At 36.5% G+C, this 288,358-nt stretch overlaps 15 protein-coding genes, 1 long non-coding RNA gene and 1 pseudogene across 17 annotated transcripts in view; 7 read left to right on the top strand and 10 right to left on the bottom strand.

Annotated features, from left to right (window-relative positions):
- The window catches only part of LOC106716963 (insulin-degrading enzyme), a 16,829-nt gene extending 13,234 nt beyond the window's left edge, over positions 1-3,595 (bottom strand). The window contains exons 1-5 of one of the 2 annotated variants that reach the window (XM_045685159.1): positions 3,400-3,595; positions 2,522-2,698; positions 1,371-1,459; positions 1,016-1,101; positions 1-121 (exon numbers count right to left, since the gene is read on the bottom strand). The exon at positions 1-121 is cut by the window's left edge and continues 1 nt beyond it. In XM_045685159.1, the coding sequence (XP_045541115.1) occupies positions 1-121; positions 1,016-1,101; positions 1,371-1,459; positions 2,522-2,667 (442 nt within the window). In that variant the 5' untranslated portion in view covers positions 2,668-2,698; positions 3,400-3,595. The remainder of the gene's footprint in view (positions 122-1,015; positions 1,102-1,370; positions 1,460-2,521; positions 2,699-3,399) is intronic. The other variant, XM_045685160.1, reaches the window with a different exon arrangement.
- Positions 3,596-4,028: 433 nt separating this feature from the next.
- LOC106716965 (probable proline--tRNA ligase, mitochondrial) lies at positions 4,029-7,580 on the bottom strand. The gene is made up of 9 exons (XM_014510650.2): positions 7,443-7,580; positions 7,125-7,376; positions 6,753-6,833; positions 6,457-6,637; positions 5,844-6,022; positions 5,087-5,205; positions 4,702-4,798; positions 4,319-4,464; positions 4,029-4,239 (listed from the first exon to the last, which is right to left on the bottom strand). Exons 1-9 carry the CDS (start codon positions 7,533-7,535, stop codon positions 4,029-4,031), a joined length of 1,359 nt encoding a protein of 452 aa, XP_014366136.2. The 5' UTR covers positions 7,536-7,580.
- Positions 7,581-22,531: 14,951 nt separating this feature from the next.
- On the bottom strand, positions 22,532-96,183 carry LOC106717240 (RNA-binding protein Musashi homolog Rbp6). The gene is made up of 4 exons (XM_045685080.1): positions 95,932-96,183; positions 28,778-28,929; positions 27,390-27,595; positions 22,532-24,921 (listed from the first exon to the last, which is right to left on the bottom strand). The coding sequence occupies exons 1-4, from the start codon at positions 95,997-95,999 to the stop codon at positions 24,229-24,231; spliced, it is 1,119 nt and encodes a 372-aa protein (XP_045541036.1). The 5' UTR covers positions 96,000-96,183; the 3' UTR covers positions 22,532-24,228.
- Positions 96,184-99,919: 3,736 nt separating this feature from the next.
- LOC106717192 lies at positions 99,920-102,505 on the bottom strand. The gene is made up of 6 exons (XM_014510927.2): positions 102,427-102,505; positions 102,217-102,316; positions 101,555-101,686; positions 100,943-101,049; positions 100,736-100,826; positions 99,920-100,253 (listed from the first exon to the last, which is right to left on the bottom strand). The coding sequence occupies exons 2-6, from the start codon at positions 102,269-102,271 to the stop codon at positions 100,165-100,167; spliced, it is 474 nt and encodes a 157-aa protein (XP_014366413.2). The 5' UTR covers positions 102,272-102,316; positions 102,427-102,505; the 3' UTR covers positions 99,920-100,164.
- A 10,296-nt stretch (positions 102,506-112,801) lies between these two features.
- On the bottom strand, positions 112,802-127,145 carry LOC106716966 (bromodomain and WD repeat-containing protein 3). Its single transcript, XM_045684899.1, has 32 exons — positions 126,978-127,145; positions 126,834-126,892; positions 126,728-126,757; positions 126,540-126,599; positions 125,612-125,888; positions 125,190-125,341; positions 124,891-125,106; positions 124,320-124,808; positions 124,080-124,232; positions 123,799-123,994; positions 123,387-123,726; positions 123,140-123,305; positions 122,880-123,061; positions 122,485-122,574; positions 122,173-122,410; positions 121,832-121,921; positions 120,984-121,474; positions 120,154-120,406; positions 119,843-119,976; positions 119,017-119,113; positions 118,136-118,256; positions 117,464-117,615; positions 116,668-116,851; positions 116,055-116,207; positions 115,901-115,984; positions 115,587-115,813; positions 115,464-115,540; positions 115,167-115,355; positions 114,775-114,829; positions 114,197-114,352; positions 114,035-114,125; positions 112,802-113,384 (listed from the first exon to the last, which is right to left on the bottom strand). Exons 1-32 carry the CDS (start codon positions 127,012-127,014, stop codon positions 113,257-113,259), a joined length of 5,367 nt encoding a protein of 1,788 aa, XP_045540855.1. The 5' UTR covers positions 127,015-127,145; the 3' UTR covers positions 112,802-113,256.
- A 353-nt stretch (positions 127,146-127,498) lies between these two features.
- Positions 127,499-132,233, top strand: LOC106716967 (E3 ubiquitin-protein ligase COP1-like). Its single transcript, XM_045684887.1, has 6 exons — positions 127,499-127,793; positions 129,153-129,720; positions 129,801-129,909; positions 129,984-130,108; positions 130,197-130,778; positions 130,858-132,233. Exons 2-6 carry the CDS (start codon positions 129,163-129,165, stop codon positions 131,707-131,709), a joined length of 2,226 nt encoding a protein of 741 aa, XP_045540843.1. The 5' UTR covers positions 127,499-127,793; positions 129,153-129,162; the 3' UTR covers positions 131,710-132,233.
- An 888-nt stretch (positions 132,234-133,121) lies between these two features.
- LOC106716968 lies at positions 133,122-140,076 on the bottom strand. Its single transcript, XM_045684888.1, has 3 exons — positions 139,927-140,076; positions 134,054-136,974; positions 133,122-133,859 (listed from the first exon to the last, which is right to left on the bottom strand). Exons 2-3 carry the CDS (start codon positions 136,359-136,361, stop codon positions 133,453-133,455), a joined length of 2,715 nt encoding a protein of 904 aa, XP_045540844.1. The 5' UTR covers positions 136,362-136,974; positions 139,927-140,076; the 3' UTR covers positions 133,122-133,452.
- Positions 140,077-140,420: 344 nt separating this feature from the next.
- Positions 140,421-143,934, top strand: LOC106707497 (serine/arginine repetitive matrix protein 1). The gene is made up of 7 exons (XM_045685013.1): positions 140,421-140,802; positions 141,021-141,122; positions 141,290-142,150; positions 142,268-142,560; positions 142,800-142,910; positions 143,035-143,316; positions 143,570-143,934. The coding sequence occupies exons 1-7, from the start codon at positions 140,597-140,599 to the stop codon at positions 143,761-143,763; spliced, it is 2,049 nt and encodes a 682-aa protein (XP_045540969.1). The 5' UTR covers positions 140,421-140,596; the 3' UTR covers positions 143,764-143,934.
- A 9,175-nt stretch (positions 143,935-153,109) lies between these two features.
- LOC123722600 lies at positions 153,110-155,845 on the top strand. The gene is made up of 3 exons (XM_045684889.1): positions 153,110-153,882; positions 155,215-155,557; positions 155,819-155,845. The coding sequence occupies exons 1-3, from the start codon at positions 153,587-153,589 to the stop codon at positions 155,843-155,845; spliced, it is 666 nt and encodes a 221-aa protein (XP_045540845.1). The 5' UTR covers positions 153,110-153,586.
- Positions 155,846-159,270: 3,425 nt separating this feature from the next.
- On the bottom strand, positions 159,271-162,507 carry LOC106711874. The gene is made up of 3 exons (XM_045684890.1): positions 162,488-162,507; positions 160,099-162,136; positions 159,271-159,387 (listed from the first exon to the last, which is right to left on the bottom strand). The coding sequence occupies exons 2-3, from the start codon at positions 162,127-162,129 to the stop codon at positions 159,271-159,273; spliced, it is 2,148 nt and encodes a 715-aa protein (XP_045540846.1). The 5' UTR covers positions 162,130-162,136; positions 162,488-162,507.
- Positions 162,508-186,756: 24,249 nt separating this feature from the next.
- Positions 186,757-189,250, top strand: LOC106707872 (putative nuclease HARBI1). The gene is made up of 2 exons (XM_014499318.2): positions 186,757-187,377; positions 188,368-189,250. Exons 1-2 carry the CDS (start codon positions 186,970-186,972, stop codon positions 189,175-189,177), a joined length of 1,218 nt encoding a protein of 405 aa, XP_014354804.1. The 5' UTR covers positions 186,757-186,969; the 3' UTR covers positions 189,178-189,250.
- On the bottom strand, positions 187,295-189,854 carry LOC123722633 (annotated as a pseudogene).
- Positions 189,855-190,231: 377 nt separating this feature from the next.
- LOC123722601 lies at positions 190,232-193,356 on the bottom strand. Its single transcript, XM_045684891.1, has 2 exons — positions 193,058-193,356; positions 190,232-192,811 (listed from the first exon to the last, which is right to left on the bottom strand). The coding sequence occupies exon 2, from the start codon at positions 192,803-192,805 to the stop codon at positions 190,232-190,234; it is 2,574 nt and encodes an 857-aa protein (XP_045540847.1). The 5' UTR covers positions 192,806-192,811; positions 193,058-193,356.
- A 33,291-nt stretch (positions 193,357-226,647) lies between these two features.
- LOC106717079 lies at positions 226,648-228,571 on the top strand. Its single transcript, XR_006756532.1, has 2 exons — positions 226,648-226,984; positions 227,866-228,571. It is a non-coding gene; the product is annotated as an uncharacterized LOC106717079 (long non-coding RNA).
- Positions 228,572-248,616: 20,045 nt separating this feature from the next.
- LOC123722602 lies at positions 248,617-249,918 on the bottom strand. The gene is made up of 2 exons (XM_045684892.1): positions 249,804-249,918; positions 248,617-249,440 (listed from the first exon to the last, which is right to left on the bottom strand). Exons 1-2 carry the CDS (start codon positions 249,916-249,918, stop codon positions 248,617-248,619), a joined length of 939 nt encoding a protein of 312 aa, XP_045540848.1.
- A 3,587-nt stretch (positions 249,919-253,505) lies between these two features.
- Positions 253,506-254,264, top strand: LOC123722603 (ribonuclease H-like). Its single transcript, XM_045684893.1, has one exon. It carries the CDS (start codon positions 253,506-253,508, stop codon positions 254,262-254,264), a length of 759 nt encoding a protein of 252 aa, XP_045540849.1.
- A 28,728-nt stretch (positions 254,265-282,992) lies between these two features.
- On the top strand, positions 282,993-284,592 carry LOC106717337. The gene is made up of 3 exons (XM_045684901.1): positions 282,993-283,469; positions 283,631-283,792; positions 283,863-284,592. The coding sequence occupies exons 1-3, from the start codon at positions 283,378-283,380 to the stop codon at positions 284,281-284,283; spliced, it is 675 nt and encodes a 224-aa protein (XP_045540857.1). The 5' UTR covers positions 282,993-283,377; the 3' UTR covers positions 284,284-284,592.
- The last annotated feature ends 3,766 nt before the right edge of the window (positions 284,593-288,358 follow it).

Here is a 288,358-nt window from a genome sequence, read left to right on the forward strand (position 1 = left end):
TATCCAAAACTTCAGCTAAATGTTGTGGCAACACATCAAAGTAAAAAGTAGTGTAATCTGTTGATGTATACGCATTCGCTGAACCACCATGCTCTGATAAAAACTTGTTATATTCATTCTCCTGAAATATTTCACAATAAAAACATAGACAAGACTTCACAGTGGCTACATTTTGAGAAAATTTCATTACACATTTTTTTTTTATATCATAAGATGGCAAACGAGCAAACGGCCACCTGGATTCGCCAAAATAGCGAGGTGACCGTTGCCCATAGACATCCGCAAATACAGATGCGTTGCCTACCTTTAATCAACGGAGGACGCACAGAAAGAGGACATTTCTCCTTCCTTTGCGCCTCCCCTCTTCCACCAAATCCACTTCCCATTCCCATCCTTTCCTATTAAGAAAAGGATAGGAAAGGAAAAAGGACTAAAAATTAGACCTCCGGCACCACACGTCATCAGACTGTACTTGTAATTACTTCCACTTGACGCCTGTCTTCTGTGTGGTCGTGGTATTTCACTGAGCGAGGACAATTCATGCACCCAACAAATATTGTTGTTGCTGGATCTAACACTGTTCCCTATCTCGATGGTTCCTATGTATATTGACCAAAGTAACAAATTGATGATTTTTACTTTTTTATGTTAAAAACTACCTTTTAGTTTATTTAACATGCACTAAACAAAAATACACATTAACAGATGTAAATGTGTATTTTTTGCTGAAATAAAAAGGCGTACGTGGCATCTTTTCCTGTACGATTGAAATTTTGAGAGTCTCTCCTGTAAAGTTATCAATTTGCACATTGAATCTTATTTATAGAAGCCATCGATGTTTCCTATCACCATTGGCAACTCATAGCTCATTCCGATATACTAAATGAGCTGAGCTGTAAACTGGTCTAATTTCTTTCACTAAACTGCTTTTCTAAACCTGATCCGCAGATCAGATCAGATCAGTATTAATTAAGTTACTTATGACTACAAAACTGATGGATAACATAAGTTTTACCTGTGGATACTTTTTAGTGCCGAGGAAGAGCATATGTTCACAGAAATGTGCCAATCCTGGCAGTTCATCCGGATCACTGAGGTAACCTGAAATTATTTATAACTATTAGATTAACTTTATCTTAATTAAAAAATAAATTACAATTTCGAAAATTCTGGGTTACAATACTTTACATAGGAGCCATACTTTTGCTTATCTTCAGTATGTAATTTTTTTTTTTTGTAACTTGCTATGAATGCCTAATCTTTTTACCTAAGTCAAAAATATGTTTCTATGTAATCGGGTTTGTTTGTCAGTTGTAAGCTTATTGGAGTCAGTCAGGTTATTTCAACTATGCATCTGAGTGTACACTCACCGACATTAACAGCCATTGCCGCTGCAGACTTGTCAGTACTTGGATCACTGACTAACAACACTTTTAATCTATTTGTCAACTCTAGACCTCTGGAAAGCAATAAACACTCATAAAAATGTTTTTTTTTTATATCATAAGGTGGCAAACGAGCAAACGGCTACCTGGATACGTCCGCATCCGTACGTATACGTACACATCCGCAAATGCAGATGCGTTGCCTACCTTTAATTAACGGAGAAGGGGATGCACAGAAAGAGGATATTTCTCCTTCCTATGCGTCCCCTCTTCCGCCAAATCCACTTCATCTTCCCATCCTTTCCTATTAAGAAAAGGATGGTAAGGGAAAGAGGACTAAAATTAGGCCTCCGCTACCACAGTCATCAGACGAAACGCGGAATTGCTTCCACTTCACGCCTGTCTTCTGTGTGGTTGTGGTATTTCACCGGTCGACCCGACGTTGCGGGATCTACCACTGTTTCTATATCCTTGAAATTTCTCAAAACATCTGTACTAAAATGTGTCATATTTTCTATTTATTTCGATAATTCATTTAATACAATGCATTTAGGAGAAAAACTGAAAGCTTTTAGTTGGTGTCGCTAGGGTCAAAAGTGGCCTATCACCATTCATCTCTCCAATTTATACATCATTCGAGCAATTTAAAAAAAAGTATTGCTTTTTTCATTTTCTGTGATAAATAATTATATATTATTATTTTTTGACTGTACATATTGTCACACAGAACATCTCTATAAAAACTATTTAAAAAAAAACTAAAATATTAACAAAGAACCATATATTTTTATATACGTTTCTTTGTTCCGGAAACAGTGTTTGTGTCGGTAATGTTTTGCAAAATGGAGTCTTATCATTTTATTTAACATTTCACAGTTATATTAACATAATCAATTTCAAACCATTTTATATGCAAATGCAAAAAAAAATTAATTCGATTGCATTTCAAGAACCTACTCTATACTTTGTACAGAATAACCATTTTTTTAAACTCTGTCCCATACAAATAATAATCAGAACAATCTTTACGATTGCATATTAAGTTTGGAAATCAATCTTAATAAATTCATAATCATCAGCTCACTATACATCCATCATTGAGGGGCTCGGAGCCTCTAAGTAACTTAATAAATTACCTGTATTCCCGTTTATCTTCTTTAGATTTAACTATATCATTATAACGCTTGAGTACAGAATATGAAGCATTCTCAATGTTCACAGGGGAGATGCGTGCTCCGCCCGGGCCAGGGCCTGCAGGCGCCTCCACCACGTAATTAGACATACCCGATTTGTTACGACACTGGTAGTAAAAGCTGGAAGAAAACAATACAAGCTATAAAAAAGATAGTTGTCAAACTGACAGACACTCCAAGGAAACATATGATTCAAATGGCACCTCGATCGGCACAATTTGTTTGGTTGTTTATTCTACATGGGATTGCAATGGAATTTGCAAACATTAAGACATTACCCTTTTGTCAATTGAGTAAAAAGAAATAACAACTGCCATCGGTGATATAGGTTATTACAGCACAGAAAAAACTTGCAAATCTATGTCTCCCTATACTTAACCTATTTGGGCTTGTAGTTTTCATCCTCCAGATTATTCTATCATTGTCCTTTCATCACTCAGTTCTCAATGATGTCATCTTTCATGCAATCCATCCATCAATAGACTAGATCTAAACTTTATTCTAATAATCATTTTAGTTACATTCAAATAACACATCTTTTTCCGGCAATTATAAAAAAAAGAAGAAATTATCACTACTTGCAATCAAAATTATCATGAAATATAAAGTTATTTTCAAATTTCTAAGCTCTCATATGTTTTCTGTATATCTACACAAAATAAATAGAGCCATTTTGATATAAAATTCCCTTAAAATATAACTATTTTTTTCCATGCTGTTTCTAAGCTTGTGATTTTTTGCGTACTTGCAAATATCACATTTTGTATAGTTATTTTAAGTTATTATGTAAATTGTTTTTATCATTTGATATAAATACTCACCCACGAAAACCAGTACGATAGGAAATAGTTGGTGAGAAGCCGTGGAAGCCCAATACGTACAGTCGTTTTGATGCCAGCTTGAATGAATCAAGACTAGTTTATTTAATTTACCTTTTAAATTGTGATGACGATATTTATATTTTAATTAATCGCTTATCATTGTCCTTGCTTTAGGCTAATGTTTGATTTGTCAAAATATCGATTTTTATGACACTGCGACTAGCTGCACAGAGTATAAGGACTTTTTAGATTTATTTTTCGAGTATGAAATATATATATAAGTGACATATTGTAGACGTTTTCAACGACTTAATTATAAACCCATTTATCAGTGTGTGGAACTATACGTAGTGCTAAATTAACTTTCAAGAATAAAAATCAATTTTTCTCACTCTTTGATCAAATATCGATTCTTTTGTAAGAAAATCGATTAATTTTACTTGTAATTTTATCATTGACTTGACGTTTATTATTAATTTTTTGTCTAAGTCATAGGTTCTATGGCCGTACAGCCATGTTATTTATTTAATTTCATAAGTCCGAAAATTCTTTTTGACAACATTTACTAAAACCATTATATTATGCATAAAATGAATAAAAAAAAACACAAATTACAATTTAATAGCATTTTAATTGCCGACCACTTGTTTTACATCAATATCTTTTACTTGTATATCAATGTTGCCATTTCTCGCAATCCTGGCCACTTCAGCTATAAGTTCGGTACGAGTCAGTAAAACTGGTGCTGTATAGCCAACAGCTTTACTCGTGTACAGTTCGTATTTAGGTGGGTTTTCTGTTGTTGAACGTCCGCAGACAACAATTATAGGATAACCCATTCTGAAAAAGAAATCATATTGAAACTCATTAAAGATTTATTTCCATTATTTTTAAAGGATTTTACTTTTAAATGCCTCACCTGTCAGCAGCCTTCATCCGCCTGCCAATGGTATGTGTGTGCTTGTCATCCAGCAGCACGTCGCCCGCCAGCCCTACCTGCTCCAACTCCTGACCCAGGCGCTCCACCTCCTCCCACCCACCCACTGACCATTCCTTCGAACCCTCCTGGTATACAGGGACATTTTTATAAGTGGGGAAACGAACAATTGGACATAAAATAAAAAGAATTTAGTATCTGAAATCTATTTAGCTCACTTAGTAATGAACTGTTTAAATAAATAAATGAAACCTACTTTTACCGTAATGTCAATAATCGAAAGTGGAGCCACATACTGCATACTTAATACACTTGGTGGGTAAAAAAGAAACTAAACAGGCAGCTGTTTTTTAAATATATCATACCTTAGGTCCGATTATGAGAAGTCTGTACGGAGCAATGGCGTCCGGCCAACGTAACGCTTTATCATTACCTAACGCCTCCACACTGGCCGCTAGCAATCTGTAACAGAAATAAGCTCTCAATTACTGAGACGATATTCTGTATTGTTGATTATAAATAAATCATTGATACATTAATTTAATCTTGGCCTTAAGTGTACATTATCACCTTTAGTACGTCGCCATGTTTTGATTGTCCATCTCTCTTACTCTCTATTATATAACATTTCTTTCGTCTCACTCATGTAACGATTTACGCATAAATTTGACACATTCAAATATTAAATTAACTCTCGACTATTGTTTTTTTTTTTAACTTTAATATTACTTTATAATTTTGTGTATTAACCTGGTGATACCAATGCCATAGCAGGACATGTAGATAGGAGTGGGCGTGGTCTCGCGAGCGGTGTAGTGGGCGCCCAGCGCTGCACTGTACCGCTCGCCCAGCACAAATGTATGCCCTACCTGTGGGCAATGGGCAAAATGTGTCACACTGCAGCTACAAAGAGTGCAATACTAGCTGTTGCCCACAATTTCCTTCGCATAAAATTATAATAAATCTAAATATTTCGTTGCCAATTTATTATATGACAAGTAAAAACAAATATATCCCACTGGAATGGTATATTTTTCGGTATTCCAGTAATATATTTCTGTTCCGATTTGTATCAAGATCTGTTCAACAGTTCTGGAATTAAATGCTAACAAACATATGTCTTGTACGTGCCGGAGGTCTAATATTAGTCCTCTTACCCTTCCCGCCCTCTTCTCATAAGAAGGTAGATTAATCAGAGGAGGGGATACAAAGCAAGGAGGAATATCCTCTATGTATGTCCCCTCTTCTATCAATTTAAGTTACTTTGCTTGTCCGGACAACATATTTAAACTTTCCCATCTATATATATAAAAGAAAGTCGTGTTAGTTACATTATTTATAACTCAAGATCAGTCGAACTGATTTAGCTGAAAATTGATGGGGAGGTAGCTTAGAACTAGGAGATGGACATAGGAACTTTTTTATCTTGTGTGCATTTTTTTATACCGCGCTTACGGAGTCGGAAAAGCTATTTTATAATATTAGTGAAAATTTATCACTTTCTCACCTCAATACTATTAACACGTTTCATCTCACTCGCACATTTATCACAGACACCATTCACAGTCTCAGCTCGGACCACTCTGTCACACTTGAGGCACATATCCAGGATATCCTCTCCGGTGTCAGCGGTCAATTGCCACTCATGAGAGAGAGTACCACCCATGGCACCACTCGGAGCTGCCACTGGGAATATCAAGTATAATATGTTTCAAATCAACATCAAAACTGTCTGAATGAAACTGTCAATGTACAGTAATATTTGAGAGCGTCGGTGGCTCAGGGGTTATGCACTTGACTTGCAATCTGCAGCTCCTGGGTTCAAATCCCAACATGTAACAATGTGTTTTTCGATTTAAATGATGAAGGAAAACATTGTGATGCTGCACATATCTGAGAAGATATTCAATGATATGTGTGAAGTCAACTCGCACTTGGCTATAGTTGACTATGACCTAGTTATACCTAACTTGGGTAGGCTCCGAGCCCCTCAGTGGGGACGTATAGTGAGATGAGGATGATGACAGTGTATTCCGTCATAACATTCTTATCCTGCTTATTTTCTTAGAAAACAACAGAGACAACACTGTACATAAATACATTATTTTACAGTTACTTACCTCTGTGTATTGGCAGTTGTAATGTATCAAACAGTTTTCTATACGCATTCGTCACTCTATCGTACGTTTCGCTCGCACACGTATGTGTTGTATGTGCACCGTACGCGTCTAACATTGAGAACTCTCTAGAACGCAGCAGACCATGCTTCGGACGAGGTTCATCTCGAAATTTGTTGCTAATCTAACAATGTTCATTTTTATATTAGTTAAAGGAAGAAAGAAGAAAACAGTGAATGCATATGTTAGATTATAATGACTTAAGCATTGCAATGTTGCCAGTATTATATAATACTTACTTGATACAAAAGTAATGGTAGTTGCTTGTAAGATAAAGGTCCGATATCAGCTAAAAGATCTGCCATAGCTTCTTCATGTGTCTGAAACGAAAACGCCTTTGAGTTGCAGTGGCAAGTAAGCAGTGGTCCGAAAATATAATATACTCTTTAGACTACTTTTTAATACAGAAAAAGGGTTGTAAGAGGTTGAAAGGGGGGATGAAAAGCTTGTATTTGGTACAGTAAAGTATATATGAATTTTATAAGAGTTTGCAACCAGAGACAAAACATTGCAGCTACTTTTTGCAGTCTTAACAAAATGCTATCCAAAGATACTATTCCATGAGGACGAAGTTGCAGGTACTGCTAGTTAAAAAAAAAAACAATACTCACTGGTGACAATACATATTTTTTTCCATGTCTATCTTCAACCTTTAATAATTCAACACCAATATCTTGTAATCTGCCAGTTTTTTCCCAAAGTTTTGCAGCAGTTAGTGATGGTAATGACATCCTTTGAGCTCCAATCTCCTCCATACAATGATGTACCAAAGTTTCCAATTTATTTAGTACTCTCCGAGCTAAGGGTAGTATTGTAAAAAACCCAGCACTGGTCGGTCGGACTAGGCCACATTCTAAAAGAAGCTAAGGGACCAACGAGGTTTTATTAAAGAAAAATTTAAAAATAAATCTGTTTTGTTCGAGACTTACTTTTTGACTTTTGCATGTTATTTCAGTATTTTTAATAATCACATCCCTTGGTATTGTGATTACAGGTTGGAATATTTGTGATAAATATCGCATTTTGTATATAAGTATGTTATAATATGTATTGTTTATTTATTTCGATTTCTCCACTTTGATATTTTTTAGGTTATGTTACGATCATCTGATTGTCAATGTCAGTGTCAGTTTCCTATTTCACAAAACTTTTTCTAATGTTTTTTTATAAATATATTTCGAAATTAATTTTCCAAAACTTTAATTTACTTTATTCAAATGTTACCTCAAATGTTAAATAATTCATTTTAGATTAGTTTAATTTAGTTTCACAAAGTTTATTTCTGTGTTTGAACGTCTACTGCCATCTAGTTTTTTCTTTTATGTAAACGTCTGGGGTGTAAGCTTAAATTGATAATGCTCTTAGAAGTTTCTAAGTCAAATTCATAAAAATAAGTTTATTTACTAAATTTAGTTCATTAAGTATCAGGATATGACGTCAAGAGTGGCATTGTAAACCTTTTCTTATATCGAATAAGCTTGCGTTTGACCACGACCCTATCATTTAAAGATAATCCAATCTTCTTTTGGAGATATAATGAAGACACCACATCAAAATAGAGGTAGCTACGAGTATTGGTCAAGTCATTTAATAATGGCATGTAAAAATCTGTACAATCGGCGCTGGTCACTCTGTTGCACCCGCTGATAGATTACCCTCTTTATTTTAAACCAAATTAGGCCCTGTTTTAGCATATTCGACGCTATGGGCGAGATTTTTGCAACACACTCCCCTTTTTGTTCGTGTCGGGGGAAATCTTCCAAAGATACTTAGGGGTACCGCAGGCGCCCATTTATATCCGACTTTCGCGCTTGCAGCGCCCCCTTTTGTTCAGCGCCCTGGGCGGTCGTTACTGCTACTATACGAATCGTGTTTCGGCAACTTAATATGGCCAAGATTGTCAAATCTTTTAATTTTATAAATTCCATCCTAAAGCAAAAGGTTGATTATTGTGAAATCGATCAAAATTGATTCGTCATAATTCATAAAAGTTTATTAAAGCGCAGTAACGTCACAAATCATCCGCCGCGGCGATAAATAGCGATAGAAAACCAATGAGTTGTACAACAGTGTACGGGATGTGAGCTAAATGCACGAGAGAAGCGATTTCTATGATATTAATCTTATCTTACTAATATTATAAATTTGAATGTTTATATGGACGGATGGATGGATGGATATTTGTTTGGAGATAACTCCAAAACTCAATGAAATTTGGCACAGATGTAAAGCATAATCTGGAAGAAGACTTAGGCTACTAATTAAGCTTTATTTTAAATCCGCGCTGACGGAGTCGCGAGTGACAACTAGTTGGAAAATAAAAGTACAAATTCTTAAATAAAATATTCAATATAAATTTCTTAAAAATTTTGACACATTTTATCGATTCTACTAAAGATAGCAATAATCGAATGTTTTTGTCTCCACCCGCTGTTACAAACTCAACTTTTAATTCATGTGGACGAAGTCGAGCGGGCGACCAATACATGAATGTTTTGAAAATTAAAATTAGGGGAAACGAAAATGTGTAGTTTAGAACCTTATGATAAATCGCTATCGCCTGTGCAATGTGCCCCATCACCGTGTTATCAGGTTCACAGGTCATTTAACGCGCCATTTAGAGTTGGCGCCAAAATAGCTAAAAGTGAATACAGCGGTTATTAGCTTACGCTTATATGGCGGATAAATAATTAACTTTTTATTTGAGACGAGATTATAAACAAAAAGAACGATTTCACATTTTCATATTGTATTTTTGTAATAGTATACTAGTTTTTAAATTAATTTAAGTAACTGTAACCGAATTTATTATATTATTGTAACCATTGTTATTACAACGGTAAACGGTTGTAGTTGATATAATTAATAACTCTGGACTGACGCAGATTAGCCGCCAGAGGGCGCTCTCAGGTGCTGTGTCCGTCTGAGCCTGGCCGCCATGATGAATTGTTTCGTGTTGACTAATGTTGTAATTAACTACAATGTATTTATTAACGTCTTGCGTAACTTATATAAAATACGTTTAACAGAATACGCGTAATTCTCCCGCCTTTTCTACTCTTGCAACCACACTAAAAGTAAAAAGACGGTCGTTAGTCGGTTATACTTAATTTTTTAATTTGACGAAGAAAATGTTGTTTATGGCAGTTTATTACCTTTATTAATATATTAAGGCGTAACGCACTTCTTTATCACGCACAATCGTAGCAATCACGGCATCTTTTTGAATAATTATTTTTTTAATAGAGTTGCTCAAAAAGTTGCGTATTGCAGGGACGTATAGCGTTCGGGAAGTGGGCTATTTATTACATACTTTAATCGTGCTTTGTCTTTACCTTTTCCGAACTCTTTCGTTCTCTTTCCCAACTGTCAAAATGAGTTCTATTAAAAAGAAAAAAACAACCATGAAGTTTTTACGAAAAAAAAATCATATAATTTTTTATGATTCATGCAAATAAAAAAGAAGTTACTTATTTGTTTCAATATCAGATTTAATGATTTGATTCAATGAGTTAGGTTAGGTTTAATTAAATTTCATCTCATTAAATTTCTTTTTTTTTTCATATCAATAAATAAAATCTACTGAAGTCTTGGCTGTATGGGCATAGTTCTCTTTTACGGTTGGCGCCATTTTCCAAAAACTTTCTTTGCGAGTTTGCACGAAGAAAATTAAACAACCAAGTTTGTTTGTGATCTGCTTCATTTTTTCACAACTGTATTAAATATAGTCGTTCAGTGCACGTGCGGAACCGTCATTGCAACTTGTTCCTACTGTCAACAGTACAACAGTAGACATTTTTCGGAACTCGTTGCAATGACAGACTTTCCGCACTTTTAATTTGTAATGAAATATACTATTGTAATGTTATAAAAGCCCTATACTTACCATATGCTTTAGGCTATATATTTTCACGCAATTGAACTTAGGGGGTAAGTAAATTAAAAAAAATCGTTATGCGACAAAGGGACGAAACTTACTAACCAATGAAAGCCTAATATATAATTCGCAGCCAATAAGGAAGGGCTTTGTTTTCATTTAAAATTTGACATTTGCAATTGAAATTTTTACGCAATGTAAACAATAAAAGGAAGTTTTTATGTGTAACAAAAATCAATAGAATTTCATGCGGGTGAAGTCGCATGGGAATAGCTAGTTTCATATAATGTGTAATGGTTAATCTGTATTAGGTTTAGAGGCTCGTGTCAGACCGGCGGCTGGGTCATAAATTTTGCGTAGATGTGAGGCGCGGCTTATCACTTCACAGGCCATTACGTCCGCCGCGCGCTCGTTCGGCGGGAAAAATGATTACAATGACGTCGCGTCGTACTGACATTTGTTTTTTTTATTATTCTTATAATATAGTAAGTGGTTTTTGTTGAGAATATTCCACATACTTTAGCATTTTTTAAAACAATATTCGAAGGAATTTAAAACGACTGCTAGTTTTGTCGTTGTACTGTACTGTATTGTAGAATTATGAATTACGTCTACGTAAAATAAATTGCTCTAGTTTTCTTTATTTTGTTAAAATATTTTTATTTTCTATCGTTCTGTACAATTTTCTAAGCCGCTGGATATACGCTCTCCGTTACCACTGCCTGACATTGACAGTTGCACAATTTTTCCCGCCCTGTGTTTTCGCGCGTAAAATTTGTGATTTCGTGTGTGTCACAAACAAACCCTACACTCAGACATGGTTTGAAACCTTAATTTAGTATGTTTCTGATGATATATTAAGGAATCTCTATATTTTTATAAGGTTTAATGATGCTCAAAAATAAAATCAATTCATTTCTTGCAGATTTACACTTGTCCCTGGGTTTGGTTTTTTGAAAATTAGGGGACAAAATATAAAAAATAAAAATGCTTTACATATTTCGCGCAAACTGCGAATAAAAGCACATTGTCATTATTTTCCGTGGAACGATTTAATTTTTTTTTTGTCAAAACGTCATAAATTTTACTAGAGTATTTGGCGCGCCAAAATGAACGTCTAATATTTTTAATCTATGCCTTTGATTAAAAAATCAAAGCACATTCCTCGAGCGCGCGTGCGAATAATTTAAACTCGGCCATTGTCATTATTTGAGCGTTGTGGTCGGAAATAAGAAACGTTTTAGCGACCTGTGGCCCACGCACTCAAGTTCCATTGCACTCAACGTTGTTAAGCAATTATAGTAGCTATTTTTCAAAGTAATACCGATTTAAGTATTTAAAATACATATACAGTCGAACCGAGATAAGCGAGAGACGCGACCGATCCCTTGAACACTCACTTATCCAGGTTCGAATAAATTGTGATTTACGTCTAAAAGAGCACGGGCACATTTTGTTACTAATCGAAAAAATAAATATTATTAATATTATTTCATTGTACTTTTTAACTTTAGTTAGATTTTTTTTAAGTAAATACATTTAATTTTCATAACCTTTTCAATAATTTTCAATTCTATAAAGAATTTAGTAAGACGTATGGTGAAAGTATCGTGGCATAATGCGAACATACCGCCCGCATGCTCGGACATTAAAAAATATGAAAAGCGCGCGAGCCTCGGGAACACTTTCCAGCAATTACGGCGCTCGAAAGCTCGCGTCGTTTATTCAAGGAACAAATAAAGCGCTTCGTACGCGTACGTGAGATGTTTGCGAAATGCGTTTATAATTGTTTTTTTTTTTGCTTTTCATTAGACAGATGTGATGTAAAATTCAGGTAAAATGTACTCGTGTAAACGACATTTTGTATTTTAATAGTCAGTGAGTGTAGCGCATAGAGAAAAGATGTTCTAAAAAATACAGAATTTAATTATTTTTATAAAAACCGGTGATTATCTCATAACTGATAGAACAAACCTGGTATCAATTCGTACATTGGAATGTCATTATTGTTTTTTCTTATATCATACAGAAATCTTATGTCAATAAATCTATATATATAAAAGAAAGTCGTGTTAGTTACACTATTTATAACTCAAGATCGGTCGAACTGAATTAGCTGAAAATTGATGGGGAGGTAGCCGGTAGCTTAGAACCAGGAAACGGACATAGGATAATTTTTACCCCGTTTTCTATTTTTTATTCCGCGCGGACGGAGTCGCGGGTAAAAGCTAGTTGTATATAGATTTGTCTATAACAGGGGTCGTTCGACTAAGATACATTTAGACAAGAGCCCGAATCGTAGGAACGCTCAGCAGTAGCGTCAGAGCAAGACAAATGTATGGGAATACATAAGAGCGCTTAACACTACTAACGTCATCGCCGGAAAGTTTCAACTGTTTGTACGATTCCGGATAAGTCTAAATGAACCTTTAGTTGATCATAGAAAGAATAATTAATCTTCCTAATATTATAAATGCGAATATATCTATATACAGTGAAACTTGGTTAAGTGGGACCTGGATAAGTGAGAAACCTCCATAACTGGAACTCATGCTGAGGTCCCAACACTTTGGCACTGAATTACCTCTGTTAGTGGGACGAGGTAAACCTCTATATCTGGGATTTGTTCTTTCGATTTATCATCATAGATACCTCTATAACTGAGACAGCGAGTAAATTTTATATGCATAAACCTCTGTAACTGAGATAACATTGTTTTTTTTTTGAGCTTCGAATTTTGAGCTTCAATTACCTTCAGTTTTAGTTTCGCTTTACTATCATACAGATGTTTATTTGAAAAATGTCAAACTGAAATAACCTGTATTCTCACCTCTATTAATGGAACCCTCTGTAAATGAGACAGATATTTATTTATACCTGTATATCTGAGACACTGGGTAAGTGGAATACCTCTATAAGTGAAACGACATTGCAAGTCCCTTGATGTCTCACTTAACCAGGTTTCACTGTATATAAAAGAAAGTCGTGTTAGTTACACTATTTATAACTCAAGAACGGCTGAATCGATTTGACTGAAAATTGGTGGGCAGGTAGCTTAGAACCAGGAAACGGACATATGATAGTTTTTACCCCGTTTTCTATTTTTTATTCCGCGCGGACGGAGTCGCGGGTAAAAGCTAGTTTAAATATATTTAGAATATTTAGATGGATGGATGTTTTTTCGAAGTTATCTCCGGAACAGCTCAACAGATCTTGATGAAATTTGGCACGGTTGTAGAACATAGTCTGGAAGAACACATAGGCTACTTATAAAGATTTTTTTATGCCACGCGGACAAAATCGCCGGCGACAGCTAACGTAAAACATAAAGAAATAATTTATTAAGAATAACTGTAGGGTTTATTTTCTTTTACTAAAATAAAAATACCATATAATTGTGCATTATGGCTGTTTCATTTGAGATTACAACTTTGTAATTGATGACACTGGGTTTCGTTAGTAAACAGTAGATTTCTGGTCTAATCATGTTAGCAACCCCTAGTCTAGAATCTCGACCGTTCGTGGAATACTTATACACTGTGAATCAAGTAGCTCACTTATATTTATAAATACACAAGCTGTCGCCCGCGACTCCGTCCGCGCACAGTTAAAAAAAACTAAATGCCCCCCCCCCCATATTGTTTTGAAATTGGTTATGAAAAATAGATGTTGTCCGATTCTCAGACCCACTGAATATGCTCACAAAATTTCATGAGAATCGGTCAAGCCGTTTCGGAGGAGTTCAAGTTCGAAACCCGAGAGAGACACGAGAATTTTATATAGTAGATAGTAATCTCATTTAATTTGCACAACGGACAAAGCAATACTCTGCTGTCCGACGTTAATTGTGTTCTCTAGAGCTTTACTCAATTAATACCCTTTGCTTCGTATAACTTAGTTAATTCATTACTTGAGAATACGTCTTTCACCATCGCCTTCCACAATATTACTTCGTCCGCAAGCTTCCTGCCGCCATAAAGCTAAAAAATTATATCCGAACTAGCTGTCGCCCGCGATTCCGTCCGCGCGCAGTTAAAATTTTTTTTATAGCGGTATGAATTTTTTCTCGCCTTTTAAACCTTCCCTAGACCTCCACGAACATTTCAAGACTAAGGTAAGATAAATCCGTTCAGCCGTTCTCGAGTTTTAGTGAGACTAACGAACAGCAATTCATTTTTATATATATAGATAGAAGATAGATAGATGAAGTTACGGTACATTACAATTTATCATAACAGATGTCGCTATAATGTATTTTATTTTAATCTGTATTTTGATTACCTATTCAATAGATAATAGAGTGAATATTGGAATTTACGCCCAAAATTCCATATTAACTCTGTATTGTGCGATGAACCTTGACAGTCCTCAGCACATTCTTTTGTTGAAGGCCTACGCTCGCCATATTGCCAGGCAGTTGTATTTGTGCTGTATTCTTTCGTACTTACCATTTCTCAGCGCACACCATAACTGTCATCCTTATTTACTTTCTTTGTCTAACTAGTCTTTTACTTTCTATTATTCTCTCATTTTGTATGATTAGTGATAATTTAGTCATGTGAAGCTTACGCTCATCATATTTTTATATTTATAAAGATACACGCAAAATTACGTGTATATATTTGTGTATGTCTCTTTACCAATGTTCAATAGTTTTTCCTGTATTCTATAAGTTTGATATTTATGCGTAGCTAGGAATTAGGAAACAAGACTATAAAACAAATACGTTTAATAAAACTGCAAGTCGAATTGTTAAATAACCGTTTATTTTCAAACTGTTCGAATTTTAAATCGCAGCGATGTCACCGCGCGGCTCTTTCCCGCGCCAGCCAGTGTTACCATGTAGATTATATCCAAAGCTAATTTAAAACTCTCAATACATATATCTTCATATTTAAAAACTACGCTCGACTAGATAAATAGAACCTTGTTTGAATACTCTAAGGATATGTGATCATTATCAAACAATTTATATTTCAAATCGCCTTTAGGATAATGTTGGTTGGTATAAACTATGACATATGGTGATAAAAAAAGTTTATGGTTGGTTGGAACAGTATTTTTTAAATTGAAATTGCATCAATTCTTTTGTTATAACAAGTTTAATGATACTCGATGTTTTAGTTGCATTTTTACCATTACCAAGGCAAGATGTCCAATAATATTTTGTATTACCTGAATATCGATTTTATTCAATCGTAAATGAAAATAATCACATTACCCTCTTGAAATATGACAACACAGTTTGACAGAACAAATGTGTTGCCATACATTATAATGATATATAGTTCAATTACAGTAAAAAATCTATACATTCCCGATAAAAGAATGAATTACAAACCACGTTCTACTAGATCTAAATGTAAATATGAATTTTAGGTTATTAGGTTTTAAAATATTACAAATTCGTGGGGGCACTTTATTATAATAATTTGTAATCTAAAAACACTTGGGATATGAGTGAAGCATTGTTCAAATTTTACAATTAGTACAAACGAACCACATCAAAATAAAACAAGTAGTTAATTTTACCATTGATCAGTTCATAGTAAAGAAAAAAAAACACTTCACCCAAACCCTATACTTTATAAACGACCAAAACTACTCGGAATTCATAGAAAAGAACTATTATTCAAATTTCAAATATTCCAAACAAGAAAGAGTTAGAGAAAATACCTAATCTAAAGACACCCCTAATACGAAAGGGAAATGTTTTAAATAACACACACAATATTTTGAGTATGACATCTTCTTACACTAGATATATACAGGTGTTAACTAAATGTTGGTTGACGACTTGTGGCTCGCACGAGACTGCTCAGATATGCCTTGTCGCACGAGACCCAGGCCGTCATGCCAAATAAAACTGGCAAAAACAATTCTAAACTATAACAAATTCAAACTGAAACAAAATCAACATCTTCTCGACTTTACTAAACGGTAAACTAAAGTGACTAGAAATATCGTCGAGGTATCCAATGAATAAATAATTACAAGTCCATACAATCACAGATTAACGTATTAATTTTTACCACTCGTTGTGATTTTATTAAATTTTAAATTTACTAAATAAAACGGTAAGTCGGCAACAAGCAAAAAAAGTGGTAAAAATAAATTTGCAGACAATATTAACTGAAATACGTGATCTAAGGATATTGTCACATTATGAGGCACTCTGCTTTAGTCTCGTACAGGGGTATTTCTACTGAACACTTTTATTTATCTACTATCAATTTAAAACCATTCTTTTACTTAATGATTTGAAAAAGCACTTTTTCAGACCATGTCTTTGACTTTAATGATATGATTTAAAAAGTTTAAACGTCAAACTTTACAGATCGAGGTCCGAACAAGCGCCCTCACATTGTCTATGGCATACCTACGTAAAACCAAATCTAGTGCATCCCAGCGAGACGGGATATCAAAGAATACATAACGGGTGTCTAACATCAGTCTATCGTTTTTAAGGAAGACATGTCAAAAATGACATTACAATTTCCATTACAAAATACTTAATTTACTTTGTACTACGACTGATGGGGTCGCTATTATTTTACTGTTCCTCGTTCACAAATAGTCTTCTATAAAATACACTACTATCATGTAAAAAAACAACAGAAAAAAAACCTCTAATTCGTAATGTATTTAACGACGTTTCAACGCCAAAGTTTAAAAACAACGATAAATTTTTACAAAAAATATTGTCTCCATTTCCCAAGCTATTTGTCTTTGGTCCGAGTTCTACGTCTAGAGTTGCCAGCATTTCCATCGACAAAGCATTATTTATACCGAAGAAAAACTAAATTAAGGCACAACATGTTTGTGTCTAATCATGGGGTTTATTGATATGCTTTTAAAATTCTCATCTAATATATTAAACTACTAGAAACTACGTACACTACTCGATAATTTTAAAAAATAAACTCCTTTAAAGCATTTCAAGTGTCTTTTCACTATTGTAAGGAAAAAAAAACTGATTCATTCAACTACAATTATATAACAACATGTAAAACCCAGCACCCAAATATGTCTATTCGTCTACGGATCTAGTTTACTGGGATGCACTTCTATAAGGGCTGAAAGGACACCAAGGATGAACTCAGCCTGGTTCAGCGGTCGCCTGCAAACCAAGACAATACTGACCAATTGATAAAAAAAACAAACTTAAAATCTGATTCAAGCAATAAATATAAGTTTAACTCAAAGTTAATCCTCTTTTCAGTATTACAAAGCGTCTACCGAAAAGACACAGATGTTTCACAAAAGGATGTTTCGTTCTAGCGTTCAGTATTGTCTCGTATAAAGAAAATTCCAATCGTCGATCTTCCGTCTTCTTGTCCGTTTGATATCGTCAGCAGTCTGCACCCAGTCATGCTCGCTACAACTCCACCGCTAAAACTCGCTGCGTACTGTACTGACGTCACCATGCATCTATGTCCAACTTCCAACTCCTCCAGACAGTCTATACTGATATAGCTAGTCAATAAAAGAACTCACTTGACTGACAAGTGTATATAGAGTTGCTAACTTGATTTTATAAAACAGATGTCACACTTGTCTCAGTTCAAGATCGTACTTCATTTCGTAGAGGCTATATCAAATATACACTGAAAGAATATTTCTCGTACTATCCACATCACTAGACACTACTCAAAATTGGGGGTAAATTCAAAACTAATAAAATGATCTTTACTGGCGCCCAAAATGGGGCTCGAAGCTGACTACGGTACTTTACTTTTGGTATTAAAAAAATAATAATATAGTAAAACTAATTGAAGGTACGAAAAAGCGATAAATGAAAGATCGGCTGTGTTTATTACCATTTATTTCTAATACTTGACTAAGTGAAGATGAACCATAGAAAATGTTTTGTTACTTCAAAGGCTTCGAAAGGAGGCGCGCGGCCTGCGCACTACAGCGTTGCTAAGGGCTCTAGGAGTCCCCGCCTATGTTGTATGGCGCCGTCCGAATACGAAGCATAGTGTAACTATGATTCAATTCTCGCTCAAAACAGGCGCAGTAGATACATAACTACATTATTACCACCCTATGTTGGGTACTATTACAAAAAAACATTCAGTGTATCTTAACAACGGAAGCGTCACTCTCACTAAAATCCCTTCGCATAGACCATGTGATTGATCAACAAAAACATCTCTTGGCCATTAGTACCGTTTATTTTGAAGATGTATAACAGATTATGCAATCGAAAAAACTATAGAATTTTTTTCTAATAGTTACATTTATTGTCGTTATTATAGGCCAGTATATGAGTTGTCTAAATAGTTTAAATCATATAATCTATGGTCCGGGACAAATTTCAATTAAATCATTTAATGAAATCTACACACCTGCAACCGATCCCGCCCAAATTATAGCTACGGGTTAAAACTGACAACTTTATTATACAATAGAGAAAAATTCATTACATATTGCACAATATAATCTGTAGCAATCAGTGTAGGTAAAATAAAAACAGCCCATATCTACTATAACTATTATAAAAACTACCTTATCCAAACAGGTACTCTACCATAAATAAAAAATGCGATTACACAAAATATACACAAAGGAATGTTAATAATACAGCCTCTATTGCGACTTTGCAATTTCAAAACGGTAGTGTCACTTTGACATCTGAAAATGGCGCCAAAATAGATCAGTGGTGCTGCCAAGTTAAAAATATCTTACAAAATAGGTAGGGAACGGAAATAATATTTATAACAGACAGAAAAAGAATTTTTAAATGACTAACATCTTACGATATATGTATTATTAATTTAAATTACTTTATGAAGAGAAAAACACAGAGAACAAGAATGACAAATATATTACAACTGTAAGATCTGTGGCTGCTAATTATTGTTTAAAATCAGAAATAAACTTTTAAGGATAGCGATGACTTTGCTTTTATAAGTAGCCATTTATAAATTTAACGCTATGATTATGTATAATGTAAAATTTTAAAGTTTGAAGCTTTATTGCACACACATGGAAACACTGATATATGTCAAACGAGCAAACATGGCCGCACGCCCCAAGCAGCGAGTCCGCCCTACATTAAACAAGTAAATCACATATTTCCACTTATGAACAAGTGTTTGTAATTTTATCACGAGTATCAACGTTTAAAATACAAATACCAACTCACTACTGAATACACCGAATTCTAATATACAAAAATATCTTGTATGCTGAGTGTATAACATGTTCAAGATGGCGCCACCGCCTCGCTCCCCGCGCCTCTAGCGGACAAACCGTGCAAATGCATATATCACGTGCCGCGACACATCAGGCGGCGGCGCGCGATGCCTACTAGTTTTATAAGAATAACGTTATTGCTTTCGATTAGTTATACTTAACATATCTATAGTATATTGTATGTAAAATTTCAAAATCACTACGTCTACTACGTCACTACTCTAGCGTCTGCCGCACGTTTCAAACACACAACATAGTATTTTTTTTTATTTAGTTTTTTAACATTACCTTTATATTATACAAATCCAAAAGTTGTATAATAATCCATGTATATTATAACCTTATTAATAGTCGAGAATATATAATTAAACTTTTGTCGTACATTGGTCCAGAGAGCCTGGAATTGCGAAGCTATGGAGTGACTACTGATGTCGCAGTGCTGTGGCGTCGTGTATGGCACAAACTACAAGCCGTCATACGATATAAAGTAACAACTACGAGGCAAGAACGAGTATTGAGCAAGATAAGGGTTCGCAGTTTCTAATTGTCATCGTAAAACACTCAACAAATACCTTAAGTAAAAAATGACTAGAGAGGAATGTATGTGTAAAATGGCATCACGTCGTAACAATATTTTTTTTCGACTTCCGTGTTGGCAACGTCCCCTTTTTTAAATTATTGTCTTATCCTTAAACTACACCAGCGAGAAAGCGGTCGTTTTTGGCATTCATAGATATAAAATTTCACGACACAGATATCAACACGAAACAGTAACTTTTAGATGCGTATTAACTTGGGCTGCAAAACGACACGCGGAATCATTCCAAATAATCTAGAATCGATTGAGCAAACGAATTAGTTTTGGCTTGATATTTTTGGCAAATTAATTTCGTAAGACTTTAAACGTTAAACGAGGAAGACTGGAGGCCTTAAGCCAAGCGTTACTACAAGGCCTAACTCTACGTGTCTACGTCATTAATATTACTTTGAAAGATATACTGCACGTTTACGAGATTTGAGAAACCACCGTTGCGAACGAACCGTTATTGAAGTCACTCAATCACTTTATTCTAAAGTATCACGTATGAGGGTAGTCTCAGAAACGGTGCATTGCAACGTTCAGTTTTCCAATTTCAAGTAAAGTACAATCTTGGAAAGCAATACTGTAATAGCACGTTTCACAACCAATGTGTGGCGAACGCCCGTTGAAAAATTGACAGTGAATCTGGAAGAAACTCGTTCGGTATCGTGTATAAATCCATGCCAACCATGCCCTATCCTCACTCTGTGAGACGAGTCAAGTGAGAGTCGAGTGTTAGTCACGAATATACAAGACGCGTTAATCTACGCTATATAGTAGTATAACATAATTATAAATATATATATATGCATGCCTCAATGTTCTCTACTCTGCCGACTTACCTAGTGGCCGCCATCTCATCCCCCACCCGCCCCATACTTACCCAGCTGGCAATAATTACGCAACACAATCTACGCGGCAAAGGATAACTGACTCGACGTGCAAACTAACTATATATGAGCATGTCGTGAAGGAAACAACCACACCCCGTCACAAAAGGATTCTAACCCCGCTGTCGGAGCAAAGCGAAATAAAACACACAATATATTGTTCTAATATTAATAATGTAATGACACATCGGGTATCGCTAGGTGCTCCATTACATACAATATGTACGGGCAATCACTAAGTCATCTAAATACAAAATAACTACGGCTAGCCTACAGTCGGCGCCCGTCTCCCCCTAAACATAAAATAAAAAAAACAATCTCTTTCAATCACAAGGGCGACGAACGCCGGCGAAAATCAACGTTACCAATGTAACTAATACAAGTGTTTTAGAGAGAAAAAAATAAAAATATGTTCTCATAACATATGCGCAAAATCGCTCCGGACAGGAGTGACTTCACGCAACGGAATACATATAATATAAAAAATTAAGTACACATTTTAAATATGAGTTTCCATTGCGGCCACCAGACATAGTGCCCGATGGCCACCAGCGAATATATTACCAAATAAGAGACATCACAATAATATTATCAACCATCTAATACTGAGAATTTCAGGAAAATGCTAATATACAAAAGATGTTATAATTGGGCGTCGCGATTGCCGAGTTTTTATGTATCAAATTGAACATTCATTTTGGCAAGAGATCAAAGGATAATTCCTTAGAAAGGAATATCGAGGACGAGAAATTTGCAATCAATACAGTTACACATCCTCCATGTTTGTACGAGTCGTGGCATTTAGATGAGTTCGATAGGAAAAAAACACGGCAATCGCAAATAATCTCAGGAGGTTCTAACCTACTTATATTAAGAATACTGCTATAATAAGGATAGGTAAGTGTACACATGTGGTATAGCATTCGGTAGCCTTGTAATGTGGAAACAGGAATTCCATAAACTGTACGAACACTGGGTCAATTGAAACTTCACTAATACTAATACACTTTAAGTACCTCATTTAATATATGTATTTAGAATGAATTTGTAGTAAAAGATAAATAGTTAGTTGTGTTTCCACACAGCAAGGTTACAAGGTGTGTGCCGGCCGGCGTCGGAATGAGGCCGGCGAAGCTACCGCATGCATTTGGCTCTACTGTCTCCGCGTCACTTTGCCTGGTTTTTTGCCGCATTTAAATAAAAATAGATGCCGTAATTCAATATGAGCCACGTAAGAATCAACAGTTTTCTAGGAGGGATAAAAAAGTCTTATTATAATCAACTTTAAAAAAATTCAGGATTTGGAGTTTGCCATTCGGCTTAAGGAACGCCCCTTATAAATTTCAAAGACAACCCTGCTTATTTTTTATTTAAGAAATATTGTTACTATTCCAAACATTATTATCGAAACATGAGCAAATTCAGCAAGTTTAAAATGTAAGATATGCATCGTAATAACATACTGTCCAATACAAGTTAAGTACAATAAAATTAACTGAAAGTATCGGAAGATTTTTTTTTAAGTACGATACTAAATTAAGTACTTCAGAGACCCGAAAATTTACCACGAAATATTCAAAAATACTGTAGGACCTTGTCCGAGAAAATTTCGACTTAAATCTACAAATTGCACGAACACAACCATAAAACGTCTTTTATTTATAATTATAGTATAATACTTGTCTAATCACAGTGTGTAAGTATTAAGTATTGCTTTTAAGAGTATATCATATAATTATATCTAACACTACGTTGATTATAAATAAATATGAGTAAAGAGAGCTTAGGCGTTGCGATCCAAAATATCTTTACCAATCAAACTTGTGTAAAGTTAATTAGCAATCTAATACGACTACAGTTGGCACTTTCATTATACACAAATAACATGCACTGAACCCAAGGAGAGGCGGAGAATCGAAAACCCAACATACCAATTGTACCAAACTAAACTACATCAAAATATCGTATAAGAAAACAACTATAATACAAAATGGTGAGCGAGATTTGGGCCCAGGCAAAGTGACGCGACAATCTACAGCGGCTTAAACTTAGCTTATTGTCACGAGACATTCTGGTGTTAGTTTGCATTCCCTCAACAGCTATACTAATCAATTATAAGTAAATACTAAGGTCCCGTCCATTTCCGACTCGTTCACTCTCGTTATTTAGCCTCTGATTATAGTTTATATGTAATTATAAAAGTACCCACATTTCGAAACTTGTAAAATTTTTTCACGATTCGTTTAATACGAGAGTCACCGAGTCGATATTTTAGGACAGCGCTATAATAAAACTACCAAGTCATAAATAATGCTATATGAGATTGCTTTCCACTCGAGTTAGATATGTATGGAGAGTATCGTAAAATGACTGACCCTCTTCTGCCTTGTGACGCGTCGCCAAGTAATTGATAATTTTAGCAATAAATTCGAGCCTATCATGTTTATTTAGTCCAAATTGTGAAAAGGTATTCAAAACTGGGGATAATTTAAGTTAGTAATCGAACTTGGACTTGTCTCGTATCATGTTTTAAAAGTTGAGAATAACATTTTAACTGGAAATTTTGTATTTAACGTCGTTGTCTTCGATTCAATTACAATGCAATGCAATAAATGTGATTTGGCACAATTAACTCGTCTCAATAATATGGCATCAAACATGTATACTGACGTTGTTGACGTCAAGAGCGTCAGATGGCGTCCGAGGGCAGTGCACACATTATATTACGAAAAAAAAATACAGAGCTGCATGAGATTCATCGAGTATACAATTTATAAATAATAATAATTAATGACCAACGATCGTGCACTACAAACTACCGTTAAATCCAAGACAGATACACGAAAAAATTACTTTCCTTCAGCTCAAACTATAATATTATCTGAGATCTTCGCCTTATATTAATTTTTAATAAAAAAAGAAATGCGTATCTTTGCCTGCGGTCCCGAGACGGGGGCCATATATTGCTTGTCGAGTTCAAAAAATTGACTTAAACCTACGCCGATGAACGCCGAATACTGATAATTGTCGTGCGGCTCTCGGTCCGGCAAGACGCGACCCTCACTCCGACAGTACGTAGGAACTATTAAGAGAAAACAAATTAAAAAGCTGCTTCAACCTAACCTCTTTAGGCGGGTGTGGGGCTTCCGGAGATGTACAGAGGCCGCTTAGATGTACATAGGCAGGCCGTACATGGCGCTCCAGTCCACGCCCTGGAACGACGACATGTCCACGCCCGCCAGCGAGTACGCCGCGCCGAACTGCGGCAGCGTGGGCGTGGGCGCGGGCGTCGGCGGCGCCACGATCGCGCCCGGCGTGGGCAGCGCGTACGGCGCGTAGCGGTACGCGTGCGCGCCTACGCCCACGGCGCCCACCGCGCCCACGGTGGGCACGGCACCGACACCGCCGTACACCAGGCCGCGGCCGGGGCGCAGCACGAGCCGCTTGCCGATGGCGAGAGGTGCGGCGGCGACCGCCTCCTTGGGCTGGGCGCGCTTGCACTCCACCTTCTTGTTCTTGATGGTATGAAAGTGTATGTCGCACACGCGCTCCACCGCCTCCTCCGAGTGGAAGGTGACGAAGCCGAAGCCGCGGTGCCGCTTCGTCTGTTGGTCCATCAGCATCACAGCGTCCTCTACAAGACCGAACTGAGAGAAGTAGGCGCGGACCTCATCGGCGGACGTGTCCTGTCCGACGCCGCCGACGAATATCTTCTTGGTCTTGGCGGGGCGCGGCGCGGACTTGGGCGTGGCGTGCTTGGGGTCTATGCGCTTGCCGTCGAGCGTGTGCACGGGCACGGCCAGCACCTTGTCCACGGAGGCCGCCTCCTGGAACGTAATAAAGCCGAAGCCGCGCGACCGCTGCGCGCGGCGCACGTTAGTACGCAACTCTAACGCCGAAGTCATTCGCTAGGGGATCTAAGTAATGGCACTCGTATACGATGAACAATCTGTTAAGTGATCGAGAGAGCTGTATTTACACAAACTAAGACTTCGGGTTGTAACTAGAGCTAAGGTTTTACAAAATTAAGTTGTATCAGGCAAGAGGACACTCAGCTAACAGTTGTGTGGCGTACTGCGTGCTCGCCGCTCTAACAACAACAAATTACAGCAACTAGTGGTATTTTAATTGATGAGTATCGCCAAGTTTCCTAATCAAACGTTAAATATTCGTACAGTATTATAATAACTAATACGTGTGTAACACTTGTGTGTTGCCATGTCGAATGATGTAAAGAATATCAACTTGAAAAATATGTACCAACTGAATTTGTGTAACATAGGTATTTCAAAATACTTCAATTGAATTGGAATTTAACTATTTGATGAATAGCAGTAGAAAGGAAGTACTTAATATAGAAGTCTATAATAGCAATAAATCGGTACAAAAATACTACGAATTGAGACAGAAATTACTACCAAATCGGGTATAATACAGATATTAAAAATATTTTCAATTGTAATAAAATACAATTCTACCTGTGTGATTGCAAAAAAAATTAAGAATTTGTCTTTTGACTTACAACTTATAAAGTTACTAAAGTTACCAAAATATTGAGCCATTACATGGCAACATTATAGAGCTAAGAACTACCCGAGTTACTGTTAGTAGATCTATAGAGAGCATTTAAGTGCCTACGCATATAGACTTTTGTTAGTTTAACTAGCATGCCAGTCTGATCTAGGTAAATGGTTTGTTAGTGTTCCTATATACAAAATATCAACCATAGCCCAAATGTAAACTTTGTGTCATAAACCAATGAAAAAAAAAACTTCAACACTCACTCCTATTACTCAATGCTGCAATATAGACGACATATTTGGTAGATTTCGTATTGAGAACATTTATGAAGCTTTCATTGTACATTTTAATAAACTAATCAACGTCTAAAACTAATGTTTAATCTGTTGTAAGTACAGACTAGTTCTTCGAGGATCCTTAACCAATACTAGTGTGACTTAGTTCGCAGTCGCGTACATGTACCAATCCACGAGATCCAGTCATCGGTACATACACCGAACTTAGGCGAATTTAGTTTAGTTTTCTAGAAACCAGTAAGAAAGATTACATTTAAATACTTAGCTAAACTCGCAAAAATAATGCTTCAGATATGATTGACCAAATTAAAAAACTGTTGAAATTATCAAAGTTTGGTAACGAAATAAATGGGCATAATCGAGAGAATCAGACAGTCGGACAGACAGAGAGAAAGCGAGCGAGAAATCAGATTTCAGGCTGATTAACAATATAAAGTACATATATAAGAAAAAATATTATACGAATACAAAAGCACGAGCAAAGAGAGTGAGTTTTTAAAAAACAATTTAATATATTTGCTACAAATTTGAACATAAATTCCAGTTTATGACACAACAATCTCCCCAAAAAATGACACTGATTACATTACCCTACGCACTACCTATTCCAGACAACCTATTGCCGCAAGGCACAAGCTGACACTGACCGCTTTGAGCACACGACGGCAAATCTTCAACTACCCTCCCTATTCCGCCTTCTTTGGACGAACAAAATATTTCTCATATACAGCAATCTTCTCGACTACAAATAGAACACCTAACTGGAATTTGTTGTTTCAAATTTTAATATACGCCGATACAAAGATGACGGTTGTCAAAAAAAAAATTATACCATCCCTTTTGAGTTTCAGAGACCTCAAGTGACAGAGGAATCCAACAGTTTGATTGTAACCAAAAAAAAAAAATTATAAGCAATATTTTCGACGAGACGATCAGGAATAAAAGCTCAATTAAATTTATACTTGCCTCCAGTCTGTATTAAATAAAATATTTTTTCGAAAAGAAATTTAGACATTGGCATTTGAAAGGGGCGTAGCGAGACATTTACGTCACAAGCCTGTACGGATGCACTGACAAAATTACCATTTGATTGGTACAGTGAGGTTAGCTGGTGGTGTTCCACTTTTGACAAGATGACAGTTAGATCAGCTGTTACGCTTTAAAACAGTACTGGAAATGTTGTAAAAATAGCGTATTCAACACTATAAAGTAATCAGAGGTATTGTAAGTTGTAAGGCAATTTTCTTGTAACTGTTACACCGCTATGGAAGATGACTGTACATTCAACGACGTTTATTTTACATCAATTTCGACCAAAGGCCATTAAATATAAAAACATATTAAACTAAAGCCCATTATGACAGTTTGCTGTACGATGTACAGTATTATGTGGGAAGCAATTTTCAATTCTGAAAACTATGCACCACAAAAATAGGCGACTGTACCTATCACTTTTCCTGACCGTCTCGTCATATTATTTTCTACAGCACGTGTCACATGTCTCCCCTCACCTGTGTGACAGGATCCTTCATGATGAGCACATCAGAGACGGGTCCAAACATAGCGAAATACTCCCGCAGCTTCTCCGAGCTCGTCTGCCAGCTAAGACCCCCAACAAACAGCTTGCTGGGGGACGGTGATGTGGTGCCTGTTGAGGCAGCCCCGCTGTTGCCCGCCGTGTTCACTGGGGTTGACCGTCCGGAAGACGGTGATGTTTCTGTGGAGAGGGAATCTAGTAAAAATGGCTAGCTTGTCACTGAACAATTGTCAACTTTGTTTGACAAAAACTGACCAAACCAACAAATTTTTATTGTGGTTTTTAATGAATCTATGACCGTTTAAAGTGAAGATTTTTTTTTCTTTTTTCTTGTAAGCAACTATAGCAGAAGTAAAATAATTGTGAATTTATACAACTATTGTTTAACAATTTTACTAGCAGTTTATGTTTTATTAGCCTTAATTGACTCAATAAAGTTATACCTACCAGTGTTAATCAACCACACTATATGAATTTAAAAAAAATCTAAGATCATAGTTATGTTTGAAAACTTGTTTAAAATATTATGTACTAGCTGTTAGAGGTTCAGCAAAGCCTTAAAAACCTCTTTTGTTTATAACAAATTATTAGAACAATAATTTCAGTTTAGGATACTTTGTATTATCTTACTAATATTATAAATGCGATTGTTTAGATGGATGGATGTTTGTTTGAAGTTATGTCCAGAACGGCTCAATAGACCTTGATGAAATTTGTCTCAGATGTAGAACATAGTCTGGAAGAACATAGGCTACTTATTAAGTTTTTTTGAATTCCGTACAGACTCAGTTGCGGTCTACAGCTAGATAATTAATAAACTTTAATACTGAATGTATCAATGGTAAACTATGAATAGTTGATTAGTGGTTGAGTACTAAACAATTTTTGTTTAAAATACTGTCAACAAATAATTGGCTTAAAAATTAAAATAAAAAAAATAAACAACAATTTCTTATTAAAACATATTTTATATGTTATCTATTCATTTCAAAAGTAGTTTAAACTATTGCGGGTCAACAATTGTTGCCACATTTAAAAAAATTTGTCATATTTATTCTTTGTAAGCAATTGATAGCAATATACAGGTACAACAAATTGAGTAAACTAACAAATTACATTATCAATTGATACATATGTTGTAAAAAGTAAACAAAACAAGTATTAAATTCAATCTTCTTCTTCTTTTCCATACTTCACATTTGGTATGGAGGAACATTTTTAAGGCAATCTTTAAAATTTGTTGTCAGTGTCTAGTTGGTTTGACAATATTCTTATTAGTTTTTAAAATAAAATGTCCTTTTATTCACTACATGTTTTGTAGGCTATTTTGTGTTGCTAAGATGAATATAATGTTGAACTTACTGATTTGTTGTACAGCAATTTGTTGTTGTTGATGCGCCGCCGCGGCCGCAGTCGCTGCGGCGTGTGCGGCGGCCTGCGCGCTCAGCACGTGAGCAGTCAGCTCTCCTCCCACCAATCCGCCTTCCAGCACTTCCACGCCGCCCAGCGCACCGCTGGAATACAGGCCCATCATGTTACACCGATCACAAATAACTACGCGCCTAAATCAACAACTGAGACTATCGCTGTCGACCGTAACCGAAATCGATCTACAATTTCGGACAGAGAATAACAAATTAGATACACTTTCACGAAGTGACGCTTTGAGATTGAAAAAAAGTATAAACCACGAAGGAAAAACAAGTGACAGACGCACTTCTGCCAGTAACATTTTGTGCACAAAAATTGTTTTTAATTTTTCTTAAATTTCAACACATAACATAAATGTTTCAATTACATAGGCACGAGCATATCAGTTTGCACGTAATAAACTTCACGGAATTCCATTACTCCATTGTAATACGAGCTGCTATTATAAATTAAAATATTTTTTGTAGTCATCAATTATTTGTCTAATAAACAATACTCAATACTGTCAAACAATAACATCAATAAGTCATAGTTTATCTGTGTTGCGATCTATTGACAATTTTGACGATGGTGAAGTTAGCTTCTAAGAACTTTAGCACATATTTTAAAATAAATAATAAAAATGTTTAAAAAATTACAACTTTTATATCTAAATTCTCTTCTTTCTCTTATATGCCTTAACAAAGATTACATAGGTTACTTACATATTTGGCAATAAATATTTGTTTTGTTTAAGAACTGTTTACGAAAAACTGTCAAGAAAAGCTAACTTAACCCCGGTCAAAGATATTGATTTTGAACTAACGTTGTTTGAAATTTGAATGAATGAAATAAACCATTACATTATGCAATTTAACGTTTAGAGATAATGCCGTTATGGTTGAACGGCATCGTAGTTGCTGCATTGTACTTTTTAAATTATATTGTGTAATTTTTACGCCGATCTCTAGTATTTCATAACAAATGTTGTATGAAACGAAACGACTAAACTTTAATATATTTGTTAAAATAAACCAATAAAATTTATAAATTGTTAAAACGTATGTTTAAAAAAACATTTCATTTTTTTTCATTTACAGAACACAATTTCGGTTATATTTATAATTTTTTAAATGGCAACAACACCTGCGTCTTCAAAACTTTGCGAAAAGGATTTGCATAATAAATGATTGTTAAATAGAATCAGTATTTCTACTAATCTCCCTTCACAAACTTACGGCACGGACGTAATATATTTTTTCCACACAAATTTCTTTTCAGCAATAAATCAGTGTGGTGGGCAATTTATCTTTTCGCAGAACATAATGTCGGAGAGAGCTTAGACCCGGTCCGCTCCTTTATCACTATTCTTTTCATAGTGGTTTTCGTTTCATATTAAACTGAACAATATCATTCAAATAGATCTGCGGTCTTTTGGAAATCACTGTAACTATTAGAATTACAGTCGTATGAAAAGTGCAGTAAGTATTGGACATAGAATAAATTCACATAGCGTTTTCTTATAATCACAGAAAAAAATGATGTAAAAATGCTAGTATAGTAAGTCTAAGGGTCTTCCAAATATCGTATCTCTTTATAAAAGTTCGGCAATGCATCCGCAGTTCCTTTCGAGTTGTGGAATTCCATGGGTGTCGATGATCTCAGCGGTAATCTCGCAGCTCGTTTGCCTTCTCTTATAAAAAAAATAACCTAACCATAGATAAATAACTATACTAGGACCTAAGCTTATAAATTTACCGAAATATGACAGTTATTAGTGATGGAATATAGTCTGTATTATATCAATAATTCAGTATCTGTAGAATTTTCGATACAAATATTCAGTTGAATTTCGGGAGTTCTAAACAAAATTCCATTGATTTCTGAGCATTCATAGCAAAATAGCAAAACGTTCAGAAATTTAATTGTCAAACACAAAACTAAACTACAAACAAACGTTTAACCTTACTCTGAGGAATGTATACCTTAGATTATTTCTAAATTCTTTTTGTAGTTGGCAAAGTTTTTCAGGTTTATATTTATGTATACTTCCTACGAAATAAAACGTAATTCTATGAAAATATTGAAAAATATTGATAAAACTTTAAATGTTCTTGATAAGAAAAAGTACAATAGAAAGAGTAGTTGACAAAATACGTGGTTAAATCTTCCAATTAACACATTGTGTCGAGTGGGCGACCGGATCGGGCATTTTGCAGGCCGCCGGCCGGGCCGCGCTGAACCCTCTCCGCGTGGAGCCGAGTGCTCAAAGACCACAGGGCTGCCATTAAAAAATACCTTTGGTTTTGGTAGATTTTTTTGCAAGTTCAATATCTAAAAAAGTTCAGTATTTGACAACAATAAAAATCATTTAAAATACGTATTTTATTAGCTGAAGTCACGGGTTTTTTATCGAGCCTTTTTCGAATATGTTCTAATTTTCTAGTCGGATACTTTTTAATTTTTCTAATAAGGTGATTTTTTTATTGGAATTTGTGGAAAGGTGTTTGAAACTACGTATTTTAATTTATCTGTTAGTACTAGTTTATAATGCTATTCAAGCCGTTAGCTAAAGCGTATTTGTTGAATAAGAAAAACAAATCAAATGAAACTTTTCGTATTATTTTTCTGGCAAAAAGGAATAATAATTTTAGCGAAAGATTTCATGCAAGCCCTGCCCGCGGCCCGCGCAGCGCCGCACGAAGAGGGAAGCAGCCTCCCGGGTCGATGACCTCTAACCTAATTTCTCCATAGACAATCCCGCCCTTTTTTCATTTTTGAATTTTTGGATTTAGGCAAAGGTAAATGACATTATTCGGCCAGTGTTGAATGCATACAGATAATGAATTAAATGTTTTATTTTTTTGTATAAGAAAATCGATAGTTGATTGAGGGTGGTGTTCATTGAGGGGTGTGGAGGGAGTGGCTTGGGGTGTGCGGGGGTGTAGGGCGTGAGGGCGCGTGCGCGGGGCGCGGCGGGGCTCGGGCAGGGGCAGGCGGGCACGCTGCCACGCGCGCTCCTCACACGCCGCCCGACGCCCGCCGCCGCCGCTGCGCCGCTCGTCCCCGCCATATTGTCCTGTCACAGCAGTACGTCCAGGCTACTGCTGCGCCGGGACAAACCGGCGGGGACGTAGCCCAAACTACGATCCAGACCACCGAGAGCACTCCAGCTGTACTGTATTGTCCAAAATTGTTGTGTTGTTTTGTTTGTCTTGTGTGTTCTGTTCTCAGGTCCAGCGAGCTGCCGGTTGTTGAACTTTATACGATAGCGAGGTTAAAGCTGAAGTCACATAGTGTTGTGTGTGCCAGTGACCGATGTTGTGGTAGTGACTATCGTATTTAAATTCTATTGTTTTTATATGTTATAGTTTGACGTGGGATTAATGTTTAACCCGCCGGAGGGTGCACGTATCGAGCGAGGCTCGGCGCATGCGCCCGCCATCTTTCACTGCATCCAGCGGTGGCCATTTTCTTATAGGGGTGGATAATATGAATAAAATCATCCGCATCTCTCACCCTCTTCACTGTTAAGAACAATGGCACAATCTTAATGATGTACTAACATTATTTCTTTAATTTCAGCTTCCTTATATTTAATCTATACAAAACCATAGAGTTGCAGATTGATTCAGTCAATTAGATTCAATCTTAGTTTTCATTCACATTAGAGATTCTAATGACAGATCTAAGTGGTGCGATTGCAAATTTACCAATTTAAAACTTTATTCAACAGTTTATCCAAACATATAATAAATAATATCGGCTTTTCTTTAGCTAAAAACATAAAGAAAACCGATAAATACAAGAAACAATTTATCTGTTTTTTATAAGAGAATGAGGTAAGCGAGCGGCGGGAACACCGAGGTGATCATCGACTACCATTTTTCATCACTTTACGTTATCTAATAATGAAATAACTGTTACAGTCTTTATTATTTTTAGATTTAATAAATAACAATATAAAACATTTTTAGATTTCTTAATTTCAAATCTATACTAGTAACTTAATTTCCAAACAATTCCCATTTAAAGTTCATTCCCAAACAGCATATCCGTCAAACAAGTTAAAGAAAAAAAAATACTTAGAAAACACTTTTACGAAATACACAGAAGTGCAGGTATTTCATCTCAAACTAACAAATATGTTACACTATCCGAGGGAACCACTGATCAACCTAGTCTTGTTCCTTTGAACTCTTTAATAATGAAATTATGGACTTATTTTGTGTGTCATGATTTTATGACACCTAGAATAAAATTAAACGAACTCATTGAAATGGGCAAAACTGTTTAGACTACTCTAACAAATAAACGAACATATACAGCTTTAAACCGAACTCACATATAATATAGGTACGCCTCAAAAACCGAGCTGTTGTACAAAGAGCTTAAAAACGTATAGCAGTTCCAAGGCGCCATGTAGGGCGGGGCGCGATGACTCATTCTCTCTATATATCAATTTTATATACGTACAATAACCTAAATTGAACAACTTATAGCTTATTGAACTACATCTACGTACAAAAATACTGAAATACATCTAATATATAAAATTCTCGTGTCACAGTTTTCGTCACCATACTCCTCCGAAACGGCTTGACCGATTCTTATGAAATTTTGTGAGCATATTCAGTAGGTCTGAGAATCGGCCAACATCTATTATTCATTTTTTTTTAACTGCGCGCGGACGGAGTCGCGGGCGACAGCTAGTTTTTATATAATAAAAAAAATTCAATGCAAGGCACCTATTCTATACTGTATATTCGTGTGATGTCTCTCAAACAAAATACTTCAGATGAAACTCAGAAGTCAAAATTTTTGATCTCCAATTTGTGACAAAAAAAAATAATAATCTGTCTTCTTGTTAACTAAAAGCGATCGAACTTTATGTAATTTATATTTACAATAAATTATTTTTTAATCTATGCCATTAATTGACGAATATGGCAACATTATGCATAACGCTAATGACGTTCTTACTTTACAGAATGACGTCGTAAAATATTATTTATGGTCGGGGAGGTCGTTAAAATTATAATTATGTCACAGTCGAGTGAATTGTACTCTTCATTAGATTTATCAATCGATACGTGGATACTTTAGGTTATGAATAAGAAATGTCAATAATAATACTGAAGAAATTAAATACATTTGAAAGTGATTCACTATTTTAGTGTAATGACGTCATGACCAAATTAGTTCTGAAGAAATTTGGAGAACAAATGATCTTCAAGACAACATATAAAAAAAAACAAATTTTATATTATAATTTTATATTTTATATTTTTATAAAAAAATTTTATTCACAGTCTTATCACTATGATTCAATTTATATAATACTAGTTGTGGCCCCGACTCCGTCCGCGCCGAATTAAAAACGTAGTAAGTAACCTATGTGTTCTTCCAGATTATGTTCTACATCTGTGACAAATTTTATCAAAACCCGTTCAGACGTTCCGAAGATAACTTCAAATAAACATCCATCCACCTACACATTCGCATTTATAATATTAGTAAGATCAATTGGTTCAAAGTGTCAAATGTTTTCGGTATGTTTTTCTTATAATAAAAGTCGAAAATCTTTATTTAAATACTCTTAATTTTCATAACAGAAAAAACTCTTGGCATAATTCTGGTCGGAAACTGCTTGAGAAAAAAGTAAAAAGTCATCTCTGGTTTGCAAAAAACGCGGTAAAGTCGTTCACGAACTATATTCATTCCAAACTATTTATAGTTAGGTATAATTTAGGCTTCGGTGGAAATAGGCGTGGTGGATAATGAAGCCTCTTGTGTTGGAAGTACATTAAAAGGCAACAGCGGACGCTTAAGCGGATTTTCTTGCGTATTAAGATTTTCAAAAATATCTAAAACGATCCCAATGTATTTTACATATATTGCGTTATTTGTAATACAACACGCGTTGACTGCATTACTTTAATTAAAAAAAATTACAAACTTGTTACATATTTAGATTTGTTTAACAACTGAAAAATCTATTTATAACTTTAACTAAAGGCCAAAATAATTTCAATTACTTTATTTCGGTAGTTTATTTATGTGAAGCGCTCATAGTCTAGTTGTTACGTGTACGAACTTAGATCGAAGGCGGCTGAGAGTTATCAATATCAATCCCGCCATTCGACTGTCAAAACCATACCAACTTAGTTGAATGGTTACAAGAAATTTAGTAATGTAATGTAAGTAAAAAAATACGAGTATACAATTTACCTTATATTGTAATTATTATTTCTTCCACTATAACCACACCTCTACAACGATGTCACTGTCACCAATTCCCGCCCGCGCCGAGCGCGCCGCCCTAATTTTCCCTCCAACAAAAAGTGTACATCTCTGCCGAGACAAAAAAACAATACTAGTGACGTAATGGAGCGCGAGGGAAACGCCGCGTCATCTCAATCGGTAACTATTACCGGTTTTTCGCAGTCGATAAATCACCGATGTCCTCATGAAAAATACCGATTTATCTCTTTACCTTTTCTGTCCGGATTGATTCTTCAGGGAAGACATTAATTGAATGTGACTCGGCCGATTTTACCGGTAGTCGTTTTATTTTATTGCCTTTTTTATACCGCTTGATAGTAAACTAAATGAACGTTACGTTTCTGAAATTCTTACGGCCATAGTTAGAATTAATCGAAGTTAATGAAGATTAAAAAATAACAAAGCAAAACTCTAGAGGAGTTTAAAAGAAAGAAGTACTAACAAAAATTTCTCGGACAAAAAATTCTCAAAAGTTCTATTGTTAAAGTTATCCTTTAGAGTCCACAGAAATAAATCAAAAGACCGCCTGCGAAAAACTGAGATAAAGGATGTTCATTTAACTTTATAATATCAGCGCTGCGCTCTATGGCTGAATAATTTTATAATCTGCGGATAAACATGGCGAGAGATGGCGCGCGATCCGCTTCCGCGCCATTACTCCTGTCATCAAATGCAGACCGGGGATAGTAAATAGGTGCACCATAATTTTAATAATTTTTAAAAAACTCAAAAGAAAATAACAAAGATTAACGCAATTTTTAAATGTCTATTATTAATAAAAATAAAATATTTTATTATTTAACAAAACATATCCTATAACAATGAAGTTTATTAGTACCTTATTATTATTTTATATAATTCTCGTTAAAAAATAGGGATAACAATTTAGTTGTTATATAGATGACACGAGATTTGTTATTCACGATTTTTTTATATTATACTTTAATTATATTATTTGAGACTGTCCTAGAAAAGTAATGATTGTCACCCTAGCATTGTATATGATTTATGACAGCATAAACTGACACCGCCAGGGCGCAGGGCATCGTAAAACGCACTCCGTGTGAATGGCGCTTCAGAGGAGAGCGCTTTGTTCCTGAGGACATTAGTTAAGTCGAGAGCACACGCCCACGCCACGGTTTTTGTCAACTCAACAGAATTTATACACGGCCGATTTAATTAGCAGATTTTATATCGCAAACCTTTCTGATTACAACTTTGTTCTACGTTGTACGACGGTAAGACGATTTAAGATGTTTAAGTTGTAATTCCGGGATAAAAACTTTTTTTTTGTAATAAAAAAATCCATTACGTACATAGAGTGAATTCAATAACTGATTAAATATTTCTACTTCCTACCTTATAGCCATTTGGAAAATGATGTTTTAGTGCACTTAATAGTTTTGTTTATCCGGAGCTTACCTGAAACAATGAATGCAAAACTTTAATACAGCGCCATCTATCGGTGAATTTATAGGAACGAAAAAATAAACCACTTGTTAAGTTACGAAAACCGCCGCTAGATTGCGCTTATTCCAAATTCAGCGTTCATCGAATATTGATTTGTCAAGTTGGAGGATGAGAAAAAAACGTGGGAGTAAGTGAGGTCTTTGTTACCAGACGAATGGAACATTTATATGTTTTTAGATATATCTGTTTGGAGGCCATATTTATTCGTTAGAGCTTTTTATCGTGTCCCAGATAAAGATCACATTTCAATATATAATTTCGCGAGGCTTCGCGGTTTTCTAACTGAAGGCTGAAGATAAAATAAAAAAAAATCCTAGAATTGTCTATGGTACTTGCATATAGGAAATGGATTCGTGTAAAACCTGTGCAAAGTTACGGGATCATTTAAAATATGGAGTACATTTCAGTTTGTACTGAATAAATATGTAAATACCAGCATTTCTGTCTGTCTGTTAACATTTTTATGGAATCTCTTTGAAACGAAGCAACGTCGCAGCTTTTATTTATGCAACCGCACATTTACACATTCATTAACAACAAAACAAATAAACAAATTGCTAATTACAAATGAACTTAGGTACTTTAAACAAGTAGATAAATATTATTTACTAATTATATTGTACAAAATATGTACCAAGAACAAAACAACACAATCACAGTCGTAACCCGGAGGGGTACATAGAGACCAAAGGCCGCCATTTTGTACAGAAAACATCTCTCGCTTCTTCTAAAGTTTTACATCTAATCATACATATATGTCGGTTTCGGGGGCTCTTAATACAAATAAACAAACAATTATATTTTAGTATAGCGGTCGCCCGCGACTTCGTTAGTGCATAACCTAAAGGTAAAACATGCCCACGTGCATCAGCTATCATCCCGTTAAAATGCCGTCAAAATCAATCCAGCTGTTCCGGAGATTACCCGAAACATACACATTCTGGCGAACAGTGAGACATAAAAAAAAATTAAAATTGATTTTTCTATAAGCAATCGTATATACGAAACATGACGTTTTTCCTTTATATTACATACAGAAACTTCAATTTTAGTTATGTATACCTACTGATTAAAAAAAACATTGTTTAAGAATATATTTTTGTTTAATTAAAGAATTACAAACATATTTTGTTATTGACAATAGAAGTTACTTTGTACATTTTATATGTAACTAGCTTTTACCCGCGACTGCGTCCGCGCGGAATAAAAAATAGAAAACGGGGTAAAAATTATCCTATGTCCGTTTCCTGGTTCTAAGCTACCTGCCTACCAATTTTCAGTCAAATCGATTCAGCCGTTCTTGAGTTAAAAATAGTGTAACTAACACGACTTTCTTTTATATATATAGATTATGTGTTTATCTGTAATTTATACCTACAGATTTCAGTTATCTGTTAATATGTATGGTCCCTAACAACAATATTTAACGTATATGATATTTAAAATAATACAATTTTATGGTCACAACCTTCAAAAACGATAAGCCAACTGCCGTCCGGTTTTAAAGAGGGGTTTTCCGGAGCTTTATTGAGTTTTGCAGAGTTTATTGTGCTTCAAACAGTTATTAAACTTACCACAATGTTTTTGAACAATTCTCATGTGAAAATGGCTTCATAAACTAGGTAAAAATCATTATCAACTAAAATCTATTTATATATATAAAAGAAAGTCGTGTTAGTTACACTATTTATAACTCAAGAAAGGCTGAATCGATTTGACTGAAAATTGGTGGGCAGGTAACTTAGAACCGGGAAACGGACATAGGATAATTTTTACCCCGTTTTCTATTTTTTATTCCGCGCGGACGGAGTCGCGGGTAAAAGCTAGTATTAAAATAAAAAAGAAATATTTAATATGAATACAGTAAATGCGAATGTTTGGATGAATGGACGTTTATAACAAGGTATCTACAGAACGGCTACAAGAATCTCAATGAAATTTTGGTATTGATGTAGAATAAAGTCTGGAAGACTCCATAGACTACCAATTAAGTTTTTTTTTAATACTACGAGGACAGAATCGCGGGCGAAAGTTAGTATTCTTATAAAACGATGAAGTTTCTCTCTGTATTTAAAGTAAAATGTTTCTAGATTGTAATTATTAACTAAAATATTCAATTTCAACACAAATATTTAATAAATTGTTAGAATTTTGATCCTAGTAAAGCTAATATTAAACTGGTAAGTAAACTCCATTGATAGTTATATCTTATTCCGAAAGAATTAAGGTCTAAAATTGCTTATCCCAAAATAAAATCAGATAGGTCGATAAGAATGTCAGCTATGCTTTGAAAATAAAACCTAATTACTTGTGAAATAAAGTTCTTTATTGTTTGTCTGAAATCCCTACTTTCATTTTAGACGTCTAAAAGGGTGAGAGGGTTAATCAAATCATTTCTACTCAGATAGTTGGTCTACGACATAAAGGACGGCTATTTTTAACATACTATTTCTATACCTCTCTAGCTAAAGGTCGTCAAAATGTTCATTTAAATTTTATATGGGATAAAAAGGTTTTACTTAGTCACTAACATATTCCAAGAAAAAAATTACCTACGATCACTTTTCGACATAATGTTGCAAACACTTTAGTTATCTATCTATCTATATATATAAAAGAAAGTTGTGTTAGTTACACCATTTATAACTCAAGAACGGCTGAATCGATTTGACTGAAAATTGGTGGGCAGGTAGCTTAGAACCAGGAAAAGGACATAGGATAATTTTTACTCCGTTTTCTTTTTTTTTTTCATTCCGCGCGGACGGAGTCGCGGGTAAAAGCTAGTTTTATATAAATAAATAAAAATTATTTTTGTTTGTAAACTTCTAAATGTCAATATCTGTACTTTTAGTAAAAACGTGTATTTTTTCATGAAGAATGTTCAAATCGAATAAGTGTAAAGTTTTCAGTTCAGTTGATTTCTATCAGAACACAGTTAGCATTAAATTCTACGTCTATTTACCACAAACGCACAACACAGCGTGAAGATATAAATCCACGTATTGACAAAGTATTCATTACAAAGCAAATAAACTGTCAAAACTTGATAAACAGAACATAAATGTGTTCTGTGCTGCGTTTGAAATTCAAATGACTATTTGGCAAGTAACTAAACAAGCTTAGATATTTATTCGAGTCATTAAATGGCCAATAGAATTGACAGTTAGTGTAGATTAAATCTTCAACAAATAATGTATTAGAATACAACAACAAAAGACGTCTTTAAATTACTATAGTTAGTGGTAACAACTTTCTCATTGGAACGCTACAAAAACCTCTGCAATATTCGTCGTGTTAAATTATCACTGTCATTATCAATAAATACAAGGACCTAATAAAATGTTCTTTTATCGTTAGGTTTAGAATTAAACTGTAATATTTATTAAATGACTATTTCTACTCGGTTAGTAAATAATATCCAGGCGAGTATGTAGCGAGTGTAAACACGGCTACAGCGGGCGCAACACGCGCGCTCGTATACCGTCTCTATTGATTGTCTATGCCGTTGTCTATGACACGCTCTGTACTCTATGGCCTATCGGTAATGGAATCTGTGGTTGTTTTATGACAGCTGCAACGGAATATTAATGAAACAAAATGCTGTGTAAACGAGTCTATTTTGTTTACAGTAACATATATTAATAAACTAGCTGTCGCCCTTCGACTCCGTCCCCGCGACATTAACAAAAAAACATAATAAGTATCCTACGTGTTCTCCCAGACTATGTTCTATATCTGTGACAAATTTCATCAAAATCTGTTGAGCTGTTCCGTAGATAACTTTAAACAAACATCCATCTAAACATTCGCATTTATAATATTAGTAAAATTATAGGACTTGAAGAAGGACTTGCTTCTGCCCCAAGAGAAATTCACTAAATAATCAAAGTTTAAATAATTTAGGTATTTTTTAATTAGTAATTAAAATGTATTGAAGATTTTTAGCTTGCGATTCTATTTACTATCAAATTATTTCATTGTTTTATCATTAAACATATTAAAAACTTTCACAATTTTTTATTATCTTTTATTTTTAACGCTGGCAACACATTTGCTTTTATTTGCTGATGTTTTTATGTAAAGGTGATAGCGCAGTAACATCTGGCTACCATTTGGATATACGTCGATGTGATCAATTTAATATTAGGCGGTACCCATTTGATGCGACACGTGTGAAAAATTAATGATTCGAACCCATTCTGGTGTTTGATTAATGATATCTATCCTTTCCCCCTTTTTGACCTATCCTTTGGGATGGTCGTCTCATTACAATATTTAACCTCTAAATAACACCTGTGCGATACCGAGATAGAAAAAAACTGACTACTATTTTCTGTTAAATGTCAACAGAATATCAACTTATAAGGATCATTTTTAATTTTCCCTTACCAGTATACATCTTTTATACTGTATTTTAAAGTAGAAATATATAAACGATTTTGTACAAAATAATTAAAAATTTCCACATTTAAATAAATTTTAAGGCTACGTATTAAAAAATAAATCTCATTTAATAATATAAATGCGAAAGTTTAGATGTATGTTTGTTTGAGGATATCTTCGGAACGTCTCAACAGATGTTGATGAAAGGCATAAATGTAGAACACAGTCTGGAAGAAGACATAGGCAACTTATCATGTTTTTTTTAATTCCGCACCGATGGAATCGCGGGCAAAATCCTTACTAATATTATAAATGCGAAAGTAACTCTGTCTGTCTGTCTCGCTTTCACGCCAAAACTACTGAACCGATTTAAATGAAATTTGGTATACAGATAGTCTAGAGCCTGAGGATGGACATAGGCTATATTTTAACGCGAAAAAGGGGATGTAAGGGGTTGAAAATGGGGGTGAAAATTTGTATGGAAGTGTCGCCTACTATTGTTTACTGAACCGATTTAAATGAAATTTGGTACACAGATATTCTAGAGCCTCAGAAAGAACATAGGCTACATTTTAACGCGAAAACAGGGTTGTAAGGGGTTGAAAGTGGGGGTGGTAATTTGTATGGAAGTATTGTCATTTTAACAGTTAGAAGCTTGAAATTTCTTTCTAAGGCTGCTAATTTGATAGAAATAAATATGAAATTAAATTTTTGTATCAATGTTACCCTCAAGGGTGCTAAATAACTATAGGGGATGAAATTTTGTTTGGGAATATTTTAGACTTCGGTGAATGTTTTGTTTAGTATGTTTTGCTGTTACACTTACCAATATTTAGTCTAGGGCCTCAGAAAGAACATAGTCTGTTTTTAAACGCGAAAAAAGGGTTGTAAGGGGTTGAAAGTAGGGGTGGTGATTTGTATGGAAGTTTCGTCATTTTTACAGTTAGAAGCATGAAACTTCTGTCTAAGGCTGCTAATTTGATATAAATAAATATGAAATTCAATTTCTGTAAAAATTTTACTCTGAAGGGTGCTAAATAACAATAGGGGATGAAAATTTGTTTGGGAATATGTGAGGTTTAGGTGAATGTTTTATTTAATATGTTTTGCTGTTACCCTTACTGATATTTAGTCTAGAGCTCGAGAAAGAACAAAAACTACTTTTTAACGCGAAAAAAGGGTTGTAAGGGGTTGAATGTGGGGGTGGTAATTTGTATGGAAGTATCGTCATTTTTACAGTAAGAAGCTTGAAACTTCTTTCTAATGCTGCTAATTTGATATAAATAAGTAAGAATTTCGATTTTTGTAAAAATTTTACCCGTAAGGGTGCTAAATAACAATAGGGGATGAAAATTTGTTTCGCAATATGTGAGGTTTTAATGAATGTTTTGTTTAATATGTTTTACTATTATACTTACTGATATTTAGCTTAGAGCCTGAGAAAGGACAAAGATTAATTTTTATCGTGAAAGAGGGTGGTGAAAAGCTTATAAGGGGGTAAAAGTAGGGGTGGAAATTTGTATGGACGTATCGTCATTTTTACAGTTAGAAGCTTATAACTTTTTTTAGGCTACTAATTTGATATTAATAAATAGGTCATTTAAAGTTTGTAAAAGTTTTACCCTTAATGTTGCAATATAATAAGGGAATAGGGGATGAAAATTTGCATAAGAGTAAATGAATATTTTGTAAGTTCCATTTGTTTTGTTGTAATTTTTTATAAGTTTAAATAAAATACCTCAACAACAACAACTAAATTCACGCCCATAACCCAGAGGGATAGGTAGAGACCAAACACCTACATTTGGTGTGGTCGTGGCACACCTATCTCTATGTCTACATCCATACATCAACGCATAGCACGTCGGTCAAGTAAAATAATAATCCTTAAAAAAAATGCTTAACGAAAACAGTATTTCACGCGGACGAAGTCGCGGGCACAGCTAGTTCAGTATAAAATAATTATTGGTTGATGAACTATAAATTGATTTTATTTTATTACTTTGAATACGACATAAATTAGTAGTTTTTAGTCTTTATTTTTATAATTGAGTATTTTATTGTTAGTAGAAAAAGATATAATCTTATTTGTATGGTAATTAATATTATCTATATATATAAAAGAAAGTCGTGTTAGTTACACTATTTATAACTCAAGATCGGTCGAACTGATTTAGCTGAAAATTGATGGGGAGGTAGCTTAGAACTAGGAGACGGACATAGGAACTTTTTTATCTTGTGTACATTTTTTTTAAATATAATATATATAACATTTTTATGATAATATTTATCCCCCATGATGTCGTAAACAGGGCCGGCGCCACGCGGGCTGCTATCGATTTCATCTCATCGGCGCCCAGCTGACTGGCTACGGCGCGCCTATACTTTATAGACATTTATCTTTTACTATCTGTTATTTACAAATTATACTGTAAGAATAAGTTAACTTTGGTATATATACATACAAAGAGATTGTAAATGTTTCAAATTAAATTGTATTATATAGAGACAAGAGCATCGGTGGCTCAGGGGTTAAGCACAGGGGTTTGAATCCCGCCATGTACCAATATGTTTTTCGATTTTTCCGACATATATACATTTATCCAACGTTCTTACGATGAATGAAAGCATCGTGATGCTGCACATATCTGAGAAGAAATTCAATGGTACTCGTATTTGTGAAGTCAACCAACTCGCTCTGGGCCAGCGTGGTTGACTATGTCCTTATCACTCCTAACTTCGGGTAGGCTCCGAACCCCTCGGTGGGGTCGTATAGTGAGCTGATGATGATATAGAGACATACATATCCACACACGCGAAACAAAATGCCCTCTATTAATTAATTAAGAAACGGCTTAACTCACGTTTGATCGTCCGGTGACGGCACCGACTAGTGCAGTGCGTCGTCAGTGCGAGACGCGACGCGACCGCGAAGTCTTCGGATTAAACACTCGCCCTGAAGATGGACCCCCGATGGGTTCGAAACTAGTCGGTGCCGTCACCGGACGATCAAACGTGAGTTAAGCCGTTTCTTAATTAATTAATTATGATGTCTCACGAAAGTTTAAACAATTTAAAATGCCCTCTAATTAAAGTGTCAAAAATACAAACTCTATCTGTAAATTCTTTCCTCAGAATTTAAGCAGTTCACTAGATATCTATATTTTAACGTCAATATTATTTATGTTGTTATGTTGAGGCAATCTGCATAGTAAAACTTGAACAATAACGGAAAGCCATGACATCGCGTGAGACGCGCCGCTCCCCGCGCGATATCGCCGCCTTACGCCCGCCTATAGCGCTAGAGACACCATGACTGATACAGGAAAGTCCTAATAACGTTCGGAAATAAAGATTCAATCATATTATTAATTAAACTCTAAAACATTTATTTGCAACATAAGTGAATACGAGGTTGTACAATTTTCAATACGTACAAAGCTCAGGGCTTCTCCCACGCGTTGCATTTCTTTTCATTTCCACTTGGATCAAATTACAACTACTTTTTAATAGGATAAGCATTTATATGTGAAATCTTAAGTTCAAATTTTATGTACTAATTACTGGGAAATCCAAAGTATTTGCAAGAGTGTTGTCATGACCTGGGGCGAGGTGGCACTGGACCGTGGGAGGAACGACTCTTATTGTGAATGAACAAGGTAAATTTTGATTGATGCTTCACAATAATTAGGTACAACATACGGGAAAATGTCGTTAAACGGAGAAACGAAAAATTTTATAGAATGGAAATATCATATCATTTTTTGGTGTTTTACTTTTAATACAAACTATTGTATTTACTAACACTGCTACTGCTATAATTATAATTTTGTCCGGTAATTTTCTCTTGTAATATGGTGTTCCTACTATTAGGCTGTCTCCGCAAGGAGGGACTTGTTTCGGGAGTTAATTCTTTGGGTTTATTAGGAAATGGAAGGTTGTTTGTTAAAAGAAAAAGTTTGATCGCGAGGCCGACCAATTGCTCATGTCAAAAGTTGATGTTTATGGATAAATCTTGGTTCTTTTTTATCAAAAATTCCATTCGCGTAATGTTCTATGTAAATTCGTTCCGTATTTTAAAGATAAATAAAACTTTTTTTGTACTAAACAAAAGGGTTCTCTTTAATACGAGCTTGAACTGGTCTTATTATTCTGCAATTTAACACCTCAGTTAGGTCACAATTACGTCTCTTTAAATTTAACCTTGAATATGTATTTTACAAAGTTCCGTAACAAAATATAACCTCAAAATTAATGCAGCCTAAAAAAACAGTACTGCGCAAAATGCAAAGTTGGGCTGAACGACCCACATACCTTTGTCTACCTCACAGAACTTAGATATTAAAAAAGCAGGTCGCAGATGCAGAAAAGCGACTGTCATTTTGAAATTAACAAGGTCATGAAAAAATACAGTTTAATTTATTATTGTTTAGTACATTTTTTTAAATATTAAAGATAAATATAAACTTATGATGTTATGACATGATTTTTAAATCGCAGACACAAATTTTATGAGTAAAAAATTTAACAAATTAAAACTTTATTTCCTTTCCATTTACCTTCGAACGTTTATCAGTGCTTTTTGTAATTCAATCTCGTCTAATACAAACTTGAATATATGCCACAAACTTAAACAGTAGAAAAAAAATAAAGGCAAGGGAATATCAAGTAGGATTATTCATTAATTAACAACTTGAAACAACAGATGGCGTTACGTTAAATTCGCATTTAAGGCACCGCGCAGCCTTGCTAAGTTTTTTATAATTAAAATTTGAATTTCACAAGAGACTTTAAAAGCAAAACTTTCTTGTGCAAAACCAGATGTCTAAAACCATGTTAATGTTAAAAAAAAAAAAAATGTTTTTTTATATCAAAAGGTGGCAAACGATCAAACGGACACCTGAATTCGCCGAAATAGCGAGTGACCATATAATTAATGTCCAATAAATATAATTTAATGGAGAAGGGGACGCACAGAAAGAGGATATTTGCCATTCATATGCGTCCCATCTTCTGCCAAATCCACTTCCCCTTCCCATTCTTTCGTAATAAGAAAAGAAAGAGGTCTAAAATTAGGCCTCCAGCACATGTTTCAATTGATTGCAGCCAAATAAAGCAGATTTTAGAATTGGACTTAATTTTTTTTTCTAGTTTATTTCTTTTTTTAAGTAAAAAAAAAAATGTTAAGTCTTATTCAAAATTTTATTTACAAAGTAATGTGTAGTTTATTTTCGTCGGCTGAATGTTCAAACCTTTGCCTCTTTGGAGAATGAAATGCAAAACGATGACAGATAAAACACGCGCCCAGAGATTTGCAATAAGGCGGGAAAGACGTTTTGCCGCCTCGCCTTCGCTACCTAGATCCTTCTTTATGTTGATAGAATTTTTCGACACATCGTTTTTGTAATAACATGAAATAAGCAGACTTACATGTTACGTTTTATTTTGGATCAAACATAGATTTGTTCAGGATTTTCTGTGAGGTTATGTCATTTAGCTTCAAGACAATATAGTGTCAAAAGGCTTTTTTGTGGTAATTTTTTTTAATTAATATTATCTGGCATGGATACTAGTCCTTTTGGCCGTTTTATGGTAAATTTCCCAAGTGTTGTCATTTAAATTACAATATTTACATTAAAAACAAATCGAATATAACCTCTTTTCCTAAGTTTATATTTTATTTCTTAGTTTTTAATCGAGACATTTTTAAAAGACTAATTAATAATTTTATAACAAAAATAGAACAATATATCATTGTTAGAAACGTGTCTGATTTTAAAATTTGAACACGTTTTTAGTTTATTTAACTTTTAATTTGTGTACACTAAATTTTCCCGAACTTGGGAATTTTTTTTCACGATACTGGTAATCTTTTGCGTCACGTACACTTTTGATATTTTGAGAATGGTCTTACATTCAAATGTCAAACAATTATGAAACTCTATCTAATATATAAAATTCTCGTGTCACAGTTTTGTCACCGTACTCCTCCGAAACGACTTGACCGATTCTCATGAAATTTTATGAGCATATTCAGTAGGTCTGAGAATCGGCTAACATATATTTTTCATATTTTTTTTTAAATGCACGCGGACGGAGTCGCGGGCGACAGCTAGTATTATATAGGTATAACATATATCTTTAGCTTTTAGATTTTCGTTCATACGAGGACAAAAAAGTATTCGAATATTTTGTGTTAAAGAAAGTATTATTTTTCACTTCAATTATTTTACACAATAAATACACAAAGTATTTTGTATTTTTTATTATAATAATTAAAGAAAGTAATAAAATATATCTCATACTTTGTTACAATCGTGTGTATACATTTGATGTTAAAAATAAATAAAAGTCAAATGTTAAAAGATCTCTCTCAACATTATTGTATAGAGTAAATCTAGGCCATGTCAGTTTGGTTACAATATACTCTTGCGTAGGCGCTATGAACTCGTGACAATGCCTCGGGGTTTCAATTTAAAATGAAACTATAATAAAACGAGCTGGGGATGGTGGGGGTGGATTCTAATGCTGTAGTGAGGGTGACATCTTGTTGATTTACTACGTATTTAGTATTTTTGTCGTATTCTTGAGTTTTACTGATTGTATGTTACATTACTAAGAATATAGGTCGTGTGCAGGGGCGGACTTAGAGACGCCCTAGGACCTAACTTTGGGCCTTCGGACAAATCCACCACAAAATACAATTGTTATATACTGGACATATGAAATAAACAAATGAATGAAAAGAAAATTAAGCTAAACGGCTTTTATCTTGACCTTATTTTTATATCATATGGTGGCAATTAGCAAGCGGTAATCTGAGTTCTCCTAAATAGCGAAGCGATCTGTGAATAGCAGATGCGTTGCCTACCTTTAATCGACACACAGAAAGAGGCTATATTCTCTTCCTATGCGTCCTCTCCTCCGCCAAATCCACTTGGTGAAGGAACCATTACCTTATAAGAAAAGGGTGGAAAGGTAACGTTGACTAAAATTAGGCTTTATAAACCTTAATAACAAATGAGGCATAAACATACATAAATTATGACAAGGCCTATAATTAAGTTAACTGTACGCAGTAAGTTATAGCACATCCCGGTGGAAACTGTGTCGTGAAGTTTGGAAGATTAAAACTGACATTACAATACTTTCTTTATGATTAAACGCCTTTTGTGTATTTTAAATGCACATGTCAACGTTGGACAATGTCATATTACAGTCAGAATAAATTTAAAATAAATTAGAAACATTTTAATGTATTGTAATGCTTTCTTTAACTGTTTTTGATTAACTGTTTTCTAATTCTATTTAAAAAGCGCCATCTATTGTAACTATAATGAAAACATGAAATGATGGAAGTAAAATCATACAATCTTAAAATCATATTATAAAAAGTATGGATGGATGTATTTTTATTATTTCTAAGATTGCTAAACGAATCTCATTGAAATTGAGTATAGATGAACATAGCCTGGAAGAACACGTACTCTACTATTTTTTTTTAATTCTGAGCGGACATAATCGCGGGCAACAACTAGCCTTTAAATAAATGTGACAAAGTTCATAACAAGTTTTATTTCATTAAAGTAAAAGCAAAATAAGTAAATGAATGTATTATTATATTTCTTTAATGCCATAGCCAATTTTTTAAGACATAAGACATGTTTTTGGTATATCAAATAATTCGATCTTCATTGCTTACACGAGTATATATTTTGTTTGTTTCAATATCCTTAATCATAATCTCTCTGTCCTTATCCCACTCACGTAAGCTTTAATATTCCTATGTCCAAATATACTCTAGTTATTCAGGTTATCGACGAATGCAAGATTTATAAGACCCGGCCCGAGGGGAAATCATGTTTCTTAAATTATAGTACGAAAGAAAATGGCGCATTTGTTGCCTTCTGAATATTGAAGAAGAACGCATTTGTTTCATAAAAGTGTAATGATTAAAGTTTGTTCTTTTGATAGACATTTCGTTTCCACTGGAGCAATACTGGTATAACAACAATAGTGCCTTCCCTTTCATTTCATTGGAATAAAACGGAGATAGTAATATACGTATTCCTTCCTTACAGTTAAATTCCTATTAAATACTGTTATATTTGAGTTCATCAGTCGTATAAATTATAATTTTGTTCACTTACTATTTACTTCAAAGGAAACGAAGTTACAGTATAAGGAACTGCCTTATTTATAATGAAAAGACTCAAAAACTACCGGACTCATTTCAATAATTCTTTTGTTTTTCAAGTTACATTATCTCTGTGTAACATAGACTAAGTATTTATATTTAAAATAATTTTAATTCTTTTTTTTTTATAATTGTATTCGTGCAAGTCCGTACCTGGCTATGTATATGTTAGACATGTTGGCCGCAATCTGTCCCTGACACTGATTAATGCCGACCCTATATGTTCAGTGATTCGGAAGTCTGCTACCGAAAGGTTGCGAATTCGAACCCGTAATGGACAATGGAGTGTGTGATGTCGGGTTATAGCGGGTTATTGCTTTTTGTCCGCTAACATTGTTTTGTTTGGTTTTCGTACGTCAATTGTTCTGGGCAAATGATCCGTATTGTTTTTAAGGTTTTCACTGTAGAAATAGTGCTATGAAATATTTCGATCTTCATCCTTTTAGCGCTACCAACCGTAGCTGTTTTATATAAAGAAATAAACTTTTATAAACCTTAACATATGCGTTTTTTTACTTTATGGATTAAAAACTTCTAAAACTAAACTTTAACTGAGTCTTTCACATTAATATAATAAATCTAAGCAGAAATCCACTAAGGTTTATATTTTGAGGTCATACTTCTGACCATGTGTCTGACATCCAATATGTTAGGTCAGTGTAACACTAAACCACACACAAGGCTTTTGTGGTCATATAAAGAGTCTATAACAAAGGACAGATTTATTTAACCATATTTTAATAACTTCTTTATCATTCCGTTATATTCCGTTGTCGTTGTTTTCGAAAACATTTATTTTAGTTTTTTTTACGATTAACGCAACTTTTTACCTTCTTGTTATTATATTACAGTGAAAGAATACATCGTAAAGAATGCACTTTAACTGTAAATGAGTTTGTGTGCACTTAGTTCAATGAGAAGGTGTTGATTGAGACCTATTCACTGACTTAGGACAGACTTTAGCCTCGACAGGAGCTGAACCTAACCATAGTGGTTATAATATCAACGTATTAATGTTTGGCTAACGTCTAGCGCCACGTGTTGTCGACACAACAGGACATATGTCCGTCATTAGACGTGCTGTCTGATTCGCGGGACAATTAGGCGTTGTTTGACCGTAACCAGTCTGCGGTTAACGGTGATATATCGTACAAATGTGTCATCGCTGCGGTTAAATGTAACCGTTTAACTACGTAACAGTAAATAATTTTGAATATAGGAGAAAATTCTGAACAGATCGCTTAAAACTTATCAATTATGGCAATCAAATTGTAGGTCCCAGTAGAATGTCATGTCTTAGCCATAAAAAAGAGATAATTGCTTATAAATGATATCGGTTATTACTATTGAATATTGCCCAATGGTGGGCATAGACCTCCCTCAGAGATTACCATTGTGATCGGTACTGTGCCACCCGCATCTAGGATATTAGCAAAAATTGTTTGTTTTCGAATAACTACTAAAGGCGGTTTAAAAATGTACTCTAGTAAAAAAATCTTCTTTTGATCGAGTTATCTTTCTAATAAAACAATTGAAGTTGTGGTGGATTGGTAGCCAGTTTAAAAATGTATGCCATCATTTTATCAATTGAATAAAAAAATTAGTAAGCACTCTAAAAATTCACTAAAAATATCGAAAAATATAAAAGTTAACTCAGAGCAGCGAATTTAAAAATTTGCGAAATTGAAAATTTTTGTAGTTTTTTTTTCTGTGGAAATAAAAAAAGAATTGTAAGCGAACAGATCTCCTAGTTGATTTTAATGAGCGCCTTGCGAAGTGTATTTTAAAAATTTTCAGTAGTTTTTTTTCTCATTTTAACTTTCATTTTAATTTTAACTTACGATTGTCGAGTTTTGTTTCAAAATCAATTGAAAGGTGACATAGATTTGATGATTCTTTACGCTTCGAAAACAGGAAAATTAATAAAAAAATTATACAGATTTATTTGGAATTAAACTAATTACACAATAAATATTAATGTTGGTACGAATGTAAATAAAAAAAGAACCATAGACATTAATTTAACTAATAATATTTTATTTTAGAAATGTGTAATTTGTAACATTTCTAAATAAAAAAAAAAGTAAAAATAAATAATTAATTGCTAACAGTATATGTTTATGAAAGTATATAAAGATTATAAATTGACGTAGTTCACAATCTATCGACGACATTAATAATAAATAAAGCAACAGCACTGACCATGTCATAAATATTCCAAGAACACGAACTGGCCTCGTAGATGTAAGCTACGGTCGTAGCACGTGGCGTAGCGTTATAACGTAGCAGCTGCGTAGACACGACGTAGACTGTCTACGACGGCACACAAGTTGAACGTAACTAAACTTACTACGATTTACTATTTTATTACTAAACAAGTATTTTTCATTCGCTGTATTGCTTGCCTTGATATTCTTAAGATTTGTACAGTCGAGGACGTTTATTTACTACCCATTACTCATATGAGATGAATTGTTGTATAGCTTTACGTGATATGTACATGCTAACTGGAATGTGAATTCTTCAATAGCAAGCTACAATAGTTATGCAAGTCTACTTACTCTTTTAGTTACTTTATAAGGCTTCTAGGGATTATCTTTGAAAGGTTGCTAAGACCTATTGATCGTTCCGATTGGGTCAGTAACGAAGTCGTATCATGAATTTATATATTATAACATATAACTATCAATTATTAATGTATACTAAAGTTGAAATAGGTTTCTAAATAGACGCAGAATACTGAAATATTAATGTAATCTTAGTAGAAAGTTTCAGGTTATATTTCAAGGCGAATCTCCTTTATTACTTACAAATAAATAAAATACCACTTCTACTGTAGTTTCATATACTTGTTATATTTTTATTTACTGACTACAAAGTACTGTTAAACGTCTACTATAAACAACCGTATTATAAAACATCGCATTTACTTATTGCTAAGACTAGCTCACGTTCGCGGCTCCGTCCGGGAGGAATAAAATTAAACATAATTAATAGTCTATGTGTTCTTCCAGCCTATGTTCTGTGACAAATTTCAGCGAGATCTAGGCAGCCGTTATGGAGATAACTTCTAACAAACATCCATCCATCTAAACATTCGCATTTATAATATTAGTAATATTTAATAAAAACCTGCTTCCTCGTCCTCTTTTAGACGCAATTGGGTTTATTCCAGTAGAAATACGAGTTTAGCTCGCTGAAAGACTATATAATTTGAACAATACAAAACCATTGATCTGAAGTTAAAGAGGATCTGACTGAACTCAGATATAATGATAGAGATCTATATAAAAAAACATACTGTGCCAACACTGTGTAGGCAAAAGGGTAGATGATCTCACGAAATATAAGTCTCAAGGCTTTAGAATCAAGAAAGATAAAGCACGTGTTTAAAATTATAAATTCAGAAACAAGTGATGTTCGAGTGTCCTTCAGGTTTGCAAGAGGGATGTGGACACCTCAGCGGGTCTGGAGAGGGATAGGTGGTTAAAGGGGACGATGTACAATCGACACTTCGAATATTGATTAAACTTCATAAAACTTTACTTTCATTTCGTGACAATGACTTGCAGTTATATCAATCTATATATTTTGGAAAAAAAATGCTAACTGCATGTTTTTTCGATTGGTTTTTCAACATTTGAATAATTTATTGATTCAGGAAAACTTTCTCGAGTCCTTTATAACGAAAACCTTGATCGTAAACTCACATTCATAACTTTTATTAACATTTATCCCAATTCAATAAATCCACATACAGCCTACAACCCTTTGTAATTATCACCTACCAAAAATACAATTCTCATTCGTAGCATAAATTTTCAGTTCGTCTCCCTTAAGTTTATAGATTCGTCCTGAAACGCCATGAAAAGGTTATAAATAAGGCTTAAGCGCTCAGCAAATTGGTGAGACGCAGCGGAGGTTTAATAATGTAGAGCCTTTCATTACGCGACTTCTTTACGTTACTTACCCCTACCATTTGAGACATTCGAGTTTAAGGTCAGCGATAATTTTCACTTTGTCAATAATTACCTGAGAGTTAAGGAATCTAGTTTCTAGATATCTACTATATTAAATTGACTTGAGATTTATCCTTCATTTTTAAAATATTAACTATACGTCTGAAATAAATGTAATCACGAAAAAGCTCTGTTTACAAATAAAAAGAAAATAATAACATCTTGAATTATTTATTTTATAGCAGTTGAAAATGGCAGTGCCAATCATTGATTTCGTTTAGATAGTATTTCTACAGTTAAAATATCTAAATAAAAATCGTTACGACTTTCAATCGAGTTTGATTCGAGAAACTGTGGTAACAACTTCTAGGACATAAACTTTAAAGTGCAGGTGTCTTTTGAACGTATGTTTTAACGCTAGGGTTGGCACGTTTTACAAAAAATAATTATTAACAAAAACGACAAGACCCTCTTGTCTAAATATAGTTATACTTTAATACTACAGAAATGAAAACAACAAATCAGATGAAAACATAAAAATAACAAAAGAAAATCTGCATAAATTCTAATTTCAAATATTATTTTTTTCATACAATAAAGTGATATTAAAACAGTAAAGTTTTCTGTACAAATAATGAACATTATACAGATATATGTTTAAACTATATTTGGATACCTAATCGAGTGCACAAAAAAAATCCAGAGAGCCAGAAACAATTTCATCAGCAGTGTCATTTATATTACAAAATGACATTTGGAAAATGGACTTACGATGAAACGTCAAAATTGTACACTCCATCTATTGGTCAAAAAAATACAGGTTGTCTTACTGATGTCAATACAGTTTACACTTACTTATGAATTTAACTAGCTGTCGCCCGCGACTCCATCTGCGCGGAATTAAAAATAAATCAATTAGTAGCCGTAGTATCATCCAGACTATTTTCTAAATATATGCCAAATTTCATCAAGACATTTTGATCTGTTCTTGATATACATTGAGATACAAACATACATCCAAGCATTCCCATTTATAATATTAGTAAGATTGACAGCCCTAATGTAAGATACCTACGAGCCAAACATGTTCTCAAATTACTGGCTCCACGGAGTGAGTTGTGTATTCAAACGTATTACAGGTCTCGCCGGAGTCTTTTATAATTTTATATCAATAATAAAGTTAATTGTTTAAAATAATACTTCTAGCAGCATTAAAAATATTGAAACAAAGATACTTATTTCGATACGAAGGCGATTACCACAAGTATTCGTACTCGGTCAATAGAAGACTTCATAACTCATGTTATTCTTAAGGTAAGTTGTCACGAGCTAACAAACGCACAATTTTTTTAAGCTCTTTTTTTATTGAGTGATGAATATAAGTTTTTGACAAGTATTTTAAAAGTTAACTCTCAACTAAAAGTGTTCGTTATTCAAACAATATTCAACACTTAAAAGTAATCAGTTTATGTCATTCAATTGTCTAAAGATGACACAACAGTGTTGTCCGTCATAATAGAGACAAGTCGAGTGTAACACGAAATGATTGATGTAAGACACTTGTAAAATGATTCGGACATTCACAATTCTTGGCAGATGATTAAAGTTACAATTCAGATCTGATACAAACAGCCATTTTTAACTATGACAATATATTTTGAACTAGAAAAAAACATAGATTATTTTTTAAACATTTCCATTTAGCTTGACCTATTATTTTTTTTGGTAAAATTTAAAAAATTCTTTACAAACATCCTATTGACGTATTAATATTATATACATGTTACATTCGGTTACAATTGTCGGCCATTTTGAATTTCATAAGTACAGTGTAAACTCTTTATAACGCTATGCTTTATTACAATAAACTCCCTGTAACGTTGAAGTGAGCCCAACTCGGTTGGTTTGCGTTAAAACCCACATATTGAAACACTCTTTATAGCGATACGCCATTCTCTATTACGAAGAAATGTGTTCATATTTGTATACAGTAAATATTTATCGGTATTATTGTTTATATTATGTTATCTTGTTAATTTGGTTGTTTTTTTTTTGTTCACTCCATATAACGATAAATCTCTATAACGACACAAAATGCTCAGTCCCTTGAGTTTCGTTATAAATAGTTTACACTGTATTTGTAAAAATTCAAGATGGCCGTCACGAAATAACCTCACAAATTGTAAAACCAAACAGCTGTAGAAATACATCTGATGTTTTAAATAATTAATAAGATGATGAACTATTTTTAATTTATATAACTTTGTTCATATTTCAGGATAAACATAAGATTATAAATACATATTTGAATGTAGATAGCATTGTCAAGATGTGATTTATTATTACTATCTAAATACGATCACGTCTGTCTGTCTGGCAAACGTCACGGCGACCAAATCCGGGACACACTAATTATAGAAATAAAGGCCACATGTTTCCATATTCTTTTAACTATTATAAATCGTAAAATATTACAAACGATAGAAAATATTATATTTAAATTTTAGAGTTTTTTTTATTAAATGAAGCATTTATTTTTAAAATAAGACCGAAATCAATATACGATCTGTAGATCAATTCGAAAATTATTTTAATTAACTGCCTTTAATGAACCAAACTGAAACTGAACCAAATGTTTTTTATAATTTTAATTAAAAATACTACGGATCAGTAAAAATGATTTGCGAAATAAATGTCAAACATAAAATCACTCTAAATATTAAGGACTAGTTTTCACCCGCGACTTCGTGAGCACAGAATTAAAAACGTAATAACTAACCTATGTTTTCTTCCAGAGTATGTTCTATATATGTGACAAATTCCATCAAGATTCGATGAGCCGTTCTGGAAATACCTTCAAACAATCATCCATCTAAACTTTTGCATTTATAATATACTAGCATTTATCCGCGTTTCCGTCCGAACGGAATTAAAAAAATTCACACTAGAAAAAAAAGTTGCTATGTCCGTCTCCTAGTTCTAAGCTACCTCCCCATCAATTTTCAGCTAAATCAGTTCGACCGATCTTGAGTTATAAAAAGTGTAACTAACGCGACTTTCTTTTATATATATAGACTAGCTTTTACCCGCGACTCCGTCCGTGTGGAATAAAAAATAGAAAACGGGGTAAAAATTATCCTATGTCCGTTTCCTGGTTCTAAGCTAACTGCCCACCAATTTTCAGTCAAATCGATTCAGCCGTTCTTGAGTTATAAATAGTATAACTAACATGATTTTCTTTTATATATATATAGATATATATATATAGATTTGTAACAATCACCATCGTATCTTCATCGTCAAGTACCTATGTCAAAATTAGTATAAATCTTATCGACGACGATATGATGGCTATTGTCACAAATATTTGTGTTGTGCTAGATACATTGTTCTTTTAAGAAGTCATTTATGTCCAACTAAACAGCGGTTGTGTGGATCTTAGATAATTATGTTTCATTGAAGTCGTAAATAGCACTCGATGTCGAGTAGCGACATGTGTTTGTGACATCTCGTACGTCACAAACATATAATATATTTCTCAGATTAATATTATTAATGAAATATATAAATATTTTTAAAAAGCTTTATGAACCAGATTTAACGGATACTGTATTTTATTTTATCAGCAAAGCCAAAGTCTTCACTTCACGTTATTATTATATAACCAACTTTTACACGTGATTGTGTCTGCGCAGAATTAAAACAAATTGATTTGTAGCTTATTATCTCAGCCATATTATATTCTACATGTATTGTATATATAGAAATTTCAGTGATATCCGTTTAGCCGTTCTGGATATACCATCTTACAAACATCTAAACTTTCACATCTATATATATAAAAAAAGTCGTGTTAGTTACACTGTTTATAACTCAAGATCGGTCGAACTGATTTATGTGAAAATTGATGGGGAGGTAGCTTAGAACTAGGAGACGGACATAGGAACTTTTTTATCTTGTGTGCATTTTTTTTATTCCGCGCGGACGGAGTCGCGGGTAAAAGCTAGTTTATAATATTAGTTAGACATCTATTGCAAATTTCAATAATGTATGTAAATATGTGAAAATTGTCCCACGGGAATCGTACACAATTCCAGGATCATATACATATCTAGACTATGTTCTATATCTATGCCAAATATCATCAAGATCCGTTGAATCATACCGGAGATACCTTCTAACAAATATCCATCCAAACATTCGCATTTATAATAATAGTAAGATATGTATGTATGTTGTTGAAATTTTAATAAATTCTTTTATAACATTTTCCACACTCAACTGTACTAAACCTTTTGTGTGCCAGGAATTAATTCGTTGAGTCGCGAATATCTCGCACATAGATTTAAATATTCAATGGTTCCTCTCGATAGATTTATTGACCTCTAACAATGGAGGATTTACAACCCATCTCCCTCCTCTACAGTCCTCCGCGAGGCTGTAATGAGTTCAGAGGTCTATGAGGACAATGAAGCTGCGAGCTTCAGGATTTATGTCATAATAGCTGTCGCACGCGACTCCGTTCGCGCGGAATTAAAAAACTAAAAACGTAATAAGTAGCTTATGACTTCTTCCAGACTATGTTATACATCAAGATTCGTTATGCCGTTCCGGAGATACCTTGAAACAAACAAACATCCATCCACTCATCCATCTAATCTAAACTGTCGCATTTATAATATTAGTAAGAAGTAAGATAAGATAAAAAAATCTCTAACTATAATTTAAAATTATTTAATTTTAAAATAGATGGCGTTATTCTCGATAGTCACTTTACAACTAGAAAATAGTATATTAAAGTAAAATAAAAAGTAAAATGTACTTAAAGTAACAATTAGTAACGTAACAAAAGTAAATTATATTTAATTAAAATAAAGAATCTTCTTCACATGTCTAGTTTTTTAAAGCAGAGCACTAAAATAATCATTATACTGTAATTAAATTTTTCTCAGTCTGAACACTCGCTAACCTTTATCTTTATTATACTGTTATTAGATAGTTAACTTTAGTACTTCTAAAGAAAATTCTAATAAAACTGAACAGCAAATATAATTACATCGAAAGAAATAATTTCTGCGTTTTACTGTATTTATTTGATGATGATTAGTTTGACAGTTCATTTGTCAATTTATTACAGACTAGCTTTACCCGCGACTCCGTCCGCGCGGAATAAAAAATAGAAAACGGGGTAAAAATTATCCTATGTCCGTTTCCTGGTTCTAAGCTACCTCCCCATCAATTTTCAGTCAAATCGATTCAGCCGTTCTTGAGTTATAAATAGTGTAACTAACACGACTTTCTTTTATATATGTAGATGTGTTGAGTAAAATCTGATTTTTTATGTTTGTTCTTATAGAAGTTGTAAGCGATAATAAGCTCGAAGATAAGCCGTTCTTAATTAATTTATTATGATGTAAACAATTGAATCACTGTCATTTAGCAGAAGGAATATCTGCTAAAAAGATTACGGACCAAGAGTCTGTAGATGTCGTTTAAAATAAAGAAAACATTTAACTTATTCAAAGTATTTTATAATTGTTTTAGAAAACAATATAAATAACGATTTATAATACAGAATAAAGGTGTTAAATAAATTCCTATTACCGCACTACCGTAAGCAGAATTGTTCCATAGATTTATGCGGACATTCATCATCAGACAGGACAATAGCGTACAACCCATTGTACAATTGAAGCCTAAAATTCGCTTCCCACTTACGATCGAATAACGTAACGCGAGTTACCAGAAAGGCTATAATTTGCCACGTATGTATGTTCCTATAACCAGTTTTCGACCTAAATGCATTTCTAGCGTCAAAACAACGCAATGGTTAGGGAATAAACGTCCTCCACTGTACCCGGACAGTCAAGTTTAATGACTTCGGGAAACAATTGGCCGTTGATATAATGCTTGTAATGACATTGCTGGGTCTCTGCCGACCCTCTGCGGGGCCAGTTTTGTTATTAATAGGTCTTGTATTTGACACATCTTTACATACCTTTATGAATATTGTTACGTGGGTAAGGAATTTACAATTTGATTGTTTCGTGAGTAAAGACATTGTGTTATTAGATTTTATTTATTTATTACTAGCTCTCGCCCGCGACTCAGTCCGTAAGGAATTAAAAGAAAAACTTAATATGTAGTCTATGTGTTCTTCCAGACTATGTTCTAAATCTGTGATAAATTTCATCAAGATCCATTGAGCCGTTCCGGAGATACCTTCTAACAAACATCCAAACTTTCGCATTTATAATATTAGTAAGATAGAAGAATTATAGTGTGTATTTTTTTAATTAAAACTCTCCAATTGTTTCGTAATAAAAACTGTATATAAAATGGGGTCAGCAAGTAACAATAAAAGAAAAAATAATCTCGCGTACATTGAATCGTATAGGCGGTTGTTTGAAGTCTTTTCTGAATGCTGTTAAAAAAACCACGATGAATCGACGTCGAGTTTTCAACTAGTTTGTATGGAGAGAATGTAGGATGTATGTATTCGAATCGAATGCGGATACCTTCAATACGACTGCGTCTAAACAATGTTTCTAGTTCACTGAGTTTTTTTTTAGTTTTTTTTCCTCCAAAAATAACTTTAGATTGGAAATTAAATTTTAGGGTGTTCGTACCTTCATGTTTTTTATTTTATCTATTAAAGTTTAATTACTGACCTCTATTTTCCACTAAACTAAAAAGCAACCCGTGATATTTTGTGCTGAAATCGAAATAATGACCGCAAATAGGTATAACTCTTTTCTGGATGATCTCATAGCGTCCATAGCAGACCTAGCGTGGACATAATGGCGGGGGACAAGTGCAAATAAAGCATTGGATTTGAGAATCTCTGAGACTCTGATAAAGTTTATTGGTTTAGGTTTATATGAACGTTATCGTAGGCTAGCGACTGGAAAATTAAAATGTAACAAAAAGCAATTGTATTACGAAAATAATTTATAACTTTCTTGATAACTCTTCGAATTTTATGATGCCCTGGTACTTTTGCGATAATAATGTCGTATAAACAATCGCACTCAGAATTTTTACTAAGGGGAGTTCTTAAGTTTTAATTTAGTATAACAAACTACAACAAGCCACTGTTAAAGTATCATTAAACGACCCTCAGTGTGGCGCTTAGCTACGTTAAGATACATTGCTTGTTTATGTCTCTGAATTCTTTGGCGGGAAAAGTTTGACATAACCTATATTTTTGACAACATAAAAAAATTATAAATAAATATTTTCAAACAGTATTTTACGCTAAATTGAATAATTTTAAACAATATAAAGTAATTAATAAAAAAAATTGTCTAACGTTAAACGTAAAGGCAACATTTTATAAGTTTTAGGTTATTTTTAACTTTTAAGTCTAAGAAATTACTCAATACTTAAATCAGACTCAGTCAAGACAGGCCATAAACTCATATTCGGTAATTAGTTGTTGTGCTGAGAACTCATAAAGTTAGTATTATAGCAGGCCTGGCAGCTTGGCTGAGTTTGGCGAAGGTTGGCAGGGATTGGCCATGCTTGGCAAATTGCCAGCTCAGTGACTTACAGCTGCTAAAAGCTTCGCCCCACGGCGAGGAATTCCCGTTTAATTTCAACAATCTCGTTATTGGTTATGGATGTAGGGTGACCATAATTTGTATAGGATATTTTCCTAATATCTTATTAAGTATTTATATAATAATAAAAAAATATGACATTCACTAAACACTGTTTTTCCTTTTTTTAATTAAAAATGCGCCTGCGGTGAACTGAATTCGCCGATATAGCGAAGCAACTGCTATCCATGGATATATGCAATTGCAGAAGCGTTGCCTACCTTAAATCAAAGGCGAAGGGGACGCACAGAAAAGGGAATTCCTCTTCCTAAGCATTTTCATCGTCGTGCCATCATCCTTATAAGGGTGGGAAGGGAACGTGGTCTAAAATAAGACCTCCGGCACGTAATCAGACGAAATTGCTTCCACTTCACGCTTGTCTTCTATATGGTTGTAGTATTTCACCGGTCGACCCGGTCTGTTCATGCACCCAACAAATATTGTTGTTGCGTGATGTACCACTTTACCTTTTCGTATGAACTTAGGATTTTGTAATTATTTTTAATTTCATGGCTTACTTAAATATTTATTTTGCAGGAAAATTAAACATTTCATAAGACTGTTGAGTTCCAGTATAGAGTGGCAGTGCATAATAACTTAGCTGCAACCAAGTTACTTCCGTGCAATGCCTGCGCTGTAATGCTTGTGTTCCAAACTGCAGTGTGTCGTTAGGTTGCCATATTTACGACTGAAACGTGGACTATTTACTTAACTTCAAGTTGATACTTATTATACGGTTAGTGTACTAAAGTGTTTTTATAACCCTTTATAAAATGTCAGGCTAATAGAATTCGCATTATCTGCATAATTTTTATATTAGAAAAAGGCAAAGAACCCCGTTAACGATGGCCAGTTTAGATTCAAAATTAAACTTATAGATGGCGCTGTTAACAAATAACAATATTCGCTAAACCAACGTGCATTTTAGTCTACTAGATTTGCAAGTTGATAAAAAGCTTTAAATAGTACAACTATTTGCACGATATAGATCCGCTATAGATAGAAGTCAGTCGGTCCGTCGATAGCTAATTAGTCAAGTGGGGACAGCACAGCTGTCGCCTGTCACCTGTCACCTATCGTCCTCGATGGATGGGACCGGCTGTCATCTGAATGCAATCACTCAAATCAATTGGACCGCACACGCTGGCACATACCACTGCCAGTCAATATACAACAGTTTACTCTTACTAATACAGTCAAAATCTGTTATAACGACATCGAAGGGACTACTCATATTGAGTCGTAAAAACCGATAGTTGTAACAACCGGTGACAGGTATTAATAGGAAAGATATGTAATACGTACGACGTACAGGCTTTTACAGAATATCAGCGCTTATTTCTGAAAAGTAATAAGCACAATGCTGAGTAAAGGCCTTGTCCATTCAGCATTGCAAACCTAGTAGGAACTTTAATTTTTTATACTTGTTAATATGTACATGCCTGTTGCTTTTTTATATATATAGTTTTGTGTTTTTCCCTCCCTTCTGCATGTTTGTTATTTTTTTTTATATTACATTATTATCGTTTTCTTTCCAATTATTGTTTGCATTCTGAATGGATTAAATGAGTTTATTATTATTATTATTATTATAATAACATTCAGCCAGGACCTTTGATTTTGGTCAATTTAACCGGTATGTTGTTCTAAACGATGTCGTTATAAACGGTTTGACTGTATTATTAAAAAAAAAAGTTTTCATTGCTTATTTTTACCTCATAAGGTTGTTAATAGAGTGACAACTGAAATGACAAAACATAAATCAATCTGAAGAACAAAAACCTAATGTCTCCATACTAAGAGTGGGATTAGAAGAGGACAGACATGATAGTCATTTTTTGGGCTGTAAAATTTTTTTCTTCCTTAAGTATTTATTAACCCGAGCTAAGCAACTTACTAGTTAGTAATAAAGTGCTATGATTTATTATTTATTAATCCAGATTTCTATAATTATAACTGATCAACTCCGCAAAACCGCGGTACCAAAATAGTTCCTTGCGGCAAACTGACTGTTTACACTAACGTATTGAGGTCGGTATCATTTGTATCAAATATATCTTTATCACTAACATCATTAATATAGAAAGATAGTTTATCTGATGATGATTTTTAGAGAAAATACGAGTAACAGTTATTGTACATACAATTTAACAGTGGTAAACCCTAGCAACAACATTTGTTGCACGAATTGGTCGGATCGATGGGAAGGGAAGGTGGATGGAGGAGGGGAAGCATTGGAAGGGGAAATATTCTCTTTCTTTGCATCTCCTATTCGATCGTTTGAAGGTAGGCAACGCATCTGTACCTTCAGATGTCTATGGGCAACGTTCCCCAATGCGGTGAATTCAAGTGACCGATTGCTCGTGCGCCACCTTATAATATAAAATAAAAAATACTTAAATGATTTTTAGACAAATTGACAATAATACAAATATTTTAATACTATTATGTTAAATTTTTTGAATTAAATCTTACTAATTTTAAAAATGCGAAATTTTAGATAAATGTTTGTTAGAAGGAATCTGTAGAACGGATCAACAAATCTTGATGTTTGTCACAGATGTGAAACATAGTCTGGAAGAACATGTAAGCAGTATATTAAGTTTTTTTTTAAAATTCTGCGCGGACGGAGTCGCTAATCAAATACAGTTCTCTATTTTAAATCCTAAAATCCGCGTATGCATGCTACTGGTCAAAAAGAAACTGAAGTATACCCTTGCACCAATATTCTTTTTTTGTAAAAACATAGAAATACGTTAAAAGACTAAAGGCCCATTACGTAAAAATATCTAACTAAACAAGTAACTATATCAAAGTGTTACGGAATTTCGGTCAGTTATGTCCAGGTCATAGAAAATTTCCACGAACACATGTACATCCAGCCGTCACCGTAAATAACTCGCGTCGAACCCCGGCTCCGTCCGCGATTGCGCGTAATTAATTCGAGCTATATTATTTTATTCGTTCTTACAGGGTTGTCGTTGCAATATTCTTTATTTCAAGTATACAAAAATGTTAAAGAAGTCTTCTTTTACATTTCTAATTCTTAATTTCACCTAATTAAGAGTAATCGATAAGCGTCTTTATTTCTATTCCATCTATGGAGCTTTTCTCAATTTTCATTTTTTTATACATCCGAATCAAATTTAAGTAAATCTCATATCCGTAAGTTGGTGAAAAATTACTTCGGAAGACACCTACCTAAGTTTACCATACCTAGATAAGTTATTCGTTCAAAAATTCCTACATAACATGATTTTCTATATAATATAAATATATGCCCAAGATAAATGCCACAGCCCTAAGTGAGTTTTGATAGGCGGCATAAATCAGCCGCTATGACGGACCGGACAGACGGACGGACGGAATTAGACTGCGGGGAATGCGGAGTGGAGGGAGGGATGTTTGGGAAGAGAAGCTCGCCGCAATGTCCTAGCTGTTGATACTTTTATATCTAACTTCATATTAAATAAATGCGAATATTTGGTTGGATATTTGTTACTAAGTATCTCGTAAACTGTTTCATAAATCTCTATGAAATTTGGTATAGATGTAAAACACAGTCTGGATGAAACCATCAGCTAATATTCCGGAATTGTGTACGATTCCCGTAGGTAACGTTTGATATAATTTTTATTAAAATTTGACAAAGTTAACATAGTCTATAGTAACACATGAGTTGTATTTCACCCTTTCTCTAATTTTACGTAGACGAAGTCGCCGACAAAAGCTAGTTAATTATATCTGAGTTAATGTATCGAACTAAGAAACTGTATGTTATAACTTGAGTTTTTAATAAATAATTCTTAATATTATACAATGAATTGATTGTGTGACGAGTTGGTTAATTTAGGACGATTATTTCCGATCGATTTCGGAAAAAAATTGACCTTCATCATTCAATTAGACCTATCAATGAACGGTATTCGATCCCAAATGGGAAGCAAAATTAATTCTTTTACTGTTTAAGTCTACACAAGCTACATGTTAGGTATAGTCACTACTATCTTCACCAATGTCTCTTTCACTCTCTCAGGAAACAACGGAGACAATAAAAGAGTGTGTGGACTGCGACAGCTGTAATTCACTGCTAGTACAGGCTACAATGCAGCTCTCAAGTTAAGTAGTCACAACAACAGCCGCACAACAGATCTGTAAGTGATATCGTCGTCAGGTGCGCGACCTATGTCTCTCACCACTCACCAAAGTGCAAAACATTGAAAAAGTGGACATTGTTAGGGCTGTCACTAAACTTTTGCAGAAACATTTCGACCGGTATTTCTAAGTATTAACCGCTAAGTAATAGTAATTTAAATTGATAGTTATGTTTTTTACATCATAAAGTACGAAACGAGCAAGCGGCTATCTGAATTTACTGAAATAGTAAACTGGCCGCTGCTCACAGAATTCCTCAATTTGAGATGCGTTGTCTACCTCTAATCGACAGAGGAGGAGAAAGAGAATATTTTTCTTTCCTATGCATTTCCTCCAAGCAACTTTTCCTTCCCATCCTTTTCTTATAATAAAGGTTGGCAAGGGAAAGAGAACTAAAACAAAGCCTCCAACACAAATTATACTACACTATAAGGATAGTAAATATTTATCAATTAATTTACTAATATTTTGTCTACTTCAAAATTATGTAAACTTCTTTCAATACACTTTACACAAAGTGGAGTTAAAGGTTTGCTAAATTATAGTATTGGTTCCTTTAAAAAGTTTCTTTACAAACATTTTTTATTGGTAGCAATGATTGAGATAGCTATTGGTAATTAGTTTAATTATGAATAGTGACGGTTTTTATGTCGTTTGGGCAATCGATCGAGGTCATCTATTTGTGTTTGTTACTGTACACTTTCCAAAGAGTTATTTAGAGACAAACGAATTACAATGAAGCCATCAAATTACATACTATAGATAAAACGTAGAGTTTAATAACAACACTTCATATAATATGCTTTTAAATTGAGTTATAATTACATAGCAGTTGTAAGAGGCAACCCTATCTTTATAGCAAAGAAGTGTCGTATTTGGAAATACAAAACAGGTGGAGCTTTTATGCTTTCAAAGACACTTCCGGTGCACCTGAGTATAGGTACAGGATTGAAACATAAGTGCATACAAGTTATATAGTGACAAGGTATACACGAGTAATACTATGGTTCTAAAGATAATAGTTTTTTACACAAAATGTTTATAAAACTACTTACAATATTACAAAGAGCTTATTGGATAAAGCTTGCGATGTTAATATTTCCTAGTACTCCATTATTTACCTGAAACAAAATAAAAAATTGATTAAATAAATAATAAAGCAAGGTATGAATAAAGAAAAACATTTCCTTTTAAAATTAAGAACAACGCCATCTAGTCCAAAAATTATAAATCTTTAAATTACGTGAAATCATAACAAAGAAAATTAAAAAAAATAAAAGACAACAAAACACATTAACACGAGACTATCCATATTTTCTACAGTATGGTCTCCCTGCTCGCTTAAAAATTTAATTACCAGAACATTATAAATTTACAGAAGATTGTTCATCACTGCCGACACAGTATGGTCACCCTACAGTAACATAGAATTTTAAATCTACTGACATTAATTTACTCGTTTATCCTACATTATAATATTAGCCACAGTATGGTCACCCTACAATTACGTAGTATGACACGTGACACCGCGGCCGTCAGGTATCGTGTGGCTTCCACTTCCGACTGTACCTTCATACCACGGACTATATGTTGTTATAGGTCTTCATTACATTAACAGCAAAATTATTATGTGGGTTGAAACATGGCTCGATTGATGACTCTTGTTACGTAGGTTTCTACGTGGAATTTTACGATTTTTACCAAGAAGACGGTTTGTTAAAGTTAAAGCTTTATATAGATGTCTCAATATGAACAGCGAGATGTTAAATATGTTATTGAGATTGGTATTTCTTCCCGGAATATTATTTACCTTTTTTTAAGAAGCAGTTGCCCACGACTTCGTCAGTACAGAATTAATAAAAGTATCCTATAATAAGCCCGAGTGTATGTGCAGTGTGTAGTGTAGTGACAGCTACCTTTCTGTGAAAATCTCGTCAAAATCGATCCAGCCGTTCCGCAGATTACCCGGAACAAACCCTATCTTCCGGACAGTCGTACAGACAGACAACAAAATTTTTATTAATATATTTTTGTGTATAGATGTAGATTAAATAAATAAACCACTGCTTTAAGTTGATCTGTAAACAATTACAGTGAAATATAAAGTAATAATGAAATTATTTTGTAATTTCAATACCGTACCTGAGGTCCACTTTAAGTTCAAAGCGAGAGAACGCTTGACCTCAAAACATAATTCAATTATTCGTTTTTTCTTCATTCAACTCTACTAGTGGTGACCAATATTACTTCGAATGGTGCTCCATAAATAATTTGGTTTCAATAATAATTTTTCATTTTATTCCTTTGATTGAAGAATCATTCCAATATTATAAATGCGAATTTTTAGATGGATGTTTGTTTGAAGATATCTCCAGAATGGCTCCACGGATCTTGATGAAATTTGGCACAGATGTAGAACATAATGTAAAAGAATTCATAGCCGGACGGAGTCGAGAGCGACAGCTAGTTCTAAAATAAATCTATATTTATATAACGTTTATTTCCAAGTATCAACAAAATTTACTCCCACCCGTTAGATGGTTCCTGAAGTGGTGCCCTTAGTGTAGTTTTCACCTACTTAAACTACACTTAAAGATTATTACCCATATATGGACTAATGTACTATTAATAAATACCAGGGCATCATAACATTTAAAGAGTAATCAAAAATCAAACCGTTATTAACAAACGAAATCTAACCAAATGACTAACTATTTTAAACAATCGTGGATTTTATTTTACAAAATAAAAATGTACATTTTCTATTGTACATTGAACTAAAAATAGTAGAGAGAAAAAACCCACCTATAGTATTTCGTTCATGTTGAAAACTTGTGATATTAAAAACGTTGTACAACCAGGATGTTACTGCCGGGTCATGGCGTCTCATCCTGCAGCGAGGTGAGCTCGCAGAATATTTTCCTACACACATATATATGTTTTAATTTGCATACTCCGCGCAGCTCTGACGCTGTAACGATGAGTAGATATTTAAGCTGTATTCCTTTGTTGAAATCTGTACTTTTCTAGCGATTTTTGACAGACTATATGAAGTAATCCATCAATATATTGTATCAGAAATACACTACCAACATCTATCCAAACGTCCGGTGACCTCGCCTTTATGAGTAGTGACTCGCCCCGCGGCGATGCTTGTTTTATAAATGAAATATTAATTATCAACTTATATCAGACATAGTACAGAAAACTATGATACGTGACACTACAAAAAGTATTTAAATAGTAAAAATAAATTAGATAACTTGGTTGTATAGTTTTTAAATTTTTTAAACTATGTTATAAATACTTGAAGAATTTTACAGCATATGCAAGAGGATATAAGAAAAAGAAATAAAAAACAAATGCATAATATGTCAAACATGACATTTCTAATGTTAAGGAATTTGAACTAGGTCTGAACAATTATTTGATGAAATGTGTATAATATTTGTCCAGAAATCATTGTGTATTTTACGCAACGTAACAAGAAAATACATATAAATAAGAATTTGTTTAATCTAGACCCGAAAACAATCAAACCATTCTAAGGTCCAAAAGGGTTCCGTAACCAAGCTCAGGTTTGAGAACCGCTGTCCTAAAATATATCCACTAAAAGCTTTTGCGTCAAAATATTCGTTAAAATTATGTCTGACCAAATGTATAATAAAAATAAATATTTCTTAAATAACAAACTAACGAACGAGACAAACATTTTTACATATATATAACTCGCGTAGATCATTGATCTATAAAACCCCCTTCCATGAATAACTTCGCGGGCACGTGTCCTCTATCCCTCTCGCACTTAGGACATACGGATAAGTAAGACGGAGACAACCGTTTTAGCGTGACGATGTTTACATCTTACGTTTCCGTCACTCTTGTGGGTCACCACATTTGCCAGTCAAGGACGGACGATTGACGTAACACGACCGATTCGTTACAAGACGAATTGCATCTGACAAGTCACTCGACAGATTTACTTTGATCTTATTCATTTTTAAACTGAAAATGCCAAATAATATGTTAGTCTCGCTCGTAACAGATATGTACAAATGCGACATTCGATAATTATTACAGACCATCTAATAACAATATACAAAACTAAAACATATTTATAACAGCTCCCGTTGTCACTATAAAACATAATTTGAAAGTAATGCCAGATTTTTATAAATATACATATATTACTAGCTGTCGGATAAAAAAAAATGATTAGTAGCCTATGTGTTCTTCCAGACTATGTTCTACATGTGACAAATTTCATCAAGATCCCTTGAGTTGTTCTAGAGATAACTTCAAACAAACATACATCTAAACATTCGCATTTATAATATTAGTAAGAGTAAGATTCTAATCTAAGTGAAGAAATGTTTATATCTTTGCAGATATTTAACTTATATACTAACACTATTTTTAAAAAAACAAATCAGTTCCTAAAATATTCACAGACATTATAAATCCATTAGCTCTATCGACAGACGGATAGACAGCTCTTTTATATTATTAATATAAACAGAACATCTGCGTGGCCTGCATATTAAAAGATCAAATCTAGGCACATCACGCGTGTTCCTAGGAAATGTCGGAATTTACTTAATATTTAGCATTTAAATTAAACTATTGCTTGTATTTTAATTATTTTAGACGTTTCCTTGTTTAAGACAAATAAAAAAGATTTTTTTTTCATAAAAAATAAGTACATAAAATTATCGTATCGTATATATTAAAATGAACTTAAATGACTTAACAAAATCTATGAAAAAAGAAAACATGTCTCGTATTATAAATACTTCAAATGCTCGTATCAAATTCTTAGACGACGAAGAAGTTTCCAAAATATTTAGACGATAATAAATATTAGAGATTATTATTTGACTGGGGAATAGTTTGCGAAGTTTTACAGGAAGAGGAAGCTTCCACAGTGGCTGTAGTGTCATCATTTACACCCTCTTACACCCTCACATCCCTTAAAACCTTCAAAGAAGCAGGGCTTACTTTCAGGTCAAGATTACGCTAAAGATTTTTTTTAATTTTCTTAAATTTTTAAATGTTATTTTCTTACAGATAATTTTAAATTATTTTTAATTTAGATAATTTAAAAAATGGACTAACTATCAAGACTTTACTTTTGGTAAACAAATAAAAGTTTAAAATTAATCTAATTGAACGCATTTTATGTATAAAAACTAAATAGTTCGTAATTAAATAATTTTCCGTAGTATTTGCAAGAGTAAGAGAAATCAGTATTTTACCTTTTTTAAATTTATATAACATATCTGTCTTTTAAATTATAAATAGCTAAATTACTAAAAAAAAAAACTCCACGATATCACCACATATGAATTCAAAGATGTAAACTTCAATATATTATACATACTGCGACCTCTATCGGACAACACCGGAATTAACCTACTTACATACTCAGACTTGTGAAGGCGCTAACTAGTTAAAACTAGGTCTGAAGTTAGACCTAAAATGATATAACTTCTTTGGAATATCTATCTATATATATAAGAGAAAGTTGTGTTAGTTACACTATTTATAACTCAAGATAGGTCGAACTGATTTAGCTGAAAATTGATCGGGAGGTAGTTTAGAACTAGGAGACGGACATAGGAACTTTTTTATCTTGTGTGCATTTTTTTTTCCGCGCGGACGGAGTCGTGGGTAAAAGCTAGTTAGTAATAAATTCATGCAATATACATATTCTCTCTGTTGTAGATAAACAAACTAACTTCAATACTTCGTGGATTGATGTTTTATTGGTTCAAATAAATTGGATATTTAATACAAACATAAAATTTGATCCAACAAGTGAAGCGTTACTTTGATCATTTGCCTTTCATAACGTGGTTACAACTAATATGTAGAGCAAAGGATTGGTTAAGACAGAGTTCATATGATTGTTATTTTGAGTGAATTAAAATAAGAAAATGAATAGAAAGTTATATAGTTTGAGACTAATAAATATTAAACTTCCAGTATTTATTAAACCTCGGTCCGCAGGACGTCGTATTTTATACGAAAGGCGCGCGGGTCATGACGTAAGCGCCCCTGGCGGTGTGCCAGAGCATTTTTTTTTATAAATCACTAATTGCACAGCGCCTCCTGTCATAAATATATCTCAGTAAATGTCTTATCAAACATCTAATTGTAAAGTCAGCTACACACCCTTGGAAAACAACGGCGAACAGCAAACACCAAACAACAAACAAGAACGTGTGGATTGGCCTGTGATCTCTGCGGTTTTCCATACAAATCAAAGAATGTCCGATAAACGCAGGAATGTCTGTTTTTGTTGGGTGTATGTGTTTAGTGTTTGGCAAGTGTTTGATGACTGTGGCTGTTTGTTGAAAACATCAAGCTTCTGGACCGACCATAACAGACCAGACATCATCACCAGTATGAACTGTTAGGGCTGGCAATCCAAACTCACATATAATCACTTTTCTTCCCATATATCTGCAGCACCACCATGTTTTCCTTCACCATTATTACGTTGAATAAATAAACATATGTAATTCGATCTAAAAACACAATGGTACATGGTAGAATCGAAAGCGGAGCTTAATGTTACAAGTCTGGTTCACCACTGCGCCACCGACGCTGTCTAGACATCTCCCAGTCTAAATCTGAATTGTTATGCAATAGTTTTGCTACGTCACTAATGAATGGAATCAAATCGATTAAATGTCTGTCTTGAAAAACATTTTTAAATGGACACTTTTATTTATAACTAGCTGTCGCCCGTGACTCCGTCCTCGCGAAATTAAAAAAAAACTTTTTTAGTAGCCTATGTGTTCTTCCTGATTATGTTTTACATCTGTGCCAAATTTCATCAAGATCCGTTGAGCCGTTCCAGAGATACCTTCTAACAAACATCCATCCATCCATACATCTAAATATTCACATTTATAATATTAGTAAATTTAAAACGATTGACTTCAAAGTAATTGTTTTATCTCGTAATAGTTAGCGTGTATTTAGTAACAGAAATCAACTACTGCCTATGTAACCATGAAATGATTCTGAGTAAGAAATTCCATTCTTTATATTTACGAAGTCGTTGTAAATATCAAAACGTAGTACTAGCTATTAAACACGTCCTCGAGGAATTTAAAAAATGTCTCGTATTAATCATAGCATATATTACTCAGTTCTCAGTTTTCAATATAACAATAATGGCAAAAGATTTTTTGAAAATAATCCACTAGGTCTTTATTTTATTTGTTACATAAAAATCTTTTACCTTTATAACATTAGTGTAGAAAAAAAATACATTTCCTAGAAAAGTCTTAATTAACACCACGTCCTGTCTTTGTCCCCAGACTTCGTATATCAAGTCGGGACAAGGCGACCTGATTGCTGCTGACCTTTCACGTCTTCAATCTTTTCCACAAGGGTGTGGATAGTCGTAGAAAATTACTACGGATACCTAACTGTTACTATAATTTGCTGCAGTTTGACACTGTCAAAGGTTAATTGTTACACTGTCTAATGAAATTGTCCTACGTACAGTTCTTTAATAATTAAAATACTGTGTTTTACAATTTTCTATATTACCCTAGTAAGTTGTTACGCATTTTTATTTATTTATTTACTAGCTGTCGCCCGCGACTCCGACCGCGCGCAGTTTAAAAAAAAATGGGGTGGAGGGGGGGGGGGTTATGGAAAATAGATGTTGGCCGATTCTCGGACCTACTGAATATGCTCACAAAATTTCATGAGAATCGGTCAAGCCGTTTCGGAGGAGTACGGGAACGAAAACTGTGACACGAGAATTTTATATATTAGATATTTATTTTACAATGAACATTTGCACAAAAATACACGTTGTCGTTGTGAAGTACGTAACAGCGTTATAAAAATAATTGATTTATTAACATTTCCTAGAAGATCACACACTAATTATATCACTAGATTATAAACGAGCTGCATGTCTCAGTTTAAAACTAATTTTTACGACTGAATAGTACTTTGATCTTAATATATATATTACTTAATATTATTAACTAGCTTTTACCCGCGACTCCGTCCGCGCGGAATAAAAAATAGAAAACGGGGTAAAAATTATCCTATGTCCGTTTCCTAGTTCTAAGCTACCTGCCCACCAATTTTCAGTCAAATCGATTCAGCCGTTCTTGAGTTATAAATAGTGTAACTAACACAACTTTCTTTTATATATATAGATGCGTAAGTTTAGATGGAGGACGCTAGTGAACCATCATAATTTATATTGACTTATGCTCACCGTGTCAGATATACTTGTCTTTCTATTAACCAGAATTATTTGCGTAAATATGTTTTTATTTTTAAAGTATCTTAATTAATAATACTAAAAGAAGTGCACAAAACTATTTTAGTAAAAAGATAATAATATGAAAATCTTTGATTGTGAATTATTGTCCAATTTCAGCCAAAGAAGTCCACAATTCTTATTTAAAACGCTTTATAACATATACAGTCGGGTTATTTCAAATAATGCATCAATTAAGATAAAAAATCAAAGGTTAATTCATTCACAATATACCTACTCGTTTTTTACTATATTTTTTAATCTAAATTTGTGCAAAAACTGTGCACGCAGTACTGGCTCGCCACAAAGGACTGCGATGCACAGAGTAACGTAACCACAGAGTAGAGAAAATAAATATTTTTAATCATAACTTTGTCATGATTCTATTTTTGTGTTATCAATGTATTATGTGAGAGAATTTAGTACATTACTTGATTTTTTACCAAAGTTTGTTGTAACTTACAATATTTTAAAACTCAAATGTCATTCTAGTTTCACATTTGCCCATCGGAAAAGATGATGGGAAAAATTGCGTATCTCCTATAATCTAGCATTTAAATGTACGATTCAAGTGTTCGAGCCTACCGTATTAAATTTAAATTAGTTTATCATACGATTTTTTAAAACCTAAAGCAGTTAAAATTTAAAAAAAAATATGTTGTCTCTGTGGGTAGAGTATTGCACAGCAATGAACCGTAGGGGCCGTTGACCTCACTCACGGCCGTCGCTCACCGCGCCTTCTTACTGAGCTCGGGATAGACAGACTGAGACAATAACGAATTTGTTCTAATAATAAACGAATTTCATGGTTCATTAACTTTAAATACGTTTGTTCGGAAGAAAGATATAATAATTATTCAATTTTAATTTCAAATACCAAAGATTTTAAAATAAAACTATAATTTCGTCAGACGGTAAGCAGATGTAAATTGACATATGTACACTTATGCCTTTGTCTTTTTTAAAAATAAAAAATCATCTAAACAAACCCGTTTAAAAAAATAAACTCAAGGTACGTTTTCCTCTCATTACAACAAACAAATGAAGCGAAGAGGTTTTGTTTAAACCGACAGAGTGTATTCAACCTCTTTATTCAAATGAGGGTCATTGCCTAACGATTAATATTTTTAGTATGTTTCATACTGAATACAAAAAGGATTAAAAAACCTTAAAATATTATGAAAAATATTGCTTTATATCGTAATTTCGAAACCAATTTCTGTTGTTTAAAAGCTTGAATGAATACTTTATCATTTAATGTTCATATCATAATATTTTTTAATGTAACTGTGGACGCTAAAAACATAAAATCGTAGTTCGACTCGGGGGCAGAAATGCGTGCGTTCACCGCGCGCTGTCAGACTGTTGTTTTTTTTTCCGTGGCATTGTACGAAGCGTGTTGCCATACCTACTCTAGTGTCAGCTCGCGAGTTTTTTCTCGTTTGTTTTTCTACAATGTGACGTAGGAATGCGTCACATTCGGCATGCATCTTGCGGTCAGTACGTTTAACGATGGATTGTTTTTTTTTTTAACTGTAAGATGCACTGGAATAGAAAACGTTCAACATTCTATAACAACTAACTATATACATTTCAAATTTTTATCCACAAAATGTTATCGGAGTTTATTTTGTATAAAACAAAACTTACAATAAAGGAACATTTTTTATTATTATCGTGCAATATTACATTTATTCGTAACTTTGTTTGATGCATTGTATGCATAGTTTTCAATTTAAAACTTAATACTTTCTTTAGCTTAAATCATAAGTGTAATAATTCTAATCGGAGAACAATATCTTAAAGTTGCCATTCACAAGTAAATACATACGAGTATTTCGTTATAACCTAACTTTTCGTCATTAGTTCGTTATTTAAAATTAATTCTATTGTTATCAATGAAGTACCGGAGAATCCGTGACTTGATCAAATAATTGCGACAGACTGAGCGACGTATAATTTATTTTTTGCTATAATTTAAATGGTTAATCCTTGTTCCATTATCACCCAGAAGACGTGCGTGTCGCTTGTCAATGACATTTTAACTATAACAATGGAAACAGATCAATTAGACAAAAATTATAAATATGTTAATTAATCTATTGCGATAACACTAATAAGCAAATGACCAGGATGTATATAATTATTATTGTTTCAATCAAATTAATCTAACCTTACGTGAGACTCTGTCTACTTTGTGTTTTTGTCAGAAACTCGTTAAAAAATCGTCAAACTAAAGACAGGCTAAAGACGTCGTTGCTATCGCGGTCAAGTTATACAAAATTACAACAAGACAATAAAGCTACAGCCCGACAAGGTTCTTGTGATTCTTTTTTGACATTGGCAGATGGCGATTATGAGATATCAAACAAGGATATCTGGCCCTGGCCGCAGTGAGAGAGGCGCTACTGTCGCCGTTACTTCTGTTAGAAAATCTGTAAAACCTAAATGGGCCTAGAACACGGTATAAAACAAAGTGACATGACAGCAAAAGTAGGAAAAGGATCTTGTGACAATTTTTTGCTATTGAGGGTGCTAGTGAACTATATTAATTTAGTTATAATTATGACCACCGGGTCAGATAACTTTGTCAAGCTAACCACGATGTATCCGTAGTTGACGGGTCAGTTAGAACAAAGAATATGTTCCAGCGAGTAGTCAGCAAACACTAGAGTTTGCTGACCACTTCCGCGTCATTGTGCGTACGCTACGTGCGTGAGTATCGGTTCCCACTTTCACACTGCGTTCCCCTCGATATTATCTATTTTATAATAAAAAAAAAACTATAATCTGTTTGTAAAAAAAAAGATTTCAAACGTTAACTTGTAAATAATTTTAATATAAGCCAACGGAAATCCGAAATTAAATTATCAAAAGCTTTTAAATCTCCATAAACAATAACTGTATCCGCCATTTTGTTGTATTTGGCGGGTGTTCAGTTGCAGCTGAGGAAGTTTTCCCGCCATTTAATACAAGGCCCTTGTGCTGCGTTCCCATTACAGATACATTAAACACAAATATATTTTTCATGATGAAAAGATATTTTTCTTTACCAAAGTTTATTTTTATAAAAATCAAAACTAAATATTTAGAGCAGATGGAAGAATATTTAAATATATGAACAAATTTTTATTAATACGACTAAAACAATTTAAGTGACAAAAATATATTTCGAGGTAAACTTTTTTTATTAGAGCAGGGGTAAACAAGTCGCAGATCGCCTTAAATGTTTGATCCGACGCCCATAAACTTCCGCAATGCCAGAGGAACCGCAGATGCGTTGCCGGCCTTCGAGGATACACTCTTTACTTGATTAAGTCGGCGCCATACAAAAACAGCCAGGAATCATCTCGTTAAATTTAACGCCTTAAAGATACGAAGGTAATTTCATAAAATAAAAAAAGATTGGTCAAGCAAGTACATGGTAGCACAGCACTTTAAGATATCATATCCAAATCTTTTTTTCAACACGAAGCCAATTTATCCAATTCTTCGTATTAATACTAAAGCAAACACGATCCAATATTTCGACCTAAAAATATCCAAGTGTGTCAATCGTGACTTACGAGTGTAGCAACACTAGAAGCCGTAGTAACGTCGTCCTTGTCGCACTTGTGGGGTCTCCACGTGCGGTATGCGACAGAAAGAGACGGAAACCGGTCACAGATTATATCCTAGTAAACTTAATAGTATGATTTATATAACTAGCAGTCATATATAAACTTCAATATTTTAATTCTATTGTGGCATTAATGTAAAAATTATAAAGCCCTTAATGTTCAGTTGTAAGTACCTAGTTATCTATAGGTACATATCCTTATACAACCTGCATAGTGAACAAATGTTAAGAAATACAACCATCACTAACTAGAGTGACGCATCAGTCATGTGGTCCTTGGCCTCCGGGAGTAAAAGTGTACATCGTTCTCGATCCCGTACCATCTCTACTCAGACCTGGACTTGGAGCCTCCTAAGGTATTGGATGCTAACAGGGCGTCGTACACTCGGCGACCAAATTACAATTAACATTCCGGACATCATCTATTTCTCTAAGTGGCAGAATCAGAAGTGTGTGTGTAATTTCATGTCTCCTACTTCACTCGGCCACCGGAACCTGTACATTATTTAGGATATACAAAGTTCCAATAAATAGTAACCAATCACTAATTAACTACCAAGTTAACTTCCCTTAAGTAAATAACATACATTTATAAAAACTTCATTTCTAAACGAAAATAATTTTTCTCGTAAAATCCACCGCAAGATGGCGTCCTCGGTCCCAATTTAAATGGCTGCGTTTCCCGCGCTGAATGTTTAATCTGCGACCGTGACCCGACAGGCCGGTAACTCAGCGGCCCGGGGGCGTCAAAATCCGGGACTTTTTCGTAACAAACCCCTATTTGCTCTTAAATGCGTACCATTCAATTTTTACTCGAAACGAATTATGAAATAAAATACTGGTATTCCGATATAACAAATGTGATCGGAATTAAATATATTTAGGTTCAGAAAAGTTCGTAGGATAAATGAAGAAAAATAACAGTTGCAAGACTCCGCCGATCTTCTTGATTACTAGTACATATAGTGAGATGGGATACATCAGTAGGTACTTTATTTCATTTTTTATTAAGATTTAACGACCTTATTATTTTTACACAGGTTCGATTGTCAAGCTCGAAAAGAAAACTTTCCGTAATTGAAAACGTCAATCTCCAAAAGTTAATCTGAGGCTGGTCAAGATTTAATGTTGAAATAAGTGTGCATTGGCCCATTATTTATATCACTCAAAACCAAATTCAACTATCGAATATTCTATCAAAAAACATTTCAACTCTATTACGTTTACACGATTTAACTAAACAAATAAGGAGAGTATATATTTTTTTATTTACTTCAATTTTCGTTCGCGCGCAAACAAAAAGATGTTAAATAATAAACAAAGCGTCGAACGGAACGCTGTCACTAGGGTGACCATCAGAGTATTGTTTACTTTTCTATTTTAATACTTTGATTTAGGTGAAATGTAGATTTGCAGTTGATATTATCACCATACGTTATACAATCAAAGTTATAAAGCCTGTTACATTTTTTGGTAAATGGATAAATATAGTATGATTTTATCTTTCATTATTTAAACCGTTTAAAATCCGTTCAGTAATTTATAATTTCACATTTATTTAATGTTTTCAAATTTTAATTACTAACTTCGTGTCGTCGCGACGCTATATATAAGAAATCAATATATTGGCATAACGTACTCCAAAATAACGCTATTATTTAGGACTTTCCGAAATCTACACAAAATGATGGTCACCATGCATGTTTAATAAACAAGCCATCTGACTTGTACATCCATCGCAGGCCTCTCTAATACTGTGCGCGGCCGATGTTCCTCGGAAAATTTATTAAAAAAACAACATAACTTACATTTAATACTGTAATATTAGCTGTCTAATACAAAACACTTAATACCGAAATTGTAGGATTACAATTTAGAACTCTGAAATTTGAAAAATGCGGTTAAAAGTGAAAAATTAAATTAAAAATCAGGCAATCGACTAGAACTAGTAGCTGTTTGGAAACGTATCCTTTGACAAGACGATCGAGATTAAAGTATTGGTGAAAAATTAAATTGATCTAAACGTGAGTGGTTTAGACATTTATATAGAAATATTAACATGGTATTTTTATTGTTAATAATCTTACTAAGCATTAAAAAACTTTACATAAAAATTACTCCATTTTGGAATGTATTTCAAAACGATGTGATTGTTAATTAAAAGGACTGTATTGCCATCTATCGACGAGAAGAAAAATTACATCTAGAAAAATCGTAAAAAAAAAATCGGTGATATTATTTTTATTTGTAACAATCTTCTATTTTACACTAATAAAATCGAACTGAGTTTTAGAATAATAAACATAATAAGAAATGAAACTCCTTTCTATCTCCAAGTTACCGAACAAGTTGGCGCCAAAAAGGAAAAAATCAATTGTAAATAGTTGACAGCGCCGGTTGATTGAACTGATAGGCGAATAGTGATGTGCCTGAGATATGTTACGTTTATCGATTTTATATCTATCTATTTATATATTATTTAATAAATTACACAATTGAGAACTACGAGTACGTTAATTTAAGTAAATTATAACGAAAAATTGCCAAATGCTATACTTCGCCGTAATTATAATTTTACGAAAAAAGATAAAAATCGTAGTGTTACAGTTCTATTGCACCCCAATGATAAATAATATTTCAAAACTTATTCAAACCGCAATTTTGCGGTCAAAGAAAAAATAGATTTTACTTTTTTTGCTTTTCTCTAAGTTTAAATTCTAATTAAGTATAAGTTCTAAAGCGTAATAGTCATTTCAAGAATCCATTCATAGACAAAAATACTTTAAGTTCTTATATAGTACGATCGCAAGTACAATAAGACCGCAAGACCGTAAGCCCAAGAGACCTCGCGAACATCCCTATAGCGTGGAAAGTGCGGCGAGTATTGCTGCCGTCGCCTCACTTTCTACTGCCCACTGACAACTGGCAACACTGACTAACCGCCACTTCATAACACAATACAATACTAGTTCGTTACAACGAATAATTTGAATGGTTATAATTTATTACTATGGCACTTTGAAAGCTCACACTAAGGTAAATCCTAAGGTTTACCGGTAAATATAGAAATCTAGGTTAGGTTAATTTTACCGTTTTAATTTAACTATTATCGATTTACGGGTAATACTTAGGAATTTGTAATGTTCCCAATCTTTCACTAACTATAATTTTAAGTTATTTTACCGTAAAGTACTAATGCAATTTCAGTGCTTTAATAAAGATATCTATTATTGGTAGTTGATATTAGCAAGTTCCTGTTAAAATATAGACTTTGGCTGTCACTAAATTGTTATAAATTCGTGGCCAAAGTAAATAAAAGCTCGCGCCATCTGTCCAACTGATATTGTGCACATTTTACTCTAGATTTGAGAAACGAGCGAAGGTTTGGCAAATATCTGGGTCATGAACAAAGCTGCTAAAATATATATCAATAAACACCATTTAATACTGGAAAGTAGAAAATAGCAGTAAACTCGATTCAGTATTTTATATTTACATTTTTTATTTAATTCAAATGCAAAATTAATTGATCGAAATATCGCAAAAAATAGCAATAAAACAAATGAATAATTCTGTTACTCTTTTTCATACAAAGCAATTATTTCAGCCTTAGATTTAGAAACAAAGGAAATCACAATGCTATGGGACCCGCTGACAATATACTCTTTGCTAGTCAAAAAAAATTATATAACCTATCATATATATAGTTACATTACAAATAATTAATATTCATAACATATTATAATATTTATAACAACAAGCTTTCGTGATCCGATTTCATAATCCGCAATAAAAAAAGCAACCAGATCTCGCGAGGCGAAGTTCAAGGTTGCAACCGGCGGGGACCGGTCGTAGCGAGATAGTTACCCCACCGCACTACACCGCACCGCCGTCCCGCCAACATCGACAGCTGATGCTAGTGGTCTTCAATTGTTATAGTGTACCCATTATTTGAGTGTACCCAATTCTACTGCAAGACTGACATCTGTATGAAAGTTGCTACCTCTGCACTATTGCTCAAAGAAATATAGTAGTACTTCTAAATTATATCTAATTCATTTATTAAGACAAAGGAATATTTTGATGAATGGCAGGAAATTACATTTTTCCGCATTTCAATTGTATGTAGATAGATAGATAGATAGATAAGCCTTTATTCACTGACCAGTTTTTTTTTTTTTGAACTTAAATTATTATCTTATATAAAACTAAAACAAAACAATTATAAGTACATAACAAAATTTTCAGCATCCAGTTTCCTTGTCAGGTTGTCCTTCGACATAGGCCTCCCCTAGATTCTTCCAAACTTCCTTGTCCCGGGCTAATCTTCTCCACCCCTTCGGTAGATCATCTTCCCATCTCTTTACTTGACGTCCTCTTTGTCTTTTCCCATTTCTGGGGTACCATTCCATTACTTCTCTGGTCCATTTATCTTTATTTGTCCTCATTATGTGTCCTGTCCAATTCCATTTCAGTTTTTTGATTTTTTTAGAGACGTCGCTTACTTTTGTTTTCTTCCTGATTTTTGAAATAGTCCATCGATCTCGTAGTTTTATGTTTAGCATGCTTCTCTCCATGTGACGTTGGCAATGTATCAGTTTTTGATTGTTTTTGTACGTAGCAGGCCAAGTTTGGCACCCGTAAGTAAGGCAAGGTAGAATACATGTATTGTATAGTTTTGTTTTGATCGACATAGGGATAATTTCGTTTTTTACTATCTCTTTTAAGGACCAGTAGCGTTTCCAAGCATTGCTTATTCTTCTGTCAACCTCTTTTGAATACTGATCTTTTGTAGATATTATTTGACCCAGATATACATATTCGTCGACGTATTCTATGACTTCCTGATTTAGTTCTATGTTTTCCTTTGTTCCATTTGTCATTAGTTTGGTTTTTGTTGGGTTCATCGCTAAGCCTGCTTTCTTACTTTCTTGGTCTAGTTGCTGTAACATAGTTTTGAGCGTTTCCGGTGTCTTAGCAAATAACACGATATCATCCGCAAATCTGAGGTGGTTTAGGTTCGTTCCATTTATATTTATTCCGAATTTCTCCCAATCCATATTTCGGAATATATTTTCGAGCACTGCTGTAAAGATTTTAGGAGACAGTGGATCTCCTTGTTTGACTCCTTTTTCGATGTTAAACTCATCTCCCGCTTTTTCGAGCTGAATTTTTGCTGAAGAGCTTTTGTATATTTTCTTTATAAGTTTTATATATTTAGCCTCTATACCTTGAATTTTTAACGTTTCCCAGATATAATTATGACGCAGGGAGTCAAAGGCCTTGCTATAATCTACAAACGCCAAGTAGTAATTCTGAGAATACTCATTGCACTTTTCTATAATTTGTTTCACTACTTGAATGTGATCGATGGTCGAATAATCCGAGCGAAAACCTGCCTGTTCCCTTGGTTGGTTAGCTTCTAATTTTTTACTTATTCTTCCTAATAAGACTTTTGAGAAGACTTTATATATGTTTGACATAAGCGATATAGGTCTGTAGTTGTTAATATCTCTTTTGTCACCTTTTTTATACAGGAGGGTTATGGTAGACTTTGTCCACTGAGTTGGGATTTGTTCACTAGAGAGTATTTCGTTGAATAAGTTGGTTAAGGGTTTGGTAATTGAAGTTATTGTTTCTTTCAGTAATTCATTCGAAATTTTGTCGTCTCCTGGTGCTTTGCCACTTTTTTGAGTTTGAATTGCTCTGATAACTTCTGCTTCTAGTATTCGTGGTATTTCTTCTTCACTAACATCCTCCTTTTCTTCCGTAATAGGCGTTTTATTCGTTTCTGTGTATAATTGTTTATAGAACTCTGTCGCTGTTTTTGCTATTGATGTCCTTCTTACGGTTAGCCTACTTTTTCCCTTCTTAGTTTGAGTTTGTATGTTAGGTATCCATAGTGTATACTCCTTTAGTTGCTTAAGACCTTTTTTAGTGCCTCCCGTTTTTTCAATTTGTTCTTTTAGTATGTTTAGTCTGTCTTCTTTTCTATGCCTTCTTATTGATGTTTGGATTTTTTTACTAATACTTGCTATGTCATTACGGTTTCCTTTTCGATTGTCCAACATTTTGTTTCTCTCTTCCATTAATTTTATTGCTTCGTTGCCTAATTTGTCTTTTTTATCCTTTTTCGTCCGTAGTTTATTTACAGCTTTCAGAGAGTTTTCAAGGAAGTCATATTTACTTTGTAACGTTTGGTGTACTTGTAAGTTCTTTAAGGAGTTTTCTAATTCGTTCAGAATATTTTGTGGTATAGGCTGTGATTTGACAGTTTTGTTAGGTATAATATGTTTTCTTGAACTCTTCGTGTCGATGATCATAGCACCTCTTACCATCCTGTGATCCGTATTGAAATTTAGTTTATTTATAACGTTAACATCGCAAAACATTCCTTTCTCTATTGCCAAGATGAAGTCAATTTCGTTTTTGTCTCTGCCATTTGGGGATATCCATGTCCACTTCCTTGACTTTCCTTTTTTGAAAAAGCTATTCATAATTTTTAAGTTGTGTGCAAAGGAAAAGTCTACTAACCGTTGTCCATTGTCGTTTCGTTGACCACTACTGTGTACACCCAATATGAACTCGTCTTCATTTGATTTGCCGCCTATCTTTGCATTGAAGTCACCAACGACAACTATATTTTTGCTCTTTCTTTGCACTATTTCAATCAACTTGTTGTAGAATTTGTCCTTTTCTATTTTCGTGTCTAGTTCGCTTGGTGCGTAGGCTTGAATAATTGTTAAAGGTGTTTTTGAATCACTTAGTCTTATATTGAGAACTGCAATTCTGTCGGATATACCTTCGAAACTAACTATTTTGTCTTTTAGGTATTTTTTTACAAGGAAACCTACTCCGTACATTCCTTGCTTTTCGCCTTTATGATAGAATATAAAGTCGTCGTATTCTCTTATTTCTTCTCCGGATCTTCTAACCTCGGAAAGTCCAATTATGTCCCATTTTATGTCTTTTATAGCGTGTTCTAACTCTACTAATCTATATTCTTCCATTAGTGTTCGTACATTTAAAGTTGCAAGGTATACAATTTTTTTTCGTTTTATGCGTCTTTTTAGGGAAGTATTTGAGTATACATTTTTAGGGGGTAGTGGTCTGTCAACCCCACGGTGACCAGCCGGGTTGGGGTTGTTCCGCTTCTGGTTGCTGATTTGTAGTTGCTATTTACTTTGGTTAGATCTTGTTAATGATAATGAGCTAGATCTTGGTCTCATCATGTCAAACGCATTCTTTCTATTTTCTTTTATAGACGAGTTATTGCTTACTAGTTTCTTCGCGTAATTTTGATTTTCGGGTGATGACGACTGATCTCTCTTCCTTTTCTCATTGTTTACATTACCTTCCTTAACTATAATCTTATCGTATTTTATATAAGCAAAATTTCCTTTTGCACGCTCCTCTTTAACCTTTATTTGTAATTCTCTTCGCTTTTCTAATATTTCTTACGGAAAATCTTCGGTGATGTATATCTGTTTTGAGTTTCTTTTTTTCTTTAATATTTCACTTCTTTTCCAGATGTTCGTAAAAGTCATAAGAACTGGTCGTATTTTATTTTCCTTGACGGCACCAATGCGATGAACCTTTGATATATCATTTGATTCCAAATTAATATCTAAATCTGATTTAATCGTATTTTGCACTACTTCCAATAATTCCAAAGTAGATTTCTCTTCCTCTTGTATCCCGAAAATAAGAATATTTTTTTTTTCTTCTCCTTCTCTAATTGCTCAATTTTTCTTTCTAATATTTCGATTTTTTCCTTCATCACTTTGTTTTCTTCAATCAAAGGTTCTAGTCGTTTATCCATTTTTTCAAATATTATATTTGTTTGTTTCTCCATTTCAATTTTCATTTGGTCGAAAAGTAATTTAAATTGTCCCTCCATTTTGGTAATTTTATACTGACTGGCAACCCTGCGTCGATCGACGGCTACTATGAATTTGACGTTGGCGTATAACTTTGACGTAAGGCTATGATGTTTTGACGTTGACGTGGTGACAGTTACGTATCGACATTGACGTTTTGTTGTTGACGTTGTCGTATTGAAGCTGAGGGCCAACGTCACCGTCTAATGTAACTCGTGTGACCTTTGATGACCAATTGTATGTAGAGAAATATAAATTATTTTAAGGTGACATAAAAGTTAATAAAGATGTCCATCTTGATCAGTCCAGATGAAAAACTTTATCTAAACTTAACGAAAAAGACAAGATAGTACGAAATTGTGGTACAAATAAATGAGAAAAACGAATAACATAACAAAAATTGTTTTTTGAGGAGACAGATTATAAATCACTTTTAAAATAAAATATATATATCGTCTTCGTATTCATTTCTCTCACTTGACTTCAATTCGAAAATAAAGCCGTACAAAGTATCAATTCCTTCATAATATTAATATAGAAATAGATTGCTATTTCTAGGGACGTATTGATGAAATAAACGTCTTATTGATTCGTCTGAGACAGGCTCGACGAGATATCTTCCAAAGTCACCTTGTTGACATACAAGGGTCACATTAATGGTTATAATATTCACAAAAGTTGCGAATATTTGATATAATAATTACACTTATTTAATATTTATATTGTAATAGGTTGATAGTGATAGAAATATCATCAATTATGGATATTTTAGTTTTGTATAGACTAAATTATAACCAAAATTACTTTAGTAATTAGAGAAAAAATAGAAAATTGATACGTACTTTATCTCTTTGAACAAATAATTTTGGAGTGCCTGTATGCAATATAAAAACTAACATATTTCAGGAATACCAATAGTTGCTTATAACGAAAATACTTTATTTTTTTATTTTTGTATGTCTGTCCCCAAGTCTTCGTTTGTTTCGGGTAATCTCCGAAACGGCTGGACCGATTTTGACGGGACTTTTACTGTAAGGTATGTGTGCGGGAGTAACTTAGACTGTTTTTTTTAAATCCCGGACTGACGAAAATAAGCAAAAGATATAAAAAATAAACAAACATAATATTTAGTACTTTCTAGTCTATTTGAATGGTCTCTAGCAATTTTATTACCACTGGACGCAAGCGATCTGTCTTCCTACATCTTCTATTACACGATTGGTTATTAAGATATTAACAATATCTTAATAATCATAGATTTCCATGTCAGAAGTACTCATATTGTCCTCTCTTACATTATCTTTGAATTAACAAAATGTTTTATACAGGTGCCTACGCTGTAGTAGGTTATAGTTTACATTTAGCTGCCACAAAGCTTGTTAAGTACTTCTTATCTAAGACGGATGTTGTTATCTGGTTACGTGCCTTGACAGCAACTAATCGAAACAACATTGCACCCAACCATACAAGACTAATCTTTTAGTCAAAAGTTGTACTTCTTAAGACTGATCTAAATCTCTTCCTCTAAAAATCTTAGAAAACAATGTCTCTCCTCGTCATCTCTAGTTGTCGTCTATGTTTTCCAAATCCTAAAACTGATTAAATCACTGTTTAGACAATCATGTAGATAATGTTTACTATGTTGACGGAACATCACCGGCAAGAATACTACTGATATGAAAAAAAAATCAAACTGATATACTCAAGCGGTGGCTAGTCTCCACTAATATTATAAAGAGGCTAATTTCTATTGTTTGTTTTTGTTTGTTTGCATTGAATAAGTTCCGAAACTACAGAACCAATTAAAAAAATTCTATCACCGTTACGAAGCTACACAATCTTCAGGTGACATAAGCTATATTTATTAGTTTTTTTTTTTAATTTCAAGTGGACTTAGTCTCCGGCGATCGAAAAACATTAATCGTATATCTATATATATAAAAGAAAGTTGTGTTAGTTACACTATTTATAACTCAAGAACGGCTGAATCGATTTGACTGAAAATTGGTGGGCAGGTAGCTTAGAACCAGGAAACGGACATAGGATAATTTTTATCCCGTTTTCTATTTTTTATTCCGCGCAGACGGAGTCGCGGGTAAAAGCTAGTTAGTAATATTTACTTTCATCTCTTCATACACTTCAGAGCAGCTTCACAATGACTTGGCAAAGAATATAATTATAATTATATTATTATTACGTAATGTTTTAAAAACAATACAGAGCGTTATTCAAAACATGTGATTGTTGTAATTCATTGTGTGGCGGTGATATATCGATGTCTTATGACAGATATGCACCTTGTATCGTCTTACTACGCCCGCCGTGACAGTTTGCGTGACAAATGTGACAAGTAACCATAACACAAATTTGAGAGGTTCGATAATAACAAATGGTCAAAGTGATCGAAGGGAACATCACTATTCCAGTGAACGAACGATCAAGATGACAGGAAAATAAATAGGTATTCCAGATTTATTTCACATACCATAATAAATACACAAAATTGTTTATGACTCTTTTAATCTGTTTTAAAAATTATATTTAGGAAACGGAACTATTATTAATTTAAGAGTATTTTACCATTACAAATTTCATAACCTACGAACTAAATACTTTATGAAAATGACGTTTACAGTAAAATAACAAGATGGCTCTTCCTTTGGTGATTTGGCTTTATTTTTTGTGCCTATCCTTCACTGTTCTAGGCCTGTAATCACAGATTTAGGACTGCTCCCATGAACCCTACTGTCTTAAAAAAATTTTCAAATATTTACAATCCCAGTCCTCAGAGAAGTCAAGTCAAAGCACAATGATAATGGGTGTGAAGACAAAGACATTCGACCTCGAAACCCGAGTAAGCAAAGCGCGGGTGGGTGAGGGACGGGTGGGTAACCGGAGCCGCGCGGGCGTGTTGCCGCTCCTCACCGACAGATGTCCTGCGCACGAGCAACACCCCTACTATTAAAACCACACGTCCCTTAACCACTTTCAACTGTTTTACTTACTGTATAGACGAATTCAATTCAAATGAAAAATTATAATTATATTAAACATACTAAAATACTTTTATAATGCTGCAATCATAGACTTATAAGTAATAGACGTGTTTATATTATCCATCTATGTCCATATACAACAAATTACTTTTTCATTCAGTGAAAAGTGTATACATAATATCTCATTTGTAGTGAATTCGAGTCAAGGTTTCGATTGTCAAAAGAGTGTCGTGAGTGAGTGAGTGTCAAGTCAGTGTAATTTCATGTTACCACTGTGTAATTGTTTTCTATGTTGCTCTCAAACATTATAAAAAACATGGCGATATTGTTTTACAAGTATTTTATAAATTAGACAAGACACGTGGAGATGTTAATGTTTTTCTTTTTTAATATAAGGTAAACAAGTAAAGTGACAGCACATAACTTCAAATTAATTGTGCATCAGTCATTATTTAACGAACAGATGAATGTTACAAGCAAAACATCAATTAAAATTCTCATAATTTAAAATTACAAGTTTGTTATTTATATTTATGGTGAAGAACAATTAAGTCGTATTTACATTTAATATAGCAAACAGTGGAGTTAAGAAACTCATTAATAAACAATAAAATTAGCATTTTGTCATTTAAAATTAAATTTGGAATTCAATACCGGAGTTTTTATTTGTCTACACACGTGCTTTTTAATTATATACAGCCAGAGACAATAACAACGTTTTATAAAACTGTATAATTCGACTAAATATTTATAATTGCGTTGCAATTACTCGAGCAAGCTAACCACGCGAGCAATTTTTACACTACGTAATACTTGGTTAACGTATACATCTTTTTATAATCTATGTCATTATAGTAAAGTGAAACTTTAAAGTACAGCGATTAGACAATTGAAAAGGAATCGAAAGTTAATTAAAGGATGCGTTTGCACATTTTGTTACAAGAGGGAGATGAAAGATATCCGAATATGCTGGGAAAGAAAGCGACAGTGAACTACGTTACTACAGCCGCGAGTGTGAATCCACCGCCACTGTATTAATACACAATCTGCTAGCACAAGCTTTTAAATTGTGCGATTAAGTATCGTATAAAAGCCAGTTAATGTAAAATGAATTTTAGATAATTATTTCGTGCTCCATTCGAGTTGCAGTGGTAAGGCACTCCCTACACAACCATAGACAATGGCCTCTTTGTTCCAGGACGACAGTTACAAACAATGCAAAGACATTTTCTTCTTACAGTTTTGTTCAAATTAAGGCTAAAAGTAGCCAACTAATAGCTTTTTAGGTATAAAGTTTACTTGTTGATATTATATTGTTATTGAATAGCCTAAAATTCGTTTATTCCTAATTTAATGAACATTTCTTTTTACCTTTATGCCTAAAGGCCGGAAGTTTTTAGCCGACTTCAAAAAGAAGGAGGTTTTATTCGTATAATGTTAAAAGATTAAAAGCAAAAAGGACATTATTTTCGGATCCATATATTATAGATATATATCATATCAGACATAATTATTGAAAAAAAAAGTAATATTGTAAAGTTTTATTGTAAATTTGAAATGCAAATATGAAATTTTAAATAAAATAGACTGTTTATTGATTTATATGGGTAAATTTAAAAATGGCTGATAACCTCAAAATTAATGATAATTTTGTCCAATTCTCATTGTCATCCTCATTGAAACTCTTTAACTATATTATCGCTGTAATCTAGAGATTTTAAGGAACACATCGATATATAATACTTTACTGTTCATCACTGTACAAAAAAAAAAGATCAAATGTTTTGTCCAGGGAAACCTCATTCAAGGATGTTACAGAAATTATGAGACGGATCGCATACTGAGTGCTGGGTTTGCGGCTCGAAGTCTACTAAGAAATCTTTAATATTCTAAACTTATCGTTGTGTTTTGTCTAAAAACAATTGTAAATTACTTAAATTTTTTCCTTAATATGTTATTAACTACATAATTTTTTCGTAATGGTTATTTTAGGAATAACAGATTGAATACTAATTTATTATTTTTTTATATTAACTTTTAAATAAAGGATAAAGTGTAAAGCTATGACTTTAATCGTTGTCAGCTCATCCATTTTCATTTAACTATTAATACCTTAGTTATTAAAAACAGCAACTTTAGTAGAAAGGAGGCTAATCTGGTTGTACAGGTATCAAACACGGGAGTTGAGAGCTTATGTGATTAATAGCTTTATATAAATATCGGTAAACAATGATAAAGCGGTACAAAGAGATGCGGTATTATATGCGTAAATAGAACAAAAGTATATACCTATATACATAATACATTCAAGAATTATGTATTAGGTCCTTACATATGAAATTGGCGTTTTTCGTACTGGCCACTTTAATCACGAATTTCTCCTCTTTGGTAAGGAATTCCAAATTCAAATTTGTACAGCTATAGACTCATGTATTTGTGGTTCGATGACCGTCATTCATTTGTTTTTTTTCTTCTGTTTTTTTCTGTTTGCGTCACTCATTTTACAAAATGGAAAACTTAAAATATCGCATTATTTACGAGTACGAGTTCCGCCGTGGCACTAGTGCTGCGGAAACGACTCGAAGGGTGAATGCTGTGTATGGCGGTCGTGTTGCAAAAGAAAACACAGTTCGTTTTTGGATCCAACGTTTTCGTTCTGGAAATTTCGATCTGCAGAACAAGCCCCGTGGACGGCCTGAGACTCAAGTTGATAATGAAGAGTTGAAGGCTATTGTGGAAGCGGATCCATCGCAAACCACGTCCGAGTTAGCTGCAGGCTGCGATGTTAGTGATAAAACTGTTTTAATTCACTTGAAGCAAATTGGGAAGATTAAAAAGCTTGAAAGGTGGGTACCTCACGAATTGACTGAAGCAAACCGGCAAACGCGCGTCGACTGTTGCGTTACATTACTAAACCGGCACAATAATGAAGGTATTTTAAACCGAATCATTACCTGTGATGAAAAATGGGTTCTTTACGATAATCGGAAGCGCTCAGCGCAATGGTTGGATCCTGGCCAGCCAGCCAAATCCTGCCCCAAGCGAAAATTAACCCCAAAAAAGTTACTTGTAAGCTTTTGGTGGACTAGTGCCGGTATTGTTCATTACAGTTTTCTCAAATCTGGCCAGACTATTACGGCTGATGTCTATTGTCAGCAATTGCAAACCATGATGGAAAAGCTAGCGGCTAAACAACCTAGGCTGGTCAATCGCTCCACGCCACTGCTGCTTCACGACAACGCTAGACCACACACTGCGCAACAGACGGCTACTAAATTAGAAGAGCTTCAATTGGAAAGTCTAAGACATCCTCCGTACTCCCCGGACCTTGCTCCAACAGATTACCATTTTTTTCGAAATTTGGATAACTTCTTGCAAGGGAAAAATTCAACTCCGATGGGGCAGTCCAAATCGCCTTCAAAGATTTTATTGATTCCCGTCCGACTGGTTTTTTTAGTAAAGGGATCAATGAACTAACTATGAGATGGCAAAAGTGCATAGAAAATAATGGTTCATACTTTGATTAATTAAATATATTATATTAAAAAATATTCGACTTTTTGTTCCTCCCATACAAAACGCCAATTTCATATGTAAAGACCTAATATATAAGAACTATGTTGAATGTCATGTCACTTTAAAACTTGTCACGGATGAATTCTGATGATTATATTTATTTACCACGGATTACGGCCAACATAAGATCTTCAGATGTTGAATTGCTTTTACTTATCCTTAGTATTAATATTTTTAATCAATATACTTCATTAACCGATCTAAACATTACAAATAATCGAGAATCATGATCTGTTATTTAGAAGATAATCGAATAATTAATTTTCCGATCAATCTCATTTTGATTAGGATTATTTTTTTATAAGAGAAGAGGGCAAACGTGCAACACCGAGGTGTTCATCGACGCCCATGGACATCTGCAATACCAGAGGAACCGCAGATACGTTGCCGGTCTTTGTTTATCCATTTCGGCCGTAAATGTACATCTATTGACGTGCCAGAGTAATACAGTGTTAATATAATTATTGTAGTGATGGTGGGAGTTGTTTAGCGTGGGATTTCACTAATGAATATCTGTACGACTCGCGCCAGCCAGCAGTCTCGGTTCGCGTGACCACCGCTTCTCGAGAACACACACGTGATGTACAAGTCACTCACATAGTCTCAATGCAAAGTCGAAATTAACTAAACAGAGGAACGTCAAATATCCAACATGGCGGCCATTACGATGTTTGACCTTTTTAGTTTTTTGTGACAATACAATTAAGTGGAAAGTGGAATTGTTAAACAAAGGTAACCAATGTTGCGCGGTTACGTGAAAAGTGTTTTACCAGAAATAGAAGAGAAAAGAATAAACGTTTATTTACACGCAAAAATATACAAAACATAAATAACCTCACAAACTCTCACACTACCTAAATAAGAATGTGGCAAAAAGTGGCCAGCTCAGTTGATACCGGGACGGCCTTGGCCATCCCTGTGCTGGTTTTCAGTAGTTTATTATTATTATTATTATTATTTTTAATTTGAGACAGACTCAAAGCCTTAGAGTATAGATTGGAAAAAAGGTATTTACTACTGTTTTTACCACAATTTTTAAGATTCATTCGACTTAAATTGCTCAGAAAAACCAATACAGTATGAATTATTGAAATGAAAACAACAGAGACGAAGTGTTTGACAAGTTGTGGGGTGACAGGTATAGTTACCGGCGGCCAGGTAACCGCTTCGCTCCCACAGGAATACAACCCTTAAATCCCCGGGTAGCATCCCTTACACAACAAATTAGTTTACCTGCTTCTTATCTATTGCGTGACAATTCCATTGATACTTCACTGAAGTTTTAATTGCATTTTTTGATTAATAACTTTTATTTAATGCTTACTTTTTGTCAATTAACAAATAAGCTGAAATTTAAAACGTTACATTAATCTGTAATTAATAGAATTTGATTCAGAAAACAATGAAATAAAATACCTTTTACTAAACAAAGTTGAAACTTATAATAATCTGGTCAAGAAGTCGTAAGCCATCTTTGTACTTTACAATTCTACCATATCGTAGGTGGTACAAGTTTTGTATTGTCCTGTTGGAATGAGAGGGTAACATCTCGTGAGACGCGACCGCGACCAAACCTGTAGGATAATAATAACACCGGTTAGAACCGGTCTTTCGCCAACGCCGGCGAGCGAGACGTACGGCCAACTCACAATATCGTTTACTTTGCTATTTTAATCTATGGTTAATGTTTGATAGTCTGCACTCTGTGGCCTTGATATTGATGTCAAAATTGACACTAATTGAAAATGCGTTCGAGTAATTTTTTAAACGACTTCCAACAGTAATAGAATAAATTTACATGGTGATGGCTTACCATTGTGGTTGTGGGGATAAAGATGTAATTCAGTTTTAGTTTTTAACGATTTTAATATAACAATTATTATTTGTTGATTCAAAAACGATTAATTCATAGAAAGCTTAATCGTCTATACTTAACATATGCGACCTACATTAGGACGCAATGAATACCTTTAACCAACGAGCATTTGTGTATAAAAATTACAAATTATTGTGAAATCTTTCCATCGTTTATCGCGTGTATTAGAATTTCTCGTATCACAGATTCTTAGTAACTTAACTTCGTATGTAATAATTATAAATATTGTAGAGGCTAGAGGCAGAAGAAGACAGAGAGAATTCCATCTTTGCGCTATTAGTTACATCTTTATAACTCTGACATATACGAGACCACTGTTCCAACTTCACTCGGATATTTAGATGGATAAATATGAACCATGGTTCACCCTGAAGGTTTCAATTTGAAATAAACAATTGAATGTTTAATTTTTTATTTTTAATATTATACATGCAGTCGTATATAGTAGATGAGCTAATATTGTAATTATTTTCAATGCCAATAATAAAACGTAACAATAATAACATTTAGTTCGCATTTCGCAGCTGTAGACATCAATCAGAGCGCGCACGCGACGTCGGACAAAACGCGAGCTGTTGGACCGACGACTCTAATCTACTCAACTATATGTATTGACCGTACAACGTATATGTCCCGGGTTGTATAAATGAAACTAAATTACACCCCTTTTCAATGTTCAAAAGTGTCACAAGATTGTTGTAGAACTGTAACTATGTTGTCATGATAAGTCTTGTGCATCATTTACGGACCAAATAAGTTAGTCTTCCAATATGAAAGTAGACGTCAAACAAGTCTAGCTATCAGACAATGCTTCACTTCCATATGTTACTCCGTATTTTACAAATCTTAGTTTTGTCAAATTAACATAGTAAGTAGGAAGTTGATACAACAAGCAAAATGTAACGTAAAATATAAACTATTCCTATTCAAGTAATTTTACCAAATAAAATCACCATCTGTATGTTAATATCCAATCATTACAATGCTGATAATTGTGCCATTCCAAAGATTCCAGCTATTGTTTTATATAGAAAAATGTGGGTAATTACATATTTATCACCTTTGTTTTTTCGTTAATTGCTAATCTACGTTATTCTCTCGAGCCAATGTCAAGCAAAGACCCGATGCATTAACAATATGATTAGGTTATAACTACCTGATAGGTCATTGCATTTTCGGTTTGTCATAAAGATTGAGTTTCGAATGACATTTACTTTTGTATTTAGTGCCAAGGACTTTCTTTTGAACAGATAATCTAGTGTTAACTGTTTGGTTGTTACTTGTACAATGTTTTAAAAAATTAGATAAATTTAAGGTGATACGAAAAATGTTTACAGAATTTTAAACATGTAATTGAAGAAGGCTTTGAGTAACTCCTTTTGTTCAAACGTACATAAACTATTGTTTAAATGCCAACAAAATTAACATATATCAAGAACAAAGGTTTTTTTTCAATTTTTGTATTTATATTGGCAACATTGAGCGTCCGCTTCCCATTTCCTCGACATCAATAATATGCTCGACTATCGGAATGTTTATTGCAAAATTTATTGCAACCAATTCTGTTATGAAGCGATTTAATTTTTCATCATATTTTTGTTTTCTTGTAAATGACCTCATGGCCGTAAAGTAAACTGTATTTTTAGGTTACATTTTGCCATTCTTAATATTACCTCTGAATTTGATGTTTTACGAACTAGTCGATCTACTCCGTCGCTTTGTAACGTATTTGCGATACATACATTTTCCTGGTTGTAATGCAGTTGTGTAAGCCAGGCGCGGAGATGCATGCAGTAAATAACATCGAGAAAGTAATTTATACGTCATGTAAAACACAACCAATTAAGATGATAATGAAAACGAAATGCCTTTTGCTTCGACAATAATCAGATTTGTAGATTTAGATTTCGATGTAACATCTTCTCCTCAGAGATGTTTCTTTCTAAAATAACTGCTAATTTCAAGTGGTTCGCTCGCATTTTGTAACAATTGATGTCAAATTAATAGGGAGCTAAACAAAGTTTCATTGATGTTTATAAAGTGCGTTGTTCAAATAGATATTTGGAGCAATGCGTGTTCGCGGCAGTTAAAAACTACTGACGAGTCTGTGCTCGCCGCGATCTCAGTGGGTTTGATGTTGTTTGGGTCGTTAATGTAACCAACAAATGGACGTAGTAAAAACCGTTCCGACACAATTGTAGCGCGGAAGTACGAAACAGCTTCCTACTGCGCACGGCTGCGTGCGGCGGCGGGTGCAGAGTGCTGTGCCGCCGCCCGCTGCACTCCATATGCACCCACAGTACCAGTTGAGTTCCACGCAGTACAAGCTTTGTTTACAGGCCGGCGTGGCCGAGCGGGCGACGCGGCTCGCTCACCGGCATCTACATTGATTGCTGGCGCTGTCGGGTTTACTTCCAGCAAAGGATACGTCTCTAAGCCGATTATAAAACCGGTACCGGCACGACAGGAACGACCGTCCGTTTTCTCGACTCGCAATCGATACTAGACACTGATTCGAAACATTTCAATCGTTGTGGTCGTTTTTGTTGAAACGAACGTTGCGTTCTAACCACGCTCGCCGCTGTCGCGAAGGTTTCCTGTGATCGGCCTAATAAAGACAAAAAAAATCAGAGCAGTCATCTCGTATTGACGTTTCGTGCGGCCGCTCGGGCGTCACTGACAGACGCGCAATGTCGCGCCCCGAGCGCTGAACCGATGTAAAATCACTTTATTGGCGTTTTTTGCGCCTTCGCATAGCACACGGTCACTGGACGCGGCAAAGAGCACGCCACAGGGGCGGTAGAGCTCACCTGAGCCTCACGGGCGGCGGGATGTTGAACGCCGGAAACAGTTTCGCGTTGGGACTCTCGAACAGCATCGCGATTGTTTTTTCACCGTGCACGCATTGTGTGCCCGTCCACTCGGTGTGGCGGTTAGCCGAACACTGCCGGCGAGCCGCGGGGCACCACGATGCCCCCCTCGCGCCTGACGTCACCACCTGACAGCGCGACAACCGTCTCCCTCGAGTACGGCGCTTCGGAAAGGGACACAATATGTCAAGACTGCAGTAGTGGCGTCGCGTATTGTATAGTTTAGCCCCTCTTATGTCGTAGCTTGTAGGGCTTCGCCTGTCGGTCGCAGCCGCTGCTCGTGCGTCCTGCGTGGCTCAAGCCTCACTCCCCTCTGCATTTTCGTCCAACATTACAAACGGTCATATAGCGATAAACGATCGACAATAATGTCTCAAAATCTCTGCACTTATTTGCTTACATTTGCAAGGCATACAAATCAATTCACTTTGAATGACGGCTCCTCGAGTTCATTGGAGGCAATCAAGCGGTCAAAGTTATTGCCCGCAGCGTCGCGCCGCGCCTGAATGTCAGACCCGTTCCGACTTGCACTTGCCTGCAACATACACTTCACTGTTATTGGTTAAGATTTACATGTTCACACATAAATCACCAAATTAATTATGGTCTATATTACGTTAATTAGTAGACCTTTCAATCAAATCGCTTATCTTTTAAACTGACTGTCTTCATTCTAATAACACTTGAAATGAGCATTTGAAAAAACAATGACTGATAACAATACCTCAAAATCACAATATTACTCACTTTTCTGAAACTTTTATGACAAAAACATTTAATAACAAAATAATTACGATTAAAAAACAATAAATCAACTATTTCGTTTTGAATCACTCCACTAATTCACTTTCACAACAAATACAAACACTAGTAAAACATCCATAAAACTATTCACACAAAATCACTAGAAGTTCACAAGCATATTAACATATAATTTAAATGCATTTACCCTTAATAAAACACAAAAGCGATTTTAAATTACTTTTATTTATGATTTTTAAAACACAATGGCCGCCATGATTTAATTGTCAAAAATAAACAATCACTTCTCCGCGATCCGCGAGTCGTTTTCGGTCATTCGACTATCACTTTTATTTTTAAACGAAAATCAATTGTATGTTTTTTTTTTTTGTAAATTCTTAATTAATTTAGTTAATTTCTTTTATTTATATTGCATAAATTGCTAATTTCAAAATAAGTTTTCGTTAATATATTTAAAAATAATAAGGGAATCTACAGACAGATTCTTGTAATCAGATTTAATCTGACTAATTAGTGTGCGTATTTATTTCATGTGTATCATATTTCAAAATAGATTTATTTAAATAACTGTACTACCTCAATTCTATATTTCCCTATTTCATACCCATTGTGTTTTATAAATATTAAGTTTGAAAAAAAAATGAATTTTAATTAATTGTGCATTAGAAATTGAAACAAGCTGAGTTAGACTTGACTTTGAGTTACGTTTAATAAACACGGACAATAAATCGACATGAATCTAAACTAAACGAAGAAAATTTTCGAACGGCTTCGGTTAGTAACATCTTAATACAGTCACACTTTAATAATTCACATCGAGTTTTGCAATATTATAATGGACGTAACAAAGAGATGAGTCGTCATTTTATAGAATAACAAATGAAATATATTCAGATTTTATTTGGCACTGATGAAATACTAAACTGATGCCATTTTTTTTCTTAATTCATCACCTGTATGAAGGTTTTAAAACCAAAATGTCACTCGCATTTTGAGAGTTTTAAGAAAAGATAAGAATTTTGTTACTGTTTTAGCATTTTAAATTCAGAGTAGCAAAAGTTAAGTATTTTTGTAGTTTGTTTAATAAAAAAACGCTGTATATTATAAATTCTCGTATTACATACAAAAAGCTATTTCCGTGCGTAACATTTCAGTTACAATTTGCTGTCAGTAAATCAATTATCAGTCCGCTTCGCTAATTGCCTTCGATAATAAGTTTTAACGTCGACTGAACAGAATTTACATATTCTGAATAGAAATCGATGATTGTGGAATATCTACTCTATAATGCTGATGACCCCTTTTTTAATTGTTGATATTATCGACACCATAAGTTCATCCAACAGCCCTAATAATCTCATACTGTCATTCTCTGTTGAAACATAAATTTGCCTCGTCTCCCATGTTATATGTCGGACTTATCGACTTGTTTCGCGAGTATTTGTTTATGTCCACTGCATTGTTACCTCTAGTAGAAACACTTCGTGATTATTGTAAGAGTAAATCTGACGATTTTTTTAAAGCGAAATATGTATATTATTTCAATTTTAACATATACCTCTTTAAAACCACTGTTATTATTTTTTTAATCTTGTAGAGGAACATAACATTCACAGACGATATGATTTTTAATATTATCTTAAGTATAGTTAAGTGTGTCACCACCTTTATGCAGTAGAGCGTTAACAAAAGACGAAATATTATGAAATTCAAATCGATTTCAAATAAAGTTGATAATAACGCAGACATTGTTGTCAGATAATTAACAAAAACATAAAAAAAAGAATATTAGAAAGTGTGAAATCGATTTTTTTATTGCTTTTGTTGCAAAACAACTACGGATTTCACGTTAACTCGCCCTTCACTGAGCCTTTTTTAACCTATATTAAGTTTTCAATTTACATAAATATTGTACGCGATTTGTTTTCCTTCTTTCAGTCAGATATTTATCTTGTCAAAAAGAACAAAAGTCTGTTTAGACCAAGTTAATTAATGATCTACGCACATCCCTAATATTGGTTTTTGAATTAATTCTGTCGTACGTTGACATTGCCGAATAGTTTACGTAAAAACAAGTTTTATTATTAACTAGCTTTTACCCGCGACTCCGTTCGCGCGGAATAAAAAAATGCACACAAGATAAAAAAGTTCCTATGTCCGGCTCCTAGTTCTAAGCTACCTCCCCATCAATTTTCAGCTAAATCACTTCGACCGATCTTGAGATATAGTGTAACTAACACGATTTTCTTTTATATATATATATATATATAGATTTTATACCAAACTACGCTCATAAATTAAACCCTCTTCCAATGATGAAGCTTAGGTATTTGTAGGCTCTGAAAAGAATCTAAAAGGACAGTTCACTTGTAAAACTATCTTTAAAACTAGTATTTATTATTTATACTCGCCCGCAACTTCAGCGCAGGAAAAAAGTATCCTATAATATTCCCGCGTCCATCAACTTACCTTCCAGGAATTAGGAGGACAAGGAATAAGCGCAACTTGCAGACATGCAAACATTTTGACCTTTTTTTTGTTATAGGCAAAGCACAAAATATGTTTTTTTTTTCAATATCACATACAGACAGTCTAATTTTATTAGATGTAATTAAATATTAAATGATGAAATAAAACAAACACTTTTTTAGATATTTATTTGATGTCAAATTAACAAGAGCATTAAGTTTGTGAGCAATTTATTAGTTTCAATACAAAGTGGTGTAATTCAGTTATCTTTTAGTATTCCTTAAATATCTTTTTGTATTCTTTTTTATCTTTTGTATTTTCTTGTGTTTAATGTTTAATACATTTTAACATTTTTTAATATTTTAAACATATAATTTTAAGTACTAACATATATATGAGACATGTTACTAACTAAATATAGATATAAATATGAAATAAAGGATTTTTTATTTAATAAATTCAGTTTTAAATAGGTAGTTTTGTTACATGAAAGTAGGATTACATTTGTGACTGGTTAAGTTATTCTAATTATAAAATACTTTATAATACAATTGGTATAGTCGAACCTAGATAAAGGAGAACCTATATATAAAAATTGAAACATTCATAGTTTTTACTAATATACTGTTTGTAATAACTGGGATTCTTATCACTATTAAAAATCTTGGTAAGGATTTCTTTTTTTTTTTTTCGAAAAGTATGAGATAATCAAGTTTTTGTTCGATCTCGAGGGACGACCACCACAAGAGACAAATCTTTATAAGTAAGATAAATATAACGGTCCCTTTGACTATCAGTTATCTAGGTTCTACTGTATTACTAAATATCAGTGAGTCTATGTAAGTTACAACTGTTAATATGACATGTATATATATGTATTGAGAGTTTGTATGAAGTGTATGATGTATGTATGGTGTGTGTATGATATGTATGAGAGTACACTCAGCCGCCGCAGCCGCCGCGGGCGCAGGCGGAGCGCTTTGGAGGCCTGTACGAGGAGGTGGACGCGCCGCCACTCAACGGCAGGTAGTCTGAAATATAATTATTGTGGAATACCATTTTTTTATATAACAAGGTGGCAAACAAGCAAGCGACAACATGAATTCGCCGAAATAGTAAAGCGACCGCTGCCCATAGACATTCACAATTACAGATGCGTTGCCTACCTTTAATCGACGGAGGAGACGCACAAAAAGAGAATATTTAACCTTCCTATGCATCTCCTCCTCCATTAAACCCACCTCCCCTTCCTATTATTTCCTTATAAGAAAAGAGGTGGGAAGGGAAAGAGGACTAAAATGAGTCCTCCGTCACCACACTCATCAGACTGTACTTGGAATTACTTCCACTTGAGGTCTGTCTTCTGTATGGTTGTGGTATTTCACTGAGCGAGGACAATTCTTGCAACTGATGTTGTTGTTGCTGATGTCTACTATAGGTATACATACATATCTATTAATGGCCGCCATGTTTGTTTGATATTTGACATTAATCTGTAAGTTTTAAGTCTCACCATCCCCTGAGCCGGTGCCCAGTTTGTGTCCCCCGTTCTCCTCCAACTTCTTTAACTTCTCCATCACCTCCGCTCTCTTGCGCTCCTCACGCTGCAACACAACAATATGTTACACTTTGATAAGTCTTACTACCAACTCCCATTGTCACTTGTATAAAAACATGTTGTCAACATCTCAAAATGTATGCTATGTGAATGATTGCTTACTTCCTTCTGTTCTCTCAGTGCTCTAGCGGAGGCCTCCTCCAGCAGCCTCTGTTGTCTCTCACGTGCCTCTTGTATGGCAGCCATACGTGCTAACGCCACATCCGGGTCTGCATACACAGCATAAACATTCATTGATATATTTTTTTGCACAAATTCTCCATCAAATGTCTATTAAACTTCGACAATGGATTTCTAATAAATCATATTACTTTACCTCATTATATATATATATTTTTTTTTTGTAAGAGAAGGAGGCAAACGAGCAGCGGGAACACCAAGGTGTTCAGAAAAATAATTACTGGATGTTGTTTAATTATTACACTTGCTGAGACCAGAGACTCTGTCCTCTCACGAAAACTCCGTAGTCTATGTGTTCTTCCACATTATGTTACATGAATTTCAAATTACATCAAGATCCATACAACCGTTCTGGAGATACCTTCTAAGAAAAATCTATTCAGCCATCCACACATGCAAAAATTTACATTTATAATGTTAGTAAGATTGGATTGAAGATCCTAAAGATGTTTGGTGTTGGATGTTTTTCCACCACTGTCAGGGTCTGTTTGTTGAAATGTAGCCACCATAATCTCTTTAGTATTTAATGTTCACCTTTATGATATGCAGCATCTTCTCTGGCCTGTCGCCACCGTTCAATGCGAGGACTGAGCTTGTGAGCTGCATACAGCACAGCCGCAGAAGCTCCCACCAAGTACCATCCATAGGAGGCTAAGAACTGCAGAACTGGAATATATTGTACATAAGTCTTTAATATATCTTAATAATTGGACTAAAACCTACAACAATCATTTTTTATAAATACTAGCTGTCACCCGCGACTCGGTCCGCGCGCAGTTCAAAAAAAAACTTAACAGTGGTATGAAACATAGATGTTGTCCGATTCTCAGACCTACTGAATATACTCACAAAATTTCATGAGAATCGGTCAAGCCGTTTCGGAGGAGTTCAAGTTCGAACCCCGTTACACGAGAATTTTATATATTAGATTGACACACATTTTTATCTGTTATAGCATTGGACATCCTGTTCTGTATTGATAATTCAAGTCAGGCCCAATTTATGACATTACTGTTGTGTTAAATATATGAAGTATTGAAAAAACCAACAAAACCTAGCTGTACATGATATATTCCCGTTAAATAAGGGATATAGGATATTACTTTGGCATTCATCAATAAATCTAATTTAAAAAGCTATTGCTTGTCTGACTAATATGATATAACAATAAAGTATTACCTATAAGTAGAACCTACCAAATGAAATTGGGTTAAACATTGTCATTGGTTCTTCTGTAACCACACTATCCATTTGTAGCGAGTCTCGAAATGCAAAAACTTGAACCCGACCTCGACTCTGTAATATATATAAAATGTTAACACCACATAACACGATAATTACATTTTCTTCTATAACTTTTATTCTTGTTTCTTGGTAATGAAAAATTGAAATGAAATGCTAAATACCTATAATTATTAATATTTCACAATACAAACAATGACGTGTTTAAACAGCAAAAAACAAAATGATATTTGACGTTTGTCAACTTTTGACATTACTTTAAAAAATGACATTGGCAGTTAAATTTGATCTCAGATGAAGAATTATATAGATATGACATACGCGTTCACCCGTAAGGGACAGATAGAGAGTACTATAGACTATACCTATATATATGTAAAAGGATTGGGGTTACCAGTTATTTGTTTTGTCCCGAAAATGAATAATTACGATATAATTTAATATATACCAATTTATATATTCCCAATTAAATTGTAATTAATAAATGTAATAAATATAAAAAACAATGCGTAATTTTTGTTTATGTGACTAAGATTAGGTAAACAGATTTTTTGGTAATACTTAGTCAATATGTATGTACTTAGTATGTTTAATATAAAATAATTGAAACAAGTTTATTCATTATGTGACCATTTATATACCAAAATGAACTTAACAAAACATAGATTCTTATGACACTAAAGTTTATTCAAAATGACCTCCGTGATTTTGAATACAGGCCTTCAATCTGCTCGGCCAGTCGTCTATCGCAGCACGAACGAGGTCCATGTCAATATCGGCGGCTGCCTTAATCAAGGATGTCTTGAGTGACTCCAAAAAAAGAATTTCCCGATATTTTTTTCCCGCGTACCGCTTCAACAAAGCGCGGCATCTCTTCAGTCTTAGGTCCATTAGACGAGCATTCAAACGATGTCCTGTTTTTCTTCGATATGCACGAAGCCCTAAGTCTTCATAAAAAGCTACAAAAAACATACCAATATTATAGTCATATAATTTTAAATTACTCTGTATATCATTACATTGAACACTACATGTAAAACTACTTAATATTTAACTATTTTGATTGTAATTTCTAAGAAATAAAAATTTACATGGGACAAATTAAAAAGCATACTCTTTAAAATCAACAGGATAAGAAAGTATCGAATATTTAAAAAACACAGCATATACTAGAATTAAAAACTCCTTTTGAAATCTGTTGAAAATAGTATAAAAAATGTGAATTGTTTCATTTATATACATTATAAATACTATAATTTATTTCCCCTAAATTCAGGGTAATTTTTACAACAAGATGGTGGTATTATTTTTACGGGTAATAACCAACCAATTTGAAAAGAAGTTTAATATGGCCGCTTGTTTCCCAGATCTACAGTATATTATTTGACACAAATGACATCTGCGTTTGGGCGCATAATGTTCGAAAAATACGATTTTATTTTAGCTGATTTTACACGTATTTTAACATATTAGTTATTACAAAGACTGTAAAGAACAACCAGAGCTGGGCATTAACTCGTTAATCCGTTAATCGTTAATTAACGAAGTTAACATTTTCCTTAACGGATTAACTTTTAAGTTAAATTCAAAAAGTGTTAACGCTCTTGTTAACTTCCGTTAAATTCTACTTCCGTTAATTTAGTCCGTTAATTGTTACAATAGACACTTATTGACGTGTTGTCATATTATTTAAATTATGCATCAGGCTGATCAGGCTACATTCCTAAGTTCGGCTATGTTCGGCGACCGTCGGCGAGTCGAATGGTGAACGAGAACGAGAACGAGCGAGTGTGATGCATGTTATACAAATACAATACACCGAGCGGCCGGGATAGACGTGATCAAAAGAGTACCACAGAATCCTTTTTGAAAATAGTGACGATTTAAACAAACTTACCTCTATCAAATATTGCGAAGTTTAGGCGCTAGACACCTTCAAAGTTTATTTCACATTTACACAAATGTCTCGAAAAGTCTTTATTACATTTGATTCACATTAAAACTGGTTTTCATTTATTTAACATCACTTTTTTTAGAACAAAACTTTGTTACAAAATCAACATAAGGTTCGAAAACACTTTACTCTTAATACAATAATTGTTATACGTGAGACGCAAAATCTATTAAAAAAGATAAACTCTACGTTGAATAGCAATCAAAATAATCGAGAGTGCATTACTCTTCAACGTCGTACCTAAAATATAACTAAACTTTGTTGCAGACAAAATGTTTATTTTAATGTTGGAGTTTAAAGACAACAAAAAATATAAAAAAAAAATAGTTTATGGTTCATTTGAAAAAGCGTACAAATAGGATTTTTTTGTCATTGCGTAGATAAGAAACAAACAATGAAAAATAAATTTAAAAATTCGAAAGACGAAATGTGCACGCAATAAACGTTCCTCAAAAACAAAAGGGATTTAGGTGTTTATTACCGTCGTTTCTTTTTTTGGGGCTTCTTCGTAGTAAACGAAAAATAATTTTACATTTTAAAAATATGAACAAAGGATCAAATGGACAGCCGCACAGAGAATACGATAACGAACTCGATGGATTTATGGCCCCAACCCTTCTAATGGTCGGGGATGCACGTGCGCTGCGCAAAGACAATAGCGAAGATAATTAGTTTGTTTACAAAAAAAAGTATACGACAAAAGGAGAAAGAATGAGGAAAAAGATGAAATGATTATGTTAGTGAAATAATGTTAAACTGTGTTATACTAAATTTAATATATGAAATGTCGCTACAAGTGACCTTTACAAAAAGACATCGATTTTTTTACGTATATCGAAAGTTTATGTTAAAATTAATCGATTGTCGTTGAAAATAAGTCAAAACATATTCTTACTAATTAACTATAACGATTTTATAGGTGATAAGAAAGAGAGAAGACATCACCCGCGATCGGTTGTTTTCGTTATGTCGTGTAACTTATGCTCTATACACTGAGAGTAATTTAACTTGATTTAACATATAACAATAGATCGGACGATAGATCATTAGATGATAGAAGTTATCGAAGGCATCTCAGTTGTATAGTTGATGCGTTGAGATGTATCACTGGATTGGTTATCAATGTTATAATAAGTTTCCTCTGATGTTAGAAGTTTTATTAATAAATCTATATTAATAAATAAAAAGTACGTAAAAATTGATAAGTCTGTTCGTGGGTCCTTAGCTAAAATAAAATAAAAAAATACTACCAAATTATTACATAAAATTAAATGTTCAGTTGTTGGAGTATGAGCAAATGAATATCCGGGTGCAAATAGTAACAGATAAATGTAAATACTGCACAAAAGTTTTGATTGTTTTTTTTTTAATATTATCACATGTCTTAACTGTTTAATAGAAAATTTGTGTTGTCTAAATTTAGTTAGCTATCTAATTCCGTGACGTCGGATTGTCGATAAAAAAATTGACTGAAAAAGTCAATTGTCCATCATTGTCAGTGTAGTATATAAGTGTGTGTAACTAGTGCATGCTATGTCATTGTTATGGTACAGGCATTAGTACATCGCTCCTATTGTCCAAATTATATTTTAGTATATTATATAACTAAACTAAAGATAGGATTTCGTAAGCGCAGTAAAAAAATAGCCTAAGTTCTATTGAAAGTCTCGACAAAATCGGTCCATACGATTCGGAGATTATTCGTATGGCCATTTCCCGCTTGCGCCTTATCGTCGTTGAAGTTCTAACACCACGGATGTCAAAAATAGCAACTTTTCAGGAGAGAGAAAAAACTGCATAATTTTGTATAGATACTATAATAATACAAATTTATAATATACGTATACTTAATTATAGTTCTGTTTAATGTAGAATTATTTACTATTTATAAAAAACAGTTATTAACCCAAATGTAATGACATACGTTGTTTTGTCACTTTAATATCTAAATTGACATGACTTACGCCATTTTCTATAACGAATTAACAAGAATGTTATATTTATTTTATCACAATGCAATGAGTTTTTTTATTGATTAAACATTATACCTATTATTTAAGTATTTAAACATTTACCCTTACCAAGTATTTTAAATTTAATTGCACTTTTATTACTATTGTCCATAAATTTACTTTGTACTGGAGGACATCGATATTAATTGAACAAATCACATAAAGTCTTGCATACATAATTATACTGTAATAATAATTATAATGTAACAGTTAAATATTTAACATTTATTATTAAACAAAAATATCTTAAAACAATAAACAGTCTCAAAGACATTTTAAATATTCCCAAAAAAAACAAAACTCAACAAACTTCAACAAAACTTTTCATGAAATAAACCTAATAACATTACACAATATCAAGATAAAATACCTAATAATAAAATTTGAGGTCTTACTTATGTGGCAAACCGTCATAAAAGCTATGACAATCACTAGGTATGACACATTTTAATTCTTGTAAATGGGTCCATTTTATCTGAGAAATTGGTACCTATTCTGCTTTGGTACAACTTTGGTTTTGGCAGAGTGCTTCTTGGTTTAGGTATTTTGGGTAATAATACATAGTCGTCATCATAGCTTAGTTTGTATTTTATAAGCCCTTCAGGTGTAACTAATGTGACTTACGTGCTGTTTCCAAATATAACGCCGATTTGGTGGATTCCGTGTAGATGCATTTTCTTAATTTCACGAGTTTCTATGGGCCGATACGTGTTTCTGATTGGCTAAATAGATGTGTCTTTCGATTCTCTAGCAAATGGCATCAAAATGTCAAAATGGCCAAAAAGTGACTTACGTGGTGTTAGAACTTCAATGACGTTATACTCGTAATATAAACAAAAATTAACTTTAACTGTTAACTTTAACTTGCGTTAAATTTTCGTAAATTAAACGCTTTAACGATTAACGAAGTTAAATTTTTATTTAACGAATTAACGATTAACGAAGTTAACTTTTTGATTAACTGTGCCCACCTATGAGAACAACTAGTTTGTATTTTCTTCCTTATTTTGTATGAATACATGTGAATAAGTGCGTAGTTTCAGTACTTACGATTGAAAGGTTATGTTTTTCTCTTTTCGCTCACTACGGCTTTTACAACCAACAATACAGCAGTATACCATGTTTTATACACTTGATCTCACTAAAACTGTAATATCAAAATATTTTTGCACAATTACAGCAATTAAGTACTCACAATTTTCGAAAAATAGCACGAATGTCAAACTTTGTTAGGGACAACCTAGGTTGTTTGTAGGGGACAACCTTTGTTCCAAACAAACCCCAAACCCTGGTACGCAGAAAGGGACGGAAGATCCCTGTCTTTGTCACGTCACAGGAATTGGGTATAACTGTATCTCTCTCACTCACGGTATTATTATTACCGTGTCATAGACTTGAATTTGATAATCTCGACTACAGAGCATAATAATTCCGGGCCAGTATTGTATATTAAAATAGCCTATAGTCACGGCTGAGACCATGGAGGGACTTAGTACAATGTTCGATGACCTCAATAGAGCCTCCGAACGAGTGGGTCTAAAAATGAACATGAACACCCACTCCGATAACCATCGGAAGCCATACTCTCGAAATTGTCGATGAATATGTCTACCTGGGGCAGACTGTGCATCGAGGTAGGTCCAACTTCGAGAAGTAGTTGCGGGAGTGCACTGAATGCGGGCGGCACAGGAGCGGACATTGTGGCAATCGATGATGATAATGATTATATTTATAATTAAAAAAAGTCAACCACTAAAAAGTAAAATTCATGTGACTTCGTTACATGTATCATAAAGTGGCAAACGAGCAAGCGGCTACCTAAATTCGCCGAAATAATGAAACGACCACTGCCCATAGACATCCTCAATTGTAGATGCGTTCCCTACTATTAATTGACCGAGAAGAGGACGCACAGAAAGAGGATAATATTTCCCATTTATATGCGCCCGACTCCGCCAAATCCTTTCCATATAACAAAGGGGGTAAGTTGGGCTCCGGCACGCACGACATAATACTGCGCGCGGAATGACTTGCACTTTAGGCGTGTTTCTGTATGATCTGATGTTGTTGTTGCTGGTGTCTATCACTATTAAAAAATTCTGAAGGAGCGATTTCAGACTATTTAATCATTTTATTTTGCCCGTTGTTTGTATTCAAGAGTTGTAAATAAAATCGTCGATGGCTCAGGTGCTACTTGACTTGCAATCTGCAAGTTCTGGGTGCGAATCCCGCCATGTACCAATGTGTTTTTCGATTTACATATATACATTTATCCGACGTTCGTAAGGTGAAAGAAAACATCGTGATGCAACCCGGCACATATGTGTAATTTCCCGGCAGAAAAAGACGGCGACGCTGCTCGCCACCCGTCGTGTTCCGTCTCGAAATGACAAAAAATGGATTGCAGAGGTTCATTTGGCCACCTCCTAGTTTCAGGCGTGAGTTGTGTGTGTTTGTATTCTGCTTTTATTTTTCTGTTTACTTCTTGCCTATACCAAAATAGAATATGCTAGGTAGAATCTCAAGTTCAGGTTGGGTCAGTCGGGACTTTCGTTTAATAAAAGACAAAGTCGACATTACAAAATATTCGATTTATTTTGGTTTCAACATACCGACACGGGGTACATCTATATTTACACACGAAATATACAACTCATTCAAAATTATTCCCTAATACAGAGCCATAAGGTCCACAATTACATTTCAACTTGACAGACAAGCTGGTCTTATTTAATTTACATCACAAAAATATAATCCTGTCATAAGTACTAAATCAGAATAGTACAATGTAGTCTTTACTGTTCACGTACACGCATGCGCACCGCAAAGGACCAATCACAAGAGACTTGCGTGTGACGTCACGGTCTCTGATTGGCGGAGAGCACAAGCGCGTCTGCTATTGGATAATTGGTATAGAACAATTTTTACAATTAACCATAAACTATTGCTTGTTATAAACATAATTTATCACAAGTTTCGGTCATAAATATTAAAAGAAACCATATAATTTGGTTATTACATTAAACTAAGCTATATATATGCAGGTACTCTAAACATCACATATACAAGTATATAGAAAATGGACAAACATTTACATATAAGAGGTCCTCAAATAATAATTTATTGTTTGCTAAAATCAAATATAAATGACATATTTTTACATAATTCATCACATCAGTAAAACCAAAATATACACACATTTGTCTATACCTTGTGCAACGTACACTCAGTCGTAAAATAGTCGCTAAGGGAGTATCTTTGAGTAGAAAAATTTCAAATTATTTTGTTACATGATTAATTTGCATTGAATTATTTTACTTTAGTCATTCCAAACCATAGATAAATAAAATATAAGATACCTAACCTCAAAATTTACTTCATTAAGAGACTTTCAGAGACCTTTTGTTCGGGCGAATTTCCTCAGTGTTGTCATTAACAATACAAAATTTGATGTCAGATTTGTATGTAAATTAATAATCTATATTTTGACCATTTTCTTACGAAATAAACTAAAACATTATACACAGATAAAATAAAATGAGCAAATTTCTACAAACTATATATTTTAGTTGTATAAATATAAAATTAAATCTTATTTAGTTATTGAAAATATACCACATTGTTTTACACATAATAAATATTAATAGTAGAGATCATTTTTCACCTCAATTTGATGACTCCTGCGTAAACTACCCTAAGTACAATTTTTTTTAATTTTCCCCCTTGTTTTATGTCGTTTTTTAAACAAACTTGATAAGTACTTATTTTTATGTAAATTTCTAAGTTATGTTAAAAAGAACTGATAGTCTAAGATCCCGCTGCAGGATTGGTGTGCTCATCGACTTTTTGTTTAAAACCAAATTTTTATGTCTATTTATAGTTAAGAGAATATATATTTACTAGGGTGCCTATCAAAATTTGGCCGCCATTATTTTTTTAAAAATTATTTTTAATTGATTTTTGGTAAAAAATTTCGTTCATTTATTTTTTAAATAAAATAACGTCTACATAACGGTAATTAATATCAAGATTCTAAAAAATCACGGTTGCCGTTGCGCACCTGGCCGCACCTCTTTGCAGCCAGGTGTAAACAGGTATGATTTCGATAAATTTATACGTTTATAACCTATTTTTATTAATTATATGTCAAATTAAAGCTATTTTTTTTCTATTAATTATCATATAAAGTTGCATAATTAAATCTGGCCGCAAATAAGGGTTACTGGCTGTTAAAGATAATAAATATTTAAGGTAGAGTGAAAGAGAGTTAGCGCGTAACATCATTTGTCAGACGAGGACAGCGATTGCCGGCTGTGCGACGCTTTTAAGCCATTGCGCATGCGTCGAACGTTAGTGTTCTCAACTGAACAAATGCGGCATTTTTAGTAATAAGAGTTACGGAAATATAAGAATTATAAGATAAATTTATTAATTTTTTAATTTGCTTAAATTTTTAATTAATATGTAACAGACAATTAAATACTTGAATAAAATCTAATAAAATTTTTGAATAATACTTTCGCAATAATTTTTTTTTTTACTTAAGTCACCTTGGTTTTATTTTTTTTATTTTTTAAATTAATAATAAATATCGACGTTCTAATTAGCAAATTATCTAACTCCTTTTTAGAGAATCTTTTATTTGTACGAAAAAAACAATTACTTCAAAATGTATTATCATTTTAAAAAACCATTTAAAATTATTTATATCTAATAGAGATATAATATTTAAGTTTTAATCATTCAAATAATTTGTAATTGGATTATTGCTTCATCAAAATGTTAAAAAAATCACCCTCTAAAAAATAAGGAGTTAGACAAATTCCTAACTAGACCGTCGATATATCAAATCAATATTAATTTTTTGTTGCAATTTTTAAATTTGTCATTTTGAAAAAAATTGCATATTTTTTGGAGTATTTATTATAAGTCGTCTCTATTACTCCCCGGTGGTTGAGAACACTAACGTTCGACGCATGCGCAATGGCTTAAAAGCGTCGCACAGCCGGCAATCGCTGTCCTCGTCTGACAAATGATGTTACGCGCTAACTCTCTTTCACTCTACCTTAAATATTTATTATCTTTAACAGCCAGTAACCCTTATTTGCGGCCAAATTTAATTAAGCAACTTTATATGATAATTAATAGAAAAAAAATAGCCTTAATTTGACATATGATTAATAAAAATAGGTTATAAACGCATAATTTTATCGAAATCATACCTGTTTACACCTGGCTGCAAAGAGGTGCGGCCAGGTGCGCAACGGCAACCGTGATTTTTTAGAATCTTGATATTAATTACCTTTATGTAGACGTTATTTTATTTAAAAAATAAATAAACGAAATTTTTTACCAAAAATCAATTAAAAATAATTTAAAAAAAAATAATGGCGGCCAAACTTTGATAGGCACCCTAGTAAATATATATTCTCTTAACTATAAATAGACATAAAAATTTGGTTTTAAACAAAAAGTCGATGAGCACACCAATCCTGCAGCGGGATCTTAGACTATGATATTTTGATTGACTGATATTTTCATGTTTGATGCGACATAAATTGTTTGTATTGTTTTAAGTGACATGAAAATTTTGAGTTTTAAACATACAATAGTTTACGTAGGAGCCATCAATTTCTAACTTTAAGATGCAGAACTCCACTGCGGTGACATTCTAATTTCCTATTTTTAAGTCTCTTTGAAGACAACATTAACTATGTCACTATAGTCTAGATTTTATTGTTTTAACTATAAACACAAAATAGTTACACAATATTTGAACTAGTCAATTGTCAGTCTTGCTGCATTTCATCTCACAACTTAGGCTAGTTTTAGTCATGCTGTGTCACCGTTGACATCCAAAAATCAAATACTAAAAAGCGTTGAAACATTTTAACCGTCAACACTGATGATCAGAATGACTCTAAAATCAACCTTAAAATCATACATTTGAATTTAATGAAGGCGAGAAATTTGAATTAAACAGGAATATCTATTTGCGTGAAATATATTGAAGTCCGTTGGATTCTCACTTATCCAGTTTTAAATAAACGATATACAGTCAAAACCGTTTATAGCGACATCGTTTAGAACAACATACCGGTTAAATTGACCAAAATCAAAGGTCCTGGCTGAATGTTATATACATATCTTTCCTATTAATACCTGTCACCGGTTGTTACAACTATCGGTTTTTACGACTCAATATGAGTAGTCCCTTCGATGTCGTTATAACAGATTTTGACTGTATATAGTAATTTCATTCAACACAAATGCACATATCTATATATATAAAAGAAAGTCGTGTTAGTTACACTATTTATAACTCAAGATTGGTCAAACTGATTTGACTGAAAATTGGTAGGCAGGTAGCTTAGAACCAGGAAACGGACATAGGATAATTTTTACCCCGTTTTCTATTTATTATTCCGCGCGGACGAAGTCGCGGGTAAAAGCTAGTGTTGTATAAATTTATGAAATCAGCCATTTATTAAGTACTCGACATGTCTTATGCCTGAAATAAAAAACCATAAAGAATTATGTTTTTTTTAACCTCAATTTTTAACTATGTTTTAGATGTTTGTCGATTACTTTCTAACTAAGAAAGATTTTTGCTGTCAACAGTCCACAAGAATTATGAAAATTGTATTACTAACGATTGTAATATTTTCACAACACTAATAATTTAATAATTTTACATCACAACACTATACAAAATTCGGGTATCTTCATTCACTGGTCAAACTCAAGATCTACATTAATAGAACATTTTCACAAAATCCAATTTTTATTGACACCTCTGTTTACACTACAGCAGCACTATCACATGTCTTCATTCACTGGTGACACTTCAACTTAAGGTCAATTTCCCTGAACCCAGTTTCATCAGTCATCCAGTTTACGACGATCCCTTTGCTAGTACAACACTATCACTGTCACATGTTTTCACACACTGGTCGGATACCCAGCTCCAGCGGAGCCCCCTGTCGCTGTTATCGCAGGGGGCTCCAGCTGAAGAGGTTGGCCAAGCTTCAGTTGCCGAGCAGGCCACGTGCCTTGGCTGTCAGCTTGCGCACGCGACCTCGCGATGATATCGACACCGGACCCCCAGAGCCTGCTGAGCCCGCAGACCCGGACCCCCCGGACACACCCGCGTCACCTGTAGTATTGTAAACAAATATTCAAATATATACAACGGACTTGAATTTACTAATATAAGAAATCACAAATTGCAACATAAAACAACTAATGCAGTAAGAAATGATTTTTTTTGTAGACAAACTCCATTTTAATATTTCACTGATTTCTTAGCAAACCCATTTACATTTGGTACATAACAAGTATAATATTTTTAAAATCAACATTATTTCTAACCAATGCTTAACGGATGGTATCACTGGACTCCCATAGACCCCATGAGGTCTACCTGGACTACTTTGAGCATCATTGTTTTAACACATTTAATTTTTACTTAAACAAAAAAAACTTGTGAGGTGTGTTGGGACACCCGGATGGAACGAAGTTCCTTTCTATTAATTAGTGAAGGAACCAATGTTTATTCTATGAATAAAAAACTTAAGTCTTCACAAGAAGTACATTTTATTTCTATGAATTTTCGTTATATATTGTCACGTCGTTGCCATGGTGAAGTAGCGCTCATTCGTCGTTAACATACTTACTATAGCAAAAAGTGTCGTGACAACTTTTCCTAAGAATTTTTTCCGTCTAGCCCCCTTTCACAACGCGCGATAAGGAACTTCGTTCCAATAAACAAAGCAAAGTTTACAGATTATGACTATAAATACTGACCGTGTCCATTGTGAGCGTCGTGTGCATGCGCGTGCGCATGTCCGTTGAAGTAGTTGTGGTCACTCGTATGCGCTGCTGTCGAGCTCGCGCCCTACACAATACAATAACAATCAGTTTATTGCAGTCGCATTGTACGTAGTATGTCATGTGACGTCATGTCACCTGTGTGGCATGTCTCTGCCTGCGTCGGGCGAGTTGGTGCTGGTGTCGCTGGTGATGGTGGTGATGCGGAAGGCGCTTGCTGATAGCAGCTATGGAATCCTCCTCGCTGTCCTCGTTGTACCTCCGCGGACTGCGGCGCGTGCGCAGCGACACGCTCTGTAATATAAAACATATTGTTCTGTATATTTTGGAGTACGACCTCCTTGGATATTAAAAAGTTTGCATACAAAGAGGTCTTACTACAAAAACACATATTAAATGTAGAATCTATATATATAAAAGAAAGTCGTGTTAGTTACACTATTTATAACTCAAGATAGGTCGAACTGATTTGACTGAAAATTGATGGGGAGGCAGCTTAGAACTAGGAAACGGACATAGGATAATTTTTACCCCCTTTTCTATTTTTTATTCCGCGCGGACGGAGTCGCAGGTAAAAGCTAGTGTTATATAAAGCGATAAATTAATAGGAAATCTTTAAAATGAATATTTTTTGTTTTTTAATAAATTAAAGTTATTGAGACAGACTATATTTGATATATATTATGGTCAGATTATAATGTAGAGGTGACACTTACCCTGGCGTGTCCTCGTCGTGAAGGTCCAGCCACATCCTCACCTTCCTGTCTTTGTCTACATACACACAAACAAACATATCAATCAATATGCACAGTTTTACACAGTTAATGATAAATATTTTTCTTTCTATCTACAAAATTCATGTATAAACATGGGGTCTGTGTGAGATCGGAATATAATACAACTTTGTTTTACGAACCCCAAAGTTAACGAAAATTAATTCACGTCCTAACTACACTTAAATTAACCTAAGTACAGATTATTAGTTCAGTGAGATTTAAGGTTTTAGAAGATATCTTATCTTCGAAGATTGACCCCCTGAGGGGTCGCAACTTAAACTTCAAAAATTACTGCTATATTGTGTGTGATGATGATAGGTGGTGATGATGACCTGTATAGAAGTAGCGGTGCATCATCATCAGTAGAGTAACGTGGCCTGTAGGAGCGATCAGACTCGTAACGACGACCGGAGCGCCGCGACCCCGAGCTGCCAGATGCGGAGCCCGAGCCTGAAGCGGAGCCCGAGCCGGAGCACGACTCCGACGACGAGCACGACGCGGACGTGAACCGTTCACGAACACTGACACACAAACACACACATGGCGATATAGAGATAATAGAGATTTAACACGTTATTAGAATTTGAACTTAATTTATATATAAATAAGGTTGTATATTGTTTGATTACCGTTTGTGAGGTCGACGTGTGCGACGGACAGTGCTGCTGTCAGAACTGCGTCTGCGTCCACGTTTGCGTTGCGCCCTCTGTAACACATCACATGTACTAAATATCACATGACACACATGACACACGTATCACTGATGTCACAATACTCACGTGTAACTGCGCCGGTTCATATGTAAGTTCAACCTCATCGTCTGCCAGCTCCTCTTCTAACACCTCGATGTGTGAACGCTCTGAGCCACGTCCCGACCCCGCCTCGTCCTCGGACTCCGCCCCCGCGCCCACGCCCTCGCCCTCGCCCACATCAGACACGCCCTCAGAGTCAGACATCGTGCCGTTCGCCACTGATTCTTCTGAAAAAATCATAATTCAATGTTTAAATATAAAAAAGATATTTGCAAAGTGAGAAAAAAATAATCTCAAATAAGAAAGAGTGTTACCTGTGGAGAATAACATGGGGGCGTGGCTTGTAGAGGGGGCGGGCTCTGAGTTGTGCGTCTTACTCTTCTTGCCAACACCTTTGCCTGGAAACAGAGAAATATAAAGTATTTAATTCCACAACAGATAAGTAAATCAAAACTTAGTCATGTATACCTTTGTGATTTGTGAGTGGAGGAGTGTCGTTGTCAGAATGATGTACATGCGCATGCACGCGGCGCGACGTGGCAGCTAGAGGCTCAGACTCCGAGCTGGCGCTGTGTCCTACACCATGTACCTCATCCTCTGAAGATTTATCTCGTACACTCTCTGATAATTAAACAAAATTTATATTATTTACTAGCTGTCGCCCTCGACTCCGTCCGCGCGCAGCTAAAAAAAAAAAACTAAATGGGGGGTTATGAAAAAAAAAATGTTGGCTGATTCTCAGACCTACTGAATATGCTCACAAAATTTCATGAGAATCGGTCAAGCCGTTTCGGAGGAGTTCAAGTTCGAACCCCGTGACACGAGAATTTTTTATATAAGATACTAGCTTTTACCCGCGACTCCGTCCGCGCGAAATAAAAAAATAGAAAACGGGGTAAAAATTATCCTATGTCCATTTCCTGGTTCTAAGCTACCTGCCCACCAATTTTCAGTCAAATCGATTCAGCCGTTCTTGAGTTATAAATAGTTTAACTAACACGACTTTCTGACTATATATATAGAAGATAAATTAATTTTAATGTATGTAATGTTAAAAAGTAGCATGTGTATGTGTATGTACCTGTACGTGCAAGTCGTGCAGCACGTCTCGTGTGTCGTGCAGCACGTCGTGTTCGTCGTGCACTGCGCGAGCGCGTGCCGGCGTGCTGTGCGCGCGTCGTGCTGCGCGTGCGGCCGCAGTCCATACTGACGCGCGTCCACAACGCCTCAAACAGTGACGACAGACGTACTGTCATCGAGTAGATCTATATCACAACATATATCATCACTAAGGGATACTTTAAACTTGTAATTTCACAATTAGTTGCAATCCAAAAATATACGAATTAAAAATCTTGATAATGTCATATTTTGATCAATGTTGCCATAATTATTTCAAAATTCCATAAAATATCAAAATATTTTTTTGTATGTATAATTATGAGTACGAAAACTGAACAAGCAAATGGATGACTTTCGAAAGATATTGGGAAATTTGATGTGAAACATCTATAGGATCACTTGTAAACCGAATCGTTGGCGTGGCGACGCTTGCCGTGGCGACGGGTCGCCAAGCTATACTGAGGTTATTTTAATAATATTTAATATTATTTATTATTATTATTATTCATTCATTCCTTCCTTCATTCATTCATTCATTCATTTGTCATATATTATATTTTATGCACATTATTTGTACACACACGATGTTTCACATCTGCCAGGCATCCCATGACGACACACGTTTTTTTTTGCTCACTGGTAACCTTATCACGGCCAAAAAGACTAGTATCCAGGCCAGATAATATTAATTAAAATCAATGTAATGTCAAAAAGATGTCATAATATTGTTGTGTTGTGTTATGATATGTACATACTCTACTGCGCTTGTTTGTGTTGTAGAGACGACTGTTGGAGAAGACGAGACGCACATCTCTGGCAAAGTGTTCAGCTCTGGTGTAGCTGCCGGAGACGAGACGAGCTCGCACAGTGCCCAGGTCCATGGGAGTGCGCACGACACGCTGGTAGTCTGCGACACATACACAATATGTCACTAGTAGTAGTAGTCATGGACAATGCCATTGTTTGTATGGATGTATGGATGAAGTTCTCTGGAACATCTCAACGGATCTTGATGAAATTTGACACATATGTAGAACATAATCTGGAAGAAGATATAGGTTATTAATTAAGTTTTTTTTAATTCCGCGCGGAAAAAATCGCGGGCGATAGCTAGTTAATTAATAAACTACTATTATATTCACTTTTACACATTATATTTATATAAGATTTACTTAGAAAAAATGTTAGTGAATTATTATGAAAAACTAGCTGTCGCCCGCGACTTAGTCCGCATGGAACAAAAAAAAAACTTAATAAGTAACCTATATCTTCTTCCAAATTATGTTCTACATCTGTGACAAATTTCATCAAGATCCGTTGATCTATTCCGGAGTTACCTTCATACAAACATACATATAAACATACTCATTTATAATATTAGTAAGATCTATGGATGCTATATGATCAGTGGTAAGAAGAAGGTATACCTGGTGCCTGTTGTGGACTGACAGGTTGCCGGAATGGCTCAGCATCAGCGGAGGCACTCAGCTCATTGAGCAGCTCAGTACATGCAGACACCCAGCGAGAACCACCACTACTTGCACGCTTCTAAAACATAATTACTTCTACACATACCGTCTTCTATCTTATATATATTTTTATATCTGATAAGGTGGCAAATGAGCAAACGATCACCTAAATTCGCCGAAATGGCGAAGCGACCGTTGCCCATAGACATCCGCAAATGCAGATGCGTTGCCTAAAGGTAAACATTAACGGAAAAAGGAACGTAAAAAGATGATTTGATAAAGATTGACACGTAAAGATTAGATATAAAGATTGCACAAATAGTCCTCGCTCAGTGAAATACCACAACCATACAGCAGACAAACCTCAAGTTGAAGTAACTCCAAGTACAGTCTGATGAGTGTGGTGCCGGAGGACTCATTTTAGTCCTCTTTCACTTCTCACTCCTTTTCTTATAAGGAAAAATGGGAATGGGAGAATGATGGAGGACGAGAAGCATAGGAAGGTTAAATATTCTTTTTTTGTGCGTCTCCTCCTTCGTAGATCTCAATCTAGCCTACCCTCAGGTAATCAACGCATCTGCATTTGCGAATGTCTATGGGCAGCGGTCGCTTCGCTATTTCGGCGAATTCATGTGGCCGCTTGCTCGTTTGCCACTTTGTTATATAAAAAAAAAAGTAATTTGTTTGTAAAGACATAATTCTATTTTCCCTAATTATTTTTTTAGATGGAGATGAGGAATTGAGGGATGAGGGAATGTATAGGAAGGGGATATATCTTTTTGTATGTCCCTTCCTCTGTCAATTAAAGGTACACATCTGCAATTACATCTATGTCTGACCTTTGTAAGTGTGGCGGCGAGAGGCTCATCATCTGAGGACTGGTATGCAGCAGCCAGCTCATGGTATTTCGCCACCACATCCACATTACGCCAGTTGCTGGAATACATACATACAATTGTATGATTTCATAAGAAAGACGTCGATGGTTGATGAGTTAAGAACTTGACATGCAATCTACAAGTCCTAGGTTTGAATCCTGTCATGTAATGTGTTTTTCGATAATAATAGCCTATGTGTTCTTCCAGACTATATTCTATATCAGTGACAAATTTCATCAAGATCTGTTGAGACATTCCGGAGATAACTTCTAACAAACATACATCTATACATTAATATTTATAATATTAGTAAGATTATGTACTTTTTATGTGCCAATAAAGAAAAATAATCTAGTCTTATTTCAATATAGAAGTATTATTATTTAAATGATCCTTCGAGCAGGACAAGATCTCACATCAACAGGAGCATTGCAGCAACTTACAATTTAAGATAAATTAATTTCATCACCATATATTGAAATTATAATTAAGGTATTAAAAGCATCTGTGGCTCAGTGGTTAAGTACTTGACTTGTAATCTGCAGTTCCTGGGTTCGAATCCCGACATGTATCAATGTGATTTTCGATTTACATATACACCTCTATCTGATGTTCTTACTGTGAAAGAAAATATTGTGATGCTGCACATATCTGAGAAGATATTCAATGATATGTGTGAAGTCAACCCGCACTTGGCTATGGTTGACTATGACCTAGTCATATCTAACTTAGTCTAGACTCCTAGCAATTCAGTATATCTGGAAGCAGTTCTAGTATACTTGTGTACCTGATGATGTGCAGGAGAAGGTCAGTGACGAGGCGCGCCTGTCTCACTATTGGTGAATGAGGCTCGTTGAAGCGCTCCGCATTGCTCGCGATACAACGCACATCGAACTGCGCAGCCGCAGCTCGTCTGTAATACTGAACAAACAAACAAACATACATACAATCATAATTTCATATAAATCGGTCCTTCGAGCAGGATATTTTTTAAAAATCAAGTCATTTGAATTCGCCGAAATGACGAAGCGATCTCTGTCCATAGACATTTGAAATTGCAGATTATATTTCTTAAAATAATAAATGTTGTCGACTGACCAGGTTTTCGAAGCGCGCTCTAATGGTGGAGAGGTCTACAGGGTAGGGTACGAGACGGGCGTATGTCGGATATCTCTGCAGGTCCACTGGTGCTGCGAAGGGTTCAGCCGCGGAGAGTGACATGGCGAGGGCGAGATGACGTGCGATGTGACGACACGCGCCTGCGGCCCACTCGTGTGTCTCAGATCTGCGCAGCGCACCTGCCAGCTCTGAGCTCAGCACTGGCACTGCGCCACCTGCCTCCGCCGGCAATCTGCGCACAACATCTCGTATATATATATCAGACGGAATATGTATAGATTGAGATCATAGTTTGGAAGAACACAATAGACAAGTAGTCTATTATGTTTTTTTTTTTAATTTCGCTCGAACAATGTCGCGGGCGAAAGCTAGTGATACATAAAAATTTGTCATCTTTATGTTATCATAAATTTCTTGACAGATATGTGCTGGTTTGTTTTATCATAACATTATGTATTTACTTAAAAAAATTTCGCCGTCTATTTGTCCTTAAACGTATTTTGTTTCAAGTAATCTCCAAAAAGACTGGACTCATCTATATATATAAAAGAAAGTCGTGTTAGTTACACTATTTATAACTCAATATAGGTCGAACTGATTTAGCTGAAAATTGGTGGGCAGGTAGCTTAGAACCAGGAAACAGACATAGGATAATTTTTACCCCGTTTTCTATTTTTTTTTATTCCGCACGGACGGAGTCGCGGGTAAAAGCTAGTTTTATATAATTTTTCACTGATAAAGCCATGATTATCTGTTAGTCATTATATATAAAGAATTTCCACATTGATAAAGTATCTGGTCTCCATTACCTCTGTGGGTCGAGAGGCTCGAGGTCCCAGGGCGAGAGGCGCTCCACCTCCCCGTTGTCCCAGCGCACGCGCAGCGACAGGAAGTGGGCGGCGGCCTCGCGAGCCCAGCGCCGCGCGCCCACCTCGCCCGCGCCCACGCCCGCGCCCACGCCCACGCCCACCTCCTCCTCCTCCGAGTCTGCGCCCCCCGTGCGCTCCAGCACGATGCCCGTCCACCAGGAGTCGTCGATCATACATCTGAACCTGTCCCCCGGACCCCATCTCCTCTCTACTGCTGCCTCGTACTGCTGCTTCAGGACCAGGAAGTCGATCACATCGGGCATGTCGTGGTACCGCACTGTGAAGGTGCGACCGCCGCGCGCACCCCCCGCACCCCCTGCACCCCCTGCACCCCCCGCCGCGCCCGGCAGAGAGCTCGCCAGTCTCAGGCTGACAACGCGAGGGGGCTTTATCACATACTTCATACCTATCACCTTCACAGACTCACATTCCTGTAACAATACAATATACATTAGGTACATGGTCCTTCGAGCAGGACATATTATGTCACCCTCTAGTTCCTTCTCACTTGTTCTGGACCGGAAACACCAGGTGGGGGGTGTTTTGGTTGTCTAGTCAGTTTCCCCCGTACCTGCCTTAAAGAGTCCGTTCCATATCTCGAACTACTCCAATTTGATTTGTCACTTGTCGTAAGAAACAGGACATTTCTCGTAGTTAGGTTTGGCCTTCATTCCAAATGTAATTTATTTTGCGAGTTCTTCTGCCTTCTCGTTCCCTTCCATCCTCACCATCACACAATATAACTTTATCTCTTTTCTGGTACTAATTACTAGTATGTATATACTCACATATATATGCATCCTGTCCCAAGGTTTGTCTCGGGAGTTGATCTTGTACACATCCTTCTCAGCCACCGCCTCGAAGTACCTCTGATGACCCTGTCCAGGAATACAACACAACATACAGAATGTTTCCTACTCCAAATACACTCTATTTTAGTAATTATGTTTATATAGAAATTGATCCTTCGAGCAGGATTCATCATACTAATATTATAAATGCGAATGTTTAAATGTATGGATGTTTGTTAGAAGGTATTTTCCAGAACGAAACAACGGATCTTGATGAAACTAGACACAGATGTAGAAAATAGTCTGAAAAAACACATATAGGCTATTTATTGACTCACCAGTCTGAAGTACATGAGATGGTCGCCCATCTGTGGCTGGTAGGGCGCCTTGCGGGGCGACACCGCCGTCAGCCACTCGCCCACGCGGTACGCCTCCGGCAGCTCACCTCCACCGCTACCTGCACCGCCCCCACTACCGCCACCCGCCCCGCTCGTCGCTCCGCTACCCGCCCCGCTGGCGAGACCGCTCTGAGCGGCGGTAGCCACGCGTTTTGTTGTTGTCGTACTGGGACTGTACCTGTAAGTTAATTATAAATTTAAAAATTTTTGTTGAAATGATTTGAATAGTTTGTTATATAAATAAATAGTAACCTAGCGGTGGGTTGAGGTCGGCGACGTGCGCGAGCGGGCGGAGCTAGCGCCGGCCCCGCCTCCCAGTCTGAGTACTGAGATGATGATGAACTGAAAACAATACAATACAATTTAAGCTCTATCCCGTTGTAATAGTGATTAAATTGACTTGTAAATGATCATTGATATGTTTCAAATAAAACTCACTCATCAGTATCTCCTCCCGCACGTAAGCTACTGAGAGAGATGTTGTGTTAACATACTTTATATTGTAATAGACATATTGTTATATGTTAAGTTTGAATGAACTCACTTGTTAGTTATGACTTCTGAACGTATGCTAGTGACAATAAACAATACAATTAAATTATATGTATGTATACTAGAGGACTATGTATATGTGTGAGATGAGGTACCTGTCAGTGCAGAGTGCGTGTGCGCGCGCTCGTGCCCGTGCGCGTGCATCAGGTGCACGCCGCGTGCGCGAGGTGGCCGAGTGCGAGGAGCGCTCACTGCCCGAGCTGCCCTCCAGCCTCACGCTGGAGTCGGACGTCTCGCTGGAACTCTCAGAGGAAGGCGACTCCTCCACTCGCAGCATCTGACACACAAATATACACTTCACCATACAGTCACACAACAAATGGTACTGAATGTATGTGTGTGTGTGTGTACGTACAGCGGGCGTGGGTCGTATAGTGGGCGTGGGCTGGGGCGGGGCTCGCGCGGGGCGGGGCCGGCGGCCGGGGCGGCGCGCTGGTCCGTCTACCGCGGTGCTGATCATGACCGGCCTGCGCCTCATCTCGCGCCAGTACCACGCGCTCTCCCACTCGTTCATCTCGCAGCTGACATACAACAGAACATACTCGAGTTAAACCTGCCACAGAGAGGATATCGGCCGACATTATGTTACGAAGAGCGCTCACCTCGCCTGTTCGATCCTCTGCTTGACGGAGTCGGGTAGAGGTGGCACGAGGGGACGCGAGCAGGGCGGCAGATGGTCCTCGTCCCTCTGCCAGGAGCCGGCGGTGTGCCGCACGCCCTCCCCGCGCCAGGGCCCGAGCGGGGCGGGCGGCGCGCTGGGGGCGGCGGAGGGGGCGGCGCGCGGCAACACGGGGCGGAGCGCCAGCCGCTCCCGCCCCGGCACCAGCCGCTGCAGCGCGGGCGCGTGCGGAGCGCCCTCCACGTCCACCAGGAAGGGCGGCGGCATCAGGTGCGGGGGCGTCTCCGTCTGCTCGTCCAGCGCTCCGCCCAGCGCGTCTCGCACTACACAAGCACACTACATGTATTAGAATCAGTTTTCAACTGACGCGACCGCAAGTACAAATGGGTACGTACCCAGCGGGCGGTAGTCAGTGTGGAAGAACAGCTCCGGAGGCAGCTGCCGCAGCAGACGGTGCCCGAGGCCGAGGCCCAGCAGCAGCAGATGGCCGTGCGAGTCGGAGGCCGCGACGCTGCAGCCCGTGCCCCACTTCGCGTCAAAGATGGCGCCGTCCCCTTGACCCTCGATGCGGTTGTGAAACTTGGCCAGCACCTAAACACATACCAAAACTTCCTCTGTTTCACAGACGTCGACAGATATATAACCATCTTTTTCTAGCTTATATAGTGTATATGACCTCCCCCGCCTCCGCGTCCCACACGAACAGTTGTCCGTCATGTCCTGCGGAGAGCAGCACGTGCGGCAGGAAGGGGTGCGCCTCCAACACGTACGCCTCGTCCCGATGTCCGCTCAGCACTCGCACCTGCCGGTATGTGCGCGAACACCACACCTGCATCACACCAACACCCACACGTTACACATGACACACACATGACACACCGCACATTGACACCTCGCCGTCGCCCCTCCCGCTCACCCGCACTGTGTTGTCGGAGACGGCGGTCATCACGTAGGCGTCGCTGCGGTCCCAGCAGACCATGGTGACCTTGAGGCGCTTGGTGTGGTCCTGCAGCAGGTGGTGGCGCCACTGCGTCGCGTGCAGCGTCCACAGCGCCGCGCTGCCGTCCTTGCTGCCCGACACCAGCCGCAGCCCGCGGTGCGCCCACGCCAGCGAGTCCACCGCGTCGCCGTGCACCGCCTGCTCCAGCACCCGCCGCGGGCCCGCCGCCTCCACGTGGTAGATGCGCACGTGGTGGTCGGCGCTGCCGGCCGCGAGGAAGGCGCCGCCCGCGGACCACGCGGCGCAGATCATGTGGCAGGCGCCGGGCCGCATGCGCTCCACGAACTGCACCGGCTGCGACAGGAACTGTCCGTCCGAGGCGCACGTCCAGAACGCCACCGAGCCGTCCGTCGACGTCGAGGCCAGCCACCGCACGTCGCCGTGCGCCGCCGCCGACCAGTGCACCTGCGGGGACACCACCATGTAGAGTACTGGATGCCACCTGTGTAGAGTTAGAAGACGGCGGCGGCGAGGTGGTCGTGCTCACGGAGGTGATGGTGCCGGCGTGCGCGTGCAGCACGGCGCGCGGGGCTCCGGTGGCGAGGCACCAGACGCGCACGAGGCGCTCCACGGAGCCGGCGGCGAGCAGCGCGCCGTCCGGAGACACGCACACGTCAGTGATCTCAGCGCCCGCACCCCGCAGAGTGCTCAGCAGCCGCCCGTCCAGCGCGCACCACACCTTCACCAGCAGGTCGTCCGCGCCCTTCACACCGACACGCACATTCAATTATAAACCTCCAGATGAACTTCTTCACGAGGACTGTGACATAATGCAAATACACTAACAGTGACGACGTATCGTCCGGTGCAGTCGAAGACGAGGCAGTAGACTGCGGAGAGATGTCCCAGCGTGCGGCGCTGCAGCTGCAGGCCGGAGAGAAGCCGGGCGGGGAACACGCGCCCGCAGCCGCCCAGCTCGCGTCTCACCAGTCTCCGCACTGACATACCAACGTGTCACAAACTTACGTACTCATAACAAACGCAGGCAAGGAATGTAAAATAAAAATGAGACTCTTAGTGTTTACATCAATTCCAATGTACATCTGCTACACAAAAGGAACTGCACATGTATTTCTGGCCTTTGAGTAAGAGGTACACTCGCTTCTTGAAGGAAACTACGTCGCGTCGTCCAAAAATCTTAGGCTACAAAGTAGTTTAATTTAAAATTTCACTTTAGCCATATTAATTTAATTATAAAATAAACTTACCAAGAGAATGATCTGGCTTGTGTATGGAGTACTTTGGTTTTGGTCTGACCAGAGACTCGCTGAGCAGAGACAAGCGCGCTCTTAGTCTCATCTGCGGCTCACTGGCCACGCTGGCCGTACTGGCCACACTGGGCACGTTGGCCACGCCGGCGGGGGTGGCCACTGCTGTACTGCTGGCGTTGCCATTGGTGGCCAGGGCGCCGCTGCTGGCCAGCTGCAGCGCGCGCTCGCACACCGCCGCCAGCCGCCGCCACGACATGTCGTTGTGTTGTGCCGCCTGATACAATTAAATAAAAATGTATTTTATTTACTATCAGTTTATAATCTTACCCGTCATATTATAAACTGATGAAAACTTTCTTTACGCTAAATTATTAAAGTTGATCTTATGTTTTAAGTGCAAGATTGAAAAACAATACGCATAAATCAGTTTATGGCAGTTTTTTATTACATTACGTATTCATATTTAATTATTAGTTCTTAGCTTTATTATTTAAAATAAAGAAAAAAATATAAAAAGTATCGTGAAATCGCCGCCATTGGTTCGTCGGCCATTGTGATGTGACGACAGCGACGGAGAGCCAATACCGATAGAGATCGGGCGCTGCTACGGGTTAGAGCGAGATGCGACATAGCGAAAGCCACACGAAAGTAAAGGATAGTTGCGTCACATATTACGAGTTTTTAGAATACTGATGCATGATTATCACTTTTTTCTTAAATTAAGTGAAAAACTTAATTTTTATCAATGAATGGTCACATATGTATTTTTCTCGTATTTCCACCACATTTACACGTTCATTTTCGTATAGGACACGATATAAGAAATTTTCCGATTTCGCTACATTTTTACTATTTCCCTTATTATAACTAAGTTCAAAATGATAATAAACAGCTGTTTTAGTAAAAAATATTATAACACACTCACCAATTCATCGTAAGACTGCGTGTGTTCGTTGCCCTCCCAGTCGAGCCGTCTGGGCAGTACCTGCAACAGCGCGGAAGTGCAAAACTTTTCAGTAAACTTTCAGCGAGTTTGACAGCCGTAGCCACGTGCGTTTGCGATCAAAACAACACTAAGCTTCAAACCCGGCACTATGAAAAGCTCAAACTTACCTCTACTCGCTCGAGCTCTTTCAGTAAAGTCTGCGGGGTAAAAGGTTTCCTTTAGTATTTTTAACAATGGAATTTTAAAAAACAAAGGTATTAGAATCATATTTACCTTCGCAGTCTCTTTCAGAGGGCCGCCAGAGAGAAATTTCGCGATCAGAAAGTAGAGTTCTGAAACCGGGAAGGCTAACGTTACTCGACCTCGCACTCAAAGACACTCTCAATATCTAGCTTATTTTTGAAGCACTAGACTCACCGGGAACGACGTTTGCCTCCTCACTAGATTCCTCCATAATCCTAGTTTTTATAACTGTGGTCAATTATCACCTCACATATCACAAATACACAAAAAATCTCACAAACATTTCATACAGAATATTACATTGTTGACGAAAGATAATGCACCTACTGTAATAATAGCAAAATGGCGTTTGCTACATGGATAAAACAGCACTCGAGGGTTGGGTCAGCCATGTTTGTTTGTTGTACGTTTCTGATTATAGATGGGGCTATTTTAACTTGACGGATTGCTGTGATAAATTGCAACAAAAAGGCAAAAAAATTGCAATAAGTGACATTTGTTGACAATTATTTAAATCACAGATATGATCATACAGCAAAAGTGGCCCAATTAAAATAATAGGAGCCAACAAAATGATAATATAAAGTAGTTAAGTATTTTTTACAATATCAAAAGTGTTCATTTTTTCAATGGCAATTTCAATGTTTGTTTTGTTTGTCAGCAATACCAAAAAACATCAAAATCATGAACAAATTGACAAATTGGCATATTGCTTGCTGATTGCTTCTTTTGCTTATTTCAAGCTCGTAACAAGAATATCTAGTTTTTAGTGATAAATATACAAATTTTGTGTTAATTTCAAATATTAACCCGAATATCTTATGTGATTTTCACCGTACACTCAGTATAGTGAACTGTTAGCAGTGGGCGGAGGCTGTGCTGATGGTTGTATTTATGTGCAAAGATTTTGATTTAACGCGGCCTTATGGCCAGCAAGAATTACTAGTATGCTGGGTCAAATATCTCCACAGTTTAATTATTGCTTAAATCGTAAGTAAGATTGTCTGTTATAAAGTTACAAGTAACATAAGTGAGAATAAAACAATCAATGTTGCGTTGTATATTGATTAGCAGCTAAATTTACCCGGGAATCTGAAATAGGTCAACTGTGTTTATGTTCTGTTTACGGTTGAAAGCATGTCAAAGGATCTGTTAGATTTTATTATAAATAAATGAACATTGGGTTAACCTAGAGTTATTTTTATTTAATATTTTGTAAATGATTGAATCTTCATATTCTAGCTAGATACCAGAAATTTGTACATTATTTTTAACTCAAATAATTTTTGTTATGTACCTGAGGTATTTCTTATGCAGTCAAAGAACCCTATATTTAGTTCAGATTCCATTTTTTTTATTAATAATACATTAATCAAAGATATATGTGAGGGGTGGCTCATATTAAAAAAAACAATATTGTTATAAAACTTCTTGTAACTTAGTTTTAATTATTCACTAACTTCTTTACATTGTTCTTCTGTCTTCAAAATCTTCTATTTATAACATTACAACAGTCATAATAATTTAACATCTCCTTTTGTATTGTCAAAACCCTTTTTATACCTTGCTTTGGCGGAAACTCTATTTTCATTTTTTTTTTTAATTTCTAATGAACTTCCCACCAACTCATTATTCGTTCTGAAATATAATTCTACATATATACCTGTAGATTGTCTGATGATTGTACATGCGGAAGGACTACGTTTGGTCCATATTCCTACTCTTTTCTTATAAGTGCGGCTGCTTGCTCAATTGTCACTTTATATAACATAACTTTATAAAACAACTAAACTAATCATTATAATTTTAATTGTAGTTAGTTTTTTTAATGTATTCTTTTTATTATATACCCAAAACATTTTTAACTAACACAATTTAACTACATAATATTGTTTTAAAAATCCCATGACAATTATGTTATGTTATTTTGCTCAACCTTATTAAAAAGTAAGAAATAAAAAATAAACGTAAGAAAAAAGGTTGAATTTGCTTTACTTTTTATGTGAATTGTGATAAGAAAAGGCCTCCGGAGACCTCACATTTATGCTTTGAAATAGGTTATCTATGATGACATTATTGTTCTGATCTGTGTTAAGCAAAATACATCTTTAGTTTTTAGAATATGTTGATGGCTCCTATGAATAAGGGCTAATGTGCAAATTAACATCTTTACAGGAGAGACTCTCAAAGTTTCCATCATATAGGATAATAGGCCTTTACTTCAGCAAAAAAACATGTTTACATCTGTAAATGTGTTTCATTATCATCAGCTCACTATACGTCCCAACCGAGTCACTATACAATTAAATAGATTTAAACAGAATTTTTTATAGTTGATTATTCTGTCAGGGTTGCAATAATGTCCGGCACGGCAGCAACTGTGGGCGGTGCCGGCGCTGGTCCAGGGGGTGGCGGCGCGGCACTGGGCGGGCTGGGCGGCTCGCTAGAGGACAAGGACTGTGAGCTGCTATGCCCCGTCTGCTTCGAGCTGATCAGCGAGGCGTACGTGACTCGCTGCGGACACTCCTTCTGCTACGCCTGCATCGCCAAGTCGGTCGAGCTGCAGCGCCGTTGCCCAAAATGCGGCGCCGCCCTCGCCTCGCGCGAGCACATCTTTCCCAACTTCCTGCTCAACGAGCTGGTGGCGCGGCGCAAGCTGCGCGCGCGGCCCGCGCCCCCGGCCGGCGAGGCGGCGGAGGGCGTGCGGCTGCGCGCGCTGGTGGCGGCGGAGGCGCGGCACCTGGGCCTGGCCGAGGTGGACGGCATGCTGGACGTGCTGACGCGGCGCAAGCGGCTTCTGCAGGCGGAGTCCGCCGCCGCGCAGCATCGCCTGCTCTACGAGTTCCTCTCGCAGCTGCTGCGCCTGCGCCACCACCAGCTCGACCAGCTGGCGCGCGAGGCCACGCTCGTCAGATCTGTCAGTACATTCTCAAAGTTTCCAAGGTATCACTTGTGCTTGTCGTAAATAGATGATACACAATGTTTCATCGCACGCAGGACCTGGAGCAGGTGGGGCGAGTGCTGCGCGAGCTGAGGGCGGGCGCTCCGGAGCCCCCGCGCCCGCTCTCCCCGCACGCTCTCGACCACGCCTCCGAGCAGCAGGACTGTATGTACACTGCTAGCAGCCGCGTCATCATTGCTACAAGTGTCAATGTGTGATCTCATCGCTCTGTACGTCAGGTGCGGAGGAGCGGCGCGGGGAGGAGGAGGAGAGTTTCGCGGGGGGCCCGGGGGGTGGGGCCGGCGGCGACGCGGTGGCCGCGCGCTGGCGACGTCTCACCACACACTTCGATGACTTCGTGCAGGTTTACCATCGACGCGACAACTTTGAATTTTTTTGGAAAGAGAATTGTGTTTTGTGCCCGATAGATATGAATGTTGGATAATTTTCAGTGTTACTTCGCGCATCGCGCGGACGAGCTGTACTTCCCGGGCTCGAGCTCGGCCACGCCCACGCCGGGTCTGGGCTCCGCCCCCGGAGCGTCGGTCGCACCGTCCGCGGTCCCCGCGCCCACGCCCGCGCCCTCCTCCTCCGCCGTCAACGAGGGCGACGCCGTGCCGCAGCAGATGTCGTTCGAGTCGCGCGCAGCCAGCGCAGCAGGTCGGTGCTCATGGTTACAGATGTGGGATGTGGGCAGTCAGACATTGACGGCACGTGTTGATGTGACAGGTGGGGGCGGGGGCGGGGGCGGGGGCGACCAGCGCGCGCCGGAGGGCGGCGAGGCCGGGGCGGGAGTGGGGGGCGGGGCGGGGTCGGGGCTGGGCGGGGCGGGGGCGGGCGCGGTGGAGCCCTGCGGGGGGCTGGAGGCGTTCCGCGCGGACCTGGCGGCGTTCACGCGCTACCGGGCGCTGCGGCCGCTCGCCACTCTCTCCTACTGCAGCGACGCCATCAACTACTCCACCATCGTGTCCACCATCGAGTTCGACAAGGACAACGAGTTCTTCGCCATCGCCGGCGTCACGAAGCGCATCAAGGTGAGTGCGGTGAGGTGGGGTGAGGTGAGGTGAGGGCGAGGTGTGGTAGGGTGAGGGAGTAACGCAAACACCGGCGCAGGTGTTCGAGTTCGAGTCGGTGGTGCGGGACGCGGTGGACGTGCACTACCCGTGCGCGGAGATGCAATGCGCGCACAAGGTGTCGTGCGTGTCGTGGAACGCGTACCACAAACACGTGCTGGCCTCCGCGGACTACGAGGGCACGGTGAGCGTGTGGGACGCGGCGGCGGGCACGCGCACGCGCGCGCTGCAGGAGCACGACAAGCGCTGCTGGTCCGTGCACTTCAACCGCGCCGACGTGCGCCTGCTGGCCTCGGGCTCCGACGACGCCCGCGTCAAGCTGTGGGCGCTCAACACGGAGCGCTCCGTGGCCACGCTGGAGGCCAAGTTCAACGTGTGCTGCGTCCGCTTCAACCCCGCCTCCGCCTGCCACCTGGCCTTCGGCAGCGCCGACCACTGCGTGCACTACTACGACCTGCGCGCGCCCCGCGCCCCGCTCGCCGTCTTCCGCGACCACCGCAAGGCCGTCTCCTACGTCAAGTTCCTGGACGCGCGCACGCTGCTCTCCGCCTCCACGGACTCGCAGCTGAAGCTGTGGCGCGTGGAGTCTCCGCGCTGCGTGCGCTCCTTCACCGGCCACGCCAACGAGAAGAACTTCGTGGGCCTCGCCACCGACGGGCGCTACCTCGCCTGCGGCTCCGAGAACAACGCGCTCTACGTCTACTACAGCGGTCTCTCGCGGCCGCTGCTCGTCTACAAGTTCGAGGCGCTGCGCGGCTTCCTGGAGCGCGAGCGCCGCGACGAGGAGCCCTCCGAGTTCGTGTCCGCGGTCTGCTGGCGCTCCGCCCCCGACCGCCCCGCGCTGCTCGCCGCCAACAGCCAGGGCACCATCAAGGTGCTCGAGCTGGTCTAGTGCTCCACGCCGGACTCCCACTTTGCACAAAACGGTCCAGATCTCATGTCCCGTCGTAAGACTCTTGCAGGGTAGTTGGAGAAAAAGATGAATGCGAAAACTATTTATTAAATGTGCCAAATGTAAATCTTTACCTGTCCATTCTCTAAATTGAGTCGTTAGTGTTGTGAAATTTTATTCTAAAAACTATAAAAATTCAAGTTAAAACATTTAGTATTAGTGTAGGAGAACAATATCTGTCTACCCACAAAATAGATGCAAGATGTTAGATTTCTTCTGTCTTTGAATGTGTCCAAGTGTATGTGTTAGTTGATATCCTCGCGGATGTAGAAGTGTTACCAGCATTATCCTCGCGGATGTAACGATGTAGAAGTGTTGCCAACTTACAGAGAGAAGTGGTGTTGCCAGACTTTCTGTTCATTCTCGAAAAGCAATAAACTTGTAAATAAAGTGTAAGTGTAAAGTGTTGGTGAAAGTTCTGTTGTAAGTAAACCTTTACCCCTGTATTAGTGAAGTTTTATTTCATCTCCACCTATATTTATAAAATTACAAAAAGTGGTAAGTTGTTTTGACGGAGAAGGGGACGTATGAGAAGGGGAAATATTCTCTCTATGTGTCCCATTCTCTACAGATTTAAGGTAAGGACGACGCATCTACAATTGCGGAATACAAATTACCACTTGCTCATTTGCCAACTAATAAAATTTAAATAAATATTTAAAAAAAAAAATAGTAAATTGATATTTAATTAATAAAACAATTTCTTTGAAAATACACACATTTTATTTAAAAAAAATATATATTTAGTTAAAGTAGCACTATTAGTTACCTCTTTATATCAAAAGACTGCAAAATAGCTTTATGTACGAAAGGCTTTATCACTTAATTATAATAAAACATCGAAAAAGTAACATTAACCGATACAAATCTGACAAAAAAATATTTTTCAAACATAAAATGATTTAGCAAAAATTTTAAGAAAAAGGTATACAATGTCATTAGTTTTATTACTCTTTAGTTCACAAAACGTTATGCAAACAAAAAGCGTAAAATGACATAAACAAGTACAAAATAAGATAGGATTCTTAATTAAATCTCTAGAGGTTGACAATGGAGATGACGGCAGACAGATTGATCTGGAGGAGGGAAACCTGGTGTACCGACCCTACGTAAGTAGGACAAGGTCAAGGTGATGATGATGAATTAAATCACTTAAATATAAACCAGAAACTGATTGCTATATGAACACATCGCTACATCTAGTGGTCCTTGATAGAACTCCTCAAATTTTACCATTTTAGATGTTTGTTAGAAGTTATCTCCGGAATGACTCAACAGATCTTAATGAAATTTGGTACAGATGTAGAACATAGTATGAAAGAACACATAGCTTACTAATTAAGTTTATTTAATACCGCGCGGACAGAGTCGCGGGCGACAGCTAATTTAAAATAAATGTATTAAAAATACAAAAGACTTCAAAAATATCTGTGAACTTAAATAACTAACAAAGAAATATAAAAAAAGATAACCTAAAAATGTTTCACCAACAAGTCATGGACATCACTTTTAATGTAAGCGACAAATGACACCGTGTTCTATAAGATTTACCATCAGCTAAATGACATGGACTTAGTGCACATCAAGTCTAAACCTGACCTAAGTTTGTACTGTGTAAATTGTAGGAAGACGTGTCGTAACAGTACAAGTGTTGTGTGAGTGAAGTTGAAGCGTGGTGCTACATCACTTGGGGGAGAAGGTGCAGAGCAGCAGCTGACCCTCCCTCTCCAGCAACACGCAGGTTCCCGCGGCGCTCTCGAAGCGCAGCGAGCGCGCGTCACCGTCCTGCGTCAGCGTCACCGAGTATCTCTCGCCCGAGCTGCGGATGGTCTCGTTGGCGAGTCTCACGTACGCTTCGAGAGGCTCCGTCGGGTGCTTGAATATGTGGTAGGCGGCGGACACGGCGCTGCCGAAGCGCACCCGCACTCGCCGCGCCGCAGACACCAGCTCCGTGTCCCCGCAGCCCGCCCCCACCTCCCCCACACCCACCACACCCACCATGTCCTCGCGCCGCACCACGTCCAGCAGCTCCCTCAACTTCTGCCGCATCGCCGACGTGTCCCGGAACACCGCCTCGCTCGCTTCCCTTCCTGTAATTACAGAATATTGTTGTTTACAGAGAAATAAACATTACCTCTATCGGGTTTTTTTTCTAATGAGATCCGGCGAGATTTCATCATAATCTTAACAGTTATTAAAAAGAGTTCGCACATTGCATTGTTTGCCCCCTTCTCTTATAAAAAAAAAAAAAAAACAATTATACAACAGTCATAACTAAACGTACTGGTCCACTCGGCCTTCTTCACGTTTCTGGGCAGCGTGAGGCTGCCGTCGCGCAGCCGCCGCTCCACCTCCAGCTTCTCCGTCTCCACGTACTTGACGACGAACTCGCAGTAGGCGACCAGCTCGCCCACGTTGCGCGGCGCCATCTCCGCCGCGAAGGCCAGCATGCGCTCCATGTAGGGCGCCGCCTTGTACGTGTCCACGGTCGCGCGGAATGTGTAGAGGCGGTCGCGCTCGTGCGGCAGCAGCCGTCCCTCGCCGGCCAGCACGCGCAGCAGCGCGGGGCTGCGGGCGGCCTGCGCGCGCGCCCACGCCTCGCTCTCCGCGCGGTGCACCTCCAGCCGCAGCCGGTGACGCTGCACCGCCAGTCGCACCAGCTCGGCGGGCAGGTCGGAGACCGCGACGCCCGCCCGCAGCGCGCCCACCAGCACGAACACGCGCCGGCTCTCCTCCGCCGGCATCGCCTGCAGCCGGTAGATGCTCACGTGCAATTGCTCGTTGAGCGAGACCACCGCGCGTCCGCCGCTCACGATGCGCGTCACCGGGCACGCCGTGAACAGGCCGCTACCCTCGAGGCTGAGCAGCACGGGCATGGCCGTCCGCCAGTGCCGGCTCGTCGGCGCGTCCATGCGGCTCAGGTGCTCGCCGATGAAGCGCACCAGCGGCGGCGACAGGTGCGGCAGCTGCGGGATGGCGATCGGCGGCGCCGCGCCCAGCACCAGCTGCCCCTCCTGGATGGACACCTCGGCGCCGCCGGGCAGGTTCATCTGGCTGTAGCGCCGCCAGAAGTCGATGACGCCCTCGGTGGCCTGGCGCGCGTTCACGTTGTACCGGCTGGCCACGCGGTCCAGCCCCGTGATCAGGTTCATGTCGTCGTTCACGAAGCGCCGGAAGCTCTCGAACACCTCGGTCTGGTCCGGGCGCAGGTTGGTCACGATGTCGAAGTAGTGTTGCCGCACGTTGCCCGGCAACCGGCTCAGAAAGTCGAACGAGTAGCTCTGCCCGCCGGGCAGGATCAAATTGCCCCGGCCGTCGAACTGGAGGTTGCCGTGGGAGCTGGCGTCGAGCAGGATCTGAGAGAAGCTGCGGACGGAGATGTTGTGTTCTCGCGCCGCCCGATAGAACTCGCGCAGCAGCTGCGCGTCGTCACCGAAGCGCACGCGCAGCGCGCTCAGCTCGTTGACCTGGTCGCCGCTCAGCTCGCGGCCGATATGTGCGAAGGCGAAGTTCTCCGCGTCACGGATGATGGTGCCCGCCGTCTTGTAGGTGAAGAGGCCCTTCGTCCAGAAGGCGATCGAGGCGACGTGCATGAGGACGTCGGCGGCGGACAGGTCCTCGCTGTGGTTGCACAGGAACACGGTCGTGTCGAGGATGGCGAGGCCGCTCACCGCCACCGTGGTGCCGTTGGCCACGTTGACGAATATCCTGAAGGCGTTGGATATGGTCTGGCCGCGCGCGGCGAGCGATGCCAGCCGCATGGAGGCGCCCATCGCGCCGAAACTGACCAGGTTGGCGGCGACGCCGAGCCACATCATGCGGGACTCCGCGTTGGTGAAGGGGTTGACGCTCTCGCCGTGCATGGCGCGGTCCGCGAGCTGCGCGGTGGAGCGGCCGGTGCCCCAGATGGCCGTGGCCACGCCGGTCACCACAAGCGGCGCGGCCAGTCCGCCGCTCGCGAACAGCAGCCCGATGCCGGACCCGATGCCGGCCACCGCCGCCACCGTGTCGACGGCGCGCACGGCCTGGGCGCCGCTCCGCGCCGGCGGGGTCGAGGATATCAGGATGTGGGAGTAGTCGTAGCCGGGGCGCAGCTTGAGCTCGAGGTTGTGCGGGTAGCCCATCTTGCAGGGCGGCAGCTTGCTGTTGTCGTACCAGTCGGAGACGGAGTCGTAGCTGCGGCCGACGTTGTCGACGTAGTACTTGCGGCCCGTGTCCTTGTATCGGCGCACGCGGAACAGCGGCAGCTCGTACAGCTTGCCCTGGTAGAACAGCTCGATGGGCAGCACCGTGATGAAGTTCTTGTCGTCGCCGCCGCAGCAGCTGCGGATCTGCGCGGCCACCACGTCGATGGCCTCGCGCGCGGTACCCTCGTAGTATACGAGGCGGTTCTCGAGCGCGAGGCGCATCTCGGCGTCGGTCCAGCGCGCGGGGTCGCGGAAGGGCAGACCCATGGCCATGCCGATCGTGTTGAGCAGGTCGGTGCCACCTAGCAGCTGCGGCACATCGCCCTGGCAGCGCCCGCCGCGGTGGAGATACCTGTCCACGTTCTCGATGGCCTTCGTCACCCACTCCGACTCCGAAACATCCATCTTGAAGACTTTTTAAACTCTGTACGAAATATTGGTCGAAGTATGGTCGTTTGCTTTGAATTGTTTCGATTTTATTATTTTAGAAGGTGGATCACGACCACCACCAGTGCGAGTCGGGAGTATTGGCGGGCACGTCGCCGGGGAAGAACTCGGGGCGGTGCCCGGTACTCAGCCACAAGCGCAGCTGCGCGTCCAGCTCCTCCAGCTCGCCTAGCTCCTCGAGGTCCCTCAACACATTGTCGAAGGAGGAGCTGATGCCCTTGAAGCCTCGCAGCAGGAACTCTACGCCGGAACGCACCCTACACACGTCCACCGCCGGCACGGCGCCCTCCAGGTCCACTCTCAGGTTAGGGTAGATCGTGATGAAGCTCTGCAGCCAGTCCTGGTTACTCGTAACCTTGGCGACGATCTCCGCCACCTCAGGTTGACTCCTAACTCTGGAGGCGGTCCAGCCGGCGCCGACGCCCAACCCGTGGAACTCCTCAAAAAGCCGCTCCCCCGCGCGGAACCATTCGGTAATCAGCCTCCCCTTTATTTCTTTGGGCGCCTTTTCGAATTTAACCAGATGCTGTACGACGTTCTTCAGTTTCTGATTCATATCAGATCCCATCACCTGAAATAATATTGCATTTACAATAATAACATTAGGTGATGTTCACTCTTCACCAACCAATGAATATGCAAAATGTGACAAAAGCCAATAAGGCGCATTAAAATGATTAGCTTATTGGCTATTGCAGAGATTATTGCTATCGCTAGGTTTGCAATACGTGTTGAATGCAGAATTAAATATTCTACCAAAGAGTTGGCACACTGGCCACCAAAAACTTTTGCATTTTTCATTATAAAAAGATAGAGGAGAGAAAATTTAATGTAGCGCGGAAAGTATTAACAACGTAACTAGTTTGATTGAAATAGTGTAAATATGTAAATAGTTTTAGTTTATGTGAATTAAACAACGTAAATAAAAGCATTGTTGGCTGCCATGCTAATGTTATAAATTTATACAATACGATACGGGACTTTCCCGCCAAAATTACACTAGCCTGACATAATAAAGTACATACAGACGAATACAAACATGCTAAATAATCTCCGCCTAATTATGGATTTTATGTGTGAAATTTATTTTCCTAATTTCCGTACGTATTAAATTGCAATAAACAATTTGGTAAGTAAGCAACTAACCAATTGACCTTTACCATTGGAAATTCTGCGAACCTCATACACAAACGGACAAATAAATAAACATACACCGTGTAAACTTCAGCGCGTGCGCATCCGCTGCTACAAATAGATCCAACTCCAAAGAGATACAAACATTGTATGCAAAATGTTTCATATCAATGTTTATGATCTATAAATTGTAATAAAATTATTACACACTTCAGAATTACGCACACTACATTACTATATAAACATAATATAAATAAAATTATTAAAAGTTTGCCAAAACTGTTTTGTGTTAATAATTACCTTAATCTCTAATTTTCTTCAAAAATATTAACCCTAAAAAAATCATACCAAAAGAAAAGACTTGAATATTACTAATATTATAAATGCGATAGATGGATATTTGTCAACGGATCTTGATGAAATTTAGCACAGATGTCGAACATAGTCTGGAAGAATACATAGACTATTCGGTAAGTTTTTTTTTTAATTTCACGCGGACGAAATCGCGGACCACAGCTTGTATAAAAATATGTTTTGATTATACATTGTTTGATTTGAATTTATTAACAATTTGCATTTTTTTCAAACATCGACATGAACGTACATAGAATGTTAATTGCGCAATTATTAAAGTACCACACACATACATTGTATACAACCTTTGAAAACTTAAACATTTTTAATTCTAAATTATTGCAAACACTAAAAAAAAGGATGTTAATATCATCTTAATAAAACTTTATCTTAAAACTTTTTTTGACTTTCATCTTAGTAAGACTTAGTAGAGATCATGAATTCCGTATGGCGAAGTTCTGGTCTTTTGTCGCCTCTTACACAATCGTACATGTATGAATTTAAGCTGGTAATTTCTATAAATAGTAATTCATAGATGTACGATTGTGTAACGAGAGAAAAGTATACCAGAAGTTCGTCATACGGAATTCATGATCTCTACCTACACCTCTAGGTAACAGATGTAAGTTAAATTGTTGTTTTAATTAAACAAATTCAAGTTTCATAATAAATAAATATAAGCTTTAACAATATTATACAAATACTTACTGTAGCCTGCAAGTTTCACTAACAAGTTATAAAGACCTTTCAGATATGACTTCAAAGAAAATGGCTAAGTTTTATTGACATAAACTCCTGATAAACGATAAAGGCTATTTGTTATTTACATAAGAGGTGCTCATAAGGTAATCTTATGTTATATTAATCTATAAAAAAGGATTTCAATAGATAACTATGTGAGCTTATCGTACGCGTCCGTACACATCAAACACCCAACCCAGTGGGGTAGGCAGACCATGGACTTTCATTTGTAGCGGTCCTGACCCACCTCTCCCAACTCTAGATTCATATTAAATTATTACACTTGTACACTGAGTTCATGAATTATTACAGAAACCTTTTCTTTTACATTTTATAAAATCTTACTTAATATTTAGATGGATGGATGGTTGTTTGAACGTATGTCCAGAATTCCTCAACAGATATGGATGAAATTTGGCATAGATATAGAACTTAGTCTTGAATACATAGACTACTAAAGTTTTTTTTTATTCTGCGCAGAAGGAGTAGCGGCAGACAGCTAGTTGATTTATAAAGATACAATCGGAGTGTATGTTACATGTCAAAAAAAATGTATTTATTTCAAGTAATTTTTTTTTTTTTAATCGGAGTGTATGTTACAACATGTACATAATAAAACTGTAATATTTTGTACAGATTACATTGAACTCAAACTAAAATTACAAATTAAAGAGGAAATAATTTCATTTGAATTACAAAGATAAAACCTATTTATAAATTTATGCTGAGATGCAATACATAGTTTACTTTAACTTTAGTTTAAACAAACATCAAATTGATAAATCAAACATTTAATAAATGTACTTACAGTTTAAAATATCACTGGCAATTAATCACCAATCATATAAAAAAACTGTTCATTCCAATGCAATGTAACAATATGTACTTTGTTAGTGTTAACCGGACACCAGTCTGTAGTGGAGTGGTTCCATGTATTCACGTTAATACTATTTATAACTGATAACATATACATATGTAGTAAGCCTGCTGTGACTACTCATTGAATGCATTTGTAACTTAAGTAGGAGTATTAATGGTTTATTATACATAGCTGTATTATATATGATGTATGCAATGTGACCATTCTTATTCAATAAAGACTACATGGCCAGTTGTATATGTAATCCGGCACAAAATGTTTACGTTATAGGATTCTCGTCCAAACTGATATTATTTTTGTGATAGTAGTTTGCATTTTGATTTAATCGTTGACTAATTATGTGAAGAAATTTAAATTAAATTAAAACTGTTAGCAATACGAATATTAAACCGAAGACATAATAACATTACTTACGTATAACAGTACTTTTCTTCAATTTAAACTATATGTTAATAGCAACAATACACAACTTGACAACACTTTTAACCTTAAAAATAATTAGAAAAATCCGCTTTGCTCTTTTCTTACAGATATTTATTGTTTGATGTTTGTTTATAAAATGGATAAAATGTATTGGACACATCTGACAGTGACAGATTGTTGAAATTTTTTATTTTTAAAAATCGCTAACGAAATGAAGAAGTCAATCAACACTGACTCGTCTTCTGACTCTTGAGTTCAAAAGCCGATATTTTCTTACAAGAGTTAATAAATCTTTAAGTTTATTATAATTCAAGAACTAATAGTTAAAGTAAGACCAACTAAGACAAATCATAAAAGGGGAACTGAAACATTCAATAAAGTTAACATGTTGTTTGATTTTAAATTCTTAGCATAATATTTAATTTTATCTGTAATTTCAACTTGTCAAAGTGACAGAGGTGACAGGAACAGGATATGACATTGACACGTCAATTGCGCGGCGTTGAGCGCAAAATAAAATAAAAAGCATTTCAACAACATGAGATTGGGCGGGAATAGTATAACGCCCTTTTTTTAACATAAAATACATAGTTTTGTTTATTTAAACGACTCTACCATGTCGTTTACGTAGTATATCAAAGTGTTATTGCAACTTTTTAAGATGAGTTCAAAGTTTTACATTTATGCCAGCGGTCGTTGGCGGGAGGTTGAGATGGACACTGGCTGTGTGTCGGGATGGGGTCGTCCCAGCTTCGTGTACGTGCGCGGCGGGCGGTTGGTAGTGGCGCAGCGGCGGCGGGTGCTGCGCGCGCTCAGGTCGCTGGCGGCCGGCCGCGTCTCCGCCGCCAACGATAGCTTCGTTTTAAGGTCTGTTCCACGTATACTAAGTTCAGTTTACACGTATTTACTCAGCAATTTAAGGTTATTATAAAGTTAACAACCTTCCATCCTATCTACATGAGTTGTTTTGTTTAAATTCTTAATGAATTTGTATTTACTTTTGCAAGATATTTTAGATTACCTAATTTTATTTTATGTCAGTCTGTTAGTACTTATATTTATTAAAATTTATATATTTGTTCCAGTAAATATGTACCTTCTCAAGCACCAACTTTGAAAATCCAGTGCAAGAGTCATGTACACCAAGACCAGAAGATGACCAAATCAGTTGATCGTGTTTGTGCACTGTAAGTAATGAAACTAACAAGATTTTCTGATGTACTGAGTTACAGTTTCCATTGCCTATATAGAAATATACACAGCATTTTCATTGTGTGGAAATCTTTAATCTTAAATTTGAAAAAAAAAGAATGCAGCTAATTCTAAACCTACATAAATACTTGTCCGATTTCAGATGCAATGATGAAAGATTCAATAAACTATTGAAAGAGACCAGCAGTGTGGGTACACAGTGCACCTCCACTGCAGATGCCAGCAACCAAGTCTCCGACACAATGGTCTCTCCACAACCTAGCACTAACAATAAAAATTCACCTAAAATATTACCATTAAGAAGAAAAGGAAAATTTATTAAAACAAAATCAAGGAATGTAAATAAATCTAGACAAAGAGATGACAGAGAAACTGCAGAAACAAATATGACCAAAGAGCATGCTACAAAAACATTAGCAAATAAAGATAATGTAAATAAAGAACAAGAATTGACACAGAATACAAAGAAACATAGACAAGAAGTAAAAGAATTATTGATAGAAGAAGATGTAGTAGAGATTCTAAGACGATATCTGAAAAAAAACAACTTGGGAGTTGATTCAAAGAGGTACGACATTGATGATGCATACAAGGAACAAGTGTTTTATAAAATTAATCCTCTAGTTGTTGTTGAACAGTGTCCTCAGATAAAGAGGATGCTTCAGAACAGAACTAATGATGTATCAGAGAAGGAATTCATGACAAGTCTCGGTCTGCAGACAACTGAGGAGCGAGCATCTACTAAGAGATACAGAAAACAAAGCACATCTCAATCTTCAACACAATCTTTAATACAAGATAATAAAGAGAATGAATTACAGAACACTCGAAGTTTACGTAAACGTACTAAATGTTCAAAAGATTCTGAGTTTAAGAAATATAAATCTTCCGAGAAGAATGATAAACAACTCAGACCGCAGAAGATGAGAGAAGTTGTTTTACTGAGCAGTAACAGTGACAGCGACTTCCGGGACTCACAATTATCACGAAAATTACATGTCGGGTGAGTCTATGGCATTTTTTTAGATAACAAATACTTCAATAGCAGTAATCCATTACTTACTATAGACATTTTGGAAGATAAAGTATTGTGGTGTTTTTTTACTTAATCATTTTACAGTCCAAGAGTGAATGGGTTGCGTGTCACTTCGTCACCTGCAAAGGCACCAATAGAGGCCAGTAAACCAACTAGCACTAAGGCACCAACTGGTGCCAGAACAAGTGGCACTGCAGCACCCGGCACTAAGTCTGTAGGTGCCAAACGTGTCAGCGGGTGGGAGAGCCGCGTGTACTCGCCGCTGGAGGACCAGGCGATCATATCGTGGGTGCAGGTTGGCGGCCGCGCGCGGCTCGTCAACGGCAACCGGCTCTGGCGCGAGCTGCAGCCGCACCACCTCGCCAGCACCGGCGTCTGTTAGTACTTACACATCTGTTCATCCGTGCGGAATAAAAAAATACTTAATAAGTAGACTATGTGTTCATCCAGATTATGTTTTAAATTGGTGCCAAATTTCATCAAAATTCGTTAAGTCGTTCCAAGGATACTTTTTATAAACATACATCTAAACATTCCCATTTATATTAATAGTACTATATGTATTAATGATTTTGTATCAAGTGTGGTACAAGAATTGTTTGTATGTGTGTCGCAGCGCGGTCGTGGCACTCTCTACGCAACCGCTACCTGCGCTACATCCTGCCCACGCTGTCGAATCTCGCGCCCACACCCGTCGCCGTTCATCTGCGAGCCGCCGCCGCTACAGGTCATCTGATCATATCTTGACCCTTTACATTACACAAATATACTGTCAAATCTAATATTTTACACCGATAGATATTTTTAGAAATAATATAGATTATGTAATCACTTTCAGTCTTATTTTACAGGTGAAATAAAGAACCGTAAACAGAAGAAACCGGTCAACAACTCAATGTTTGCGATGCCCCGAGTGCGCAGCGCGTTTGCGCCGCGGCGAGCTCGCCTCGCCTCCTCTCACACACCCTCGCCCCCGGCCAGTCCTCCACGCACACCTAGTCCTGTCAAGCGCAAGGCCATGGCGACCTCCACGAGCACAGCCAGCCCCTCACCCAGCCCCACACCCAGCCCCGTGCCCACCGGTAGCTCCACACCCACAGAAGTCCAGCTACAGAAGATTCATAATGTCTCAGGCAAGTTTCTCTCTCTTCTACACAATCAAGGCATTGCATTATTATGTCAAATTTTCTCCCACTCTTCTTATAAGGAAATGATGGGAAGAGGAAATAGATTTGATGGAGGAGGTGACGAATATTCAGGTATTGCTTGGTCATTTGACACCTTAGGAAATGTATATTTAAATAAAGTTTTTAGGTTCCAATGTATCTCTTGCAATTAAAGCTCTTGTAAATAGACTTGTAACAGACTTAAAAATGTTTTTTTCAGAGAGATCTAGACTTAGCAAACGTTACTCTGAACTGCGGCGTAGATTCAAGGACGTGGAGGAGTCGTCGGACGAGGCGCCGCGGGTGCTGCGCCCCCGGCCCTCGCAGGCTCCTCGGCGCTCTATGCATGACTCCTCGCGAGTGTTGCGACAGGAGCCCAAGAAGAGGAGACTCTATAATCCAGAAGTGATTTGATACAAGAAATGTGTTGTGTTTAGTGAAATAGTGCTAACTACATGTGTAGTGGTTCAATTATTTAAACATTCAAACAGTAAAACTATTTTATACCAACTCAAGACTAAGTTTTTTAGTTTCTGTTGACAGCCTAAATTAAGTAAAAAGAAGCATTTCAAATTCCGTACACAGCGGCCATTATCATATTTCACTTTTGAATTAATTTGTATAAATTTTTACATAAAGTGAACAGAAATTTTATAGAATTTGCGTCATTTTAACTTTGTCTATGGTTAATAGGCCGGAATCCTTTATACAAAACTAGCTTTTCCCGCGACTCCGTCCGCGCGGAATAAAAAATAGAAAACGTGGTAAAAATTATCCTATGTCCGTTTCCTGGTTCTAAGCTACCTGCCCATCAATTTTCAGTCAAATCGATTCAGCCGTTCTTGAGTTATAAATAGTGTAACTAACACAACTTTCTTTTATATATATAGATTTTTACCACATTTATTTTCTAGGATCAAAATAGATTTCGATTTTGAGGAAATAATTTGTTCAAAGGTAATGACATAACTGATTATGTTCAGTAATGCAATTGTTAAACACTGGACCTGATTGTAATCTATGTATCAAGGTTCAATTCCCGGTATTTACTAATGTGATTTTAGAATTTCATATGTACATTTATTCAATGTTCTTACTTTATACATTTGCCTTTTGTTTACTAATTAGGTCTTTAGTTGGAGTAAACTTTAATATAATTTCATTTTTTTTTTGCTTAAGTTAGCAAAGATTTTGATTTTCAGAGGTTACGGAAAGTTTGTACTAATTTTGCATGTATTTTGCTGTATCATTGTTAGTTGAAAGTTATATTTTATACAGTTATTTTGTAATTACAAGAAAAAAAATTAAGTAATGTAGAATACATATAACATCTTAAATATGTAATTTTTTTATAATATTAAAATAAAAAAAATCCTGTAAAAAATATGGACACAATACTTTTTAGATATAAAATAATGCAAGTTGTTTTATTAATGAAAATGGCTAGACATAGCTATAGTCTGAAATGACTGGGCAGGGAGTAATAAATCTCTTTGTGGCTTTTTATATTGAATAAGCTAGCGCTTGACCACAATCCCACCAGATGAAGTGATGATGTGGTCTAAAGATGGTATGCGCTAGCTTTGTAAATGTCTTTTCACTCTACTCTTGAAGGCCACCACGAGTTATGAACAGAATGTGCGGAACCTATGAGTACAAGGTGTTTTCTTTCTGTGTGTGCACACTGTTAAAAATATTGCAAGTGACCAATAATTAGGTGTTTTATAGGATAATTTTTCTATTTTAATTGCGTGTTTATTTATTACATTATTTCCTGTTATTTTTTTTAAACTATGTATAGATTCATAAATCTATATAATATAGTAAATGGAAAAATGTTTGCCAAATATAATTTTTCTTGTTAATTTTGGAGGATTCATCAATGCTATATACAAAATGTATATAATTTTTGTATATACGATGTGCTATACTTTGAATTAATTTACACAAAAAGCCTTCAAAGTGAACATTTGCCACAATTTTTAATTGTTAATTTTTAATTTGTGTCAACAAATTAGGAAGCTTCTTTTCAAGCCGATATTATAATCCCCAAGCAAAGCGAGGGCGTAAGAGCAAAAAAAATATTTTTGTAGATAAATTCTTTTATATGGTTGTAAAATATACACTTAGATAAAAGTGTTTTGTCAGTAGAATTAAACGATTACGAAACTGCCTTCATTATATTTGATTAAATTTATTTTCAACATGTTTTATTAATTTTCCTTCATCATTCAATCAATTCCTTAGGGTGGGCTTTGCGTCCCTCAGTGGAGACGTACTACGAATAGACGAGCTGATTAAGATGAAATCAATTTCTCTGGATAAATGGGTCATGTAATTAGGAAATCCATAGATAAATAACTTTTTTGATGGGAAATCAAATCAAAATGATCGATCAGGCGACCACGATGCTAATTTATAAAAACTGTTAGATATAATTATAAGTTTGGATATTCGTTAGAAGGTATCTCCAGACCTGCTCAACGGATATATCTGAAGGCATAGATATAGGACTAGAATATAATCTTGACGAACACATAGGCTACTAATTACATTATTTGTAATTCCAAGCAGACGTAGTCGCAGGCAAAAGCTAGTGGTATAATAAAGTTATCGGGAATATTTTCGAATTTACACACCAGTAGTAGCAAAAAAAAAAAGTAGGTACTTACTCTTTGATCGTAGGTTGTGGTAATGTCAAATGACCTCCGTGAAGTTGGCCCCCTCACTTTAATTTTTTTAACTTTTTTTTACGCAAATCGTTTGAGAGGGTTTGAGAGAAAAGAAATATCGTTTGAGAGTTCCTACTTTCTCCGTAAAAACAATTTCAAATTCTAGTGTGAAGTTGGCCCCCTCACTTTACTTTTTTTTATTTTTTTCAATGCGAATCGTTAGAGAGTCGTTTGAGAGACATTAAGAGAAAAGAAATATCGTTTGAGAGTTTTTACTTTTTCTGTAATAAATATTTTAATTCTGGGCATCGAAAGTTACAAATCGATTTTCCTTTTTTTCCGAATTAAATATGGCAATCATGCACTTGGACGTTTCAAATTTATTGTGTAGGTAGAGAATGGTAAGAGAGTGATTGAGAGAAAAGAGAAATCGTTTGAGAGTTAATACTTTTTCTGAAATATATATTTCAATGTCGGAATCGAAAGTAACAAATCGATTTTCCTTTTTTCCGAATTAAATATAGCAATCATGCACTTAAACGATTCAAATTTATTTTGTAGGTAGAGAATGCTTATAGAGTAATTAAAAAAAAAACAGAAATCGTTTGAGAGTTAATACTTTTTCTGAAATATATATTTCAATGTCGGAATCGAAAGTTACAAATCGATTTATTTTTATTTCGAATTAAATATGGCAATCATGCACTAAGACGTTTCAAATTTATTGTATAGGTAGAGAATGCTTAGAGAGTAATTGAGAGAAAAGAGAAATCGTTTGAGAGTTAATACTTTTTCTGAAATAAATGTTTCAATTTCGGAATCGTAAGTAACAAATCGATTTTCAAAAACTTACAAATCTCAAAATTTTTAATATTTATTTCAGAAAAAGTATTAACTCTCAAACGATTTCTCTTTTCTTTAAACCAATCTATAATCATTCTCTGCCTACATAATAAATTTGAATCGTTTATCCTCATGATTCCCATATTTAATTCGAAAAAAAGGAAAATCGATTTGTAGCTTTCGATTCCGACAGTGAAATTTTTTTTTCAGAAAAAATATTAACTCTCAAACGATTTCTGTTTTTTTTAATTACTCTATAAGCATTCTCTACCTACAAAATAAAATTGAATCCTCTAAGTGGATGATTGCCATATTTAATTCGGAAAAAAGGACAATCGATTTGTTAATTTCGATTCCGAAATTGAAACATTTATTTCAGAAAAAGTATTAATTCTCAAACGATTTGTCTTTTCTCTCAATTACTCTCTAAGCATTCTCTACCTATACAATAAATTTGAAACGTCTTAGTGCATGATTGCCGTATTTAATTCGAAATAAAAATAAATCGATTTGTAACTTTCGATTCCGACATTGAAATATATATTTCAGAAAAAGTATTAACTCTCAAACGATTTCTGTTTTTTTTAATTACTCTATAAGCATTCTCTACCTACAAAATAAATTTGAATCGTTTAAGTGCATGATTGCTATATTTAATTCGGAAAAAAGGAAAATCGATTTGTTACTTACGATTCCGATATTGAAATATTTATTTCAGGAAAAGTATCAACTCTCAAACGATTTCTCTTTTCACTTAATCACTCTATTACCATTCTCTACCTTCACAATAAATTTGAAACGTCTAAATGCATGATTGCCATATTTATTTCGGAGTAAAGGAAAACCGATCTGTAACTTTCGATTCCGAAATTGAAATATTTATTTAAGAAAAAGTATTAACTCTCAAACGATTTCTCTTTTCTCTCAATCACTCTCTAAGCATTCTCTACCTACACAATAAATTTGAAACCTCTTAGTGCATGATTGCCATATTTAATTCGAAATAAAAGGAAAATCGATTTGTAACTTTCGATTCCGACATTGAAATATTTATTTCAAAAAATTATTAACTCTCAAACGATTTCTGTTTTCTCTCAATCACTCTATTACCATTCTCTACCTACACCATAAATTTGAATCGTCTAAGTGCATGATTGCCATATTTAATTCGGAAAAAAGGAAAATCGATTTGTTACTTTTGATTCAGAAATTGAAATATTTATTTCAGGAAAAGTATTAACTCTCAAACGATTTCTCTTTTCTCTCAATCACTCTCTAATCATTCTCTTCCTACACAATAAATTTGAAACGTCTAAGTGCATGATTGCCATAATTATTTCGGAAAAAAAGGAAAATCGATTGGTAACTTTCGATTCCGACATTGAAATATATTTTTCAGAAAAAGTATTAACTCTCAAACGATTTCTCTTTTCTCTCAATCACTCTCTAAGCATTCTCTACCTACACAATAAATTTGAAACGTCTTAGTGCATGATTGCCATATTTAATTCGTAATAAAAGAAAAATCGATTTGTAACTTTCGATTCCGACATTGAAATATATATTTCAGAAAAAGTATTAACTCTCAAACGATTTCTCTTTTCTCTCAATCACTCTATTACCATTCCCTACCTACACCATAAATTTGAATCGTTTAAGTGCATGATTGCTATATTTAATTCGGAAAAAAGGAAAATCGATTTGTTACTTTCGATTCCGACATTGAAATATATATTTCAGAAAAAGTATTAACTCTCAAACGATTTCTCTTTTCTCTCAATCACTCTCTTACCATTCTCTACCTACACAATAAATTTGAAACGTCCAAGTGCATGATTGCCATATTTAATTCGGAAAAAAAGGAAAATCGATTTGTAACTTTCGATGCCCAGAATTAAAATATTTATTACAGAAAAAGTAAAAACTCTCAAACGATATTTCTTTTCTCTTATTGTCTCTCAAACGACTCTCTAACGATTCGCATTGAAAAAAATAAAAAAAAGTAATGTGAGGGGGCCAACTTAACACTAGAATTTGAAATTGTTTTTATGGAGAAAGTAGGAACTCTCAAACGATATTTCTTTTCTCTCAAACCCTCTGAAACGATTCTCAAACGATTTGCGTAAAAAAAAGTTAAAAAAATTAAAGTGAGGGGGCCAACTTCACGGAGGTTGTCGAATGTCACAAATTAAATCAGTAGAAACATAGACTAAGAATAGAACTGTTCTCTGTGGCGTGGCGTCTCTTGTTCGCTGTGACATTTGTACATGGTTTTTTATATGGCGAATATTTTCATCAAGTTTCATTTATGTTTCAATTTGTTATAACTATAACTTGTCTCTTGAGCAAAGTTATAAGTTTTGTAAAAGTCTCTTCATAGTCTGTTTAATGATTGTTTATTTGTATTTGCTGCACGAATGGCTCACTCGTCCGTTGCAATACGACGATCACAAACAAGACGGGTGAATTGAAAGTCATTTCGATTTCCGTGATGTGATGGATTTGGGTGCCGAAGGCCAAATTTTAGTCGTCTTCCTTCTCTTGTATTCGGCATGGGAGGAAAATCTTTATTCAGTCCATCCACTCATCGGCAAATTGTTGACGTCTCTGGGCAACGGTCGCTACGCTATTTTAGCGAAATCATGTGGTCGTTTACCAACTTGTTGTTTGCCAACTTGTACTACAAAAATAGATTTTATAATCATGGTATTCTAAACGAAAGTGAATACAAAGAAATAACATGATATTGTGTTAAATTTTGGTGATTTTTGGTGATCAGTTTTGCTGGATAGATGAGATTGGAGAAAGTGGAGACTTGTTGTCAGAGGTCAAGGCTCTATATCAGGTTGCTGCATCACACTAATTCGTCAGTAATCAGTATGGTTGGCACAAGCCAACTTTTTTGATACTTCTATATCATGGTTTTTGTTTCTCTAAGTTATTTATTTTAAATAACTATATTTCTTTGTTGTTATTTAATTGCGATTGGTGTATAAATGTATATTACATTCTATTTTATGATGTTTGCTGTATGGCATAGATCTGTGGCTGAATTATCACACTACTGTGACTCCGACAGATATCAATGATTTTGTAACAAAATTCCTTCTTATTTGAGCAGCAAACAGAGTGCATGAGGTTGTAAAACCACTTCTGTACAATGTATTAACTATCTTCGTTGAGTCATAGTCAAACAATAATCTGTGTATTGTTATTTGTTGGTTTTGTTTCATCAGTGTTGTTGTTATGTAGTCAAAATTAGAAACAATATTAAAAGCGAAAGCTTCCTGGTGTTTTTATAAAATACAATAACAATTTGTTTTAACAGTTTGGAAACATTTTTATATCTTGGACAATACAAAGCTTGGCGTGGCATTTTATATAGGGAATGAACAACATGCAAAATACTGTCACCACTATAAATTTTTATTTGTTGACATTTTACTTAAATTTTAATAATGTTCATTAAAGGGAATGCTTGTTTGCATGAATATGTCTAGAACTATACGTCCAAGAATGTTGACACACATTGAAATTATAGAAGTATGATTCATCAGTTTAAATGAGGCTTTCCTCTCTTTCTATATTTTCTATTTTATCTCGGATATTCAATTCTTTGAAAACAAATTTTGCGAATGCTCAATTTTTTTTATTGGTTTCCATTATTTTCCTTTTAAAATTCAATTTAATATTTAACAGGAGTGAGATGTGCCCAAATAGCGGCTGGTTGGTGATTTGTCTTATCAGATAATGTGCAAAATGATTGTGACTGGTTTTTCCAAAATATCATTGTAGGCATATCTGAAGGTTTGATGCCCCATAATGCATTGCCTTTGTCGACAGACAAGCTTTACAAAACAAACTACCAGTTGCCGATAATTATAACATTTCAAATACAAATTAGAAATAAGTGAATTTAGTTTTTTAGTAAATAGGCATTTAATATTAACTGTAAACAAACTGTAAAGCAGTAAAGGCTATTTTATTTTATTTTTTTATTAATGAATTGCCTGGATTTCTTTAGCAAGTTTAGCTTGATAAATTTCCGAGAAGTTGCAAACTATTATGGCTTCATTTTCCTTTACCTCTTTTAACGCCTCTTGTTATTTATTTTGCTGATGAACCATGTTGATGTTTTTTAAACATTTATAATTGACTTTCAAAATGTTTCTTCAAGTCCTGTAAGGTATCTTTTTTGATGATTTTGCCCGTTTTCTTGGTAGTTATTTCCTTCACCTCGTTTCCATCTTTTTTTTATAGGTATGGTCTACTTTACCCCAACTTAACCTTAACTTGCTGCTCTAATTTTTCATTGATTATATCTGGATATCTAATTGTTTTTTCCTTACATTTCGGACACTTATTCCACATGCAATCATAGTTATTTATATCACATGAAATTTCCTGTAGGATAACTTGTATACATTCAGATATTAAACCAATTTTAATCATTGCTCGGTGAAGAAATTCAAAATTACTATGTTTCACACATAAGCACGTAGACATTGAGGATAAACTGGGCGACAAAACATAAAAGGGTTTGTGCAAATAAAATGAAGTGAAAATATTAATTAGCGTGTCTATTAAATATCTTAGTAGTAGGGGCTCAGTTTTCCGCAACTCCACGACAAGCGCTTGTGGCAACAAAGGCTTTCTGAACCTTATCTATGCGCTTGAACGCTGTTTTTCGATCTAGTCGCTTGTGCTTACGCTAACCATCTCTAGAACGTCGGCCCTTTGTTTCAAAAAATTATAAAAACACTCTAATGTCGGGCTATCAGCCAAAGAATTTCTGTGCTCTTCCCACTTAGTAATAGTTAAACAATCTAATTTACTGGCAAATAAAAATATAATGAACGTATCCCAGTTGACTTCTTGTTGCTAGAACTTCTGTACAATGTATTAATATGCTGTAGTCAAATTTAGAAACAATATTAAAAGCGAAAGCTTCCTGGTGTTTTTATAAAATACAATAACAATTTGTTTTAACAGTTTGGAAACATTTTTATATCTTGGACCTAGGATATTAAATTCTTTGAAAACAAATTTTGCGATTGCTATTTTTTTATTGGTTTCCGTTATTTTCCTTTTAAGTCAATATGTTTAATATTTGTCTGAGACTTGCTGCAGATCCTTGGAAATGTATGTCAACTTCCATCGCAACTGGCCAATGGTAGACATAAGTTTTTCAGTGACATGGAAATTGTTGGCTATTGTTTTTATAACACTCTGGTCAAAGCTGTCAATGTTTGTTATTGATGTTCAAATTTCGAATCTCTTGAACTTTTTATAATTCCTCTCACTGTCTACTCCTAACATTTTGTTGCCTTTGCGGTTCATTCGTACATTATGTTAAATTATAAATTAATACCATTGATTAATTAAACTTCTTTATTAATTCACAATATTGCAAAATTACCGTCGTAATTTTAATTAGATGAATTCAACTGACGTTTACTGTGTTGTCAGTTTTTGATGAAATAAAATCAGCGTTGTGACAAAGTGAATGATTGAAAAAACTCATGAATGAAAGAGGTTGCTTCGATTGTCTAGTAAATAGTTAGTGTGCCGAACTGGGTTCGAATTTTAGTCGTTATGTGGACAAGTGGCAAAAACTTTTAAATAAAATAATTTATTTTTCTAGTATACAATTCCATGTTAACAGTAGTACGTCGAAACAGTGAGTGTGTCGATCCCATTTAGACATCGAATATATACTAAGGGTATCGTGTGAACAACACTCTTAAATGTCGTATTGACAGGTTTAAACAAGTTATTAGGAAATGGTACTTATCAATACTTAAACAAATATATATTAGTTAATTTATGTGGGAACGGTAAATACAATGTTACGAAATTAACAAAATAATTTAAGACAAAGGGATGTTGAGGAATTTATGTGCTAGGTTCTTATATACTAGTATTAGTAATCTTACATGATATTACATAACAAAATGGAGTAAATAGTATATATAGTGGTCATTACATCGTGCTTTCTACATATCAACGAGTTTTCGACGACTATGTTCCTATAGTATCTACCTATACTGAATACTGAGTGTTTTAAACATTAAGGGAAACATTGTGAGGAAACTTGTAAGACTGTCCTATTTTCAATACATCATGTAGTTGAAACTATAGATTATAAAATATAACAATTATAGGTAGGTAATGAAAAAAAAAAACATCTCTTATTACATAATTTGTTTTTATTCATCATCAGAAAAAAATCACCACTATCGCTTTTGGTGACATTAATAATAAATCAGTCTGAAACATTATCGATCATGTGGTCGAGACCATACATTTTGTCTTCTTCTTTAATTATATGAGATACGCAGCTACTCCATTTTTCAGGTGTGATATTTTGAAGTCCTTCAAAAATTTTTTTACTTCTGTCATTTTGAAGGTTTTGTTATTTCTTGCAACATATCGTTTAACACTCACAGTGGTATGGGGGTAGACGTAAAACAATTATTCCATGCTGCGCTGCCATCTCGTCCACAACATACTTAACGCAATGTTCTTGTTTGTGCTGCCGTACAATGTCTTTAAGAGTAGCTTTAAGGGCCGAAACACATAACGCAAACTGCTTATTTTTGCGGCGCCGCAACGCCAAAATCGGCAGTTGCGTTGCCGCGTTGCGGCGTCGCGAAACAGGGCATTATGGTAGGGCAACCATTTTCTCGTGATTTTTGAGTGTGGATAGACGTCTCTCTGCGATGGATCGTAATAAACTTATTGCTTATTTGTTATTAAGAAGACATTATTCTATCTTAAAAATACGGCAAAGAAGATACTGGATACATCCATTAAGTAAGGGTATGAATCCAAATGGCGAGTTCTTTTCTAAAAAATACGAAGCATTAAAGATAGACGAAAAAAAAATTGTTGCCTACTTTAGAATGATATCATCATTTGAAGAGCTATTAAGCGAGTTATCAAAATATATACAGAAGAAAAAAAATAAAGGAAGAAAACCAGTTACTGCTTTGGAAATGCTGGGCTTAACTTTAAGGTAAAACAAATAGGTTTCTTATTTTTTTTTATTGATGTTTATGGCACTCGGAATCAAATGTTTAGTTTTATTTGTACCCCTGGCTTTATACACCTGTGGTACTAGCGGGGTGTCGATAAAAATTTTGCATCACTAGTGTTCATGGTTTGGGGGTACCTAGTGGTACAAAGCCAGGTTCAAATGAAACAAGACAGAATCAAATTAAGCTTTTTGCATTATACAATTTTCTTACTTTAAGAATACTTTAATAGGCCTTAAAAAATGTAATGATCAATTTAAGAAAAATCAAACTCCTCATCTTGTGAAACATAGGAAGTAGCTGACGTTTCGTCCAGTAAAAATGGTGAATTTATTGGACGTTGTTGGTTTGATGATGAGGTAGTCCTCTGTTCAGTAATCGAACTTCCAGGAGTAGAAGTGTGGTAGCCACTCTGAACCGTATTATCGTATCTCATAGTTGAATATCCTTGATTGTAACCCTGATGCTGATATTCTTGATTATAGCCGTGATGTGTATTTTGATGAATTGAAGGTTGAAGAATGTCGGTTAATATTTGAAGCACCCGACTTTGAAATATCAATGTTTGATTCTCATTTAACGATTGTAGAGATGGTAAAATCCCCTTGAAAAAATGCAAATGTCTATTCTCCGGTGTTTTTAATATTGCCAATAAATCTTCTTCAATATCATCCTTATCATCTGCCTTTCGTTTTCGTGGTTGACTTTTATAACGAGGCAATGCTCGCAATTCAACGCAATTCTCAATATCTCCTTCCGCTACGCATAAACTGGAATCAGTTGCATTTTGTGAAACCTTTTTCAAAAACTGTAATTGTTTATTCAAGTGATATTCTTTAATTTTTGCAGCTCCAGCTCCTGATCGATTGGCATCTTTTAGTTTTTTTTGATATTTAGCAAAATTATCTTTTATGGCCTTCCACTTCTTGACTAAATCATTACCTGCAACAAAAAACTTCACAAGTGAAAAATAGTAATAAAGACTAAAATTCCCTAGATTCCATTTATACTACATATAAAATTTGATATAACTTTCATAAGTACTTTCGGTCCATCCAATTTCATATAAATGGCTGGCCGCCGAAAAAGAATAATTTTCTGCTTTTTCTTGACTTAGGCAAGTTAAAAACTGATTGACTTTGCCTAGAACAACCATAATGTAAAATATTTATTGAGTACTTCTTTGAAAAACTACCTGTCTATCTTTGAAAATCTATTCCTTTAGCAACACTATTACCTGCGCGGTTTGAGTTTGATTATACCTACATTTGTATTATTTTATTATTTGCCTACTAATTATTATTTCATTTTAGATTTCTAGCAACCGGCAGTGACTTTAAAACCATGCATACGAATTACTTCCGAGGAGCAAGTACAATAGCAAAAATTGTAAGGACAGTTTGTCGCGCCATATGGAAACATCTATCAAGTCAAAATATACCTCCTATAACAAAACAGGTTCTAGAAGATGTCGCTATTGAGTTTGACAAGAAAGCAAATTTTCCTAACTGCATAGGAGCTCTTGATGGTAAACATGTCCGTATTACATGTCCTGCGCACAGTGGATCACTGTTTTACAATTATAAGGGCTATAATTCAATAGTTTTATTAGCTCTTGTAGATTCTAGATATAGATTCATTTTTGTCGATATACTCGTAGTTGCGTTGTGTTTTTATTTTTTTGAAAACCATATTGACGTTCGTCTATTATGTTGTTATTAATTAGATACTTGCACAATTCATTGCCGATATACTTTTCTATAATTTTATCTATACAAGAGAGAATTGTGATTGGCCTATAGTTATTAAAAACATTGAAAGCACCCTTTTTGTGTATTGGTCTTATAACACCAATTTTTAACTTATCTGGGTAAGTACTTTTCGCTATGCATACATTTATAAGATGTGTTATTACAGGAGTTAATTGTTCACATACATATTTAATGTCTTCGTATGCAAGCGCCGGGCTCCAGTCAATATCGCGCAATAGAGATTGGACTTTATTTTTATCGAGTTTAAGTACGTTTTGCCTATTCCGCACTATACTACAGTTATCGACAATGACTAATCCGGTAATGAAGTGGTCGGCGATCGCATTGTTTACAACTGCAGTTTTTATGAATCGTTCAGTGTTATTTTGTAGTAACGACGCAAGGATAAAAATATGATCTATACATGTTTTGGTAATGCGATCATTTTTTAATTCCACTCGCGTATATTGACTGATTCCCGATTCTAATCCTAACTCGCTCAATACATTTAAATATTGTAAGGTGAGGGTGTTACATTGTGATATATCAATGTTCATATCACCTATAAGCACATAATTGGTCTTCGATGGGGATAACTTGATTAGTCGCGACAATTCGTAAACAAAAAGTGGCTTACTTAAGTTCGGCGGCCTGTACACCACACAGATGTCCGTCTTGTAGTCATAACTTGTAGTTAACGTACCTGTGATACACTCGAACGAAAGAGTATTTGTAGGTCTTCTGTTAAATTTTAAACTATTGTGCACATATAGAATAACTCCGCCACCTCTTCTCTTGTCACGCAATTCATAGTACATTTCGTAGTTTTCGAGTTTAAATAAATTAGTGCAGTCCGCTGAAATATTCGCTTCCGTTATAGCAATAATACTTATAATTTTCGTGCTATTCGTTATAATATACTCAAGTTGAGGAAAGTTTTTGATAATTGATCTGATGTTTACATGGAAGATAATTAACGCGTTTGGTTTACTGTGAGATGTGTTGTTAATAAAATCATTCCAGTTGTCCAGGTTAGTTTCTTCTATAGTAGCGGTTCATTGGGTATTGTTTTGACTTTTTATCGTTGACTCCAGTCTTTCAATGTCCTCGGTAGATCTAATAATATGGGGTTTGTCAGTCTCTGTACGTCTAGCGAAGATTGATCCTTTCTTGTACCAAACGAACTTGCACAACCCGTTTCGCAGAAGAGTATCCTTAGCTTTCCATAGTAAAAATGAATTATTTGGTGTAAGCGATTCGCGTATTCGTATTCTTGAATCATCGCTGCGTCCTATGTCTTTGCAATTTATGATGGTGTTCCTCGCCGAGCTAAGCCATTTATTTTCTTCGCCGTGAGACAGGACAACCACGATTGGGGTGGGGTTAGTAATATTTGAGTTCCGTTTGTTAATCTTTTTTCGGTAGACCTCTAAGATAGCATCTTGCCGTTGGTTTAATTTTGAGCATATTAATTTCGTTACAGACATAATATTTTCGTCCTTTTGTTCTTGTAAACCGTGGATCTCGAGGCGATTACTTAATATATTTTGAGATATAGCATTTATTTTTTGTTCTAACACTTCGTTTTTTAGGTTTAAATTTTTACATGTATTCTTATATTCGTTTACTTGATTTTCGTAATATTTCATTTTTGTTTCGTATTCGTCTATTTTATCGGAATAAAATTGTAATATGCTTTGTAGTTCTTTTTGTACAGTTTCTCTTATATCCTTACGTATTTCATACATTATATTTTTAGTGATTTTTTGAGTAATTTTTTGGATAACATCCGAAGTCTCGAGTGTATTTTCGGTATCGATGAGTTCTTCCTCGGGGTCTGGCATAATAAAGGAGACGCGTCTGGGCCTGGCACCGTCGCTGCACGAGCTGCATTTCCACTCTGCGTCGTCGGTGTCAAACAGCATGTTGAGCTGCTCGGGGGACAAATCGGCGCATGCCCCGTGAATCCATTTCGTACATTTAGCGCACTGCAATCCTGGGCACTTCTTGTTTAACAATTTATTGCATTTTGCACACTTCGCCATAATTACTTCAAAATATTTCACTTCAGCGGGTACTTATAAACAATTTTACGCGCAACGACAACGTCTGTAATGACTCACTGACAGCGAGCGACTATTCCTCTCTGGGAGGAGAACATGCGGTGTCTTTCAGCAATTCTTTTTCATCTATCTCCAAGCTCATGTCATGATTTTTTTCGAGTTTGACGTTACTCCACGCAGACAGTGGCAGAGTCTTCGATTCATTGTTCGTTAATGCTCGTTCATCTTTTAAGCACTCATCTAAGATAGGATGAACGTCTCCGAGGACTTTATGTTTGGGGTAGTGGCCATTCTTTCTGAAATAGTTGGTAAAGTAGGTCTTCCTAAACATCCACAACAACTTCCTTGCTATTTGGTCATCAACATCGATATGTTTCTTAGAATTTAGTCGTAGTTTTTCGATACCCTCTGTTGGATGGAGTATCGGATGTCCGTAATTCTTGCTCAAGTTTGATAAATATAAGGAGATGGGCACAGCTACGTCTCTTTTGGCGGATACTCGGCGGCATGACATAAGATCAAGAAGCCCTCGAATGTCGTATTTATTGAACTTTTCTATTAACTCAGCTTCGATAGAATCTTTGAGGGTTCGAAACCCTAGGTCTTCTACTTCATCAGAAACAGTTAATCCAATACAGTATGCATCCCAATTTTTCATTATCTCGAAGAACTCATTCTTGTACTTCCCTCTCATCCTGATCAATGTGGCATGGAGAGTGTCGTAAATTACTTCTGTACAATGTATTAACTATCTTCATTGTGTCATAGTCAAACAATAATCTTTGTATTGGTATTTGTTGGTTTTGTTTCATCAGTGTTGTTGTTATGTAATCAAAATTAGAAACAATATTAAAAGCTATTGCTTTCTGGTGTTTTTATAAAATACAATATCAATTTGTTTTAACAGTTTGGAAACATTTTTATATCTTGGACAATACAAAGTCAGCTTGGCGTGGCATTTTATATAGGGAATGAACAACATGCAGAATGCTGTCACTACTCTAAATTTTAATAATGTTCATTAAAGGGAATGCTTGTTTGCATGAATATGTCTAGAACTATACGTCCAAGAATGTTGACACACATTGAAACTATAGAAGTATGATTCATCAGTTTAAATGAGGCTTTCCTCTCTTTCTATATTTTCTATTTAATCTCGGATATTCAATTCTTTGAAAACAAATTTTGTGAATGCTTAATTTTTTTTATTGGTTTCCGTTATTTTCCTTTTAAAATTAAATATGTTTAATATTTAACAGGAGTGAGATGTGGCCAAATAGCGGCTGGTTGGTGATTTGTATTATCAGATAATGTGCAAAATGATTGTGACTGGTTTTTCCAAAATATTCTAGGCATATCTGAAGGTTTGATGCCCCATAATGCATTGCCTTTGTCGACAGACAAGCTTTACAAAACAAACTACCAGTTGCCGATAGTAAAAACATTTCAAATACAAATTAGAAATAAGTTAATTTAGTTTTTTAGTAAATAGGCATTTAATATTAACTGTAAACAAACTGTAAAGCAGTAAAGGCTATTTTATTTTATTTTTTTATTAATGCATTGCCTGGATTTCTTCAGCAAGTTTTGCTTGATAATTTTCCGAGAAGTCACAAACTATTATGGCTTCATTTTCCTTTACCTCTTTTAACGCCTCTTGGTATTTATTTTGCTGATGAACCATGTTAATGTTTTTTAAACATTTATACTGCCCAACTAAGCGCAAAAGCGGTAACTCAAAGAAAGCGAGTTTTGAGATAATTGAAGTTATGTAAAAATAGTTATATATATACTTTATGTATAGTTTTTTTTATTTGTTAAATATTATTTATATATTATATAGGGTGTATTTGTTATCACATTAGTTAAATTATCAAAAATGTATAATAATGTACTTTATTCATGAGATACGGTTACACCGCTTAGTAAACTATAGAATTAAAATTGAGATACCGCTTTTTCGTTAGCTCTTCTCAAACATGTGTGTATACAAAAAGGAATGTATTTTCTATCGAATAAAATATGTATTATTTGAAAAAAAAACAATTAAAGTATATATATAACGTTTTTTTATTATTAAAATTTGAAATTACATAAAAAAATATTTAAAAACAAACGGTTTTTGGAAGGAATTTTAGTAGTCAAAAGTAGGGAGTTCTCTCCAAAAGGACATTCTATTTTGTGGTATTATATTTTGAAAAGATTTCAAAATATTTTCTTTTTTGTTTCTTGAAATTCCTTCCGGAGCAGTTTTCTTTTTTGGTGGAGGCAAGACATGACTTTTTAAATTTTTTTTTCCTATAATGCTAGCAGTAATTGCATTTTGATCGAATCCTGTTTTGTAGGTGATATCAAAACTGCCTCTTTTAACTTCAACTTCAACCATTTCGCTGACATATGGACGCGGTTTAATTCGAGACAGTGCATATTGTGTGGTATAATCATCCCAGTCATAAAAGTCTTGCATGTTCATCTCTTTAAGTTTTACATTTTTTCCTGCAGTGCTAACTGCCTGAGAAAAATCTGCGAAATCATAAATTTTGTTTTTCATGCGTTTTATGGACAGCTCTTCCCTATGATGGAAACTATCAGCTGACATAAAGGTGTGGCCGGATTCAAAATATTTGATGACAATCTTGTCGGCGTTGATATCCTTAGAATTTATAATATAAATTAAGAAAGAAAAAAACGTCCAGTTTTTGTTCTGGGAGGAACAATTATCAACCCATAGTATGATATTTTTTTTATCCCGATGAAAAATAAAAAATTGATAGTATGCACTTATAATTTCGGCTTTGGAACGTCCAAACAACCCTTCATACCATAGTACAGGAAAAACACTCAAATCTTTTCGGCCTTGACCAGTTGGCACGAAACTTTCGTTGTAAACCACTATCCTATGAGTAAAAATAGCAGTTTTGAACATGTCTATCCTGGGCAGCATGATAACTTTTTGTAAATCAGCAGAATATACAACAGTATCAGTTTCATTTAGCTCACTGTCTAATTTATACTGCTCTCTGGACATGTATGCCCGTTTGTTATGACTTTTCCACTTCGTGCAACCTAGACAGTCTTCTTTAAGGTTTTCTTTGGTATGTGTATCATCGTGTAAACGGAACTCTTCACAGTCCTCACACTCTTCGTGGCCAAGCTTTACAAAAGAAATATTTAATTCTGCGACTACTTCTCGATATTTATCGTAAGATACTTTGCAAGACGGATTTTTTTCTAAAAAGTCTTTATGCATCGCACTGATTGTCAAATCACTGGGTAAGTATAAGCGATTGGGAGCGTGTTCACGCCTGTAATGAGATATACTCGGCTCAAAGCTCATTATATGTTCCTTAATAGGAGTAGATTCAATTTTATTGTGAGGAGTAGCTCCCAGTCTTTTGTCTACTGGTGGTGCAACCGTGTCGTTAGAATTGGCCAAAGCCGTATGTAAAGGTTTGTCATTAGATGATTTGTAGCCCAAAGTTGTCAAAAAGAAGGTTTTACATACTCCATACTTTGTACCGAGCACGTCCTTAAGTGAATAACTGTAGCTTACTTTTTTTCTGTACTCCTCTGATTCAAATCTTGTTACTGTTCTTTGTTTCACAGATTTAGCTGAGGTGTGATGCAGCATATAAGCCTTCCTCTCTTTGTCATTCAAACTCCAGAAGCTCTCATTTATAATTTTTCGCTGCTCTTCCGATATATTTTGGATACACTGCTTTTTGCATGAAGCAGGACAGGGTGGTTTAACGTTATGTTTCTCTCTAATCTCACTTTTTTTCACTTCATTTCTGACTTTGAGAGGTTGGTCGTGTTTTTTTCTTTTCCTAATTGTACCGGCCTTAGTATAAGTTGTAAGATTATGTGTATTTCCATCAGCTATCTCGTTTTGTGTCAGATTCTCGGTGTCCCTAAGATTATCATTTGGTGTCACTTCGTGTCCTTGAGATGAATTCTCAACAGATTTTTCGTATTGAACACTTATCACATTTGAATTATTCCTAAGAGATTCAGAAGTGCAAATAGTATTATCACTTAAATCATTATGTTCAATAATTGGCACAGTTGTCAATGTGATCAACGAGTTAGGGGATTTGTTGTTATTCCCGATTTCTGTGTTTTGATCATCCTGATGCATAGCGAAATAATCAACGTTTGATGTACACGGACCCGATAAAAAATGTGAATCTTCAAAGTCGAAACCATTTGAGGAAGGAAGAATCGGAGCTAGTAATTGATCAGCACTGTTGAATCTTGAAAATGCGGGATCATCATCTGAATCACTAGTAGGAAAAAAGTCGGGATCGATCGTTTTAATATTACGTTGTAATTGTTTGGATTCCTTAAACTTTTCCCTCAACGCCTTATTTTTTTGTGCTAAAAGCATCATCATTTTCGTATTTCTTTGCGACATGGTTTATCTGTAACAATATTTAATAAGTATAACTGAATTATTTTATTCATCAAAAACGTTTAGTTATCTTTAACAAACATAATACAAATTATATATTTGGGAAATAAATTAAAATATTGCACTTACGTAATGTAAAGTGCAAATCAACTTATTATCATCGGAACAACAATAACCGTATGGCTGGGAAAATATGATTAAAAATAATGTACTTTATGTTCTGGTAGATCAAGGTCAATTTTGCTAAGTACGAATGCGTACGAGGGCGCGCACGCCAACCGCAAGAAAGTTTAACACAAAATTTCTAATTTTGCAATGATTATGGTTACAAAATGCTAAAATAATATTTAATAGGACTTACCTGAATGTCAATGTATGAAGTTACCTCATTAAGCACCTTAATTTACAGTTTTTTTCTTAATTTTGCACAAATATCATGACCTCTTCACAACAAAAACAAACAAGTTATGACACGAATTTGCGAACGAATTTGCCAAGGGCAGGGATAAATCACTGTAAAATGTATTAGAAATTCCATCTTATCCAGTAAAAGCATAAGGGCTAATTTAATTTTGCTATTGCAACCGTATCTCACTAATTCAAAACAATTTGCGTATTATGCAAGCATTAAAATACTAAGCATTATAGCGGTAACTCATTACTGATTTTACTCATCCTACTTACCGCTTATCGGCTAAGCAAAAGTTGTGTATTTATTTAAGAATTTTAGCGATATTTAAATTTGCGGCTGGTTGCCTACGTAATATTAATATACCTCTAACACCCTTAGTGATATATGGTAAAACTGAGATAGAAAAATCTTTCTTAAGGTTTTTTCATACGTTTTGAACAAGATAGTGCTAAATGGCTTAGTCCAGTAGATGCGTATTTTTTAAAGCTATCCGATGGCATAAAAATCAATTTTACGATTTTTTTTGAGATACCGCTTTTGCGCTTAGCAGGGCAGTATAATTGACTTTCAAAATGTTTCTTCAAGTCCTGTAAGGTATCTTTTTTGATGATTTTGTCCGTTTTCTTGGTAGTTATTTCCTTCACCTCGTTTCCATCTTTTTTTTATAGGTATGGTCTACTTTACCCCAACTTAACCTTAACTTGCTGCTCTAATTTTTCATTGATTATATCTGGATATCTAATTGTTTTTTCCTTACATTTCGGACACTTATTCCACATGCAATCATAGTTATTTATATCACATGAAATTTCCTGTAGGATAACTTGTATACTTTCAGTTATTAAACGAATTTTAATCATTGCTCGGTGAAGAACTTCAAACTTACTATGTTTCACACATAAGCACGTAGACATTGAGGATAAACTAGGCGACAAAACATAAAAGGGTTTGTGCAAATAAAATGAAGTGAAAATATTAATTAGCGTGTCCATTAAATATCTTAGTAGTAGGGGCTCAGTTTTCCGCAACTCCACGACAAGCGCTTGTGGCGACAAAGGCTTTCTGAACCTTATCTATGCGCGCTTGTACGCTAACTGTTTTTCGATCTAGTCGCTTGTGCTTGCGCTAACCATCTCTAGAACGTCGGCCCTTTGTTTCAAAAAATTATAAAAATTCCAATGTCGGGCTATCAGCCAAAGAATTTCTGTGCTCTTCCCACTCAGTAATAGTTAAACTATCTAATTTACTGGCAAATAAAAATATAATGAACGTATCCCAGTTGACTTCTTGTTGCTAGAACTTCTGTACAATGTTCTGTACAACTTACTTCATTGAGTCGTAGTCAAACAATAATCTGTGTATTGTTATTTGTTGGTTTTGTTTCATTAGTGTTGTTGTTATGTAGTCAAAATTAGAAACAATATTAAAAGCTATCGCTTCCTGGTGTTTTAAAAAAAATACAATAACAATTTGTTTTAACAGTTTGGAAACATTTTTATATCTTGGACCTAGGATATTTAATTCTTTGAAAACAAACTTTGCGATTGCTATTTTTTTATTGGTTTCCGTTATTTTCCTTTTAAAAGTCAATATGTTTAATATTTGTCTGAGACTTGCTGCAGATCCTTGGAAATGTATATCAACTTCCATCGCAACTGGCCAATGGTAGACATAAGTTTTTCAGTGACGTGGAAATTGTTGGCTATTGTTTTTATAACACTCTGGTCAAAGCTGTCAATGTCTGTTATTGATGTTCAAATTTCGAATCTCTTGAACTTTTTATAATTCCTCTCACTGTCTACTCCTAACATTTCGTTGCCTTTGCGGTTCCTTCGTGCATTATGTTAAATTATAAATTAATACCATAGATTAATTAAACTTCTTTATTAATTCACAATATTGCAAAATTACCGTCGTAATTCTAATTAGATGAATTCAACTGACGTTTACTGTGTTGTCGGTTTTTGATGAAATAAAATCAGCGTTGTGACAAAGTGAATGATTGAAATAACTCCTGAATGAAAGAGGTTGCTTCGATTGTCTAGTAAATAGTTAGTGTGCCGAACTGGGTTCGAATTTTAGTCGTTGTTATATGGCCAAGTGGCAAAAACTTTTAAATAAAATAATTAATTTTTCTAGGATACAATTCCATGTTAACAGTAGTACGTCGAAACAGTTTGTGTGTCGATCCCATTTAGACATCGAATATATACTAAGGGTATCGTGTGAACAACACTCTTAAATGTCGTATTGACAGGTTTACACAAGTTATTAGGAAATGGTACTTATCAATACTTAAACAAATATATATTAGTTAATTTATGTGGGAACGGTAAATACAATGTTACGAAATTAACAAAATAATTTAAGACAAAGGGATGTTGAGGAAATTTATGTGCTAGGTTCTTAAAAAAAACATCTCTTATTACATAATTTGTTTTTATTCATCATCAGAAAAAAATCACCACTATCGCTTTTGGTGACATTAATAATAAATCAGTCTGAAACATTATCGATCATGTGGTCGAGACCATACATTTTGTCTTCTTCTTTAATTATATGAGATACGCAGCTACTCCATTTTTCAGGTGTGATATTTTGAAGTCATTCAAAAATTTTTTTACTTCTGTCATTTTGAAGGTTTTGTTATTTCTTGCAACATATCGTTTAACACTCACAGTGGTATGGGGCTAGACGTAAAACAATTATTCCATGCTGCGCTGCCATCTCGTCCACAACATACTTATCGCAATGTTCTTGTTTGTGCTGCCGTACAATGTCTTTAAGAGTAGCTTTAACCATTGTACGATCCGATCCTCGCGGCGTAAGCTGAGCTTTGCATTTGTGTGAGTGATCGCCAAAAGTACAGTTAGTAAAAAATCAATGTTTTATTAAAAGTTAATGCTGATATTTTGATTATACTAAATTATAGTAATAACAGTAATAAACTGCATAACAATATTATAACTCTTCTTCTTCGCTCATTGAATCTTCATCTTCACTCTCGTCTGATGACTCATCAGAGTCTGTGTTAATAATGAATCGCTCCGATAAACCGTCGATAGCGGCGTCTCGACCATCAAATGCTTTTTCTTTAACTGCATGGTCACAAACATTTTTCCACTCTTGTACAGTGTTGTGTACAAAAAGTTGACGCGATAACTTTTTCCTTTGCTAATCTCATTATAGTGTCCATATTCATTGACACGTTTTTTTTAGCTACGTATCCTTTTACCATTGCCCATATATTTTCAATAAGATTGAAATCAGGGTGGTAGGGTGGTAGACGTAGAACGCTGTGACCATGTCCTTGGAGCAAATTATCAATTTTACATTCAACAAATCTTGCTTTGTTTTGTAGTATCAACTGATAAAGTTGTGGTTTAAGCATCGATCCAAAGTGATGATCGATACTTTGATATTTGAGCCAATCAATCATAGCTTGTGTACGATGGTTTGAATTGGGCGCGGGATTTTGATACGAATTGTGGTATGATGCATTGTCAACCACCACAACACTATTCGGTTTTAAATTTGAAATTAGCTGCGTTTGCAACCATTTTGTGTAATTCTCGGTGTTCATATTATAATGATAATCACCACTTTTTTGGTTTGCCTTGAACATGAGTAGGGCATTGGGTACGAAACCGTCCTCTCCGCCGGCATGAACTATTATTTAAAGATTTCCCTTAGAAATTGGTTTCTTTAAACCAGAGGAGCTTCCATCTGAATAAGATTTCGATGAAGTGTGAGACGTGTCTATATATGTTTCGTTAGTATAAACGATCGGGCGGCCCTGAGCGCGATATTCGGCAATTTTAATGAGAAACATTTTTCGAAGATATCGTATTTCATGTTTCTCCATAAGGATTCTGCGATTATTTTCTATCCTTTTCCACTTGAATCATAATAGAGATACTTCTTTTCTTAATGACGTAATTGTACCTGGATAATTTATTTCTGCCTTTAACTTTTCGTGTAATATTTTCATAGTGGGAACCTGTTTGTCAAAGCTCAGCTTACGCCGCGAGGACTGTAGCTTCGAATGAAATATTTTTGCTCGTTAGCCACTCTTGTATTCTAGGTTTAGTCCAAGACATAGTAGGCAGCGATTCTAGTTTCCTGGAGTGGTAGGGGGCATTATTCATCACTACTACGGAATTTGGTAGTTTTGGCAAAAACCACTTTTCAAATGAATCGGCATTCATCTCTTCATGATAATCTTCTTTATTTCTTTTTTGCTTCAAATATTAATAAGCTGTCTTCTACTAATCCTTCTTCCCCGCCTATATGGCCGATAATTAATCGTTTGCCCTTTCTTGAGAGCTGCTTTAAGCCAGTGGCCAAGCCATCAAGGAAGGCCTGGCGGGTCTTTAACAGGGAGCTCACCATAATGTTGAATGATAGATGGTGAGGTTGACATGTGACGATCTGGAGACATTGGACGGTTAAATGTCTCCTCGGGGTTTGAAGTCTTCTGACGACTCGATGACTCAAATCTGTCCATATTAGGAGTATGTTTGCGTTTGATAAGACGCCTAGAATCAAAAATACTATCGCAACTATCGTCGCTAACCCCCTCTTCATAGTCCTCTTCATCTTCATCACCACATTGAGAGAATTCAGCTTCCACACTTGAGCACTCAAAGTCATCCAAACTACTGTTAGCACTGTCTGGTCAATCCATGCCTTTTTCGGTACATGACCTTCAAGATAGTGAAAAATATCAATTAATTATTAAAAGTACAATTTAATGTAAAGAAAACAGAAAATTGTAATTACCTTCGTTGATCCTGGTATATTACCAAGTTGGTAATAAATATACCTTCTTTCCCTTCTATACTCTTTAATACTTCGAAGGTATCGCTGGCGCCACAAAATGTTGTCCTGTCTGCCAGTTACAATGTTTTGTCTTGATTTTGTGACATATTTGAAATTTAAATGTTTCATAACATTTTTAATGTACTCCAAGAAAAATTGGGTAAGTCTGGGTCTGTATTGACAACCTTAAGAATCTGTAAAGTAACAAAAAGTTTTTGAGTAAGGAAGTCGGCGCAATCTAATATTTTAGTTTTCCAAAGAACATTATGATGGATACAAAATATAATGCAGTAGAAGGAATAAAGTTTAAAGTTACCTTCATAATGGTGGGTGGCTCATTTGCATAAAAAAATGATGTACTTTTCGCCTTATAGCGGCAAAAGTAAAATCGTCTAATTTATCTTTGAAACTGTTTCGGTCCACGTTTCTCGGGAGACTTATTTTCTTCGTTCGTTTTCTTTGTATTCTTTTAACACACTGTAAACTGAGGTCACACCAATTCCCAAAAATGTCAGCTGTTTTCAAAACACATTCTTTTTTTTCGAGAGCCTCAATAGGTAATAGTGAAGCAGCTGTCTCCTCAAATGCGTGTTTGTAGACGTTTTGGTTCATAAGTTTTTCAGTAACGCTTAAAGCAATCCGTGGTCTTCTTCTTTCGTCTTCTTTCTTGGAGACAAGCTTTGGCTTGTCGTGCTTGGTTGAGGATCCATATCGATTGTACGAAACAATAAAGCAACAATAAACACAACAATTACCACAAAACAATCAATAATTTTGTTTACAAACTTGAACTTTAAATCAATAAAATATAAGTTAATAAAAAATAAAAAAACATAGAAGATCTTATCTATACTAATTTTAAAATTTGTTATGTAGCAATGTAGCATCTAATTTTCCATGGATTTCATTTATTGAATATGATAAAGTCTATATGATGTGATTGCTTTTAAAAGATTTTAATTTATTCAATCTTTATGAAAGTATTTGCATTTCTAGCTTATGTTTATTTATCATATGCTTATATTCTAAATTGGCATTTCTTAACTTGGCTCTAAAATAGCTTTGCTTAAGGTCATTGCCATGCCTTTTAAAAATTGGTTTTTTGACTTGTTCTGAAAAAGTTTTAGCAGTAAATAAATTTAACAATATAATAAAAGTTTCTAAAACCTAAACAAAGTTTATTATGATTTAAATTGTTAGTAATCTAAGAATACATACTGCATATGCTCTGTACCATTAACAACCGAGACCTAGTTTTAGAGAATAAAACCATATTATTTCGAAGTAAATGCCACAGATTTTGCTCCACGTGTTCATTACAGACACGCGCGCCTTCTGGCACGAAATAGCTGTAGCGGCATACCATGCGAAAAATTATGTTCTCTGGAACACGACGGCGAGATTCATTCGTACAATTTTGAAAAAGCAACTATTTGCGGTGTTTGGAGCACGAAGAAGACCTGGCAATATCAGCGAAATTGATCTTGGATTTGGAACTTCCGATGGATCACGGTAAATTCACTGAAAATGTATGAAGATGTTGAATTTTTGAACTCCAATAAAACCAAGGACAATGACCCTAAAGCTTTGGTGTAATAATAATAAATACTCAGGAGGACAAGTTCTAACGGAATACTGCATATTTTTTTATTGGCCGGCACTTTCATATTTGGACCAAAAATGTATGAAATCCCGATGATGTCCTTTGTCTCTTCCTGGTCTTTTAATAAATAACAGCCTAGGGATGCAAACATGATGAAGTTTGCTGCAGGGCCATCGCATGTTATGGGTACTCTAAGGCATCCTCGCCACAGAGTTACTTATTATAGAAGTTGAGTTGCTAAACGGACTTTCATCTTTTGCTTAGCAAAATATATGTGGGCTTTAATTATTTTTGTGGCCATATGCAGTACCTCTTTTTCTTGCAAATTAATAAGCGCCTCCAGATAGGTGAAATCAATTTTGCTCATCTTCCAACCCTCTAAAGTCGCCGAAAGAGTTTCGGATTAACTATACCATATGACAAGGATCAAAAAATGTTATCAGTTTGTCTTGTAGGAAAATGGCAAGCAAGCTCTTGTAACATCGCAAAATTTGCTGCGGGCTCATTGCATGTAACACTCACAATATTGATGCCCGCTTCTCCTCATTTTGAACGCACATTTTTAACAAGTCACATTTTTACTCTGCTGTCAAAGATGTAATGAAAAATATGCGATGGGAAGTTTCCAACTTCCATTGACATTATCAACTGAAAATACAAGGCATTTATTGCCCCACCTCCAATGCGTCATTGTCACATTCTGACCCTATAGTAACTCGCCCGTAATACATTTTTTTGGGGATCCCAGCACAAAGACTCATATTGACATCTCATCAAAGATTAGCAAGCAAACAATAGGTGTGTCCACTAGCTAGAACTTTGTTGTGGAGAGCCTTAAACGCTTCCTCACTCAGGCCGGGTTCCGCATTTATTTTTTGAAATCACCTTGTTCGACGCCCAAACTTGTAGGCCTTCGGTGAAAAGTAGTGGGGCATAAACATTTTTTTTCTTGGAAAATTCTAAATTCAGACGCAAACGAATGAGACGTGATCCGGGGTCTTTACATTTGAATAACCACTCCAGTGGTTTATGGTCCGGATGGACAGTGAAACGATGACCGTAAAGGTAAGGTCTAAAGACTAGTACCGAAGATTACGGCAAGGCACTCTTTTTCGGTGACGCTATTATTACATTCTGCTCTATTAAGAGAGGTGCGAATGTGATAGGTCGGCCATGTCCTATCGGATTTTGAGATAGTATCGCGTATATTGCGTAATTTGACGCATCACGTGTCAAGAGAAAACGTTGCTTGAGGTCATGATAAGCTAGAATCGGAGCAGAAACAAGTTTATTTTTCTAGCATTAAAATGCGAGTTATTGCTGGTTTTCCCATCTGAATGGGATATCCTTCTACAGAAGGGAAGTTAAAGGTTTCGCTAGCTTGGCGAACTCGGGGATAAATCGCCTGTAATAGGATGCTAGACCTAGGAAGGATTTAATATCTTTTGGAGATTGAGGTGTTGAGAATTCGGATACAGCTTTAGTTTTATCAGGATTCGGTTTAACACCATCTTCGCCAATGATGTGTCCCAAATAGGTTACTTCTTTTCGTAGGATTGGAGACATTTGTCGGGTTGGAGTTTTAGATGGAAGTTACGGATTTTCTCAAAGACAGCTTTTAAATTATGAATATGGGCATTCAGATCATGAGAGTAGATTACAATGTCATCTAAATAGACGAAACACCGTGTGCTTTGAAGTCCTGAGAGACTAGAGAGGTATGTCTTTTAAGGTATCTTTTAGATTAGCGAAATAAATAGTAAATTCATCGACAGTTTTTGCAGAGCAAACTTTTTTGATATCACCATATCGTACAAGTGGTAATACCGATCTTCTAAGTCTTCTTCGACATGCTTATCGGAAATTAGGCTTATTTCCACTTTTAACCCTTAATTTGGCAAAGTATAAAATGCTATAAAACCTGAATTTTGTCATCAGAGATGTTATTTATACACATAAAAGACTATAGAAAAATTTGAAAAAAAATCTGAAAAGCTTAGTTTTCCTGAAAACTCATGTATGCCACAACATACACCGCCAACTACTCAAGAATACAAATCGTAAATGCTATTATATTTATTATTTATTTTTAATACATAGAAATTACGTAGGCACATGGTAATCTAGTTGACAATTACGGGAATTTTTGCCAGTTACAAAACAAAGGCGGACTTGGCACTTCATACATTGTACGACTGTAAGTTTTGAACACAATCGGCATCTCCCTTGTGTGGTCATTGTCATAAAATGACCAACGTTGTCAAATCGTGACGTTTCAACTGGACTGGCTTGTGGTACTCTCAGAACGCTGGTATTTTTTAGACTTTCGTACAATTCGAATCTAAAGTCCTTCAAAGCAATTGACTTTGTCTTGGAATCTCTTCTGTGAAGGAGCCATGCGTTATTGATACAGATGTCAAGAAGTTGGGCAAATATGCCGATATACCATCTCATTGTCTTGAAAGGTGTTCTATATAAGGAGATAAGCATATCGGCCAAGTCAACCCCTCCCATATGCTTGTTGTATTCCTTTACAATTTGCGGACATTCAACGTCAACCTTCGTTTTGGAGTCCTTGCAGTATCTTTTTATTGTAGCTACTGGTTCAACGCCGACATAGGAACTTATCAAGTTCACTGCTTTGTTGTCATTCCACCGTACTGCGACCAAGCGGTTTTTGTCGCAGGAGACTTGAGCATGACTACCCCGATGTTTCTTTTTCATTTGTTTCTCTGAGGGCAAAATTGCTTCCGCACCTCTCAACCTATTATTCCTGATGGTTCCTAGTCCAAAGATCCCATAATCTTCTCTCAGTATGTAGAACAATTCCGGGCAGCTAAAAAAGTTATCACAAAAAATAAAGGCTGGTTTGGATTTAATACTCTTGCACAAAGCAATCACGACTTGCGCTCCAAATCCGATTTATACTTACTTTTCTGTAAATGAATGGAATCGGAATGTGTCCTCTCCTCCATACAATACGAAATCATAAAGCATCCCCGAAACTCCAGCGCGGACGTAATTTTTGAAACCCCACTTATTAGTTTTGTCCTTCATATATTGACGCCGCTTCCCTGCTTTTGTCCCTTTGTATGGGATCATCATCTCATCGATGCTGAATCTCCTTTCATTTTCTTGAGCTAAACAATGTTTTTAAAGTTATTGCGACATTTAGTACCTCCTAGTTTGGTATGATGTTCGTATTGCTTTCTTTAGTTTTATTTATTGTTAATGTGAAATTTGATTTTTTCGAAAAAACTGCTTTTACCAGGACTGATTCGCTTCATCGTGTTATTAAAATATTTTCCTTTGTATTTATGTAGTGCATTTGTTCTAACTGTAGCACTCCTGCATCTTCTATATTTTATTTCGTTCTCCGTCACATATGACTGACATTCAGTTCGGTTTGCTTGTTATTAACATATGTATAATGGTTTCCAAATGACTTTTGTTACTCTGGTACACACCCCAGGTAGCTCACCATAATCTTGTATGATAGATGGTGAGGTTGCCATGTGACGATCTGGAGACATTGGACGGTCAAATGTCTTCTCGGGTTTTAAAGTCTTCTGACGACTCGATGACTCAAATCTGTCCATATTAGGAGTATGTTTGCGTTTGATAAGACGTCTAGAATCAAAAATACTATCGCAACTATCGTCGCTAACCCCCTCTTCATAGTCCTCTTCATCTTTATCACCACATTGAGAGAATTCAGCTTCCACACTTGAGCACTCAGTCATCCAAACTACTGTTAGCACTATAAATACGGCATCGTTTAGCCCGAGAACCCGAAGTTAATACACTCCCAGAGCGTTTAGAAGGACCTGGCTTGTCACTCATTTTACTGTAAGAAAGTGTATTTTACAAACAAGGGTATTATACAAAATAATCGTGCAAACCCTAATCCAACACTTGATTTTAAAACATCGTTTCTTTACGCGAGTTAAATTTGTTAAAAGAACACTCACTTTAAAAAAATACTTTATTTAATTTTACAGGTTACAATATAAATCTTATAGAAATGGGCGGATCCCCGATTAAACTAATATTAATATAAAATACAAAAAAAAACTACAGAGTAATAACCATATCTACGTCTCTCTTCTGAATCTCCTCGCACTGTCTGCCGGTCGATTTATATATTGACAATGCTTCGTAGTTTCCTTGGTGGTGGTAACAGCCGTGTGGTCCGATGTGGGGTATACAATGGATCATTAGATCGTATTAACACAATGCATCATAACATTAATACGAATCAGTAGTCAAAACATCCTTAATTACTTCTGATAATAGCTCCTTGTGTCCATGGAGTGTTTAATGTCGGATTGTTTATATTTTTATTTAAGTGCGTCATTTGTAGCACTTGACTCTCCCCCCCTAAATTTGGAGTTCCGTGTTTTCTGTAAACGCGGAATCTCCACATTTGTTATGAGAATATGTATAAATATTAATATAACAGTTATTATTACTATCCACACATACTGTATTATGTTATGTTTTTTCTCATATGTAAAGTCTGCTAACTTCTTGATTTCTTCTTAATTTCGATATTATCTTGGATACATCATAATTCAATTCAATTTCTGTAACATCTTCGTATTGTTTCAAGTCGACCGTCGCTATAATTATGTCCTCCGTTGATTCTTTAGTGCGAAATAATGTTTTATATCCTGAAATGTTTAGTTCACAATTTTCTCCATTTAATACATTTGAATTCTTGATCACACAATTTCCTTATGTTTATAACATTTTATCTTTAGTTCAGTAGTACCTACTATTGAAATACATATAAATTACTTTAGAAGAAATAATATTAACTATTTGTTTGGACATTGTATTGGTACCATTTGACATTTATTACTTTCTTTTTTATATAAAATATCGGTTTCGCAGTTACTTATATTAATTACATTGGTATAATCTTTACATATAAATTCATTTAATTCTATACAATTGTTAACTTCATAATATGTTTCTACATTATTATAAGCAAACGTTACCATGCGCATCAAAGGATATGAACAGCCTACCTGTTTTTTATGATTATTATGATTATATTGTTTAGGATGACGGGTATTATTTTTTCTAGTATTATAAATTTTATCTTTTACTAGAGGAATATTAATAATGAAATATACTATATTATTAATTATTTTGCTTTCTACGTTAATAAATCGTTCTATGTCATTAAGGTTATCAGAAATCATCCTATCTTTAGGGATATTTTTAATAGTATCTTCTAAAACTTGTGATTGAACAATGCTATAATGGTACATTCCATGTTCTACGAAAGTTATAGCCGTTGTTAATCGTTCCGCGATTTCTTGTAACGTCTTAAATAATTCATTTATTATTTCGCTACAGAAAGATTGTTCACCGTCGTGTACTATTTTATTTGGTGACCCTACTAACGCAAATACAGGGTGTCCGCCGGCAGATTTTATACTTAAAGAATGAAAATAAAATAAACCATGAGAACTATCAAAGTTATTTATTGATCATATTACAGAAGAATAACGCGGATTTTATTTTTTAAAGATAACTCCACTTAAATGACGTCCTTCTCGCTGCGCACACTCTTGCAATCTTTCCTTCATGTTGGTGAAAACTCGCTTGCAAAGTTCTGGACTGATAGCCGCAATCTCGCGTTCGATATTGGCTTGTAGGGCCTGTATTGTTGATGGCGAATCACTGTATACGCGAGATTTTAAATATCCCCACAAAAAAAAGTCGCAAGGACTGAGATCGGGAGATCTAGGGGGCCAGGGTATGTCACCAAATCGACTAATTAATTTTCCGGGAAAAAGCTCTTTCACCTTAGTCATTGTGACCCTAGCGGTGTGTGCGGTAGCCCCATCCTGCTGAAAATGAGTCCTATTATTGTAACTGACATGTTGATGCAGCTCCGGTATAAAAAAGTTGTCCAACATCGCGCAGTAACGTTCAGCGTTGACAGTTTCACCTCTACCGAAAAAATAAGGCCCAATAATCCCATTACCAGAAATGGCGCACCAAACTGTAGTCTTTGGGCAGTGAAGGGGCCTTTCATGGATCTCTTTAGGATTGTATGCGCTCCAATATCGCATATTCTGCTTATTTACGTACCCACCAATATGAAAGTGCGCCTCATCGCTAAAAAAGATGTTACATAATCGAGTAGGAGTGGAAAATCGTTCCAGAATGACTTCAGCATAATTCTTCCTTTTAATGAAATCATCTTCTTTCAACTGCTGGGTAACTTGAAGCTTGTATGGATGGAATTTTAATTGTTTACGAATAATTTTATGAACTGAAGTCTTTTTCACACCCGTTGATGCTGCAATCTTCCGAATAGACTTACGCGGGTTCTGCAAAATTTCCCTTCTTACAAGTTCTGCGTTTTCAGGACTAGTAACAGACGTTGAAGGTCCAGCTCGAGGCTTATTTTGCACTGATCCAGTTTTTCGAAACTTCTTTACCCACGCCCAAATCAATTGGTTCGATGGGCCATCGTTTAATCGTCGGATATCGAAGTGAGAACAAAACTTACGTCTAGCCACATTGACGGAATTATTGTTTGCGAAATACGCCTCGACCGCAAAGGCGCGATGCGCTACTGTCCACTGACTCATGGCTACTAAACAACCCGCAACAATGCCGCGTCGAACGATACCCCTCTCCCCGCTCCACCGCCTTCCCACTCGGCGAAACCGAAATCCAAAGTATAAACTCTTCCGGCGGACACGCTGTATTTCATATAATGTATCGATTTTTCTGTTGGCTTAATAATTGCATACTTAGAAAATTTATCTATTATTGTTAAATACCAATCTTTTTCAGAGACATAAAATCAATGTGCCAAACATCCATTGGTTCAAGTGGTGTTTCTGTTTCAATTGGTAAAGTAGAATAAGGGTGTCTATTATATTTTTCTCTTTGACATATTTCACAATTATTTATACAGGGTCTGTCGTAAATAATGGATAACCCGTAAACTGGAGTTGGTCCGGATGTGAAACTGTAAGAAAATCGTATCTTCTTGCCAGGCTTTCTAACCATATCAAAATGGCGTAGCTTTTTATACTTTTTTATAAATTTCGCTACTTTTTTCATTCATTCCGTTGCCATTTCATCAAATTTAGGTATTTCAGTGTGATTTTTTTAATATAATATTATACTCCTGAAGACGTGTATTATTTAATTTTAGTACAACTTTAGGTGTTTTTAACGTTAAACATTTTCAAAATCGTCATTTTAAGTTCTTTTTTAAACAATTTTTTTCTTAATGTCAACTTTTGATAATTTACTGTGAAAAAAAAAGTACTGCGCTATAGCTGCCCATGATCTTAATAAATTGTCTAGTATGTCTAGATTCTAAAAGATATTACAATGTGTACTTTACAAGCAATATTAAGTTACAGGAGCGAGATCAATATTAAGGTCAGAATTTTGATGTTCCAAGTATTTTTATAAATGGTTATAAAACTTTGTCATAATGATTTTATTCTACCAAGATTCTTTACACAAACAATATCGGGCCACTATTAAGGATATTCAGAAGAAAACCAGGTTAATTTTAGTAAAAAAATATTTATCAATAACAAACTAAAATGCTCGAAGTGCCCTCCGCCGGCAGCAATACATGCTCTACATCGCCTAATAAAAGATCTTTTAATCCGACGCGCATAACCGGCTTCTTCAATTTTAGTTGCTGCTACTTGAATCCGCGCACGTAACTCTTCCACAGAACTTATTGCTTCGCTGTACACTTTTTTCTTAATACAGCCCCAGTAAAAAAAGTCCAACGGGTTAAGGTCTGGCGAACGTGGAGGCCATAAAATTGGACCCAATCGCCCAATCCATCTATCTGGATATGTGGTATTTAAATGTTCCCTTACACGAACAGCGTAATGTGCTGGACACCCATCATTTTGTAGCCTCATCTCGTTTCTTATCTCCTTTGGAACGTCTTCCAGTAATCCAGGTAAAGTATTTACTAAAAAATCCAAATAAATATCCGCATTTAATTTTTTTTTTTTTCTTGTGGAGGCAACTTTTTGCCTCCAGCTGATACTTCTGATTTTGTGGTCAGAAATTTAGGTATTTCAGTGTGATTTTTTTAATATTAGGTCCTTACATATGAAATTGGCGTTTTTCGTACTGGCCTCTTTAATCACGAATTTCTCCTCTTTGGTAAGGAATTCCAAATTCAAATTTGTACAGCTATAGACTCATGTATTTGTGGTTCGATGACCGTCATTCATTTGTTTTTTTTCTTCTGTTTTTTTCTGTTTGCGTCACTCATTTTACAAAATGGAAAACTTAAAATATCGCATTATTTACGAGTACGAGTTCCGCCGTGGCACTAGTGCTGCGGAAACGACTCGAAGGGTGAATGATGTGCATGGCGGTCGTGTTGCAAAAGAAAATACAGTTCGTTTTTGGTTCCAACGTTTTCGTTCTGGAAATTTCGACCTGCAGAACAAGCCCCGTGGACGGCCTGAGACTCAAGTTGATAATGAAGAGTTGAAGGCTATTGTGGAAGCGGATCCATCGCAAACCACGTCCGAGTTAGCTGCAGGCTGCGATGTTAGTGATAAAACTGTTTTAATTCACTTGAAGCAAATTGGGAAGATTAAAAAGCTTGAAAGGTGGGTACCTCACGAATTGACTGAAGCAAACCGGCAAATGCGCGTCGACTGTTGCGTTACATTACTAAACCGGCACAATAATGAAGGTATTTTAAACCGAATCATTACCTGTGATGAAAAATGGGTTCTTTACGATAATCGGAAGCGCTCAGCGCAATGGTTGGATCCTGGCCAGCCAGCCAAATCCTGCCCCAAGCGAAAATTAACCCCAAAAAAGTTACTTGTAAGCGTTTGGTGGACTAGTGTCGGTATTGTTCATTACAGTTTTCTCAAATCTGGCCAGACTATTACGGCTGATGTCTATTGTCAGCAATTGCAAACCATGATGGAAAAGCTAGCGGCTAAACAACCTAGGCTGGTCAATCGCTCCACGCCACTGCTGCTTCACGACAACGCTAAACCACACACTGCGCAACAGACGGCTACTAAATTAGAAGAGCTTCAATTGGAAAGTCTAAGACATCCTCCGTACTCCCCGGACCTTGCTCCAACAGATTACCATTTTTTTCGAAATTTGGATAACTTCTTGCAAGGGAAAAAATTCAACTCCGATGGGGCAGTCCAAATCGCCTTCAAAGATTTTATTGATTCCCGTCCGACTGTTTTTTTTAGTAAAGGGATCAATGAACTACCTATGAGATGGCAAAAGTGCATAGAAAATAATGGTTCATACTTTGATTAATTAAATATATTATATTAAAAAATATTCGACTTTTTGTTCCTCCCATACAAAACGCCAATTTCATATGTAAGGACCTAATATTATACTCCTGAAGACGTGTATTATTTAATTTTAGTACAACTTTAGGTGTTTTTAACGTTAAACATTTTCAAAATCGTCATTTTAAGTTCTTTTTTAAACAATTTTTTTCTTAATGTCAACTTTTGATAATTTACTGTGAAAAAAAAAGTACTGCGCTATAGCTGCCCATGATCTTAATAAATTGTCTAGTATGTCTAGATTCTAAAAGATATTACAATGTGTACTTTACAAGCAATATTAAGTTACAGGAGCGAGATCAATATTAAGGTCAGAATTTTGATGTTCCAAGTATTTTTATAAATGGTTATAAAACTTTGTCATAATGATTTTATTCTACCAAGATTCTTTACACAAACAATATCGGGCCACTATTAAGGATATTCAGAAGAAAACCAGGTTAATTTTAGTAAAAAAATATTTATCAATAACAAACTAAAATGCTCGAAGTGCCCTCCGCCGGCAGCAATACATGCTCTACATCGCCTAATAAAAGATCTTTTAATCCGACGCGCATAACCGGCTTCTTCAATTTTAGTTGCTGCTACTTGAATCCGCGCACGTAACTCTTCCACAGAACTTATTGCTTCGCTGTACACTTTTTTCTTAATACAGCCCCAGTAAAAAAAGTCCAACGGGTTAAGGTCTGGCGAACGTGGAGGCCATAAAATTGGACCCAATCGCCCAATCCATCTATCTGGATATGTGGTATTTAAATGTTCCCTTACACGAACAGCGTAATGTGCTGGACACCCATCATTTTGTAGCCTCATCTCGTTTCTTATCTCCTTTGGAACGTCTTCCAGTAATCCAGGTAAAGTATTTACTAAAAAATCCAAATAAATATCCGCATTTAATTTTATTTTTTTTCTTGTGGAGGCAACTTTTTGCCTCCAGCTGATACTTCTGATTTTGTGGTCAGAAACTTTGTTTTTCGGTTTAAGTTTTTTGCTACTGTTTGTGGTATTGATTTGCTAAGTGGCGCTTCCCTATGTGTGAAGACACATATGTGGGGAAGCGCCACAGTGGCTTCTTTATTTTATAAATTGCAATGTTTCTTGATCTCAGTTTTCATTGTTGCAATTTATGTTTTATTAAGGTTTATAGTTCGTTTTACTATATTTGTGCAGTAATTTAGGAAAATTTCTCTAGTCTCTTTGTTATTCATTATTTCACTTATCGTTTCTTTTTTAATATTGTTGTCTATTTTGTTTTCTGTTTCAATCTTTTCTTTTATGTACATATGGCATTCTGTTATTATATGCAAAATCGTTTGGTTCTCTTTCCCACAGTGACACAGTGGGCTGTCCCTACGCTTGAAGCGATAGAGATATTCTGCAAAGCCACCGTGTCCTGTGAATAATTGCGCTGTTATATTGTCTAGTTCTATTTTCCTGACTGTTTTATAGGCCTCTACGGCATTAGGGAAGAATAGTTTAGTGGTTTGTGCTGTTTTGCCATTTTTATATCTCCGGTTCCATTCGTCAACGGAATCCTGTCGGATCTGCTGTTTGACGAACGAAACCGGACATTGTTCGTAGTCAGGCTTGTTTTTTAATTTCAGCGCTGCATCTTTGGCTAGGGCATCCGCCCTTTCATTCCCTGATATGCCTATATGTGCTTTAACCCAGTATAGGTTAATTGTATTTCCTCTGGTTTTTATTCTCCGGATGTTTTTCCTTGCTTCTTCCGCCAGAGGATGGGTGTCGTCTGGATCCGCGAGGGTTTGGAGTGCTGATCTAGAGTCCGAGAGGATATTGTAATTTCCAGGGGTTGCGAGTGCTATATTGGTCGCTGCGTTTATAGCGAGTAGCTCTGCCTGATAGACTGTGCAGCAGTTATCGAGTTTTAGTTTTCGGGTTTTAGTCTCCACCGCACCATTCCAGATTGATAGTGCGGCTCCGACCTTCCCCTCGATTTTACTGCCGTCCGTGAAGATGTTTATATTGGAGTTCGGCAGCTCTGCACAGTCTTCCAGGCAGGTGTATGCTGTCTCTTCCCTTTCTGAGGGGTGTACCTTGTTGTTGTGTGGTACCCTTGTCTCCACTACTCGGTCTCCTACTATTCGCTGAGAAAATCCTTTTTTAATTTCGTAAATTGCGGCTGCTTCTTGAATTCTTAAGTCTAGTGGAAGTATCCCAGCGAGCAGTAGGACCGAGTCCAGCGACGCTGTTCTGTATGTCCGGACAATTTTCTGGACGAAGCCTCTTTGGATTGAGTTTAGCTTCTTTTTAGTCATTTCTTTGTGTGTTGCCTGTGACCATGCGCTAGCAGCATACATCATCACAGGCTCCACCACTGCTGTATATATAGTCCTCGTTATCTCCGAATTTAAGCCCCAGCTGACCTTTGCGGCTCTCGCTAGTTGATTGTACAGACTTTGCACTTTTCGGCAGATGTTGTCCAGGTGTGCGTTGAAAGTAAGTTTGTCATCTATAGTGAGGCCGAGTATTTTGATGTTTTTAGACAGTTCTATGTTCACCCCTCCCATATGCAGGCGTGGGGAGTCGTACTTCAGCTTATTTGTAATAACCATCGCCTTGGTTTTATGGGGTGCGAAGTTAAGCTTATTGACGGCCCCCCACTCCCGCACACGTTCGAGGGTCACATTTGCTTTCCGTTCTATTTCTGATGCGTTGTCTCCGGAGAAAACGAGGACTATATCGTCTGCGAACGCTTGGGTGTGTTCTCCTTCCTTCTCTAGGATCTTAAGTAGAGGATTTAGTAGAACGTTCCATAAGGTGGGTCCCCCAATTGACCCTTGAATGAACATCCCTTTGTTGTGGATTTTATGCATTCTGCACCGGCATATCTGAGGCGTACCATTCTGTCGCCAAGGTAGCTGTCAATGATCCGTCTCAGATACACCGGGCATTTGACTTCTTTTAGTGCGCATTTTACGGCGGGCCACCACGCATTATCGAATGCCCCCTCTATGTCCAGCGACACAAGCACCATGATCTTTCTGTCGGAGAGACCACGGCGAATGTGCCGCATTAGGTCGTAGAGGGAGTCCTCGGTACTACGTTGCGGTGTGAAGCCATACTGTTTTAGGCTGATTTGGGGTTGGGTGTGCCACCTTATGCGCTGGGAGAGCATTTTTTCGAGTATTTTTCCTAAGATTGGTAGTAGCCCAATAGGTCTGAATGACTTAGGGTCTGTATAGTTGTCTTTTCCTGGTTTTCTTAGTACTACTACGACTGCTTCTTTCCACGCGGTGGGAAAATGATCTAGGTTTAGACATTTGTTTTCTAGTGCCAGGAACACTTCCGGGTTCTGTGTAATCACCGCTCTGCAGATATCGGCAGTAAACCCATCGATTCCCGGGGCTTTCTTTGGGTTAAACGACGTTGCAGCCCACATGAGTTCTCTTTCGGTGAATGCTGGGTATGGCTCGTTTTGTGACTCTTCATTTATTCTCAGGGATTTTATTCTGGTTTTTCTGTGGACTTCAACGTCGTTCAACTCAGTGTCTTGCGGATAGAAGCTTTGGGCAAGAGCTCTTGCCGACTCCTCTTCATTTAATGTCTTTCCGTTTTTTATGATAGGAAGTTCTTCCTGCCTCACGGTTGTACGATTTAGAACTCTATAAATGCTGTCCCACATTGTTTCCCTCTTTTGCCGACTGCAGAATGCTTTCCAACTTGTTGTTTGTGCTGTCTTTATGTCGTTTTCGTATTCTCTTTTAGCTGTTTCATACTGCTCTATCACCCATTCTCGTCGGCATGGGGCGGCGCAAGATATTCGGCGCTTTCTTCTTAGGACTTCGCGTTTTTTATTAGTGAGTTCTTTGGTCCACCATGGCAATCCCGTTCTATTATCTTTTGGCATTATTTTAAATTCTTCTTCGCAGATTTCTGTGAGACTATCAGTATAGTTTTGAACCATTTTATATAGAGTATTTTTATCATTAATTTTTTCAATTTCTATTTTGTTAATATTTTTTTTCTCTAAGCTTGTTTCTAATTTATTTCTGAATTCATTCCAGTTTGCTCTTTTTGTATTGTATTTTCTGGTTGTTCTTTTTATGTCTACTCCTGAGGATTTTTCCAATTTTAGTTTGAACGAGATTGCTACGTGGTCCGAGTTTATTGTGTTTTTCTCTAGCTTCCATTCCTGGATTTTCCCGAGAAGGGCAGACGAGCATGTAGTCACATCTACGAGGGGAGGTCCAAAAGTTCGCGGAATGAAAGGGTTGTCAATGAAATATAACAATAAATTTATTTTTCCTTTTCAATATAATCACCCTTAAGTCTAATACATTTATTCGATCTATGAATTAATTTTTCTAAACCATCGAAAAAATATTTTTTGTCTTTGGCCTCAAAATGGGCCGAAATTGCCTCCTTCACTTCATTATCGTCGGAAAATTTCCTTCCCCTTAGCTCTTTTTTTAAATTTGGAAATAAATAAAAATCGCTAGGAGCCAGGTCTGGACTGTAGGGTGGGTGAACAAGTGGCTCGAACCCATGTGTGTGCAGAGCAGCCATGGCAACTCGGCTCTTGTGAACCGGCGCGTTGTCTTGCAAAAGCAACACACCCTTGGCCAATTTTCCTCGACGTTTTTCTTTAATTGACTCCTTTAACTTTTCTAATATGAGTGCGTAGTATTCTCCGGTTATAGTGGTACCTTTTTCTTTATAATCAATGAGTAATATTCCCTTACAATCCCAAAAAACAGTGGCCATCAACTTTCCCGCCGATTCTGACACCTTGAATTTTTTGGGAGGTGGTGTACCCTTTTTGTGCCATTGCATGGACTCCTGTTTGGACTCAGGTTCAAAGTGATGAACCCATGTTTCATCTCCAGTAACAATCCGCTCCAAAATCTGCACGGGCTCGTCTCCACACAACTCCAAAAAGTGCTTAGACGCGTCGACGCGCTGCTGTTTTTGAAGCGGCGTGAGCATTCTCGGCACCCATCTTGCACTGACTTTTGTCATGCCCAGGTGGTCGTGCAGGATACGCAAAATAGTTGTATCTGATACTCCAACAAATGCAGATAATTGTTTCTTCTTCAAACGTGTGTCTTCGAGTACAAGTTTTTCGACTTTTTCGACGATGTCTGATGTGGTGGCGTCAGCTGGCCGCCCAGAGCGAGAGTCGTCTTCAATTGAATCTCGACCATGTTTAAAAAGACCATGCCACTTATAAACCATTGTTTTACCAGGGCACTGATCTCCATAAACGGCTTCCATTTCATTTAAAATGGTTTGAACGTTTTTTCCTTGCTTGGTAAGGAATTTTATCACAGCGCGATGTTCAATTTTCTCCATAGTTGCAGTTTGCTTCCGGATTGACTTGTTCAGCAGGCGAGTACTCGTAAACGAATGGCACTATAGGGTTGAAATGTTATATATATACTAATTATGAGTGCCCAATTAGTATGACACTAAGCGAGCTACCCTATCCCCACTCCATCCCCTCCATTCCGCGAACTTTTGGACCTCCCCTCGTACGTAGCTAGTGTACCTCCTATCTCCCCGAACAGAATCGAATGTAGGTTCGGATCCTCGATTTAGCACATGTAGTTGTAGCTGGTCCAGAGCGGCTGCTAGCTCTTCTCCTCTTTTGTTGTTGTGTCGACTCCCCCGCCGCATTTAATATTGCCGGCAACTCAAATGGACCAATGATTTGTCCGTTAATAATTCCAGTTCGCAAATTTATTTTTAACTGATACTGCGATCGGTCTTCGCGTATCAATCTTGGGTTTTCAAGTTGCCAGTTGTGTAAATTGTGGAGGTTCAAAAAACCATCTTTTCGACACGTTGACTCGTCGCTCCATAAAATTTTATCAAAATAAGTTTGGTCTTCCCTCATCTTTCGCAGCATTGTGCGACAAAATGTTACTCTCGCAGCAGGGTCCCTTGGCATTAATCTCTGAACTCTTTGATAATGATAGGGATATAATTCATGTCTTTTTAAAATTCTGTGAACGGATTTTTGAGGTATACCGGTACGCCGTGAAATAACACTTATGGACGTACCAGGGTCTTCTGCGACTATTTCTAGTACTTCCGCTGCATTGTGTCGTTGAGGTCGTCCTTCACTGTCCCTGCCTATGCCTTCCCAGGAAATCGGCTTTCCATAAATGCATTGTGCACTCTAATGAAGACACGGTAATCAGGATGTCGAAGATTTGGATATTTTTCACGATAAGCACTTGCTGCTCTGTTAGCGTTGCCATTACATAAACCATAAATGTAATGCATGTTTGCGTATTCGGCCGGCGTGTAATGTTGAGGCATGCTACACAAACTTTTCCAAATCGACAAGTCCAATCGATAGCACAAAATAATGTCCGTAAATGAGAGCTAAGTCGTCAGTATCACCAGGTTCACAAATCCAAATCACAAGGCAAATCAAAGTCCGATATTAGAAAGCAGTAACAAATTGACGAAAGTAATGAAAACAAAAGCACATGCGATAGTCAAAATGACACTGAGATTTGTACACTATACAATCAGGAGCGCGCGCTCTAACGGCAAAAACATGCTAACCTTTCACACACCGTGAGTGTGAAAGGGACAGTGTGCATCTGCCTAGTAACAATGACCATCAGTTATCATTAGACGAAGCCGGTTATGCGCTTTAAAAGACCTTTTGCATGTATTGCTGCCGACAGAGGGCACATCGAGCATTTAGTTTAAGTTATTGATAAATATTTTTTTTTACTAAAATTAACCTGGTTTTCTTCTGAATATCCTTAATAGTGGCCCGATATTGTTTGTGTAAAGAATCTTGGTAGAATAAAATCATTATGACAAAGTTTTATAACCATTTATAAAAATACTTGGAACATCAAAATTCTGACCTTAATATTGATCTCGCTCCTGTAACTTAATATTGCTTGTAAAGTACACATTGTAATATCTTTAATCTGCTTTTGAAAATGTACCATTCTTGGCTTTTATGATCGAATGGTGCAATATTTCCAATATTTGATGACATTCTTTTGAAGAAAGGAAATTACAATATAACGTAGGTACGTTGAAATCCTCGTCGCCACTTGTAGTCTAGGTGCAATCACTGAGACAGCTGGTTTATTCCTAAAAGAAATCCACGAGTGAGAGACAGAGAGAGAGTGTGTGCACGCGTACACATCAGTTTCCTAGTATCCCTATTTTATTTTTTATATTGTGTAGGTACAAAACGCTTTCTCATATTGTTTTAACTCATTTCCTTGGTCTTCTAAGTTTTGGTATAGTTTGAAACATTGTGTTTCTGATGTAGTCCTATTTTAGTTTCATTACAAACTCCATTATGTTGACTACGTGTTGCCAATCGTAGTTTAAATGTTCCTTCGCATATGTCAAATCGATTCGAAATACTCCTCGATCTACTCGCACGTTCCCTAGTTCTTCAATGTAATATCTTTCGTCCAATTTTTTCAATGTATAATTTTGGGACACACTTGTAAGTACATTATTGTGCTTACTAGCGTTTAAGTGGGTTGTTAGTTTTATTGTATGTTTTGTTTTTGCGTTTATTTTAAGTTACGTTGCATTGAGCTTGGTCCCTTTCCTTGGAACTTGCTGCGTCGGTATTTTCATTTATCTCCAATGGAACTATGCTGTGTACACTCCGCTTGCATTTTATGCTATTTGAATCATTTCCGGGATGGCTTTCAACTACTTTTGCTAGTGGCCACTTTGCGTTAATGTTTGAATGAATTCAAATACGATTCTATTTGACACGGGAGGATCGTGAGTTCTTCGAACGTCAGCGTAGCTTCTCCAATAGTTCTTTTCAGATGATGTTTCATTGATTTTACTCCCCTTTCCCATAAACCGCCCAAATGAGGTGAATGTGTTGGTATGAAGTGCCATTGTGTTCCGATGTTTGTTATCATATCCTGAAGATGCGGTTTTTGTGTTGGTTCAAGGACTTCGTGTTGTAGCGTTTTTGTCGCTTTTACGAAGTATGTTCCGTTATCACTGCACATGTGATAACAATGTCCTCTTCTTGCTGTAAATCTTCTACAGGCCGCCAGGAACGATGATGTTGTCATATCACTTACTAATTCCAAGTGTATCGCTTTTGTTGTTAAACAAACGAACAACGCAATGCTACCTTTGTAAGTTTTGTGGCCTCGCCCTTTCGTTGTGCGTACTTGAATCGATCCTGCATAGTCCACTCCTGAAGAACTAAACGGGTGTGATGGTATCACCCGTGAGGTAGGTAGCTGGCCCACTTACGGACTTACACCTTTGTAGCGAATGCATTTTACACACTTATTCAGTACTGTTTTGATTCTTCGCTTGATCCCGAGTATCCACTACTTATTCCTTATATAAAAAAGCGTTACCTGATTTCCCTCATGCAGAGTTTCAGCATAATCTTTAAATTGTGTAAAAATGTGTATGGATTTATGGTCTGATGATAAAAACATTTCCTTATGGTGCTCCCACATTGCCGTTATAAAATGTTTGTAAACATTTTATAACACCAAAACATTTACTAACAAATGTTAACAATTGTTGCACTTTGTTAGAAACTGTTACATGTTATAAGTGCTCCTACATTGATGGAAAATGTTTAAACATTTTATAACATCTAGTATTGGCTCGCAGTTTGGTTTCGCCTTCTGAGGGCTGAGGACGTCTACACGAAAATGGAAGAAGATTTGCTCATTGGAATAGCTTTTATTTTTTGTTTAAAAAAGAAGAAAAAGCGCTCTTATTGGATGCGCCAAACGCTAAAAGCTAGAGGAAAATATAGTGCCACAGACTATCTCAAGGATTTAGGTATTGATGGTTGCTTAAAAGATTTTATAAGAATGAACAGTTCCGAATTTGAATATCTACAAAATTTAATTGGGGCAAAAATAGGCAAACGAGACACTACATTTAGAAAATCTGTAAGTGTGACGGAAAGACTTGCGGTAACGTTAAGATTTTTGGCAACTGGTAGCAGTTATAAAAGTCTTGGAAATGTGTTCAAGTTGTCAGACCAAGTGATATCTATTATCGTACCAGAAGTGTGCGAGGCTCTCAATGAGGTTTTAAAGGAATACATACAGGTAAGTCAAACAACATTTTTAATTATTTTTTTATTTACTTTTAATATGATCTAATCTAATCATACTTTAGGTAGGTACCTATCTTACCTTACTAATAATTTTTTTAATACTTAACAAACCAAACATGTATTTTTTAATTTTTGATTGATTCCAACAAATCGTTTAATGATTGGGTCGAATCTTGGCTTGATTCCGATAAATTAGACGGACTCTGTGTTCTTGCGCTGGTACGAGTATGTGTCCTGGAGTTATCCGAAGAACTGGTTTCAAATGAAGCCGAGGGACTCGGTGCGGTGTAGTATCCTCTCGAGCTACAGTCAGCATTATTTTCCGAAAAAGTGGATAGATTTGGTTCAGAGTTGTATCCCCAGGAACTACTAGCGGTTGGGTCTGTAAAGGTTGTTGGAAAATCATATTGTCCCATTGTCGCATTGTACAAAATATTGTTAATGTGATGTTGAGCAGTATTCTTAGCATGACTGTTTTTTATTTGTTTCAGTTTCATCGAGACATACTCTCCAAATGCGTCATTTTCATCCCTGCTTTTTCTAGATTCGTACATTCTTTGTAAAATATTTACAGCTTCTTGTTGTGTTGGATCTTGTTCTACTTCAGGCCGTCTTCTTTTCCGAAATGGTTTTGGGGTGGCGAAAGGCGTGCCCGTAGTTTCATCAGTGACAGTATTTCCTGTTTCGTTCAAACTGAGAGTGTTTTCTGAAGCAATTCTGTTTTCTTCGTTACCCTGAAAGAATAGAACTAAACGATAATTTCAAGTTATAGGCGCGTCAAATTAGCTAAAATTGTAAAAAAATCTATAACCGCGATTTTCTTTTTCTATTACTTAACAACCCTTAACTGAAATCATATTTTTTTACAGTGTATTCTATTAATATTTCATACTTAATAAAAATATCCAATAAAATTTGTTAGAATAACGAGTTATAAATTTATTTTTCGCGCCTATTTCTTAATCTTCTATTTTTGTTCCAGATACCAACAACACCTCAAGAGTGGCTACACGTGGCAAATTCATTTGAAGAAAAATGGAATTTCCCAAATTGCTTAGGAAGTATCGATGGAAAGCACGTAGCCATACAAAAGCCAATTGATAGCGGCAGTGAATATTACAACTATAAAGGATTTTACAGCGTTGTACTTTTAGCGATAGTGGACGCAGAATACAACTTTCTGTACGTGAATATTGGCTGCCAAGGACGCATAAGTGATGGCGGAGTTTTCGCAAACACAAAATTTCGAAATAAAATTAACGACAATAGTTTAAAAATACCCAGTGACAGCTCACTACCAGGCAGAAACAAACCTCTTCCTTATGTGTTCGTAACAGATGATGCGTTCCCTTTACAAAAACACTTATTAAAACCTTTTCCAGGACCACAGGATAGCAATTCTAAGGAAAGAATCTTCAGTTATAGACTGAGTCGTGCGAGGAGAACAGTAGAGAACGCATTTGGGATTTTGTCAGCCAGATTTAGAGTTTTACGAACTACAATATTATTAGATCCAGAAAAAACTACTACTTTAATTATGACATGCGTGCTACTGCATAATTTTATAAGAAAAACTGAATCGAGCATGATTTACGCTCCATCTCAATACTATGATGGAGATGACATAGTAACTGGTACACGTATCGATGGACAATGGAGATTAGAACAGCAGCAATTAACACCACTTGAAGCATGTGAATCCCTGACAGATGATGGGAAAGAAATAAGAAAAGAATTCGCAGAATATTTTTCAAATGAAGGGTTTTTGGACTGGGCATCTAAATATTATTAAAAGACGTTAAAATAAAACTCACCTGCAACCCTCCATCGACAGTTAAACTTGGAATATTTTTGTCTTTAAGGAACATGAGTTTTTTAAATGCAAACCATTTACTTGACTCATTAGCTCCTGCACCAGATTTATTAGATTTACATTCTCGGTTAAATTGACCTACGAGTGATCGAATCTTTTTTCAATTACTTTTTTATCCATATTAAATTCACTGGCAATTTCCATCCAAGCATCGTGTTTTTTATTTCGGTCTTTGTAGCTCTCTGACATCGTGTTCCATAGTACTTCTCTTGCTTGAAACATTTCAATCAGTTTGTAAACATCATCGTTATTCCAATTACCGGACATATTTTATTGCTTGGCGCACGCGCAACCACTAATACACACGCACAGCGATGCACGCTGACACAAAGGAACTGACAAGCGAGACACCACGCGCAGCGACCTGCGTACTCTAACCCCCACCGCACCGCACCGCCTATCCCGCCATCACCCTTATAAAATGTTTACAAACAAAAGATAACACATGTTTTATTTTGTTATAATTTGTTTTGTTATAAAATGTTTACTAACATTACTAAACATTTTCTAACATGAAAATTTATTTGTGATTAAATGTTTGCTAACAAATGTTTACTAACGTTATTAAACATTTTCTAACGGCAATGTGGGAGCACCATAAGGAAAATAATATGTTAACAAATTATACGTATAATACGTAGAAGTATAAAATATAGCAGTCTCAACAAGTACTAGGACTTCTTACACAAATTATTTCAAAAGAATGACGTAGTGTCATAGGTTAAATCACATTGCTTAAGTAACTAGTTTTGGTAATCATCTAGCTTCTACAGTTAAATAAAATAGTAAACGTAATAAAACTATTTTAACAAAAATAGAAAATAAACTTTAAAAAACAAAAAAAAACTGTTTCTATCTATTATAGTTTAATTTTTAATAAAAAAATATATTATCAGTCTTAATCATCTCAGTCTGATAATTTGATGAAATACCACTAAAAGTTTGATTACTGTGACCTCACAGTAATTAAACTTTAAATTAATGGTATTTCATCGTAAAATGTATGGCAGTTAGATGGTAGCACCGCTTTTAAGTCTTGGAGATCCTTGTATTTTCGCTGGGAAATTGGTAATCTTGCATCATACAATTTAGGCAGCTCACTTAAGGGCGGCACAGCATTACTCAATTTTAGTGGACGTTGAGGCAAGAGATGCAGCTGAGGGTCTTCGAAATTTAATTTATACCAAATAGTACCATCTGGTTTGTAAGTTATAAGCTTTAAATCAGTCACAGTGGGATCATTAGTTTTCTTGCCCGGGCGTATGGTTTTGTAGATTAATGTTTTACTAAAATCAGTAAAAAAATTATAATCCAGATAACGACAGTCGTAGGGCATTGGATAAGATCTAGCTGATTTTGCTATACTTGCATACTGAGAAGGTAAGTAGATTTCTCTTCCTTTTAATTTGCATTCGATGGCACTATGCACAGAATCGCATTCCATCTGAGTATGCCCTTTTTCTAGATATTTTTGAGTTATAATAACTTGCTTTTCTATTGCCAAACGTAAAAGGGCATTACTCAAGACAGAATTTCGATTCTGTGCACAGCAACCATCGGAAAATAGTATTACAGGTAACAATTTCCTATTCAATACACTTTGCAATTGATCAACAATACAAGATGCAAATACAGAAGCTTCCAGTGAGGCATTAGATTCATCAAACCAGTAACAAACAGCCTCGTGAGTAGCCAAATTATACATTGTAAAGTTATGCACACACAGTTTCGTTTTATAGTAGATAGCACTTGCCTGAAGATTAGGAGCTAATTTAACTGATTGAACATCTTGCGTAAATACATGGCATTTTCCTTCTTTGGCTAAATCTTTATCTATTTCTTTTTCCTTTCTAGCTTTTTCCTTCCGTTGTCTATGTAGTGCTATTTCTGCGTCATTAATATTGCCTGCTTCATGACCACAGCATACATCACACCGATCTTTTTTCGGATGATAAAGGCTTAAATTAAGCTTTAAAAAAATGTTATCAAAAATCCTGCGACTAAGACATTCTACTGATTCAAATTCACATTTACTAGAAAATTCCTTGTATAGCTGCGCCATGTTCTGAAATAACGGCTCTAGGTATTGTCTTGACGTACTGGATCTACAGTAGTGTGATGGCATTTTAGGAAGACTATTAAGGAATTCCTCCGCAAAGACATGAGCAGCTTGCTTTTTTTTTGAATGGATTTCTTTTTGTGAATGTGGTGGCATGGCGCTGTTTGTTTTCTCAAGCCAATAACGTACAAACCAGTCCTTAATCCCTAAAGTATTTAGAAACATCTTCTTGCATACTTGGTAGCGTATATTTTCAATAGTTAAGAAATAAGCTAGAGTTTTAAATCTTGTTGACTCAGGATTCTTAGTAACCTTTTTGTCATTTGCTATAACATGACAACATACAAAAGTTTTTCTTTGTTCCCATGACATCGTTTTCCAAAACGTGTTAAATAACTCTTTTCTTTTATCTTCATCTATGTTCTGACAACTTCTCAGTTTCGATTTCTTACAAAAAGATGAAATACATGAAGGTTTCATGCTTCGTGCAGGCCTTAACACATCATGATGGATTTTTTTTTTAATATTTTTATTGGTCGTGACTCGTCTATAGCCTAAATACGGCTCTCCTTTCATTCTTAAATTTTTGTTTAGGTTTTTCTTCCACTTACCAGGCTCTTTATTAGCTTTGTTTTTCCTTTTTCTATTAATTGATAAATCTCCGTAATACGTATCAGTGTTTGCTAAATCATGGGGTTGTGGGTTAGATGTCTCACCAGCAGTGGCAACTTCATTAGGTTGAGACCTTGATGCGTCACCAATAACAGTGACTTCATTAGGTTGGGGCATCGACGTATCACCAACAGCGGCAACTTCATCGATTTGGGGGCTTGATATTTCAGTTGAAGCAGTTACTGTAACAGTAGAATCCAGTACATCGGGAATATCATTTGCGATAACATTTACATTGGTTTGAGGATTAGGGTTTCCAAAAAATGTACTAGTTTCTATCAATAATATCTTGTTCGTTGAAGAAACATCAGGAATAAATTCATTCATTGAAATGTCCATTACTGAATTATTGCCAATGTCCGTAAAATTAAATGAAGAATTGTCTATCATCTCTATAAATTTTAAGTTGTCAATGTTAGTTATATTTGCGTCATTCTCCTTTGTGTTGTTAATTTCTACTTTATCTTGAAATATCGTATTACTGCTGAATGTGATTGTATCAGTTTGTGCAATATCTTCATCATCAAGGCTGGCATGTCCGAAAGTTATACTATAATCTGCTTGATGTAAGTGCTCAGTAATAGATTCGTCAGTTGATTTAGAAGCAGAATCCATAGATTTGGGGTAAAACTTATAATGTTTATCTGTTACCTGTGCCAGCTTTTCGCTATTTATTCTTTTTAAAATAATCTTTTTTTTTTCTAATAACGCTTCCCGCCTTTTTTTTAAATCAAGTAAAGTCAAGACCTCAGTCTCCACTTTCTCCTCATCATTCATTCTGGAAGCGTTATCACCAAGGTCCTCGGCCATTTTCATAATATGCTGGAACAAATAAAGTGTGTTAATTATTTAAAACTATGTAACTAAAGTTTGTTTAATACCGCTCAAGTCCTTTTAAAATGTTTAGGGAACACAGCGTAAGTCTAAATAAAAAGTTTACAATACCGCCTAAGTCAGTGAATATTACACTGAAAAACCGCCGATGTATTGATGTGTTTAAATTCCTCTATAATAACAGTAATTTCAAGCTGATATACTAGAACATAATGAATAGTCGAGTTGGCTTACCTTTTTGTTGCATCAGAACTGTCGGTCTCGCTGATAAAACCGTGATAAATAAATAAAAAACAGTAAATTTTCTGCGCGGTCACACATTCACTCGAAACAGTATGGCGGTCTGACGACTTATGCGGTTGTGGAACAACAAGCGATTTGCGCGGTGCCAGAACTGTTCAAATAACGCGCTGCGATTGGTTAATTTTAAAATTTTTGTAACATAAATCGACGCGCGCCATCAAAATCTATCCAATGAAGTATAAAACGTCATATGGCCATTTTTCGACTTACGCGGTATTGTTACCTAAGCGACGATATTTGAAATTTAAATGTTTCATAACATTTTTAATGTACTCCAAGAAAAATTGGGTAAGTCTGGGTCTGTATTGACAACCTTAAGAATCTGTAAAGTAATAAAAAAAGTTTTTGAGTAAGGTAGTCTACGCAATCTAATACTTTAGTTTTCCAAAGAACATTATGATGGATACAAAATATAATGCAGTAGAAGGAATAAAGTTTAAAGTTACCTTCATAATGGTGGGTGGCTCATTTGCATAAAAAAATGATGTACTTTTCGCCTTATAGTGGCAAAAGTAAAATCGTCTAATTTATCTTTGAAACTGTTTCGGTCCACGTTTCTCGGGAGACTTATTTTCTTCGTTCATTTTCTTTGTATTCTTTTAATACACTGTAAACTGAGGTCACACCAATTCCCAAAATGTCAGCTGTTTTCAAAACACATTCTTTTTTTTTCGAGAGCCTCAATAGGTAATAGTGAAGCAGCTGTCTCCTCAAATGCGTGTTTGTAGACGTTTTGGTTCATAAGTTTTTCAGTAACGCTTAAAGCAATCCGTGGTCTTCTTCTTTCGTCTTCTTTCTTGGAGACAAGCTTTGGCTTGTCGTGCTTGGTTGAGGATCCATATCGATTGTACGAAACAATAAAGCAACAATAAACACAACAATTACCACAAAACAATCAATGATTTTGTTTATAAACTTGAACTTTTAATCAATAAAATGTAAGTTAATAAAAAATAAAAAAACATACAATTAAGACCTTATCTATACTAATTTTAAAAGTTGTTATGTAGCAATGTAGCATCTATTTTTCATAGATTTCATTTATTGAATAAGTCTATATTAATATTTAAGTCTATATGATGTGATTGCTTTTAAAAGATTTTAATTTATTCAATCTTAATGAAAGTATTTGCATTTCTAGCTTATGTTTATTTATCATATGCTTATATTCTAAATTGGCATTTCTTAACTTGGCTCTAAAATAGCTTTGCTTAAGGTCATTGCCATGCCTTTTAAAAATTGGTTTTTTTACTTGTTCTGAAAAAGTTTTAGCAGTAAATAAATTTAACAATATAATAAAAGTTTCTAAAACCTAAACAAAGTTTATTATGATCTAAATTGTTAGTAATCTAAGAATACATACTGCATATGCTCTTTACCATTAACAACCGCGCCCTAGTTTTAGAGAATAAAACCATATTATTTCCCTAAATTTGGCATTATTATTTGCATGTACGTACCACTCAGATCACCTATTAGGCCGAGGAGCCAAGATTAGGAGGTACTCCTTAACCCAGCGTGACCAAAAATGATCTGCTAGTCGAAGGCCCTTTCTCCAATGTATCCTGCGAATCAAGTCATCGTCTGAGACTTCGGCTGCTCTGTGATATGGAGATGACTCCCCAAGCAAAAAGTGGAATGGCGTAATTGTGTCCAGGGTGCCAGTCTCGACACTGACGTGATTCAGCGGACGTGAATTTACCAATCTTTCGGCTTCGGCCAATAATGTTAAGAGGACCTCTTCCTTTGGATTTCTCTCATGTAACGTAGCAACAAAGGCGCACTTGATAGTACGCACGAGCCGATCCCACTCTCCCCCCATAAACGGTACCGCTGGCACAATGAATTTCTAATTTATTCCTTTTTCTAAGGAAAAGTTTGCCAAGGCCTCTCTAAGTATACGATTCTGACCCACGAACGAAGTTACATTGTCCGAGTATATTGTAGATGGAGTACCTGGCCTGGAGTATTGGCCTGATCCGTGGTTAGCTGTGTTTCATTTGGATACTTTGTTTGAGGCATATGTTATACGTATCCGCAAGATTCCAGATTTCTTGCTGATAAGTATGTGGAGGAGTAATTGAAACAACGCTTGCTTAGTGCAGACTGCTTTAATTACGTTACCACGACATAGCGGCCGACCGTTCCAATTTATGCATTGTCATTACGCATACATAACACTTGCCGAGTCTCGAAAACCACGGTCCAGAATAAAAACATCTCCGCTCCTATAAAACCAGTGGAAGGCAATGTCAACATTATTAAGCATGTCATTCATTATATCTGCGTTAGACGTGGTGGCAGCTTATGGTCCGTTAACTTCGATAATTTGTCCATCACAAGGAACCAAGAGGAACGGTTTTAGGAGGTTTCTGTATTTGTGATGGCTGTCAGACTTGCGTTGGAAAAAATAATTTCCACTTTTTTGCAGGTAGATGTACGTGCCATCACAAATCGTGATCGCTTTCTTTTCATCTTCTGGGCTCGAGAGTTCCCAAACAGATTGTTGGGTAGAAAAAGATTCCTGTGTGCTACATTCTCACGGGAAATATGGTTAAACCCAACATTTAAGGGCACAAAATCAGAGCGTTGCGTCCGTTTTTAATACTTTTTTAAGACTAATACTGCCGCCAGAACGGTTCTTTTATTCTTTTTAGTTCTCAGACTTAGTAAACTGTCCAATAATTCAGTAAACTGATCTTGAGTCAGTCCTGTCCAAGTATGAAACTCGGCCGGTGCTATATGTTCATACTGCTCAAAATCAAGTATTTCCTCCGTAATATGTCTTTGTAACATCGACACGATAGTCATTATTTGAGCTGCAGTGAATTCCTGAGAAGAGTTGTTTTTTACAGGAAGTAAATGCCACAGATTTTGCTCCACGTGTTCATTACATACACGCGCGCTTTCTGGCACGAAATAGCTATAGCGGCATACCATGAGAAAAATTATGTTCTCTGGAACACGACGGCGAGATTTATTCGTACAATTTTGGAAAATGCAACTATTTGCGGTGTTTGGAACTTCCGATGGATCACGGTAAATTCACTGAAAATGTATGAAGATGTTGAATTTTTGAACTCCAATAAAACCAAGGACAATGACCCTAAAGCTTTGGTGTCATAATAATAAATACTCAGGGGAGAAGTTCTAACGGAATACTGCATATTTTTTTATTGGCCGGCACTTTCATATTTGGACGAAAAATGTATGAAATCCCGATGATGTCCTTTTTCTCTTCCTTGTCTTTTAATAAATCACAGCCTAGGGATGCAAACATGATGAAGTTTGCTGCAGGGCCATCGCATGTTATGGGTACTCTAAGGCATCCGCCACAGAGTTACTTAGAAGTTGAGTTGCTAAACGGACTTTCATCTTTTGCTTAGCAAAATAAATGTGGGCTTTAGTTATTTTTGTGGCCATATGCAGTAGCTCTTTTTCTTGCAAATTAATAAGCGCCTCCAGATAGGTGAAATCAATATTTCGGCCATGCTCATCTTCCAACACTCTTAAAGTTGCCGAATGTGTTTCGGATTAACTATACCATATGACAAGGATCAAAAAATGTTATCAGTTTGTCTTTTAAGAAAATGGCAACCAAGCTCTTGTAACATCGCAAAATTTGCTGCGGGCTCATTGCATGTAACACTCACAATATTGATGCCCGCTTCTCCTCATTTCGAACGCACATTTTTAACAACTCACATTTTTACTCTGCGGTCAAAGATGTAATGAAAAATATGCGATGGGAAGTTTCCAACTTCCATTGATATTATGAACTGAAAATACAAGGCATTCATTCTCCACCTCCAATGCGTCATTGTCACATTCTGACCCTTTTTTTTTTATGAGGGGAAATGCAGTTACGCACCCCTGCGCCGGGCAGTGCAATGGCGCAGGGAGTGTGGGACTCGCCTAAAGACGTTCGGCCATACCCACTAAAACCCCTCGGGCCCTCCACGTCGCCTTGCGGCTGGGACACGGGAACACTCGCGCAATCTTCCGCGACCCAGCCGGCGACCGTCCGCTACCGCAGACTCACATCCTCACGGGGGCAGGGAGTACCCCCCACAACGCGCGTCATAAGGCGCACCCATAACGCCGGGAGCGCCTGGCACCTAAAAAGGTATGCGGCGGACGATGGGGCAATGGGCCGTCCATCGCCCGGAGCTCTCCGCTAAAGAGGTAGACGGCGGGTGTGCGCCTGCCGCCTGCGTCCATCGCGACGTCGGCGAAGAGGGTCCGCGGCCGCGTCCTCCTCTCGCCGTCGTTCTGCCGCCTCCTTCAGCGCCATCACCTCCTCGCAAAAGGAGGCAACAGCGTTCCAGGAACTCTCGCTACCCACCATCGCGTTTTCTTGGAAAATTCTAAATTCAGACGCCAACGAATGAGACGTGATCCGGGGTCTTTACATTTGAATAACCACTCCAGTGGTTTATGGTCCGGATGGACAGTGAAACGATGACCGTAAAGGTAAGGTCTAAAGACTTTAGTACCGAAGATTACGGCAAGGCACTCTTTTTCGGTGACGCTATTATTACATTCTGCTCTATTAAGAGAGGTGTGAATGTGATAGGACGGCCATGTCCTATCGGACTTTGAGATAGTATCGCGTATATTGCGTAATTTGACGCATCACGTGTCAAGAGAAAACGTTGCTTGAGGTCATGATAAGCTAGAATCGGAGCAGAAATAAGTTTATTTTTCTAGCATTAAAATGTGAGTTATTGCTGGTTTTCCCATCTTAATGGGATATCATTCTACAGAAGGGAAGTTAAAGGTTTCGCTAGCTTGGCGAACTCGGGGATAAATCGGCTGTAAAAGGATGCTAGACCTAGGAAGGATTTAATATCTTTTGGAGATTGAGGTGTTGAGAATCCGGATACAGCTTTAGTTTTATCAGGATTCGGTTTAACACCATCTTCGCCAATGATGTGTCCCAAATAGGTTACTTCTTTTCGTAGGATTGGAGACATTTGTCGGGTTGGAGTTTTATTTATTTTATTTATTCCTTTATTGCATGTTACAGTATTTCTTGTTTAGAACTTACATGTAACATCCTGTAAGGGCATAGCAATATACAGTTGCATATGTAGGTACCAGAGTGTTTTACAATAATAATTAAATTCTTTTAAACATTTTCCAGTTTACATAAATAGTAATTTCACAATCTATAGAGAAGGTTAACACGAAGCTAATTATACAATACTTAAATAACATTTTATTTCTGCTAATATTATTTTACAAAAATATAAATTTAACATTCTTTTAAAATATTTTCAATCAGTATATTTAAATTTTAACGATTTCCCTATTCTCTTTTTTATAAATTTTAATTTGACATTTTATCATTAAAGAATTCGCTCAGGCTATAATAACTTTTTTGTATGAGAAATTTTTTGAGTTCTTTTATAAATTTAATAGTCTTTGGTATATCCTTTATGTAGTTAGGTAAATGGTTATAAACTTTAATTAACATTGTATGTGGTGAGGTTGTCACTAGAGTCATTGTTGAAAAAGGAATATTAAGTTTGTTTCTATATCTATTGTTACGTTTAATTGTTTTCATGGGTGAATATAAATGAAAATTATTTTTAACAAATTTACTGGCCTCAAAGATGTATATGCCGGTCCATGTAAGTATCTTAAGTTTTACAAAATATGGTTTACACGAGTCGCTTTGTTTTATATTTGCCAAAATTCTTATGCATTTTTTCTGTATAATAAATATTTCTTGATTATCACAACTATTCCCCCACAGTATGATACCATAAGCAAGTCTGGAGTGAGCATAAGCATAATATGCCGCTAGTGCTGTTTTCAGCTTTTTAGCTGATTGAGGGCGTATATAAACGAAGATAATTTATTTGAGAGTGTTTGAATATGTTGCTTCCAGTTCATGTGACTGTCAATATCAATTCCTAACAGAGTAGCGGATTGAATGAAATCTATTGTTGTTGATTTATATGAATAGTTTAATATAAGTTGAGCTTTTTGATGTGGTCTAAATTGTAAGAGTTTAGTTTTTTGTAGGTTTAATTCTAAATTATTTCGGGACAACCAGTCTGTGGTTAGATCAAGTATACTATCTAAATTTAACTTTAATTCCTCGCGGTTTGAACAGTGGAATGCCAATGAGACGTCATCTGCGAAACAAGTGCACGAAACACCAGAGTGCTCCAGCACCTGGGGAAGATCGTTAATGTATAGTAAGAACAGGAGACATCCGAGGACACTCCCCTGTGGTATAGAGCCAGTGACGGATACTTGGTCTGATCTTATTTGCTTTATCTTTCCGGTACAGAAATCGGTTCGTTCGTTAGCGAACTTTTTTGATATCACCATTTCGTACAAGTGGTAATACCGATCTTCTAAGTCTTCTTCGACATGCTTATCGGAAATTAGGCTTATTTCCACTTTTAACCCTTAATTTGGCAAAGTATAAAATGCTGTAAAACCTGAATTTTGTCATCAGAGATGTTATTTATACACATAAAAAACTATAGAAAAATTTGAAAAAAAAATCTGAAAAGCTTAGTTTTCCTGAAAACTCATGTATGCCACAACATACATCGCCAACTACTCAAGAATACAAATCGTAAATGTGTTGTATGCAGGGGCATACATTCTCAATTACTGCAAGTACTGACTATGTTTGAAAAAAAAAACAACTATTATATTTATTATTTATTTTTAATACATAGAAATTACGTAGGCACATGGTAATCTAGTTGACAATTACGGGAATTTTTGCCAGTTACAAAACAATGGCGGACTTGGCACTTCATACATTGTACGACTGTAAGTTTTGAACACAATCGGCATCTCCCTTGTGTGGTCATTGTCATAAAATGACCAACGTTGTCAAATCGTGACGTTTCAACTGGACTGGCTTGTGGTACTCTCAGAACGCTGGTATTTTTTTAGACCTTCGTACAATTCGAATCTAAAGTCCTTCAAAGCAATTGACTTTGTCTTGGAATCTCTTCTGTGAAGGAGCCATGCGTTATTGATACAGATGTCAAGAAGTTGGGCAAATATGCCGATATACCATATCCTTGTCTTGAAAGGTGTTCTATATAAGGAGATAAGCATATCGGCCAAGTCAACCCCTCCCATATGCTTGTTGTATTCCTTTACAATTTGCGGACATTCAACGTCAACCTTCGTTTTGGAGTTCTTGCAGTATCTTTTTATTGTAGCTAGTGGTTCAACGCCGACATAGGAACTTATCAAGTTCACTGCTTTGTTGTCATTCCACCGTACTGCGACCAAGCGGTTTTTGTCGCAGGAGACTTGAGCATGACTACCCCGATGTTTCTTTTTCATTTGTTTCTCTGAGGGCAAAATTGCTTCCGCACCTCTCAACCTATTATTCCTGATGGTTCCTAGTCCAAAGATCCCATAATCTTCTCTCAGTATGTAGAACAATTCCGGGCAGCTAAAAAAGTTATCACAAAAAATAAAGGCTGGTTTGGATTTAATACACAAAGCAATCACGACTTGCGCTCCAAATCCGATTGATACTTCCTTTTCTGTAAATGAATGGAATCAGAATGTGTTCTCTCCTCCATACAATACGAAATCATAAAGCATCCCCGAAACTCCAGCGCGGACGTATTTTTTGAAACCCCACTTATTAGGTTTGTCCTTCATATATTGACGCCGCTTCCCTGCTTTTGTCCCTTTGTATGGGATCATCATCTCATCGATACTGAATCTCCTTTCATTTTCTTGAGCTAAACAATGTTTTTAAAGTTATTGCGACATTTAGTACCTCCTCGTTTGGTATGATGTTCGTATTGCTTTCTTTAGTTTTATTTATTGTTAATGTGAAATTTGATTTTTTCGAAAAAACTGCTTTTACCAGGACTGATTCGCTTCTTCGTGTTATTAAAATATTTTCCTTTGTATTTATGTAGTGCATTTGTTCTAACTATAGCACTCCTGCATCTTCTATATTTTTTTTCGTTCTCCGTCACATATGACTGACATTCAGTTCGGTTTGCTTGTTATTAACATCCATGTATAATGGTTTCCAAATGACTTTTGTTACTCTGGTACACACCCCAGGTAGCTCACCATAATGTTGAATAATAGATGGTGAGGTTGCCATGTGACGATCTGGAGACATTGGACGGTTAAATGTCTCCTCGGGGTTTGTAGTCTTCTGACGACTCGATGACTCAAATCTGTCCATATTAGGAGTATGTTTGCGTTTGATAAGACGTCTAGAATCAAAAATACTATCGCAACTATCTTCGCTAACCCCCTCTTCATAGTCCTCTTCATCTTCATCACCACATTGAGAGAATTCAGCTTCCACACTTGAGCACTCAGTCATCCAAACTACTGTTAGCACTATAAATACGGCCTCGTTTAGCCCGAGAATCCGAAGTTAATACACTTCCAGAGCGTTTAGAAGGACCTGGCTTGTCACTCATTTTACTGTAAGAAAGTGTATTTTACAAACAAGGGTATTATACAAAATAATCGTGCAAACCCTAATCCAACACTTGATTTTAAAACATCGTTTCTTTACGCGAGTTAAATTTGTTAAAAGAACACTCACTTTAAAAAAATACTTTATTTAATTTTACAGGTTACAATATAAAACTTATAGAAATGGGCGGATCCCCGATTAAACTAATATTAATATAAAATACAAAAAAAACTACAGAGTAATAACCATATCTACGTCTCTCTTCTGAATCTCCTCGCACTGTCTGCCGGTCGACTTATATATTGACAATGCTTCGTAGTTTCCTTGGTGGTGGTAACAGTTGTGTGGTCCGATGTGGGGTATACAATGGATCATTAGATCGTATTAACACAATGCATCATAACATTAATACGAATCAGTAGTCAAAACATCCTTAATTACTTCTGATAATAGCTCCTTGTGTCCATGGAGTGTTTAATGTCGGATTGTTTATATTTTTATTTAAGTGCGTCATTTGTAGCACTTGACTCTCCCCCCCTAAATTTGGAGTTCCGTGTTTTCTGTAAACGCGGAATCTCCACATTTGTTATGAGAATATGTATAAATATTAATATAACAGTTATTATTACTATCCACACATACTGTATTATGTTATGTTTTTTCTCATATGTAAAGTCTGGTAACTTCTTGATTTCTTTCAATTTCGATGTTATCTTGGATACATCATAATTCAATTCAATTTCTGTAACATCTTCGTATTGTTTCAAGTCGACCGTCGCTATAATTATGTCCTCCGTTGATTCTTTAGTGCGAAATAATGTTTTATATCCTGAAGTGTTTAGTTCACAATTTTCTCCATTTAATACATTTGAATTCTTGACCACACAATTTCCTTATGTTTATAACATTTTATCTTTAGTTCAGTAGTACCTTCTATTGAAATACATATAAATTACTTTAGAAGAAATAATATTAACTATTTGTTTGGACATTGTATTGGTACCATTTGACATTTATTACTTTCTTTTTTATATAAAATATCGGTTTCGCAGTTACTTATATTAATTACATTGGTATAATCTTTACATATAAATTCATTTAATTATATACAATTGTTAACTTCATATGTTTCTACATTATTATAAGCAAACGTTACCATGCGCATCAAAGGATATGAACAGGTAGGATTGTTTAGGATGACGGGTATTATTTTTTCTAGTATTATAAATTTTATCTTTTACTAGAGGAATATTAATAATGAAATATACTATATTATTAATTATTTTGCTTTCTACGTTAATAAATCGTTCTATGTTATTAAGGTTATCAGAAATCATCCTATCTTTAGGGATATTTTTAATAGTATCTTCTAAAACTTGTGATTGAACAATGCTATAAGGGTACATTCTATGTTCTGCGAAAGTTATAGCCGTTGTTAATCGTTCCACGATTTCTTGTAACGTCTTAAATAATTCATTTATTATTTCGTCGTGTACTATTTTATTTGGTGACCCTACTAACGCAAATATTTCATATAATGTATCATATACTTTCGATTTTTCTGTTGGCTTAATAATTGCATACTTAGAAAATTTATCTATTATTGTTAAATACCAATCTTTTTCAGAGACATAAAATCAATATGCCAAACATCCATTGGTTCAAGTGGTGTTTCTGTTTCAATTGGTAAAGTAGAATAAGGGTGTCTATTATATTTTTCTCTTTGACATATTTCACAATTATTTATACAGGGTCTGTCGTAAATAATGGATAACCCGTAAACTGGAGTTGGTCCGGATGTGAAACTGTAAGAAAATCGTATCTTCTTGCCAGGCTTTCTAACCATATCAAAATGGCGTAGCCTTTCATACTTTTTTATAAATTTCGCTACTTTTTTCATTCATTCCGTTGCCATTTCATCAAATTTAGGTACTTCAGTGTGATTTTTTTAGTATTATACTCCTGAAGACGTGTATTATTTAATTTTAGTACAACTTTAGGTGTTTTTAACGTTAAACATTTTAAAAATCGTTTTTTAAGTTCTTTTTTAAACAATTTTTTTCTTAATGTCAACTTTTGATAATTTACTGTGAAAAAAAAAAGTACTGCGCTATAGCTGCCCATGATCTTAATAAATTGTCTAGTATGTCTAGATTCTAAAAAGATATTACAATGTGTACTTTACAAGCAATATTAAGTTACAGGAGCGAGATCAATATTAAGGTCAGAATTTTGATGTTCCAAGTATTTTTATAAATGGTTATAAAACTTTGTCATAATGATTTTATTCTACAGTCAGCTTCATAAATATAGTGGCAGTCAAGATATCCAAATATATAGGAACACCTAAAGTGATCAATTATATAAGTACAACCAAAGTTATCAAATTAATTGAAGCATCCACTCTGCTCAAAAACACCGGAGCGTTCACATCGTCATATATATGAGTACATTCAAAGTGCCCATAATTATAGTAACAGACAGAGCGTCAATAGTAACGAAGCATCGAAAGTATGCAAAAATATCGTAACATTTGACAAAATTGAACTCTATCTCTATTTACTTAAGATACACTTTGAAATATACTACTTCTGTTAAATTCATTTGACATTTTATATCAAAACATTTTTTTGCTATTTACTTCAAGTTTACGTCCCGCATGACAGATAGGTACGAGATAGATAAGCAATATCAAATTTTAATTTGTCACCATATATGCCAGTTTGGCCTTACGGCTTAACTGCTCGCTGTAATACGCAGTTTTGGCGATTCGAATCCCAAACTTATTTTTACATTTTTAAGGTTTTTAATTTTATTATCAAAGCGTTATATAAAATTTAACTTTATCGCAACAATTATTGGTTACTATTCGACATCTTTAAAAATTAAGGAACCACAATATTCCTTGTCCCTTTTTTAATCGAGACGTCATTAGCATGTTTTTTTATTGTTCACATTTGTAATTGTAAGTTTCGTCATTTAATTCCGCGCGGACTGTCACAGGCGACATCGAATACGTGTAATAAATCTATGCTTGGAAAATTCTACTGCAACCAGACTGAAGATACCTAACAGGAAGAGAAAAATATTTTGATACAAATTGTCAATTAATTTAACAGAAGTTCTCTGTACAGATCTGTATAGATGGCCGAACCTAATCGTTATTAATTTTATTTAAATATTTAATACCCCAAAAATAAAAATTTAAAATTGTTTTTGTTAAGTAAAAAACATATTCTAAGTAAATTACTAGATTTTTCCTTTTCATTAAAAATAAATCAAGCTCTATACATATATTGATAATATTGAAAAATAAAAACCTTGTAAGCCTGGGATTCGAACCATTAAACCTACGTACTGCGGCGAAAATAGTAAAACACTGAAACTAGCACATATTGTGACAGAATAAAATTTGATATTACTTACTAGCTTTTACCCGCGACTTCGTCCGCGCGGAATAAAAAAAATGCTCACAAGATAAAAAGTTCCTATGTCCGTCTCCTAGTTCTAAGCTACCTTCCCATCAATTTTCAGCTAAATCAGTTCGACCGAACTTGAGTTATAAACAGTGTAACTAACACGACTTTCTTTTATATATATAGATAGGTAGATTAAGTATCTGTCATGTATCGTAAATTTATAAATTTTAAGCGTTATAATAATAAGAAGAAAAATGTTGGGTTGTCCGATAAGTTCGTGCCCATTTTTAAGGGAAATTTTAAAGGCCCTTAAGTTTTGGCATACGTCTTTTAAATTATATTTGTTCGATTTTATAGCAAAAAGTCTTATGTATTTCGGCAAAAATTAAGTCAATCAGTTTTTATAAAACTGGTAGAAAAGAACGAATCGTGTCCTACCATTTGTCAAAATATGGCTGAAGTTAAGCTTTTCAGTATGTATGTGTTATGTAAACATGTCATATGTTTTCAATAATTGTAATATATTCGGGTCTATTCTAAGATACCTATTGAAAATCGGAACGAACTTACTGGACAACCTATTATGTTGATACAAAGTGTCAAATGAATTTAACAGAAGTAGTATATTTCAAAGTGTATCTTAAGTAAATAGAGATAGAGTTCAATTTTGTCAAATGTTACGATATTTTTGCATACTTTCGATGCTTCGTTACTATTGACGCTCTGTCTGTTACTATAATTATGGGCACTTTGAATGTACTCATATATATGACGATGTGAACGCTCCGGTGTTTTTGAGCAGAGTGGATGCTTCAATTAATTTGATAACTTTGGTTGTACTTATATAATTGATCACTTTAGGTGTTCCTATATATTTGGATATCTTGACTGCCACTATATTTATGAAGCTGACTGTACCAAGATTCTTTACACAAACAATATCGGGCCACTATTAAGGATATTCAGAAGAAAACCAGGTTAATTTTAGTAAAAAAATATTTATCAATAACAAACTAAAATGCTCGAAGTGCCCTCCGCCGGCAGCAATACATGCTCTACATCGCCTAATAAAAGATCTTTTAATCCGACGCGCATAACCGGCTTCTTCAATTTTACTTGCTGCTACTTGAATGCGCGCACGCAACTCTTCCACAGAACTTATTGCTTCGCTGTACACTTTTTTCTTAATACAGCCCCAGTAAAAAAAGTCCAACGGGTTAAGGTCTGGCGAACGTGGAGGCCATAAAATTGGACCCAATCGCCCAATCCATCTATCTGGATATGTGGTATTTAAATGTTCCCTTACACGAACAGCGTAATGTGCTGGACACCCATCATTTTGTAGCCACATCTCGTTTCTTATCTCCTGTGGAACGTCTTCCAGTAATCCAGGTAAAGTATTTACTAAAAAATCCAAATAAATATCCGCCTTTAATTTTTTTTTTTCTTGAGGAGGCAACTTTTTGCCTCCAGCTGATACTTCTGATATTGTGGTCAGAAACCTTGTTTTTCGGTTTAAGTTTTTTGCTACTGTTTGTGGTATTGATTTGCTCAGTGGCGCTTCCCTATGCGTGAAGACACATATGTGGGGAAGCGCCACAGTGGCTTCTTTATTTTATAAATTGCAATATTTCTTGATCTCAGTTTTCATTGTTGCAATTTATGTTTTATTTAGGTTTATAGTTCGTTTTACTATATTTGTGCAGTAATTTAGGAAAATTTCTCTAGTCTCTTTGTTATTCATTATTTCACTTATCGTTTCTTTTTTAATATTGTTGTCTATTTTGTTTTCTGCTTCAATCTTTTCTTTTATGTACATATGGCATTCTGTTATTATATGCAAAATCGTTTGGTTCTCTTTCCCACAGTGACACAGTGGGCTGTCCCTACGCTTGAAGCGATAGAGATATTCTGCAAAGCCACCGTGTCCTGTGAATAATTGCGCTGTTATATTGTCTAGTTCTATTTTCCTGACTGTTTTATATGCCTCTACGGCATCAGGGAAGAATAGTTTAGTGGTTTGTGCTGTTTTGCCATTTTTATATCTCCGGTTCCATCCATTTATGCATTCTGCACCGGCATATCTGAGGCGTACCATTCTGTCGCCAAGGTAGCTGTCAATGATCCGTCTCAGATACACCGGGCATTTGACTTCTTTTAGTGCGCATTTTACGGCGGGCCACCACGCATTATCGAATGCCCCCTCTATGTCCAGCGACACAAGCACCATGATCTTTCTGTCGGAGAGACCACGGCGAATGTGCCGCATTAGGTCGTAGAGGGAGTCCTCGGTACTACGTTGCGGTGTGAAGCCATACTGATTTTGGCTGATTTGGGGTTGGGTGTGCCACCTTATGCGCTGGAAGAGCATTTTTTCGAGTATTTTTCCTAAGATTGGTAGTAGCCCAATAGGTCTGAATGACTTAGGGTCTGTATAGTTGTCTTTTCCTGGTTTTCTTAGTACTATTACGACTGCTTCTTTCCACGCGGTGGGAAAATGATCTAGGTTTAGACATTTGTTTGCTAGTGCCAGGAACACTTCCGGGTTCTGTGAAATCACCGCTCTGCAGATATCGGCAGTAAACCCATCGATTCCCGGGGCTTTCTTTGGGTTAAACGACGTTGCAGCCCACATGAGTTCTCTTTCGGTGAATGCTGGGTATGGCTCGTTTTGTGATTCTTCATTTATTCTCAGGGATTTTATTCTGGTTTTTCTGTGGACTTCAACGTCGTTCAACTCAGTGTCTTGCGGATAGAAGCTTTGGGCAAGAGCTCTTGCCGATTCCTCTCCATTCAATGTCTTTCCGTTTTTTATAATAGGAAGTTCTTCCTGCCTCACGGTTGTACGGTTTAGAACTCTAAAAATGCTGTCCCACGTTGTTTCCCGCTCTTGTCGACCGCAAAATGCTTTCCAGCTGGTTGTTTGTGCTGTCTTTATATCATTTTCATATTCCCTTCTAGCTATTGTATACTGCGCTATCACCCATTTTCGGCGGCATGGGGCGGCGCAAATATTCGGCGCTTTTTTCTTAGGACTTCGCGTTTTTTATTAGTGAGTTCTTTGGTCCACCATGGCAGTCCCGTTCTATTGTCTTTTGGCATTATTTTAAATTCTTCTTCGCAAATTTCTGTGCTAGTCTCAGTATAGTTTTGAACCATTTTATCTAGAGTATTTTTATCATTAATTTTTTTCAATTTCTATTTTGTTAATATTTTTATTCTCTAAGCTTGTTTCTAATTTATTTCTGAATTCACTCCAGTTTGCTCTTTTTGTATTGTATTTTCTGGTTGTTCTTTTTATGTCTACTCCTGAGGATTTTTCCAATTTTAGTTTGAACGAGATTGCCACGTGGTCCGAGTTTATTGTGTTTTTCTCTAGCTTCCATTCCTGAATTTTCCCGAGAAGGGCAGTCGAGCATGTAGTCACATCTACGTAGCTAGTGTAAAGTCCTTTTCATGAAAGAAGTCCCCCAGACGCAGCGCTGTACTCGCGTGACGTAACATTGTCATTTATGAGTAAAAAATTTACCTATTTTACATTTAGTTTACGTGATTTATCAAAAAATACTATTTCCTGCATACTGCGATGAAACAATGTAAGCTCTTAAATTGTATTAACAAATAAATACACTTTAGATAGGCTGTAATTTCGTTACTCAAGCCCATACAATAGTTCAGATTAATGAAACATGTATATTTCTGATAAGTCAAATGTATATTTGGGCATTTTTATCAAAATGTCTACCAACCCACTCATGGGTAAACAACATAGTAAAAAAGGAGACTAGTCATTTGAAATTATTTAATAATAACACGACACTTACAGTCATAATAACGGTAGTTATTTGGTCTTATTGCATGGGTCTTCCCATGAGTGGGTTGGTAGACATTTTATTTACTTACATAAGCGGTATTCTACCTACTTACAGGGAATAGATGAGAAAATAGGGTAAAGAAACGCATTACAATTTTTTATTCAGAGTTTTATTGAATAATTGTGATCAGCGGCCATAGGTACATCACTGTCTGAAGAGTGGATGGAAACAGAATCAGATTCTGTTTCAGTATCACTAGCCGTAGATATAATTATTCGGTCCATCTCTTCATCCATAAGGCCGTCATTTTTAAAATATTCCTCCTCTAAATGTTCGACATGCGTGCACTGAGCTGTCCAATCTTTCGCCGTAATAGACTCAAAAGCCTCTTCAGTTAATTTTAGAATTTCTTTTGTATCTTGTGCCACGTTTTTATCCGCCACCTTTCTTTTTACAAGACTCCAGATTTTCTCAATCGGGTTGAGGTCGCAATGGTAAGGCGGCAACCTTAATACTTCGTGTCCGTGAGTTGTTAATAATTCATCCACTGCAAATGTTGGTGGACCTTTATTTTGTTTGATTAGCTCAAACAGCATAGCTTTTCTCCAGGTGTCTTCAAAATATATACCCTTTTGCCGGAGTCATTCCTGCAAATTATGAACAATTAAAAATAATAGTAACTTTAAGTTTATAATGCTTATGTACTTTGTAAAATATGTTTTACTTTCAGTTACCTTGTCTCATCACGTTATGTTTATATTTTTTTATATTTGTTCAATTTTGTCGCAAAAATGAATTTTTATCATAAAAGTTCCAAAAAATTATTATATGGCAACCCTAAAAAGTACCTGTTAAGGCGGCGACTCTCTTCCGAACATTGTTTAGTGATATTAAAACACCTTGATTCTTTTGTTCCGCTTCACAGAACTTTTTCACCTTCAATATCATTTCTCTAGCCGAACTTTTCACAACTTTTGGCATTGTAAACAATCTTTAAAATGCACTAAGCTAGTTAAAAACTCACAAAAATCTACCACAACAAACGAACTTGATAACATTGACGAACGACAACATGGCCGACCTGTCAAATTTAGTTCCAAAAATTACCGCGGGACTTCTTTCATGAAAAGGACTTTACCTTCTATCTCCCCGAACAGAATCGAATGTAGGTTCGGATCCTCGATTTAGCACATGTAGTTGTAGCTGGTCCCAGAGCGGCTGCTAGCTCTTCTCCTCTTTTGTTGTTGTGTCGACTCACCCACCGCATTTAATATTGCCGGCAACTCAAATGGACCAATGATTTGTCCGTTAATAATTCCAGTCCACAAATTTATTTTTAACTGATACTGCGATCGGTCTTCGCGTATCAATCTTGGGTTTTCAAGTTGCCAGCTGTGTAAATTGTGGAGGTTCAAAAAACCATCTTTTCGACACGTTGACTCGTCGCTCCATAAAATTTTATCAAAATAAGTTTGGTCTTCCTTCATCTTTCGCAGCATTGTGCGACAAAATGTTACTCTCGCAGCAGCGTCCCTTGGCATTAATGTCTGAACTCTTTGATAATGATAGGGATATAATTCATGTCTTTTTAAATTCTGTGAACGGATTTTGAGGTATACCGGTACGCCGTGAAATAACACTTATGGACGTACCAGGGCCTTCTGCGACTATTTCTAGTACTTCCGCTGCATTGTGTCGTTGAGGTCGTCCTTCACTGGCCCCGCCTATGCCGGTCCCAGGAAATCGGTCTTCCATAAATGCATTGTGCACTCTAATGAAGACACGGTAATCAGGATGTCGAAGATTTGGATATTTTTCACGATAAGCACTTGCTGCTCTGTTAGCGTTGCCATTACATAAACCATAAATGTAATGCATGTTTGCGTATTCGGCCGGCGTGTAATGTTGAGGCATGATACACAAACTTTTCCAAATCGACAAGTCCAATCGATAGCACAAAATAATGTCCGTAAATGAGAGCTAAGTCGTCAGTATCACCAGGTTCACAAATCCAAATCACAAGGCAAATCAAAGTCCGATATTAGAAAGCAGTAACAAATTGACGAAAGTAATGAAAACAAAAGCACATGCGATAGTCAAAATGACACTGAGATTTGTACATTCTACAATCAGGAGCGCGCGCTCTAACGGCAAAAACATGCTAACCTTTCACACACCGTGAGTGTGAAAGGGACAGTGTGCATCTGCCTAGTGACAATGACCATCAGTTATCATTAGACGAAGCCGGTTATGCGCTTTAAAAGACCTTTTGCATGTATTGCTGCCGACAGAGGGCACATCGAGCATTTAGTTTAAGTTATTGATACATTTTTTTTTTTACTAAAATTAACCTGGTTTTCTTCTGAATATCCTTAATAGTGGCCCGATATTGTTTGTGTAAAGAATCTTGGTAGAATAAAATCATTATGACAAAGTTTTATAACCATTTATAAAAATACTTGGAACATCAAAATTCTGACCTTAATATTGATCTCGCTCCTGTAACTTAATATTGCTTGTAAAGTACACATTGTAATATCTTTTTAGAATCTAGACACACTAGACAATTTATTAAGAACATGGGCAGCTATAGCGCAGTACTTTTTTTTTTTACAGTAAGTTATCAAAGGTTGACATTAAGAAAAAAATTGTTTAAAAAAGAACTTAAAATGACGATTTTGAAAATGTTTAACGTTAAAAACACCTAAAGTTGTACTAAAATTAATTAATACACGTCTTCAGGAGTATAATACTAAAAAAATCACACTGAAATACCTAAATTTGATGAAATGGCAACGGAATGAATGAAAAAAGTAGCGAAATTTATAAAAAAGTATAAAAAGCTACGCCATTTTGACATGGTTAGAAAGCCTGGCAAGAAGATACGATTTTCTTACAGTTTCACATCCGGACCAACTCCAGTTTACGGGTTATCCATTATTTACGACAGACCCTGTATATATATTTAGCTTGACTCTGATTTTTTCCAGTTTGTCGAATATCGCTGCCTTGGTTACATTCATTCTTGTTATTACTGATATCATAAATGTTATTTGATGATCTGCCGCCTGTCTTAATTTATTTTAATTGTCTTTTAGTACACTTATATCTCTATATACCTAATCATTTACTCACTACTAATATTTAGAAACATCTTTAATCTGCTTTTGAAAATGTACCATTCTTGGCTTTTATGATCGGATGGTGCAATATTTCCAATATTTGATGACATTCTTTTGAAGAAAGGAAATTACAATATAACGTAGGTACGTTGAAATCCTCGTCGCCACTTGTAGTCTAGGTGCAATCACTGAGACAGCTGGTTTATTCCTAAAAGAAATCCACGAGTGAGAGACAGAGAGAGAGAGTGTGTGCATGCGTACACATCAGTTTCCTAGTATGCCTCTTTTATTTTTTATATTGTGTAGGTACAAAACGCTTTCTCATATTGTTTTAACTCGTTTCTGATGTAGTCCTAATTTAGTTTCATTACAAATTCCTTCATTATGTTGACTACGTGTTGCCAATCGTAGTTTAAATGTTCCTTCGCATATGTCATATTGATTCGAAATACTCCTCGATCTACTCGCACGTTCCCTAGTTCTTCAATGTAATATCTTTCGTCCAATTTTTTCAATGTATTATTTTGGGACACACTTGTAAGTAAGTACATTATTGTGCTTACTAGCGTTAGCCACTTAAGTGGGTTGTTTGTTTTATTGTATGTTTTGTTTTTGCGTTTATTTTAAGTTACGTTGCATTGAGCTTGGTCCCTTTCCTTGGAACTTGCTGCGTCGGTATTTTCATTTATCTCCAATGGAACTATGCTGTGTACACTCCGCTTGCATTTTATGCTATTTGAATCATTTCCAGGATGGCTTTCAACTACTTTTGCTAGTGGCCACTTTGCGTTAATGTTTGAATGCTCTCGATATTCTCATGTATTTTGCATAAAGGTCTTGAATTCAGATACGATTCTATTTGACACGGGAGGATCGTGAGTTCTTCGAACGTCAGCGTAGCTTCTCCAATAGTTCTTTTCAGATGATGTTTCATTGATTTTACTCCCCTTTCCCATAAACCGCCCAAATGAGGTGAATGTGTTGGTATGAAGTGCCATTGTGTTCCGATGTTTGTTATTATATCCTGAAGATGCGGTTTTTGTGTTAGTTCAAGGACTTCGTGTTGTAGCGTTTTTGTCGCTTTTACGAAGTATGTTCCGTTATCACTGCACATGTGATAACAATGTCCTCTTGTTGCTGTAAATCTTCTACAGGCCGCCAGGAACGATGATGTTGTCCTATCACTTACTAATTCCAAGTGTATCGCTTTTGTTGTTAAACAAACGAACAACGCAATGCTACCTTTGTAAGTTTTGTGGCCTCGCCCCTTCGTTGTGCGTACTTGAATCGATCCTGCATAGTCCACTCCTGAAGAACTAAACGGGTGTGATGGTATCACCCGTGAGGTAGGTAGCTGGCCCACTTACGGACTTACAACTTTGTAGCGAATGCATTTTACACACTTATTCAGTACTGTTTTGATTCTTCGCTTGATCCCGAGTATCCACTACTTATTCCTTATATAAAAAAGCGTTACCTGATTTCCCTCATGCAGAGTTTCAGCATAATCTTTAAATTGTGTAAAAATGTGTATGGATTTATGGTCTGATGATAAAAACATTTTCTTACAATTCCTTACAATTATTATTTCGTTTTTTGACCATAAATCCACACACATATGCACAAACCTGGGCCTCTGACGTACCACTATCAATGGTATGAACTGCTTTGTGGATGAAATTGTCATTCTATGTCATCTGACGTCTGTTCTATTTGGCTATCGCCGGCTATCAAAATTGCCTCTAGATTATTTGCAAGTACAAACGAATCGTCTTCACAATTACGACGATGGCCGCTGTGCTTAAGGTTTGTAATCACAGCAGTTTTGATTCTGGCGACAAATTGTGACACAGTGGGGTTATAGTTTGATCCACAACTAAATCTGATACAAACGAAGCAGTTCTCTAGAGCGTCTTTATTGAGGCGCCTTGTTGCTATGTTTTTAACCCTTTAACCGCTTGGCATTTTATCAGCTGCCGTGCCCCCAGCGCCCAGCTCGATACAACAGAAAAAAATACCTACTACAAAGAGGGTTGTATGTAGTTTACCTATTAAAATATCGATAAATAATATCGAAATTTGTTGCAGCGCGATGTTAATTATAAATCTGTGCTTAAATCCAGGGCAACATTTTTTTTACTTTTGGTAGTAGAAAGAATTGAATGCAAAGCCATTAAATATTGTTAATGATTTATTAATTCTCAATATAAAATCAGTCCAGAAATCTTCTTTTAATTTCCCAATAACAAATATATACAATAACAAACTTACATAATAATTCAGTCGTACGTTTATTTCCTAATCAGCCTGCAGTTTAGTCAAGGACAGCCAAACCAAGCTATACAAAACTGTCAAATTTCTTCAATAGCTTTCGCAATTTACGTCTCGCTATAAGGTTTATGTGTCCTTGACTTACAATAAAAAGAACTAAAGTTATACTTACACTAATAACATTATCACAGTGATTTCTTTATAGATAGGTACCGAATAAATTCCGTCCTCACATAAATCAGTAGCTCAATAATCAACATTTAGGTAGGTACTTATCTGCCTACTCTAAAAACAGGTTTAGGTACAAACAGCATTTTTTCAGCAAAACCTCAGTAATAACAAATAATTATCTATCAAAATCTTACACAATAAATCAGCCAGTATAGGAGAACAAAAGTTACAACATGATCACAATGATTTCTAAATATATACTTAAAATCAAAATATGGGTACCTGTCTACACACACGCATTAATTTCTTGAAATCTAACAACATAGCGTTATAAAAATAATTATAAAAAATCGAACATCAATCAGTTATTTAAAAAATACGGTTTTTTTTAATAAAAGGTTGTATTTTAATCGGAATCGATCAAGCGAATTATAGTAGATACCAAATTTATGTAACTTTCTATAAACTTATTTTTAAGAGTTTCATTACCCCTAAAATAGCTGTCAGCTAAGATTCTTGCAGTTTCTCTGATCGGATTACAAGTTTGCTCATACTGTGTACTTACAGTTGCTGTTTTAACACGAGTTTGCGTTGCGATAGATCTGTATAAATCTGGTGTACTATCGCAACTTCTTAACTGTGATTGGACAGGGATAACAACATCTTGGCTATCTGTTACATCGTCTTGGCTGTAGTCAGCTAAAATTGATTGGCTCTCTTCAATCTTTCCTAAAATAAAATCAAAAGTAGGTAAATGTTTTGTAATAAATTACCTTACACAGATACAAAAGTTAACTAATTATTTACTCTTGGACGCCATTTTAGCCATCAAAACTAACTTCTGCACACTGTAATTTTAGTTACGCTATCCCTCACAATAATCGCTCGTCACTGTTGAACGCTTTAAACAAATAAACTCCACATCGCGTCGTCGCCCAACCGCCGCGCCCCGTGCAGTTTCTTTCTAAAGCAGTAACCAATCACAAAATTGTTACTAGTGCTGTGGGATCACGATAACGATAGCTGTGTTGTACCTGTAGTTTTATGGTATTCACTAGCACACGGATCTACACACAGATACACATTGCATTTTCTGCACATAAAACGCGTTTCAGATCTTTTTTTCTTTGATGCGCAAATTTTACACCTTTGCGATTTTCGGTTTGGTATTTTCACAGGAAAATGTTGTAAGGAATCTTGATGTAAAAATCGGAAAGGATCAATGATGCCGCGTGATGTAGAAGGCTGGATTATATCAGGTTGTTTATATTTTTCTATTAGTTGTCTGATAACGCTTAACTGAAAATCAGCAAAACTACAGTTTGTATTATTTTTCATAATTTTAAACAAAAAGAAAGCATTGAGCATAAACATGTCAATTACATGGAAACCCAGCTTTTTATGCCATTTTTTTGATTTTCTGATACAGCCTAACGTACTGGTCATCATATCAGAAGTGTCAACCGATCCCATATTTCCTGTGTAGTCCACTACACACTGTGGTTTTAGTTTGGGCAACCCAGTGGAGTAGTCTACACTGTTTGATGGAACTATTTTATCATCATGAAACGTCGACAACATTAAAACTGTTTTTTTATCTTGCCATTTAAGAGCCAAAAGCGGAGGTGATGCGTAAGCTGCGGTTTCCCCACGTTTCAGTCTTTCGAAGCTTGGCATTCCCTTCCTATTAGACTTTACGGTGCCACATGCGTATGTGCCCCTTTGATGTAAATGAAGAAAAAGCCGAGGACTGGAATACCAGTTATCTACATATAATTCTCGGTTGCAATAATAATAGTCTTTTAATAGTTCATTTACAACTGATCCAGTTAAACCTAAATTTTGTAAGAGCTCAACTTGAGTTTCGACTCCACAGTATACTATGAAATCCACTATGTAACCGGTTTTGACATCGCATAAAACAAACAGTTTTATGCCAAATCTATTACGTTTTTTAGGTAAGTATTGTTTCATAACTAGTCGCCCTTTGAATGGCACAATACTTTCGTCAATACATAATTTGCGACCAGGCATAAATGTGCTTTTGAACTTTTCACGTGCGTGGTCGATCATCATTTTTATTTTTTGTAACCTTGATGTATCACTGGCTCTTGCAGTTACTTCATAAAAGCATAACATTGCTATAATTGAACAATATCTATTTCGATACATTGTGTTATGAAACACCGCGCTATGCAATAAAGGGTCTGTTGACCAATGTTCTTCAATTGTTATGCGTTTATTTCTAGTAAAAAGCATGGTTAAAGCTAATACGATGTAGATGTCCTCAGTAGTCGCGTCTTGCCATCGCTGTAGCCTTGAATACACTCTGAGATCAGTATGTCTTACGAATTGTTGATGATACTTATTCGTACAATCAACAATTTTCTGCACCAAGTCTATATCACAAAATTTTTCAAAAAATTGTAATTCCGAGGAATCACTATCTAATGCGATATATGGCGACACTCCACAAATAAACTCATCGAATTCTTCTAACACTGGAGGAGAAATTTGCGTAGTCCAGTTAATGTCAGTGGCTGCGACATTGCCCGTGTGAACCTGGAATGATACAACATAATAAATAATTGAAATTGATAATTGAAGTTAAAAATATTCTCTTGTAAAAGGATAGAGCGATGAAAAAATGCTATTCCATGCTCATAAATGTAGCTCAACCCTAAGTCCTACTACAATATTAAAGATTCAACGTTAACTATATATTTTTCACATATAACGTGAATCACTTACATACTAGTCGTAAATATCTTAAGCTATCAACCTACTGTTATTAGTTTATCATGTGCAAAATAAAAAAATAATGTGCCAGGATACCAAGCGTCTGTATGCGGCGAGCGGCATCCTTTGTGTCGGCGCCGGCTCCTTTCGGCGAGTATACCTACGCGGCGCAATCCAAGGACGACGTTATCTAACCGAACGCACTTTACAACAATCCGCACAATGCGATGTTGCCGCTCCGCGTATCTCGTGTGTGACAGACTTACTTTTGTTCTTTGCTGTGCGACTCAATTCGGCCAAGTAATACTATACTAACAACACAAAGCATTCCTCAACTAGCAACCCAAAAATATTTTTTTGTAGGTTTTTTGATGCAGATATATTTAACTGATTGTTTAATCGAATTGAAAGTAAGGTAAAACTTTACACGAAAAGACTTACTTACCTCTTCATCAAAATCAAAGTCTTCGTCTGGTATGAATTCTTCATTTTCCTCACCTTCCAGAATTCGTATTAATTCTTCAGCTGTAGTCATCGTAACTAAAATGGCACGCACAATCACAACACTATGGAATATTCTGGAAACCAGAACTCGTTTATGACGTCTAAAGCGGTCGTATTTATCCGACCGTGGCGCTGGGCAAACTGACGTAATGATATTCGTAACATGTCATCTAGGGATGGGAACACTATCATTCACAATTGTCGACATTTGACAACTTATTTGCTTATTTTCAGAAGAATTCAATAAAACTATGTAGAACTATTGTAAAGAAATATTTATTAGTAATTAATTTATTTGTTGTTCTCTGAATAAGTCAATATTAAGAGAACTGCTTTGATGTACATTTTTTTTTACATGTTACTCTTTGAATAATGTCCCAACACTAGTGTCGGATTTCTCCGACGCGGGCGTTTGGCACTAATGAAATTACAAGAGAATATTATCAGTTATTTCACCGAACTTCTTACTTCTTAATATGGCTTTTTAGTACGAACCAAAAGTGTACGACATTACAAATGATTGCTTTATGTATTAAATCTTCATATAATAACATGTTTAAGGCAATATAAAACATGACGAGTCGGAAAAGCCACTAAAAACAAACACAGCTATTTTGTCGGATATATACGACCTAGGCGAAATGGACACGATAACATTGGTCGGATTAATCCGACTCTGGCGGTTAAAGGGTTAATGCCTATATCTTTTAAATAATTCCATAATTCTTCAATGGCATTAATTGTGCGTATCCATCCATCTTGTGATGGTGGATTCATTCGCGATCCTACAAATGACAGTCTATTAATGAAAATTTTCATTTCTTTAAAATAATTTAAATGTTGACTATTATTGCTTATATTTGTCGATAACTTTTTTCCTCGCCTCGAATCCTTTGAGTCTGCATTTAGAGAATCAAACAGCATATCCATTTTATTTAATAAATTTGCTGTAGCAACACACTCAGCAGGAATTTCATCTGAAAAATATTAAAAAACTTAGTTATACGCAATTATGACCGATACTATTACTACCAGTGACCGCGGCCTCGCTTGTGTGAATATAGTTTGTCTAAAATTTATTTGTCTATTTCATAAAACATATTTATAACAAATATAGAACACAGATAGAAATGTCTTTGGCAGATTTTTCTTTAATATGGAATATGGAATGGAACATAACATTTTTCTAAGATTAAAAGTATCTCTATCTGTATAGCAAATTTTTATAGTCTGTTTAGCTTTCTTGGTGTAATTGAGTAGCAAACACTCAGATATATAAACTTAACATTTATAATATTAGGTGCGCAACTAAGTTCTCGCTTTTTTTTCGATAAAAATATAACTTTATTATTAAAAAATGGTTACAAATGAATCATTCAAGGTATTGCCCATCGCTAGACACAACTTTTTCCCATCTTCTGGTAGAGCTCGAATACCTTGACGCCAGAAGTGTTCGTCTTTTGAGGCTATCCACGAATCAAGCCATTTTTTGATGTCTTCATATGAGTGGAACTGTTGATCAGCCAGGCCATGGGCCATCGAATGGAACAAGTAAAAATCGGACGGCGCAATATCTGGGGAATATGGCGGGTGGGGTAAGACTTCCCATTTGAGCGTGCCCAAGTAGGTTTAAACAGGCTTGGCAACGTGAGGCCGAGCGTTGTCATGCAGTAAAATCACTTTTTCGTGCCTTTGCTCGTATTGTGGCCGTTTTTCGCGCAGTGATCGGCTCAATCGCATCAATTGAGTTCGATACCGTAACATATATGACTATATCATCTAGGTATAATAGACATGTCGTTAAGTAAATCGCTTAGTACATTAGTCATTAATCTCTGAAAGCTACTTGGGGCATTTACGAGGCCAAATGGCATCCTAAGAAACTCATAGTGTTTATCTAGACTAAAAGCTGTTTTTTCTATATCATCGGGATGCATTTCAATCTGATGATATCCAGAAGCTAAGTCTATAGTACTGAAATACTGTTCTCTACCTAACTTGTCTAATATATCGTTTATGTTCGGGATGGGGAACTTATCTTCCACGGTTTTTTCGTTGAGCTTACGGAAATCTACGACCATTCTCCACTTGACTTTTCCGGAGGCGTCGGCTTTTTTCGGTACTAAGTGCATCGGACTAGACCACGGGGATTGACTCTAATTACATTTTTACGTAAAAGTTCATCTATTTGTTTTTTTAATTCCGCTATTTCGGAAGGGGGTCGTCTATAGTTTTTTGTATAGATCGGGGTGTCGTCTTTTAAACGTAATTTATGTTTTATTGAATGTGTAAATGTGAATGATGTAAAAATGTCTCTATATTGGTAACAAGTTTTCCGTATCTTCCTTTTCTCTTCGTCAATTAAATGGTTAAGCCTAGTTCGAGATAAATTTTCTTTTAATATTTTGTCAACTTCATTGAAGTTCATTTTATTCAGGGATATTTCTTGTGAATCTTTTTCTTTTAATGTCTCGGGTAGACCGTGTAGTCCTTAACTGAGATTAAGGAAGTTGGTAGGTATAAACCTGAAGGCGTTTCGAATTCCTCGAATAAATACTCTCCTTCTCGTTAATTAGTAGGTTAAATTTGCATTGTGTATGTGGTTGTAAAGTATATCTTTTCTAATTGGAATTTCTGTATCGTCAATTTGTAGTACCACACGTTTAAGATTTATCTTAGTTTCAAATCTTTCTAAGAAATCGAGACCTAGTAAGTAAGCCTATGAAATCTTTATCGAAATCAAAAATTAAAAATGAATGTGTGGAATTAGTGTTAAACACAGATGGTAATTTCAAGTTACTTGCGTTATTTAATTTCGATGTACCTGTACAGTGATTAAAGTGTGGGGTTGAATATAAATATTTTCTTTTAAATGGGGGTGGTTATTAATTATTTGCGGACTTATTAATGATTTTGCAGCGCCGGTATCAATCAGAAATCTACCACCAAGTTCATTTATATAAATTGATGGTAATCCGCTATGGTTGTTAATGTACGTTATTCCGGACTTAATTCTCTCACAATGTCCTGAAAATTTTGGTTATATGAATCCGCGTTTTCCGCTTTTTCATTCTCGTAATAATTTTCGAGAGTCTTCATTTTGTTGGTAATTAATTTTATATTTAGATTCCTGTTTGATTGGTAGTTGTCCCGCTTTAGGGTAAAATTTGTTATTTGCGTTATTATTACCGAAAATGGTTTCACATTTGTGTTTTGATAACCCGTGTTATAACTACTGGTATACATATTGTTGTGGCAAATAATAAAACTATGATGGCACATAAGAAAGGAAAATTGAACTGCATGACTAAAAATGGAGATAAAATTAATTTTGAAGCCTTAATTGTTGAAGATTTAAGATTTAATTTACTGTCGTTGAATAAAATTGCATCAAATGGATACACAGTAATTATGAATAAATATGATATGAAAATAAAGAATAAAAATAATGGCATCCATGCAGAAAAAGAATATAAACTGTACACATTAATGTGTACAGTTTATACTTGGAGATAAATTGTACTACTGGATTGAATACAGGTATGTTATGGCATCAGAGATTGGGTCATATAAATGGAAAGTGTATGTTAAAGATGAATTTACCTGTTTGTTCTGAAAAATGTAATGAATGTATGAAATGTAAATCAACAAGGCTACCGTTCAGACCAAGTTCAAGACCAAGACACACAGATATTGCAGGACCCATAAATCCACCTACTAAAGATGGACATAGATATTTCCAAACTATTATGGATGATTATTCAAGATTTGTAAAGGTTTATCAATTAAAACAAAAAAGTGAAGCTGTCAATAATCTAAAAACCTACATAAGAGAAATAAATACACAGAAAGGAGTTAAAGTACAAGGAATAAGATGTGACAATGGTGGTGAGTTTTCATCTGCAGATTTCAAAAATTTCTGTAATAAAAAAGGAATAAGAATTGAGTACACAATTGCCTACTCCCCTCAACAGAATGGTGCAGCGGAGAGACTAAACCGTACATTGTACAATAAGGCAAGAACAATGTTATCTGAGTCACAAATACCAAAACAACTATGGTCAGAAGCAATAATGTGTGCTGCTTATCAACTAAATAGAACACTATCTTCAGTCACAGGTAAAATACCCGCTGTGATGTTTCAAGAGAAAAATGATTTGAAAATTTTAAAAGTCTTTGGCTCTATAGCTTGGGCTGTGAAATTGCCTAGAAGTTCAAAACTAAATGAAAGAGCAATTGATTGATTGAAGAATGATTTAAATTCTCAAAAAGTATAATAGCACCAGCAGAAATAATAAATCCGAGGAAGGTAGACTACCACCGGCAGTTGATTTTGACAATCTCCCTTTTATACGACATTGACATAATTGACAGATGTGTGCGTTCGGCAACCGAAGAGAAGAAAAAACCGAATCAAGTAAAAGTTATGATGCGAAAAAATTCGCAACGTTACAAAACCCCATCCATCGTGATATGTTTATGTTTTCTACATTTTTTATTTGTTTTTGGAACTCTATCCACTGATTTGTGTAGCATTCATCAAGTGGACTGTCCCATCCAATATTCTTGATCCATAATTGTTGAATTAACATCTTCATATTCAGGATGATTGGCCCCAGCCATAGTGGATCAAATATTTTGGATACTTCTGATAGGATAAACCTCTTTGTTGGAGTACTATTTTCTTTTACAGATATTTTGAATGTGAAGCGATCATAACATGGTGCCCATAATACATCAAGCGACTTTCTTGTTTCGTCGTGTGGTAATTGCAGTAGCTCCATATTCTGATTTTCGTGGGGTAAATTCGTAATTAGTGTCTCAGCCTTTGACGACCACCTCCGCAGTTTAAATTGGCCTGACTTTAACATTTGAATCAACTGATCTTGCAGCTTCTTTACTGATATAATATCATCTTCTGCTGACAGATAATTATCTACATAAAATCCTCCATGGTTACTCTGCTTGCTTCCGGATACTTTTACCTTTCGTCTTTTGCTAATTGTTGTAGGGTTCGTACTGCCAGGTATGACGCAGCTAACGTCCCGTATGTGACTGTTGTCAATTGATATTCTTCAATAATAATTGTGCGATTACTTGTAAATCTCGACAGTATCCGTTGATAAGCCTGAACGCATTCAGCAATTTTTATACACCTCTACATTTTTTCTACATCGACCATAAAACATATCTTATGTTTCCGCCACCGTGGCAATATCGACGGCAGATCTTCTTGTAGTCTTGGTCCTTTATACATCATATTATTTAGACATTATTGAGATGATGTTTTACTTGAGGCCTCGAACACAACCCTTAATTTGGTCGCCAGACAATCTTCTTTGACTGCCGGTTGATGGTGAATATAATACTTTCCGAAGTTCCTTTCTTCCCAGGGCACCTTTTTCATATGATTCAATTTTAAATAGTCTCCCATAAAGTTATTGTATTGTTTATGTAGATTTTCATCTTTCTTAAACCTTTTTTCTAACTGCAATAATTTTCCAGCTTCCTTAACCCTGGAAATAGTATTTGCTCATACTCATTTGCTCCTAATAGTATATCAATTTTCCATCTTCTATTATAAGTTGGATCTGCCAAGTCTTTTCTTATTCCTTTTATTTCGATTTCGTTTATGTTTTCGTTTGGTAACGCCGATGTTAGCTTCGGTAGGATGATTAGTGGAACTTGTATTTCATATTAATTTGGGTCTTCAGGATATGGATGCGATAATCATTTTGCTCGCTTCTCTTCCCTTGCTGTTGCCAATGCCACTAATCTTGTGTTTTGGATACCCCAAGATTTGTGCTACTTTCTCCATACAGAATGATACCTTGATCGCACAATGCTCTAAACAGATGTGGCTCGCCCGACGACGATTTAATCTGTATGACTGCAATTGGCAGAAGTGCTGACATCTGTCTACTTTTACTCTCTTGGCTGTTATACGTCCTGACATTCCTCTTATGTCTTGTTTTATAATCTGCATTAGATCCTCTCTTTGCAGTTTCCGAATGGGCACCCCACCTATGTAATAGAGTGATGTTTCTTATTGCAGATCTCACAATTTTTCATACTCTGGTACGGTATTCTTGAGTCGTGGCTTAGACAACAGAGGCATATTCTTTTTTCATCTACTATTCTTATTCTCGTATTTATATCGAGCATCTTAAACATTGCACAGTTCATAATTGCATGACTTACAACGTTGCACATTGCGCAAGTCTTCGTATTGTTAAATGACTTTCTGTCATGGACTGGTGTCCCTTTAATTTTCAAGTAATTTTGTTGCCCGGTCATTCTTTGATTGTCCTGGGCACTAGTGATTTCTAAACTTTTTATTCTTTTGTCCATAAATTTCATAATTTCAGAAAACTGCCGCCTATGCAGATTGTCAAGTGACATCTCATTTAATTGATTTGTGTTTTTGTCCCATTTTCTTGTTATTATTCCGATCAGAATCGAACCCCATGCGTCCACCTCCATTCCTAGGTTCATTAGTGCTACGAGCGACTCGTTTATTGTGTTGTACATGGTTTTCAGGTCTCGAACCATTGTGCGATCAATCCTCGGTAGATCTAGAATACGGTACAAACATTTATTTATTATTAAACGGTTATTTTGGTTTGTATTTTGTCATGAGATCTATTCTCATGCTGCCTCATAATTTCTATCAGTAACATTTAAATGCTGAATAAGTCTGTCTGCTTCTCCTTTAACATGTGTCTTCAAATATTGCATTTTTTCCGCGTCCGATATCGTTCTGTTTTGGTGAATGATTTTCTCAAAAAAGTTTCTGAATGATGGCCATGTTTTATAATTCCCATGAAACATTGGTATTGTAATTTTTGGCAACGTTATGCTTGATTTAACATTTAGTTGATTATCGTACCCATTTATTATCCTATTGGCTTCTTTTTTAATGTTTTCGAATTTGATTAGTAGGTAATCCGGTCTCTTTGGAATCCTCCACATACTTACGGGTATATCCCTTGACTCTATAAATGGTATATTTATTTTTGGTTACCTTTACTTCATTCTTGTATATAAAATTTGAGCGCGCCGAAGCCATGGATTTCGCTGAGTCATAGTCCGTGGAGTCAAGCGGCTGCTGGCTTGAATTTGAAGTACCGGGACCATCCCTCTTCTGTTTCTTTTTAGGCATTCTGAAATGTTAAAACACTACTACTACACACTTATATCAACACAACAAAAACTAATGTTTACAAAATTATTATAAAATCAACTTTGGAAGTCAGATTTTATGGTTTTTTTTTAAAACGCGCCTTTCCACTTCAATAGTTTCCCGCCGTTTTCTATTTGAATGTCAACAAGAAGGAAAAAAGAAAGAAAAATAAATATACAAAAAAGGTGCGCACTGACCACTCAACCTCGGGGCTGGTTTTGCCGAAACAGTATTGCATTTACCTTCTCGTGTGATATTTTTATTTGCTGATAGTAACTGGTATTGTTGGTTATATGGGCTAAAGGATTTGGAATTAAACAATTTATGTTGAAATCTTCTGTTTTATTATAATTTAGTTTTACCAGCTATACAAAAAAAGACACAAAATTTCGAAAAGCTGTATCGGCTCAAGATAAATTAGCATTAACGCTACGATTTTTAGCTACAGGTGATAGTCTCACAAGCCTGCAATACTTATTTAAAATCTCAAAACAGTTAATGAACAAGTATGTGATGATCGGAAAGACAAACTGGCAGAGCTGACCACCTGATACGATCCCGAAGACATCTTTAACGCCGATGAAACTTGACTATTCTATAAATGTTTACCTGACAAAACCTTAACATTCAAAAGCGACAAATATAATGGTGGGAAAAACAGTAAACTTCGTTTAACAGTACTGCTGGGAGCAAATTGTACTGGGACTTACAAACTAAAGCCACTCATCATCGGAAAATATCAAAAACCGCGATGTTTTAAGAATGTCAATAATCTGCCAACAGATTACACGTCCAACCATAAGGCTTGGATGACCAGTGATGCTTTTTGCAATTGACTTAAAAGTCTGGATAAAGAGATGAAGAAAAAAAACAAGAAAATTCTAATGTTCATCGATAATTGTACTGCACACGGAGAAATTCCTAACCTGAAAAATATAAAAATAAAGTACTTACATCCAAATATCACTTCAAAACTACAACCACTGGATCAGGGCATCATCCAAAGCTTCAAAATGCATTATAGGAAGGAAGTTGTCAGACGATATCTTGCTGATGTTGAACGTCAAACACCAACTACAATTGACGTTTTACTAGCCATGTGGATGATCGCCAAAGCTTGGAATTTAGTCACTGAAAAGACCATTGCAAACTGCTTCAAGAAAAGTGGGTTTAAAGTAACATGCGAAGATGAGGAGGACGATTTACCAGTCGCAGAACTTGCTAGGACCTGGCAAAGAGTTCAAGAAGAATTACGCCTTCAAGAGACTGACTTCGAAGACTTCATTACCTTTGATAATGATTTGGCCATCTGTGGAGAACTAACTGATGCTGACATCGTCACATCTGTGTTGCCAGTTACTAATGCAGAAGCGGATGAAGACGAGGAAGAAGAGGGTGAAATTGATGAGCATAACTTCACAATAAAAGATGCTTATAATGCTTTGAATACAATAAAATCTGTGTTTCTCAAAAAGGGAGGTTTGAGTGACGATGTAGTGAAATCCATCACGAAATTAGATTGCGCTTTGGATGTCATACTCATACCGGTGGTAAACAGACAACTATCAATGACTTTTTTTCTAATCAATGAACAAAATTGAGATTAAGCTACTATATAACCATATTGTTAATTGTTTTTGATTATTAATGTAATAAAAAAAAATTATTATCTACCTAATTGTTTGTAAATACATAGCAAATACATATAGGAATTTGATAAAAATGTGTTATTTATTAGTAGAAGTTGTTCGCTTTAACAAGATAAGTACGTAATATTGAGGTGAATAAAACTATTCTTTTACCTATTTATAACGAATTTTAGACCAATCTAACCTCAACATAACAATCCTCAGTTCAACGAATTACTTGATATTACAAATATTTTCTTGTTCCCCTCCGATTTGTTATATCGAGGTTGCACTGTATTAAGCTTTACATATTTGTTTTTTTAGTTGCCTAACAACCCTCAAGAGTGGTTAATGATGTCTGATGCATTCGACGAGTTATGGAACTTTCCGCATTGTAGCGGCGCAGTGGATGGAAAACATGTAGTTTTACAGGCGCATGTTAATAGTGATACCGAATTTTACAACTATAAGGGCCATTTCAGTATCGTGTTATATGTTTTGGCCGATGCTAATTACAAGATTAGGTTTGTCGATGTCGGTTGTCAGGGCCGAATATCGGATAGGTTTTTGCATTGCATTGGTGCAGTGCTCCAAGTGCTTGGGGTACGGCCATGGTAAAAGGTTCTGTAAAGAGGAATCAGAGAAGTGCAGTCATTGTGGCGGGCCGCACATGAGACAGCAATGCACAAGATGGAACGAAGAACTCCCGCCAACATGCTGCAATTGCCAGGATGCAAAACAAGATAATACAAACCACAATGCATTCAGTAGTGAATGTCCTATAAAACAAAGATGGGACAACATAGCCAGATCAAAAACGCAGTATCATTACTAAGAGCATCCCAAAGAAAATACACAAACTTGACTACGACCAATAAGAGAAATTTTAGAAAACAACTAATGAGAGATGATTTCATAGAGTATTGTAAAAGAACTGCAAAGAGGATTATAAAAAGAAATAAAAATAATAGTACCGATAATGTGGCAGATTAGGATAGGAAATGCAATGTGCGGGTCTTCCTTGTAAATAAGCCTACATATTTAGAGAGAACTACCCACCAGCTATTATACACACTACTGACACCACTACATAGAAATAAATTAACAAATAAGAATAAATAGTTAGGAATTAGAAATAAGATAATAAAAAATTAGAATAAGATATTAAGTTAGAAGTAAGATTGATTGTAAAATAAAAACATTCTGACTGTTTATTATACCCGATACAAAAATAAAATAAAAATAGATAAAGTAGTATAGTTAGAATTCGGTAATCCCAACCGAAAAAAGAATGCAAGATGAAGAAAGAAAGAAAGATTACGTATGCAGAATGAAAGTGCGAGAGGTAAACAAGCGAGAAATGGTATGCAAGAGAACATAGATATAAAAAGTCTCTGACCATCATGTTAGAGGAACATAGCGACAAAAAAAAAATATCGGATAGGGGAGTATGTCAGGGGAACGTCCCTATTAAGAGTAGGGTCATTGCACTATGGTTTTTCTTTTTGGTTACAAAAAATGTTTAACAAAACTAAACTGTGTATTTTAATAAATAATATTAATAACTGTTTATGGGCCCAGGCTGCCCAGAGAGAACAGTGCATAAAAGAATAAAAAAAACAAAATGAATAACCCAGAAGAAAATACAGAAAAACTTACGAACTCTGACAATTTCCAGATTTGGAAATTTGTGTTAACTATACATATTTCGGCATCGAATCTGTCGGAAGTGTTGAAAGAAACAGACCCAGAACGGAGAGAAAAACCAGAATTCCAAACTAAGGATGCTAAGGTAAAGAAATTGATATTGAACTCCATAGATAGAAAACTAAAAGGTCACATCATAAATTGCAAAAATGCACATGAAATGTACAATAAGCTATGTGCAGTATTTGAAGGATCTGAAGAAAAAAACCAGTCTTCCTTATTACAAGATTTCTTTAACTTCAAATTTGAAAACCAGATAATGTTACAGTTGATCACAGATATAGAAAACTTGAGAATGAGATTAAATAATCTTAACCAACACATTGATGATGACATGGTGATATCAAAAATATTAACCTGCTTACCAAATCAATAAATTCTTCATCACAGCATGGGAATCAAAACCCGATGTCAAAAAGACACTTACCAACTTAACTATCAGACATTTATCAGAAGAAAACAGATTTACAGAAAAGAAAATTGAGTACAAACAGGTTGCTTTTAAGGCGGAGAATAAAAAAATAAAATGTTTTAAATGTCACAAAATAGGCCATTTATAAGATGATTGTAAGATGTGAACTTTCTGTAAAAGATATAACCATGAACAGCGGTAGCGGTTTAGTTTAACTGTGGTAGACGCCAGCTACAACAACATCAGTTGCACGAATTGGCCGGCTCGCCCGGTGAAATATCACGACCACACAGAAGACTGGCGTGAAGTGGAAGTAATTCCGCGTTGCGTCTGATGAGTGTGGTGCCGGAGGCCTAATCTTAGTCCTCTTTCCCTTCCCACCCTTTTCTTATAAGGAAATTATGGGAAGGGGAGGTGGATTTGATGGAGTAGGAGATGCATTGGAAGGTTAAATATTCTCTTTTCGTACGTTTCTTCCTTCGTCGATTAAGCATCATCCGCAATTGCGAATGTCTATGGGCAGCGGTCGCTTCGCCATTTCGGCGAATTCATGTGGCCGCTTGCTCGTTTGCCACCTTGTAATATAAAAAAAATATGAAGAGAAAAATTGTAAGTTAAAAAACAGCAGTTGTTCAATTTGTAAGAAAAGTAATCATACAGAAGAAAACTAAGAAAAGAAATAATAATAAAAGTGAAAATGATGAAAAAGAAACAACAGAAAATCAGGAAGAGATTATAGAAAACTAAGAAGATACTACTGAAAACCAGGAAAAGACAACAGAAAACCTGGAACAGAAGATACCAGAACAGAAGAAAATAAAAATGAGATTTTTGAAGATTTATTATCAGAAGACACAGAAAGAGAAAGTAACAGACATAATGAAGAAGTCGATTACCTAAGAAGAAGCAAGAAAATAAATAAAACACATACCAACCACATTTAAAAGACTACAAATTACTTTCAGAGAGGCTAAAAGAGGGACAAAATTGGGAGAAGGCTATAAATTCGGAGAAGGAATCCCTGTAAATCAATAATACCTGGGAAATAAAGGGTGTCCAGTGGAAAATTTTCAACTTTAAAATGTCATATAAAAAAACTACATAGATTTTATTTATTTTTATTAAAACAAAATGTACAAAATTAATGCGGATTTCATTTCTTAAACACTATATCATTTAAATGATGACCGTTTTTTTGTTCGCACTCCTGTAGTCGGACCCTTGCATTTGCAATCACGCGACGGCAAAGCTCTATGGCTCATGACGGTAATGCTTTGAACTTCACGACGAATATTGGCCTGCAGGGCTTGAGTTGTCCGGGGATTGTTCTCATAGACCTTCGATTTAAGTTATCCCCATAAAAAAAATCACAGGGCGTGAGGTCGGGTGACCTGGGCGGCCATGAGATGTCTCCGTATTTGTTGATCAGTTTATTTGGAAAATTGTTCTTAACTTTTCCATCGACACCCTAGCTGTATGCGGAGTGGCACCGTCTTGCTGAAATTGTGTCCTATTGTTATAACCTGAATACAGCTGCAATTGCGGTAGCAGAAATTCGTCTATCATACGGCAATACACCGGAGCAGTGACTGTTTCTCCTTGGTTAAAAAAATAGGGCCCAATTACACCGCTAGCCGAAATGGCACACCAAATGCCATAGCGGTGGTTTTCAAGCAATGTAAACGTTTTTGGTGGCGTTCTCTTGGGTTGTTCGGGCACCACTATCTCATATTCTGTTTATTTACATATCCATCAATGTGGAAATGTGCTTCGTCACTAAACAAAATGTTTCCCAATGTGGTAGGTGTTCGAAAGCGTTCCAGCATTGTTCTTGGTAAGGTTTCTCGCAAAGAAAGAAAGAAAGAAAGAAAAAACATATATTGCCACACACAAAAAAATATATATATATACTAGCGGACCCGACAGACGTTGTCCTGTACACACGTCTTTAATTTCATACTTTTTTTAATGAGCTGAAACAATTTGGACCGCTTTGATGAAAATTATTATTGAAAAGTTATTACTTTGTTAAATAAATAACAGCATCGTAAATGAAAACTTTAACTCATTTTAATGAAAGGTGAAAAAGCTTGCACTCAAAACATTTTATAACATATATATTTATTTATTTTTAATTTACAAAAACTTAATTTATCGTAATGCCATTGGATGTACAATATTTTTAGTTAGTCCATGAGGAGTATAAACAAACAAACTCGATGGTTTTCCAACTCTGGAACACGCAACGTACAATTGGCCGTGAGAAAAACACGGATTTTCTAAATCTAAGCCACAAAATGTCATCGTTTGACCTTGTGACTTATTAATAGTCATAGCATATGCCAAACGGATCGGAAATTGTAAGCGTTTAAATGGTATAGGTGAATCTGAAGGAATCATTGGGATCCGCGGTAAAAGTACAATTTCACCTTGGAATTTTCCAGATAAAATATTCGCTTCAATAATGTTGCCCATGATTTTTTTTATAACTAATCGCGTGCCATTACACAATCTCGGGGCTTTTAAATTACGAAGCAAAATTATAGGTGAGCCAATCTTCAGTCGCAAATTATGTGGTGGCATTCCAGGTAAATCTAAAGAATTCAAAAATTCTACTGGATAGTTGACCACTTCGTCAGGATCAACAACGGTGTCAATTGATTTAAATGTAATTTCATTACCAGGCAATGACTGTTGTATTTTAAAATTGATGGCGTCTACATCTAAATTTTTTGCAGCTAAAATAGCTCGCTCTCGTAGCCATTCATGATTATTATAGTTATATCTTAAATCTGGAAAGATACTATTTATTAATTCATCTTTGGTAGCCACCATGTTGCAAAAGTTCTCTGGAAATTTAATAAATTGGGTGTCTTCATACAGTTGAATTTTACCGTTGCCAATGTCTAACAATTGTTCAGAGAATCCTGACGCTAATGGATCATTTTGTAGTTGAACGCGCATATTGATAGTAAGGCTCAATTTACTGACACTCCGCCATAGATAAGATTCCTTCAAACATGCGTTTACTTCGTCTGCATATGTCGCACGTGGAATTACTGGCAATGTTTGCCTGAAATCACCAGACAGTAGCAGTAGAGCACCACCGAAAAGCCTAGTATTATCTTTGATATCCTTCAGGGACCTGTCGAGAGCTTCAAGCGAATGCTTGTGGGCCATTGTACATTCATCCCAAATAATAATTTTGCATTTTCTCAAAACTTCAGCCATGCCGGAATGCTTCTTTATGTTACATATTGCTTCGGGATTTGTATGAACATTCAAAGGTAACTTAAGTGCTGAATGCGCAGTCCGTCCACCATCAAGTAACGTCGCTGCAATGCCTGATGAAGCAATGGCCAATGCATAATGATTTTGTGATCGAATGCGCGCAAGTATCAGTGAGATGAGAAAGGTTTTACCAGTGCCACCTGGTGCATCCAAAAAAAAGAATCCACCTTGTTGTGCTGCAATTGATACGTTAATTTGATCATATACATTTCGTTGTTCAGCTGTAAGCAATTGTTCATTATTAGCAACAAAAGTAGCCAACGAAGTCTTATCAAACTGGTGTTCACGTTGAACATCACTGTTGATGATATCTACTGCTGGGCGGTTCGGCGCCGGCATGCCAAAATGGATGAGTGGCATGTTTGAAATAAGAATACAAATATCCTCAATCATAATTAAAGCCTCATTGTATATTTCTGCGGAGAATTGAATATCAGGATTTTGATTAGTAATTCTAATCCGATGCAAAATATCTTCACTCATTGAGTCTTTATATTTGTTCCAGAGAGCAGATGCTTCAGACGGAAAACACGTTGTTAATATTATTGAAAATAATTGACGAATTTGTTGTGGAGATGAGCTCAGTGCTGCATCTGCAAGTGTGAGATCCCAATGGTTCATGCATGGTGACATCATGTTTAGAGTACCGCATGGACCATGAATCATATTAGTAGTAACAATGTTAAACAGTTCTTGATCAACATTCGGATCTGGAATTTCCGCTGAAATAATTTTGTCAATTTCTTCTGGGCGTACTTTATCCACCAACCAAATCAAAATATGCGCATGAGGTAAACCTCGTTTTTGCCACTCAACAGAGTAAAGCCAACAACGTGTTTCACCAAAAACCGAGTAATGTGTGATCAAATTCATCAAAGATTTTAATTTTTGTTTAAAGACACGCGCAGTGATATCGTGGCGATGCATCGATGTTTGACCTGACAACAGCAAGTTTTTGATTTCATCCCAATTTGGATTACATGTAAATGTGATAAAAAGATCTGGTCGACCGTATGCACGTACGTATGTCATAGCGTCTTGAATATATTCTTGCATATGACGCGGACTACCAATATATGATGATGGGAGAATATATGTGGTACCGATGTTGTTAATGACGTTTGTTGCATCTACATTACCGATTACTGCATCACGCAAATGAATATACTCTTCAGCTCGAAGTTTTGCTTGATTGAATTTTATATACCGTAATCTTTCACTTTCAATTTTTACATACATATCGACGATGTACTGATGAAATAGCTGTCTACAGCGGAGAATATTATTATCTTCATTGGCACGAATCATTAACCGATATGCGTAGAAATTCATGGCACTAACTTTCTTGGTCAGTTCTTCACCTGTAAATAAATATAATTATGAGATAAACAAAAATTATTTATTCAAAAAAAAAATTGTAAGATAATCTATAAGTTGTACCTGTAGTTGGATTCCGTTGTTTAATATTTAAATGATATCCGTCTTCTCCTTCCCAAAATATTAACGGATACTGCAAAGCATCGTAAGAACGATGATTGTCTTGAATTATTTGCATCGTATTATCTCTGCGTTGTATGCGAATGTCTCTACGTTCACATGGGTCACCAGCCATAACAACTGCCACTTCATTAATGGTTGGAACATTATATGTGCCTGCGTGCTCTCCATAGGGTACTTTGTCTGCTTTAATAACAATGACATAGTTATCGTTTTGCAGTCTGTTAGAAAGAGTCTTGAACAATTGTACTAATTGGTTATGGTTTTGCAAAAACCTTTCCAAAATGTCCACAATTTCTCGTTCCTCCATCTGTTCGATATGGTTGTAAACGCAGCGTGTATGTGATTGTTGCTATTCATTCCCCATAAAATGAATTTGTAAAAATTTTGGATCGGCATCAGGCATTGGAAGTAACGAACCAATTTGGTGATATACTTGGCCTTGAATTTTGAATGTGGATTCAAAATTACGGCCATCTTCATTATGAATAATTTTTGTTGCTGCAAATGATGTCATTTGGAAGCATGAATTTAATTTACGAATTTTCCGTAAAAATAATTTCGATTGAGATGTGATTCCAGCTAAAAGCGTTTTTAAAGGTTCTGGTGGTGGTTTTAGCGGTGGCAGTGATATTTTTCCAGATGCGCAACATAAACCAGCTGATTCACCTTTGTACTTGAAAGCATGACAATGTTGACACTCTTTGTCCATACTACCAATCGTGATCAATGCATGTGATGAATAATCTATTTCAGGATCATATTCAAACGCGAGACGATTAAGTGATGCTCGTGCCAATGCTCGATTATCTTGTACTCGCTGTTGGTTACGTTCTCTATGTGCGTTGGTCGCTCGTTGACGTGCCTCTCGTTGTCTTAATGTATTAGCACGAAGACGTTGAGCACGTTGCTCTAAATTTTCATTTGCACGTGTACATGCAGCTCGATCTCTTAAATTTACATTATCCATAGAATGTTCTTCTACTGTTCTATTCAATCGATGATCATGAACTAATTGCGCGTGCTGAGTACGTCGACCAATATTTCTTGCTCTTCCACGAAGACGTGGCATTTTTCTACAAAAATAAAATATTGCAAAATAATATACAATGAATATGAGTTACTTATTGATAATGAATTAATTAACTCAAAAGATTTATTATGACAAATTTTAGATAAAGAACATGTAATCGCATTTTGTGAGTTTTTTTATTTAATATCTCCAAAAATGAATTAATTGTCAATAAAAATAATTAAAAAAATTCAATCCTCTAACTACACAAATAAACTTGAAGGTTATACTCACTTCGATTCCGCACTAAATTTACAAAATGTATAAGTTATTTATATACACTTCAGAACTCTTCGAAAACTGATTACATTAAATATTTTAATTAGCAACTTCACTTGAATAACACAATTATAACACAAAATAACGAAATACTTTTTCAAATTGATCGTAGCACTATCTGTCGGGACAAACTAAAATTAAAATAGAATGATATTGAATGCGATGATAGCGCCATCCGTCGAATCTGATGTAAAACATTCCAAAATCAAAAACTCCTTACAAATAAAAATTAATTAAAAAAACATCTGAATTCACAAAATTATTTATACACAATTCAAAACTCTTTAAAAAATAATTACATTTAATATTTTAATCAGCACATGAATTGAATAACAAAATTTTTTTCAAATTAATCGTAGCACCATCTGTCGGGACAAACTAAAATTGAAATAGAATAATATTGAATGCGATGATAGCGCCGTCCGCCGGATCTAATGTAAAACATTCCAAAATCAACAACTCCTTTAATATTAAATAAGAAATTAATTGAAAAAACATTTTCCAGTAGACCAAACTGTAAATCTAAACCATTCTTGAATCTCCACGAACACACACAAGAAATTTCATCAAAATTGGTCCAGTTGTTTAGGAGGAGTTCAGTCACATACACACGCACACAAGAAATATATATATTAAGATATATAAAATCAAAAAAGAAAAAAACACACATACAAGGCACAAAGTGTGGCAAAAGGGAGCCAGCTCAGCGAAGCAGGGACAGACTAAACTGCCCCTGCACTGGTTTTCAGCTGGCACCTTTATAAAAAATAATATTAATAATAAAAAATAAAGTTAGATTAGAATATTAACAAACAATGATTCATAACATTGAGATAGCTCAAGTCAATTTAAAGTATTTAAAATTACAAAGTTTTCTATGCTACAAAGGATAGTCACTTTCGTTGAGATTCTGAACAATTTGCATTTTGTATGGATGGAGTCTTAATTTCTTCTTCAAAATAATGTTGTTGGTTAAATAAAATCCTTTTAGTTATGAATTAAAGTATATTTAAAGTAATTACAGAATTAACACAAGGAGATGCGCGTGATACGTTAGACGGCCATTAAGGAAGAGGAAGTGACATTCCGTTAGTGTTGCCACTATAAGGTTACGCTTATATTCCAACAAATAACATGCACTGTTGACTTTTTGATTCCTGTGGAGGCTGCAATTTTCCTAATCGACTTGCGTGGATTTTTAATGATTTCATTTCGAACTTCAGACACACGTTCGGGCGTTGCTGCTGATGTTGATAGTCCTGGAGGAGTTTTGTTGAGCGTTGTGCCTTCTTGCCTACATCATTGTACCCACGACCAGATAAGTTGCGTGCTCGGACCACCACTTAAACGACGAATATTAAAATGAGTACAAAACATTCGACGCGTGCGAATCAACGATTCACTATTCTTTTATTGCTCAACCGCGAACTTGCGGTGCGCTCCTGTCCAGTGACTCATGGCTACTAACAAATCCGCAAGTACCGCGCTTTCAATGATACCCCTCCCGCCCACCTCACCCCGCTATTATTTCGACAGTTGCACTTTAAAGTTGAAAAATCCCCGCTGGACACCCTTTAGTAGACAAGAAAGAGGCAAAAGATAGTAAAATCCTTACAAACAAATGGGTATTCCGTGTGAAAGATAATGGCACTTATAAAGCTAGACTTGTACAAGGATTTGAACAAAACGGTATTGACTACAACGAAATTTACAGTCCAGTTGTCAGTCAGTCAACTTTAAAATCTTTATTTGCACTTGCTGCTTCTAAAGACTATAACATGATGACATTCGATGTTAAGACTGCATTTTTATACTCGTATGGAGAGCTAGAAGAAAACGTGTATGTGAATATACCGGATGGATATGAAAAACAAACTGAGAAAGTTTGTCGATTAAAGAAATCCTTATATGGGCTTAAACAAGCACCTATTACATGGAACAAAAGATTTACAAAAGCAATGTTAAAACTTGGTTTAAAACCTACTAAAACAGATCAGTGCGTATTTACAAATGAAGATAATACAACAATAATAGCAATCTATGTCTATGTTAAAAAACATTATAATATAATTATAATTTTTGTAACATTAGATTAAAAATGCGGTGATGTGCTGGTGAGCTTAACTCTAAAAGAGTTATCTTACAGCTGACCACATCATAAAGTGAGGATGTTTAGTGGGTGGGTGGGTTGTATTGATCGTGTTTTGTACGTATAAACGTGACACCATCGCGATTGAGTACATCCGTCCCTATTATAATAGGAGTATTCATATACTGTGCGGGTACGATGACAAAGTTGACTTCAAGCGTGATGTTACTAAATTCTACTGTCAAAGTAACATATTCACGAGCAACAAACTCTTTATCGCCTATTCCCTTCAAGTAACAATAAATATGCTTTTGTGAGTCCGAGAAGTGACCGATTATCGCCGAAGATATTAAAGATACGTTGAGAGCGCCATCCTCGATAAGAATATCAACCGATATACCCTAAATCACCGACGTACTAATATCGTTGTTATCAGCAGTATTTAAGAGCTCAGTACGTAAGTTAACTTTACGCGGGTTGTTACTGCCGCCTTGAGCCTCAGATCGAGATCGAAAAGCATTCACTATATTTGAGCCCTACCTATTTGCAGAAAGAACAAACAAGCTTTTAGTATTATTAGTAACTTTCAGTCTGTCAACAATATTCCGATTTTTGGGCACCTGTCTTTGAAATTACCTTTTTGATTGCAAATAAATCACTTGCCTTCGTACTCTTTTTTATCGGAGCCGTTAAAATTACGCTTTTTAGCCGCAACACAATTGGACCGTACGGGTTTATTAAAGTTTTGAGTATCGCATTTGCGGGTAGGCTTCACAGAAGTTGCCAAAAACGAGATAAAATTCGTAATTAAGTTAGCGTTTGTGGCTGCTGCTCGTACCTGCACGTCACTTATGCCGTGGATAACTATTTGGACCACGAGTTATTCGCTTAATCCTTTAACGATGCATAAACGCAGAAAAGACCGACGTGCGTACTCAGCGTATGTTAAAAACTTGTCAGATGTTGTGTTTATAACGCTATGAAGAATCAGTGCGTATTCTACTCTTTGAGGACATAAAGATCTAAACACCCTAACAAAGTTGGACCACGATCGGTCATTGGTAGTCCACTCATTTAACCAAATCTTTGCATCACCTTTCCAGCAATGAGCAACACGCGAAAAACATTCGAGATCTTCCCAGCGGTTCGCTAGTTTAGCCCTCTCAACTTCGTTACACCACACCTCAAAATTTTATAGAGTGGGGTTGTGCCGTACACGACGGGTTCGGGTACGGGGGGTATCGCAAGGCCTGGCGTAAATATTGTAAATATATGAAGTGGCACTTACCAACTCGATGTCCCGTTCACCGCCTGCAGGTGCCTGGTCACTCTGTCGGTGTCAGTCGAGTCAAAAAGTCACTGTCATACAGTCTAAAGGCGCCAGCAATGCTGCACTCCTGATGCACCCGATGCACCTCTTCCCTAAAGAAACTTCATTTTTTATTTCAGTTTTTATATTTCGCTATTGTCCCAGGTGTATTTTTGTCTTTGTTACCCACGATTTAGCTTCTACAGCTCTACTCCGGTATTTCGGGGAGCTTTCAGAAGACTCTTAATTTATATTTAGTTTTATGTTTAATTTCTTGTGTGCTTCTTTTATTAATGCTCCTTTCGTCTTTTCAGGTGGGGTGGATTTCCCTACTGGGGCCATTCTCGAAGTTCCCGGCCTTCCCGCATCAGGTTGGGATGCCTTTTTGTCGGGTGTACGGAAGCCAAACATGGTCGGGGGATCGTGTCAGTTATAAAATTTTAAATGTTAAAAATGTAAAAGTGTAAAAATTTAAAATAAAAGTGTGAAATATAAAATGTACAATAAGATGAAATAAGCTACAATTGTCTAGTCAATAATCCTTTTAAAAGCTTACAAAACTAAAAGGCAATAAGCCGTGTCAAAATACTTATACTAATATTGTGGGCAATAGCCTCAACAGTATCATTACAACTATTTTTATCTTATATAATATTTTAGGCGAAAGCGCCTGTCATAAAATAATAGTTAAAACTTATATCTAATATTGATGGCAAAAGCCAAAGTCAAAATATAGACTTAGTCAATATGGAATGAACTGTTTAAAGTGATTCAAATAAGTGAAGTTAATAAAATAAATTTCAATTCAAATAAATTAAATTTTTATTTTTTTTGAAAAATAAAGTTGAAGTAAAAGTTTTTTAAAATGCTTCGGTACTACTATACACACCGGCACAATTAGCGGAACAGAAAAAAAAGTGAGACTATGAGATAATTACGCATATATTTGACGAAAATGTAATTAGACACAAAATAACAAATTGATTAACATCTTTTAACAACCACTTTGAAAAGTCTTCGTTATTTTTTATTGAAAAATAAAGAAATTTGAAATAAGTGAAATTTTTACATTATTATGAACCATCACAAAAAATAAAAAAGTAAGCATTAAATGATTTAACAATAAAATTAAAGCAAAATTAATAAATAACGAGTGTTTCCCCCTCTTGCTTTGATTACGGTTTCCATTCGTCTGGGCATGCTACAGATTATGCTATCGATGATTTCTTGAGGCAACCGCTCCCACTCCTCAAGTAATGCGTTTCCAAGTTCATTCAGATTATTGGGGGGTGGCATTCTGGATTTAACCCTTCTTTTTAGCAAGTCCCAGACATGCTCTATCGGTTTCATATCGGAGGAATTTGCTGGCCACTGCATCACCGGTATACCTACGTGGCTAAGATATGCCTGTACCGATTGTGCACTATGAGCACGAGCATTATCTTGCATTAGAATAAAGTCGTCATCAATAAATGGGGCAAATGGTACAACATGTTAACATAAAGCAACAAGACAGATGGAGAAATGTAACAATAAGAGAAAAAACTAAGGTAAACGACGTCTCCAAAAAAATTAAAAAACTTAGCACGTTCAACGCCGATGGCAAAATTGAGAAATCGTAAAAAAAAATTTTTGCTCTAATTTGTGTATTATGTTAAAATATGTATAGAAAATTTATTTTAATTAATGCTGGCCGTGAGTTATATAGTTATAGTGAAATATATAACCGAGGTCACCGGTGGCCCCCCAAGGCGCACAAATACAGAAAAGAAAGTTTCCGTTACAAAGCGCCGCGCCGGCCACCCTGCCGTCCACCCGCTAATTCTCGCTCAAGTCAGTAGTGCGCTCGCGCTTGCGACAATTGCATGTGTTACTGTTGCTATTATTTTGTTACTATAATTATTTTCGCGATTGTTTGTGTTGTACGTAAATAATGTACGAGCCCATAGATATTGGTTTATCTATGGAGGAATTTGAATTTACACAGGATGAATTGCAACAAATCGACGCGTTGGAGTTTACTTTTACAACAAGTCCTCCGAGAAACAATCGGATAGATAGTGATACCGACGTTAAGTCGGCTGAAGATTTTGTTGCCGCCAATATCGATGCCAAGAAGACGACAGCCATCAGTAATTCCTTTCACCGAGTCTGAAGGTATGAAGCTTCCATATTCTACTTTGTTGAAAGAAGCTGAGCCAGATGAGTATTATAGCCTTTTAGTGCCTGAAGAGTGTAAGAAATTTTCCAAATGATTGCTGACCAAACAAATTTGTTTACTAGCCAAAACGTCACAGCCAGAAAAACAAAGCCTGGTTCAAGTTCTCATTCATGGAAGCCAACCGACAAGACCGAAATAAAAAAGTTTTTTGGGCTGATCTATCATGGGCGTAGTAAAGCTGCCGAAATTAGCTTATTATTGGAGCAAAGACAAGATACTGGGACAAAATTTTCCGTCCACTGTAATGAGCAGAAACCGTTTCGAAATACTGCTGCAGTACCTTCACTTTAGCGACAATTTAACTGCTGACAAAAAGGATCGTATTGCAAATCGTATCGTATTATAAGACCGATAATCGATGCCCTCAATGCTACTTCCCAGAAATATTATTCGGCAAAGGAAGATATTTGTGTTGACGAAAGCCAAGTGCCTTACAGAGGTCGAATTATTTTCAGGCAGTATAATAAAAGCAAAAGACACAAATATGGAATGAAGCTTTTTAAGCTATGTACTATTCCTGGATATACTTGCAAACTGCATTTGTATAGTGGGAAGAACATCGACACAGTAAATACTACGCCAACAAATGTATTGATAGCGCTCTGTGAGCATATATTTGACAAAGGCCACACAATTGCAACTGACAATTGGTACACTAGCTTAGAACTAGCGTACCAGTTATTGGAGAAGCAAACTCATTTAACCGGTACATTGCGAAAAAACAGAAGAGGTTTACCTAAGGCTGTCATAGACTCGAAACTGACGAAAGGTGAAGTAATGGCTATAGAGAATGAAGACGGAATAACGGTGCTTAAATGGAAGGATAAGAGGGATGTTTTTATGCTTTCGACAAAGCATTCCGATAAATTTGCTGTGGTGGTGAAAAAAGGCAAACAGATTCGTAAGCCGAAGGTCATATTAGATTATAATAAATCCAAAGGGTCTGTAGATATGAGTGACCAGATGGATGCCTATTCTTCGCCATTGCGGAAAACCGTTAAATGGTACAAAAAGTTAGCAATAGAACTGCTTCTAAATACAGCAGTTGTAAATGCATGGGTCATGTTTACCGAAAATAAGAAGAGCAACATTTCGATTGTGGATATCTGGAGGGCTCTGATAGAATATTTGACCCGCTCAGCAGATTCCCATCAAACAAATCTCAATCAAAGACCGAAAAGACATGCATGAGCTAAAAACAAAGGATGGTAAAGTAAGAGATACGCGACGTTTTTGCGTGGAATGTTACAAAAAATTCGGTACAGGAGTTTGGCCGTAAAATTGCCAAGAACAAATCCAAGAAAGTGAGTACATACTGTGTGCAATGTGACGGGGAGCCTCACTATTGTCTGATATGCTTTATGCTTTAAAGTTCATCGCTTTCAGTAGCAGTAGCATGTTGCGCGCAGATCTATAAAATTATCGCACTTCACTGTTCTTTCTGGTGGCGTGTCTGGTTGGTGGTTTTGCTTATGTGATTTTGTTTGGGTTGTTGGTTTTTTGTGGGCTGCTTGTATGTTTTTGTATTGCTTTTCTTTTTCTTTCTTACATCTTTTACTGCATGTTATGTCAAAAGTTATGGCTAAATATTAATATTTCTGACTATTGTTTGTTATTTTACTCTTTAATATGACACGATAAGAATTTGTTTTTTTACACTCTGCAATTTCCTACATTAGCAAAAGATTCATTTAATTTTTTACTAAGACTGATGGCATAGTTTGTGAGAATTGTAGTTATGAAAATATAGACTGATTTGAATTAAATCGCCTCAATTTCCTAGCCTGCTTCTCACAAATGGCCCTAAGTTATCCTGGCTCCAGGCACTTGTGGTGCGTGCACTCTAGGCAAGCAGAAACATATTTTTTAACGAAACGCCGCATACGGCTAAACCAATAATGTTTCTTGACTCGTTCCAATGTTTTTTCATATCCATAATGCCCTACATCGTCGTGGTTTCTTTTAAGTATGAGCCATCGCGGCCGCTTTGGAACAACTCATCTTATTTCATCACCTATGATGCGATAGACACGTCCTTTTTTCAGTTTGAAGTTTTTGTAGATTTCAGCTACATTCTCAGTTTCAGGATTGCTGAGAATATCTTTGATTCTGGCAATCTCTTCGTCCGACGATTGGACGGTAGTGATCCAGTATTGTTCCGATTCAACTACCAAGACGTCAAAAGTATGATTCTCCGCTTGGGATGTTTCTACCGGGTGGCTCAGCGCATCGACGTGTGACATCCTAGCTTCGGGCCTATACTCAATGGAACAGTCGTACTCCTGAAACTGAATCCACCATTGGGCCACTCGCGGTACTAAGTCTCGTTTTGTAAATGTTGATCTAATAGCATTACAGTCAGTCAGAATAGTAAAACTAATTCCGATAAGGTAAACTCTGAACCTACTTAGTGATCTAATTATCGCGAGCGTCTCCAATTCAAACGAATGATACTTCTGTTCCTCAGGTGTCGTCTTTCTACTGAAATAAGACACGGGTTGAAAAACATCTTCGTTGGAGAAGTATGCCTGCCAAGCCGTGCTTGCTAGCATCGGTATGGAGCTGTGTTTCGGCTAAAGGGTATAATGCAAGGACCGGCCGTTCCGATAGCATTTTCTTGATGGCTAGGAATGATTCATCTTGGACTCGGCCCCAATCCCATTCTCTATCCTTCTTTAGTAGCTCTGTCAGTGGGGCAGCTATTATATATAATTTATATTATATAATTATCTTCTCTCCCCTTCGTTCACGACACACTCAACAAGCACGTGTTGCAAATCTTGGATTACGTCGCAAGATTCAGGTAATTGAACTATTTTCATCATAAAGGCAAACTTGGCACACGGAATGTGTCCAGAACGAAGGCGAAGAGTTAAAACCACGAAAGACCTGCCTAAACGACACCTGTCAAACCAAGGGATTTGAGGTGGTTGACTCTGAATGGTTTTGTACCAGATACCCTTCTCCTTTGACCTGCGATCATAATATTCTTGCCAAAGTGTGAAACATAAATTTTTCAACTGGGACAATACTTCAGAGTGATCTGGGAGTGTGGTGTTATTTTATTTTTATTTATTTTTTATTTTTATTTATTTATTTATTTCGTGCAACATTGGTCAACACATATTGGAAAAAAAATAAAAAATTACATAAATTTTAGGAAGAAAAACATTACACCCGCACAAATACTAATACTAAGAAGAGACTCATAATGAAGACAGTCTGTCGCCGGTCTTGTGGACGTGTGCACGTACCCAGTGTCGCACAATCGGGCAGTCAAACCTGTCTCCAAGGCCTCTTAGTATTGTGTTGGGGCTGTCCCGCACTCTGCGTAAAAGCGACGCTATCCGTTTGCGCAGCACAGCGTTAAAGCCGTCAGTGTGCGCATAAGCAAACATCTCGGATGCGCTACAGTGACGGGGAAGCCCCAGCAGCATCCTAAGGCTATTATTGTATTGTACACGAAGGGCGCTGAGAGCCCGCTGCGTGTAGCTAACCCACAGATTGCACGTGTACAAAGTTTGGCAATACGTCTTAAAAAGCATGATTTTAACATCTGTACTACATCGCGAAAATCTGCGGGCCAGCATGTTACAGCGAACAGCCATCGCCCTTCGCTCCCTTTCAATGTCATTGTCGTCCTTCATGTCCTCAGTTACGACATGTCCGAGATATTTGAAGGACGACACCTTTAGTAAGGCAACATAATTTAATTTGATAGGAGGAACATGTTCTATCTTGCGACCTCTGGCTTGGAATACCATTAGCTCGCTCTTGCGGACATTGTAGATGAGGCCATGAGCACTGGCATATTCCTCACATATCAAGATCAGTCGTCTCAGAGCGGCGGCTGAAGGACTCAGCAGCACCATATCGTCCGCATAGCTGATGCTGTTCACTGTGCTGCCATCGATGGAGCACCCGACACCGGTGCTGCCGAGCTCGACGATTAACTGATTTATATACAGGTTGAAAAGCAAAGGCGAGGACAGACCACCCTGCCTCACCCCGCATTCCAACCTGTACGCCCGAGAAAACTGATCTTGCCATTTGACCTGATTGGTTTGATGTCCATACCAATATTTTAAAATATTAATATATTCACCCGGAACATGGGAATCTACTAATTTGGACCAAAGAATATCATACCTTACCAGGTCAAACGCCTTAGTAAGGTCCAGGAAAGCCGCATAGACAGCTGTCCTCCTATCAGTGTAATACTTGACAATGTGCTTGAGAGACAAAATGGCACACTCTGTTGATAAATGGGGCCTGAAGCCAAACTGTCCATCATGCAGTACTAAATGATGCTTGAGTTGTCTCTCAATCAGACCGTCAAGTATCTTTGCTGCAGTAGTAGCTAATGTGATCGGCCGGTAATTATTTTTGTTCCCTATGTCACCAGTCTTATTCTTAACAATGGGGACAACAACAGACCTCATTAGCTCCGCCGGCAAGTAAGAGTGCCTAATACATATGGTAAATAACAAACCAAGCAGTCTCGGAAGGTGCGGGCCCGCATTTGAGAAATGCTCGATGCTAAGGCCGTCATGTCCGGGCGACTTGCCTCTCGTCATTCCTTTAATTAATAACTCAACTTCTTTAGCAGTGATACGCTTCGGCACCCTAGACACAACGACCTCAACATCACGACCTTGTTCTCTTAACGGCGATCGCACCTGAAAATGTGAGCAAAACAGATTGGCTATAGCCTTGGGATCGTGTATGCCCTCAATGCTGGCCGGGACGCAAGGCTTGGGACTCATCCTTTTTGTGTGATTCCAAAATCCTCGAAAGTCTTTATTTTTGTGGCAAGATACTAAATTATTAATTTTGATTTGTTCCCGATTTTTTTGGCAATACTTTAATTTTTCTTTGAATATTTTTCTCGATGACCTCATTTCATCATACAAACGTCCCAGTTTGGGTCGTCCGTGACCTACCCAATTTAAAAACTTATGCCTGGCGTCCCGGTGAGCATCGCGAACATACTGGTTCCACCCAGCAACGACTGGACCCCCACCACGCCGAATAGGCCGTGAGCTTTTCACTGCTGCATCTTGTAATGATGATATTGTTTTCATGTACAAGTCATCAATAATCTTGGTATGATACGAATCGTTATTTGAACAAATCGAGTCACAGCATCGATGGAGTTCATTTGGAAAGTCAATTGATTTTAATTTTTCATTACAAAGTTCAGTGTATTTAGCAATTTGTTCCCTATTTCGCACCCCCCATAGGACTCTATTGATGGAGGTGCGCGGTGGCTCCGTTGTCTCCTGCAGCGTATCTATATCACACTGAATTAGTAGTGGATAGTGATCCGACCAGTAGACATCATAGAGGACCCGTGCTTGAGTAACGGAGCCACTCGCGGCCTCGGTGACCAAACAGTGGTCAAGCCAACGATGACTACCGTTTGTGTCACTGACAAAAGTGTAAGTATTAGAATTTAAGCCTAACCTTTTTTTAACCTCTTTGCAACTATTTTAGTTTTTATATTTTGACATTGTTACGTTGACATTCTCACTGTAATTTTTAATGAAATAAAACCTGAAATAAAATAATTTGGTGTTTCGTTTATGTTATGTTTTAACATTAGTTTCTTGAATAAAAGTCTGGATCTTGTAATTAATTTATTTGTAATTTGTAACACGTTTTTACACTGTTGTAACAGAAGTCGAAAAGGGGAGAAAAAGGGCACGCGAACAGAAAGCATCGACAAAGAGTATGAAGTGTCAAAGATTAACGAAGCAATTCGTAACAGTTTATTATGTCAATTTATTTCATTAATAAAAACACAGTAATATAAATGGCTACTATAACGCAATTACTTTGGCCTGAGAAGTTTGAAACGGATTTAGGTACACCCGCTGCAGACTTGAAATACCTTCATTGGAAAGAAACTGTAGAAATTGAAAATGTTAAGGTGTTCGATAGTACTAAACTAAAAATTTTGCTTGACAACGTATCTTCCAATATATACTTATTTTTACGAATATGTGCGCGATGCTTTCATAGCCGGTACACATTCTCAAAAAATTAGACATTTAAATTAGGCTTATAATCAATGGCAGAAAAGAATTCAGACGATTTCAAAATTAACACTTCAAATTCTGCTATGGACCTGAACCAGGTAGAGAATATCAATTTAAATTTATGATTCAACAGCCCTAATCTAGTTGCAACGTCATCACGTAAACGCTGTTTTTTTATGGTGACAACTTACACCAAAGAATTAATTGTCCAGCTTTAATGTGTGTTACTTGCCAAATCTATGAAAAGAAAGGATATTTTGCGAAAGTTTGCAGAAGCAGCTATGTGTCAAAGAAACCGGTTAATACCGCCATAGTAGATTCAAACGATGAAAGGCTATCGGCAATTTTAGCAGCATCGCCAGCTAGTCTTCGGAAATATACTGTATCTATATATTACTTTTAACGACTGTAAAGCTTTGCTGAATTATTACGTCTAAAACGCCATCCCTGGAAAGACACAGTAACTTTAGCTTCAAAGAAAAATTGTTCTCATGTAGTATTGCACTGCAACGATAAAATCAAGTGAACACACTTGCGCTGATGTAATTATCGGACACGATATATTACAGGACCATTCGTCAGTAGAGATTAGAGTTTTGATGATGTTTAAGCTGGCTAAATACTCTTTCTGTTTCTCCATTTGACCATGGCAAAGAAATCATTGCAAGAGCAAAAGAACAAAGTTCTTTAAAAGGATTTATGCCTTCCGCATTTCTGTACTGCAAAACTTCAGACCAAAATGCAATTGTGGTCTCCTTCTTTAGCCATGGCAATAAGGAAATGGCATTCCATTACATTTCTACTTTACTAATAAATTCTTCATCGTGGCCCATTTGCTGCACTAGTGAGGTAATATTCTCCTTGACCTGTTTCAAAGTATTCGAAACTGATAATTGGTCTCTACGCTCTAACCGGTTCTGGTACATATGCGAGTATAACGGAGAAGGGACTAAAAATAACACAGGAAAATAGCAATAAATTAGAAGACCTTAAGGAACTAATAGGCAAGAGACCAGTGGAGAATCCAGATAAGAAGAAAAGCCCCATAGAACGCAGATCGCTGCACTCAGTAGTAGTAACCTCGAAAGATGAAAAGGAAACAGGAGAAGAAGTTTTGGACAGAGTAAGAAAAGCAGTTAAGGCAAAGGAAGGTGGCATAGTGGTAGAGAGTGTCAGAAAAGCGAAGGACAGAAAAATCATAGTGGGATGCAAAACGGAAGAGGAAAGAAGCAGATTAAAAGAGAGACTGAAGAGCGCAGAAGACCAGCTAGACGTTCAAGAAATGAAAAATAAGAATCCTCTAATCATAATCCGAGATGTCCTAAAGAAAAACACCGATGAAGACATCATTGCCGCCCTAAAAAATCAAAACAAAGGAGTACTAACAGAAAAGAACGATACGGAAAAACTAGACATTATCTATAGAAAAAGGGCAAGAAACCCACTAACGCAACACGTCGTACTGAGGGTGAATCCGCAAACATGGAAAAAGCTGGTGGAAGTAGGAAAGGTACAGATAGATCTGCAAAGGGTGAGGGTAGAAGACCAGTCCCCCCTTACGCAGTGTTCGCTGTGCCTAGGATATGGACACCCAAAGAGACTGTGCAAGGAGACAACAGAAAAATGTGCCCACTGTGGAGGACAACACCAAAGAAGCGAATGCACAGAATGGCAAGCGGGAACAGTACCTTCGTGTTGCAACTGCAAATCAGCAAAATTAGAAAAAGTTGATCACAATGCGTTTAGCCAAGAGTACCCGGTGCGCATGCGCTGGGATACAATAGCGAGGTCTTCAATCTCCTATTGCTAAGGGCGCACCGGGCAACAATGGCAACACAACAAGCGATGTCCACCAGTACTGCGCTCTCCAAGTCAACTTACAGCGTAGCAGAACCGCAACGGCTGAACTTATCACAGAGGCCGCGGCTAAAAAATTGACCTTCGCCATGATGCAGGAGCCTTATGTCGGACAGATAGGGGAAATGAGACAATATCGTGGAACAATTTATTTATTTTTTATTTATTTATTTAAAAACAACTGCATAGCATCCTAACAGTACGCAACCAATTTGACACTATACATACTAGTTTACACGATAACATTAAATGTTACAACAACCAACAACAAAAACAAAAATAAATTTTATAATAACAGTAAAAACACATAACAATGGCAAAAAAAAAACAAAAAAAAAATACATAGATAAACAGTGCAAGAATATATCAACGCGTAACTACGCATCAATATTATTAATCAATAATCAATAAATTTAATATTCAAACGTCTTCCACACATCTGTAGGCAGCCTCTGTGAATTTCGGCTCGCTGCAACTAAATATATCTATATCCCTAGATACGATATTAAGAAGCCGTATAGCCCGCACTATAGGAGCATTTTCCAATAGATTCGTCCTAGCGGTGGGCTCGAGAAACAATGGCGGGCGGCGGCGCACCTGAACCACGCAGTCAGGGACACGCAGGCGCAGCGCTGCTAGCACGGCTGGCCGGCATACCGCGCCGCGCAGGACGCGCCACACGCTGCGCACGAGGGCCACGTCCCGACGCACTCGCAACGTGCTGTATCCGACCATACCATTCACAAATAAACTCGGATACATTAACGGGAAGCAAGGATAAACTCCGTACTGCTTGTAATACAGGAACCGCGTAAACTTATTTTGAATTCTTTCTACCATCAGAGTGTATTTTTTTTCATGGGGACTCCAAATGGAACTACTCGTTTCTAGATGACTCCTAACTAATGCGTTATATAAAACTTTTATTACCAGCGCATTTTCAAAATTCTTACATTGCCTAATAATAAAACCGAGATTTCTAAACGATTTCCTACAGATATTCGCAATGTGGTTTCGGAAGTTCAATTCCTCGACCATCTCGACTCCCAAATCACGGACGTGGGATACGCGCGGGACGAGGCTCGTATCCAGCACGTAGGGGTGGTGCAGTGGCGCACGCGCGCGGCTATACGATATCACACAGCACTTGTTCACGTTGAAGAACAACTTGTTGTCCTTACTCCATTGCAACACGCTGTCGATGTCCCGTTGCAATCGCAAGCAGTCGTCACTATTTTTTATAACTAAAAAAAGTTTTAAATCGTCCGCATACAATAAACATTGTGCGTGACTTACTATTGACGGAAGGTCATTAATCATTAAAATAAACTCTAACGGCCCGAGATTACTGCCTTGACTTATTCCGGAATAAGTATAATACGGCGCAGAAACGTAACCCTCGTAATCGACGTACTGTCTGCGCTCTTTTAGGTAATTAGCAAAAAAGTTTAATAAACTGGGAGTGAATCCGAACGCAGCAAATTTAATTAATAATATGTCGTTGTCTACGGTATCAAAAGCGCGGCGAAAATCAAAATACGCAGTGTCGACCTGTCTTCCGGCGTCCACGGCAGGCGCTAGTTCCGATACGAAGGACAACAAGTTACTCTCCGTGTTTCGACCCTTACGGAAGCCGTGCTGCGCGTCAGAGAGCCGGGAATTGACCTGCGGAATTATCCAATGCGTAAGATCTACAACCGACCGAGTCATCAAAGCAGCCATCATGCTGTTTGACAGCACTATCAATGTCACCCAGTACCCGGAACTTACCACTGAGAATATCGCAGTCGCAAAAATAAGAACCGGGGCCTGGGAGGTAGGGATAGTGTCTGTATACTTGGAAGGTGACAAACCCATAGAACCCTATCTGAAAGATATTTAGCGCGCTGTGGAGGGGCTTGACACAGAGAGCGTGATACTGGGGGGCGATGTAAATTCCTGGAATACCTGGTGGGGGAGTCGACACAACAACAAAAGAGGAGAAGAGCTAGCAGCCGCTCTGGACCAGCTACAACTACACGTGCTAAATCGAGGATCCGAACCTACATTCGATTCTGTTCGGGGAGATAAGAGGTACACTAGCTGCGTCGATGTGACAACATTCTCGACTGCCCTTCTCGGGAAAATCCAGGAATGGAAGCTAGAGAAAAACACAATAAACTCGGACCACGTAGCAATCTCGTTCAAACTAAAATTGGAAAAATCCTCAGGAGTAGACATAAAACGAACAACCAGAAAATACAATACAAAAAGAGCAAACTGGAATGAATTCAGAAATACGAGGGGAGGTCCAAAAGTTCGCGGAATGGAGGGGATGGAGTGGGGATAGGGTAGCTCGCTTAGTGTCATACTAATTGGGCACTCATAATTAGTATATATATAACATTTCAACCCTATAGTGCCATTCGTTTACGAGTACTCGCCTGCTGAACAAGTCAATCCGGAAGCAAACTGCAACTATGGAGAAAATTGAACATCGCGCTGTGATAAAATTCCTTACCAAGCAAGGAAAAAACGTTCAAACCATTTTAAATGAAATGGAAGCCGTTTATGGAGATCAGTGCCCTGGTAAAACAATGGTTTATAAGTGGCATGGTCTTTTTAAACATGGTCGAGATTCAATTGAAGACGACTCTCGCTCTGGGCGGCCAGCTGACGCCACCACATCAGACATCGTCGAAAAAGCCGAAAAACTTGTACTCGAAGACACACGTTTGAAGAAGAAACAATTATCTGCATTTGTTGGAGTATCAGATACAACTATTTTGCGTATCCTGCACGACCACCTGGGCATGACAAAAGTCAGTGCAAGATGGGTGCCGAGAATGCTCACGCCGCTTCAAAAACAGCAGCGCGTCGACGCGTCTAAGCACTTTTTGGAGTTGTGTGGAGACGAGCCCGTGCAGATTTTGGAGCGGATTGTTACTGGAGATGAAACATGGGTTCATCACTTTGAACCTGAGTCCAAACAGGAGTCCATGCAATGGCACAAAAAGGGTACACCACCTCCCAAAAAATTCAAGGTGTCAGAATCGGCGGGAAAGTTGATGGCCACTGTTTTTTGGGATTGTAAGGGAATATTACTCATTGATTATAAAGAAAAAGGTACCACTATAACCGGAGAATACTACGCACTCATATTAGAAAAGTTAAAGGAGTCAATTAAAGAAAAACGTCGAGGAAAATTGGCCAAGGGTGTGTTGCTTTTGCAAGACAACGCGCCGGTTCACAAGAGCCGAGTTGCCATGGCTGCTCTGCACACACATGGGTTCGAACCACTTGTTCACCCACCCTACAGTCCAGACCTGGCTCCTAGCGATTTTTATTTATTTCCAAATTTAAAAAAAGAGCTAAGGGGAAGGAAATTTTCCGACGATAATGAAGTGAAGGAGGCAATTTCGGCCCATTTTGAGGCCAAAGACAAAAAATATTTTTTCGATGGTTTAGAAAAATTAATTCATAGATCGAATAAATGTATTAGACTTAAGGGTGATTATATTGAAAAGGAAAAATAAATTTATTGTTATATTTCATTGACAACTCTTTCATTCCGAGAACTTTTGGACCTCCCCTCGTAAATTAGAAACAAGCTTAGAGAATAAAAATATTAACAAAATAGAAATTGAAAAAGTTAATGATAAAAATACTCTAGATAAAATGGTTCAAAACTATACTGAGACTATCACAGAAATCTGCGAAGAAGAATTTAAAATAATGCCAAAAGATAATAGAACGGGATTGCCATGGTGGACCAAAGAACTCACTAATAAAAAACGCGAAGTCCTAAGAAGAAAGCGCCGAATATCTTGCGCCGCCCCATGCCGACGAGAATGGGTGATAGAGCAGTATGTAACAGCTAAAAGAGAATACGAAAACGACATAAAGACAGCACAAACAACAAGTTGGAAAGCATTCTGCAGTCGGCAAGAGAGGGAAACAATGTGGGACAGCATTTATAGAGTTCTAAATCGTACAACCGTGAGGCAGGAAGAACTTCCTATCATAAAAAACGGAAAGACATTAAATGAAGAGGAGTCGGCAAGAGCTCTTGCCCAAAGCTTCTATCCACAAGACACTGAAACAAACGACGTTGAAGTCCACAGAAAAACTAAAATAAAAGCTTCGACAATAAATGAAGAATCACAAAATGAGCCATACCCAGCATTCACCGAAAGAGAACTCATGTGGGCTGCAACGTCGTTTAACCCAAAGAAAGCCCCGGGAATCGATGGGTTTACTGCCGATATCTGCGGAGCGGCGATCACACAGAACCCGGAAGTGTTCCTGGCACTAGCAAATAAATGTTTAAATTTAGATCATTTTCCCACTGCATGGAAGGAAGCAGTTGTAATAGTATTAAGAAAACCAGGAAAAGACAACTACACAGACCCTAAGTCATTCAGACCGATTGGATTATTACCAATCCTAGGAAAAATATTAGAGAAAATGCTCTTCCAGCGTATAAGGTGGCACACCCAACCCCAAATCAGCCAAAATCAGTACGGCTTCACACCACAACGCAGTACCGAAGACTCCCTCTATGACCTAATGCGGCACATTCGCCAGGGTCTTTCAGACAGAAAGATCATGGTGCTTGTGTCGCTGGACATAGAGGGGGCATTCGATAATGCGTGGTGGCCCGCCGTAAAATGCGCACTAAAAGAAGTCAAAGAAGTGGGAATCTTGTCCTGCCTTGAGAACTGTAAACATATTCAGGAGTTCTTCTTTAAAATTCTCATATTCAAAATTCTCTTCCTCTTCTCGCCTTCTCTTTGAGCGATGTGAAACAAATGCCGGCGAGTGGCTCTCCGCTTCAGACATACTCAGGTTTGGGTCGGAGCAGAATATGTTAGGCGTGTTTGGCGGAGTTCGTCTTAGAGGCATTCTATAATGTCGAATAGTGTAAAATAGTATTGCATAAAGTTGTACGAGGGGTCCTCTTAGAATGGCTATTTCCAGTTTATCTTGGTCTTCGAACTATAAACAATGTCTAGTAGAAATGGTCTGTTATCGATTTGTACTCTTAATGACCAGTGGACCAATGTATCTTGAGCTCTTGCTGTACTTTAATTTTAATGTCGGTGCGAATATAAAATGTTTATTAATGATTTACAGAGATTTAAGTATATTTAGACGAAAAAAGTCAAACTCACGCATAGTTTTCAATTCGCCAGGAAAATTTCACTCTCGATAACCATTTTGTATGAACATTAAGTTGCAGTAAACACATGAAAACAATTTTTTGTCACGAGTAAATTTGTAAACACGACCGCTCAGCGTAACAGCGCGAGGCGGGGGGAGACAAAGAAATGGCGAAAAAGAAACTGAACGCAATCCAAAGAGGCTTCGTTCAGAAGGTTGTCCGGACATACAGAACAGCGTCGCTGGACTCGGTCCTACTGCTCGCTGGGATACTTCCACTAGACTTAAGAATTCAAGAAGCAGCCGCAATTTACGAAATTAAAAAAGGATTTTCCCAGCGAATAGTAGGAGACCGGGTAGTAGAGACAAGAGTACCATACAACAACAAAGTACACCCCTCAGAAAGGGAAGAGACTGAATACACCTGCCTGGAAGACTGTGCAGAGCTGCCGAACTCCATCATAAACATCTACACGGATGGCAGTAAAATCGAGGGGACGGTCGGAGCCGCACTATCAATTTGGGATGGTGCGGTGGAGACTAAAACCCGAAAACTAAAACTTGATAACTGCTGTACGGTCTATCAGGTAGAGCTACTTGCTATAAACGCAGCGACCAATATAGCACTCGCAACCCCTGGAAATTACAATATCCTCTCGGACTCTAGATCAGCACTCCAAACCCTCGCGGATCCAGACGACACCCATCCTCTGGCGGAAGAAGCAAGGAAAAACATCCGGAGAATAAAAACCAGAGGGAACACGATTAACCTATACTGGGTTAAAGCACATGTAGGCATAACAGGGAATGAAAGGGCGGATGCCCTGGCCAAAGATGCAGCACTGAAATTAAAAAAGAAGCCTGACTACGAACAATGTCCTGTTTCAAACAGGCTTTGCGGAATATCTCCATCGCTTCAAGCGTAGAGACAGCCCACTGTGTCACTGTGGGAAAAAGAACCAAACGATTTTGCATATAATAACAGAATGCCATATGTACATAAAAGAAAAGATTGAAACAGAAAACAAAATAGACAACAATATTAAAAAAGAAACGATAAGTGAAATAATGAATAACAAAAAGACTAGAGAAATTTTCCTAAACTACTGCACAAATATAGTAAAACGAACTATAAACCTAAATAAAACATAAATTGCAATAATGACAACTGAAATCAAAAAACATTGCAATTTATAAAATAAAGAAGCCACTGTAGCGCTTCCCCACATGTGTGTTTTCACACGTAGGGAAAGCACCACTGTGGTGCTTCCCCACATGTGTGTCTTCACACATAGGGAAAGCACCACTTAGCAAATCAATACCATCAACATTAGCAAAAAAAACTTAAACCGAAAAATAAAGTTTCTGACCACAATGTCAGAAGTATCAGCCGGAGGCACAAAGATGCCTCCTCAAGAAAAAAACAAAAAAAAAAAAACCGGTTCTGGTACGGTTGGTACCGGAGGCCTGATTTTAGTCCTCTTTCCCTTCCCACCCTTTTCTTATTAGAAAAGGATGGGAAGGGGAAGTGGATTTGGCGGAGGAGGGGACGCATAGGAAAGAGAAATATCCTCTTTCTGTGCGTCCTCTTGTCGTCCGTTGATTAAAGGTAGGCAGCGCATCTGCATTTGCGGATGGCTATGGGCAACGGTCTATTGCGGCGAATATCCAGGTGGCCGTTTGCTACCTTATGATATAAAAAAATATTGTTTTTCATCGTCTGCTGAAAATCGATTAGTATTTGTGATCTATATAATCTAACTCTATTTCTATAACTCTGTTTATCACTATATACAAACGCATTATTATAAATGGCGTGACCGACACCGTCATATTGACTATATTCAAGATGAAAATACTGCGTATAAGATGATGTCAAAACTTGAACAACAATTCATGAAAAAAGGGACGCGGAGCAAGCTATTTCTAAGAAGACAACTTAATTACATAAAATATAAGGAGGGGACTAAGACAGAGATGCCGGAAGTGCATTATCTGAAGAAGAAAAAGTAAATGTAATATTGTTATCAGTGCCCGAGTCATATGAGATTATTGTAACAGCGATAGAAACCCTGTCAGACTTGACAGTAGATATGGTAAAAGACAGATTACTTGGAGAGGAAGAAAATAGAACCAAAGGTGTTTCATATACAAAGGAGCATCACAGAACTTCATTTTTATGTTATGGATGTGGAAAGGAAGGTCATAAAAAGTTTGAATGTAGAACGACACAACAAGAATATAGTAGAAATTGACAAGTTTAGAATGGGATCAGCCATGGACAAAATCAAAGTTATAAAAGAGGTCGAGAACGAGGTACTCAAATGATACAGAGAACAGGTTATATTAATCAGGAAGAAAAAAGAAATAGAGGATTCCCAAATATAGGACATGGATTTGGAGGAACCTGGAGAGGACAATCAGGATGAGGAAATAATTATTCAGGGAGAGATTTTCAGTCATACTCTGCATCTACCGAGAATGAGCAAGTGTTTTTAACAACTGAAAATGAAAATAATTATGAATGTGAACAAGTAAAATATAGTGAAATGGTGTGGTGTGTAGACTCTGGTTCATCTGATCATTTAACTAATGATAAAAATGTTTTTTCAGAATATGTTCAACTTAGTAAGCCAAAAATAATTTCAGCGGCAAAAAATGGTGTGAGCCTGAAGGCAGTTGGTGTTGGTAATATTAAAGCTAGATGTTATGTGGGTAAGCGACCTTTTGACCTAATTATAACTGATGTATATTATGTACCTGATTTGAGAAGAAATTTACTATCTGTTTCACGAATTGAAAGTAACAATTATAAAGTTGAATTTTAAATGGAAAGGTTAGACAAGTGATTCTGAGATAAGAGATATGGTTGATCCACTGTCTATTGTGTTTATATGTCAACTGGTATCCCTTGGATAACATCAATAGTTATATCATTTCTTTTAAAATCATCTTTGATTTCTCGACAGAAATTTACATTTGGTTTAACTCTAGCTCTAGCTCTAGCTCTACTCGTTGCTTAGCAAAGCAATCATAGATAACTTTTTGAAATTCGCGCAAGCGATACCCTTACAAGCGACCATTAGCGTACATATAGCAGAAGCTTTACTAAAAATATTCTCAGTTATAGGGATACCATCAAAAATCACAACCGACTCCGATCATAAGTTTGAAAACGAAATAATTAAGGAAATATGTGCGTTGCATAAAATTTCCATTCATTTTACTACCCCATACAACCCCAACTCTAAGGCTGAAATTTATAGTCGGTACTTTTACTTTGCTTAGACTTATCTTACGAGTTTAAAATTTATAGTCACATGCTAAGCTTACCTTAGACGTTTGCTTAGCAAATGCTAAGTCACCAAAATCGTTGACTTAGCGAAATCTGACACGTTTCTCGACTACTTTTAAATTCGTATAATATATGCATCCGTAATTGCAGATACGTTGCCTACATATAATCGATGAAGGGACGGAAAGGGTATATTTCCCCTTCCTAGGCATCCACTCCTCTGTCAAATCCTCTTCCCCTTCCCATCCTTTCCTTATATGAAAAAGGTGGAATAATGAAGAGGACTAAACATAGGCCTCAGATCAGATACGCCCATTCATCAGACGAAACAAGGAATTACTTCCATTTCCGCCTGTCTTCTGTGTGGTCGTGGTATTTCACCGGGCGAGCCGGCCCATTCGTGCAAAAGATATTGTTGTTGCTGGTGTATACCACTGTTCTAAGATTACGAAGGAGTTTACTAATAGGCATTTGGCATTACATATATCAATATGGATTTGTCATTGTTATGGTTGGAGTATGTGCGTGCTTTGAACCTTTTTATATATTTTGGATTCACCTGATGACCACTCCGTTTCCAAGGATTTTGTACCTGCCTACTCTTACAAATACTTCTTTCTCGCTTCAAAGGATTTCAATTTTGCTTACGACATGGATTGCTACAATAAAATAAACAAACAAAAACCATATTCTGAATATTTAAGAAGAAATATATTTATTAATATACATATATATTTATTAAGAATATTGTTCAGGCCATGCAGGTTGTTAGTGCTACCCGATTATTCCAATTTGCGTATATAGATGGATAGGGAAACGTATAAATTGCGGTAGAAGTTGACTCAATTTTCTTGAAACTTTATTTATGATGACTTAATCAAAAGACTATTAGTAGATGTACTATATAATTTCAAAAGAAACCTTTCTTTCAAGTAATTGAACCGAATAGCTAGTGGTGGAACATTACATTCAATCTGTAATGCATTTACAGGAGTACTTCTGAATGCCCCAGTTATTGAACCGAATAGCTAGTGGTGGAACATTACATTCAATCTGTAATGCATTTACAGGAGTACTTCTGAATGCCCCAGTTATTGCACGGAGACACTTATTTTTTTGACGACATTCTAGGGCCATAGAGGTGCTTGTTAAATTTAATGAATACTTCCCTGCTATTGAGAAAGTTTTTAACCCAGTTTATAATTTTGCCAGGAATACCTATCAGTGACATCTCATTACACAAAACATCTATATTTACACTATTAAAAGCTCCTGCAATATCAAAAAATACAGCAACCAAATTTTCATTTTTGGACAAGGAGTTATGTATAGTTATATCAAACTGTAATTGGCAAATACTTTCCCTAGCAGAACGATTCCTACGAAAACCAAACTGATTTGATGGCAAAATACTATATTTTTCTATGTAGAACTCTAAACGTTGTTTTAAGAGTAGTTCAAATAACTTCCCAACACAAGAAGTAAGAGCTATAGGACGATAAGAATCAGGATACATTTTAGGCTTATCAGGTTTTAAGACAGGCACAAGACAGTCCATCTTCCAGTTATGAGGTATAATATCGTTTTCCCATAGTAAATTCAATATATGTAAAAATATTACTAAACAAGTAGTACTAAGTTTTTTGAAAAGTATATAAAGCATGCCATCAAGACCATAGGCAGTATCTCTTCTGGAAGTTAAGGCTGATAGCAATTCTTGTAAAGAAAAAGAGTTTAAAAGAAAATGATTGCTAGGATTGGTGTTATTATTGTAGGTTTTTGTGTCATCCGATACAAAGTCAGGTGTATATTTCTTAAGAAAATCTAAGACCCAGCTATCATCACTCTCAGCATTAAAATGGTAAGTTCTATTATACTTGCGCATGAATTTCCATATGACAGATAATGGTGTACATCTGTTAAATGTTTCACAAAGAGAAAACCAACTTTTTTGTCTTTCTGTTTTTAATATAAGCTTTTTACATGCACGTAGTCTTTTAAATTGCAAGTAATTTTCTTCCGATGGATTAGCTTTAAAACTAAGATATGCATTTTTAAAATTTAAAACAGCTTCTGTACATTTTTGATTCCACCAAGGAAGCGAATACTTTTTAAGAACTTTATGACATGAGCGGCTAACAATATCAATACTGACAGTAGATTGATTAGAATTTGGTATAGAATTTGCAGCGGCTGAGCGCAAAATTGTACAAAACTGAAGATATGCATCAAGAGGACTTAAATTATCAACTTTAAAATCAAGTAATAATTCATCGGCACAACTTCTGTACCTTTGCCAATCTACCAGTCTATAGTTCGGATAAATGGGCAAATGTGCAGCATTACAACAATAGTTATATTCCTCAATGTTATGACTATTACTAATATTTACTCTTATGATTAAAGGAATGTGATAACTAGTACCAAGAGGACTATCGTGTACACCCCATTCACAATTAAGTGCTAAGGATGAAGAAACCAGGGTTAAATCCAGGGCATTAGGACGCCAAGTTAAAGATCCAACTGTTGTTGCTTGACCATTATTAAGCAGAACTAGATTATTATCATCAATAACATCCAAAACGTCACGACCACGTATTGAGTCTGAGCCACAACCCCAAGATGTATGATGAGCATTAAAGTCACCAGCAAATATGAAAGGTTCAGGGATAGATTTAATTAAAAAATCGAATTTGTGTTTTTTGAATTCTGGATTACATTTCAAAGGACTATAAAAACTTACTATACTAATTTCTTTGTTGTCAATTTTTATTCTTATACAGATGTTTTGCAATGAGCTGTCAAAGTAGGTATTGACTTTATTGTAGGCAATACTGTTGTGAATGATTATTGCAACTCCGTTATGTTTGTTACCAGTATCATTTCTTTCAATATTATAATGTTTTATTTTAAAATTTTGTTCAGGTTTTAACCATGTTTCACTGATAATTGCTATGTGAATATTTTGATTGTAAAGAAAATCCATAAATATATGCCTATTACTATTTAAACTTTGAGCGTTCCATTGTACTATCTTTAATTCAGAGAGATCCATTAGGAGGTTAAGGAAAATTTATTGTTAAAGGACGTTTTCAATGTTTCTTTTATTGATGCAAAATTAATAGGTGTCTCTTTATTATTCACTATTTGAATAATTGTATTAACTAAACTATTAACAAACCTATCAGATTTCATGAGATTATTTACTTGAGTATCTAAATTACGTGCTGTTAGAGCTGGGAAAGCATTAGTATCAAATAAATCTGAATATGTGGCATTCCTAGCTTTTATTTTATTTTCCTCTACTTTTCCCTTTTTTCCGGGCATTTAGGAGAAATAGCGATATGATTACCCTCACAGTTTGCACATTTAGCATCCTTGGGGGCAACCTGGCAAGATTTAAAATTGTGTTACTCTGCACAAATTGAACACACTTACGAATTACGACAAAATTTAGCAATATGTCCGAAACGCATACATTTCAAACATTGTTTAACAGGAGGAATATATATATATTTACTTTATGACGCCAAGAGTCTAAATAAACGTATTCTGGTAAGATGGTTGAAGCAAATGTGACAGCAACTGCCTGTGTAGGTATGAACGAAAAACTACCACTATCACTTCTGACACGTCGCATGAAGCGCCTGACTTGTATAACATTCTTAGAACTACCAATCAAAGAGAATATTTGTTTATTAGACATATCTATTGGAACAGATGTGAGAACTCCAGTGACTTCCGTGTCCTTAGCAGGTATTGAAGCTTTAAAAGATAACTGATCAAGCAGTTTTTTGTTTTGCAAAAACATATTTGCATTGTTAGGCAAATCAAATGTTACACCAACTTTATATTTATTAACAGTGCGCAAATGCATAACTCCAGATACCCCATGTTCTCTTATGCCCTTGGAAAGAGTTAAGCGGTCTTTATCACTGAATACGGTATTCTCATCCAAATTGGTGAGAAAAACAATTAATCCGGTCTGTTTGGAATCCTCCGCATATTTACGGTTGCATATTTACCCTTGACTCTATAGATATTATATTTATTTTGGGTTTCCTTTACCGCATCCTTGTATTTAAAATCTGAGCGCGCCGAAGCCATGGATTCCGCTGAGTCGGAGTCCGTGGAGTCTAGCGGCTGCTGGCTTGATGGACCGGGACCATCCCTCTTCCGTTTCTTATTAGGCATTCCGATATCCGATAATGTTAAAACACTACTACACACTTATAGCAACTATTTGAAATATATGAAATCAACTTTGGAAGATTTTATGGATTTTTTTTTTTAAAAACGCCTTTCCACTTCAACAGCTTCCCGCCTTTTTTTTCTTACTTTGACAAGTCAAATAATCTCGTTCCGTTCTACCGTATACCTAACCATAATTTTACAAAAGTGTTAATTTAAAAATGTTAATTTCGTCGTTTTGCTTATAATTTCGATAGCAAATTATAAATAAATACAAAAAAAATTCAACTCCGATGGGGCAGTCCAAATCGCCTTCAAAGATTTTATTGATTCCCGTCCGACTGGTTTTTTTAGTAAAGGGATCAATGAACTACCTATGAGATGGCAAAAGTGCATAGAAAATAATGGTCCATACTTTGATTAATTAAATATATTATATTAAAAAATATTCGACTTTTTGTTCCTCCCATACAAAACGCCAATTTCATATGTAAGGACCTAATATTAAAAAGAACTGTCAACCTGTTAATGTCAATAAGTTTAAAAAGCATTGTGTGAATTTAAGTTGAATTTTTTTTTCCATGTTAATTAAATTAGGATTAGGATTTAAAATAGTAACATTAAATGTCGTTTCTTTTTTCAAACAAAAGAAACTCAGTTTTGTTTTATTTTATCCTAACTCTGAAGAAAACAAAAACGTCTTATATACAGGGTGTCCGCCGGCAGAGTTTATACTTTGGATTTCGGTTTCGCCGAGTGGGAAGGCGGTGGAGCGGGGAGAGGGGTATCGTTCGACGCGGCATTGTTGCGGGTTGTTTAGTAGCCATGAGTCAGTGGACAGTAGCGCATCGCGCCTTTGCGGTCGAGGCGTATTTCGCAAACAATAATTCCGTCAATGTGGCTAGACGTAAGTTTTGTTCTCACTTCGATATCCGACGATTAAACGATGGCCCATCGAACCAATTGATTTGGGCGTGGGTAAAGAAGTTTCGAAAAACTGGATCAGTGCAAAATAAGCCTCGAGCTGGACCTTCAACGTCTGTTACTAGTCCTGAAAACGCAGAACTTGTAAGAAGGGAAATTTTGCAGAACCCGCGTAAGTCTATTCGGAAGATTGCAGCATCAACGGGTGTGAAAAAGACTTCAGTTCATAAAATTATTCGTAAACAATTAAAATTCCATCCATACAAGCTTCAAGTTACCCAGCAGTTGAAAGAAGATGATTTCATTAAAAGGAAGAATTATGCTGAAGTCATTCTGGAACGATTTTCCACTCCTACTCGATTATGTAACATCTTTTTTAGCGATGAGGCGCACTTTCATATTGGTGGGTACGTAAATAAGCAGAATATGCGATATTGGAGCGCATACAATCCTAAAGAGATCCATGAAAGGCCCCTTCACTGCCCAAAGACTACAGTTTGGTGCGCCATTTCTGGTAATGGGATTATTGGGCCTTATTTTTTCGGTAGAGGTGAAACTGTCAACGCTGAACGTTACTGCGCGATGTTGGACAACTTTTTTATACCGGAGCTGCATCAACATGTCAGTTACAATAATAGGACTCATTTTCAGCAGGATGGGGCTACCGCACACACCGCTAGGGTCACAATGACTAAGGTGAAAGAGCTTTTTCCCGGAAAATTAATTAGTCGATTTGGTGACATACCCTGGCCCCCTAGATCTCCCGATCTCAGTCCTTGCGACTTTTTTTTGTGGGGATATTTAAAATCTCGCGTATACAGATTCGCCATCAACAATACAGGCCCTACAAGCCAATATCGAACGCGAGATTGCGGCTATCAGTCCAGAACTTTGCAAGCGAGTTTTCACCAACATGAAGGAAAGATTGCAAGAGTGTGCGCAGCGAGAAGGACGTCATTTAAGTGGAGTTATCTTTAAAAAATAAAATCCGCGTTATTCTTCTGTAATATGATCAATAAATAACTTTGATAGTTCTCATGGTTTATTTTATTTTCATTCTTTAAGTATAAAATCTGCCGGCGGACACCCTGTACATAATATAGAGAAATGCATAGACGTTAACCCCTTCAGAGCTGGCGTACACAAATGTACGCATAAAATATAAGCTAAAAGTGCAATTGAGAACGCTTGTGTTCATATGTCCACATTATAAACCACAAAAATGTATACTATTAACGCCATCTCTTGGCATTCTTTGTGACTTTTTCGACATGGTTTGATCAGTGGCTGACCGAAGTTGGAGCTCTGTAGGTAAGCTCGTCATTTTTATGTCTAAAAAGTAGGAAATAGCTAAATATGCGCACTGCAAAAATATGAATTGATGTGTTATATTCCTAAGGTCATAAATAACATATAATTTGAGTTTATTATTCTATTTTTGTATCAATTATCACAATTTTTATATTTGTACCCAAATGTTCACATCAGGCCTAAACGATGTATTTACGATTGCTGAAGTATTCTAGCTGTATTTGCAAAATCTATTTTGAATATGTTTGTAACTATATTATTATTGTGGTTGTTGTTGATGCTATATAAAATATATGTTGTATGTAGAGATAATTTTTTTTTACATTTTCAGATAAAAAAAAAACACCAATATGTTTTCACCGGACGCCTTGGAAGCCATATTGGCTGGAACTCTTTCCGATATGGAGCTATCGTCTGATGACGAAGAGCCGTTTAGATTTACATCTGAAAGAGAGTTGCAGTCTGTCCGAGTTGGCGCAGATGTTATCAATCAAAACCAACGAGAGGTATTCCCACCCGACTCTGACGAAGATGAAGGGCCCAGCTCATCGTGGATTGGAACGAATGATCCAGGAGTTACTGACACCTGCGATGAAGTGGTTCTCGAAGTACCACCGACAACAGAAATAGAGTCCTCTCATGAAAATATACTTCAGAATATTACGCCTAAACAATACATTCAAATAAAACCAGGTATAAACCTACTACTACACAAGAAATAGACATTTTATTTGGGTTACATTTAGCTACTGGAATATTTAGCTACCCTTGCTTGAAAATGTACTGGGAAACTGGAATTAGCATACCCTTGTTCTCAGAGAATATGGCACGGGATCGCTTTTTTGAATTACGTAATACTTTACACCTTGTTGATAATACAATAATACCAGCTGGTTGCAAAGATGCATTTTTCAAAGTTCGACCAATATTTGATGCTGTTAGGAATCGATGTTTAGAGTTACCGCTTGAAAAAGAACTTTGTGTTGATGAGCAGATGGTTCCTTTCACTGGGAGACATGTTGCCAAACAATACATAAAAGGTAAACCTTGTCCATGGGGACTGAAGATATTTCTTTTATGTGGTAAACATGGGCAAGCCTATGATTTATTAGCCTATTATTTATGTAACACCCCAAATGTACACACTCCTTCATTTGTATTCTATCCCAGATCCTAATAATATCATGCTTGTTCCCAAACATACCTACCTTATACTCGGGAACAATGAATTCGCATACCCCCGAGGGCCTTGCACACCGATAACAGAAGATCTACAAATATGCAGGCACTTCGAGTGGCAACCGCTTCAATCATCAACAGATTGTATTGCACAAATAATAACGCAACAAAAAGAGCCAATACATTGCACCAGAGTTATAGCGTCGTATAAAGATATACTTATCCAGCAAATTAAACAGAATACATGGATAGTCGTATTAAAAAAGGAAACAGTTATTCGCATTAAATGCAGAAACAAAACACAATATCAACGGATCAAAGGAACTAATTTGATAACCATTAATGACCAATATAAAGTCAGAATCAGAGATAACACCCTAGAAACGCACCAAAGGTATATAAAAATCAAGGAAACTATACCTTTACCCCAGCTTCAGTTCCCCAATGCTTCAGACACGATAGTGGAGATAAAAAATATAGAACTACGAGTAGATAACATTCACTCGCTGCTTAATAAGGCGCAAGTCCTAGATACAAATGTCTTATTAGAAAATCAACAAATAATGAAAAAATAAGCCTAGCTGGCTGACTATAATGTTACTCGTTGCGATATTTACTACGATCACAAGATACGTCATGAATAGAGCTGTTAGAAAATACAAGTCCAGGCATGCAACTCTACATCCGGACGTCGAGCTACAGGAAGCTCAGGACCTAAGGGTTGATAGCGAAGATTCACCACAACCCCAAGCTCCAGTACGCTTCGTTCTTCGGGCGGAGGAGTTACGTAGCCACAACTAGACATAAGTTATCTTTAAGTTCATTGTAATTCATTAGAGATAAGATGTCATATAAGCATCCTTTTGTACTCAAATGTCTTCTTGTGAAACTCTTTTGCATTGTATAACCAGTTCGTCCGCAGTGCTCCTTGTGAGCAGTTCTCTGTTAAGTAAATAAAGTCTTAGTTTTTTTTAAACATACTACTTGAAGCTCCCAACGTTACTCGGGTCAAAACTTGAAATATAAAGACCTTGGAGACGCAAATAACGCAATAAACATTTGCAATCTTATCCGTTACCTCCAACACGCGGTCATGCTCGTTCGACGTTACCGTTGCTATGGACGGAAAACTAACGGGTGACGACGAGATTTGGTCTTGGGAGCTTAGCGTAATGGCCACCTCCGCGTGCGGCATCACTAAGAGTGCTTTCTTTTGGGCGTCTTCTCTATTAACAATGATTGAGGACGTTGAGGCCTGCGTTGAATTATTTTCTAACGCATTTAGACGAGTCAACATGGCCTTTAATTGATGCTGCAGTCCCGCGCATTCACTCACTTTACGTTTTGTTGGTGGCATAACAACTACTTTTCACTGTAGAAGTCGTTATGGCCCTAATGCCACTTCTGATGTTAACTTGTACCGTCCCGCAAGGCTTAAAAGGGTTGGCCTTACGCCCTAGGTCCCTACACCCTAACGAGGTCAGAAAGGAAGCTTAGGTGGTAACAAAAGATATATATATAATATTACCAAGCACTCAGCGGTAGGCACATTTATAAGGTCGTGGGGTAACGTGCTATCAGTCTGCTTCCGTGGCGTTTATTACTCCCCTGCTATGGCTGAACTCCGGTGGTGTCGCCCAGCGACAGATGAGCGGCGGCAGGCCAAGGAACGGCAGGACACGAGGTGCACGTCGAGCGCAGCTGGGTGCTCCCTAGGCAGCTAAGCGGCAGCCGCAGGAATTCGGGTAGATGTTGGTGCGAAGGTCCCAACGGCAGGTCAACTGACGATGTGTGAAGCTGACAAGCGATAGCTTGCTCGGGGATTGCTAGCTCGATTGTACCCTGCAGCAATATCCGTACAATGCTCCCTAAAACGGGAAATAGAACTTAAACGGTATTAGTATTAAAGTAGAAAAATTAACTTTAGAACGCCAACGTTAGCCGGAAACGATCACACCAAGACTAAGACGCTGGTGACTGCTCTTCTCAGGAGACTGCAGGCAAGTGACCAGGCACGTATGCAGCGACCCCACCGAGCCCGGGCCGCACCTCTAACCTGCGCAGTACCCGCGGCGCGTGCGCCACAATACACAGATTTTGTGACATTATTCAAATTTTTCGAAGATCCTCTGCATTGCATGCATGCATGCATACAATTCAGCGTTTTCTTCAAAATTGGTAAAAAACTACAAATATGGATAACATAGATCAATTGATGACCGTGCTCCAAGACGTACTCGAACACATCACCCGCATTAACGAAAATTTCAAGAAGACTCCAAAAGGTCGTCCGACCAAAGGATATATTGAAAGCAAGATAACCATCTTACAAGAATACTGGGTCGCCTTCACAAATAATCATGACAGCTTAATAAGAATCGTAACGAAATGACAAAGAAAATCTTTGGATTATTTCAAGAACAAGGTATTCGTCGACTGCGAAGAGACCTACATTCAAGTTAAAGCGACTATGAAAGATCTTCTTCTACAGAACAATGGGACCCCCTAATTATATATATATAATTACAAATAAATTAGATTTAGAATCACAGAAAGGATGGGAAGAATTTGTGAGCAAAGAAGTTTCCGGAGCCCTACCCACATTTCCAAAAGTTTTTGGAAATTAAGTTTAGAACGCTTGAATTATTGCAATCATCAACAAAGGATAAAAATACAGTCCACACATATCATACTTCAGCAAATTTCAAAGGATGTGTCTTATGTAAGGGACGTTGCACTTTGTCAATGTAGAAGGCAAGGAATTAATTGTAATTTGTTTAGACCTTGATTGTGGAATATCGTCGTGTATGACGATATGATACTTGTTGCAAATTTTGCATCATTTCGTCGAATTGCACGGCTTGCCATTGTGTTTATACAAACAGTTTTGACATATTTCTATGTCGGTCTTCTCGATATCTTCATCGCGTACTTTCAGTTATTGATACGCTCTATTTAAGTCTATGGTTGAGAAGACAATTTTTCCGTAAAGTTGATGAGTGAAGTCCTTGACGCGTAGTATAGGATATCGGTCAGGCTTAGTGATCGCATTTAATCGATGATAGTCTCCACAGACGCGTAAGTTTCCTTTCTTCTTTGGGATGATGTGAAGCGGGGAAGACCGTGGGCTCTTGCTGGGTCGAGTCGATTTCATCGATTCGGTGGTATAGGTCGAGCTCGGCAGTGAAGAATTTGACGCAATAGAAGGGACTGATTTAGAAAAAGGAATTTGGGATTTTCATAAGTTGCTTGTCAAAAAGCAACTCTCTACATGTAATACAATTGCACTGGAAAGTCAAGGCTTAAACGAAGAGTTTAAACACTATTTATCACAGGCAGTTGTGCACCTAAAGTATGATCCTATACTTTATTGGCAAGAACAAAAAAACTCTATTTATCACCATGTTCACTCAATAGCCGTGATGTACTCGTATTTGAGTATCGTAGGATCATCTGTTCCCTGTGAGCGCCTTTTTTCGATTGCCGGCAACATCGCAAGTGATGAGCGGAACCGCTTACCGCCGGATCCCAGTAGACTTGACAAATTGTTGTTTTTAAAAAGCTTAGATATGAAGCATTGGGAACTATAAGCTATGTTATCTACTCTCTTAAATTTTTAAACTAACAAATGCATTTAGAAAATAAATATCTTCTTTTATATGTGATCTGATATTTTGATATGGTAATAAAAATAATTGTAATTATCGAATTCCCTGAACTAAAAAAATTCCTGATTTTACTGATAAGAGATCCCAGAGATTGTTTATTATGGTACCATTCTTGTTTTTCATAAAATGGATTTATATTTACATTGTAAATGCAAATTTGAAAAAAAATCGATTTTTAGACCTCGATTTTTTTATGAATCGATTTATCAGGTTACGATTCGAATCGATTTAAAAATCGATCTATTTTGGAAAGAATCGCCATCCCTAGCTGACCTTCAGTTTCGATAAAATGTTGTACGTCGATCGATTTTATAGTAAATGGTAAAAGGTAATTAAGGTAAGGTAATGGTTATGTGAGTACGATATCCACTACATGTAGACATGTAGCCACAAGTTTAAACTTATTACAATGGCTGCTGATATATTTACAATTGAAAAATTAACTGTATGAGAAAATTTTGCTATGATGATGACTTGGAAGTTTGCTATGCAGGCATTACTGCAACTTGAAGATCTCTGGACATGTATTATCTCCGAGGGCACCGTCAGCAGAGACAAAGATGTCAAAGCTAAGTCTAAGATAATTCTATCTATCGATCCTCAATTGTACATCCACGTGCAAGACGTCACAACTGCTAAACATGTGTGGGACAGCTTGTCCCGGGTATTTGAAGACTCCGGGCCTACTAAGAAAGGTAGGATTATTGAAGGAATTAATTAACACTAATTTAAATTCAAATTCAAAAGTAAAAGATGTGTTGAACGTAAATACTGACATTGACAGATGACAGCGACAGTTGACTTTTTGACAACGCGTACGCATAACCTACACATTTTTTTTCATTGTTTTTCCTGAGTGCCAATAAAATAAATACATTTAATAAACGCAAAATGTTTATTTTCACAACGGATAACAACCCCAACGTATGGTCCTTCGAGCCGGATTCATCAGCTAGGGTTACGGAGTTCTTGTCGGAGAATGTCGTCAATCGAACAGATTGTTGCAGTGTTGGAAGACACGTTCTGCTTAATATAAAAGATACAATACAATCTAAAGAAATGTCCAAAAGCAAGATTAACAACAGGATACATTGGATCGCGTCTTACAATTATCAATGACTATTGGGAAACTTTTAAAAATGCACATCATAATCTTGTGAAAATTACTATAAAAGAACAAAAAGTAACATTACCATACTTTGTTAACGACGAGTATTTTGTTTGTAAAGATTTGTTCATATCCGTTGACAGTGAATTAAAAGAATAAATAAGTTACCTAAAGTAGTTAGTGACAAAACAAATATGGCGTCGTCCACTCGTAGTGACTTAGAACAATTGCCAAACATCAAGTTACCATCGTTCAGCGGAGATTATGAGTCTTCCATGATTTATTTGTTTCACTGTTGCAAAGTTACACTATTTGAAAACAAGTGTCGCCCGCTGAAGCTGAATCTCTTTTAATTCACATTCAAGTCACAAAGGATAATTATTCCCATGCATGGAACATTCTCAAGAATAGGTATGGAAATAAGAAGTTAATATTAATTTCCATCTTAAAAAACTATATTTATTAAGTTTATTATTTAAGACATTATTTATGACGACTTGTACACACATTTACTTATTAAATAAATAAATAAATAAATTACCCATTAAACAACCTCTCTCTATATAATGGTAAGCTGTAAGAGAACTCTTTTAGAGCTAAGCTTTCCAGTACAATACTTCATGTGTATGTACAAAGTTTAAAAAAAAAAAAAACTATTTAACCTAAAGAAAATTACATCACCTACTGCTTGTCAATTAAAACCATTATTGGATACATCAATGGAATGCTCAACCTTCCTCGCCTAACCTATACTCGCACAAATGTCTGTGAGACTATAATAGAGGACTGCCATAAACTGTACGATGAATGTTATGCTCGTTACATAAAAACCATCGAAACTAATTTAGTAAAGAATTCTAAAGCTTTTTGGTCTTTCATTAAAAACAGAAGGAAAAATGAATCTAAATACCCTTCTGAAATGCGTGGAGCTAATAGTTCTGCCAGCACGAGTCCCGAAATAGCTAATCTTTTTGCAAGTCAATTCTCTTCAATTTATAAGTGTGCCAATAGTGCACCAGATACCTTAGACTATCCTGTAAGTTTAAATGAATCTAATAATTTATCTTTCATTCGCCTCACAGAATCAGATGTTATTAAAAAGATTAAACAACTAGATATTACAAAAGGAGCCGGTCCTGATGGCATTCCTCCGCTGTTCGTAAAACGGTGTGGTAAGGGCTTATCTTTGCCGTTGACTCTAATTTTTAATAAATCCCTTAGCGATGGAATTTTTCCAGATGAATGGAAAATTGCAAGAATCATTCCACTTCATAAGAAAGGAGATCAAAGTGATGTGAAGAATTACCGTCCTATAGCTATTTTGTCGTGCTTTTCAAAACTTTTTGAATCCTTAATATTTCCCATTCTATCCGCTCATGTTAGCACAGATCTGTCACCTAATCAACACGGGTTTAGAAAAGGTTTTTCGACAGTCACAAACTTAACACTGTACGTGTCTGATATTTCTGGTGATCTCGATAAAGGATTGGAGGTAGATGCCGTTTATATGGACTTTTCGAACGCTTTTGATCGAGTTAACCACCGATTGTTGATAAAAAAATTAGAAAACATGGGTATACATGGGTCCCTGTTACATTGGTTTGAATCATACTTAGCAAAAAGACTTCTTTTTGTTACAGTCAATGGCTGGAGTTCTGGAGTACCTCAAGGGTCCCACTTAGGTCCAATCTTGTTTTTAATTTTCATCAATGACATTTCAACCGAAATTAAACATTGCAAGTTCTTATTATTCGCTGATGACCTCAAAATCTACAAAACGATTAACTCCATGTTAGATATAAAAAATATTCAAGACGACCTTAACAATATTCAAAAATGGTCTCTAGAAAATCATATGTTAATTAATCCAAAAAAATGCTTCCAAATTAAATTTACAAAAAAGAAAAACACTACATTATCTACATATGTAATAAACGGGACAAAGCTTATGAAAGTCAACAAAGTGAACGACTTGGGCATATTGGTCGACGCGGGGTTAAATTTTGTCGATCACATTGACGCAGTAGTCACGAAAGCAGCCAAAATGTTGGGCTTCTTACGTCGTAACACGAAATGTTTTCGTACCGTCCGCAGTAAAATGGCCCTGTATAATGCTCTGGTACGCAGTGGACTTGAGTATGCATCTACCGTGTGGAATCCCTTATACTCTATTCACTCTCAGCGCATCGAAAGTATTCAAAGAACATTCACTAGACAACTGGCGTACAGCTGCCATGGAATCTCGCATCGCTCTTCTTACGATGCGAGATTACTTTTCTTTAGGATGACCTCCCTGCAAAACCGACGCAAAATAATTGATCTCGTACTATTATTTAAGGTGCTCCACAATATTATTAGATGCAGCGACATCACTCAACATATCTCTATATCTGTCCCCAGAGTAAGTCCTAGAAACTACATAAAAAATATCTTCCACATTAAATTTGCCAGAACCAACCTCGGTCGCAATAGTCCTTTGGTCCGAATATGTAACGAGTATAACGTCATAAACAGCTCCGATATCGATATATTCAATGATGGTTTGACCTCATTTAAAAACAAATTATACAAATTAGTAATAATATAACTAGTTAGTAAGAATTACACATGTGTCCGATGTAATTTGTACATGCCTTTAATTGGTATACATGTTATAAAAAATGTATCAGTGAACTTTTAATATGTTTCCATTCAACATGTATGCTGTTGGCGTGATTAAATAAATAAATAAAAATAAATAAAAAAGAGGACTATAATGCGACTAAAGGCGGAGTTGATACGGTCGACAAAATGTGTGAGACGTACAATGTCGCTTGAGGCACAAATAAGTGGCCTATGGTAACATTTTACAGTTTGATGAACGTGGCAGGAATAAATTCGTTTGTTTTATATCTTTTGAATAATGCTAACAAGAAGATTAGCCGCAGAATGTTTTTGGAAACACTGTCTTATGACTTACTAAATCCTCAGGCGACGAGCTCTCACTCTTTCTCTGCCAAGGACACTGAGGTTGAGGCTCAATGAAATATTCAAATTAGATGGCCCTGAATCTGCTGCTGCATCTAACAATAATAAAATTGGTCGATGTTGATATTGCAAATCAAAAAAAAAATAATAATAGAAAAACACGGTAAAACTGCGCCGCTTGTACCACATATTTTTGTTTAGAACATGCTGTTATGATATGTTCAGACTGCTTTGAAAACTGTAATGTGTAATTAATTTTATTTTACATTGATCTCAAAATATGTGATTTTTAAGAATTAAAAGGTATTTTATGTTTGTTTTTAGAATAAAGAGATTTATGTTTGTTTTTCAAGACTATAAGAAAAAATGTGACTTTTTTAAGGCTGTTATGGAAAGACTGATAGTCATTACAGTATTAAATAGTTTATGCTAACAATTGATATTTTTTTGTTTTATTACATCCTATAGTTCCTGTAAAATAAAAAAAATGTCAACGGTTTTATAGAAAAATAACCAGGTAATAGGAGTCAAAGTCGGCGCAGACGCTGCGTGACTCGTTTTAATGTTGTCCTAGTATCGAAGTGGGAGATCGCGCAAACATTTTGAAAATAACACTCGCGTATATACCTAGTTATGTATGCTGAGACCCCCACGAATGCCCACGAGTGTCAGCGAGATATTCTAAAACATTGTATTACATTGTAACAATCATCGTTTGACTTAGCGTAACGGATGTCGATAACATTCCTGAGGGTCAAATTACCAGATAGGATAGTATTTCACCAGCATAGGAACAATAGCATGGTAAATCAGTCTTAAGCTAACTCTGGTAGCGAGCATACGAACTTTTGTTAGTACTTGTAACCAATATACAGGTCTAATTAAAATAAAGTCGTATTTTTAAAAGGTCTTCCGGCTCCCACAACACTTGACTGGCGCAGCCGGTAGGATTCTCGCGTCGCGTTTTACTAAAAATCAGTAAATTCGACGAGCGTTTTCTAACGTTTTCATACGAGAATCCGCAAACCAAACAAATTCGTCAAGAAGAACGGCAGGCTAAGGCAGAGCTCCAGATTAAAACTCACCAGGAGGGACATGGACAGTATGTGGGTAGACTCTATCGCTATTCCATCTGATTTTATCCAATCCTATTCCACATTAATTATAAATATTTAGAGATACGAAGTGTAGTTTCCACAAATCGATTTGCACTATATATTTCTTTTAATTAGAATATACGAGTAAGTACATAAAGTAAATAAATATTACATGATAAATTAAATTATACATATTCAATATCGTATTGAACTAAAATTTTATATTATATTCAAGTACAAGTAATTAAAAAATAAAATGGCTAAGATTACACAGATACCCAAAGAACTTTCAGGAATCATCCCCAAATTTGACGGTGATGAAAGTTTACTAAATCTTTTCATTAGAAAGTGTGAATATGTCATGAAATTATGCAGAGACATAGGTAATTTAGAACAAGACCTTTATATATTCCAAGTCATTACATCCAAACTAACAGGCAAAGCAGCATAAGTGAAAGACCAGACATTGAGACATGAAATGAACTTAAATTAGCTTTCGAACAACATTTGGGTGATCCACGTTCCGAAGAATGTATCGCGATTGAGTTAGAGACCTTAAAAATCAACAATGGCGCATCTTATCTTGATTTTTGTAATAGAATACAGCATATTAAAAAGTAAACCGATTTAGTGATGTAAATTACCATTTACGACAGAAGATTTATTACGCATAGTTCTATTAAAAGGATGCAACTCACTCGAAAATGCCTTAAGTATTGTTTTAGAAGAAGTGAACTTCCTATATCTGTACCAAACCAGAAATAAAATGCTTCGATTACCCAATAACGCGCAACAAAAGCCGCTAGTAACCACACAAAATTTTTTCATAGACAAAAATGTAATGAAACCTTTCTTTTCTCAAAATACACAACAAAGTAATTTTATATTCGGAATTGTGTTTCGAATATAGGGATATCTTTTATTGTGACAATTGCCCCTGACCTTTACCAATAAGGTCAAACATAAAATTCGCACGACCAATGACGATCCCATTTACGTACGACCATATCGTCAACCCCCTCTTGTAAACGACGAAATAAATAGACAAGTTGAAAAATTACTCGCAAATAACATCATTCAGGAATCCGTATCACCATGGAATGCTACCGTGCGAAAACAGCATCAAAAGAAAAAATGAGTAACAAAACAAAAATCAATAAACAAAACAGCAAGGAGGGAGTTACTGCCAGTATCACGCTATGCAAATAAATTTACAAAGAAACCAAACAGCTACAATAGAACTAATTATAGAAGCACAAAAAAGAAAAACAACATTCGCAATAATACAGGAACCTTACGTGGGAAGGATAGGAGAAGTGAAACAACATAAAGGGGTCAGAGTGGTTCAATGCACAAGGAAAACAACAGACACAGTCGTCAAATCCGCAATAATGGTATTCAACGACACCATTAATATCTCCCAGTACCCTGTCCTAACAACTGAAAACATCGCAGTGGCAAAACTAAGAACTGGAGCTTGGGAGATAGGAGTGGTGTCCGCATACCTAGAAGGAGACAAACCACTAAGACCCTACCTAGAAATAATAAAGAAAGCCATAGAAGAACTAAAAACAGAAAGAGTGATACTGGCAGGAGACATAAATGCCTGGAACACATGGTGGGGAAGCAGTAAAACAAACAAAAGAGGAGAGGAGATGGCAGCATTCCTGGACCAACAAGAACTGCACATACTGAACACAGGATCAGAACCCACCTTCGACACAGTACGCGGAGACAGAAGATATACCAGCTGTGTCGACATTACCACCTGCTCCACAAACCTTCTCGGAAGAATAGACGCATGGCATTTAGAAAAAGAAATAATAAATTCAGACCATTCAGTAATCTCATTTGAATTAAAACTAGGAAAATCCCAAAGAATAGATATTGAACGAACAACAAGACTATTTTCAACAAAAAAGGCAGACTGGGGTGATTTTAAACACAAACTCATTAAAAACTGGGAAGAAAATAACATAAACAAATCAGAAATTAACAAAATAAATAATATAGATGACTTAGACAAAACAATAAACAATTACTCAGATACCATAACAAACATTTGTGAAAATATATTCAAAAAAATACCAAAAAAGAAAACTATGATGCCGCCATGGTGGAATGAAGAACTGGCAAAAAAGAAGAAGGAAGTATTACGGAAAAAGAGAAGAATATCATGCGCAGCGTCTATCCGAAGAGAAGGAGTGGTGCAAGAATACCTTCAAGCTAAGGAGGAGTACGAGAAGGAAATAAAAACAGCTCAAACGACCAGCTGGAAGGACTTCTGTAAGAAACAAGATGGAGAATCTATGTGGGACGGTATATACAGAGTACTAAATAGGACAAAAATAAGGCAAGAAGATCTGCCCATAGTAAAGGATGGACAAACCCTAGATGGAAAAGAATCGGCCAGGGCCCTTGCGGAGAGTTTCTACCCGGACGATCATCAGTCCAAGGATGATTCGGAGCACAAAAAGATACGTAAAAAAGCTGAGACTATAAACAATAAAACACAAAAAGATCCAAACCACAAAGACTTCACCATAGAGGAGCTAAAGTGCTCAGAGTCATTCTTCAACCCCAAGAAAGCCCCAGGTATAGACGGTCTCACAGCAGATATCTGTAGCATGGCAATAAGAGCTAATCCAGAAATATACCTAGCCTTAGCAAATAAATGCTTGGAGCTGTCTCACTTCCCTATCAAATGGAAGGAGGCAGTAATGGTCATATTAAGAAAACCAGGAAAGGAGGACTACACTAACCCGAAATCATACCGACCCATCGGGCTCCTACCAATACTAGGGAAAATACTAGAAAAAATGATAATAAACAGAGTAAGATGGCACATATTACCTCAAATAAGTAAAAAGCAATATGGGTTTATGCCACAACGCAGCACGGAGGACGCCCTCTATGTCATGATGCGGCACATCCACAATGAGCTTCTTAATAAAAAACTCATGGTGCTAGTGTCGCTTGACATAGAGGGTGCCTTCGACAATGCGTGGTGGCCAGCTATAAAATGTGGATTGGCAGAAACAGACTGTCCTGTATATCTCAGGCGAATAATGGATAGCTATCTGAGCAATAGGAGGGTTCGTGTTAGATACGCCGGAGCAGAATGGGCTAAAAACACCGAAAAAGGCTGTGTACAAGGCTCAATAGGAGGCCCAATACTATGGAACATACTGCTAAACCCCCTTCTCCTGGAATTAGAAAAAGAAAGTGAGGTGTACAGTCAGGCCTTCGCGGACGACGTGGTAATGATCTTTTCTGGAAATAACTCCAAAGACATAGAGCAAAAAATAACACAAACCCTAGCACGTGTGCAAAAATGGGGTGTAGCAAACAAATTAAATTTTGCGCCACACAAAACACAGGCAATGATAATAACGAAAAAACTAAAATACGACACCCCACAATTGCACATGGGCCGGGAGAAAATTCAGATAACAGACAAAATCAAAATACTTGGCCTCACCATTGACAATAACCTCACCTTTGCGGCACACATAGATAATGTATGTCGTAAAGCACAAAATCTTTACACTAGACTACAGACAGCAGCAAAAGTACAATGGGGGTTAAACCCGGAAATTATCAGAACTATATACACAGCTGTATTGTGTGTGTAATAGAACCCATAATCATGTATGCAGCAAGTGTATGGGCACCAGCTACATACAAAAAATCAAAACAAAAGAAATTAAATGCTGTACAAAGAGGTTTTGTTCAAAAAATGGTTAGATCATACAGGACAGTCTCACTAAATTCAGCTCTTGTGTTGGCAGGGCTGCTACCACTGGATCTTAGAATCCAGGAGGCAGCCACCCTATATAAAATCAAAAAAGGATATACAGAAGATATAATTGGAGACAGAGAAGTAGAAGAGAAATCGCCCTGTATGACCTGGCCACACCCAGCTGACAGACCTAAACTAGAATTCTCATGCTTGGAGGACTGTGCAAAGATACCAACAAACATAAATAAAATAATCTACACAGACGGAAGCAAGATAGAAGGAAAAGTAGGAGCTGTACTATCCATATGGGATAGTACGGGAGAAATAGCTAACAAAAAATTAAAATTAGAGAATTACTGCACAGTCTTCCAAGCTGAACTACTCGCATTAAACGAAGCCACAAAAATTGCCAACAAAACACACCAAACAAACCAAACATGTGCAATAGTATCTGACTCCCGCTCAGCCTTGCAAATAATAACAAACCCAGATATAAAACACCCACTGGCAGACGAAATACGAGAAAACGCTAATAAAATAAGAAGAGAAGGTGGGGGAGTGAGATACTATTGGACAAAAGCACACGTAGGAACAGTAGGAAATGAAAGAGCAGACGCACTGGCGAAGGAGGCTGCACTTAAAATTAAAAAGAAACCAGACTATGCGAAATGCCCGGTCTCATTTATCAAGCGACAAATCCGTCTGGAGTCAATCGATGAATGGGACCGGAGGTATCAAGAAAGTAACACAGCAAGTACCACAAAAGTCTTCTTCCCCGGTGCGTCAAACGCATACACAATAGTCAGAAACATACAAATGGATCAAATAATAGTACAAGCATTTACGGGGCATGGAGGGTTCTCTGAGTACTTACACAAGTATAAGTGCAAAGAGGATCCGTCATGTCTCTGCGATGGAACCAAAACAGAAAATATAATACATCTACTCACTGATTGCCCAATAAATGCAACAGAAAGATTGGAAATAGAAAAAAAGATAGATACTGACATAAAAATGGAAAATATACAGAAAATCCTAGAAAACAAGAACTATAGGATAGAATTTATAAAATATTGTAAAAAAGTAGTTAATAAGGCATTACTAAGAAATAAAACAAATAGTGTAAAATAGAGCTAGAACCAACATGACACTATAGAATTAAGTAGAATAAGCAAATAAAATTGTAATAAAAATAAATAAAAATGTAGATAGTTAAAAATTAGAAATAAGATAAGAAAATGTTAGAATAAGATAATTTAAGTTAGAATTAAGGTTGATTGTATAATAAAAACATTTCGACTGTTTTATTATACCCATAATAAAAATAAAAATAAAGATAGATAGATTAGTATAGTTAGAATAGTTCGGTAAACCCAACCGAAGATAATGAAAGATGAAGAAAGCAAGAAAGACTAAGTATGCGGAATGCAAGTACGAGAGGTAAACAAGCGAGAACTGGTATGCAAGAGTAAATAGATAAACAAAGTCTCTGACCACCACGTCAGAGGAACATAGTGTCTACAAAAAAAAAAAAAAAAATGCTACCGTGCATCTCGTACCGAAAAAGATCGACGCCTCGGGCGAGAAGAAATTCAGGATGGTCGTCGATTATAGAAGGCTGAACGAGATAACTACTGACGACAAGTATCCGTTGCCAAACATAACCGACTTGTTTGACAAATTGGGTAAATCTAATTATTTTACGACATTAGATTTGGCAAGCGGGTACCATCAGAAAGAGATCGATGAAAAGGACCGCCAGAAAAGTGCGTTCAGTTCCCAGGCTGGACACTTCGAGTTTTTAAGAATGCCGTTCGGACTGAGACAGCTCCGGCCACGTTCCAACGGGCAATCGACAGTATTCTGCGCGGACTTCAAGGAATTCATTGCCTTGTTTATTTGGACGACACGACATAATAGTGTTTTCTACAAGCCTCCAAGAACACGTGGGAAAACTACGAAAAATATCCGATTCGCGAAACGAATCTCAAAGTTTAAATTGACAAGTCGGAAAATTGACACTACCAAACAGAAATCAAGAGTTTCCTGGGGCTGATTGAATATTACAGGAAATTTGTGAAGGATTTCGCAAAATTAACAAGACCAATGACAGTTTGCCTTAAAAAGAACAGCAAGGTAACAATCACAGAGGAGTTTATAGAGGCGTTTGAAAAATGTAAACAGCTGCTCACAAATGCGCCCTTACTACAGTTTCCCGATTTCGAAAAACCGTTTATTTTAACCACCGATGCTTCCGACTACGCTATCGGCGCCGTCCTATCGCAGGGAGCTATCGGTAGCGATCGCCCGATAGCATTTGCGTCTAGAACGCTCAACGAACGCGGAAACGCGTTACAGCGTTATCGAAAAAGAAGCACTGGCCATAGTATGGGCAGTGAAATATTTCCGCCCGTATCTTTACGGGAAGAAATTCACGATATACACAGACCATCGCATCGGCCGCTGGCGTGGTTGAATTCATTCGAAGAATCTAACAGCAAAATAACTCGCTGGCGCCTCCGATTGGCGGAATATGACTATAAAGTCATTTATAAAAACGGCCGTCAAAACACTAATGCTGATGCCTTATCTAGGGTTAAAATCAATGCGTTAGGCAACGGTGAAGAAAACTCATCTGTCGCTGTGAATGTCGACGAAACGGAAATGCAAAAACGTCGTGGCGCTAAGAAAGCGCCTAAACCTGACAAAAAGAGAGGGCGGAGGAAGACACCAACTAGCCCTGTAGCTCTTTCGTCCGATTCGGAAAAAGCTATAACGATTTCTCCTGCTAGTTCTATCTTAGAAAATAGAGCTCGTTCCCCGTTTTCGATCGCAACACCATCTAGCGATACTCTCAGTGCTCCGGAAACGGAAAGCATACTTTCCGAAACTGTACACTCCGCACGTGACGTTGACTCTATAGGCATACCGATACTAAAAGAGGCTATTGACACGAAACCTAATCAGATTTTAGTATACACATGGCTTAGAAATGACATTTCAGTCAAGGACATTTCAAACAAGAAACAAAAAATCTTAGAAATTCACTTACCCAAAGGAAGACCTGACCTAATAACAGATTTTCTCAAACGATACATCCGAAACAAAATAAAATATTTCATTTACTTCGAAGACGTACAACATAGAGTAGAACTCACAGCCGTAGTCATCAAACTGTTTAAACAGGGATCTGTTAACATCCTCGAATGTACGGAAAGAGTAGTGTACATTGAAAACGAAGATGAACAAAGACAAATTATCCAAAAGTATCATATGGGTAAAAATTGTCATCGCGGCATTAAAGAAACGATATCACACCTTAAGCGAACATATTTCTGGCATAACATGGACATAACAGTAGCCGCGGTTATTAATGCGTGCGAAGCATGTCAAAAAATGAAATATGATCGTAAACCTTTAAAACCCGCAATGCAACTAACACAGACTCAAAATAAACCATTCGAAGAAATATTTACCTATATACCTTTTTAAAATTGAAGGCAGATGTTTCCTAAGTATCATAGATGCATTTAGTAAACTAGGACAAGCGATTGAGATTTCGAATCAGTCAGCACCTGAGGTTGTTAGGGCCCTTATCAAATATTTCTCATATTACGGGACTCCTCGCAAAATCAGCTCAGATTCCGGTTCAGAATTCAACAATCGCCTGATATAGGAACTATTGGATTTTTATAAAATCCAACTACATTTAGGAACACCGAATAATCGTAACTCCATGGGGTTTGATCGAAATATACCGATTCGCGAAGTACGAACAAAAATTGACAGACGCGGCATCCGTTATGACCTATGCTGTAATGGCTTATAACCATTCCATACACTCAGTAACAGGATTCACTCCTTTCTAGGTAGTATTTGGCCATACCGAATCCAAAAAGCACCTTTGAAACAAACGTTGATAAAGAATATATGCAAGTGTTAATGCGTGATCATCTTAAACGAACAAAATTTATATATAAACATCTTACAGATAAAATGATACAAACTAAGGAAAAAGCAATAGCGAAAAAGGGGAGGTGAAACGGATTTCAAAATCGACATAGATGACGTAGTTTTCTTTAAGGGGACTAATGTTAGACGTAGTAAGGATAAGCCTAGGTTTGACAAGGCGATAGTTACAGGGGAAGTGGAAAGAAACGTGGTAACGCTTAACAAGAACAATCGCGACATACGAGCTCCATTAAAGGATGTTAAACGTCCTCCACAGGCGCATCCTGATCGTCCTGCTCGTGCTGAAGGCGGCGAGTCTACTGCAGGGCCTTCAAATGCAGTCACTTAAGAACGTGCCGGGAATATTTCCCGTCAAGGAAGGAAAGGCGGTAATAAGCAGAGAAAAATGGACACTCATAAGAATATTGGACCTTAATAACATTCAAGACGATTTAACATTAAACATCAACAAACTAAAAGAACTAAACACGCTTATAGAAGCAAATTTCAATCAGACTTACATAAATGTAGTATTTAGAAACTATAGGTTACAAGTAGAGTATATTAAGAATGTAACGTTAAATAAATATATGCAGTTAGTTCCTAGTTTTAGAGTTAAGAGGGGTCTTATTAACCCATTACGTATACGTATTCACTCATTTTACACAATTTTCAGAGCCTCTATAGCAGATTGGGTGAAATAGAAACAGCCATTGCCTTTAGCAAACTTAAGACACTACCTATACATCAATCAATTGTCGATTCTGAGAAGTTGTTAATTGTACTAAAGGATATTGAAAAATCGGCAAGATTTGCATTTTCAGTAAGTTTAGATAATCTTGTTAAAATAGAACAAACTATAACTATAAAAGCATATTGTAAAGAAAATCAGTTAACATTTTTATTAGAAATTCCACTTATAGAGAAAGAGAAACCTACACATACTATAAATTGTACCCTATTCCTATTTCCCGTGATCACGATACTTACGTCATCCTTCCCAAATATCCCTACATGATAGTGAATGGACTCGACTCCGAACCACTCGCCGAGCCCTGTATATCTACAACACCCTCCAACTTCATTTGCTATGGTGACTCTACTAGCCAAATCTTGGAAGATCGTTGCATCACGGACATCATGAAGTACGCAACCAATCTCAGTTCCTGTGAACTTATACCTGTGGTCATCGACAACATCCTGTTGCATCATATTCAGCCGAACCGTTGGATCATATTTGTGAAACAGAATACCCTACTGCAACAACAATGCAACAACGATATTTTCCAATGCTATGTACAAGGGTCACATGTTATAACTATAGAAGATCAAGCGTGTGAAGTGAAGATTGACAAATTTACCTTAAAAGTACATCCCCAAACGACAGAGCTCATACAATATCCCAAGCTACCGGTTATATGTCTGCCCCACATCAGTTACGTGAAGACTCGACAGCGAAAACCAATAATGTTGGAAGATATGAACTTGAAGAACATGCTGTTATTACTAAAATCAGTAAAAAGTATCAGTGAAAGTGAATTGGAAATTGGTAAAATTAGAGTCTATAGTGTTAGTGTTTGGACGATCGTATTGTATTTAATTATAGAAGTTTTCATTGTGGTCAATTGGTATATTTGACTTAAGAAATTAGATTACACTTGTAACTTTCGAAATTCTCAGAATACTGATGATTCTGATAATTTCGAATCTCAGGGGGGAGAAGTCATGCGACGCAACTCCCAGACCACCCAACAAGTGCCTACGCGTACGGTGTTCATTCCCACATTGTCGGCAGAGATAAGGCACAATTCATAAACATCCAATCTGCCTCGCTGGCATAATTTGGGTGGTCCCTAGCATAGAGCATGGTAGAGATAAGTTAGTATTAAGTTAGTCTTAAGCCAACCTTCAAATAAACGACACCTTAACAATCAGTTGTCTTTTTAAAAAAGTCCTTTCGGTTCGTTAGTACTCGTATTTGAGTTAGGTACTCAAAATAACTAAACACCTTGACATGCGTCACCATTTTGTTAGGGAAGCAGTTGCTAACAAACATGTAAATAGTTTATCTGCCAACATCTGAAATGCCTGCAGATCTGTTAACAAAGGGCTTGAGTAGTGTCAAACATAGCTATTTTGTTAAGAAGCTAGGCATGCATATTATTGTGTAATTTATAGAAAAACAATACATTTTAAGTAGTTAAGTAGGCATTTACTGAATTGTTTGTAACAGTATGCTTTTGAATTGTTACTTAAGGTTTAGATTATTTTGATAAGCTGAGGTGTTAAAGTTAGTATCAAAATAATGTTCTTTAATATACTAGTAGTGACATCTGTTAACAATTCTTTGACACACCTCATTATAATTGTCTATTAAAAATTTAGTCCGTGAACAACCTCAAACCATGTTTTAATAGTTTCCGCATCCATTGGGGTTGGCCGGTCAAAGCTTAGCGTAGATGGCGCCAGCGTAGCTAGTTCTTTTGTGTTTGGCGGCCATTGCTCTGTCATGTATTGTTTACAAATTTAAGAACTGTTTATTCGCTCTTCACTGACTTGAAGACACCCTACAATTGTGATAACTTTTAGATTATTATGGAATCGTCATGTATTCAAAGTATCGGATCAAGGAACTAAAAGATGAGCTCCGAAAACGTGGTGCTTCCTTACGCGGAAAGAAAGCAGATCTTGTTGAAAGGTATTTTTATTTTCCTTATTTTTTAACTTATTTTACTTATCTTCTATCGTACATTCATGAGAGATTAACTGTTCCTAAATATAGTGCACTTAAAGTCATAATTTATTATTAGCTATAGTGAAAATGTAAAGATCTTGTAGTCGATTGAATTCATATTTCAGGTTGGAGTTTTATGACAAAAACTTCAATTTTGGCCGTTCTGAAAATACTGATAATGATGATCTAAAGATTCAGTTGTCGTTAGGAGAAACCTATCGGGATATTAACAGTAACACAATATTGCCACCCCTAGATAAGACCATGATAAGACATTATTTATGCTAGTAAGTAATCTGACTAAAATAAAATAAAATTAGATACATAGATAGTTATAACTATTCTTATATTTTTTAGCACACAGAAAAAAATAGATACAGCAATGCAGTTATATGAGACACGTCACTTGCTGATGGCACGAGCTTCTGTGGTTGGTGACAATACCTTCATAAAAGGCTACTGTAGGAAGACTATGAAGAGTCTACAGTATGAAGTAGATATATTAATAAATAAGAATGGTAACCCTGAAGCGTCACAATGTGGAAGCCCTGCTGGAAGTGGAACAAAAATTAAAAAATTGTGCAAACATGTTGCAGTCCTTTTATTTGGCATTGAGAACATGGTACGAGAAAAGCTTCTGCTTCAGCAAAAAGTATGCACTCAAAAACTGCAACAGTTTCATGTACCTAGCAAGCCCTACACTGGTAGTCCTGTTAAAGCAGAGAAATTTTACAGGAGAAAAAGAAATATAATTTTTGAACCATACTCAAAAATATAGATAGAGTAAATTATAATATAAGATTCTCTAATTTGATCCTTGGTTTTTGGAATTCCCGGATGCCTTTGAAACAATTATATGAGCCAGAAAACCCATATGCTCTAATAAATGATCACACGTATACAAATATAAATCCTGAGGAGCAATTTTTAAAAGAAATGAAATTGAATAAAATTACAAAAGAAGAAGCAAACCTCATTCAGAACAATACAATTGGCCAAAGTGAATGTCCTGATTGGCATAAATAGACAAATGCGACTAACAGCCAGTAATTTCCACACAATTTGCAATTTAAAGCCAAAAACTATGGCAAAATATGCCAGAGAAGTAATTGATAAAAAAGAATTTAAATGAAGAGCTACCAGTCATGGATTATTAAATGAAAAGATTGCTTTAAGAAAGTATGCCGTTGAATGATCTTTTAATAAAGCCTTGTGGTATTTTTATAAGTTTGGAGAGGCCATATCTTGCTGCATCTCCTGATGGGTTACTGAGCACAGAAACAATTATAGAAATCAAATGTCCCTATGCTAGCAGGTATCAGACAATAGATCCTACTTCTACCCCTTATTTAGAACTTATCAATGGAATATAAACATTAAAAAATACAAGTCTTTACTATTTTCAAGTCCAAGGACAATTGTATTGCTCTGGTAGATACTGCAATGTGTACTGATATATACTTACAAAGATTTAAAAGTAGTATACATAGAAAAAGACAACTACTTTATTAGTAGTATGCTGTTAAATAGGATTGGTTTCAAGTACAAGCGATGTCAAACCAGACAAAAACTACTTATGGAACTTCACGACATTACCGCATGGCGTGCAAGATAGTTGGATAAAATACGAATAAATCGCACCGTGGAAAAACGACCCGTTGTATACTTAGATGAGACCTATATCCACAATACTTATCATACAAAAAGTTGTTGGCAGAGTGAAGAGGAGCCAGGAAGGTTCGTCTCAGACTCATCAGGTAGTCGCTGGATAATTGCTCATGCGGGAACAAAAGATGGATTCATAAATGGTGCATAATTAATGTTCAAATCTCAATCAAAGTCCTCAGATTACCATGATGACATGAACTCTGCAAATTTCTTAAAATGGGTGACGGACGTTCGCCATTTTATTGTGTGTTGGCGGCATCCATCATGTCGGCCAGCGTAACTTAAACTTCTACACCAATCGAGAAATTGCGCGGAGCAGATAATTACTCTACGTGGAATTTTCTAGTAAAAATGATTCTCATACAAGAGGACTTATGGGAATACGTGAAAGGAGAAGTAGATACAAAGGTTCCGGACTACGCGAAGAAGTCAGTCAAAGCTCTGGCCAAAATAAGTTTATCAGTGAATTCAACTGCTTTTTTACATGTAAGAAACGCAAGAGATGCAAAACAGGTAGGGATTGCAATCCGGAAAAACGGATCCGGTAATCCGGCGGATCCGGCATCATTTAATGGTTACCGGATCCGGTACCGATATACCGGATCCGAAAACCGGATCCGGTGCTAGCAGTTTGTGGGAAAATAATATAGCTGTTGCATGAGTAGGTACTTTAAATGCGTTGTGCGTATATATTTGCAGCTATATTAGAAGTCCTTTAGCTGATGACACAATTAACAATATTTGTTTTCTACGATCTTATTTTCAAAATCAATATTGATTTTCTTTTAATACTTATATTTTTTTTACAATTATTACTTAAAATAATTATTTATCGTAAGTTGATTAAACTAAAGAGTTCTAAACTCATTATTGTGATAATTTTTGCCATTCATTCGTTCGACAGATTCATCAAATCATGATGGTATCTGTCATAATGATAAATACCTATAAGACTTGTTTGTTAGCATTCTCAAATACTTTAATAATGATTTTGATCTCATTTCAGTTAATTACGTAAGGTTAATTGTATCTATTAGATATTATAGTTACTTGATAATTAATATTGTTACTTATAAATTGATCTATCTGTGAAAGTGAAATCTAGAAAGACTAAGCTACTCGTTACTTCGTAAACTTATTACTAGTTACCTACACTACTAAATTTTAATTGTTTTCTTGTTGTCTATTTGTCTTAACATTGGTTAAGAAATAAAGTCGATTTTATATATTTGTGATTTATTTTTAATAAACTACCTACATACGAGTATAAGTGCAGTGACATTTGATTAACTTACTTATTTTGTACTAAAAAGCGAAAATCATCTTGATTTAATCAATCCGGTCGGATCCGGCCGGATTGGAATCCGGTCGTATCCGGCCGGACTGAAAATGACGCCGGATTGCAATCCCTAAAAACAGGCGTGGACAAACTTGAGCAAAACCTACGAGAGCAAAAGTATATCTCGCAGGCTGGGCCTGATGCGATCACTGTTTAATACCAAATACAGTGAAAGTATGGACAGTTACATACTGAATCTTACGGATTTATCGCAACAATTGACAGACATTGGAGAGCCACTCGACGATGAGTTCTTAGCCATTGTTGTGCTAAAGTCAAATAATCCCTATGATCCCTCATACATGCCAGGTAAATCGACCTTGGAGGAGTTGTCTACATACACTTCGTATGAAGACACTGAAAGATTGCAACATTCACCAATGATGAAGGATTGAATGGAATGAATCCAGTCCTGAGGCAACTGACTGGAGAAAAGCCATGTCAGATGACTAAGAACCTTTTAAGTGGGTTTTTGAAGGAAAGACTGGTCTAAATCTAAGGGGGGCGATAGTGTGGTCCACCTCCTCGTGTGAGCGGAGGGTACTCATCCACGCGGACGTAAAACCTCAAATAGATGACTACCCTCTGTTCCGGTGCACCCTGGGCAACGTAGTTAGAGGCTGGTATTATTACCTACTCTCTAACTACGGCTAAGAGGACCACTCGAAACACCGCCGGTGATTGTGGGTTTAGCCGGCGGTTTCTACAAACCCACCTGCGCTAGGTCCTGCGCAGTTGAGCGCCGTACACAGGGATGAAGGAGTCCTGGAGGGCTGAGCCGAGCGTCACATGGGTTTTATTTGGTGGCGTGAGGCAACACTCCCCCTTCGGTCCGGATTTCAGGCTAAACGGTAGCCCTGTCCGCTAGCCACGGGCAGGGAAACGGACACGCGACCCGTCAGAGGGCCGAAGGCGAAGTGGGTGGGGTCTGCAGTGTGCCACGGGGCACCCTGCAGTGGCAAAGGCCATGCTGACGGAGTGAGTGAAGGTTGTGCATGTGGACAAGTCGGGTTTTACTGTATTGGTAAACCCGACTGCCAACCTGATCGAGCACCCGATGTCGCGCTGTAAGCCAGCCCTGCCCTCCTATATCTCCCCGGTATTCCTAGCGTCCGAATTTTTTTGAGAGTAGGACGTTCCTAAAGGTGCGGACTCCGTGGAGGGCGGGAAGCCGGGCTGACGAAATGAATTTTTGCAGGCTATGGATTTATTAAAGCCCACCAAACAAGACAAGGCAAAGACGTCTGGTTCATCCCAGGTCTTAGAGAGCAACAGCTCAAACATCACAACATCTGGTTGCAAGGTCTCGACCAACCAACCAGAAAAATCTGCGACCAGTAACAAAAATGACAACTGGTCCATCACAACGGCGGAAGCGACAAAATCAAGCAACCCCGTATCTACACAGCAAGCGATGGCAATACGAACTTCACCAGTCAGGGACGACAAGGACCTCGCTAATACATGGCAAGTAGTAAACCGGAAAGCCAAGCCTAAGGCTCCAAGGCCTACTACTACGGAGACAACTGCGACTACGCCAGCTGGTGAGAAAAAAAGATGGAAGAGGCTCACCAAAAAACAACGCCTAGCACGCAAAGCCCGAGTACCGGAGGCCATCAAACCGCCAAACTCTGAATCGGCAATACCCAAACCAGGCACCAGTGATCACAAAGCAACTGGTACGTACCCCAGGTCTCCAGAGCAGGTCACTGGTGCAGGAAAGGCGTTGAGCCGAGGAAGACCGAGGTGGGGAGGAGGCATGGGAATGTGGCACGTGCTCCCAAGCGTTCGCTAAACTCCTCGACTTCACCTAAAGGAGAACACAAGAAGGCGAAGACAAACAAAT

Source organism: Papilio machaon, chromosome 28 (genome assembly GCF_912999745.1).
Source record: "Papilio machaon chromosome 28, ilPapMach1.1, whole genome shotgun sequence".
Lineage (NCBI taxonomy): Eukaryota > Metazoa > Arthropoda > Insecta > Lepidoptera > Papilionidae > Papilio > Papilio machaon.

Excerpts from the sequence above, each read along its gene's own strand:
- LOC106707872 (XM_014499318.2), top strand. The coding sequence starts at position 186,970 with ATGGAAGAAGATTTGCTCATTGGAATAGCTTTTATTTTTTGTTTAAAA. Across the intron at positions 187,378-188,367 it reads TTTTAAAGGAATACATACAG|ATACCAACAACACCTCAAGA; the intron begins GTAAGTCAAACA and ends TTTTTGTTCCAG.
- LOC123722603 (XM_045684893.1), top strand. The coding sequence starts at position 253,506 with ATGGCGAAAAAGAAACTGAACGCAATCCAAAGAGGCTTCGTTCAGAAG.
- LOC106717192 (XM_014510927.2), bottom strand. The coding sequence starts at position 102,271 with ATGGATAGTGTGGTTACAGAAGAACCAATGACAATGTTTAACCCAATT. Across the intron at positions 101,687-102,216 it reads GTTTAACCCAATTTCATTTG|TTCTGCAGTTCTTAGCCTCC; the intron begins GTAGGTTCTACT and ends AATATATTCCAG. Across the intron at positions 101,050-101,554 it reads AGATGCTGCATATCATAAAG|ACCCGGATGTGGCGTTAGCA; the intron begins GTGAACATTAAA and ends CTGTGTATGCAG.
- LOC106707497 (XM_045685013.1), top strand. The coding sequence starts at position 140,597 with ATGAGTTCAAAGTTTTACATTTATGCCAGCGGTCGTTGGCGGGAGGTT. Across the intron at positions 142,911-143,034 it reads GCGAGCCGCCGCCGCTACAG|GTGAAATAAAGAACCGTAAA; the intron begins GTCATCTGATCA and ends CTTATTTTACAG. Across the intron at positions 143,317-143,569 it reads GAAGATTCATAATGTCTCAG|AGAGATCTAGACTTAGCAAA; the intron begins GCAAGTTTCTCT and ends TGTTTTTTTCAG.
- LOC106716968 (XM_045684888.1), bottom strand. The coding sequence starts at position 136,361 with ATGGATGTTTCGGAGTCGGAGTGGGTGACGAAGGCCATCGAGAACGTG. Across the intron at positions 133,860-134,053 it reads GAAGAAGGCCGAGTGGACCA|GAAGGGAAGCGAGCGAGGCG; the intron begins GTACGTTTAGTT and ends CTGTAATTACAG.
- LOC106716965 (XM_014510650.2), bottom strand. The coding sequence starts at position 7,535 with ATGCGATATTTATCACAAATATTCCAACCTGTAATCACAATACCAAGG. Across the intron at positions 6,023-6,456 it reads ACAACTGCCAATACACAGAG|TGGCAGCTCCGAGTGGTGCC; the intron begins GTAAGTAACTGT and ends TGATATTCCCAG. Across the intron at positions 4,465-4,701 it reads TTCTCATAATCGGACCTAAG|GAGGGTTCGAAGGAATGGTC; the intron begins GTATGATATATT and ends CCTGTATACCAG.
- LOC106717240 (XM_045685080.1), bottom strand. The coding sequence starts at position 95,999 with ATGCTGTTCGAGAGTCCCAACGCGAAACTGTTTCCGGCGTTCAACATC. Across the intron at positions 28,930-95,931 it reads CCGCCGCCCGTGAGGCTCAG|CGGTGCGCTGGGCGGCGTGG; the intron begins GTGAGCTCTACC and ends CCTGTATTCCAG. Across the intron at positions 24,922-27,389 it reads TGAAGGATCCTGTCACACAG|CGGTCGCGCGGCTTCGGCTT; the intron begins GTGAGGGGAGAC and ends CGCCGCGCGCAG.
- LOC123722601 (XM_045684891.1), bottom strand. The coding sequence starts at position 192,805 with ATGAAAATGGCCGAGGACCTTGGTGATAACGCTTCCAGAATGAATGAT.
- LOC106717337 (XM_045684901.1), top strand. The coding sequence starts at position 283,378 with ATGTATTCAAAGTATCGGATCAAGGAACTAAAAGATGAGCTCCGAAAA. Across the intron at positions 283,470-283,630 it reads AAAGCAGATCTTGTTGAAAG|GTTGGAGTTTTATGACAAAA; the intron begins GTATTTTTATTT and ends TTCATATTTCAG. Across the intron at positions 283,793-283,862 it reads ATAAGACATTATTTATGCTA|CACACAGAAAAAAATAGATA; the intron begins GTAAGTAATCTG and ends TATATTTTTTAG.
- LOC123722600 (XM_045684889.1), top strand. The coding sequence starts at position 153,587 with ATGGATCGTAATAAACTTATTGCTTATTTGTTATTAAGAAGACATTAT. Across the intron at positions 153,883-155,214 it reads ATGCTGGGCTTAACTTTAAG|ATTTCTAGCAACCGGCAGTG; the intron begins GTAAAACAAATA and ends ATTTCATTTTAG. Across the intron at positions 155,558-155,818 it reads TCATTTTTGTCGATATACTC|GAGTTAATTGTTCACATACA; the intron begins GTAGTTGCGTTG and ends GTGTTATTACAG.
- LOC106711874 (XM_045684890.1), bottom strand. The coding sequence starts at position 162,129 with ATGTCGCAAAGAAATACGAAAATGATGATGCTTTTAGCACAAAAAAAT. Across the intron at positions 159,388-160,098 it reads GTCCATATGTCAGCGAAATG|CAAAATAAATACCAAGAGGC; the intron begins GTTGAAGTTGAA and ends ATGGTTCATCAG.
- LOC123722602 (XM_045684892.1), bottom strand. The coding sequence starts at position 249,918 with ATGGCTGCTTTGATGACTCGGTCGGTTGTAGATCTTACGCATTGGATA. Across the intron at positions 249,441-249,803 it reads TAAGGGTCGAAACACGGAGA|TTATAAAAAATAGTGACGAC; the intron begins GTAACTTGTTGT and ends AACTTTTTTTAG.
- LOC106716966 (XM_045684899.1), bottom strand. The coding sequence starts at position 127,014 with ATGGAGGAATCTAGTGAGGAGGCAAACGTCGTTCCCG. Across the intron at positions 115,541-115,586 it reads TTGTGACATCAGTGATACGT|AGGGCGCAACGCAAACGTGG; the intron begins GTGTCATGTGTG and ends GATGTGTTACAG. Across the intron at positions 114,126-114,196 it reads GGCAGAGACATGCCACACAG|GGCGCGAGCTCGACAGCAGC; the intron begins GTGACATGACGT and ends TGTATTGTGTAG.
- LOC106716967 (XM_045684887.1), top strand. The coding sequence starts at position 129,163 with ATGTCCGGCACGGCAGCAACTGTGGGCGGTGCCGGCGCTGGTCCAGGG. Across the intron at positions 129,721-129,800 it reads AGGCCACGCTCGTCAGATCT|GACCTGGAGCAGGTGGGGCG; the intron begins GTCAGTACATTC and ends CATCGCACGCAG. Across the intron at positions 130,779-130,857 it reads GCGTCACGAAGCGCATCAAG|GTGTTCGAGTTCGAGTCGGT; the intron begins GTGAGTGCGGTG and ends ACACCGGCGCAG.